This window comes from Carassius gibelio, chromosome B2 (assembly GCF_023724105.1).
Source record: "Carassius gibelio isolate Cgi1373 ecotype wild population from Czech Republic chromosome B2, carGib1.2-hapl.c, whole genome shotgun sequence".
NCBI classification, from domain to species: domain Eukaryota; kingdom Metazoa; phylum Chordata; class Actinopteri; order Cypriniformes; family Cyprinidae; genus Carassius; species Carassius gibelio.
In genome coordinates this window covers 26,748,593-27,036,950 of record NC_068397.1, presented here as the reverse complement: position 1 = coordinate 27,036,950, position 288,358 = coordinate 26,748,593, and the positions used below count along the sequence as shown (strand labels likewise).

Sequence of the window (288,358 nt, the reverse complement as noted above, 5' to 3'; positions counted from 1 at the left end):
GAGATGAAGAGCGCGCCGCTGCTCGTTCGGAGCGAGGATGGCTGTTTTCTGTGAGGCGCCAGAAAATGAATCAACGGGGTTCAGGGTTCAGAACTCGCTTTGATCTGTTCATTAGAATGTGTGTGGGTGCGCTAAACAATCACTCTGTCCAGATTGCAGGTGTGCGCACGAGTCTCAGGTGTTGTATGAAAATGAGAATCGCCTCCACAGGTGTTAAAGAGATCAGAGCTAATCTACAGCCTTCTGCATCCATCAGCCCTGCAACACACACACACACACCAAAACAACATCTACTATCCATCACTAACATAAAGAGTCCGTTATTTGCCTTTCTTTTGTACATCTACAGAAGAAACCAAGACTGAAAGAGACTGTGTTTGAATCAAGTTTAGAAGAAGCAAGAAGTCTTGCACCATCACAATTTGAATATATGTACAAATGTCTATATGTCAAATTGAAGTTAAGTGTCAAAAGTGACTGTATGTTATACTACAGAACACTGCAGTGATGACATATATTTGTAGTCCAACCCAAAACCCAATGGAATGAATCTCTTACATATATGATTCATACACATTCTGTTCATCATGATACGCATTACAGTACAATCACTGCTTCTGCCTAATTGCGATTTATTTACTTTGCCATTACATTTCGAGTAATTGTGTGGCCCTACATTGTGTGATTACTTTTAATACTCTCCTCAGGCACAAAAATAACCATGTTGACACCTTTTTAGCCCTAATTCCTCACTGCACGTCTTTAGTAAATCCTGACAGTTCTATTTTAATGCCAAAAAACAGTCCTTATTTATTTATAAATTGATTACTTTAATGCCAGAAGTAAAAAGCTAAATGTATGGCTAAATGTATAAGTACACCAAAAGTACAACACGGTTGCATGACTTCAACAGCACCATTGCAAACTTCCGACAACTCTTTCAGTCTTTTATATATAACTAAATAAATCTATTTTCTATGTCATAGAATAAACATTTCTTATTAAGATCATATTTCAGGCATTTATCAAGAATAAATAATAAATAAATAAAAATAAAAACAACTTGGGAATGATGGAACTAGAAATGATTAAATTCAGTTTGTTTTCATATTTTAGCCTACAAAAATATGTCATCCCTGCAGCACTCTACATATTGTCCCATTGTAGGTTGGATGTTTTCATTTGCCATGTTTTGGCCTACTTTTTTCAGCCATTTAACCAAAAACCCATTCATAAAACCCACACATGATGGAACCAAACCCAGAACTTTCCAGGATTTGGCCTACAAAAATATGTCATTCCTGCAGCACTTTAAATATGTTACAAATTTGAAGTAAGCATTACTGAATGCACTTTTTATTAATATTACCACCAAATTCCCTATGCTCCAGAAAATAATGGCTCACTTTCACATTTTTCAATTGTTTTTAAAAATGAAAGTATATAATTTAGCTAACATAAAGTGTAAACGGTACAATCTATCATGTCAGAATGTAATTGTATGATATGGACCACATAAAAAAAATGCTTCTAAGTTTAATTTCACTTCTCACTTCAATTTTCAATCTAAAATTTTGACAGTTTGCAATTCATAACATAATGCAATGTTGAGTTGCATTCTCAGGATTAGCACAGAGGGGTGCTACAACAGGTCTTAGTGTAAACTGTCAGCTTTTTCAGGTTATTTTTCTTTTTCAACTATTGTCATAAAAAAGCTATGGTAGAAAGAGACCCATGTAGAGGAAGATAATTAAAGTCAGTTAAACTGTCAACATGTTTACAGCTAGTGCAGAGATTTGAGAGTGGCACTATATTGCGCCCTTGAGTTCTGAGGTTTGTTATGCCACTATAAGGCAAGAACGCACATCAAGTCTGTATGCTTGTAATGTTTCTGGACCTACTGTGTCACAATGCACTTTCCCATCAACAGACGAGTACACAGTTTTAGTGTAAAGTGTAAGTATACCAAATGCGATTTCACCCGAACAATAAGAATCTGCATAAGTGGTCCGAGAGAAACCACCGACCCCAAATGCGTCCATTGTTTATGGTTATTATGGAGATGAATGTTAAAAGTATAGTGCTCAGTAGTAAACAATGAGCTGACTCTCTGGTGATATTGATCTGTGAGTGTAGGAAAGTGGAGCAGACCTGCATCCGAGCCACAGAAGACAGTGAGGGGGCTAGCAGGGGGTGGAACACTTTATTGGGTAGAGAGTAATGAACTGGCAACATATCAGTGGTTACGGTATCTCTGGAGCAAATTCTCTTACTGGAAACATTCTGGAAATTCTGACCTGTATAACGTAATGAAAACAAAGCATTTGTTTTTAATGAATAATGTCAGCATTGATAATAAATAAAGAGCAACCTGTCCATTTTGTTGATTATATACACTACTGTCCAAAAGTTTGGGGTTAGTAAAGATTTTGTTGTTGTTGTTGCTCTTTAAAAAAAAAATTATACATTTATTCTGCATTGATGCTTTAAATTGATTAAAAGTGAAACTAAGTAAGTAAATAAAAGCTGTTCTTTGAACTTTCTGTTCACTAAAAATTTCTAAACAAGGAGCATTAAAATGTATATTCAATACAAACATGTATAACAGTTTTCATCATTGATGATTTTCCCTAAGCATCATATTACAATGATTTCTGAAGTATTATGTTAAACTGAAAATGCTGCTGAAAATTGAGCTTTGCCATCACAAGAATAAATAATATTTTAAATATACTAAAATAAACATTGTAATAATATTAAACAATATCACTGTTTTTATTGTATTTTTAATCAAATAAATGCAGCCTTGTGGATCAAAAGAGACTTTACTGAAAAAACAGTGGAAAATGTTACAGACGCCAAACTTTTGAATGGCACACTGGATCAAAAATCGCTATTGAAAATATATTAACAATATATTATTTTGATATTATTTTGAAGTTTATGTGATTTCAAAAATAAATAAATAAATTATTGGCAACCCAATTTTGGGTTAAATAAACATGCCAATTAAGCACTAAGTAAAAAATAAATACATAAATAAAATAAAAAATAAAAATAAAACCAATCCAGAAGGGGAAAGAGAAAGTCTGTGGCACGTATCTTCTCTCCTGTCCTCTTCAACCCTCCTGTGTGTGTGTCTATATGTGTGTGTGGACTCGGGAGTTGTTTTGCATTTCAGAGCCTTTTACCGAATCCCTCTTTATGTCAGACCACAAGGACATGAGGTAGCGTGGGTCCTTGCAGCTAATTGGTCTGTCCTTCTCTTACAACTTTCTCTAACACTCTCAGAAAATAAATAACTAATGCGCCCCTTGGTAGTCTCATTAGCTCCCTGCAAATCTCTCTTCGTAACCCCGCTCTCTCCCTCACGCACACGCTCCATCTCTTCTCTTTTTCTTATTCTGTAAGTGCACCCATGAATAAATCTGGTGTCTCTTGAGCCGGTGGGCCACAATGGTCTCTCTTTGAAGGCGGCGTAGGACTGGCAGCGCATTGTCTTTTCCAAACAATGGCTACTTTAGCGTGTTACCTCTGAGGACTGCGTTAGCCATATGGCTGCCTCCGCTTTGCCAAGGAAAGCACATTGGTGTCAGAGAGGCTGATTTGGAGTGTGCTTTAACTGAAAACAGCCCTGTATACTTATCTCGCTCTATCCTTCTCTCTTTTGCTCGGAAAGAACAAAAACCTCCTTCCGTGCACATTAAGAGAGTTCTTGAAGTGTTTCCAAGCAGCCATTCGGATATAAATGGTCTCTTCGAAGACAATACACAATGGAAGAGCTACGGCAGAAATGGCAGGTCCGGCGCTCAGCCAGAGAATGACATTTGACCCCTGAGGATAGGATGTTTTCAGGACCAGTTTAAAATATGAATGCAACCCAAACCCAGTATAGAAAAGATGAGAACATTTTCAAATTCAGGAGGAAAACGATGCAGAAAACTAGTTATGAATAAAATGTAAGTAGGACAAAACTGATTGGTTCTGATTGGTTGTTATAGCATTGCTACTTTATGGTTTTGCTAAAACATTGCTATCAGGGAAGCAACAATAGCCCATGGCTCAATAAATACCTCAGTGTGTTTTTCACTTTGGTTCGTTGTGGTTGAAGGCTTGGCACATCAGAGCGTTTTTGTAACAAATTAGCAATAAAAAACTATTGGAAACTTCTGTATACTGGAAAAAGTGTGGATTATTATATGTCTACCTAAAATTTATATTGTGAGAGGTATTATTTTTCTGATTTTTACCCAAAATAGAATGGGTTGGCCATTATTGAGTGCTATAAACACATGTAGTGTGTCATTCATACTTGTAGCGCAGAATATCCACATGTGCATCACAGAAGTAACAGAACTTAGGACATTCTGGGAAATCCCTATGGATAAAGATATAGCTATAATGGAATAAAAAAAAAAGGAAAAAAAAAGAGATAAATGTTTTGAATGATGAATCATGAAGACAATAAACAATATTTTTAGCCATTGCTAATTGACATTTGATTGATGTTGTGGAGTAAAAATGTTATAATGTTCTTTATATATAATGAAACACTTTTCATTATAAGTCATTACAAGGGAACATGTTTGGCATGTGTTGATTTTTCAAATGCATGTTATAAGCAGAAAACATTTTCTCATCTCAGTACGTAAGTTAGATCACAGACACACACAAACAGAGCCAGTTTAGAGAGATATAAAGCACTGACATTTTTTTTAAATTCAAAACTAAAAAAACAAACAAACAAAAAACCTTCCCAAGTGCGTACTGAACCGTGGATGTCGTACAGAACGGTTCAATATTATCTTGAGAATTGTAACATCCCTAATTGCTATGCAGTTGTTAAGGTGTTTTGAGTGGTTGTTAGGGCATTGCTTTGCAATGGCTTGGGGGTTTTAGCGCATTACTAACTGTAAGTCACGCTTACATTTTTTTTTTTGGAAAGTAAAACACTGAAGGAGAGAATATGAGCCATATGTATGGGAAATAATAGAGAGACTTTAGAGCTGACTCATTTGACTTTGCCTTGAAAATTGACTTTCCTAATGGAGCCTGCTGACCACAGATTTGGATATATCACCTCCTTCTAGTCCAAATGAATCGATAGATCACACAAACCTTTTGACTTCTTGCTAGGACATTATAATGTGGTTGCTAAGGTAATCTAAATGGTTTTAAGTGTATTGCTATGTGAATTCCTAGGAGGTTGCTAGAGCACTACTGTGCAGTTTCTAAGGTGTTCTGAGTGGTTTTTACTGCATTGCTATGTGGTTGCTAAGGTGTTCTGGGTAGTTGCATTCTAGCCCTAAGATATTTTGGTACCTAGATATGACTCAGGTCCATCCTTTTACATTGTTCAAATTCTTAATGAGCAATCACCAATAAATATTACAAGTCAAAAATATAAATAAATAAATAAACTTCTTTTTAAAAAGACTTTAACACTTTCCCTGCCATTCATGGAATTTTCAGGCTTTTTCGTTTTCACAGGTATGGAGGTGGCGCTATTACACATCTTCTGAAAGAGTACTGAATGTATAGATCAAAACACAGCAAGGAAGAAGCAGATGTAAACAGATGCATTTGCATATGCAAAACAACGTAATCCTCAAACAAGAAACAACGTATATAAATAAAAAAGGTTTTGTGGTCTATCGATTAAGTTATACAAGAGAGAGGTCATAGATTCAAACCTATGGTCCACAGACTCCCTTAGTAATATAATGTTCATGGCCAAGTCAAATGCATCCACTCTTAAGACTCTATACTCTTGTCCATAGATGCGCCTTGGGTTTTCTGATTATATCTGCAATCAAGCTGCACGGTTTGTCACAAACAAGTAGTACATAAGCGATACAGCCAGGCAGAGTTTAACGCATACTTACATCTGCTGAATACCCTCTGTCTCCAGAGAATTGATTGTGTGACTGTTCGAGATTAATCACAGACGTGACATGATAAAATATCACGGTAATCATGGCATGCAGATCAGCCACTAACGTGCTAATGCGTGGAAATATGAGATGCTGAGCATTTAAGGAAGACCACATTACACACCCAAGCCCCCCCACCCCCACCACTGCCTCTCCATATACCAAAACCCGAATACCACTGAATGTATTTTTTGTTATTAATTAGTCATGATGACCTCTAAATGCAAACATATTTTGATCAGTTAATGCATATGTATGCTATAATTGCCACATAATTATTCAAACTTTGTTTTTCATAGTGTGGCCAAACTGCAAATGAAGACTGTCAAACTGCAAAAATGAAATAACAACAAAACAGAGCTTTGGTACCCACTGACTTCCATTGTATGGACGAGCAACATTCTTTTTTTGTGTTCTTTAGAAGAAAGAAAATTATACCAGTTTGGACCAACATAATACTGTGTAAATAATGAATTAATTTAAGTTTTTGGGTTGTTGACTGTTGGTTTAAATTTCAATTGCTTTTCTTCACAAATTGCTGTCGTATAGCTTCAGAAAACTTGGAATATAGTGCACAGCTTTTATTTTTATTGTTTTATTATGAGTTCAGATCTATAGAAGTACTGTGATAGATTGGCCATCTGTCCATCATCCTGAAATGTTGGGAAAAGCTCCAAAAGCAACCCAACCCTGCATAAGACCATCGGTTTGAACATGGACAGATTTCTTATATTCATTATAATAATAATACCAATAATAATAATTATAATTAATGTCATTATGCTTGCATTTTTTCCCCCCAAGCTTGACAGCCCTAGTCCTTTCCACGTTCAGGTTAAATTTGAAAGAAAATGGGCCAGTCTTTTGTGTTCCACAGAACAATAAATTATGACAGTTTTCATTTTTGCATGATCTATTATATTATTAATAGCACTATTACTAGGTTACTAGAAATGTGACTACATTTTTGCTAGAATACGGTCACTGAAATTACCAAGAAATACAATTATATAAAACTATTCTTGTGCCATGATTCATTTGAATAAAGCCTTTCTACCTCACGAAAACCAATCTGAATACATATTTTGGATTCAACAGATGAATGAGGAAAAAATACATGAATAAACAGACAGAGAGATAGACAGAAAGAGAAATAAAGAGAAAAACAGTCTATTTCTCTGGAAAGATCTCTCATTCCGCACAGCCTGTCATGCACTAAAGGTTAGTGGCTCCCCTGTTAATTTTGCCAAGTCTCCTGCACAGAGACACAAGAACTTCTGACACTGAAATAATTGGGAGTGTGGTAAATCCACTGAGAGGTTTGGCCAAGGTCTGCCGCCTTCCAGGACGCCTTTCTTATAAACAAGGTTTTTTTTTCCACAACATAGAGGCTTCGCTCGCTTCCCGTTTACTGCTGGAGAGTGAGTCAGATCAATGATGACACCAGCGACCGTCTGCCAAGCAGAACTCAACCGCATCTGTCAGCCGCAGATTTTTACCCTGCACGTATGTATATGGACCCAGAGCATCTATTTGGTACCTTAATGAGCCTGGCCTGCGGTAATGGGACGTAGAGGGGTTCAGGCTGATCTCTCAAATTAATTTAAATTTCTCTGCTAACAGAGCTCAAACTTAATCAGCTTTTCAGGAGTATATGCTTTTTATGGATTTCCAATGAGATGCACAGGGTGTTCTGGGAAAGATGAAGATGCATATCTTACTGTCCCGCTCTCATTTTCCAGGGGTCATTTAAAAGGATGGGCAAAGAGGTATTGTGTCATGTGTTTACAATGCGTTCATGCTCTTTTTAAAGAGATGAAAAATATTAAACACTGTCTGCGTTTACAAAGCTGGCTCTCAAAGCCACCTTAAAAATGTATTAAAATGAAATAAACAACCAAAAGATAAGATATACTGAATTTAAATGCATGTTTAAAAAAAATGATAAAAAAATAGAGTATTATTTTCCATAATATCTATAGTTGATGAAAGAGTGGAGTGAAATCCAAAGAAAAGATAAGATGCCATCAGTGTTTCTCTAGCCTTTGTCACTCTCTTTTACCACTGGACACACATCTCAACCTCCCATGCCGGATAAAAATGTTCCCCCTAATTTTTGTCTCATTCACTTTTGCTTGAGCCTTTAAAACATGTCCTTTCTAGCTGAACACATAATAATGATTACTTAAAAAACAATTAGTTATCTTTCATTAATGGGAACTCACACTAAGCTATGTGGGGTCAATGTTTGGACCAAGTTAATAACAATCTGCTGTTTGTGATTACCCATGAATAATAACAGCCCTCCTGCTCCTGTTTTACATTCAATAAAAGCTGACCTTTGAAAGTAAACGTTGGGTTAAGTGTATGGGAGAGTGGATTTACTGACTTTTAAAAAATATTCAATTCCCTCTGCATCACTAAATATCAAGGTATAAGATTGAAATTATGGGGTGTGTGTTCGGCTCGGCACTTATTGGAATTTGTGAACCCTTGGCCGTGACAGCAGGTAGTTCTGCCTGAGTGATCAGATGAACAGAACCCATCTGTACCTCCTCATCATACATACTGTCCTCATGGAGAACCTCCGTCCACAAGGTCAAACTCACAAACAAACAGAGTTTGTGACAAAGTTTCAAGTTCACAGTCTGTGATGTTAACTGACGAATAGAATTTTTGCTTTATGATTTTTTATTTATTTTACAGTCATCTACCTTAAATATTACGCAAAAGTATGACCAAAAATGATGCAAAGCATCAGATATCATTAGTCATATCTGATTTTTAAGGAATAGTTAACACAAAAATGATAATTTGCTGGAAACATACTCACCCTCAGGCCATTCAAAATGTAGATGAGTTTGTTACTTAAGCAGAACAGGTTTGGAGAAATTTAGCATTGCATCACTTGCTCACCAATGGATCCTATGCAGTGAATGGGTGCCATTACTATAATACTTAAGTAATTCATACCACTCCAGTCCATCAATAAATGTCTTTTGAAGTAAAAAGTTGTGTGTTTAACAGTTCTAAATGGATATGTTGGTAGATTTTGATTTTAAGACAACAGGAGATGGACTTTCATGGTTTATTTATTATGGGATTTGATCAGATGGGATGTTTTTTTTTTTAAGTTAAATCACCTTAATGATGGTTTAGTTTCCTAAAAAACATGCTCTGGAGTCATGTGGATTACTTGTGAATCATTGTGATGTTTTTTATGCTGTATTTCTCCAAATCTGTTCTTCTGAAGAAACAAACTCTCATCTAGAATGGCCTGAGGGTGAGTACATTTTCAGCATATTTTCACTTCTGGGTGAAATATTCATTTAAACATCTAAATATATTGATGTATTTAGCAATCTCTCTAGTAAACATTCCCTAAAATATACAGATATTAGTCAAGTAAAGTCTGCTTTATTGTCAGTTGTTCCACATGTACAGTACATACATACAGAGAATCGAAATTGCGTTACTCTCAAACCCCCGGTGCATACAGATAACACAGTAGAGCCTAAAAATCTAGATCAAATATAAAATATAAGAAACAACTATACAATAAGGGAATGTAAAAAAAACAAAAAAAGACACAATAAAATTAAAAAATAAAGTTAAATAAAGCAGCGCAAGGCACATGGCAGATAGAGTGCAAATCAGTGAAGTGAACAAACAGTGCAGATAAAAGATTTTTAGTGCAAAAAAGAAGCTTATTCAGTCTGAAAAATTTACAAAGGGCTCAAGAGCAGTTATTTTATTTAACTGACTGATGAGGTAGTAGAGTGACATCAGTTCCATGGTGAATGAGGTAGTGAGCAGACCAATGCTGCACAAAGTGACTGGTGCATGCGATCGTATGTTAGTGGGGGGTGTGCGGAACAGTGTTAATTTTGACACGAAATTTTAATTTAGTTTTAGTCTTAGTCTTTTGACTATAATTCTTTTTAGTTTTAGTCAAGTTTTAGTCATCTGATTTGTTTTAATTTTAGTCTTATTTTAGTCGACTAAAATTGCTTGGTATTTTAGTCGACTAAAATTGCTTGGTATTTTAGTCGACTAAAATAAGACTAAAATCAATAACAGATTTACTAGACATTTTTTTTACAGCTGGTATAGGAAACAAACTTAACCAAAATATATAAAACACAAATTCAACTTTATTTCAACACAACTGTGTCTTTATTTCGATTCAAAAGCTTTTATGCAGCAACAAACACTGTCATGATAATAACTAGCTGCCAATTGACCATCAATAAAAGAAAAATAAAGTTAGGTCCAGGACCTTAAAGCTTACAGCTGAGCTGAACAAGGAGTGCATACATTTAAAGTAAATATTTAATAAGTTGGGTGGATAAAAAAAGTAACAAGATTTTTATAAGGTATTCATTTGTCTAGCAATATTGTATGTTTTAAATACTACAATATTGCTAGATTAGTATGTATAATGATAGGATGTGAACATTCACGTTTCACATGACTAATATAGAAATATTTGTGATATTGTCAACAAGTAGAAAATTATAAAATATACTAAACATTGGTATTAATCAAATGTATGTATCATAATATTACGTATTAGTATTGTGCTCTCATCTAATTTGAAGAAGGGGCTATTTTACATTACTTTTCAGTTCGTAATATTTAATGCTACAACATCTACGCACTACAGTCTTCCAATTTTGCTTAGCTCAATAAACAAAAGAACATCGTTGTGAAATTACATTTGAGAAAATGTCCGGGTGGCTCGTCTGTAAATGTCTTTTCAAATTGGTGGTGTTCTTGCCACGAATGAGCTCTCCGCGTGCTTTACACTTTGTTTTGTTTTGTTCGTCGTCAAAGGTGAAGTGAGCTGTGGACATTTTGTCGCTCTTTTAGACATCACCTCTTCGAATGCCGTCTTCCCGGGAGCTCATTTAAAAACTGAAAACCTTCGCTTCACGTCTCAATAAGTCAGGCTCGGATTGGTTCTCTTCTCTCATGCAGTCTCGCCTTTTCCGTTTTGCCGGTTCTTTTGCTCATTCCTCGCATCTCTCCCGTCTGCTGATTTGATTTTCGTCACAGTCTATTTTCGTCTCGTCCTTTATTCGTTGACGATAATGTCAATCAATTTAGTCATAGTTTTAGTCTCCATCAGTGCCTTCTATTTTAGTTTTAGTTTCGTATCCATCCGCAAAAATATATTCGTGACGAAAATAATGACGAAAATATTTAGTCAACGAAATTAACACTGGTGCGGAAGGACCTGGGGATGTGGGATCTGGGGGGGCGGGGTTCATGGTTCAGTGGTGCCCGGGGCAGAAGAGGAAAGGGGGGTCAAGTTCAGGAGCGAGTTCAGCTTCCTGACAGCCTGGTGGATGAAGCTGTCCTTCAGTCTGCTGGTCCTGGCCTGGAGACTCCGCAGTCTCCTCCCTGATGCCAGCAGGCTGAAGAAGCTGTGTGATGGGTGTATGGGACCACCTGAGACACAGAGGGCTTTGCGAGTGAGACAGGTTGCGTATATGTGCTGGAAGGATGGGAGAGAGACACAAATGATCTTCTCAGCTGCTCTCACTATGCATTTCAGAGTCTTTCGGCAGGATGCATTGTAGGCACCATACCACACAGTGATGCAGCTCGTAAGGATGCTCTCGATGGTCATTCTGTAGAAGGTGTACATGATGGGGGGTGGGGGTCTGGCTTTCCTCAGTTTGGAGGAAGTAGAGACGCTGTTGTGATTTCTTGGCCAGTGCTGCAGTGTTGTCGGTCCAGGAGAGGTCCTCTGTGATGTGCGCACCCAGGAACTTGGTGCTGCTCACTCTCTCCACAGTCGCACCATTGATGGTCAGAGGAATGTGCTGAGTGTGTGCTCTACTGAAGTCAGCAACTATCTCCTTCGTCTTCTCCATGTTTAGCACTTAAAAATATCAAAAACTATGATCTGTTCAATGTCATAATTCAAGAAACTCTAAGGTAATACTACACTTGCATCTGCTTCTCTTTCTTACACTAAACATACTGACATATTTCATGCAACATAACACAATGCACTCAAACGCATCAGAGCCGGAGAATGAGAAAATGAGGGTGAAAGAGAGAGAATAAAAAAGAGAGAAAGAGAGATTGTTGGTTGTAGGTGGAAAGCCCTTAAAAGACAAAAAGACTCCCATCAGCAGAGAGACAGATGATTCCACATCGCTCTCTGAGGGCCGAAAGATCTTTTTTTAATGCGGAGCCCAGCTGCTCCCAGTAATGGAGTTTAATGACTCACTCCTGTCCTTTTTATTATATTTTCTTTGCTAAAGCTAAACTCCACCTGTCAGATCACATCCAAAGTTATTATTGTTAACCAAATAAAAAAATCACAAAAACTACCAGTGAAACACATTTAACTCTGATATCTCTGAACTTCTGATAAAGAAAGGCAAGTTTGCAACAGAACCAACTAAACTACCGCTATAAATAAATGTAAATTAAAGAGAAAAATACTTTAGATTTTTTATTTTATATGAATTTAATTTATGAATTATTTATAAATAAATTTTGGGACCCTGAAGACATTTTGGCATGTCCTGACATTTGTGTGTGTGTATGTGTATGTGTGTTTAAAGCTAAATTTGTGTTTAAAGTTTTAAATTAAATGTATTATATTCCTTATGATCAATATTCTCCATGTATCAATATCCTCATTCTAGTTATTGTTATCATTTTTTAAAAAAATGTAAATAATTCAGGGTCTGTGAGGAGGAACATCTGGAGCATTAGGCCAATGAACCCTAAACTCATTTCCATTCAACCAAAATCCAAACCCAGAATGCACTAAGAATATAACTGCACAAAGCCCTGAAGTCTAAAGTAAATGTAATATAAACTATTTAGTAAAATTTTGTAATAATACATCACAGTTTTAATGTCTTCACATATCCATCCTCAACCTAAGCACATTATGCACTCTTCAGCACAACAGTAACCCAGAAAACAACCACATAACAGAGACATTTTAAAATCCCAACATAACAGAACATTAATCACCCACAAGTTCCCCCTTCTTTCCATCTTGCTCAAACACATTAAATAACACTTAATTTCAATATTCACTCTCCCCATCCAGTCCCAAGCAAATCATGCTGGGAACTAGAAATCCTCTGCCCAGTTCCAGTTAATGCTAACAAAAAATGATTCATGGATTAAGTATATTTCCATTTTACAGATTTAAGTGGATTGCACACAATGACATTTGTAATAAAAAGGTTTCATCAAAGATTTGATCTGCTTTAGCTCAAATATATCACAACTAAATTTGAATTGCCCATTGCAGACTGATCCCATATAATTCCCTGTGTGAGAAAAGTCAAAATGTTGGCGTGGCCTAATTCAGTTAGACAAGATAGAAGTAGAGGCTGTGGATCCAAACCTGTGATCAACAGGCCCAATAGACAATGTTCATACTGTATACTGTGATCTCTGAATGCAATATGGCAGCATGTAGTTTCTCTGAAGGGTGTGAGAAAAAGCCAGTGTGGAATTTGTTTGCCTTTTAACCTTTTGACTGCTTCTGCTCAGGGTTTTAAAATAAATATTTGATGCTTTTATCATATTGTAACATTCCCCCAGAACTCCCATAGCGCTGAAACAGCCAATAAAACTGATGTGATAGCCAATTAGATGTCAGAAAGCAGAACCAGAAATGTTTTGATGGTTTAACTGTCATAGGGGTGTATGTGCACAGAATGACAGCCATTATATTAAACTAAATTAATACATTTAGCAGACACTTTTATCCAAAGCGACTTACAGTGCATTCAGGCTATCAATTTTTACCTATCATGTGTTCCCCGGGAATCGAACCCCCAACCTTGCGCTTGATAACGGAATGCTCTACCAATTGAGCTACAGGAACGCTAATTATATATTGCACATAGTGTATTTCTATTTCATACACACAAAGTAATATTGTGAAATTATAGTTGTAAGTACTGCGGATTGCGAATGCTAACTCCAAATCGTCAGTTTTCATTTTGCTGTATCTATCTGCCACTTTTGACAATGTGAATCATAAGATCCTCCAGTCCACCCTCTCATCACTGGGCATCACAAGGATTCCATTTTGCATTTTGCTGTCAATTGCTTCAAAAACAGACATAGTAACTTCTTTTTTTTTAATTGCAGTCGAATCTGTCTGACATCTGCATAACAGTGCTAATTGCATCTCTTAAATTATTGATCTTCAAACTCATTGCATTTGCTGTCTGAGAGCATTTCACTGGGAATCTGTCCTGGGGGGTTTCACATTTCACTTTTTTTTTTTTCACAAAAATGTGAAAGTTATAGATGAATCCAAAATACAGAAGTGATCAGATAGTGCTACATCCTTAATAACAGTGGATTAACTGTTTAGACCTCTACTGACGAGTAAATCTAATGTGTCCTCTATTGCGTGTGGGTCCATGCACATACTGTTTAAAACAGTTATAAATTATTTTGTAGTTTTGATTTCTGAATTATCTTTGATTTCTGAATTATCTATGTGAATATTAAAATCCACTGCAGTAGCAAAACAGTTAAACTCTTGAGGAAATCATTGATAACAGTTCTGTGAACTCTTCAACAAATGCTGGAGAGTATTTTGAAGGCCGGTAAATAATGATAAACAGAATGCTTGGAGCACCTTTCAGCACAATACCTAGAAATACAAAAGACAAGTACTGACCAAATAACACTTGCTTGCATTGATAAACATCTTTAAATAGAGCTGCTCCACCTCCAACCCCACTTACAGCTCTGCAGAATCTTATAAAGTTAGGAAGGGGTTGTATCATTGAGGAACGTTGCACTGCAGCTGTCTTCTAGCCATATTTAATTTAGAAACAAATCCAGGTTGTCTGTGGTTATTAGGGTTATTTTTCTACTAGAGAAAGCAACAAAACATAATGCATTCTTTCTCATACATCTGCGTTATTCTTAAAGAATTCAGAAAAACTTGGTGAATGAAATATATTTTATACCTACAATACTGGTTACCTCCTATGGGTTACAGTGAAGTATAGTAGTGTTGATGTGTCCATTGTAGTGTGTAAAGGAAATCCACTGTTTTCGTCAGTCAGAACCCATCACCGCACTGGGAGAATCTGTAGAGAGGTAATAAAGAGAGTGAATTCGAACAAGTGCCAGTGCCAGTCAGTTTTGTTTACCTGTTAGTGTTGAGCTTCAACCTGTGTAGATATCTAATGTGTTTTATTTGAAAGTATATCTGTGTGTGTTTGTGCACGTGTGTGTCAGCACCCCTTGACCTTGGCTTGCAAGCACATACTGTAAAAGTCAGACAAAAATCAATCTCAGTCATATACACACTGACAGCTAATCTCATTCCCAGCTGTCATGCTTCATAATTATACTCTCTATGAACTGATCGAGTAGCAGGCGAGGTAAAATGGGGCTCTGTGGGTGGGGAGGTGCGATCGATCGCCAGTGATCGGACTGTCGATAATGAAACTGTGCTGTGCAGGAGGCCATGTTGGATCTCTGCAGGAGTCTGAGAACTGCTGCGGAGGGCTGTGTCTGATCTTCACGGCAAAGAGAAAGAGAGAACAAACCATCTTTAATGAGGGCAGATGCATGACCTTACACATATACACACACTTTTCTGATTATACAGGAACAAATAAAAGTCTGAGGAGTGATTGAAAACTCAGTGGTGTCAGTTCCAGTTAAGAGGCAGAATATGTGCTCCCCTGGAAAGCAGAAGTAAATACGAGATAAAAGATTGTTCAGAATGGAATAATAGCATATGACAGTATACTGCACCTACTGGGTTGAGCTGTTGTCAAATAACGTCAGGTGATGCCATTTCATTATTTTATTCCAACCAAACAGGTTAGGTTCACATTTGAATAAAAAATGGGAAAGTTATAGATGAATCCAACTGTGACAAATTTGTGTTTGGGGAGGGTGGGGAAAAAAATAACATAGTGTATACTATTCTGTATACTACTTTTAATTGTGAAAAAGTATGCATTACTAAATAAATAAATAAATGTATGCAATATCCATTTTTTAAGTTACATTAATGTTACATTTAATATTAGCAAAAATTATTTAATATTAGTAAGTTCCTATTTTAAATCACCTTAAATCACATCAGAATGCTCTTTGAAGGATCATGTGACACTGAAGCCTGGAGTAATAATGCTGAAAATTCAGCTTTGCATCAAGGAATATTGAATATTCATATGTATTATATAGTTTTACATATATATATATATATATATATATATATATATATATATATATATATATATATATATATATATATATATTAACATATATATATAATCAAATAATCAGGTAAGGAGGAGATATTCAGGCAAGTCACAATATAGTCACAATTATGTCACTACAAACCTTACAGATATGGATATTTTCCATACAATGAACATGAACAGGGATGGACACAAAAATGACAATCATAAAAATACCATAACAGCAGTCTTAGTATGTAGCCATATGATAAATTTAAATTATTAAGCTAAAAGATAGAGGTCTTCTCCTACAGAAAGAAAGTCATACAGGTTTGGAATGACATGAGGTTGAGTAAACAATGACAATTTTTCATTATGAGTGAACTGTACCTTTAAAACACAACTGATATTGCTTCTAGTTCAAAATTCCTGTTCTGATTGTTGAATGCATATGTTAAATGTACATGGACATGCAGAAAATTTGCAAAAACATTGAGTAGTAGGTAGTATACGCCTCTCAACAAACCCAGAGAGGGAAAATGGCCTGTCGAGGTCACTTGAAGAGCACACTCATCTCCCCCTATCAAACATAACAGCACTTTCTATTAAATTACGCTGAGTGGATCAGAGATTTCTGCTGGGCCATTCACAGCCATAACTTTTAATTTTCCTTCGAAATTCAATCAATTAAGACATCCATGGTCCTGATGGAGAAATATCTCTTTTCCTGTCTCATTAAAGTTGTCATAAGAGGAATGAGAATGTCTTTTTTGAGCTTCTCATCTCACACACACTCATCGCTGCCTAACAAATCATGTCACGGTGACCAGCGATATTCTACCAGAGTTCACTATCCCAGAGCAACCTTTCTAGATGATTTAATTTACGAGAGAAATGAAAACAACGCCACAGGCTCCCAGGCCCTTGTTTGGTCCGGTCCTGAATGATGTCACTGCTTTCCCCCACCATCCTTTTTTTTTAGCCCTCCAGATAAGGAGGTTCAATAAAGACGGCAGAATGGATGAGGGCCCCCATGAACAGGGTGGCCCCAAGCAGTCAGGCGGAAACAAGTGATGACACTCATCTATTTGTGTGAAAAAAGAAGGGATGACACTCATCCATTTCCTAGCAGACGGAGGTGTTTGGTCCCGTAATGAAGTCATAATAGCAGATGACACAACTGTGCAATATAGACTTGCCCTCAAAAAAGCGACACCGCGCGGGGGGTTGGGGGGGGATTGGGCATTTCATCATAAACTGCCTGTTTGTGTGTACGTCTGCCTGTGGCGTTTGTGTTCATATGTTTTTATAGCATTCTGGTGCCCGTCTGAGTGGGCTCCTGAAATTTGCTTCTGAAATCACTTTGTAAAAATGACATCTATTTAAGCTGCAGATGACAACAGCAGGTTTCCACTCAAATAAGGTCTATGGAGATCAACATTACCATTACTGCACATACGCCACACATACACAAGGAAGATTCTACTCATTTCTAGGAAAACAAAGGATTTGTTTGGACTTGACTACTAGCATAATGCTTACAGCGCAGAACATACTGCATTCTATTTAATAACGCATGAAACAATATGAAGTTTGCAAGGTATGACATGGTCATAAACCAGTACTTGATTCTAAAATGCTGACACAATGCCTTAATTCAGAAGATTTTGTAGGAGACTATTATATAATTAAAAATAATAGTAATTCTAGATGGTTGATTTTACTTCCAGTTAATTTTCACTGGAAATGTAAAGTCAAGTTTAACTCTTGTGTGCATTGTGGGATATGAGAATGATTAATTACTGCACAATCAGGCAGGTGTAGGAGGTCATCTGGGTATTTTTTGCATACAGAGGATATACATACCATGCAGAGTGCACAAATCTATGCTACTATCTATTATTTTTGAAAGACAGTATGCAATTCTGACATGCCCATACACGTATTCCTAACAATTTCCAGTCCACAGAGAGGGTGAAAGAGGGAAAGAGAACATAAATAAAGTTTGACACCCCATCTCCACTGCAAACGGCAAACTAGCACGCTGCCATTACAACCTGGGAAGCTGTATGGAGAGCAAACTACAAATACATACAGTATGGAGACATATTCTGCGGTTTGGAGTACAGGCTGCCCGCTGTGATGAACATGAGAATGATATGAAGTGAAATAGCAGATTTGTTGAAGATAACTACATCCTCAGCTGTATATATTTGAGTTTAACAGCTGCTCTTAACCTTGACCTGTGTGAGTAATCACTTATATGTAAATTAGACTCCAATATTTGAAATTAAATGGCAGTTTTCCAGAAGAAATAACTAATTACCTTCCATTTCCCTGGCCAAGCGCTGCCATCAGACCGTCTGGATTCATGCCATCCTTGAGCAGACCTCGGAAGGAAGAAAAAATGTGTTTTCACATACATGAATAAAAGAAAAAAAAAAGTATTGCTGTCTGTTCCCATCTGGCTGACCGATGACTCACACAGAGATGAAGGCAAGGTTAAACCTCAGCACAAGGAATATGATCTAAAAGAACAAGTGAGCTTTTTTATTTTAAAAGCATTTAATTAAATAAAGGCAGGTACTTGTACAAATGTAATATCTGTAAGATGCTAACCCGATAAACGTCAGGCTCTTTGTGCAGGTGCATTATCATGCTGGAGCACAGCTGTTCAGAACAAATCAACTCTTACCTAAAAGCGCTCTTTCAATACAGAAGTACATTTACATATTTTCTAAACAACATTTGAGTGGTGCTGCCCATGCAAATTATGGCATTCATTTTGGAAGGCTAAGATTCACGAGTGGATTTTGGCATGTTGCTATGCAGTTGCTAGGTGGTTACTAGAATGTTTTGGATTGTTGTTTACCAGCAAGTATTTGCTTATAAAGTAAGAAAAAAAGAAAGGGTGGAAGAGTGAAGAGGCAAAAGAAAGAGCGAAAGAAAGCATGGAAGAGTGAAAGAAAGAGTAAAAGACATAACAAGAGAAAGGGTGAAAGAAAAAGAGAAAGCGAAAAGAAAAAGCGAAAGTGTAAAAGAAAAAAGAAGGTGAAATAAAGAGAGCAAAAAAGACAGCACAAAAGAAATAGAGCAAAAGAACAAAAAAGCATAAAGATAATAAAATGAACAAAACAAGAGAATAGAAAGATAGCAAAAGAAAAAGTGAAAGATAGAGTGAAAGTGAGATAAAGAGTGAAAGCATAAAGAAAAAAAGAAAGAAAGAAAGAGATGCAAACAAACAAACAAAAAAAGAGCGAGAAAATTTTAAAAAATTAAAAAAGCAAGTGTAAAAATAAAAGTGAAAAAAAGAAAGAAAGTGAAAATAAAAAAGCAATAATGTAAAAATAAATTTGAGAGAAAGAACAAAAGAAAAATGTAAAGAATGAATTAATCAACTTTGCATTGACTCAACTTAAAGGATATGACAAAAAAATATAATAATAATAATAGTAACCATTCAAAATACCATTGCAATCACAGAGCTACACCATGGCAACCACTGATTGAAAATGATTTTCTTGTGACATTTTCTTGCATTGTTCAGATGAGCGGAGGCTCATGTCAGACAATATTATTAGAGAAACAAAAAGGTTAAAACATTCCTTCCTGTTTTCTTTTGCCATCATTTTTCTTTTATTTATCCTCTCGAGGTCCATGTTAAATAACAAATATGTAAAATCATTCCTTACCCTTGGGGATGACAATTAACATTGGTTTTATTTTATTTTTGTAGTTCAAATGCTTTACTGGTCTCCTGGGGGAAAGACTATGGCAAAACTAAAGTACATAATTTTACATGAATTCATTGTAATAAATCAGTTCCTGAATTTAGAGTTAATACACCAGGGAATTTCTACATGTTTAATTGTCACTTACTGTAGGATTAAGATTTGAGAAACTCTTGGCTGATATTTTCTGGAGAGAACGGCAGTAGGCGAAGCTGGAAAAGGTAAGTGAAATATGGTCTGGTCTTCTTTGGGTCAGCTGTTTGATTGTCAGGAACGTATGATGGAAGGCCAGAAGAAGGCCGACAAGCTGTTTACCACAAAGCAGACACACAGATAGTTCATACACGTTCAAAACACACCAGGAGCAAGTTGTGGAAGAGCAAATTTGACCCGTGGTTTGATATGAAAGAAAATCTGAAAATATATCTCAGTTGTTTCTTCTAGACAGCAACAAAGATAAATGGAAAGAAAAAGGCTGTCAGAATCTAAGAAGTAGAAGAGTTTCAGAAAAATCCCTACAGTGTTTTTAAACTTATAATTGCCATGATACCAACATCTGCAGTCAAAAAATATATGAACTCAAGAATTTCTCATTAAATACTTCCAAGATCAAATTATATGATGCACCATATGGACAAAAGTATTGAGACACATCGTGTCAAATTCATGTATTTCAATCAGACCCATTGCCACATGTGTACTGTATAAAATCAAGCACAGAGCAAGCAGTCTGCATATACAAACATTAATAAAAAAAAAGAAAAAAAAAAAAAAAACGTGATGTTCTGAATAGCTTGGTCAATTCAAGCATGGTACTATGATCACTTTTGCAGTTCCTGAAATTTCATCCCTACTAGATATTCCTCCTTGGTCATCTGTAAGTGGTATTATTGAAAAGTAGAAGTGTTTAGAAACACTTAACCATAAATGAAACCAATTGCTATTTATTTGAAATAAATTGATAAATTTAAGCATTACAGCAACACTAGCTACATATAATACATAACAGGAATATTAACAGTGAAAATAAGATGTCCTTAAGAATGCATTTGAGAATTTAGCAAGAATTTTACTTAGGAACCTCTTGGAAATTATCTTAAGAAATGTATTAACTCATTTCTTAAGAAGGTTTTGGTGAATCTGTCGGCTGTTCTCCATAGTGACAAATTGTGCTTCTCTGCTTGGCAGTCTGATGGCAAAGTCTTAGTCTGGCAGATGCCAGAAGAACATCACCTGCCTAACTTGGGCTAGAGTTAAAGGGAAAGGGTGAAGGGAAATCATAATACTTCACCATACCAAGACATTTTGAACAACGCTATGCTTTTAAATTTGTGGGAACAATTTGGGGAAGACCCTTTTTTTATTTCAGTATGACTGTGCTTCAATGCACAAAGCAAGGTCCATAAAGACATGGTTGGATGAGTTCGGATTGGAAGAAGTTGACTGGCCTGCACAGAGCCCTGGCCTCATCAAACACTTTTGGGAAGATCTTGAACAGAGATTACGAGCCCAGCCTTCTTATTCAACATCAATGCCTGACCTCACAATTGCTCTATTGGATTAATGGGCAAAAATTCCCATAAAAACACTCAAAATCTTGTTGAAATCCTTCTCTGAAGACTGGAAGCTTTTAAAAGACTTCTTTGCTTCTGCTAACCATTCATAAAGAATTTTAGTAAGTTTACTTAAGTTAAAAAAGAACGACCTCTGAGCAATAAAACATTCCTCTGTGTGGGCTGTTTAACTAAGAATCAGCATCATATAATTTTTGAATCTTTAGTACTGCAGTGATTCATTCCTCTGTGGATTTGATCAGTTTGTTTCAGACAGATACCCTGGGCTATAAACTCTCAGCAGGTAACAGCAGGTAAAACTCATGCCCTCAAAATCTCTCAAAGCTGCAAACTCGCAAAACTTTGAAAAATCCGTTTCATCAGTTTCTTGCTCAAGGGAAGTTTTTTTTCCAGATGGCAAACCAACCACAACAACTTTTTGCTATTGCTGCGGCACTGTCTGCCAAAGTCTTACCTGCAGAATGTTCTGGAAGCCTTTGTCGTGAATGGGAACGGGTGTTCCCAAGACTCAAAGCTAGGGAATTATCACCAAGAAAGTCAACTAAACATAAACATCTAAAATGCACAAACAAAGCAACTACCCTAAAAGGAAGCCAAATAATTGTGTTCCCATCTGCATTAGAGTTGATCTATGATGCTAAGTTTAATACAATAAAAGTTGTGTCACTATATACCAACAAATGTAGCAGGAGATGTAGTAATCGATTAAGATTCAAATGAGTAATTTAAGCAGAAACATGTAGGACATTTATTATAGGTAAAGACTAACTTAAGTTTAAGGGCACAATGGTGATTATTCAAAGCTAACTCATTACAGAGCTCGAACCAACAAATTATGGGTCACCGGCTTTTAGGTTTACCCATTATTTGACAACTAGAATTAGTGCAGTATTAAAAAAAAAATTACAATTAAATTTATGCATTTAGCAGATGCTTTTATCCAAAGCGACTTACGGTGCATTCAGACTATCAATTTTTACCTATCATGTGTTCCCGGGGAATCAAACCCACAACCTTGCGCTAGCTTGCTTGCTAATGCAACACTCTACCAGTTGAGCTTTCTTCCTTTAATGAATTTTTTTTTTTTTATTCCCATTTAATCATAATTTACGGATTTTGAAACATTAGACATATTACATATATAACACATATAACTTCATATTCTGCACTTCTTCTTCACTATATATATATCTATATATATCTATATATATATATCTATCTATCTATCTATATATATATATATATATATATAACTATCTATCTATCTATCTATATATATATATATATATATATATATATATATATATATATATATATATATATATATATATATATATATATATATATATATTTATCTATTTTGCAACAATGCCACAAAGCACCAAATCTGCTGACAGACACATGGTGTTTTTTCACGGGAACATCCCAGCTGAAAATAAAGAGGAAATTGTGTTGCTCCATTTGCCAAGTGCGTTCCTAACGACTACATAATTGCACGCACGTGCCCTGCCCACTCCAAAGTCCCCACAGTACCGGCACACCCCTACAGTCAGTGTAAATGCTCTCTATATGAAAGGTCATAAGAGTGTGTCTATTGACTGTATGCTTGGCCATCAGTATGATAACCATCTGTATGGCTGGCCATCAGCATGTGATTATTGACTGTATGACCATCAGTCAGTGTGAATGCTGTATGTCTGGCAATCAGCGAATGTACTTGACATACAAAGCTTATTCTTTTTTGTCTCTCAAAACCCAATCTTGCATTTTAATATTTAACACATAATAACATACTTTTCATGCTTTGCATGTCTACAATCATAATAATAACAGGGAGACTAGAAATAAAAAGGAGAAACAAGAAAGAGAGACATCGCTGGACATGACAAATTATGCACTTCTTATGCATCTCCTATGCACCTCCACTTGATCGCTACGATCCCCACTACTGTTGCCACTTGTAGAAAAGCCTGACCTGATGACTGAAAGAACGAGATGATGCACATATCTGTCTACTAGGGGTGTAACGGTTCACAAAATTCACGGTTCGGTTCGATACGATACACTGATGTCACGGTTCGGTTCGGTTCGGTTCGATACGTTTTAGATACAGCAAAATGTAAAAACATCTCAACTTTTCAGAATGCCGCAAGCGCACCGCGGGTCATGTGACAAGAACTAACCAATCAGCTTCATCCTTTCCCGTAACAACGTTGAGAGCTCAGCCAAGATGAAGGATCAGCTGATCATAGTTGTATATGGATTGCAATTTTGAAATAAATTTAGTAGCAGAGCTACTGCAAGCGATTTTTAGAGCTGCAAATCCATTTATCCTTCGCTGAAATTTCCGCGTCTCATGGAGAGAGCACGTCATTGTTGCTTAGCAAAGACAGGCGCCTCATGAGCGCTTCTGCCCAAGCGCTTTGGAAAGGAGGAGAAAGACGCGCTTAGCGTTTTCCATGCGTTTTTAGGCACGATATGTGAACGGCCCCTAAGGCGCTCGCTCACTCAGCACGCGCTGAAGGCTCGTTGCAAAATGTCGAATGCCTTTAACAGACCAGAAATATAAGATCCTAAAATAACCAACAGGTCTGGTGTTTGGGTTGGATTCCCTGTAAGCTATAGTTTCTAAATGCTGCAGGGATAGTTTGCTGCGTGCATGTTTCTCCTTTTTTTCGTCTTTTCCCAGATAGTACTGACGCATATATCCCAGATATTCCCGCTGGTGTTTTTTTTTTTTTTTTTTTTTATTCCCGCTGGTGTACCCTGTCATGTTGCAGATGCGACATACCGTTGTTTTTTTATCCACCACTCTCTTGCCATCACCATTATAGCTTAAAGGGAATCCAAAGTGCACCCAAACACCAGACCTGTTGGTTATTGGAGGATCTTCTCATTTCTAGTCTGTTAAACGCATTGGCTATTTTGCAACGAGCCTTCAGCGCGTACTGAGTGAGCGAGCGCCTGCTGAGTAGCCTAACATAAACATATAAGATGGTGTTTTTTTCTTCTTCGGGAGTGTCAGGGGCGTTGCCTGTTACGTTGTTTGGGTTATTGGGCTACCTTGTTGAACGCATATCATTATATTTCTCTCTCTCTCTCTCTTTTTTTTTTTTTTTCAAATATAATTAATTACTCCAACGAACCGTTCGGTATACATAATGCGTACCGCGTACCGAACCGAAAGCGTCGTACCAAACGGTTCAATACGAATACGCGTATCGTTACACCCCTACTGTCTACACATCCACATGGTGCTCACTTTGATTCCAGCCTTACCCAGAACAGCAGATCTCCTCCGATACCCGTCTAATCACAACAGATATCCATCCAGTCATCTTTCCTCTTTCCCCTGCCACATCCTACAGTCAACAGAGCTGAGAAGAGAGAAACTGCAGAAGATGATATCAGAGCTGTTATTTGCTGTTTAACTGCTACCAACACCATGTCGATGTCTACGGAAATTAGAGCAATATACTGTATGAAAGTGTGCCAAATCACACAGTCTCCTGTTAATAGCGGCCTAATAACACCTTCTTGTGTTTTTCATTTTTAATGCATGCCTTATGAAAGCATCTCTCCAGGGGAATGCACACACTCTTACATTTGAATGAACACAGCTCAAATAAATCTTAAGTTTATGCAACAAATAAATGAATAACAGCAAAGGAAATATGAATCCATCTTAACAGCCCCTCTTCAACGTCAAAAGAAAATATTGCTCAATTTAAATTTAATGACTGGTTCCATCTTTGCTGCCGGAGAGGCTGGGTGCAGTGCTGCTGCCGTAATAACAATAATAGACTGTTTTATGGGCTGCCCTTCACACGGGAGAGTCTGGCGTAGACAACACACAACATAACCGCAGGAGCTTAACCAGCGACCGAGGCTTGGAGGCAGGAATGTGACTGAGTGGAGGCTCACACCGGAGAATTTGAAATAAAATTAAATGAAATGAACCATATTCAAAAAGAAAACCTTATGAAAATAAGCAACTTCTGCTACTTCTCTCAGTAGAGTGTTAGACAAAATGTTAGAATATGAAAGCATTATTACTCATTATTGCATGCAAAACATTAGCCATATAAAGACATAAAGTACAGTAGAGAAAACTAAGACTATGTGCAATGTAATAAGACTCCAATGACGACCCCTTTTGACTGTCTGCATTGAATATTAAAACGCAGCATGATCTGTTTGTTTCAGCTAATTAAGATATTTGAGGTTTAATGTACTGTTAATTGAGCAGGATTATAATACACAATTTCACAATGACTGTGACTGACACTGTTAACTAAATTATGATGGTTTTTGGTGCAAGAAATCTTATTAATTGCTAAAATGCTACAAAACCGGACATTTTAAATGACCTTTTCTCGAATAACATTTGCAGCTTTAAGTTCAGTGAAAGAGTTAGGGTGAAAGTGGGAAGTGATTAAAACTTTTCCTATTGTAACCTCTGTTCTATCTCTGTGCTGCCTGGTGTGAAGCTCCAGGTTTCATTCTGACAGCGTTTCATTTCCTGTCTGAGCAGTTTGAATTTGATTGACAGAAAGCTCTGGAATCTATCTGGTGCTGTTCTCAGAACTAGCCCAACAGAACAGCTAACCTTTCCATCATTCTGCTGTGTGGAGATAGAGTGAGAGAATGATTCTCACATGGAAAGATTACATACTTTTTTCTTATACATACATCCATCTATACATATAATAACAGGGTTATTATAATGAACTAAAACAAATTATTAACATATTTTTGTTAATTGAAATAAGGCTGAAATGCAATTAAAATAATGAGTACCTAAACTGTAACACTACAATATATACCACCATAGTCATATAATGAGTAAATTATAAACAGATATGCATAGCACAAGAAGAGAGAGTTAGTCCAGATACTGTAAAGAGAAATGGAGAAAAAGATGTCATATCCCCAAGCAAGATCCGCTGCACTTCTTCAATTAGGATTTATTTTCCTTTCCAGCAGTCTGGTGATTTGACTCCATCTCAGCACTTCATTTTAAAACAAAGACACAGTCAGTCACTTTTACAGCCACTTACATTTGTTATATTGGATATTTATTGCCAATTCGGGATGATATACATCACGTTTACAGCTTTTGCTAATGTTTTGACTTTTAGCTAAGCACAGTTGACCATTAGCATTGTTTTCAGATTCCACGTCAATCTGTCACAGCTGAGTGGTCAATTACCATCCGTCATATCCAGACAACTTCTATTTAAATGGAGTACACAACTGTGGCAGAGCGCAAACATTATTTAACATGAGTGACACACAAGAGGTAGAAAAGTTGTTAGTAAAACAAGAAACAGTGCACAGGCAATAGTGTTTATACGAAATCACCTGTTTTAGCATTTTAAAGGGGTAATATTAAATTAAACTTATGCATTTAGCAGACGCTCTAATCCAAAGTGATTTACAATGCATTCAGGCTAACATTTTTTACCGAACATGTGTTCCCTGGGAATTGAACCCACAACCTTGCACTGCTAACACAATGCTCTACCACTTGAGCCATATGATTCGAAGTGTTACAAGCTGTCCGAGAATGGATAAGATCCTTACAGCTGCAAGACTAAAGTCTCAAACCCAAAGATATATTCTTTATAAAAGTTAAGAGCCAACCACACCCTCCTTAAACGACTAGATTAAACACACACCCACATTTCCACATCACGATGTGGGAAGATTTGCATAACACCGGCAACCCAAATGTCACACAAAAAAAGAGGGCGTAACTTTGATTCTCGCTGTAGTATTGTTGCTGCCGCCATGTTGTGGAGACATACGCTGTGTGTTTTGTTGTGAAAGTGAAAATACTTTGTTTGGCCTGCCAAAAGAGGACACAACTAGAAATCAGTGGTTAAGTTGTATTTACAACACTGTTCCAGAACAGTTCAACCCAAGTAACCCAGGTGTGTGCAGCGCATTTTATGGCGGACTGCTTTCTGATGCTGGAAGAGAAGACTACATTGTCGGCTGTTCTGACTCACAGTCTGTAAGTATGTTTACATATCTAAAGGATTTGACACTGATGATTCAAACGCAAGTTTAGAGTAAGCTTGTTGTTTGTCATTTCTCTGATCACAAATGCAGACATTATGTTAATTATGTCCCCACTTGATGCAACAAATTCCTCTTTAGTAATGGGTTTTATTGTTATTTTCTTGTCACACCGGTGTTCTGACCAGGACACACCATCACATTATGGCAAGGGACGTAACATTTCCTTCACGAGCTTGAGACATTCGGCCAATCACCAGCCAAATTCGGCCAAATTGGCTAAATCCACAGCCGTGCTCAGAGAAGTCTGTGTTTTTCTGTGAGCTCGATCCAAAGACACCCACATTGTTGTTGTCTTTCTGTTTGGATGAGTTTGGCTGTCTCTTCTCAGCTGAATAACAACAACAGATACTAAAATTTGCACTCAGCGAATAGAAGATCAGCCCACATAGAACAGACTACAGCTCCTAGTAAGCTGGTGGTTTCAAAAAAAGAAAAAAAAAGAAAAGAAAGAAAGAAAAGTAATTTTTAACCCAAGTCCGTTCACTTGGTGGCCATCTTGGAAACGCCATTAACCAGCTAGGCCCTACGTACAGTCAGGCAAGTCTACTTCAATAAGAAAAGACCAAAATCACTTACATTTCAACTGCGACATGTCACATCGCCAATAACATCTGACAAATCTGCACCATATATTCTGTTTCTTTAGCTAACGTTCACACTTTTAATCGTAAGGCAGGATTTACTTTCCTACAGCAAGGAGGTTGTGTGATTTCGTCCATTAATTCTTCTGCCCATCTTCTCTTCGTTTTTGTTTCCCAGATAAGCTCAGAACATTTTAGATTCCTCCATCATAATAACCTATTATATTAAAACCCATGATCTTTTCAAGTCACCTTCAGTGACTAATATAATGAAAGATAGCAATGCTTTATTGATCCCAGAAGCCAACTATATAAGCTGTAATATTAAACATTAAGTGCAAAACACACACACACACACACACACTGTAATCAAGAAAGAACATTGAGTTTAACGGCATTACAGACAAAACACAAATGCATTATCTGGCAATGCTATCTGCATGTGAATGGGAGAAATGCTTGAGTGCACTTTATGAAAAAGCTCATGCAGATAATGAGCTGTTAAACAAGTAATAATAAACGTTCTGGAGGAGGATGTACATCTACTCCTGTCAATCACAGCACAAGGGAATGCAATGGCTGCTTGCCTTGCTCATGGGACATTCCTTCCAGCACTCCTCCACCAGTTCATCTATATTTTTATTGGTTTCTAAAGTGGCAAACAGCAAATGTTGGTCTCCTGCTTGCTATTCTGTGAGAAGAAACATTTTCTAACATTCACACAAACCGGCTCAAATCATCACCACGCTTTACAATTCATTTTTAATCCAAGATGCAAGTTTTCGTTTACACAATATATGTGTATACTATGGAATGATATTGCGGACATTATTCAAAAGGAATTTTATGCATCCACAAATTGAAAACGCAATTGCAAATACAATTTGCAACTCCTTTTGAATAAAGTCTGGAATATAATTCCATAGTATACTGTGCATATTTATTAAAGTATGTATATATATGAATATAAACACATCATGGTTTTGATCATTTTTTAAACCATTTTAACAAGTAAACATGATTTTAAAGATGCTAAATAGGAGGACTGATTGTATCCTGGTAAAATCAGAGAGTTTGAGTCAAGTCTTGTGCTCAAGACAACCAGTAAAGTAAAAATCTGTTTACCCTTATCTCATTCAAGAATTGAATCAAGGGAATAATTAACCCTAAAATGAAAATCCTAAATCATAATTTACTAATCTATATAATGTTCCAAGCTTTATATGTTCAGAAACATAAAAGTAGAATTTTTATCAGAAGTCAAAAGACCAAAAGGCATCATAAACATGGTCAGTAAAACTCTATTTTGATTATTCAGAAGTCATACTATAACTCTGTGTGAAAAAAAACAGTACTGAAATGTTAATAATCAATATAAAATAAAATAAAAATCTTGCTCTTCAGCCATGGTCACCATTCACTTTCATTGTACAGAAAAGGGCAATCAGGAAATTCTACTATACATTTCTGTTTTTCATTTTGGGTTTTTGTCATTTCTGATTCAATATTTAAAAGCTGGAAACACATGGAAAGTATAGGAATATTTCAAACAGAGAAATATTTTTGAGGAACTATGCATCTGAATGGCCTGTCCCAGGATCGCAGTCTCTATACGAATGAGAAAACACAAGAGACATGCATCTGTGGGCATAAAATGTGCTTGACTGAGTCAGGGATCTTCTGACACGTATGAGTCACTCACTCAAGAGAGCCAATCTCACCCAGAGGACCCTTGAGGAGGCAAACAGACCAGGATTTCCAGTGGCCTAATTTTCTCTCTCTTTGCTATGAATCCATCCATCGCTATGACACATATGAGATAACAAATGCATATAGTGTGTTCACTCACCTCAAATGTGCGTTTCTGCACAGGCAGCAGCTGAAAATGTGATATTTACAGCAGCAGCTGCCATTGAGATGAACGTGAATGTTAACGGATAGCTTTCTCCGGTTATTATAGACCTCCTTGTGAGTAATGCATTCAACTTCGCATGCCTTTAAAAAAAAAAAAAAAATACTAGGCAGTATAGTGCACATACTGTGCAATTTTCCATTTCAATCCACTTGTGAGTGAGCGTGTGTGTGTGTCTGAATGAATGTATGAGCGTGAATGATCCATGCAGCTGTAGTGGTTTTATGTGTGTCAGTCTCTCAGAAAGCAGTGAAAATGAGTTTGACCCGCACGTCTGCTCTTTGACCACTGTATGTCCAGCCTGGCTTTCTTATGTTCAATTAATGTGCACCCAGCCAGCCGCTGACTCACTCTTTCTCTCTCCTGAGAGTCTCCATATTCGTCCTCTCACCCTCTCTGCTTTGTTTTTCTTAAGAGACCGACCAAAACAGAGGCAGGCCGTCCTCCAGTCATCCGGCGGGGACTGGAGGTGGAATCAGAACATTAATCTGCATCTGTGTTGCGTGCCCACATCTCAGCCTGCCAACAAAAACATCCCTACACGTCCCACTGCCACATTCGCTAATCCAGGACCTGCCTTTAACTTCCTGTCATTGCGATAGAGGGTTAGGAAACCAGACGCTGCGGCCCAAGATGAGAGTGAAAGGTGTGTTAGAAGAGCAGCAGGGGTTCTGGTAATCCGCGCGGGGCTGTAGGGAGGTGCTGTTCTCTCTCACACATGAAAAAAAAGAAAAACGGCCAGTTAATCCAGCGTAGCAAGACTCCAGAGGAAATGGAAGCTGACGGCATTAGCGCAGCCACAAGCACCTTTGATCCTGAGTGGAGTGTTCCATGCTAAATCCATGCTTTTCTTTTTCCGAGTCATAGTTGTTCGGGCAAGAATCTTCTCCTCTGATCTGTTTCATCGCATGTTACCTTGAATAATCAGCACTAAATGGTTTCTAGTTTTGTGAACAACAAAACAAATAACAATAATAATTAAAAAAATGTTTTCATGGATTGTCTTTCAGGCCATTATGATGGCAATTGTATTAGAATTGTTTTTAAAAAGGTAAACCAAAGGTAATACAATTCTTTAAAGTATATTATGCATGTTCACAATACTATATAAATACAGTAATATAAGTACAGTAAATATCAAAGCACCATGGTCTTAGCATTTTTTAATAACATCACTGAACCATGGTACCACCAAAGTATATTTTGCAAGGAACAAAAAAAAAAAAAAAAAAAAAATGTTGCATAGTTGTGGGGGAAATGCTCTGCAAATATATATTTGCAGAGCACACATCTGTGGTTCACCCTATATATATGTATGATATAAAATATAAGTATATAAATGCATATACCTGTAAATATTTTCAAAATATATACTGTATGTGTGTCTATTTATATATACATAATAAATATGCACAGTACACACACACACACACACACACACTGATAAGACAACATTAAACAAGTTTCACAGGGGAAAATAGTTGTAAAATATAGAGAATACATTAATTTAAACTGACACAATGTTATAGTTTTGCTGTATTTTTGATTAAATAAATAAAACCTTGGTGAGCAGAAGAGACTTCTTTTAAAAAAAAAAATCTTACCAAATTACCAACATGTATGCCATTTTTTTTTTTACTTAGTTTGTGATACAAGTTTATGTAATTTCCCATTGCCAGTGAAAAACATACTTTTAGTAGAAAGCAGAAGTACTGTATGCGTATTGGGATGCTGCCTCAATCTACGAAAAGTGGCAAAATGTCCCCCCAAAAGGTTTAAACCGAATGCTGTTCAATGTTTTAATCTCACTGTAACACATTAAAGTTCTAAGAGTGTTATTCTGCATGACAGAGTAGCTTAGCTAGAGCAACTCTGCTGCTGAGTTAAAAGCTCAAACAGCTGCAGATATCTTCTGCATGGATACCTGCTATTGCCTAATGAAAACTTTGATAGTGTCTGTCTGGGTATGGTTTTGCATGGATATCACGTTACTTATGAAGACATATTACTTTCCCTATCCTTAAAGCACACAACTCTGATATTTATCTGAGCGTATGTACACACATCCCTTAACGCTCACAGTGGGAAACGTCACTCTGATCAAAGTCCCCGCCGCGGCTTGGTGTGTGTAACTTCTAAACCCTTACAAATATCAGAACTGTCAGCTAACATGTTTGCAGAAGCACACGAGAATTAGTGCGAGATGGGGCCAAGATGCATTTCTTACGGAGGCATTTAGAATTTAGGAGAACACATTTATGACTTTACCTTAAAGTGAAAAAAGAAAATTCCTTCATCTGTGGTACACCCTCACATTGTTGCACACCTATAACATAATTTTTTTTCATGCAACACAAAATCAAGTTGAAAGTTACATTTTTACAGACATACCGAATGCATTAATGAACTATTAGGTTAATTTGGATTAAAGAATAGTAAAATACATGAGAACAGATAATTAAGAATTATATAATTATAAGCACCAAAAATAATAAAAAGAAACTAAAAACCAAAGGGGGGAAAGGCAAATAAAGTCTTTTTGGAGACCCAAGATAAGTAGAAAAGTTTCAACAGTGAGGAGAGCATCAACATTTATGCTTAGTGTTCCAATCCCACATTTAGTTTAGTGTTCCAATCCTGTTAAAATGTTATTTTTTAGCAAATTTCTACATATATATACAATCCATCTCCATCTGTGTTTGAGTAGTTTGATAGTTCCATCAGTACATTTTAAAAAAGAATAAAACAGTAAACAGTCATTTTCGAGCCGTTATGGTTAGCAAAATAATACATGTGATTTATTTCGCCATGCTCGAAATCAAGGACTTTTGGCATTTATTTTTGGGTTATGGACTGCTCTAAAGCAGGAATAAACTGCCTTGGGCCTGCCATTGTCAAGAACACCCACATTTACATATAAATTGGGAAACTGAGTGAGCAAGAGTGGAGAAAATCAGAGATAGAAACAGAGAGAGGGAGAAAAAAAGAGAAAAATCGAACGATATGTTGACAGTGTGTGTTCTTAAGTGAGCGTTAGAGTGCCGCTTGTGAGTGTAAAGAACGACGCTTTAATATCTCATGATTTCTGTCTTGCAGCTAAAGGCCTCTCCTGTCATCTGCCTGTATATGTGAGCATACATTCTTTATGGTAGCGGTAACCCTGAGAAGATGTAAGTGTCCTCTCTATCCAGTGGTAAAAATATTTAAACAAGCATTATTTTAAGACTCAACTAAAAAAATCGTCGCACATGCTGAGTTTTGAATTCACATACATTTTGCATTCTTATTTATCTGGCACTGATACAACATGTATAAGTACTTTCTGCTAATTAATCAGTTTTAGTTTAATGTCAGATTTTACGAACTGATGTTAGATTATTGCTGGAAATAACAAACATGGCATCTGCTTTGCTATTTTTCATTCTCCGTTATTTTACATTTTCTCTGTGGTACTAGAGCACATACACACATGCTCACTCAACAGTAGCTTTAATTCTCTTACAGTAATAAACTATAAGATGCATCAAATTATATTAAAGTGATTTTATATAAATAAAAAGCATATTAAGTGAAATTAAAGAGTCAACTTTAATGTTTCAAATAACTTTTGAGAAAATAAAATGTCAAAATACGGGTGAAATTTAATTCAGTATAACAGATATATTTACGTAAAAATTAAACAACACACTTATTCTGACCTGTACTTAAACATTTAAACATGAACAAATCATACTAATTGTATTATATTTTAAACAGTTAATTCGTAACTGACAAAAGGGTAAGACTGGAAAACATTTAAAATGACTATGAATTAGTATTTCGGGTCTACACTGTGATTCTTAAATAGAGTATTTTAATGTCATCTAAAGATTCTGGATCTAAATTTGCCTGAAACCCCTTTTTTTCTTTGACCCATATGTGAGGAACAGAAGCTATAGAATGTTCTTCATGTTAGATTGCTTATTTGAGTTAATATGATTCAATAACACAAAACTGTGCTTCTAATTACAGTTATTCAAATTGTTATAATGTTTGTGATTCTTTGTTGAAACTATGAATGCAGAAAAGAAAAATAGCAAAGTCTAGCCAAAATTGCATTTTATTACCAGACATAATGCAAATGAGAATAAATAGCTTTCTCCATACATTATATTAGACATTACTGGTTTGCACCAAGAATGAAATAAAAGCACAACAAATTGTCAGCATTGTGCACTCGTGCATATGAAAAGAATATAAAAAGCACTCTGGTCATGCTACAAGCCCGAAATACAAATGCACTACAGCATTAAAAAAGTTCTACTTGAACTCTTCAAGTTTGTTAGGGTTGGATCTGTTTACTTTGGTGTAAAAAACTCTTTCAAAGTTCTGTGGCAGAGTTCACTGGTCCCTTTAAAGTCCTTGAAGAGCAAGGCAAAAGCGACCTTAATCAGTCATTGTTTTGAGTCCAGGTAGAGAACTACTCGGTGGCTGTGGATTGTGTCCCCTGGTGGAGAGGCTTTGATGGGCTGGAGCAGATTAAAGTCAGTGCAGTAATATGGACACATTAAGGGTAAATTGATTTTGCTTGGAATAAAAGGTCAGGATAAGTGGTTTTGTGAGAAACTGGCCTCTCTCTTCATTAGCTTTCAGTCCCTCGTCTAACAAGTTTAGTCTTCACACACTCTTTGGTTACCCAACCAACAGGAAACAGGCCTCGGGGAAGCAGCTTTTCTCAAATGTCACTCTTATAATGTCAAATCATGGATTATGTGTCAAAAGCACAAAGCCTCTTGTGTCAACTGACAAAGACAGTGAATTAGGCATTGGCAATAAACCACAAGTCTCACGGGGAAGTTTTATCATTCTAAATTAAAAATTGTCTATAAGGCTGGATATGGGCAATGTCTTCAAATATTCTGACAGCATTGCAGCTTTCATATTATGTTGGCCTGTTTGGGTATCAGAGGTAAAACAAAAATAAAAAATAAAAGAAAAGAAAAGAAAAATCACATTGTGAATCTCCCAGTTGACATGATTTTTTTTAATGAACATACGATTGTACAAAAAGTCATACTCTGTGATATAAAGTCACAACTAAGAATTTTAGGATTTGTTTTACATAAAATAAAGTCTCAGTCAGGAGAAATAAAGTCATAACTGTGTAAAATTAAAGGCATGAGATATAAAGTAGCACAGATATATTTGTAGCAATAGCCAACAACAATAAATTGCATGGGTCAAATTTGTCGATTTTTCTTTTATGCCAAAAAATCATTAGGATATTAAGTAAATCATGGATTAAGTAGATTGTGTTCCATGGAAATATTTTATAAATTTCCTACTGTAAATATATGAAAACTTATTTTTGATTAGTAATATGCATCACTAAGAACTTCATTTCCAGATTTTCAAATAGTTGTATCTCAGCCAAATTGTGTCCTATCCTAACAATCCATACACCAATGGAAAGGTTATTTATTCATCTTTCATACAATGTATATGTCTCACTTTGACTCTTATGGCTGGTTTTGTGCTCCAGAGTCGCATGTATGAAAACTTATGATAAATAGCAATTTTCTGAAGTGTAAATATCTACAGTACATGCTAATACATTCACAGTGCTGTAATCTACAGTTACTGTAAATCCAGATCACTGCCCAATTATAAGTCATGTTTTATTAATATGCTAAGTGGATAACACTAGCATTAAGACATGCAGGTTGATTGGAGGTTTTGCACTAGACTGCTATGACAGAATATGTGGCTATATTAATATTTTAATATCTCTCTCCATCTCCTTATCACATGTAACACTAAATTGTTTTGACGTGCCAAGTTCAAAGATGTATGAAAAATAGCTGAACGTCCTGTATGTGATTAGCTTACACTTACACAACATCAAGGAACACGGTGAAATATTATGGCAAAACACAAAGCAAACATTCAAAATTAAATCTGAAAACCATTAAAAAATGATACCTTATCCATGATGCAACTGACATATTAGGCTTATGCATGAAGCTTCTCAAAATTATAGACCTGTCTGCGTGTGTGAGCATCCACATATATGCATGTCTCATATTTATGTCAACCTGATTAATATTCCATCTTTAAGGGCCTTCTCTTGGAAATGAACTTTTCCGCTGTGCCTCTGAGAGGAGATTGGATGTTTAATAAACTGTCTCAACATTTCACAATCACTGAACACATCAGATCGGATGAGCACTAAAGCACTTAAAAAAAAAAAAGAAAGGAAAACCCTGAACATCAGGTCCCGCTGCATCCTGTATGTGAAGTGGATGCAGTTGCCATGACAACAGCACTATGATGATGCAGTGATATTTTGCCCAAATGACCCTGATTAGGGTCCGCTAGTCTTCTAGAGTAGTTCAGCGTCAGTCAGAGGACACACAACAGCGTAGGGGGGAAAGCAAAGCACAATTGGTTAATGACGCCCACCATGGTTCAGAGAGGTGTACGGCATATTAACCCTTAAATGTGTTTGTGTCCTGGGGAATACAGACTTTTGAGAGGCCGAAGGAAGGCATAAGGAAAGAATGGACGTCATTCTAGTATTAAATATTGACAAGCGGGGTCCCAAAATAACTTGACAGCAATGAAATGTTGACATTTTTCACACAAAATGTCTGTATCTCAGAGAAGATGATGATTTCAACAACAAAAAATAAGCATTAGAAAATCTTTCTTTAGCATCGTCATATAACAATGAATTCTTTTGGATCATGTGGCACTGAAGAATGGAGTAATGATGCTGAAAATTCAGCTTTGCATCGAAGTATTAAATTATATTTTTAATGTTACATTTTTATATTAAAACAGAAAAGAGTTATGTTAATCTGTAATAACATTTCACAGAAAATATGTAGCCAAAATAGAGGAAAAAACACCTGTTTTTAAAAAAGACCTTTAGGTTTTACGGCCCGTGTTTAATAAAACAAATGTTAAATGTAAAATGGTACATTATCAGTGTCACAGGAAAGTTTTTTATTTTTATTTATTCATTTATTTTTATTATTATAATTATTATTATAATTTTTTTTTTTTTTTTGGGGGGTGAGGTAAAACATGATATTACCATTTTACATGTCTACAAAAAAATCGAAAATGTTACTGTGGTAATTATGAAAGTTTAATAAAAACTCAACAAATTGTAATCCCAAAATGAAACTGCATTATTAAAGTCCTAATATGTTTTAAAAAAAAACAATACTGCCATATAAAGCTATTTTTCTTTAATTAAATTAATATTTCTCTGATTTGTTTATGTATTTATACACTTGGATTTCCTACAAACTAAACTAAAACTTGAATCATAATCACGGGTTCTTCATTACTGTTCCTAAACGCATACAATAAATCACTCTGACCTTTCTTGTTGTTGTTGATTAACAAGATCAAGAACTGATAAAAGATCAATCAATCAGAAAGAAAGAAAGAAAGAAAGAAAGCATCAAGCAAGCTGAGTAAGCTTTTTGTCAGCTGAAACCCTTTGGTGTACAAAATGTATAATATTGCAATAATTTAACAACGCATTTAAAATTTACATTCACACTTCTTCTGTGGCTAAAGGGTCACATGACATGCTGGAAAACCTATAAAAACATTTTGTAAGTGTTTTATGGATAATATATAAATTGGGACTTTTTTACAGAAATCAAATGCACAAACACAAAGCCTGTCTGAAGAGCAAAACCAGAGGGTGCTGTTAGTGGCTTCACGGGTGACTCATTTCCAACTGCACTTCAGCATGTTTAAGAGCACTTTTCAGCTGCTCGAGAAAGATTTGACAGATGAAATTGATTCCACCTTGGCTCAATCATCGTGAGTGGCAGAAACAGGATATTGTATCTTTAACGGATCATTAATTCCTCAAAGGCAAGCATTTGGCTCAGCGCTGTATATTTACAATGGCAATAGTCCAAAATAAAATGTCATAAATAAATTGCATCATGTCAGTCAGGGACACGCTGAATAGAAAGGTATCAATAGTGGTTTTTAGAAACATTCTCGGTGGGCCTGTGGCAGCTACAGAGTTTCAGCAGGAGAGTGACATTTTTATTAGGTTTTATTCATCATCTGACTCGAGCGCAGAATGTGAATTCATCAGCGTATTATACATACATATGGAAATTATTCCACTTGAGATGCTAAACCTCTTTTTTCCCCCTACAGTAATGTCAAATCTGTGATTGGTATGGTGAAAGAAGACTGGCACGTATAGTTATGTTATTAATTCACAACTCGCTGAATTTAAAAAAAGAAAAGAGAAGTTTCCAGAATGACAGCTCGAGGGTACAGCTTTGAGGTGGACATGAAAAGGTGCGTCTGCGGACATCTGGTGATCCGACGACTCCGGTACCAGAGGGACTCGTCTGGCAAATTCTGTTTACAACTCCATGATCTTTAAACTGCTCTAAAGAAAACTCAAGGTTCTCTAGCACACACTCAATTCCCAGTGCATTTCAAAACACAACACAAGCACCTATAACCGAATTCATGTCTTAACAACAACTCCATGTCAATCTTCAGATTTCGATCCTCTTTAGATGTCAGTAAATGACAGAAAATCTTTGCATGACAAATGGTAGAACCACATCCACTCCCTGTTCACCACAAGACCTCGTTTAGACCTGAGATTAAGATCCGTCAAGCAACTGTCAATCATCCACTACACACAAAAAATGCACTTATAGCATGTGGCTTTAAAAGAAAATAGAAGTTCAATATTAATATAAATAAATGATTCAAATATAAGAGTGTTTATATAAACATTTGGGGTCAGTAATAAAATAAAATCAAATAAAATGCTGTTAATTTTCTATTCATTAAAAAAAATACAGCTTCAGCAAAAACACAAAGCAGCATGATTGTTTCTGATGTTTCTTCAGCAGCAAATCAGAATGACTAATAAAGGATCATGTGACACTGAAGACTAGAGTAATGATGCTTAAAAATTCACCCTTGTCATCACAGGAATAAATGACATTTTAAAATACATTATTTTGTGTTATTTTAGACTGTAATATTTTACAATATTTTTATAATGTGTTTTTTTTTTTATCAAATCTTTTCAATTATTTTTTTAAGCAATCTGGTTTGCTGGAAACCAACAGCCCACTTTCACACTAAACATACAAAGCAAACTCAAAAGGATGCGTCCACATCAAAAGATCTAGTATGAAAACATTTACAGACTTACAATAAACCCTAAATAAATAAATATTACTGACCCCAAAATTTTCAACGGTAGCATGTGTAGCAACTTTCTTTAAAAAGAGAAAAACTTGCAAGGTGGAAAAACCTGTTCAAAAAGTGGACTCATAAAGGGCCCATCTGTCTCTGCTCAGCCCACTTGATGGAAGTGTCATTAACACAAGTCCAGGAACAGTAATAAATATGGGTATACACACATGTTCAATAGTTTGTGTAAGTAGTTGGGACAACCCCATCTGTGATCTCACCGTAGATTTAATTCACCACCTGTGGGGTTGGAGGCCTCCGCCACGATGATGAAGAATAGAAGGGTATGTTTAAATCTGTTCTTTCATTGTGAGGAATCCCATAATCCCACTGGCGTGATTCAGCTGCAGGAGACGTCTGGATTCAGATTGGAGACTGGAGCTCTTGCCAGACCTGCCGATAAACAGAGGACGCTTTCACTCTTCCTTCCTGCATCATCTCTGCATGTGTAATCATCCATGTATGCCTGTAGAAAGAAAATCACAAATGAGGTCACTTCAATAGCCTGGTAGTTTTTTGTATTTCAAAGCACCTCTCCCAGAGTTTTAGATGAGATAATGTCACAAATGGTGTGTTCAGATTTGGCCAAATGTCAAAAGCTGCAAGTAAAGTCTGAGATTTCAATATAAACAGAAACATTTGTCAACAAATTCTTCCAAAATCTCCTTGAGCTATGTTGTCTACTATAGTTTTATAGCTCTATACTCTAAGGCCCAGTTTACATCTGGTAATAAGATCCATCTCAGTTGTTCTGATCATTCAGCCAAAACTACTTGTTTACACCTGGCAGGAACATGCATCTCAAATGCATCTTGAGAGTGTCTCCTGTGACCACCTGTGAGTGGATTTCTAGGGGAGGCTCTTTTGATTTTGTGGCTTTACACATCACTTATAACAAATGTTTGAAAAATAAATTTAATCACCCCGTTGCTTGCAAAAATATTTACCAATTGAAATGTGAATGTGAATCTTTATAATTATTATAGTCAAGTATAATGCTGGATGAGTGTGCTTTACATAAAAAAAATCTTGCTTTATTGCACATAACTGGAAATGTTTTAGAACCGTGTTGATTGATAGGTGAGTAGGCAGTGCTTTATTGTTGTCCAGGAGTGCGTTTTCCAAAACCATAGTTGCTAACCTGTTAGCAACTTAGTTGGTTGGCAATGGGAAATTGCATTGCAACCAACAAAGTTGATAACTTAGTTAGCAACTATGGTTTTGGAAAACGCACCCCAGGATATTATGATGCATTAATGTTTACCAATTATTGTCATAATTCTTTTTTTATTTGATTGTTTTGATCAACACCTGGGTGTTAAGCCGAATTTCAAGATTTGATTAAAATAATTGGCACACCTTAGGCCCCTTAGTATCAACTGAGCATTGTTTAAACGCCACAGCCACCTGAGTACTGTTTCTGACCATGTCCATCCCTTTATGACTACAATGTACCAATCTTCTGTGTATATGTGTGTGTGTGTGTGTGTGTGTGTGTGTGTATCAGGTACAGTACATTATGTGTCAATATATTTTAATCTCTCATAATATATAAGATATACAGAAAGAAAAACCAAACTTAAACCAACATTTAACCTGCAATTAATAAGGCAGTTTTATAATAAAAACTTATTGTAATTTTTAATGACAATTATGTTTTTTTTTCTCTAGATTTATTAGATTGGAGGTGGGGTGCATTACAAATAAAGTTTCATTAAGTTTTGTTCACACATAAACTGAAAACAGCATTTTATTTTTATTTTTTTATGATAATTGATTAAAATCGAGAAATCAATGTTTTCAACCTAGCCTAACTGTTCACAAAATATTTTACACTTAAGGCTGGATGTCCCGAATGGATATTTAAACAAAATCAGGTATAAATGGGGTATTTTCTATTTGATTCTGCTTATTTCATTATACTGAAACCTATGAGACTGTGAGAAGCCATATACATGAAACACAAACAAAATAATTTTCTGTGTAAAGCATTCATAAATCATTTATTTAAAAAAGTCAGCCTTTGATTTTAATCCAATAATTTATTCAAGAATGGTTATGCAATTTACTTAAATAAAAATCAGTTTTGCTTTGGTTTGATGAATAAAATCCAATGACACTCCTATTAAATACATATAAGAACTCCATTAAGTTTCCTAAACTTTAAAAGAGCAATGTCTGAGCAACAAAACTTTCCTCAGGGTAGAGCCTCTACGATCAATCCACTCCTGTTTTTAATAGAGTGAAGCATTTTGAGATATTGCCACAGAAACGTGTGCAACTGATGAATCCAAACAGTAATCTGAAGTTAGATAAAGTTTTTAATAACTTTGTCAGCTAATATCATTTAATCGATATACTCTCTAATGAGCGTGAGCCATGATTCAGAAGCAGGAAGTGTTTTGAGTGAAAGAGTCTCTTCTCCAGCTTGAATTAAGGGCTGAGCGTTTGACAGCTTTGGGTGCAAGAGGCTCATTAGCTTCCCGTCTGACTAATAAACCCATTGCAGAACAAATGCAATATTAATACTGCCAGTCTATTCTCTCCCTATCATTTACATACACTCCTGGAAGTGTTCACCGCACCTCCGCAAATTATTAATGCACCGATTCTGCAGCTCTCTGTGGACACAGGACTTTAATGACTTGCTCTGTGCTTTGGTGGATTTGAACCAGGACAAAGTGTGTCTCAGAAGATGATCTTCATGGAACTCTCTGCGTTTAGTTGGAGGGATTATAAAGGCAAGCTGTCTGTCTCTGCTGGAGAAATAAGAGGAGTTTACGAGCAGGTACGAGTGAGAACAGGAAGATCCACATGCACAGAGAGACGTGGCAACTATACTTTTGGCTGAGCCATTATGGAATGTTCATTTTTCTACTAGTTTGTTTACTGCAGATTGATCTTGAGGCCTGAAATAAAGTACTATTACTATTATAAATTGTCTCTTCCAGTCAACTGATGAATGTGACAATTCAGTTTTTTTTTGGAAATGACCAATAGAATAAAACCGTGCCACATTACTAAAGCTGTATCACTTTCTAACACACTATTCCACTGGCATTATTACACATGTATGACTGTTTAATCATTGTTTTAAAGTGACTTACACCATGAGCATTGCATTTTTAAGCTGTTATAAACTTGACACAACTTCTGTTAGCATATCAATGTGGGTATAAGATGAAAGAAAAAACAATTATAAGAAGTGTTCACAAATGCTTTCCTCTGCTACAATATTGCAAAACCTCACCTCTGTGTTCAGTGGTCTTGTTCAACATGTGCCATTTCATGTGGCTCGTGTGATTTTGTCATAATTTTGAATCACTTTACATTTACATTTGTTCAATTAATGTGTCCTTGCTGAATAAAAGTCTTTTCAAACTTCATTTTTTTTTAAACAATAGTCTTGAACGTGGATCGTCAAAACCAATTTATCCTGTTTGTTCGTTTTTTATTGTATTTTTTTTTTAGCTTGAGTTTAATTTGTTTAATTGTTAAATAATATTTAATCCATCAAATTCCCAATAAAATGTTCATGAAATATTGGATTGTGAAAGAAAAGTAAACTACATTAGTACATTTTTGTATAGTTTTAATGTGTAAAAAATATTCTAGGTTGAATTTCCAGCCAAAACAGGTCATAATATGCACTGATACCATCAAATAAAATAATCATAATGCACCATATGTTTTTCATCACACCAAACAGAACACATAGCCTACTTGTTTCAGCAACATTATATACAGTAAGTATTAAGTATAATATATAAGTATTAAATAAAATAGGTGTTCGGCCCTTGAGGCTACGGCCGTTTTGTGGCCCCTAAGCTTTCCAAAGGAGCCCAGCTCTAGCTGTTTTTGAAAGCCTCCTAAATCATTACAGCAATACGGTGCTATCTAATCAGTCAGCCAGATCCCAGGATTCTGATATAATAATATTAATAAAAAATACAATCTTCTTCATATTCCATGAATCTTTTTTGTCTTTTGCCCAAGGACTCAAATAATTACCAAGGGGCTACAGCGGGCAGTCATCTCGCATATCAGCTCTGATTGTAAATATTTCATTACAGGAAGACGTGTAGAGTGCTTTAGGCTAACTCATGAAGTGACAGGCCCAGTGAGGCCACACCATCAATAAAAGCTGAAATTTTTATTATGAACGCACAGTGATGTGGAGCAAGGGACCGTGGGCCTGACAGACTCTGGAGGTCCAGCTAATACTGTAAAACATGATTAACGCTGTATGAATTCATGGGAAGCAAATTTATTTTCGCTGAATTACAACTGCATGTTTTTAAGTACAGCATCTATGTATTCATATTTATTTACACATTTATTTACTTATTCATTTATAAAAAACATTACACTGTCCTTTGTCAGATTGTGGTTTAACATATTTAAATATAGTTAAATCAAAATAAAACCAAACCAGCTTGTATGGTCCTTTACACTTAAAAATACCATGGTTATACTTTTCGTAAAGGCTATTATAAAAGTTACATTGTTCTTTTTAAATGCTTCCCACTTCCTGACATGTTAATCTTTTCTGAAACATCAATAACCCATTACTTGTGAGCGTTCGAATATCCTTTGAAAAGCCCAGTTAAACCAAATAAGAGGAAAATTTGTATTCTACTGCTCTCATCCAAACTGTATGTATAATTAAAAGCTCCTGCAAGCAGGTCTTGGTGTCTCTAGTTAATCAATTAAAACCAAATTAGTGTCTGTACTTAATGAATCCCTGCCACAGAAATCTGGTAGGTGTTGAAAAATATAATAAATAAGAAAGGATAAAGTAATAAAAGAAGTGAGAGGTGAGAAGAAAAGAAAGGTAACAATTAGATGCAGAGTGACTGTCTACTGATGTGTCTGAGAGAGGGAGATTCCTATTATATTCTGTTTTAGTTCCATTATTTTTTAAGTGGTGCATGCTAGGGCACAATAAATTGTCAACTTACATTAAAAAGGGATCAGAAGGATCACATATAGGGATCAGGATATCATAGAGATCGTGGAGTAGGCTCTTTCGACTCAGGCCAATAAGGCTATGTCCACATTAATATGGACACATTTGAAAATGCATATACTTTCTCAATGTTTAGGCTGTTTTTGTGCCGCGAAAATTTAGCTGTTAGGAATTGCTCTCCCAAGTAGGTAAATCTGAAACTACGTTGAGAGCTAGCTGCAAATTCTCAAAGAACTGACCGAGGTGAGGCTGCTCTCAGTAGGATTGTGAGTGCCGAACGGCCGCTGACGTCCCTGAGCTCACATCTCCAAAAACATTAAAGCTAATTTTCATATGGGCATTATCTTTACTAACTAGGGTTGGGAATCGTTCGAAATTTCCGGTTCCAGTTCCGGTTCTGCCTAAGGGTTTCAGTTCCAGTTCCATTAAAATCATTAAACTAGTAAGGAAAATGCACAGTACTCAGCTACTCAATGCTCAAAACTGTTAATTACTTACTGTCAACTTCATTTAAAGGTTGGCAATGTCAAAATTCAATATGTATTACTGTACTGTATATGGATCTGCATAAGTAGGGTTGGGTAGAAATTTGGCTCCATTAAAATGAACTATTATGTTTTATTACTATTTTACCTTCATTGAATGTAGTGTTCCTGGAAGGTAAGTACTAAGTAATGCTGAGTAATGCTAGTCCATAAACCAGCATATGCTCCAAAGTTGATGTTTTTTACATTATAAATAATTTTTTTCTTTTCAAGCAGGAATAAGCTGGTTGAGCAAATAGTCCCTAAGACACTCGTTCATTTTCCTAAATTATTCAAATAGAAACTGTTATACTTATAACCATGTACAGTATACACACACTCCATAAATCCCCTAATTTACAAATAATAATGCAGTCAGGGGATGGTGTGATGCAATGAGTGGTTTCCACATTTTCCCACCTGTACACTAAATAATCTAACCCTCATACTTACATAACAATAGCAGTCTGTTTATTTAGTGGTCCAAGTTGAAGTCAGTATGTACATTAATGACTATATTAATGTAATAATGTAATAGGGTTAGGTCCAAGGAAACGATGTGTTCGGCAGTTAAAGACACAAAGTGACACGTCTGTGGATTGCACGTCATTGGCAACAATGTGCTCAGTAATTAAAAAGGCAGGGCGGCATTTCTGTTATTTGGTTTGTGACATCCTTTATGTGAAACGCCGGCGCACGGCTGCTCACAGCGCTTGGTCACGTGACGCACCAGAACTGTTTTCGGAACCGAAATGTAGTAATTGCTGACGGTTCTGGTTCCTTAAAAAAAAAAAAAAAAAAAAAAAAACTAACCAGAATAAGAACCGGTTTTCAGTTCACCAACCCTATTACTAACACATATTTGAAGTCTAAACTATATTCTTGCCTGAAAACTCCTAAACTACATTTCGTGAAACAAAAGCAGTATTATTTATACAATTACAGTGAATTTGGGCGTTCAGCCATGATACTGTCTGTGAGAAAACTAAGTCAAGGAAACAGTGAAGCTGTTGGAGTTCTGTTATCACTAGAATATCGTACTCCTGGAAAACACCCTCAGCCAATCAGATATATATTACATACATTACATATATATTTTAATTATATCATATTTCGTAGATATTTTCCTTATTTATTTGCATATAGCTTTACTTCAAGCACTTTGCTTTCTTTGACTATTTTAATTGTCAACAATCATGCCAATAAAGCTTTGTACTCTGAGATAAAGTGACAAATAAGCAGAAAAGCAGTGTGAGATAAATGTTCTTAGACCAATACCAAATTTCCTATTTCTTTTGATTCAAAGTGAAAATCAAAATGAAAGAGTATGTTTTTATTCAGTACCATCTGTCCTGTTCCACAGATCCTTGTCTTACCCTCTCTCATCTCTCTCTCTCTCTCTGAGATATCACCGATAATGAAGGCCAGATGAGACCATGAAGTAGTCTGAGATACAGCCACTGGTGTTTGGTGTATCACAGGAAATTAGCTTGTGCAGGTGTTTTGTCCTATAGCAGATCAGAGAAAGACCAGAAATAACATGATTGACAGAAGAACAAGAATGAAAGACAGTCTGCTGTCTGTCCTATTGCTGTTTGACCACCTTACCTCCTCTTTTGCTTTCTGTAACAGATGCAATGTGCCTGCATCATCTCTCTCGCTGAATAATTTGCATTTCCATACCTCAGAAATATAACGGATGGCAATTTCAGGTAAAGGTCACAATACAATCAACCTGCTGTATCTCCACATATCAGTGTCTTCCAGAATAAATGCTCCTCGCTCTGCATTCGGGGTCCATGCTAACCAGGCAAACCTTAACCCCTTGATTGCTGCACTGTTTCACTTCAGTCCCTTCTGGTTCTGTTTAGGTTAGGATGCTGTTGGAGAAGGTAGATCTTGAACTATGAAGAAAGCAGATAAGAGGTAGCCAAACCTGATTCTGGAACAGAAACATGGTTTGAGGAGCTGGTGAGTGATTGAGATGAAGTACCAGCTCTGCATTAAACTGTGGATGTGTGTGTATGGTATTCAGTCTTCAGTCTCTGAGTGATAGCTGCTGTGCAGAAAGACAAGCCAGAGCTGATGCTGTTAGAATCATGAAACTTAGACCAGTTTTAAGTCTTAGCTTTCAAATTTTGACTTTTTTATTTATTTTATTTTTTAAATAAATTTCAAGTTTAAGTCCATCAGAGTTAATCTACTCTCCTGTCTAATTTGTTCGTCAGACAAAATGCCATATTCAGTGTTATTATTGGTCAAATCTCCTGTCATGTATGCTCCCTACGAAAGGTCAATTAACCCCTTTTCACACTGCATGTTGGTCCTAGAAAATTGCCAGGATGCCTTCTGTTTTAACGCAAACATGTCCCATGATTGATTCTGGGATCGATCCCGGGTTGGGGACCTACGTATAGTAACATTGCCGGGTTCAGTCCTGGAACAAGCTCTGTGTGAACAAAAGCCAGAACCAAATGCTAGAAAGCGTGTCGCATGTTATCGGGTGTTTTGAAGGCAGATCATTGTTCGCGATGGAAAAATATGTGCAGAGAGATCAGTTAGCTCCTCTCTATCCACACTGAAGCTGAGATCGTTCGCATCGTAATGTCACATGTCTTTATGGGACCTTTAAGGGTTTGGGTGTGAATGCACACACAGATTCCGGAAAGTTTTTTTCGAGTATGGCTCTGTGTGACGTTAGATGGAGCGGAATTTCCTTATATGGGTCCTAAGGGCGCGTCTGCCGGAAGAGCGCGCGCTCCCGTATAGCAGAGCAGAGAGAGCACAACAGACTTCACTGATCAGAGTGAGAGTGTCGCGAAATGTCACAAAAGAAGTGTTTTTTTTGGTTGCCAGGGCAAGACAACCCTGCACAGATTACCAAAAGAGAAACAGCATTAAGGGACCAGTGGATGGAGTTAATTTTTACAGAGCATCAACGGAGTTGTGCAAGTGTTTGTGTTTGTTCCCTGCATTTCGAAGATGCTTGTTTTACAAACAAGGCCCAGTTTGACGACGGATTCACGATCGTGTGTTGGAACCGCAGGCGGTGAGTAAAACTGCTTCAAATATCTCTGCCTCCTTGTTAGTGCTTCCGCCTCCCATGCCGGAGACCCGGGTTTGAGCACCGCTCGGAGCGAGTCGTTGCTGCTGCTGCTCTCGTTCAGTTTCAGCCTCGGGATCTGATTCTGGATCATAAATAAACGGCTGAATCTGACTGTTAGCCATGGTTCGTTTTGGATGATGGTTTTTCCCTCAAGGTAATGTCACATCTTCCAAACGCTCTCAACGCAAAAGCCTACTGGCGCTCGTTATTCTTTAGCTCCGCCCACACGTCACGCCTCCAGTCGGTCGTGTTTTTCCGGGAAAAATCGGTACAGACTATCTTTCTCTTATGAATATAATAAAACTAAAGACTTTTTGGAGTTATGAAGGATGCAGTACTACTCTATAGGTACTCAAGATTAACAGGATATTGAGTGAAAACGAGCATTTCACCCCCCCCCCCTTTAATACATAAACAACAATGTCCCTAGTAGCTGATTAGCTGCTGTGTTTATAAAGCAATGAAAACACTTTCGCTTTGCTAACTCTCCTTCCCCCCAGCCTAGCATTTTCGACTAGTACATTTCGCGTCACATCCTGATGTCATTTGTCATTACGGGACCTTTAAGGGTTGTGTGTGTGAACGCATGAACAGATTCCGGGAAATCACTAGCAGAGTGAATGAACCAAAAAACAATTGCCGTGACACATTACCTGTGTATTATCCAGAATCTCAGTGTGAAAGGGGCTTTAGAGAAAAAGTCAAGACTGCTTTTGCCCTCATTTCATGTTAATTGCAACTGTACCACTTATCCTATATCAGTGAGCTCTTCTTGGTGCATAGCCAGTCCCTTTGAGACTGTATGACATCTATAAGGGTTGAAGCAGATTGTTTGTAGGCTACATTAAAAATGCAGCTTAGAGTGGAAATGAAAGAATGGCTTTCATTTAAATTGTCTTTCCGCTCCTTGTCTCCCCGTCTGTTTGTCTCTCAATGTATGAAACACTCTAGCTTTTTGAAAATCAGGTCTTTGGTGCACAGTAATTGTTCGGAATGGTTAGCTTTATGAAACGAGCGATCAGTTCTCTATCTTTGATTTGGTGGCAGCCGCTGCATAACTCATTCATTTGCGCTCATCTTCGAAGAGACAAATAAGGAAATTGGTGAACAGATTGGTGTCAACAGGGGACGCATTTTTTAAGATAAAACAACAAACCACAGGAGGATGTGCCAAATGAATTTAGAAATACTGCTTCATTTCATTCTCTCGCTTGTCAGGATCTCACACCTTGTTTTTATGACTGATTTACATGAATCTTGCATCATTGATGCACGGCAGGCACACATTGAATGGGATGCCGATAATCATCGAGCCAATGGCCTGTGAATGACAATAGCAAATAGATGGAGTGTGATCAGAGAGATTTTCCCTTTTTCTTATGGATTCCGTGTGCTGTAGGCTGATTTTCAAACAGCATACTGCGAGCTTTATCTGCCAGAGAGACAAAAGGACTGGCACCATTTTCATTCTCCGGTCGGGCTTTTAACTTGTCATGGGTAAAGCTGTCTTACAGAAACAAGGAGAGAGAAAGAAGGAGAAAAAATAAGCATCCAGCAGTGTTAAATGCAATTACAGGTGGAGGAGATCTCAGAAAAGGGCGCCTGAGATGCTAACAATTCAGTTTATGCTATGTTTTACGTGTGTGTGTGGGATTGCGTGTTAATTTAAAGCTTTCTGATGGCTTATTCTTCCAGCAGGGTTCACAGTGTTTAGATGATATTCCCACGCTAAGTGCTTGTATATTAATGTCGGTTATAAAAATGCAGGAAAATTGAGGAAGATGTCAGAGCCACATTGAAGGCCTCGTGTAGAGGAAGCTATAAAAATGCTAAATCCTTCAGGTGGGTGAGAAATTAGCTGATATCTTGAATGTATTCATTACATTTTAGCTTATGGAGTGGTGTGTTTTCATTGCGGATGTGTGGGAGAATATAAATGGGTTTATGTGCATTCAAAAGAAGGCCTGAAACTACTCTGCTTGTACACATCCGGCTCCACCAGCACAATTGCAAGTGTCATTGAGTTTCAAAATGTGTTAGAACAGGTATATCATATACACATAGCCTTCTCAGCATCAGCGTTATTGAGTAAACTCAATATTGACTCTTCTTGTACAGTCAGTCCTTGCTTTCAAGTCAACTACTGTCATGACAGAACAACAGGTTTCATCTGGGTTATTGGTACAGACAGCTGAATATAACTCTATGGCCACCTTGGAGATAGTCATCAGACCATTACATTACAGTACTATTTAATAAAGTGCTACAGGGATGACATATTTTTGTAGGCCAATAAAACAAGCAAATATGTGTCTTTTTAGCACTTTAAGTCGATGAAGTAATGGGGTAATGATGCTGAAAATACAGCATTGCTATCACAGTAATAAATTAGCTTCAATTTTAATATATATTAAAAATAACCAGTTGTTTTAAATTGTAATAATATTTTAGAACATTACAGTTTTACTCAAATTTTGTTAACCTTTTGCTCAAATAAATGCAGTCTTGGTAAGCTTAAGAGATGTCTTTCAAAACCTTACTGATCTTACTAAAATCATACTGACTCTAAACTTTGTCAAAGTCAAATATTCTGCAGATGCATATTTGTGCAGACCCTGATACCTGAGGAGAGAAAGTGAAGAACAGAGAAATAAAGTCAGAAAGAGAGAGGGAGGTGTGAGAGATCTGGCTGTTGTTCAAGAAATATTACAGTTTAGGAGTGTTGACTCATTTATATCAGAACAAAACAGACAGCAGCTTGACAGCAAGAAAGGGTCATCTGCCCTCATATGTAGACTGATATTTCCCTCTGCGAGCACAGACTTCAGTCAGACCGAAATGAGGTTCTGTTTTCATGTGCCTCGGTGGGGGTGGAGGAGTTTTCATCCACCAGAAGTGTGATTATGTCACTGAAACTTCTGATATTACTTTTGCTTATCGAGTTCTGTTTCATATGAGCGCTTACATGAGCTGTTATGCCTCTTTCCTTGATCAAAGTTTGACTCACCACAAAATCACCACAAAGTTTTATCAAACCTCAGGAGTACAGAAACATATAATAACCATCTCCTCCCCCTCTTTTTAATAAGGCAAATAAACCACAGAGCACAATCAATCAATCAAACATAAAATAAAGAATAAAACATCCACTCATTGTAGCTTTTTAAAGCACTCAGGTACTATGGAACCGTGTTAGCTAAACAGATGAGTATTACCATACTGACTCCCCTCATCCATCATGGCTGTCTCATCCAATCAGAGAGCAGGTTCTCAAATTGATCTGGCCTATAAAACCTTCACTTTCTCTCTTGGTGTTTCACTTTACTCAGGGCTCTATTAGTCTGCTAAATTACGCATCAGTTTTGCATTGCCAGAGGTTACCAATACTAGTGCATAATACTGTAGGTATTCAATGGAAAAGTGAGGGGCAAATGAAGAAAGCTAAGCTTACTTTACATGGTTGATTCCAGCTCAGAAGCTGTTCCAAACTTGGATGATCAGATGGAAGGCTGGAGGATAGATAGATTTCATTTCAACCTGGAAAATATTGAAAAAGACAGTTAGAGATGGCTATTCCCTTTCAGCCCCCAGTTTGAAAACCACTGCGTTATAAAATGTTTGGCATGTATTCCCTTCAAAGGTTTGTGTGTTTCTGCATTAAAACTAGGCATGTATCTGTTTAATTCAGCTTAACTGTTTGGGTGTGCATCCACACCTTTGTGCTGCACTTTGTGATTGATAAATGTCAGTCATATTTTGATCACCAGCTCATTTGGTTCGCGTCGCCTCTGGCGACCTATGCAACAGATCGATTGTATGTATGTGACTTCAAAAGTATAAACACCCCCTCATAAAACTGACACGTTAGTTTGATGTGTGACACCTCTGTCGTCTTCACTGACTGATGTCTTTCATCACACACACCGATGCTCTGATATCCGCATCCTGTTTTCTTATTGAACCTGTCTTAACAGATTCCTTTGATGGATGACGCCAAATAAAACGGATAGAGCTCAGCACCGGATCACTTTGAGAGTTAGATTCATCCCTACTCCGTTTCCTCTAATTAAGCCGAAGGAAATATTAAACGCGCCTCTTTTGACTTGACGGAGAGTAAACAGCTTGTGTTTGTTAATAGCGGTTTGTTATAATTCTGCATTGTTGGATAACCGCAACTTCAACAAAGCGCTGTTGGACGGCAAGTTGTTACCACTCCATTCGCCACATGCAGCTTCACCGGCCCATGGTTTTTTATTTATTTTACTAATATGTCGTCAATATGCAGAGACACACAGCATTTGGGCAATCTGTAAAGCTGTAGGATAATCCCCCGAATCATCTGCACCAAATATCTTCACCTACTGCAGCTGCATGTGTTTATGGCATTGGCAACATGCTAAGGCAAGAGAGGAATGTTAATGTATGTTTTCAGCAAGAGCATGGATGGATTTGCATGAACTAATCTGGGGGTCATACACACATACATACTGAACAAGTCTGATTGTGTTCAATCCCTGATGTGACTGTTTTGGTAATTACCACTAAAGAAAGTTAAAAGTCCAAATCATTGTCCACCAGCCTTTGATTACAAGCTGCTTGTTTAGAGTATAGCTGTCCAAATCAATCATTTGTCGGCTTGACGGACAGTCATTGCACCATCCAAGAGTTCTGAAAAACACACACTCAGAGTCATCAAAAGCTCTTTAAATTTGAATGTGTATTTTTACCAAAACTACTGATTTCAGCTTGTCATTTTGTTTCCAAAAACAGAGCCAGACAGAAACGGACTCTGTGTAATGGTTTAAAAGCAGCTTTGAAAGCGGCTGTTATGTTCTATTTACATTTCAAACTGACCGTAGCTGTCTTATTACAGAGTGATCAGGCCATAGGTTTGCTTTACTTTGAACTAAGCTGACAAAAATCTAAAAACTGATCTTGACTGAGCTATTTGAGGAATGAGTTGAGAAACATGTTCAGTAAAAAAAAAAAAAAAATTACAAAATGTATTTTATTTATTTAAGTTGCAAGTAAGTTTAGAAAAAAAATACTGTATTAATAAAATCTCAAATTTATTTTATATATTTAAAAATAATAAATTTGTTCAGCAATGCTATATTACATTTGTCAGAATACTTTTTAAGCTTTCTATTAATCAAATAATCCTGAAAAAATTATAATAAATAAACGCTTTCAAGATAAGATAATATTTTTAAGATAAGATAATAAGAAATATGTTTTGAAAAGCAAATCAGAACGATTTCTATAGGACCATGCGATACTGAAGACTGGAGTGATGATGCTGGAAATTCAGCTTTGCATCACAGTATTAAATCACATTTTACAATATTCTTTGATTAAATAAACGCTGCCTTGGTGAGCACAAAAGACTTCTTTCAAACAAATCATATTTTGTGTTCGGTATATATAATATCTTATGATGGTATTACGAATCTGCACCTGTGACCACAAGACCAAAAACTGTCTATGTGGTCACCTGTCTATGACACAAGTCAAGTTCAAGTCAAGTTGAGCTTTATAGTCGTTCCGCTATAGAATATGTGTAGACATAAGGAAATGTTGTGCCTCACAGGACCACGGTGCTACATAAATACAGACATGCAACAATGAAGTAAAACAGTATAAACCTATACATAACTAACCAAATTTTGATTATAAATATACTGTATATAAATGTTTACCTATACAGAAACAAAAAATAATACTATACGAATGCTTCACATAAATACTGTACCTATACATAACTAATCTACTGATAGATTTTGACTATAAATATACTATATATATTAATGTTTACCTATACATGAACTAAAAAAAATAAAAAAATAAACTATATGAATGCTTCTCATAAATACTGTACCTATACATAACGAACCTATTGACAGATTTTGACTGTACATAAACTAAAAAAAGAAAAATTATACGAATGCTTCAATAGTACTGTACATGTGCAACGATAAACACTGTAAGTCAAGCAGCTGGTTGGGGAACAGTGCAAGATGATTTGTAGTGCATGAGCATGTAAACATACACATATTACTGAGTCTTTTGTGAAGAAAACAAGAGAGTTTCAGACAGTTTTTCTGTGATGTGATAAGGTTGTCGGCACAGGTGTCGGTTCGAGTCCTTGGGTCATGATCTGGCTGAGAAGAGGCTTCGACTGTCATCTATGTCATCTGTGTGGCGCTGGGTCAAACATGATGCTCCTGTGATGGGAGAGAGAAGGATCAGTGTAAATCTCAGAATCACATTTACCTAAAACTCAGGGCTGAAGAGACGTTCTCAAATCTGTTGACTTTGTTTCATCTGCTGTGAAAAGCTCACTGCTTGTGTCCCGTTTCTCTGTGTGTGTTGATCGACAGGTGCGTGCTCGGCAGGGTCAGGAGGTTGAGGCGGTCCAGGTGTGGGTTCAGCGATGCATGTGCTCCTGTGAGAGTTCATGCTCAGTCTTTCAGAGGCTACCAAGGCTAAAACACCACTCCAGCCTTTGCTTTGCTGTTTGTTGACTGTTTACTATATATATATATATATATATATTCCTTCAACATCAAACTCTCCACCACAATCCCATTGATGTTTTCCATTCCTCACAATCCTCTTATCTGTGAAGAAACATGAAAGACTACAAAACTACAGATGATTACAGAATCAATTAAATAAGGGGAGCATGTTTAATTAGCTGCAGGTATGTTTATGTGCACTAATTTGTCAATCAAAATGAATCCAATCTGCATATGAAACCTAAACATTGGCATTTTTTTTTTCTGAAGAGCTTTTTAAACAAATATTAAGTTAATAATCAGCACCATCCACTACTCAGTTCAAAAGACATAAGATGTAAATGAACAGACACATATTTGTATGACGTAAATGTATACAGACATATAGTATGCATCACAGCACTGCACATGTGTGCACAGCTTATTTGAGAAAATAGTCACATTCAAGGGTTTACATGCTTTTTTTCCCCCTGTTGGTCAGATTATTTCAGGTCTACACCAGCCCTTTCAATCTGGTTAAAATCAGTCAAAAATTACTATTTGAGTGCATGGAAACGTTGAAGGGATAGTTCAGAATATGGGTGACCAAACAGTTGATGGAAGCCATTGACTTTTCCATATTATCAGAGTCTATAGCTACCATTGGTTACCCACATTCATCAAAATACCTTCTTTTGTACTCCACAGAAGAAAGGAACTCATACAGTCTTGGATTGATATAAGAGTGAATCAAATATGACAGAATTTTCATTTTTGGATGAACAGTACTTTTACTAGTGTTTGGGAGAAAACATTATTTAATCAGATTTTAATTTTTCAAGTAATGCAAGTAAATTGCAAGGTATTTTTCTATTTATTTCATTTATTTAAAATAAATATGCAACTGAATACATCTACCTTGATCCTTTTAAAAAAAACTGAATTATTTTTGGAAATTTAATTTCTGAAAACATTGTAGGAGTTGTAGTATGTATTTGTTAAAAATAATTATTTTTCAACACTAATTATTTATTGGATAGTTATTGTTTTATGTATTTATTAAAAAACATTGGCATTTGACATTGGGTGATATTTCCTGTTTTTATGTTGTGAGTAAATACATTTATGCTGCATTTAAAAGCAGCGTAGTATGGCCTATAGCCTATCTATGTAGTCAATGCCTGAGGGATAAACACACACACACACACACACAAAACACTTTTCCCGTGTAAAAAATGCCTGCAAGCCAAGCAAAGGGCTTCTGCTCTAGAGGACAGAAAGTCTGAGAGAGTGAAAAGTGAAAATAAGAAAAAAGCAATGCAAACCTTAACATATTTTTTCCATAAAAAATACCATATAATGTGTTACTTTTTATAAAGAGTAACACCATATTTCACAACAAAATTAATGTTCCCCAAACTTAATTAGTGAACTTAAAACTCCCGTACCCATCAGCACCGTGACAGTCTTGCCGAGGAACCTTAAAGCGAGACCTTGCCAGAGCTGATCATATTCTTTAGTGCATTGTATGACTGACATTTTCCTCGAAGCTCCTTGTCACAGGTCTTTTTTATTTTTTATTTTTGCTTCAGGTGCCAGACTCTTTAGGTTGGATGGGTATTAAAATCCTTGACACAACCCAAAGAGGAGAGAATGGACAGAGTTGAAGGGGAAAAGAGCCCCTCATTTGTGAAACGTCACAGACCTCAGACTGAAAAAAATCAGAAAGGGCCCTATGGGCAGATTAAAAATTCATGATCTCTTCTGAAGCAGAGAAACCGAATGCGGTTGTGGAGGACGCTGACTCTTCGGCTGAAATGGAGCGTGCCTTTCATCAGTTCTAATGAAGACCCAGAGGGAGAAAGATCGAGAAAGAGAGAGACTTAAGGGTTTGGGACATTCTTCCATATCAACAGAGAGCTGTTGAGCTGAAGCAATCATCAAGTATTTGTGTCCAGTGCTGTGCCGGCTTTCCGTCTGTCTCCATCGCTTCCTGAGCTCACATTCTAACGCTCTGCTCCAAGCAGGTCTACTGTCTATATACAGTAGGCTGCTTCTTTCTTAGGCAGCATCCTGACTGAATTGAAATGGTCCTCATAGAAATAACTCACACATTTCAATCCTAATGAAAAGTGCACAAGAGCCTCACAGCTGGTATTATTGTCACATCATTAACATATTGCTAAGTCAAAGGAATAGTTCACACAAAAATTCTGACATCATACTGAATCATAAATTTTTCTGTGAAACACAAAAGATATTGGGAAGAATGTTTCAGGTGTTTTAGCCCATGCAGTGGAAGTCAGTGGGGTCCAAAATCACACTGGACCTCAGTGACTTGAATCTTATGGAAGAAAATAAAATAATAATAATAATAATAATAAATACATGCATTTTTGAAAATATTTTATTTTGTGTCCCACAGAAGTCAGGATTTTTATTTTGGGGTAAAGTGTCCCTTATGAGCTCACAGAAATGTTGTGTGAAATAGTTATTTTATTTAATTTTAGATTAAAGTTTTTTTATATTATGTAGCATAGTGAGTAAAAGTAAAAACTGAAAATGTTCTTGACTAGACAAGATTTTCACTTAACTTTATAACAGTGCATTGTGAGGATGCCTTATATACGGAATGTATACATGATGCTGTCTTACAAGATATTATATTTTACAATAAAGCATAATTTAGCTGCGTAACGCCTAAAAATGTCTTTGTGCATTAGTGTTTATACGTTTGTGCTTGGTAAGATTTTCAATGTTTTTATTAATGTTTATATAATGTTTCTATAATATATAATGTTTATATTTTCAAAGTCACATGATCCTTCATAAATCATTCTACAATTCTGATTTGGCATTCAAGAAACATTTCTTATTATTATTGTTGAAAACGGTTGTGCTGCTTAATTTTTTTTTTATAAACTCTGATACGGGATTCTTCAACAAACAGAAAGTTTTAGAAGGTATAAAAATCATTTGAAACATACATGTTTTTAATGTCTCTTTTGAACAATTTAAGTTTTTCTTGTTGAATAAAACTATTTTATTAAATAATAATAATAATAATAAATCACAGGCTGCATAAAACATTTCCATCTACTCAGGTTTTTCACAATGATGTGCGATCATAAACAGCTGCTTACCTCATCTCATCTGATGGCTTTCATTTCATTCTTCCCATCAGCGATGATGAGGACTGAGACTCATGCTTCTTTCCATTAGGAACGGAATAATAATAAAAGGGAAAGTATACAGAGAGCAAGAACAAATATGTTCTATATACTGTACATTTCAGTGGAGAAAAGTGGAGAAAAACTGTCATTACAACCACATAAATCCTAAAATACACTCAATTTGTGTGTGTGTGTGTGTGTGTGTGTGTGTGTTCCAAATTCAGGTGGAACATAAAACCCAGTCTTTTTACCAAAAAAAAAAAAAAAAAAACTACAACAACAACAATATAATATTTCAAAATGACCCAAGGGAAGGATGAAGATTAAACAGGAAGGATCAGATAGTTCAAGAGGAATAACTGAGTACAGATCTCCCGTGTCGCCTGTTTAATAGTTTGCCTTTATTACTCTGCAGCTGGTCACATTTTTCCAGCAGAAAAACAATCAGGCTGCCAAGAGCGGAGACAGCAGTCCCTTCTGTGACAACCACTGAGACACAGACGTGTGGGAGAAGAAGAAGAGCGGAATAATAAACCAGTGGACACCCGCCTGTCGAAAGCCATCACACAAACAAGAGCCGGGCGCCTCTGTTTTGGATCAGCAGGCGAGTCAAAGAGTGCGTGTCCCCTGAGAGACACTCAACCCCCCCGTCACAACACCCACACAGGCTCTTAGAGAAGAGATAGAAGCGCACCAATCATAAAATAATAACACAGTAAATGGCTTTATTACATTTTGTCAGGCGCATTTAATGGTTGACCTTTATCAGTTAGTGATGTGTTTCTTGAAGGCTTATAACAAAGGAAGGAAACGACTTTACACAACCTACACAGAGTAGATTCAGCAGCCACCACAAATACAAGCAGAGCTTGTGAATTAGTGATGATCTCTCAGTGTCCCAAACTATTATAACCGCCCCCCTATTATAGAAATAACTGCATTTCACCCACATTTTCAGAGATAATTTAGTTAGGCTTATTTTGTTTAGCTGCAAAGGAAAAACGACAACAACAAAACAGATTAGTTCACCCAAAAATGCAAATTGTCATCATTTACTTATCTCACATCATGCCAAACTTGTATGACTTTCTGTATCCTGCGGGAAAATAAAAGATACTCTGAAAAAGTTGTGGTCAAAGCCACAGTGGATCCCAATGACTTGTATAATATAGGACGAAAAAAGAAAAAAAAAACACTATTTCAATCTTTTACAACCTTATTACATATTATATTATATTATATTATATTATATTATATTATATTATATTATATTATATTATATTATATTATATTATATTATATTATATTATATTGGGCAAAAGGTTTTTAATAGTTAAGATTCTTTTAAGTTTTTCAAAGAAGTATCTACATCTAGTAGTAGAAGTAGTAGAAGACACCTAGTGTCTACATTTAATAAAATTGACTAAAACAAATTAAACATTTCTATTCTATTCTATTTTATTATATCAAAAGCTTGGAATAATTAATTTTATATATATATAAAAAAGCAAATGTTTCATTATATTAAAGGAGACTGCAAATAATAGAAATGTTAACATATTTCCCTGTATGTAAGCCTATTAGGAGAAAACTTCTGATTGACACTGGAGGGGAAAGAACGTCTTGTCATTTTATCCTGTCATACCTGGTAAGGAATGGGATGCGGTGTCAGGTTGAAGATGTTGTGGGCCATCTGCTGCACTCTCAGGCTCCAATGCGTCTAACAGCAGCTGAGCACAAAACAGGCAGAGAGTGAATCAGTGAAATGGTGAGATCTTTAGCACCTGAGTGACAGGTCTGGATTAAGTTCTCTGAGGGAATAAACCGGAGACCGCCTCACCGCCCGAGAGAAGACAAAACGGGGAGCTGTTGCTGCAGGCTGATGAATGCTGGACTTTAACCCTCTTTAGCTTACAGTGGACAGGAGGCTGACATATCCCATTACAGTTCAGACTCACTCGATCCTCTTTCTCATCGGCTCCTGACTGTAATTAACCCTTTCAATTAAAGACTCAAATTTAGCCTCTTGAAGTTTTGGAATTGTATAGACTACACAAAAGTATATATACACAATTACAAAAAGTAAAAAGAGCTGTTTATAGATATAGTTCTCCGCCAAAATATAAACCCTATGGTTTAATGCTCTAGATCTGTGGTTGACAGCAAAATAAATAAGTAAATAAATAATATATATATATGCATTTCTCCATTTCTGCCAGTTTTTAAAAGAAAAAAAATAACCATCATAAATAAATAAATAAACAAACAAACGGATAGATGATGGTATGAAAAAAATACTACAATGTAAAACAACCATTTTCTATTATACTTAAAACATTTAAATTTATTATTTTCATAGCAAATGTTAAATGTCACAGGACATTGTGGTGTGATGTTTAATATATATATATATATATATATATATATATATATATATATATATATATATATATATATATATATATATATATATATATCATACAATTACCAATTTAAATCCCTTATACTGTACACATATAACATCTCTAGATTACCAGGCGAATTGTGGGCGGAGCTGAGCTTTGATTGACATGTGCTGATTCCTATTGATTTTTAACAGATATCTATCTTTTCTTTAGCATTGTTCAGTGATGTGTTGATGACTTTGACCCTAAGCAGATCTAAAGAGAAACTCAATTCCACGGAGGATACCTGCTGACTACCAGCATGAATTTCTATGCGGTTCCAGACTGGTTTTACGTAGCTGGTGAAGCTGGTTGATTAAGCTGCTTGAGCTTGTTACGAAGCGCACAACATATGCAGGGATCTGGAAGGACAAAGTGTGATTGTTCTGAGCAGCCAAGGGTCAGGTTACATGACCGCTCTAACCTCACGGGTCCATCTTTGTGATGATGTCAGTGAGTTGAGCTGGGAGAACATCACCGCAGAGGTCTCGATGAGGGATGACAGTCGAGACGTGTACGTCTGACCTTGGCTCTTCTCTGGCTTTCCTCGTAAGGGAGGGGGGTCAAAACAAAGGAGTCTTTTGTTGAGGTCTAATTAGCTAAACTGAGGAAGGCCCTCATCTGAGCAGCTCTCGCATTTTCCACCTCATTTTCTGTGGGAAAATATTTTATTGATTTTTGGAGAAGAAACAGAAAGGAAGCCGGGATGGGAGCGCGCTCGGCGTGGGATTAGCAGCAGTCGGGGGTCTGCGTGCGAGATGCCCCCCTCCTCGCCGCCCGGGGAGATCTGCCAATTAGAGACCTTGATCCCTTGCCCGTCGACTTCTCTCCCACCCTGGTTTGGTTTGACGTTCAGCCATGCCAAATCTGTTTTTCTGCTCAGCAGAGGGTGAAGGCACAAGGCTTTCTATTAAAAAGTAATCAATACCAAAACTCCCTTATTGTTTGCGCTGGCAGACTGGCAAACAAATAAACAGATGATAATGCTTTGACAGTCGATGAAGAGCTCATTTGTTCATTATTAAAATAGCTAAAATCCATTTGCTGGGAGCCAAATATTTGGCCACTTTTCATGCAGTTTACAAACTGAGATAATCTTTCACGCTCTTGTTTACTGCTAAACGATCGCTGGGCGTACATCGCACAAAGCAGCCTTTTTTTTTTTCATCACCTGATGTAAAGCGCAGTCTGATTTTTAATCAGGACTATTTCATGTGTGTCAGTGCTGGAATCAGAAAGCTGTCGCGTTGGCTTTGTCTCTTGGTAATCACTTATTTTCTCAATGACAAACGACAGGCCACGCTGTGCCAACTGCCACCATATTCCCCAGGAGACTACAGAAAAAAATGGCCGATTGGCCTCTTGTTCTCCCTCTCTCTATCTCTCTCTCGGCAGTATTCGACAGTAAATCACATTGCCGACCTGCAAGTGCCAACTTCTCCCCTGAAATGATTATTTCTACCTCACAGAAGATTGCTTTAGTAATTATACGTATCATAATTAAATTTCATCAAATCCTGTGAGAGCTCAAATCTCATTCACCCAGGTTTAGAGTTTTAGCTCTTGCGTTTAAAGGACGGGGACTCTTCATACGCTATTGTATATGCATTTAGTTTTGTGATTCATTCATGTGACACGTGAGTAACAGAGCTTTAAGACTGATACTTGATTTAATCTTATTTAAAAAGTTAAATTGGTTTGTTTTATTTATGCGAAACTGTTCAAACTGTGACAGTGAATCGATTCAAATCTTTGATTCAATGATTCCTTTGATTCAAATAAATGTTCACTGATGTACCTGCAAAGAAATCCATATATATTAATTTTTTTATTAAAAATATATGAGTAGGTGAAAGTTTGCTATTTACTTTTTGTTTTAAATAATTAAATCATTACTCCATGTGTTTCATTTACTTAAAACCTCCCTTCTTCATTCTAATGAAGATTTTTATTATTCCGAAAACAATGTCTATCTGGCTGAAATAATAATTGCCCTGATGAAAATAGATAATGAATAACAGTCATTCATTTTAAGCTAATTCAGGGCAAATACTGTACATAAATGTAAATATGGAGTATGTAACGGATTACACATCATCACAAAATAAACCCGAGCAAGGTGCTACATGAATTCTGAATGGAATAAATAAAAAAATACACGCATACAGATTTGCCTCTATTTTATAATTCTGTTTTATAAAAGATGGATTTTAAAATATACAGTCAACGATGGAAAGGGTTTAAATATCCAGAAGATGCTGGAAAACCGAAGAATGTGCAGGAGCTGCTCAGGACAAACAAGGGACTCATGAACAACTATCACAAAATATAAAAACAGCTTTGGATCATCCAGGAAATTACACATAGTATTAAGATTTAAGGGTATATAAACATTTGAATGGGATTTTCAGTTCTTCGGGATTTGTATAAATTCTATTATGTTGTCTTGTGGAATACATGTAAACATCTGAAGAACATGTGAAATAGCTTGTTCAGGACTTTTTCTACAATTTTGATGACCCCTCTTATTTAGTTTCAAATATTAACATTTTGCCCATTCTACAAGGGGTATGTAAACTTATGAGCACAATTGTTTGTGTGTCTTTAACATAAGAAAAAAAATTAAAGGAGTGTAGGAAATCCCTTCCATTCCCAGTCAAATCATACGCTGAGTGATGCTCATAATATGTTTATATTTAAGAAATGTATACATATAGGCTTATAGGTATCACCCAGCCTTTTACTGCATATTTATAACATAATATAAATGTGACTTAAATCAGTTGTCTCAGACGTTAAAACCAGCTTTGTTGAGCGTAAATGGCACAATCATCACTGTAGACTTGGGATCTTCAGTTAAATGTGAGCAGCTACATCACATGAATCTGTGCTAATCCACCGACTAAACAAGATTAAATGGGATTTGGCTGGATAAATCTGGGCTATTCTCTTATTTCCAGAGGTGTGGTAATCACTTAAGCCACATCAAATAAACAGTGAGGAAAACAAACAAACAGGAAGTGAAGGTCAGAGTGGCTGCCCTGTTTCTGTAGCGGCCCTGGGTACCAAACCGACTACACTTGCAGCCATGTGCATGCTGGGATGGATAATTACGGAGTCGCAGTCTGATGATTAAAATCATGATGAGGTTTCAGGCAGGAGGCAACAAACTCAGGAACGAAGCGGCCTACGGTAAACACACTCACACAATTATATACTCCAATTGCATGATACTGCACAAATACAGGTGTACAATAATAGATACACTGCACACAATTAGTCAATAGCTGGAAGTACACAGACCAATGTGAACACTCAGAACAAATTCATTCAACTGAGAACATTTTCTGGACATGAAACTTTGCATACATTTTTGTTAAAAGTGCACATTTGTCTCTAAAGCTCTGTATATTTGTGTGGTTTATCTGGGTGAAACTGTCCCATTTTGAGTTTGTACCTCATTTTAGATTTCCTATATATGGAATTCCTTTTTTGCTTATCTGTAGAATTACAAAAATGTGTGCCTAATGTTTTTATTTCCTTAATTTTCTAACTGCATTCGCCCTCTTAACTCAACATTAACATCTTTACTTAAAGACATTTTATGTATATTTCATATTGTTTTTCTCAAGTTAAATGCTTTACTTTTGACTTGTTTAATTAAAGTATAGGCCTATTTTATGTTTTTGTCTCTTTAATTAACTTGAAGCAATGGTTAACCTCACTTCAAATCCCTTTTATTTTACAGAATTTGTCATCAAGAATCAAGGTCGAGCACATCATGTTAAGTATTATATTCCAATAATTTCTTCCTTTTTTAATGCTTAATATACTCAAATATCTCTTCTATTTCAGAGTTCAGACCTCAAACCCTTAAGTAAAGAAATGTATAAAAAGGCAAACATATTTTAAAAGGTTTTGTTTGTCATCAGAATACAAGCAGATTCTTCTAAACTAAGATATACTGAGTTTTATTTGGCTTAAAATCCAGACAGCACTGGCTTAATGCAAGCAATATTATACACATATGTGTCGCCACATGGAGATGGAAACACTGAGGCATTTTAGATAAAGACAGACAGACAGAGAAGGATGGATGGATGGAACAACTGATAGATAAAGGAACAGAGAGATGGATGGATGAATGGATAAAATTGTGGACGGGTGAAAGGAAAGAGAGAAAAGGATAGATAGATAGATAGATAGATAGATAGATAGACAGACAGACAGACAGATAGATAGATAGATAGATAGATAGACAGACAGAAAGATAGATAGATAGATAGATAGATAGATAGATAGATAGATAGATAGATAGATAGATAGATAGATAGATAGATAGATAGATAGATAGATAGATAGATAGATAGATAGAAAAAATGAAGGATGGATTGTTTGATGGATGGATGGATGGAAGGGTGAAACAATGGACAGACAGAATTAATGGTTGGAACAAACAACCAATGGATGAAGGAACAGAGAGATGGATGGATGGATGGATGGATGGACAAATGGATGAAGAGAGAGATGGATGGACGGATGGTTGTTTGGTTGGATGGATGGAACAACTGATAGATAAAGGAACAGAGAGATGGATGGATAGATGGATGGATGAATGGATAAAATTATGGATGGTGAAAGGAAAGAGAGAAAAGGATGGATGGATGGATAGATAAATAGATAGATAGATAGATAGATAGATAGATAGATAGATAGATAGATAGATAGATAGATAGATAGATAGATAGATAGATAGATAGATAGATAGATAGATAGATAGATAGATAGATGATGGATGGGTATGTAAAAAAAATCACAGTTTGAAGAATGAACGGACAGAGAGATGAGTGGATGAACAGACAGAGAGATGGATGGCTATATCCTCTTCCTGTCATTTCAGTTCAACTTGAAATTTAAAACATTCAAATTCGCACTCATGAACTAAAAGTAAGACCAGAAATGGCCAGTCAAGACCAGCTAACTATCAAAAGCTAGTTTTAGCTGAATTCTCCAGCAGGACCAAACAAACAAACATTACACGCTCATGTTGGGCTCTTTCCAGTAAACAGTGAAGCTCTCAAATGTCTGAAAAGACAAACACGTATCCGATACACCTACAGGCTTCCACCTACTCAAATCTGTCTCTCTCTCTCTCACACACACACACACACACTCACTCACTCGTAGAGTTCGCTCAAACGCATTAGTGCTGGAGTTGGGCCAGATCCGGCAGCTGTACGTGAGCTGCAGGGAGAAGCTCGCCGGGATAGTAGAAGCATTTTAAAACCACATTAAACCCAGCACTCCAAAACACATCCATATTCAAAGAGCCTCACTGCCAAACACTCTGCATATTGTCATTAATAATACCCTTAAAGGCTGTTAAAAACACTCTGGATATTACAGAGGCCACGGTAAACATGTCACCATGCCACCGTATCCCAGACTGCCTCTGAGCTACAGGGGCTCAAGGAGGACAAAAGAGATGCGCTGTGGATTCTGATGAGAGGCTTCTACCTGCTTATTACGCATCACCCGCTGTGGCCAATCAGAGCGTAGGAGCCGGAATACGCTGAGAGGGACAATGGGCCCCTGGACAGACAAACTGCTCCATCCATCAGAACATCTATTAGATATGGCTCTATTACGACCTTTCCTGCGTAGCATCATTTTTTTCCGTTTGTTTGGTCTTCATTTTTACCTCAATCTGTCTCGTCTGTGTCTTTCTTCTGTTTCTTTGTCTCGCTCACTCTTTCATTCCATCAATCTCTCGCTCTTTGGTGATGGCGTGCTGAGAGGCAATCCTCTTCGGCGGATGATTGCCCTGTGAATATTTATAGATGCAGACAGAGAAAAAGGGGCATCTACACTGAACAGTTGTTTGGATTTCAGTACAGATCCTCTGAAAAATACAAAGCATTTGATCAAATGCATCGCATACAATAAACATCTTAATAGGTTTTAAAGGGTTTCTGTATTTAAGCTTGTGTTCTGAGGTCAGTTGATATCCAGGAACAGCCCAGACAATGTAGGGACATAGTGTGATCAAATATTGTAATACACTTTATGATAAATGTTGAAATGGTACATCTGCAAGGTGTTATTTACATGAAATGGATAATTGTTAATCGTCCACATTTTGAAGTACATATACTGTTTTAAAACAAGCAGCTTTGTATCTGTGCATGGTTGAGGGTGAGATGTTCCAGAAAAGTAGAACCAGAACTTTCTTCAATATGGTAGTTTCATATGTTTTTGCCCCTTTTAGTTTGCTCTATTCAATCTTACTAAATTTCCTAGATACTTCTATATATTCGTTTTTGTTAATGTCTGTGAAATGTATTGGTTTCCTCTCATATATTCTTTCTGTGTCGAGCAAAATAATCAAAAACTGTGGCTTATTTACCAGTACTATGAATTGTTTTACTGGTGACAAAAATCACCAGACATTAAAAATATAGTAGTATAATAATGATGGATGGATGGATGTGGGTCAATATGGGTCAGCAAGGCTTTTTTGAAGAAATTATACACCAATGACTCATTAAATTGTTATGTGCAATCTTACTGATCCTAAACTTTTGAGTGGTTCAAGCCCAGGAACATAAAACTGGCCAGTTTTTGTCATAAGATACTCCATATGAATTACTTATTTTATTAAAATAAATAACAAAGGCCTAATCCCTATGGCCAAATCACAACATTTTTAATATTCAGTAAAACAGCACTGGTGTTCCTGTTAGGTTATACTGCTTAATTGAGCTTTTCTTTTTAAATGTAACATGCAGACTTGTTAACCGTGCCCTGTATGGTCAATTAAGTGTATGGAATGTGTTCAAGAGCTCTTTGTATATAAATTTGCATTCAAAATATCAGGAGCCATTGGTTGTTTATTTAAACAGAAAAAAAAAAACGCAAAGTGGCATACCTGTTCCGTCACATTTCATATCTGCGCATGATATGAATGCATTTAGAGGAACAGCATTCAGATGACCTTTACACCACCGTATGACTTTATGAATTCTTTACAAAATCCTGATGGAAGTTTCTCTAAACCCCTATTGGGATGCAGAGGCATGCTGTTTATTTCCACTGAAAATCTAATGCAGCACAGAACTCAGGCAGAGTTAAGCTGTCTACAGGCCCTGCACAAGATACACACAGCTTACCGGTGGATGTTTAAAATGCATCCTGAGAAATGACTTGGAAAGCCAGTGCTATGAAGCTAAAACGCTTCTTAAAGGTATTTGCATGCAATCATTTCTCTACACACATCACACTGACTTACCAATAATGCTGTTTCAAGCTTGCTTTCTAGTAAAACACACTGCACGTCTTACTTTCCTATATAATTATAATCTGTGTATTTCTTGCATTTTGTTTGTTTTTGAATCTATTCTGCATTTCCTAAAGTAATAGCTCACCCCAAAAATGAATTTGCTGAAAATATATTCCCCCTCAGACCTTCCAAAATATAGATGAGTTTATTTTAAGGAGAAATTTAGCATTACATCACTTGTATTCATATTCAAATCCATATTTGAACTAAATCAAACAAACTGAATTGCCATCCCTGAAAGCCTTATGGAAATGTTTCTTTTGTTTATTGGTTTGGACCCGTTTAAGAAAAGTTTTTTATCCACAAATACAGAGGTTTTATCTGCTCCACTGAATCAATAAAGGAGACATTACAAGTCAAGTCTCTCCAGAACACACACACACACACACACTCACAAATACTCTCCAACGCCATTAATTATCTGTCAGCGAGTATCTTACGTATTCTCTACCAGCCCTCACAAACACAATTCCCTCCACTTTAATTATATCAATAAAGATAACATATCAATTTAAACAAATGTTTGGGAGAGTGAGCCATGTGGAGAATTATCCATATAAATAGCCATTAAAAATGCATAACTGTCAATTATTGCTCTTGTAGAGTCTCAATTATGCAGTCTCGGTGACCTTGCATTGGTCTTTTCCATTAGGAAGACCTCTCTGAGAAATGAAGTGTCATGCTCCATACGGGGCTCGATCCCATCGGATAATGAAATAAAAGGAAGAGAGGAATAAACACATCTCTAATGAATGCCCTGAGAACTTTGCTGGGAGGCTGATAGAGAAGTTGTGCTTTCTGGGAAAGAGGTCAGCACACCTGGACACGAGCTCATTTGCTGTGCAATTCATGTTTGAAATGATCATTTTACAGGGCAAGACGCCGATCTTGAAATTTTATAGCCAAAATATTAAATAGATAAATTGGGGCTTTCAAATGATCTTTTTTTATTATTAATGTGGCAGATTTTACATTTACAAAAAAAAAAAAAAAAAAAAAATGCCTTTAGAAGTCAATATATTGTGTCTTATTGGCATATATATATATATATATATATATATATATATATATATATATATATATATATATATATATATATATATATATATATATAAATATATATATATTTTTTTTGATGACTTGTTTGATCTTTTTTCATTATTCTGATCTTAGGGATGTCAATTTATCTTAATGCATCATTAAATGTTATTAATTATTATTATTAATAAATTATTTTTTTTATTCTACTAATAATAGTTGATAACCAAATTAGCAAATTAATCACACTAAATGCATGCATTGAATTTACATTGTTATCATTTTATTTTATTTTTGCTGTTGCACAAATGATGCATGCATTTTTTTAAAGAGACAACTTGCAGTTAGATTTTTGTTTCTCCATGCTAAATTTATATAGATCTATTATGTCAATTTATCATTTAATGTCATTATTATTAGTAGTAATTATTTTTATTATTTATTTATTTATTTATTATTATTATTATTAGTAGTAGTAGTAGTAGTAGTAGTATAGTTATTATTATTTATTATTATTATTATTATTATTATTATTATACTTACAATTGATAACTAATCAAAAAATTTATCACACTAAATGCATGCATTAAATCGACATCCCTAAAATAAAATTAGCATAAAAAATATAAAACTACAGGTTTTTTTTATTTATTTATATCATGCATCATTTGTGCAATGGCAAAATAAATAAATCATAAATAAAATAAATATTTGGGCATAGTGAGTGAAAAGTCAAACTGCACTGAACTCCACAGAGATAAAACACAATCCTCAAATTCCATGGTTTCATCAACCTGTGAGGAACTCAAAACTCAAAGAGAATTTACATTGTTATCATTTTATTTTATTTTTGCTGTTGCACAAATGATGCATGCATTTTTTTAAAGAGACAACTTGCAGTTTGATTTTTGTTTCTCCATGCTAAATTTATATAGATCTATTATGTCAATTTATCATTTAATGTCATTATTATTAGTAGTAATTATTTTTATTATTATTTATTTATTTATTGTTATTATTATTATTATTATTATTATTAGTAGTAGTATAGTTATTATTATTATTATTATTATTATTATTATTATTATTATTATTATTATTATTATTATTATTATTTATTATTATTATTATACTTACAATTGATAACTAATCAAAAAATTTATCACACTAAATGCATGCATTAAATCGACATCCCTAAAATAAAATTAGCATAAAAAAATATAAAACTACAGGTTTTATTTATTTATTTCTATCATGCATCATTTGTGCAATGGCAAATTAAATAAATCATAAATAAAATAAATATTTGGGCATAGTGAGTGAAAAGTCAAACTGAACTGAACTGTGAGGAACTCAAAACTCAAAGAACACCCATGAAAAGTCAAAAACACGTTATATGTACACACACACACACACGCACACACACACACACACCTATACATTCAAAAATTGTTTAACAATCTTGCCCCAAACTCTTCTAGACAAAACGGTCACTTAATTATTTCATAAACTACCTTGTTTTTGCAGGAATAATTACTAAAGCAGAGCATTGCTGGACAACTACATGAATTGAATGCCTCGTTAGTCAAATTATTACTCTAAAAATGTGTTCCTCGCTATCTCTTTTAATCGCCATGGTCCTTGGTAAGCACACCACTGTTGTTTTGCAGACTCGAGCGTCTAGAGAGTGTCTGTAAACTCCTAACAGCCCTCGCAAACACACTCCCTTTACAAACAGCAGAGAAGCGGCTGCACGTTTGACCCACGGCTTGCCTCATTATCAAGAGCTCTCTCCGGATGAAGATATCACTCGCTTGACTTCAGCTTTTCCAAGGTCTTTATTGAGTGCATTTCAGTACAATAGTTCTCAGAAAGTTACAGTTTCAAACTCTGACATACTCATCACAAGAAACGAGTGTTAACTATACAGCCTCGGTGAGGTGAGGGGGGCTTTCCTTCGTTCGCTATCTACAAAACAGTGCAGGCTAGGATCCATGCCATGCTAGTAATATCAACAGTCTCTCAAACCATTTGGCTCTCTGGCTTTTAGTTTCGGTTGCTTAAAGTAATGCTCAAACACTTTAACATGAAAGTGTCGTTTGAAACGCACAAAAAACAAAGATCGATAGAAAACACGAGCACGTTCCTACCGGCGGTGTCAGACGACGCCTTTGTTTGTTCCAAACACGCTTTTTGTTTGCGCTTGAGAAGTCTGAGCCGTGCTAGTGAACACTTGCACCGCTCAGACTTCAGTTGGCACGGGAACAGCATCACCGCTGATCCACTGCCAAACGCTCACCAGACTCCACAATGTGTCGACACTCCAGGCAAAGAGTGATAAAATTAGACTCAAATCATTTCCGTTCATCCTCTCACTCCCTGCCTGTTCCCTCAACCCTCCGAGAGGAGGAGGAAGAGGAGGATACCCTTGCAAGAGATGAAGATTATCCTCGATTGAGTTGTTGGACATGTGCAAAACGAGAGGTTAAAAAAGAAAAAGAGAGACACATTCGGAATAGATCAATAGTGTTCATGTACATATTCAAATATTATTAATATAGCAACTACATCTGTATTGTTGCGCATGTGCGTTATGGCAAAGATTCAATCCGTCTGTGCAGATGGTGAAGTGCTGCCATTTGTTTTACTCTGTATAGTGGTAGATGGATTGATATATTGACCAGGATGAATATTTATCCATTTAGACTGATTAACAGAAAAAGCATTACAAAATCTAAAGCTTTTCACTGGACAAATATTTGAGGTCTGTAAGATTTTTTTTTTATAATTTTAAAATTTGTCTCACGAAGGGCCAGATTTACTAACAGCTTGCACCAGTGTAAATCTTCTTTTGGTGTTAAAATAGTACTGTCAGTATTTACTAAAGATGCGCAGAGAGAAGACCGTTATTTTTGTGCCTGAACTTATTGAATATGCATTTGTCTGAGTTTCTCTTTCAGACGCAAAATTTATGGGAGGAGAGTATTATATTGATCACACAACGCGATTTACTAATATTTGCTGGTTTTTCAACACTATTTCACGACCAATTCGTACATAATTTATGAGTGGGCTAATTCGTACGAATTCGTGTGACCTCACTTGTACAACTTTGCACGATTTGTCTAGATCCCAGTGACGGGTAAGTTTAGGGACGGGGTTAGGTGTAGGTCATTTGTACAAATTCGTACGAATTGTGCAACTCGTAAAATATGTACGAATTGCCGTGAGATCAGGCTGGGTATTTACACCATTATTTAGCGGCCCCTAAAAAGCATGATTTATAGTAGGTGGTAATTTGCGCTGCTCTTGGTAGATTTTACTGGTCATTATGGAAATGATCTGGCTGCATCTTTGTTCTTTCATGTGCACACTGTTTTTAAATCACCTGCAGAATTTTCCCATCTGCACTTTAATGGAATTGCGCTCTAACGCTAATTTGCCATTTAATAAAACTGGTCCCATGGATGCATTTAATTGATCAAAAATACAGTTAAAGAAAATTGTAAATATTGTGAATAATTATAATAATTTGAAATAGTAATATATTTTAAAATGTAATTTATTCATTTGATGGCAAAGCTGAATTTTCAGCAGTCATTTCTCAGGATCCTTCAGAGATATTTCTTATTCTTATCATTGTTGAAGATATTGCGCTACTCAATATATATATACATATATATTGTAGAACCGTAATACTTTTACTTCCAAAAGAGATAAATATATAGATTTACTGTCACTTTTGGTCATTTAAATGCATCCTTGCTGAATAACAGTATTAATTTCTTCAAAAATATACATTTATATCTAAGTGACCCCAAACTTTTGAAATGTTGTATATATGGGGAGATGCCAATATATATTTTTTCCTATGCTAAATAAGCCTTTAAGCTATGATTTATAACACATATTATCAGTAAAAAATAAAATAAAAAACATTTGGCATTTTCCATTTTCCAAACCCATATTGTTCAACCAAGGTTAAACTGTAAGCCCTCTCTCAACACACACCTGGAAGTCGACATGAAATGCCATTCACATTTGGAACCCATTGCACTTCAATATGCAGTAATTATAAGTGAAACAGAATATGATGATGCGACTTGCCACCGTGATTGGACTGTGAAAAGAATAGAGAATAATTTGTGGTTGGAGGGGAGAAGTTGAAAGAATCACGTTGTTAGAATGAAAATGGTACATTTTGTATTTCATGTTGACTTAATACTGTCTGTCTATTCCTTTTTTCTTCATTCTCCATTTCTCTTCATTTCTTTTTTCAATCCTGCACTGTCCGCCATCTCTCGCTCTTGTTTTCTCTTTTATTCTCAGACTCGCTCCAACTCATTTATCACTCTCCTCAGTCTGTAGGTATCCCAGCATGCTCCGCCCTCCCCAGCGTATCTACGGCTTTGAGCGCAAGTCAGCCATTTTTCAGCTGGGCCATACGGCAGGACGCCGGACAGCTTGGTTACGCCCCACCGTGAACGAGCTGGACGCGGGCCACAGGGGCGATACTTTGTGATCATTAATAGAGCTGCCTTTACACAGAGGCAGAGGGGAAGACGTCTTCATCTCACGCTAATGCTTTTATAGAGCCAGACATTATCTTAGAACTACCGTTGTATGGAGGAACAGATTCACTTTTTTCAGTGTAATACAGCTGAGGTGTGTGTGTGTGTGTTTGTGTGCGCACAAAATGAATATGCCTCTTGGCAGAAGCTGTAAAAGTGTTTCATCCTTACCAAAGAGCCACACTCTTTGGTTACCATGGTGAAATTCATTGTAGCCAATTAGGTGCAACACCTTGGGTATATCTGCTTGATGGATTGTGTGTATGTGTGTGTGTTGCTCCCAGAGAATAACCATAAACCATGAGTCTCATTAACTTACAGGCAATGTAGCAGCTTATTCATTACACACACATTCACATCAGGTGAATGAATGGTACAGCTGCTAACTTCTACAAACCATTATGTTTCAAATCTTACATCGGGGTCCTTTAATGTTACACCTTATGAGATCCTGTGGAGCTGCTTTTAGCCATTATGACCCCAAAAGCTGGAACATTTTACCAATTACTTTTATATTTATTCATTTACAACACTTTATTATCCAAAGCAACTTACAAAAGAGGAATGCTGTGATTTTATCATAAAAGGCCAACATTTACAGCACACAAAGATTAGGCAAGCTCCCAATCATTCATATTTGTATTATTTTAACATTAAAGTTGGCTTTGAGCATTTTATTTCTCTTTAAGTAACTACGTTGATTTTTTTGTTTGTTTGTTTTCAGATTTGAAATTCACTTTATATTTATTTTTTTCGCCCCTAAAACATTTTTTCATCTTACATTTTTTTGTTTTTAATACAATGTTATTTTCTTATTTAAAGCTACATATTAGTTATGAATGGTACTATATTAATACAATAAAATGATAATGTTATTTGTAACACTAAATAAAGTGAACTATTAACAAGTTCATGCATATGAACAATGAGCTTTTTTGTCTTTTTCTTTTTTTTTTTTTTCCCGCATCTACTAATCTAGGTTAATTTAATAAATACACTATGGTTCACTTTTAATTCATGTTTATTCAATGTTCATATTCATTCATACAACCAGAATGTTTTAGTAGGCTGAGAAATTAACATTAATCAAGATTAATAAATGTTTTTAAAAGTATGGTTAAATGATAGGTCATACATATATAACACATGAATATAATATTGATAAACTGGATCTTATTGTATAGTGTTACCTTTAATGATAATAATAATTTATTATTATTATTATTATTATTATTCAGCTAATGCTATTTCTCCATGGCAACCAAAAAGGAACAGCCCAAAGCCATCAACAGACCATGTGTGTGTGTGTGTGTGTGTGTGTGTGTTTGTGTGTTACACAGTGCTTAACTGACTGCTTAAGTAGAATGTGCTCAATGGGGTGGCGTTAGGCATCTGTTCATAAGGGGTCACACAGATGTTCAATCCAGACACACATAGAAATAAATGGAGAGCTGATGACACGAAAGAACATGTACCACATTTAGCAATGTCATCGAGAAGCATCTGGAGCCGAGAGAGTGACTCGGCCTGATAAAAGTGGTGAAGGGCAGCGGTTTCACAAAGTCTCTTCGTTTCCTACCTGCAACCTTTCAGTTGGCTTATCATGTAAACACGTGCTTGGGAACAGATTAGCGGTTTTAAAGACCCTGTAAGACCAACATTAGTACAGCTTATTAACAGTGGAACTACATTTAAGTGTATTAGCTAGTTTAGGTGGTGACGACACACCTTCCCAACGCTAGTCGACGCATTCAAACACTCTGACACGAAACTAACAAGAACGACTAGAAGAAGTAGAAGAAGAAGAGGTGGAAGAAAGAAAAGCTGTACATGTAAGTGCTCATCAGCATGGAAACACCTACAATAAACACTGTTTAGTGGCCTGAATGCGTAGCTTTTTTCACCTAAAGTATATCTTTTTAACGCTAGTTTATACACAACTAACTGATATTTACACAACAACGACTGAGTCAGAGTCCATCCCAGATTGTTCTCGTGGCGTCGCGCTGACGTAGGTGAGTTTGTGTCCTGCAGAATCGGCGGTTCTTGTCCAATGCGCAACATTGCCAAAAATGCAAGCGGAAGAAGAGGGTATTTACATACAGGTCCGTTACACTTCACCTTCAATATGAAGGTTTACTCTGAAGATAAACTCATATTTATTTAAAGATATACATAATTTACGCTCGTATGGCCTAGGGATGGGACGCAGGCATACAGGATGTCCTTTGGCAACGTCAGCCATACCGAGATCGACAGGTAGTGTAAGTGGGAAGCAGTGACGATAGAAGGTTTATACTGGGGAAAAAAAACCTGAAAAAATTAAGAACGAAAGAACCTTGTAGAAACCGATGCAAGACGTCTCAGAATCTGAGCAGTCACTGTGATTTCTGGATAAGCATTGTGAAGGTAATTAATGATGAGAAGAGGACAAAAAGAGTCCACTTCTTTGGTTTTCTTTGTAAATGTAGACTGAAGAGGCAAACGGCCGATGGGTTAACAAGTCCTGGTGGTTCTGTTTCAATCTGGTCTGTTGGATATGGGATAACGGTTTTTCTCCTGAAACACGTTCTCAGATAAGGATGATAGTCTCTATTCTGGCGCGCTCCGATGGGATTGGGCTCACCCGCTGGTAATTCTTCCGCAAGCTGCCCGGCCCGTCGTCCGGCGCCCCCTGTAGTCATGCCAGCGTTGTGCCAGTCTGGCACTGGGACATCTGCAGGTGCATGGACTGAATGCTGTTGAGGATTTTCTTCTGATGGCCGGCTAGAGTCACACCTATCCTCAACAAGTCCCTGCGAACACAAGAAAAACACATAACTACATTTAATACTGGACACACATTCAAATGTAGTGCAAAACTGTGACAAATACCTCAAAAGTAAGACTAAAAAGCTCTATAATGTTACAAACGTATGAGACGAAAGTCGTAGTTAATGTTAATAGTGAGAATTGGACGTTAAAGTCAATGTCCGTCATTATAATCCATACTGACAAACATGGTTTATTTTTTATTCTTACAGTAGTAAAAAATTTATTCCACTAAAATCATTTTGCCAACTGGTACAGGAAAACCGTTTCTCCCTGAGCAATACTCGACAAGCACTTCCTGTTAGTAGAGTTATGGTCAGCACGTCAAAAGGGCAAGCAAGATCAAGACATGTCTGCTACAGCATGTGATTTTAGGTGACTGTTTCATTGCCACCTTTAAACTACAAAGACAAAAGAGCAACTCTGAATGAACGCTCAATTTACTCTGCTATCTTCCGAGAGGAGCATTTATTCTGAATGAGAAAAACCTGTACTATCAATATACTAACCATTCAAACAACGCAGAGAGAGCGAGAGAGAGAGAGGGGGGGGGGGGGGGGGGGGGCAACTCAGAGCCCCTACAGCTTTATAGATTTGAGAGCAAACAGCATTAACACATGAAAGCTGCCTGCATTTAACTTCCTGTTTATGCGTGGGCTCATACTTATGTTGCTAATTAAGCGCAGACCCTCTGTGAACGGCGGCTGCATTAATCACAGCGTCAGAGACGCTACACCTCACAGAACGCTTCCCGCCATGAAGAAAACAACAGGAGACATGTTTTAAACATCATCAACAGCATATTCACCTGTTTGCTCGATAGCGACTCAAACTAGTCAAAACACATACATACATACCTTAGCGAATCATGCTAATCCTACTGTATGGATTAGAAATCAATATTAAACAAGTTTGCTGAGATATCTGGCCACCCGGCATTCAGTGATCAATGACTGTCTGGAAATCTGAAACCAGCTTTAATCACCCTTCACACAGACAACAAACGAACTCACCAAGCATTAGATGTCATCTGAAATGAACCAATAATATGACAAGGTGGCTGAATAAGACGCATAATTGTTGTAAACATAAAGATTTTTGAAACATATGTTGTTAAAAGTGTGATCTTTTCTAAGCCTGTTTTCAACTCAACAAAAAATACGCAGGAGACTAAGATGTAGTTTAAAATAGGATATAAAGTTGTAAATATGAGGTTAGGTGGTTGACTAGTTGGATGACCTGTTGATGGGGTGATTTTAACCAGTTTAGAGCTGGTACGCCATCTTGGCTGATTAATGATTAAAGCCTAAGAAATCTAATAAATAGAGCTTTCGTAATGGTTAGACTGGTTAAGGCTGGTTCACACGGCAGGATAATTGGGCCGATTTTAGCCCCGATTCAGCCCTTCCGACAATCTTAGGATGCTCCGATTATCGTAAAATAATCTGATCAAATATTCCTGCCGTGTGTGGTGTGTTAAGACTAATCTCCTCTGCTCGGAACAATGTCGGGACCGCTCCGATCTCAAATCGGGGATATCCAACATGTTGGATTTATTTTGCCCGATTTCTTCTCGTGTGTGGTGTCCCCCGAGGACAAACAATCACGCAGCCTGTGGACTGTGGCGTGTAGCCAATCAGAACGCGAGGTGACGAGGCAGTGATAGTACCGGGAAACAAAATCAAAACAGCCGGCGTATATAATATAACAAATACAAATAAAGTCGATGGGCATAACTACATCCACAACTGCAGTCCACCAGAGTACATGGAAACTAATATATGAACGTTTATTTCAACGGTTATTAATCTGTGTAGTACGTAACAACATTTCTATGAGATAAAACAACAACTTATCTCCATATCATGATATAGCAAGTATAGTCCATGCTCGCGTCGTCTCCACCTCTTTGACCATCGCCTTTTCTTATTTTTCTTATGTTTTTTTTCCCGTTAAAAACAAAGCACAAACTATGGCCACTGCATCCTCTTCGTCCACCATGATTGTTTACTCTAAAGTCACGTTTGATCTCGAGGGATTTTGCGAGATTTCCCGTCTGACCTGGGAATGCTCGGGAGTCAAATCGGTTCGTGTGTGATGTGTTGATATTGCCGTGTGGCTGCACACCACACACGGAGCGACCAAAACTGTTAGACCCGTGATTTTTTATCGCCGTGTGTGGGGTCTCTCAGGTTTGGAAAATCTGCCGACAATTTTAAAATCGTCCCGTGTGAACCAGGCCTTAGTTGTATTTCTACTAGTTGTCCTGGTTAGAGCTGGTGGACCAAGCTGGTGATGAGATTGCTAACCATTTTTTATAACACTTGCCCAGTTGAACTAGCTCAAGCCTGGTTCTACCAGCACCATAAAGCTTAAGTAACAATGATAAAAGCCTAACAGATAGAAGAACCTTAGAAACTGAGACTGATCATCAGCTGGTCCAAGCTGGTTAAGGTAGTTGACAAGATGATGGGGTCAAATTCACCATGTCAGTCAAATTGGATAGAGCTGGTGGACCATCTTGGCTAAAATGATGAAGAGCTGGATATCCACATTTCAGAACACTTCAGAATGTTTAACTACCTTGAACTAGCCTGTTTTTTCCAACTTAGTTAAGGCTTTAGACAGTTCCACGCTGGTTTGGGTGGTTCATGAGTTGGACGACCAACTTATTTAGAAAGTCAATGGTAATTTAGGTTGTTTATTAGTTGGTTGATCAGCTTTTGGGGCCAAGTTTGACCTGATAGATCATGTTGGGTCAGCCTGGATTGTATCACATTCCAAAATGACTTGGACTGGCTGACCAGCTTGACCATCTGATGTGAGTACGGCCTTTTTAAAGAACTTTATTGACAATAATGAAACCCCAATGTTGAGAAGTTGTAGAAACTATTTAGAAAAAACACTTAAGAGTTCACACTCACTCTGAAGTCATCTGGGTGACCAGCTGTAGGGATGTGAAGCCAGAGTTGAGGAAGTTGTCTCTGTACTGAGACATCTTGATGGCGGCCAGCCAGTCTTCTACAGAACTAAAGGTGGTGAAGTCTGGGATAGACCTGTCCAACAATGGCTGGGATGGACTGGAGGAAGAGAGGGAAACAGAGAATGAGATGCAGGGGGGAAGAGGAGTCACATGACTCAACCTTGGGCGTCAAGGTTACTATATGTGTAGGGACCACCAAACTCATTTTTCTTCATAAGTGGACTAATAAATATCTCGTTTAATATGAAAATGCGCTAAATGTCAAGGGTTTATATATATATAAAACAAGATGCATTAAGAGCTACAAATTAAGTAGAATTTACCTTGATCTTCAAATTCCAAAAGTTTTCACCCCCCAGCTCTTAATGCATCTTGTTTCCTTCTGGAGCATCAGTGAATGTTTGAATCTTTTTAAATAGTTGTGTTTGAGTCCCTCAAATGTCCTCAGTGTGATAAGGTGCATCTCAAAATCATAAAGTCACTGCTGGAAAGGGTTCAAATATGCAAAGATGCTGGAAAACTGAACAATCTGCAGGACCTTAAAGATTTTTCTGAAGAACGCTGCTCAGTTTAACTGTTCAGAACAAACAAGGGACTCATGCACAACCATCACAAAACAGAAAGACAGTCGTGGATCATCAGGTAACAGAACACAGTACTACAACTTTTGAGTGGGGTTATTTTAATAATTTCAGCATTTTTTTTGTCTTGTGGAATAAATGTTAAAATATTTGATGTACAATATCTTACTCAGGACAGTACTAAATAAAATATAACATGCATTTAGTATGATCTCTCTTATTTTTTGAAAATGACTCATATTTTCACAGATTCTGCAAGGGGTGCCCGAACTTTCGATCCCCATTGTATATATTGTAATATATCATTTATTTATGTGATGCAAAGCTGAATTTTCAGCATCACAACTCCAGTCTTCAGTGTCACACGATCCTTCAAAAATCATACTAATAAGCTGATTTTCTGCTCAAGAAACATTTCTTAATATTGTCAATGTTGAAAACAGTTATGCTGCTTAACACTGTTGTGTTAACCAACATACTTTTTTCTCATGATTCTTTGATGAACAGAAATTTGAAAAGAACAAGTAGAAATAATTATTTTGTAACAACGAAAAAGTAATTGATCTAAAAATATTAATAAAAAAAAAAAAAAAATTAATAAAGGTTTCCACTATAGTGAAAAACAAAATGTGTGTATAATGAGTTGGTTTGACTCACATAGTGGGTATACTGGCGACTGCTTTGAGGCTGGTAGGGTTGCGGATGAGTTTGTCGAGCGTATTGACGATATCCGTGAAGCGTGGCCGAGCGTTCCGATCTTTCTGCCAGCAGTCGAGCATCAGTTGGTGGAGAGCAGTGGGACAGTCCATGGGGGGCGGCAGCCTGTAATCCTGCTCTATAGCATTGATCACCTACACGCAGACAGATATTATTGTCATTAATTTGCGGGAGTTTCTGACTCTTAAACAACAAGAAGTGGAGTCTTTTAGTGGAAAAAAAGATACAAAACGGACAAAATCTATCATCATTGTACCTGATTTGCCACTAAATGGTACTTATTAGTATTTTAAAAGTACATATTATGACCTAAAGTGTACAACTCAGCACCCTATGTACCACCTTGACATGCACATGTTATAGATAAAACACTAAATAAATCAATCCTTAGTAATAAATGATTACTAACTAAAAAAGGGACACTGGACAAATTAGTGAACAGATCTTTTGCATGAACAAATCTTTTAGTGAATAAATAAGTGGTCAAATCTAAATGAATCTTTTAGAGTATTCAAAAGATTTGCATCAAAACCCCTGTCACTAGAGGAAACGCATTGTGAGAAACTGGCTTTGAGTGCTTCAGTAATAAGAAATATATATTATCATAAAACATATATCAGTTTTGTTGCATAGACATTGCAACATAAACAAACAACCCACATCATTAATCTTTAAACGTGATCTGTTGTTCTACCCTTCCTTAAACACTGGACTCTTCCCATATTCCTCTCTCTCTGATCCTCTCTGACACAAGTAAACATTAAATGAACAAACAACTACACTGTCTAGCCTCTGCATACCAATCTGCACAAACATGAATCTAAATATTTGAGGATCAATACTCTCTGTTCCCTCCATCCTAAACTGATTCCACAGGACCGCGGTGAGAGCTGGGCACTCTGTGCTGCAGATGTCCTGCTGTTTCATTATGCTGATATGATCTTTTCATGGTAATTTGGGACTGGATGATCATTAAAAACTCTAGAAGAACAGATAATGAAATGTGTGATAGGCCAAAGAAATATTATCCAACTCCTCCACTACTTTACCTTTAGCACTTCTATGTCGGAGAGTATAACATGGGAGCTCTGTTGTTTTGTTTTTGGGGCATGTCACAAGTTGTTAAACATTTTTTAAACCAGAATCAGACCGCTTTACATTCTGAGTCCTTCATAAGATGGTTTTCATGAATATTTAACCAAAGAATTTTCAAATCCAACATAAGAAATTAAGTCGGTCAAGCATGTCAAACAACCTCTTTTGAGCAATTGAGACGATCTTTGAAAAAAAAAAAAAAAAGTACACACAGAGAATGTACAGAAAGCAGAAAGTTGTGAGTTCGGCAGTCATTACACTCACAAGTTCCTCAGGGTTCGTTCTGCATCTCTGATGTGTTAACTGGATGCTAAAAGGATTGGGGAATTTATGTTTTTATTGGCAGGATTTTCCAAAAATCCCCACAGAGCCTAGAATGAGTCGGTTATATTCACAATTCGAACAGAAAAAAAAAGAAAAAACTTTTGTCAGCTCTGAAACACAGATACTGGGAGATTTGAATCCTGAAAAGACTCTGAGGCAGCTGTAGATTCAGAGAGAGAGAGAGAGATGGCAAGACTCAAAGTAGTGAGCCTTAGAGCAAAAGAGATTGACAGGAAATGAGACTCACGGCAATGAAATTCAGAGGTAGAGCCAAAGGGTGTTGGGTGCTTTACAGTTAATCATACACTTTACATTCATCATGAATGCACTGCAAAGCTTTACACTCTCAGAAAAACAAAAGCTGTCACTGGGGTGGTACCCTTTAAAAAAGAAATTACTAAAATGTACAATTTAGGTTCTAATATGTATCTTTATGGTAATAATGCACCCATTAAGGGTATACCTGTATATGGTACAAATGTGTACCTTTTGAAAAGTTACCACCTCCTGGAAAGCTCAGGTTTACTTTTCATACATTTCATACATACATAATGATTACACACAACGGCATGGGTTCATTTTAGTTGTAAGTGGGTTTTATCCACTATATTATATTATATTATATTATATTATATTATATTATATTATATTATATTATATTATATTATATTATATTATATTATATTATATTAAATTATATGTTTTAGTAGTAATAATAATACAGTATAATAACAAAATAATTGTATATTTTTATTTAATTCAGTTTACTCAGGGCTAGTGTGATTCAAAGCAAGTAGTTGAGACTCATACTCTGTTATGTATAAAAAAGGACTTACATCTTGGTTGCTCATGTCCCAGTAGGGCCTCTCGCCAAAAGACATCACCTCCCACATGACGATACCGTAACTCCAGACGTCACTAGCAGAAGTGAACTTCCTGTACGCGATGGCTTCTGGCGAGGTCCATCTCACAGGGATCTTTCCACCCTGAGGAAACGAACAAAAAAATGATAGTTTAGTCTGGTTGGTTAGAAGTGATAAGATGCTTGCATATGGATTGGTTTTGGTCATAATAATCCATGTGACTCAATTATGTTATCAGTAACGAAATATATCGCTTTCACATGGATGGCTGGGAAGTATGCTGTTTGAACAAAATAAATAAGTAATGGGAACATATTGACTCAGTGAGCTCTACATCCATCGCAGCTATAAATATTTGCAAACAATGGGTGCATTTGCATTTACTTTTAAATTCAGCACAACTGAATTTAATCATTTTTCTTTGCAAAACACAATAAAAACTTCTTTCCAATTCTTCAAACAGTGTATATGTGTGTGTGCGTGTGTGTGTGTGTGTGTGTTTGTGAGGAGGGCCTAGTCTCGTCCGTGGAGCGTGTCTGTCTGTAATTGGTCTACCTGAGGATGGACTTGTGTGTCTCACTGATTAAAATTGACAGCAGTTTGTTTCAAGATACAACTCACACACACACACACACACACACACACACACACACACACACACATACACGCACACGCACACGCACACGCACACGCACACGCACACACACACACACACACACACACACACACACACACACACACACACACACACACACACAGACACACAGACACACACACACAGACACACACACACACACACACACACACACATACACTAACAAACAATGACAAAACATACACAGAGTCTAATGATGTCAATTAGTTCAGTCCTGCCTCTGACGTCAACCAGATGAAAACTAAATGACAGGAAAAGCTGAGCAGCATATAGTCATTCTAGGAGTGCGCTTCAGAATTGGTGTGTTTAGGCTTAAAACTGACAGTAATGAAACTAAAACTTTGACATTTTCTAAAGAAGATTTACTGTAAGTGGTTACCCATGCAAAACTTCCAATGCTATGATGTTAGGGTCTGTTTCCATAGGGTCAGTTTGTCCTAAACTGTTTTTGGCAAGTTGCGATGTGGCTGCTACTTGGTTGCTTATTGTATGCATTCCGGATTTTAGAAACGACTTTGTTCCCTTCTTTAATGTACATTGAGGGAATATTCCAGTTTCCTTATAGACAGAAAATTAAAACATTTTAGTAATTGTAAGGAGAACAACCTAAAATAAGATTACATAATCTCAGACCTCTTTCTTGATCCATTTTTTATTAAGTTTGGTGAAAAAACAGTGGTCAGGAAAGGACAGATGCCTGCTGGGAGTTTGCGTCACTCAATTAATCACTCCATTCCACCTCTTTAACCCTCAGGTCTCTTTAGTCCCCTACATCCTTCCTGATTTTTTTCTTTACCTATACATCTATAACTCTATATTTCCAACCCATTGCATCTTTTGTGGGTCAATATAAAGCAGAAAAACCATGAATGAGAAGAAAGAGAGATACATTTCTTTAGTGTTTTTTATAGAGGAAAGGGCTTCATAACAAGCACAGAATCCTTCTATATGAACTAAAAATTCACTTTCAATATCCTTGTAATAATTCTGCATCACCTCAGTCTGGATTATCAGTCAAAGATTTATAAAGATTTTATAAAAATCTTAAAAGGGTCACACCCACACATCAAAATCAGGTTTTATCTGCTCTTTTGATATAAAAGAATTTGACATGGTGCAAACAATATACAGTAAATACAAAGCACACATTCCAGCCCACCCAAGACCATATACTGAAACTAAGCTGCAAAAATGGATCATTCAGAAATCATCATGCAATACACACAAGATGCCCTGCTTCACGTTTAGGACCTCAGAGATCTGTCATTTTTCAACAATGAGCGCTATGACATCCAAAAGCACAATAACAAATGACCTCACATGTTTAGACATCATAGGTGGATTCAACAGTTTGCCGGCCGTGATGAACAATACTGTGAAGAAATACAGTACAAGGCAGTTAGCCATTCACAAAAGAGATCCTTTGCAATGTCTTAGAGACACAGTGGCAAAACATACCAACTGTTGGGTTACACTTTGGTGCCTTGACTAACTTTATACAGTAAATGGACTTCATGGAAAATAAAATGCTTTTGAATATAAACAAAGATTTCTCTTTTTCTTTTCTTTTTTATCAAATGAAAAATATATAACAAATGAAGGATTTGACGACCCTTTCTGCTTGGATTTTCTCCCGACCTTTATGTTCAGTGACCTGAAAAACCCAATTTCATCTTCATCGATTCTAATATAAGATGGAATGAACCTGCATACGACAGAGACCAGTGTCACACGGGTCACCTTCACTGTCTGCTGTCTGTGACGAGAGGCCTGTCACCACAGAGACAGGGCACATAAACACTGACTTCAGGTTAATGACAGTTACTTTTACATTAAACCCATGTAGTGTGAACATAACAGAACTCAACTAGTCATGGTTAATGCTGAAGTGACAGTGTCTTACACCTATAGTAGCATGTTTGAAGTGTGGTTAAAAAATGGGTAATATAAATACATTTGAAATTAAAATAAAATAAAAACAGCTGGATCACTGAAACATGGAAAGTTTGGTCAAACACAATGTGGTTTATAATTCATGCAGCATTTATAGAAATAGACCCATATGTCTCTCTGATGCTCCACTGTCTGTCACTATTTTCGAGCTGCAGTCTGAAAGAACAATGAAGATCTGTCTCTCATAGCGGCACATGCTCACAGCAAACAACACTTGAACAACTGCAGAAGAAAGACACGCCACTAGTGTTTAATGTCCCAAACACAAACAATCTGTAACGCAAATGTGCCTACATGAGGCAGAATAACAGTGGCATATATTTAGATCTGAAAAACTGCATACTAAAAAAGACAGAAAGAGACATGAGACTCTCTGTCTGTCTGTTTGTCTGTCTTTCATTACTTCAAAGTAAAGAAACTTTCAGACTGATGAAAAAACTAACATGTAATTTAATGTAATGTGAAAATATAGACTAGTAACAAGATTTCTCATAGTTTGACACGGATGTCAACAAAGCAATAATGCTACAGAGTGAATATTAGATCACCTTGTCTAACTGCTTTTAAATTATAACCCATGGCCATTCGGTTTCCCTGCGTTCCTTACAGATCTAATTTGCTTATATCTCCTTCACTTACATTCATTTCAAATTCCAGTCCAATTTGTGCTGCATTAACATCAGCATGCAGATCAGACGTCAGGGGAGGTGGTTCAGATAGCAGCACGCGCGTCACTAACCTTTCGCCCCCTTATCCTGGTTCTGTACCGCCCAGTCACCACCCAGACGCCCAACGGGGACAGCGCAAATTAAACCATGCTCACCTAATCCTTTATCATCCTTTCCTTCCAATTTCCCATCCAGGATTTTTAATATTAGATTATGACCTTGTCTTTCATAACCAGGTTAAGTATTCTTTTTTTTCTCCCTCGACTCGAACGCTCTTCCTTTTCCTTTGAGAGTTCTTTGTGCTTAAATGAAAGCGTGCTTGTTCGCCACTGTGTGGGGTGTTCAAGTCTGTCACATGGTGCTGCAGGTCAAAGGTCAGATAGCATGTTTAAATAATGACAGCTGAGGACAGTGGTGTGGTAAAATGTTGCTCACACCGCTTCTCTGTTTGATACCCGCAGTAACTTGCTATCCAATCTGCTCACATTTTACAAGAGAGGCAAGAGTCAAGGTTGCATAAACCTGTGAAACTGAGACTGAATTGACAGTTTAAATTCACTAAAATAAACCATGATAAATGTTGCAGTCCAAATTACATACTAAAAACGGCAGACAACACTATTACTATTGCTCATACTTATTAAAAATCATGTAAAAATATTTTTAAGGTTAATATATATAACCTGACCTCACCTCTTGTACTATGGATATAACGATTACCAAAGGGGTAAAAAAGGAGGAGAGATGTGCAATTACCGTTCCACGTGATAAACTGGATAGAATAATAAAAAAGGGGGGCAAAAATTATTCATTTTCTTCAGAAAAACATACAACTTGGCAAAAACTATAAGATTTTCTTCAGAAAAATATAAGATCTAGTTTTACCCCACAATTCTAACAAAAACCTTCTTGTTTGCATAAATTAAAGCATGCACCAGCCTTTGTTCAGAATGAATCTGGCTTATACCGATACTGACCTTGAGAAATTTCAGCTAAATGCTGTTAGACTATTAGGATTGCTCAAAGCGAGCTGATCTGAGATCAGGAAAGATAAAGCGTATAAAGAGCACACATGTTCATCTCAGCTGCACTGCACAGTGGACTGCCACACACACACACACACACACACACATGGGGAATGTAATAACTGATGGGCTTATACTGGCTTAGCTACCTGTGACACTTGACATTTATCAAACTACATCAAACACACACACACACACACACACACACACACACACACCAACACACAGATGCATTTCTCCTTATTCGTCCTTCCTAAGATGTAATTTAACAGATGAACAGACTGTATCTGATAGAGGTGAGGTCATGCATTTCCCTTTCCACTGGCTTTAGCCTCATAATGTTTGCCAATGGAGGTTTGTGTCAACAAAAATATTTGAAAAGCATATTCAAAGTTTTGTTTGAGACATTTAGAGTGCGCCTGAATATTTCACATTGTGCTCAGGGTTATGTTCCGTAAACACAACAGCTTGATGCAGGGAGAAATGAGAAGCCTATTTCTTACATTTATTTTGTTAAGCACTATTTGTATGTTGATCCAATTTGACATTTTAATTTAATAACTTTAAAGGGATAGTTTACCCAAAAATGAATATTCTGTTATTAATTATTTACCCACATGTCATTCCAAGTCCTTTGTCCATCTTTGCAAAACAAGTTAACATATTTAGGATGAAATCTGAGAGCTTTCTGACCCTCCATAGACAGCAAGGGGAGTACTATAGTCAAGGCACAGAAATGTAGCAAGGACATTAAAATAATCCATGTGACATCAGTGGTTTAATCATAATATGAGGAAGCTACAATAATACTTTTTGTGTGCAAAGAAAACAAAAATAACATCAGTCAGCCACCATTTACAAGTGTTCCACGATGCATGCCTATGCATTCCCCTGCTTGTCCTTACGATGCATTACTATGTTTCTGTGCCATGTTTCTGTGTAGTTTCATTGTTGTATCTGCAGGGTCAGAAAGCTCTCAGACTTCAACAAAAATATACTAATTTGTGTTCCAAAGATGAATAAAAATCTTACAGGTTTGGAACGACATAAGGGTGAATGAGAATTCATGACAGAAAGGGTGAACTATCCCTTTAAGAATTCTTCATTTTTATCAGTCCATGCGTTCCTTTGGAATTTAACCCATGAGCTTGGCAATGCTTGACCTACATGAATGTCAGTATTTGCCAACACAGATCCAACCATTCCACACAACTGTATGATGGTCAGATGGACTCTTTATATCTCAGACTAGTTCACACTGCCATAACAAACCAAGCTGGGTAATGTGAACTATTTTAACTGAGTTCTTGGCAAGAATAAGCCATAATGTGAGCCAGTCTTGATGCCGACTGGCGAAAGTCTGGCTGAACTAGACTACACAATTGCAGAAGTTGCTACAGAACATCAGACTTCAACACCTGTAACAGAGAAGACAAGTAAATGAAAACTAAAGGAATTGAAATGGTGAGTAAACAGAGGAAAGAGAGAATGAGCATGTCACATTCCACACTCCGGCATGCCAAATCGCAGCCCTCGAATTGGAGAGGAAGAGGAAGAGAAAACAGAAAGTGACAGAAAGGAGGGTGGGCCGGGCGAGGGGGTGTCACACATTCAGATCCCGCCTCAGTGTAAATAGTTTTATTTTCCATTTGCAGCCCACAGCCACTGCACTTGTCATGCTGACAGCGAGAGGGAAATCTGTGTTCATGCTGGGAAAGTGAGGGACGTTTCTTTATTTCTTCCCTTTCAATTTCACTTCCTTCTCTGTATCATCTCCTCCAAGCCCATGGACACTCCAGTCTCTCTTGGTAGAGTTTGAGTGTGTTTTAGTACAAAATGGTTATCTTCAAGTTAGACACAGAACATAAATCAGCTGAAAACAAATTTCAAAAGGTGACAGACAGACAGACAGACGGGCAGACGTACTTACAGATGTCCCATCCTCAGATCGTAATCTGGCTGTACTGCATGTCCAGACTGAATGTGACTGAGATGTTTGTGTTTTTTTATTATTTTATCCATCGACCGACAGACAGAATACTGACAAGTGAACAAAAACGGCCAAAAACCCGGGGGGTAATTAAATCCTCTCTCTATCAGTAAGAAAGACAGCGAAGTCACATTAGTATCACGCCAACTTCACATCTTTGCCGCATATTCCTGTCAATCAACAGTCACCGCAGGACATCCTGTTTGTGAATGATGGCTTCCTTTGGGGCCTAATGAGCTTTCACACGTTTTAACAGAGACAAAACATTAGTGAAATATTCCCTGTCTGTCGTCTCATCTCTTTATCATCCGCCTCACATCTCTGCTCACCAGCGCTGAGGAACCACCAGAGTGTAAAAGATGAAATTGTTTGCTTATAATGCATGGGACATTTCTATGAGAAGTCTGAAGTGAATTTAAAACGCGTTCAATAAAGGATGTGACCCAGGGCTGTTTCTGTCCAAAGCGGGGGAAACGGTTGACCCTGCTAAAAGTGCGACTGTCAGTGCGACCAGCGCCTCGGAAACCAGCCTGAATACAGAAATCACAACAGGGTCAGAAAAGATGGAACACGACAATGAATTATCGGTAAACCCAGATAATTACGAACGTGGTGAATCCGTGGCACCAAAAATATCACAGTGCTCTAAATAGAGAGTCTTTAAGAAGGCAGGAGAAAATAGTATTTCATATTAATATTAAAGATCCGCAGCGCAGGAGGGCTAATGATGCCCCGGATGCCTATTAATGATACATAATAGAGAATTCTGGAAGTCTGAGCGCTCCATTTGGGAGGCAGGCTATTGGAAGTCCAGTCACTTGGCTGTGTTCAATCACATACAGAATTTAAATGCAGTTTCTCCAGGAAACACTCATGTCCTGTCAGAGAGACAATGCACTGTTTCTTTCCAGAGACATTTCGGGGGATAAAAGACAAAGCAGACAGGAATGAAAAAAATAAAACAACGCTTGAGGAAATGAGGAGCAATTACAAACGCTCAATACCTGTCTTTTCAATTATTTCAAGCAACGATGCAAAACATGGCACCTACTGGCTCCTGTGGGAATGAGGTGGTGTGTCTGACGTGCCTGGGCGAAGTCTTACCAGTGAGCTGGTGTAGGTGGGGTCAGAGGTGTCTTCCTGCAGATAACGGGACAGGCCGAAGTCCGACACCTTGCACACAAGGTTGCTGTTGACCAGGATGTTGCGGGCGGCCAGGTCTCGGTGGACGTAATTCATCTCGGACAGGTACTTCATGCCAGCAGCGATTCCCCTCAGCATCCCCACCAACTGGATCCCTGTGAACTGCCCATCATTTTGCTGCCAAAAAAACAAAAACACAGTATGTCAAACCTCAACTACACACTCAGCTCCTGGTGTTTAGCTGTAAACACATTTTTTTTTGTGTTATGTAGTAGCTGGTTAATTAAGAATATAATAATCTATTTCCACTTAACTCTATTTCAAAAGCATTAACGTGATTTGTCAAAGCAGGACATGCTCCAGGATTCATGGCTGACAGAAATGAATTGTGAGTGCTTGAGTTTAAAATTTTGATAGAAAAATATATAAAAATAATTACAGATATGATAAATAGATTAATAAAATGATCAACATTTAGAACAATAGATAGATAGATAGATAGATAGATAGATAGATAGATAGATAGATAGATAGATAGATAGATAGATTTGCAATTAACGTGAAATCTAACAGCTGCATGTTGCTCTGAGACATGAACGTGCTTAATCTTTTAGAAAATAATAAATTAATAAAATGATCATTTCATACAGGGGCAGACCCTTCAGTAATTTAAGCTAAACAGGAGCAAGTATTAAATATCTTGTACATGTGCACAACTATAAAAGAGACATTGATTTTCCTTTCTGTGCAGCATTTGTGTTTAATATAACTCATCAGTAACTGTCTAAAACGTGTTTACAGCACACAGTGGGAGACCTTACAGTTCCTTCGAAACTTGTGTACACAGCCGCCATGTTGCACAAGTGAAAGCTTTGAACCGAACGCACGATACAAACAGGGGTGGGAGTGTGGATCGATGGCGACGCTACTCGGATGTGGTGGATTTCTAAGCCAACTTCAAAGAGGCCCTTTATTGCGGCACCAGATCAAAGCTAGGAAGAACCAATCCATGAGATTGAAAAAAAAAAAGGGCTGAACATCGATTAAGCTGTGTATTTCTCCATACCAGATGGAAAGAATGAAACAGACAGAGAGAGAGAGACACACACAGAGGGTGATTTTTTGGAAGTTGCACTCACCCTAAGGAAGGAGTCGAGCGCCCCGTTCTCCATGAACTCTGTGACGATCATGACCGGTCGGCTCTTGGTGACCACACCCTCCAGGCGGATGATGTTGGGGTGGTCAAACTGCCCCATGATTGATGCCTCGGACAGAAAATCACGTCTCTGCTTCTCAGAATAGCCTGCTTTCAGTGTTTTGATGGCAACGTAGATCTCTCGTTTTCCAGGCAGTTTCAGTCGACCTTTATACACCTCGCCGAACTCACCTGAGGCATACAAAGAGGAGGGATGAGTGAAAGACCCTTAAAACCATCAAAAAACTATGAATCGAACTCACCTGAGGCATACAAAGAGGAAGAATGAGTGAAAGACCCTTAAAACCATCAAAAAACATTGAAACTTGTACTGCTGAACACCAGCTACAGTACAGAGGGAAGTTCTGAATCTCTCCAGTGTTATGTCTTATTAATGGCTGACACTTTTAGGATATCTGAAAAGTTTAGGCTAGATTCAAAGTAGGGATAGAATGGCAGTGGTGAAAGAACCAAGCTCAAAACCAAAGGATAGCAGATTAAGACATCACAATTTGACGGATACGAATGTCTACGACCTGTTTAGAGGTGCGAATCAAGAAATAAGAGAAGATTAGATTCCCAAGCCAGATTTTTTACAACGTAAATGTTTTGGATGAAAGTAGACTGCTAATTTGCCAAACAAAACAAAACACAAAACAACACAATTTTCCATATTTTGTTACACAAAACAATTACAATTTTCCAAGTTTATTCTGATCCTACTTAACATTTAGCAACTAAAAAAGCCCTACAAGTCCAAAAGTATGAAAGCAAGGTTTTAAGATATCAAACTGTGAGAATAAAAGATTATAAATTGCATATTAAAGGTGGTATGTGCAACTTTTCCAATGCAATTTATACCATTTGTGGTGTTCAGACAGCAAGTAATTTAATTACTTGCTGTCTGAACACTGTGAATGGTATAAATTGCATTTACACCATGAATCCAAATGGTATAAATGCAAAATTGTAAATGGTATAAATTGCATTGGAAAAGTTGCATTTTTCTTTTTTCAAAACATTGTGACAATCAAAATGCCAACTTTCTAAGCATGGTTTAATCAATTGCATTAACTTGGGGAGTACTTTATAATAATACTAATCACAAAAAAAGTTCAGATGTGGCCAAGATGTGGTAGTTTAACAGTGAAGGTTCTAGGCTATTTACACAAAATTGCAAATGAAGTAAAGTGGATACAGGAACGAGTCACTGGAGTCAGTCTGACCTTCAGTATATCACCAAACCCCGGGTTGCATATTTCTACAATAACCTCACTGGAAGCGAAACCAATCTTGATTATATTTGTGTGGCCCCAGAAGTGTTCTAAAATCAATAAAGCTCCAGATAAAATGGGCACAAATAGTAGAGGATAGAATAAAGAGAAACTTTGTCAACTTTGACTTGAGTTTTACTGATAAAAGGTTGAGAGTATTTGTTGTGATCTGTGTGAAATCCATATAAGGTGCATCAGTGGATTAACTTGAGCTGTCTGAAGCCGAGCAGACTGTGAATCATAATGCATCTCCACCGCGACTCGCCAAGAAGACGAGGAGAAGGGCACAGACCCTCAGGATGCTACATTGTGTTTGTGAGGAAATGTAGCCGTACTGAGGGCATATAAACGTTCAGAGAGGTATATGTGCTTCAAATCCATTTGAGAGAGATGTCTATGTAACAGTTGGGGTTTGAGGTCTTTTTATGCTGTTTATTTTCAAGATTTTAACCCAGTCATCCATGCATTAAAGTGCATGTAGAAAAATGAGCAAGAAACAAGCAACACACCTGCCCCGATAACTTCTTCAATCTTGACAGTGGAGACATCTATTTCCTTGGCGAATTCTCTGACAGCTTCATTAGGATCTTCATAGGTGAACGGGTCAATGTAGATCTTCATCCCCGGAGAGCCTGGCATGGTCGGGCAGCCCATGGGTGTGTGGCAGTTGGACAGATCTGGCCTCAAAGTGAGTTCTAGAACACAACCAAATTCCACAAATCACTGAAACGCTCTTTTGCATGGTGTTATTAACAGTTTTCATTTCAGTGCAGTTATAAAAACATTACGGTAAATCTATTCCACAATCTAAATGAAAGCAGGTCAAGTCTAAGGACGTTATTATAATCCGTTTTTGTTTTAATGCATTTATCAAATAAACAAATCCAATATGAGTGGTTAAACAAGAGGCAATCTAAAAGAGAGTGGATTTATCTGAAATATGACGATCATTACTGCACCCATCACCTGACGCTGATGACATCAATAGTTTCTCATGAAACACTGAAATAAATAGGGCTGTGAATTGATTTAAATAAAAATCCACAGGCCAAATGATTAATGACTTTTAGTTCTGTTAACAGTTCTGCATCTGGAATACAGTACTACCAAAACAACTAATTGTAAGCTTAAACAAAAGCATGCATAAGTGAAGCACTAAAAGTAGTCCACACAAATAATTTTGCACTATTTTATGATGCATGGATTCCACTTCGAAGCTTGCAAATTTCAGTACACTTTCATTTTAATTGTATGAGAAAACATAGTTTCCTATTGTTTTTGATGGAAAAAAGAAAGTCATAGCATTAATAAAGTCGAAATTACATTTTGATATAATGAGAGAATAATCAAGTCAGTTTCAAGCCAAGAACACGGTTTTCTATAAATGCACTCAGAAAACAAACACTTAAAAATGCATTGTATGTGTGTGTGTGTGTGTGTGTGTATTTATGAATGATCAGCGTGGTAGAACATTTTTAGATAATTAATTATACACTGTATTACTTTGTATTATATTAATGTATTATTTTGTATTATTTGTTTATTATAGTATTAAACTTATTATTTTTATTTTTGTATTTTTGTATGTTTGTATTGTTGTGCAATTGGTAAGCGGAACTGAAATCTGAAACGAAACAGAGTCTTTAATCTCCAAACCCTAGAAATAAATCTAACCTCTATTGTTAGCCATTACAGTGTTTATTCTCTATCCTTTTTCCCCATTTTGAAAACATTATGGATTCATAGCTGGTGACTATGACATCATTAAACAGCAGTGGCAACACAAGACAGTTGCAGTAAATCTCTCTCTCTCTCTCTCTCTCTCTCTCTGCTTCTCCAATAGAGCCGAATCAAATTCTCTTCTGCCTTTATCCCCCACAGGACCTCATAAACAGATAACGCAGACACGCTATCAAACCGCTCTTCATGGCAGAAGATGAAACTTCATGTGTAAACATCAGTATGTGTGTGTGTGTGTGTGTGTGTGTGTGTGAGAGAGAGAGAAAGAGAGGATGCAGAAAGTAATCTCAGAGAATCAGAGAGAACCAGCAACCCACACAAATAAACCAAACATTAAACGAGTTCTAAAAGGAGGTGTTCATATCTGCTGGCCAATAAAAAGAGACCCAAAAACAGGTGTGGAAGCTGATGCAATCACACTGAAAGACACAGGCAAGAGTCACTAAGGTCTGTTTCAGAAGAGGTGAGCGCTGGCTCGGACGCTGGAGGCTAGAGAGACCCAGTGTGACAGGAAGGCCAAGAGACATTCAAGACTTCCAGCACAATAATAACCCATCCAGCACTCACTTTACTGATGGCCCGAGACTTCAGACAACAGTGTGAAATGAACCAAAATTCACACAATTTAGTCTTAATAAATTGTATTCTACAATACATAATATAAATAATAAAAGTTGGTTTTCATGATATTTGATCAAAATATAATAACTTTTATGACTGCTGAAATAACTTTCTGTGCAGTAAAAACAATTTAATGAATGAAATAACCATCAAATCTAAGTAGACTGTAAAATCAAGCCCCATCATGGGTAAAGTAAAATTATAATTAAAATAATTTATATTTATTTAATAATTTAGAATATTTATACTATATCCATCCATCCATTTATACAACCAAATAACTTTTTTTTTTAAATAAAATCTTGGGATTTCTGACATCAGAAATGCAAAACCATTAACATATCAAATGACATTTGAATGTCAACAATGACTAAACAGTGACCAGAAACCAGTGGAAGAAGAATTACAGATGCTATTCTATGTTCCTCAGTGTGTGTAGCACCTACAGCTCTGCAGCTCCTTCAGAAGGATCATGGCATTATAAATGAAGGACTGAAGTTTATTTTTAACAAGATCCCTAGTCATCTGAAAGCTTCTAGCATTTTAAATGGACATCAGGGGGAAAATGATAAAAGGAATCTATGATATGAACCCTTTAACCTTAAAAAAGCCATGCAGGTTTGTTGAATTATTCATTTCAAATACACATGCACAAACCAACAGTGTGCTTTAATTTTAGAAACGCGGCTTTCCTCATCAATAACTCAAATGGCAAACAGTTTATCCCTCCTTGTCCTCTAGAGCAGTGGTTCTCAATCTGGGGTACATGTACCCTGGGGGTACGTGAGATGATGGTAAAACAACAACGATGAACAAAGTTCGGAGTTTTGGCATTCATTTAACTCTATCCCAACTTAAAATAACATTAAAACCCAAATATGTATTATTTCCAACAAACAAAATGGCGCTACTAATGTAAAAACATGAGAACAGAGGTGCCGTAAACAGTCAAAAACATTATATCAAATCAGCTTACCTCATCTTTTGTGGTCACAACACACTGAATCCAAACAAGCAGCGTGCATGTAGTAAGATTCCCACTGAATATGCTGCTTTAGCAAATCGCGCTGCTGTTCAATGTATTTTAAAAGTAGGTTTTCACTTAATAGCATAAGGAGCAGATACTGACATGGTTTGAGATCAAATTAAACTCGATACAAACACACTCTCTGTGTGTTATTGTTAAGATACGAGCAAGAATGTAAATTTCCCTCAATATCCAAATGATGGCAACAGTTCAGCAAAGAAAGGTAATATTAAGTGAACATTTAACATTTTAAATGTAGCCAACATTTGAAACAGAATATTGTATGTTCTATTTTGCGACAAAATAATAGACTAGTTCTAACAAAATCCATATCATCTTGTGTGCTTATTAGGTGTATATTAAGTGTATTTTGTTAAGAATATGATATAAAACATGACATACAACTAATAAGGATTATACTATATATTATATATATATATATATATATATATATAATGATAAAATAAAATATTTGCCTGTAATTTGCCTATAAAGTAAAAAAAAAGCACCTGTAAATCAATTTAAGGGGGCAGATTTTGTCCTTTAATAGAAAAGGTGTTACTGCGGTCTAAGTGGAAGAGAAGGGTATGCAGAAGAATGTTAAATGCCCCAGGGTGTACGCCGTTGTAAAAAGTTTGAGAACCACTACTCTAGAGTAATGCATCATAACAGCTCCACTCATTTCTTATGGCTGAGAAAGGGAAATAAAAATATATATGTTAATATTTCATAGCCACTTGATCCGTGCATGCCTGGAACACCAACAGCTCTAGCCCTGTCCCACAGGAGAGAGACCAGAAGACATCACTTCCACACGAGGCAGCAGGACACCGAGTGAGTCTGGGTAGGGACACAAAAACACTGCGAGACAGAACAACTTCACAAACTTCTGGCCAAGCCCCTGAGGACAGACACTTGTTCTGGTCTTGGACCCAAGTAGACCATTGATTATTTATTAACAGAAAAAGCCCAGACATTTCAAAACAAAACATTCCATCAATCTTTCTATCATTCTATTATTCTAACTAATATTCTATTTCCATCCATCCTTCCATCAAAGTAACTTATTCTTTGAATTCAATCCAATTATTAAAAATTCAATTATCATGACAATTATTTATGATTATTAAACTATTTGAAATATTTATCCTTTTTTATTGTATGTGGGGGAAGTTAATGAACAGTGCTCTCTCCCACCCTCGATACCAAATGGCTAAAGTGCCCTTGAGCAAGGCACTGAACCCCAAATTGCTCCCTGGGCGCTGGAAAAATAGCTGCCCACTGCTCCAGGTGTGTGTTCACGGTGTGTGTGTGTTCCCTACTCACTGTTGTGTTAGCACTTGGATGGGTTCAATACAGAGCACCAACTCCGAGTATGGGTTCCCATATTGGCAAATGTCATGACTTTGACTTATATTACACGCAGCAGCTATATAAATTGAAATATAAAGTTAATATAGAATCAGAACTGAATTCATGTTATATAAACTCCAGGAAGTCATTAGTTTACTGTAGTCTTTCCTATCCGCTATCTCTTCTTATTTTGAATGTTGTTAATCTTTCTTTGAGAACAGGAGCATCTTAATACACCGCTTGCGCACAGCAAACGTCCGACCCCTGGCCCGTGTAATCGCATTGTTCCTGAGCTTTGAATGAACAGCCGTCTCTGATGCGTCCTGATTCATAAAAGGATCTGTCTCAGGTTAAGAAGCTTTGAGAATATCAGCCCATTTGTGCTCTTATGCGGAGTGTCTGACACTGTGTAAGCATATTTAGATCAGATTAGTTTCATCTCAACGATCTCTCTTTTTTTCTCTCTCTCTCTCTGGTATTAAAAAGCCATGCGTTATGAAGCGTACTCCATTATGACCCTGCCACATTACGGCTGCCTCACTATTGCAAGGTTCTATTACACTTTAAATCAATATTTTACACAAAACCATATTTCCATTTTATGTCCAGCATTCATTTTTCTCCATTCGCAGCAATTTAAGTCTTTCAACTCCTTAGGGTGCTCATTATAGAGAGAAAGAGTGGTAGGCGTTTCATTTCTAACCAGGTTCCAGCTTAGTGACTAGCACAACAGCACTGGTTGTGACTCAGCAAAATAAAGCTACAGAAATAGCTGTGACACAACAGAAAAAAGGGAGATTTAAGACAACATGGAGCTTACAATTTCACACAAACTCCTATAGCTGCCTGTGCATGTACAGTCATGCTGCTATTTCATGGGAAAAAAGATTATAACATTACACTTCAAGATATAATGAAGCTATTTGCAAAATCAATTTAACACCAGATAACCAATCAAATACAATATAGTAATTAATGATACAATAAAAAGATAAATAATAAGAAACATTTGACTATCTGAAGCGTTTCCTACATAAAATATTATTTTACAATAATAACTGTATTTACTTTTTTCATACAAACTATGATTACATTTTTGTTAAAGAGTCTGTCCTTGGTGCAATTCTTTAATTTCTTGCCAGGATAAGTTTAAAAGTCCTGATGAAGTTAACTTCTGTATGCAGACCCCAACTCCACACTTCCTTAAAAAGTCTGAATAATTCTAATGTTGGGAAACCCAAGAATGGCTGTGACATTTTCGCCAATTATATTCATAGAGGAGTGTCCTTCGCTTTGTTTTAGCTCATATGCATTGACATTCAAGACTGAATAAATTCAGATACAGTAATTATCTGAATATTTCTGCTGACAACAAGATCATTTTCTCACACTCTGTGCTCTCTTTTATTCTTTCTAAATTGTCTGGTTGATGTGCGAGTCTGGCTGTCACATCATCTGTTTACTTTTTCGTCTGCACTTATGTTAATTAAATTTAGCTTCACAGATCGCCCACCGAATCCTCCGAGAGGTAGCTTACAAGGAGACAGAAAAGAGAGAGAGTTCTCACTTCCTAATGAGCCTGAAGCTTCTCGCAGGGCTATGGGATGCATACGGATAGGAAGCTTTTTAGTGTCAGCTTCTCAAAAGTGCACAGGCCTGAAGCGATCCCTCATTCCTTTCCTCCATTGCACCACATCCCGCGGCATTTCCTGTAACCTCACATCTCTCGCCTTGTTTTCCTACATGTTTGCTTTCTCTTTTATTAAAAAACCCATTTCAGGATGGGTTTGCCCCAGAGGAAGAGGCGGAGATGAGTGTAAAACAAAGATGTCCTTCAGTGTCAACGGTCTAAAAAAATTGAAGGGGTTCGCTCACCTCTTCCGGTGCTGTAGTGCTGGAGTTTGTCACTGTACACGGCCTCCTTATTGTAAGTCCGTTTCCTTTGAGAGAAAGAGGAGGAGAGAAAATAAAATGAAGAAATACAAAGTTCTGTCATGAAACTCTAGATGGCGCAGGCTGATAGGTTCTACAGGTAACTCAATCTGATATAATGACATCATTATTCACAAGGCACAGCTGATTGGTTCCTTTTCACATCAGCAGCCAATGAGATTGCCGCTATTAAAAAACATTAAAATTAAATACTGTAGTAGTTAAAGTGCGTTTCAGAAACCCTCCACCTTCCCCAGCTCCACCTGTATAGATTTTCTACAAGAGGATAATTTCATGTATGTTATATGTGGAGGTTATTTCATGTCATTTGAGCAGCATAACATAGCTCAGCTGGCTGAAATATAATGGAGCAGAGTCTGGATTACAGTGTCAAGGACGTAAAGTCTGGTTCAAATCAGTTTATTCTGGCAAAGACAGAGACTGTCTAACTGTTACCCCAAGTGACCAATCACAGTTTGTTTTGATTTTGTGTGTAATGTAGGGGTGTTCTATTCGATATATGAGACCACAGTTATAGAAAAAAGGCTTTCGAAGGCTTTGTGATCTAAATTTCTGTCTGACCAAAAGTTAAGTCTGAAGACTAAACTTTTTGTCAGGTTTGTTTGGATATAGTTGCGTCTGGTGGTTTGCAGAGGCCTATTGTGATCCAATTCCTTTTATTTTTGGATTAAAAGCTTGATTTGCTTACTGTTTACAGGAGTTGCATCACCTCACCCATCGTTAATGTAACCCTACAGCAAAGAACCGACTCAGATAAAGACCAGTTTCTCAGTTTGTGCTTTGAGGAGAGCTAGTGGCTATCTTCCAACCAATGAGATTTGAAATATGGCATGAACAACAGCAGCAAAAAAAGCTAATATGTTCTGTTGTGTTCAATATTAAATGTTTACAATGGTAATAAAATGCTAGAAAAGTAATAAACTTAGATTTAATCAATATAGAATTCAAATATGTACTATTTTATGATTAATGTGTATGAAAATGTTTAATATTAAATATTTAAAAATAGTACTGTTCAAAAAGTTCAGGGTCAATAAGTATTTGTTAGGCTTTTATTGAGCCAGGATGCATTAAATTGATCAAAATTGACAGTAAATACAATCACAATGTTACAAAAGATTTCCTTTTCAAAAAGATCAATACATATAGATGGCTCTATTGTAGATGGTATATTACTTTTCACATTCACCTTAAGTTAAAGCATGAACCAGGAGGACACATTCAGCTAGTCTGAACTAGTTCGAGGCCTTTCATCCTCTGAGCACATGCAGCAGTCATACATCCGGTTCCACAATGGCAAACTCACCTGCTACAGACTATAGATATTGCCACCAGAGACACAATGAAGACCACTCCAGCCGCGGCTGAGCCCGCAATCAGTGGCAACTGCTCCCTCAGCTCTGATTTATAGTCGTCTAGACAGAGAGAGACAGGATACATTAGGCTACAGAAAAAAAAAAAACTGAAATGGCTGCTGCCTATAGAGATGAAACAGGGGATGAAAGAACGTAAACAAAACATTTTTAAGAAAAGCCATTCAGGGAAGTGTTCCATGGACTGCATGAATAGGAGATTGAAAGGGGGGCTTGGCACACAAAGATGTATGGAAAAAAGAGAAGAATACAGATTTAAGAGCTGTGAGGATGTGTGAGCTTTGAATGAAACAGAGGAGAAAAAAAGAGAGAGGGATGATAGAGTGATACAATGATACAAAAGGAAGCGCTAAAACATGGTGGTCAGGTAGTACTAATGCCTAGCGCTGACAGATGTCAACTGAGAAAGAGCGATGGAAAAGGACAGACGGAATGAAAGGGGGAAGGAAAACACTTAAGGTACACAGACGAATGACAGCGACTGGTGAAGTGTGTGTGAGTGATGTGTGTGGCCCATCAGCACGGCTAATCCCGCCGTCACAGTCTAAAAACAACAATGACGAGGATGGAACGTCTTTTGTCGATGTTAAAATACAGACAGACCCTCGACCGGCTCATGCATATACAGAAGAACAAACATTTGTGTGGTTTGAAACAGCTATTTAAGACTGTAGCATGCTAAGCTACGATGAAGTCATAATTTTAAGAAGCTAATCTGAAATTTTCAATATTGATATTGATTGTAACACACAACTGTTAATTTAAATTGTAATAATATTATCAATAATATTTTTTCTACTGCATTTTAGTGCAAAAACCATTCTAATTTGCTACATTTCAGTAAAAAATAAAAATAAAAAACTACAGTATTGAAAAGTAGCAGTCACATTTTTATATGTGGCAGTTTTATTGGATGCATATGGATGATTTGTGTGCTTCTAAAGTGTGTATCCTAATCCAAACATGGTCAAACATGGGACAAAATGGTGTAACAGTTACATATAACCAGCACAGTGCTGGACTGCAAGAACACGTTGGTCTAGACCAGTTTAAACCAGTGGGAAGCAAGCACAACTCATTTTAACTCTATTTCCATATCGTGTGCATGTTTTTGTGAATGAAGGTGAATTAAAACGTTGTCATAGCACACTAGATTTTAAACAATCGCACTCGTGCTTGTTTTTAGCATGCTGGCTAAATCCATAAAGGCCAACAGGAAGTAGAGCAGTCTGTGTGCACTGGGCTTAAACACACCTCATTTAACAGAATCATTTCTTCGTCATTACACCTGGCTGTCAAAATGAGAGAGAGAGAGAGAGAGAGAGAGAGACTCCAGGGAGAGCATGTGTTGTGCTTCTAGAGAAGGTGTGTGTGTGTGTGTGAGATGGACTTCTTTCCCCCTGATTGGTGCTAATTGTCGTAACGAATGTTGTGCCATTGCAGAATGCCAGTGGATGTACCCGTTAGCTGGCGCTGAGCGAGCGCTTGCACTAATTACTTTAGTGAGTATGACGGCACGGATACGCCTGCACACTCGCACAGGGAGTTTTGTCTTCATCAGTGTGACATCATTGTGTTCTGTCTGTATCTTCCATTTCATTTGTGTTAGTGAATACCACATTTCAACACGGCATGCTGAAAAGTATGTTTAAGTTTGTGCGTCTGTCTGTTTGTTAGATGCATGCAAACTGACATGACTATGTAAATAAAATGTAAATTTGTTGCATGTATTGCATATTTGTGGTGTGTGTGCCATGAATATCCTGCATATTTTGTAGCTTAACAGTAAAGCATGGTGTCAGCAGTGCCAAGGTCATGGGTTTGATTCTTAGAGAATGCATGAACTGATAATATGTATACATTGAATACAGTGTAAGATGCATTAGATATGCAAAATGCAAAAATGCTGATATAAACCTCAAATGCATTAATTATAGTCAAGAAAGAATATGTATATCACCGTTTAACAACAGGGCCATGTTCACACATTAGACCTGTGTCTCTTTGTGTGTGTGTGTGTGTGTGTGTGTGTCCCAGATTGCCAGAGCAGTTCAGTTATATTTACACCAGTGTGACAGCAAAGACAAGGAGGGTTGGGTAAAAGCCTAAAAAATGAATGTGCGAGTGAGCTGGACAGGTAAAGTGTGTGTGTGTGTGTTTGTGTGTGAAGCCCCAGGAACTAGCCAGCTGCCTGGCGGATGTCTTTCTGTCCTGTAGAGTCCAGTCCCCCTGGCATCCACAGTGTGTGTGTGTGTGTGTGTGTGTGTGTGTGTTTCCCTGGCACAGCCATCAGGCAGGACATGCTAGACTACAGATACAGAGCCATTAATCAAACCCATGAGAGAGACAGAGGTTACGAGTGTGTATGTATGTGTGTGTGTGTGTGTGTGTGTGTGAGAGAGAGAGAGAGAGAGAGAGAGAGAGAGAGAGATTTATGTTTCTTGTAGTCCATTTGAAAGTTTGCAAAGGCCTACATTTCCAGAAAAATAATTGACAAAAAAGGAAAAAGAATGGACCTGGAAACAATTAAATGAACCTCAGATGAAAACCTAATTTTTCCCTTGTGTGTGTGTGTGTGTGTGTGTGTGTGTGTGTGTGTGTGGTGTGTGTGCGTGCGTGTGTGTGTGTGTGTGTGTGTGATCAACCACTAATGAATAAAATGAGCCCTAAGACACAATAAACACATCCACTCACTTCCGCTGAGAGAGAGTGAAAGAGAGAAAATAAACAGAGAGAAATAGAGTGTTAAAAGAATGAGAAAGCTAGCTGGGAGGAACAAAAAAAAAGCATGATAAAAAGAGCTATATAGACAGAATGGTAGAACAATAGAAAAAACAATAGGACAATATAATGATAGCACAAATTATGGATAGATGAATGGATGGATAGAGCACAAGAATGATAAAATAATAATAGATAGATAGATACTTGACCCCCTACACATGATGATCACATAATTATCTAATCAATTAGCTAAGCATTCTGGGAAATATAGAATGCCACATATGGTCATAATGAAAAATCATTGAGCTAAGCATTTTGCCTGGAACAGTTAAACACGCACTCACACACACACACACACACACACACACACACACACACACACACACACACACACACACACACACACACACATAACCTGTCTATGACACAGTGATGATCAGTCAAACTTGGAATCTACTCAGCATAAAAATGGAACAGTGAAGCATTTATATCGACAACTCTAAATAAATCTGCTGGAGGAACAAGATCGCCCGGATCCAAAGAGTGCCTCCACACACATACACAAACACACACAAGTGTTGGCGTGGGGGTTCGTACCATCTGTGAGGGTTTGGAAGCACATTTTGCTGCTGTATTTGCCGAAACCAGCAACCGTCCTGGCGCGAACCTGCATCACGTACATGGTGCCCGGCCGTAATCCATCCACAAGAGCCGTGTTCGTCTGACTCCTCACCTGCGTGGAGTTCACCTCAGACAGCTCCTGCCAGGCAGAGAGAGAGGGATTTGGTTCATGTTTTTATTACAGATTTCATTACAACAGATCTTAATTTTAATGTTGAAAAAGAAAAACGATTTTTTAATATTTTGTTTGTTAGACTGCAATGAGACCAAATGTCTCCATCATCGTTCATCCAGAATTCCAGAGTGAAAAGACCCTAGAAATTGCAAATTAGTTTCATTTAGAGTTTCAGAAGATATCTCAACAATGTCTCAAACTGTGCTCAGATTTACCAAGATACTAAAATGTCTTTCGAAAACTGAAGCTAATAAACTGAGCTACAGTATCTGAGAAACATCTGAGACCAAGTTGATATCCAGACTTCTGAGAAATAGAACCTCTGAGCAGAAAAAAATCTTGGTTTAGGAAACTGAGCCTCTTTGAAGAGCCGCAGATGAGCACTGATGCCATCAGAACAGACATTTAGCAGCAGACGAGATAGTAATGTGTTAGTTCTGAGATCTCTCTTTCCAAACTCTATCAACACCTCACCAACTCAGCACGAGAAACTGATTGACTTCCATGCTAAATATTTCACTGTTATCATAACCGTCTGTGATGTTAATTATTCGATTAGAGTGGGGTTTTGAAATAAATAAAAAAATAGCATACCTAGAAATAGTATTTAATCTGTCAGTTTTTTCTCCTTTAAATATTTAAAGGTTTATTTTCTGTTTGATTCTATTCTATAGCAATGCAGTGATTTAAAGAAATGGTATCTACTGTAGTTTTGTGTATTTTTGTGAATTTGGACCCTCCTACCATTCCTTTCACTACATGTGGATTTGTTGCTACCATAAAACAATCCATCAATTTAACAGAATTTCACATCCGTTCAAACTTATATACTCCCAGAACAGACATTATTGGACCATTTTGAAATTGATATAAAACAGCAACTTTCAAGTCAACATGACATTAAAATCGATTTTATTCACTGTCCTAACCCTTTTCAAGCTCCAATCAGTTTCTGATCAATTCAGATGTCAGAATCAGAACGCTTCTCATTGAATACATCGTTTCTTTTGAACATACAATCACTTTATGGAAGTTAAAATGTGTTGTAAACAGCATTTCATGTTAGCTTTCTTTCTACTTCAAACAATAAGAAAACAGAATGCTTCCTTTTAATTTAGAAGAGATAAAAGCCAAAGAGTACTTTGAGAAATACAGAAAAAAGTCCAAATTAAACCACAACAATAAACCTGACAGCACTACTTGACACACGACAGAAACGGACTGGGTTGTCAGTGAATGTCTCTGAGCAGAACTGATGAGGTTTCACTGGATTAAAGTTTGCACTCAATCAGTCGGCTTACATGAAAATCTGCCATGTTATAAAATAAAAGTATTGTGTGTGATACTGAAATTAGATTCAGGTTCATTTCAAATATAGTCTATTATAAAATGCAACAAATAAGATTGTTTTTCTTTATACTTATGTCAATGTCTGAAGAGCTAAGAGCTGAAAATACTAATTAGCATTTTACAACATACAGAAATATATTTTACATTTTTACATTCTTATTCGAGTGCAATATTCATTTTAATGCATATACACATGCACATGTGTAAGTGTAATAACTCAGATATTTCATATTTACAATTTCTTACATTACCTGCCTGATATAGTCTGTATATATGATATATGTCACTTATATTAGTTTGTGTCTCTGTTTTGCATGTGTTGAAAGCAAACGTACCAAAAAAAAAAAAAAAAAAAAAAATACAATAAAATAACCTAGGCAGAAAGGTATTTTGGGAGTGGAAAAGAGAGGCAGACATAGTAGAGTCTCAGATAGAGAAGAGAGAGACTTGCTGCAACATTCAATTTAGTTTTCAAGGTCTCATCAAAATTCACAGCAGCCGACGCTGAAAGCCCACGCTACACATGAAAATCCCCCATACTGTGATGGCCGAAGGCGAAATCTGTTTCTTAACAACTGCAACATAATCATAATAATCAGGGAAAAATAACTGTAATATTAATAATTCAGGTTCAGAATGTGCAACGTGTGGCATGTGAAGGGGCGGGAGGGTTTGGCGTGTTGTCTGTAATTTACAGAACAAGATGGTATGTCTAAATGTGTGTCATCCTCATGGTGGTGAATGAGAAGAAACCAGAAGATTCTGCACCTGACATCACCTCAGCCATAAAACAAGCACAAAGGCACTAGAGCACTGAGATATAAATAATGAAGGACTCTCACAAACACATGATCATGACCTCACCACTGGGCCAGAAATAAAGAAACACAGCCCGAGTCATTTAGGCAATCAGACAAACAATATGTGTGCTTAGAATAGAATCTGCCCTTCTAATGTTATATAAAAGGAATAGTTCACCCAAAATGAAAATTAGCTGACAGGCCATGCAATGTAGATGAGATTTTATAGAAGAGATTGAAGTGTTACATCACTCGCTCACCAATGGATCCTCTGCTGTGAATGGGTGCCATCAGAATGAGAGTCCAAACAGCTGATAAAATAATCCACAAGTAATCCACATGACTCAAGACCAGCAATGAACATCCCATGAAGCAAAAAAGCTGCATCTTTGTAAGAAACAAATTCATGATTAAGGCATTTTAACTTTAAATGATTGCCTCTGGCCAACATATGAGACCATAATCCTTAATGATGCTTCCTCCAGTGAAAAAGTCCATCACCTGTTGTCCTCTCACATCAATATCCACCAACATATATATTTTTTTAAAACTGCTTTGGGTTTTGTTTTGTTTTCAAAATCAATTATTTTACTGGAGAAAGACGTGTTATGGATAGAGCCTCATATTTTAGTCAGAAACAATTGTTTGAAGTTAAAAAACATTTATCATGGAGTTATTTCTTACAAACATACAGCTTTTCACTTCTCAACATGTTAAGTGACATACTGGACTGGAGTGATGTGTGATGTTTTTATCAGCTGTTTGGACCCTCATTCTGACGGCACCCATTCACTGCAGAGCATCCATTGGTGAGCAAATGATTGACTAAATAGATCTTTGTGGAACCAAAAGGGGTTCTTCTATGGCATCGATGTAAAGAAATATTTAAGCACCTTTATTTTTAAGTGTATTATGAGTATTTCTGAAATCATAACATACATTTGTAAGAATCATAAACCGTTACTCAAAAAAAAAAAAAAAAAAAAATGTTTTCACCTTAATTTGCATTCCTCATGGCATCTGGGGGTTATTAATCCCAGAGTAATGAAATGTTCTTGAATAATACACAGATTACAATCAGAAACACTGCTGTTATGGAGATTAAATGCAGTGCTGAGAGACACAAATGAACACGATTTAAAAATAAATAAATAAACAAACAGCAGCTCTTTATAATGAGTAGAACAAACAATCTCAGATTCTGTTTGTGATTTCCGAAAGACTCATGTCTTATTAAGGCTGTCTTTCATAGTGGCCAAACAATTACATTTGAAAGAAACTAAAAGATTTTCAATGTAAATATGTTCAGAATACTAGGATACCACATATCCCATACTGCACTTGCACTCTTTAAAATAAAGGTTCCAAAAGGGAGGTTTCGTAGCGATGTCAAAGAAGAAAAATTTTTGGTTCCCCAAACAACCTTTCAGTGAACAATTCTAAAAATAATCATTTTTTTCTTAGTAACCTTTTGTGTAATGGAATGATTCTATGGATGCAATAAATAACCTTTATATTTTAGGAGTGTAGCGTACTGTACTGTACCTATGGACACACACACACACACACACACACACACACATAATTATTTGGCTATTTTATTTTGCATCTAATTTTGTCAAGAAAATCTTAACCATTGAAAATCAGATCAAATAATGATTACAATATTTTTATATATTTATTTATTACCAATATATATTTTTATATATTTTATATATTATAATATTTTATCATTATAATATGAAGATACTTTTAATTATACATTTTATGTTATTTTAACAATTATTGTTAAAGCATTCTGATACATTATTGAGTAAAGTATTTTTATAAATAATTTTATTTTCTAAAAAAAAACAATTTGTACAAAGTTTATTACTGAATATATTTTAGATAATCTTTTGTCCTTTTATTTTGCATTTAATTTTGTGTGAAAAAATATTGCCATTGTCTGTATTCCGATCAAATAATGATCCAAGAAAGACATCACTGTTAAAAATCACATTTGCTATTAATTTAGTTCATTCGTGCCAAAAAAAAAAAAAAAAAAAAAAAAAATCTGAATATAAGCAGTGAGCCTGTGAGCCACTTTACTTTACAAGTAGATCTGGCTACTGTTCCCCCGGCAGTGAATCCTTCTCGGAGCGGCCCTCTCACGCTGTCAGTCAAATGGGGATTATTGGAAGTCCCTCCCCACCTCTACCATCTCAAGACGGTGTTAAAAGTAGGCGGAGCTTGTGGCAATAAGAGCGCTGCCAGAGCAGACAGACACGGTTCTCAGCAGGTTCTCGGTGAGCAGTGGGTCTGTTTTGGCAGGAGGCAGGTGTCACTGCCATAGACCAGCAAAGCAATCTGTCCTGCTGAAGGGAGTCGCCTGTCCTACACACACACAATCACACAAACAGGGGGAGGGGGCTGGTGTCAAATCAGTCCTTCTGTTAATGGACCGTGGACCGCATACACACACGCCATCTTAAACATCCTTCAGTGAACATGGCAAGGCTGGCTGTGGCAAAGCGCCACTTCCCCCAACTGGGTGGCACATGCCACCTCCACTGGCAGGATGGCAACACCACCTGGTAAGAGCTATAGAACACAAAGATTGTACTAGGAACGATTACGTTCAGAGAATATAACTGCATTACTGCTAGTAAATAATGTAAATACTGTACTTTTTTTTGATTCATTAAACAGAATTTGTTTGTTAATCAGATTAGACTGATTGCATATGTTTTTGATACATTAAATAGAACCAGTTCATAAGAGTCATTTGTTTGTGAATCACACTATGGTTACAGTGTATGTTTTTGTTTTATTAAATATAAACCAGTACATAAAAGCCATTTATTTGTGAATCAGACTACATAGGTTGCATTTTACATGTCTGAGTCATTAAATATAACTAGTTCATTAAAATATATATCATTTTGTAGTGATTTGGACTATAATGGTGGCATTTTATTTGGAGATTCCTTAAATAAAATTGGTTCATAAGAGTCATTTGTGAATCAGATTACACTGATTGCATTACATGTTTTTGATCCATAAATATAACTAGTTCACAAAAGTTATATGTTTGTGAGTTGGACTACACTGGTTGAAGTGTAAGGTATAGATTCAGATGAATGTGAATGTTAACATATAGGTATTCCAGACCTCAGTGGTTACCCAGAACACTGTTCTTGAGATTCTCTGAAGTCTTAGGGATGGTACTGTACGTGTTAAACTATGGGTTCAACTCTGTATTCTGTGCAGCATGGAGAGATCGCCGAGATTGAATTCATTCAGCTGAAACAAAACCTTGTATTGGCCTTGTGTATGGTTTCATATCTCTGTAATAACAGCATCGCTTTCATACTGACGGCTGGGTTTCACGTCCTGCTACGCACGGCGCATAATGCCAACAGCTTCAGAAAAATATTTAGCTACAATCACACAAAAGAAGAAGGGAATGGGGAGGAAAATTCACAAAATTTCTCAAACCTGTGCAATTGCAAGGGGACACAAATGCTCGATTTAATCGAGTAGAAAAATTCAAGAAGTGTGTTCTAATATGCTAAATTACATTATCATACGGTCTGTTATATAAACCTTCTCAGCTCATCTAAAGTGAGCTAGTGTGTGCTATTAATCTGCAGTAGTGTTGTCCTACAGCAAAGAGAGAGAGAGATTGTGGAGCCGTGAGCCAATAGTCTTTCTGCGGCTCGCACAGTGAGATACATGAGATTTCGGAGCCAACAGGGGCCGAGAGATCAACAAACCCCAAAGAGCTACAGAAAAAAAAAAGCTTCAATTACACAATTAAACAATGTTTTCCAGTATTAATATTTGCTTTTGCTTTTATTATTATTCTTATTACTTAAGCATCTGTTGTGATTATTTTCGATAAACATAAGAAAACTATATACATTATAATTATGAACCCAATAATATACATCTTTTATAGACAGTTGCAATCAAAATTATTCAACCCCAAAGAGACTGCAGTACTTTACAAGTACAAGCTTTTCTGACGATCCGGGACATTACAGAATTTGCATCTATAACACTTTACTGGCATATTAAAAGTGTTAATGTCAACATAAAATACAATATATTTGAGTTATACCATTTCTTAATAATAGATCTACATCATAATTACTCAACCCCTGAGTAATATATATATATATATATATATATATATATATATATATATATATATATATATATATATATATATATATATATATATATATATATATATATATATATAAGTTTATCAAGAAATGAATTAATTACACTAGAATTAAAATGAAAGTAATTCTGTTGAGACAAAACCAGATCACTTTAATGAATTACTTGTTGATTATAATGGAAGCTTTTTTTTTTTTTTTTTTTTTTTGTGTTAAATAATCGTTTGTAAAGTATAACGAGAGCAGTCTAATTTTGTCATGACTAGCTCACTTCCATTATAAATCAACAATTCTGTTTACAAAGTGTGTGGTAGAATTGGGAGGGATGTAGCTGTGCGTGTCACTCTCTTTCTCTCAGTGTAGACAGTGTGTGAGGGAGAGAGAGAGAGAGAGAGAGAGAGAGAGAGAGAGAGGGAAGAAGGAAATGGAAAAGCGGCAGCAAACAGAAGAAACGCAAAGCGCTGTAGGCAGAGATCAAACAGCGCATGTGGGCTTTTATGGATTATGATTTTGCCATGCGTGGGCTTGTTATTATGGAGCGTTCTATTAGAGAAATGTAATATTGTAGTATTGTTTATGAAGACTAATGTTGGCATGTTAACTGAGAGACATTCTGAATGAAGCATAATGTATTTTTAAAGATGCCAATATGAGATGACTCATAATCCTCTACCTCTGGGCTAAAACACACACACACACACACACACACGCACGCACACACACGTGCAGCTTCTTATTGCAGTTAATGGAGGCCCTGACCTTTTAAAAGCAAGTTATCTTCTGTGTCATGAAACTCTGAGAGACAGAGATCAGAGAAATGGGACAGAGAGAGTGAATGAGAAAAAGAGAGATGGAGAGGTGGGGAGTGGATTATAATTATAGACCCAAACTAAAATCTACTTGACACATCTGAGAAATGAAAACGACATCCTTCTTTCATTCTTCATTCATTTTTTTGAACACGTTTTCATCGTTAATCTCCCTGTTCTGTCTTTTTTTGGGAATCTTAAACCTTTGAATCTTAAACCTTTATGTAAATGAACTTCTCATTCATAACTTTTCTTTTAACAATTCTTATGACACTGTCAAAATGAATGTAAATTAGGGCCGTTGGTCATTTAAAATTTTTTAACAAAATACTTAAAGTTACTTTAAACATCAATATATCATATAATCATTTATGCATGTGTATGTCATGTGAGTTTAACACCTCTGCTTTAAAAGACAGATTTACACTGGGTTTGGCTCACTGTGAGAGGGCTAAAGCTCATGGTTGTGCAGGGGTTGGCTGTGACCCTCTGCTTTCAGATCACCAGCACAGATGAGCATGCAGTTTCCTGATCTCAAAGCACTCGAAGGGTTCTGGGTTAGAGAGCCCCATTGTACTACAGTAAATAAGCCACAGAATATGATGGCAATAGTGGAAACGAGTGTTTGATTTCCATAGCCTGGTCACATTCAACTAATGGCACTCTGATGCACACATCATTTTTATGAGATACTTATCATCCCATATCTGTTTGTAAATGCCGGACAGGGTCTCAGAGTTCACTGTAGTTGATTTTAGACCTCACAGACTTCATTTTCCCAGAGCACACTACAGCATGTAGGAGAGCCCAGGAAGTGTGGCAGCACGGGGCCAGAGCTTTGGCGGTTCTCCATTAGCCTTGATGATAGAGGTTAGAGACTCGTGAACCCTTGTCCCAGAAAACTAGCACTACATCTATAAGGGTTCAGGCAGTTATCTCAGCCAGTATGGGAGATGCAGCGTAGCCTTCTGCGTTACTGGAAGTGACAGCTTCTGCTGGTAATTGACAGCCGTGTTGTGGCAGCCTGCAGCTCTTTTGAAGCTCTGCAGAGTGTCTCGGCAAAGGTGAGATACAGAAGCACCTCCAGGGACTTGTGAGCAAGTACAGCCAGACACGGTTACAGTGGAGAGCTTTGTTTAAACTGGTGCTTCTCAGAAGCTTTTGCTTCGGATTTAGAATAACATTGGATTATCAAGTGGAAAGACCAAAATATATCATAATTCATTTTTTGTGTAACCTTGTTGGTACCAATCATCATTTTGTTGATGTTTTCTGTTATTATTGATGTTTTTGTTCTTTTATTGCTTTTGTTATTTTTTTTAATCATTAATAATAATAACTATTATTATTATTATTATTATTATTATTATTATTTATTTATTTATTATTTTTATTATTGCTATAATAAGAATTATTATTATAATTAACAATAACAAAGAACAACAACAAAAAAAACTATAACAACAAAAAACATTATCATTTTAATATTCAAAATAGGAAGTATTCTCATTCCTTTAAAACATCAATTTGTATCTTATAATAATTGATTATGATATAAATAATATACATTTTTAAAAATCATCATACTAGTTATTATTATTATCATCATCATCATTATTATGAAAAATGGAAAGTATTCTTTCTTTAAAATATCAACATTTATATTATTTATTTATAATATATTTATTCATCATCAGATTGCAATATAATTGATACACTTAATTTTAAATAGTAAAAATGGAAAGTATTGTATTTAAAATATAATAATAATAATAATAATAATAATAATAATAATAATAATAATAATAATAATATGAATAATAATAAACAGTAACAGAAACAAAACGTATGGGCCAAAACAATGTTAAGTGTAGTATATTGTATATGACTGATACTTCTATTTATTTTGATAAAATAAATATACCTATACATAAAGCTTATAAAATATTTATTAAATAAAATAACAACATAATAAAAAAAAAATACAGATACTTGAACATTAAATAAATATTTTATTTTTCTTGTCCATGATCCTCAGAACGGAGTCAGTTTTTGGGTTGTGATCGACTACTGGTTTAGATTACATTTCCAAAAACTAATAACCAGCCGAGTTATGAGAAGCTAATGAACAGGACTGTAGCAACCTGTGTGCTTGCTGAACATACAGACAAGAAAAGCAATCAAATGGCTGCTTTACTCGACATTTACACGTACAGAGAACATGTGTTTGCAGAATCTACATCTCTAGATAAAACTCCCCCATTTCGCTAATCCCTGTCCCTGTGCATGTATAACGTTACAAGGATCTCATTTTCCAAGTCTAAACTAAGTCACGCACATTCATATTGGCTTTGCGGCTGCTAAAACGTGAGTCAGCGTGCCTTTCTGACACGGTACAACATAATCACATACAGCTGTGGAACTCGATCGCGTGGCTGGACGGCTTCAATCAGGACTGAAACTTTAAATCTTAGCCACAGTTCTCTCCTGCAGCGCTGTATTTTTATATATATGCTGATTTAGCCACCGAATTTGATCTCATGCCTGAAAAATGGACTCAGGTAGTCACAGTGGCTTAGAGAATAAGCATCTGCCAGTCCTGCTGTCAAGCGAACCGTAAAAAGACCCTCGGGCAGAATGGCGCTGATCTCATCTTGACGGGTGCAGTGCAGGGAGACCGACTCGAGCTAGTGTAATGTATTCACACGTATGACTCCTTCACCGGGTGCTCTTTTTCATTATTTATAATCTTACAGATAAAACATACATAAAAGATACATTCCTTGTCCTTTTTCTTTTATCCTGTAACGTTATAGTTTTATAGATGAAGTGCATCATTTCTGTACCATTAGCTTCACCACACAAAATATTATTCCTTAAACTGGTATATGAGCTTGTATTGAATTACTAGATAAGAGGCCACACCCATTCTGCATCTCAGTGAACCAATCAGAGACCAGTCATACAGTTCCAACAAAAACGCATATATTTGAAATTTTGTTAAATAAAACATAAGAATAAGAATCAAATCAAATACATATTTATATTCTATTTGATGTCAAATTTTCTGCCGATGATAATGATAAATGATAACATTATCCATAAAATAAAATAGATGGGAAGCATTCTCTACTGTTGAAATATTATTATTTTAATTTTTTAGTTTATTTTTTTCCTCCCATCTGTGCCCCCATAAAAAAGATCTGTGGTCAATTTTTTGGTTGTGATAAACAAATTGAGAAACACTGATACAGTCAAGCCAAAATTTATTCAGACACCTTCAGGATTTCTCAGAAAACATGGTCAGACCAAAATCCCTGAATAATTTTTGGCCCCACATTTTTTTTAGTTTTACTGGTAGTGCACTCTAGGAAGAATTTTTGGGTACAATATGAAATATTTTATCTTATTTTGTTACCCTCAAATGAACTATAGTGTCCTGCAACCACTAGTAAAAAGATATTTTAATAAAAAATTATATATGGTGTCTGAATCTTTTTTTTTTTTTTGACTATATATCATACTTAAAAAACATACTTTTTGGAAATTGGGAAACTATAATGCAAATGTACCAAGACTTCAAATGTATTTGTTTTTTTCAAGTAAAACTGATCTCTGATTGGTTCATTGCATTGCCATTTACAGAGGGGGCGTGGCCTTTGATCAAGCAATCCAACACAAGCTCATAAACATTGCCAACTCTGTGACAGCCACTTTTCCACCATCACGCTGCTTCTTTACACCCTCTCCTAATCAAAACCATGTAAACAACCTTTTAAAAACCTGTTATAAAAGCAGTATTTCAGATATATTTATAAAACACAAACAAAATTGTAATTATAAGCTGTCAAAAAGCAGATGAGGTTGAAGCACCACAAACAAGTATTGTAGCTCGCTTTCCACATCGTTCGTGTTTTTTTGCCCAAAAGAAAGCCGCATTAATGATATTTTCTGTATGGTGTCTGATTCTGAAGTACCTTTCTCCTTCTCGCCTGTTTTATAAATCAGCATATGATTACACGACATGCATATTTATAAGGAAATAAGTGCTGCACTTGTGCTATTTGCATTTGAGTAAACTATTGTCGAGAGGAGAGAATTATCCCGGATATAGATATTATTATCCCCGAGCTTTTGATTAAACCAATTTTCATAACGCAGCTCATTTATCTCACCAAACATCATTGCAGAAAAGACAATAGTCAAAGATTTGTCCTCCAGAGAAATATGCCGTTCAGTGTTCACAGACTTCAGTCATTACACAAAACAGAAAGGCAGTGCATGTGTTCACAAATTTTGGTTTCTACTAATCAGTGCTGGTGCAATAGTATGCAATAGTGATATCAAAATTAGCGATAGGTGATATCAAATTTAGAGACACTGAATATCACAATGATTGTTATACACTTTGATTAGGACATTAGGTTCTAGAATAATCTTAATAAAAATGTATAATATATTATACACACATGCATAAAGTACTGTTCAAAGGTTTGTGGTCAGTCTGAATATTTTAAATATTTTTGTCATTTTTTTGACACATTTAACTGATCAAAACTAACAGTAAACACATTTACAATGTTACAAAAGATTTATGTTTAAAATAAAATGAATAACAAACAATAGAGCACCAACTCAGCACATTAGAATGAATTCTGAATGATCATGTGACATGGAGAACTGTCATATAAAATAAAATAAAATAAAGTATTATATGGCTGTTCAGTCTAATTAATTAGTAAAACCATCCATTACAATCTAAAAAAATCTACATATTAATAATTAGTAACAGATTACTTCACTAACCTGACTTTTTATTGACACATTTCTAGTGTACCACAGAAAAGTGTTCTTAATAAAAACATCAGAAAGGCTGTCATTTGAATGTGTTTGTATGACAGCTATGTGTAGAACATTACTAAAGCCCTTCACAATGTACAGACAGCTTTGAATACCAACGTGTGTGTGTGTGTGTGTGTGTGCGTATATATATATATGACAGCAATATTTCAAAGGCATATGGGGAATATAGGCATTACTACTGGCGAGAGTGTGTATATGTGCGTTGTTATGTGGGATGTCTCTAAAAGGGTTGACGGCTGTGGATTGTGTGTGTGTGTGTGTGTGTGTGTGGTGTTAGGGGAGGCTCTGGAATCATTAGCTGTAATTGGTGTGAGAGGGTATGTGTTCCAGCATCTCTCAGCAGGAACCGGCCAGCGAAACAACTGAAAACCCACCACCTCCCCGCCAATGCTGTCGGCTAGCAACCCACTGTACCTCACTTCCTCTTCATGACATCACAAAGAGATTTTCACGTGAGTTCACTGCACTAATAAAACGTGCACAATCAACTTTTTATGACATTTCATATATCCTTTGAATCAACTGAAACCTAGCGAATCACTCAGAATCAAACTTTTGAATTTTCTAGCTCATATTGCTTTCAAATTTCAATCTTAATTGCTTATTATTAGAAGTGGGAAAAAAGGCAATAAATACATTTTATTAAATATATAATTTTATTAATTGCCTATATATATACCGGCCATATTTGTTTCTGAAGGATCATGTGACACTGAAGACTGGACTAATGGCTGCTGAATATGCAGTCAAACTGAAAATGGTAAAGTTATTTTAAATTGTAATAATAATATTGTTGATCAAATAAATGCAGCCTTGTTACATAAAGAGACATCTTTCAAAAAATAAATACATTAATAAATTCCACCAAAAAAAACCTTCTTCCAAATTGTGTCCATCAGTGTATGTTATGGCCCTGTCCTTGTTCATTGCTGTAACCACCACCACATTGAAGAAGATACATCTCTAATACTGAATATTAAATATCTGTCGGTTATGGAACAACATACTAGCAACCAATCATATTTTAGAGTTATGAGTTTGAACTAAATTATTAACCTATCAAATCTCTCTGATTTGAGTAGTATGTTATGGTCCTTGAATAAAAGCATCAGCCAAATTCATAAATGATGGAAACAGAACATTTCCTAGTCACCAAAGTCAAAGCCGCCTTTCACTAATTCACTGAAATGAATCAATTCTACAATTCAGCGAACCTTTGAATAGCACTTTCTTCCGTTTGACCCAGTTGCATCCTGTATGAAAAGTGCTCAAATGAAACTCGACATGTGAAGAACAATCAATGAACCTTTAGGAAGAATCCAGACAAAACAGTATTTTCCTCCAATGCAGCAAACACACATCTTACCTTCTCATAGTAGCGCAGCTCATAATCAAGAATAATTCCATTGGGCTGCTCAGGCTGTGGCCATGACAACGTGATGCTTTTCAACGTCGAACTGACCTGATGCATTATGGGAACAATAGACGGAGCTGCAAAAGAGAGAGAGAAACCAAGTGAAAAAAATCATTCCAAACAGCCATCTTCCCTGCTGTGTATACTGTACTTAGCTAGTGAATTGATCTGCTACTTTCAGAAATGAAGCACATACACACAGTACTATGAAAGAGTCAGGCGAGAGGGGGATTGGAGTTTTTTAATAGCTTCGTGAGAATGTGCCCTTTGCAATGGAAGCCCATTTCTCAGTTCAAGCGCTCTGATTGGCTACAGTGTGTTTCTGGCCTCTCCGTCTTTAAGGAAGACACACCTGGGTGAACATGCACAGCCTCTGAATTAACCCACTGCCCGTTTCATTCCTCTCTCTCTCTCGCTCTCTCTCCCTCATTTCCTCCTGTTCTCCTCTACTTCGTCAAAGTGGTACGACTCTACGTTCAGCTGTTGTAACATCACACACAGCCTGCTTTCACGGGTGAAGAGACTGAGGCGAGCATACGGATGTCACACAAGCAGCTACACACACACATACACACTCGCACCTGCTAAACAACACACACATGAATGGTCACACACAGACAAACCATTTTCTATTACTTTCTCTCTCTCACACACAGACACACACACACACACACACACACACACACACACACACACACACACACACGTTCATAGTGGAAACAAGCCTTCAGATATATTGTACATTAAAGATGTAACAAACCAATTAAGATTCTTAAAAAAAGTTTCCTCACCATTATAAAGGTTATAAAATGAGCATTTTTATCAGGCTCCTATGTGTAGGTTCAGTTATTTCACTTTAATGGTAATGCATAGGTTCTTTTCATTACAATTACGGGAAAAAACGGAACCTACACATAGAAGCTTGATAAAACGACACAGATGCTTTTGCATCTGCACTCTTCATATATATATATAAAGCTTTTGTCCTAGGTGCACTCACACACACACACACACACACACACACACACACACACACACACACACACACACACACACACACACACACACACACACACACACACATATATATATATATATATATATATATATATATATATACATATATATTTAGAATACTTATAAAATGTAAAAAAATATCTATATAAAATTGTTAATAAGACACCCTTATATGCACACAGGCTATTAAAGCAATATCTTGGTCAGCATTCTCATTTTGTCTCCAGACTTCCATCTGATGCTTTTAAAATAGTGACTCAAGCAAAGTGTCACCCTGCTCTGAACCACGGCCTTTGAGTCCTTCTCTCTCGCTCTCTCGTTCATGCTCTGTTGCCCATCTTTGCTCCACATTAGCAATTACTGGCAGTGTGCACACACACTTTCTCCCTCTCTGACACACACACAGCTGCAGAGAGGCTGAGAGAGAACTGAAATTGCTTTTCTGCTGTTTTTGTATCTCAACGTTGGGAGAGGTTCCACCTTCTAACACACACACACACACACACACACACACACACACACAGTTATTTACCATCCCACACATTGTGTAGCAAAATAGAGATTACTAGCTTCACTGTGTGTGTGAGAGAGAACTTTGTGATCAATTTTTAATTTTCTTATCTAAAGAACAGCAGAAGCTCCAATCCCTTCCTTATAAACACACACACACACACACACACAGCTGCTGACTCTTTCATGCTATTTTTCTTGTACACCCACTGCCACATTTTACATATTTACAAACTACTTCTATTACTACTACTAATAATAAATAGTCATTAAAATTACAACAATCATTGATAATAATAAACACAATATATTTAACAAAACAAAGTACAAATTAAGTAAAACAATCATATTAATTAGTAAAATGATAAGGCATAAATATAATAATTCATGTTATTAATATAATCTTTATTTGATCACTAAATGGCTATATAGAATCAATCAAGCAAGCAAGCAAACAAACACATTTTATTTATTCATTCAATTGATCGATATGTGACCCTTCAGTGAAGATATATATTTCATCTGATATAAATAAGCTTTCCATTGATGTATGGTTTGTTAGGATAGGACAATATTTCAGGAATCAGGAATCTGACGGTGCAATAAATAAATAAATAAATAAATAGCCTTTAAAGTTGCACAAATTAGGTCCTTAGGAATGTTTATTACCAATCAAAAATGCTATTTTAAAAATAAAGATAAGGTAGGAAATTTACAAAAGATATACATGGAACATGATCTTCATTTAATACCCTAATGATTTTTGGCATAAAAGAAAAATCGATCATTTTGACCCATACACTGTATTTTGGCTATTGCTACAAATATACCCGTGCTAGCTAAGACTGGTTTTGTGCTCCAGGGTCACATATAACCTGATCAGGAACAATTTGACTGGATTAAAATCATTCCTTTCTGACAGCACAAGAGTCTGGTTGGCATTTATGCATTTAGCCATTTATTGGTCTGCTTCAGGGAAACTTATGAGTAAATGTCTGATCTCATACTTCTCAAAGTCTGAATATTTATTACTCGGTGCTGGTTGAATGTGTGTTTGCATTAATCGCGTGTCTGCCAAAACTCAAAGGGAGGTTTTCCAGCAGTTTCTTCTCCTCAGAGCTGGCAGGACTCCTCCATCCTGACAAAGATTTGTGACTCTTCTCCTCTCATCACCCTCTTTCCTCTTCAACTCATCTCTCAGCATCCACATGTCTTCCTCTCTTCTTCTTTTCAGCCTCTGGTCCTCAACAGGACGACTGCTTCAACATTAATCACAGTCACACTCTCTGCCAAACACATGAAAGTGAGAGACAACGCAAGAAAGACAAGAGAGCAAGATACGGCAGATGAATTCTAAACAACAGTTTCTTGAGCCAGACAACTACTGCACCGCTCTCCATGAGTCTCTACACTTTCACACCGCATTTACTAATACTGACAGAAAAATCACAATTTAATTTGATTATTTTCCTTGCAATTTGATTAGGTTCAAATCTTGAATTGGTACTGATTCATTTAGATATATTATGTACATTAAATGCATATGTTTCTCTCTCAACTAATGCTGTGAACTATACATAAAACAATGTTTATTGGTACATTATTAATATTGAATTAAAATTAAATGTATGCATTTAGCAGATGCTTTTATCCAAAGCGACTTACAATTGCTATATATATCAGAGGTTGCACGCCTCTGGAGCAACTAGGGGTTAAGTGTCTTGCTCAGGGACACATTGGTGTCTCACAGTGGATTCGATCCTGGGTCTCTCACACCAAAGGCATGTGTCTTATCCACTGCACCAACACCACCCCATACTTAACATGCGTTCCCTGGGAATCGAACCCACAACCTTATAATATATAACATTAATATAATACTTCTACGATCATACATTTAATTTTCTGAGGTAAACATAACATTACGTGACATTGTTTACAAGCTGTTTTATTGACATCTTTTCACTGCTAATTGACTGAATGAGGTATTTCAACACACTTTCCGATGTTGGTTCATGTCTATTTTGTGCAATAACTAGTAGTAAATAGTGTTGTTTTTGGCTGCCTGTTTTAATTTTAGTTTTAGTCTAGTCATTTTAGTTTTTATTTGTTTTAGTCACGTGCATACTCTTTTTAGTCTAGAACTAGTAACTAGAACTAAAAGTCTGAGCAGTTTAGTCTTATTTTAGTCAGGATTATCCATGACTATGTTCGTCTAGTTTTAGTCAACAAAAATGTATGCTAGTGAACGTTCTCAGTTTCAGCGTGGATAGTGAGTAGCTAATTGATCTCTGCTTCATTACAGTTTGCACATATTTTTCCATCGTGAATGTTGATCTGCCTTCAAAACACCCGGTAAAAGCGTTACACGATGACGTGCATCATCACAACAACACACCCTTTATGGCATTGGTTCTGGCTTATGTTCACACAGAGATCGTTCCGGGGCTGAACCCATCAATGTTACTAGGTCCCCAACCCGGGAACGATCCAGGAATCAATCCCGGGACATGTTTGCATTCACACAGAAGGCAATCCGGCAATGTTCCGACATTTTTTTGATAGGGGCTTTAGCTATATTCTTCTTCTTATAGAATTTGCTGCAGGCTAGACGGTTCACCAGCATATTACTGCCAGCTTCAGGACATCTGGACTCCACGTAACCTTCAAATCCTTGCGTAAAGTCCAGTCATGTGTAAAAAATTGATAATGACTTTCGTAGATTCATAATCCTTTGTGCTAAGGATAGATTTTACAGAAACATTTGTGACTCCATATTCAAATAACTTTAAAAACATGTGAAATTTTGCTGCATGATGAATGGAACACTCCATTATCACATGGTTCACAGTTTTTAGCAGGGCTTTAGCTTTGTTTGATGTCGTCTTCTAAATAATGCCGTGAGTGGGGCTTGAGGAAGTGACGTCACCTGCATCTGCGCAGTGCGACCTGATGCAGCCCTTCAAGTACGACACAGAAATACTGTTAAATAATAATAATAATGCAACTAAACGAGACGAAACATTTAGTTTCATCTTGTTTTGGTCAACGAAAATTAAAAGACATTTTAGCATAGTTTTTATTCTGTAAACCACATTTAGTCTCTTTTTTTATTCATCAACAATATTGCATTATACATTTAATTATAGTCATCATCACATGACCAGCATTTACATTCCGTCTCATCTACGTCACGTGATAAAGGTTCGTTAACGATGATATTTAGTCATGATTTTCATGACGAAAGCAACACTAGTAGCAAAGCGGAAGAAATCAAACGATTTACATGCCACATAAACTGAGGCGACTATAGCGATCCGTTATGCCTCATTAAAGAGGACCAAAAAAGTAATTTGATAGTTTCAGAATAAATTTGGCGTAAATTCAATGCTTTGATGCTGTTTTGTATAAAAAGTAAGCCCCAAAGCTTATTGTGATTTTTGGATGCTAGGTGCACTACAAATAACGTTTAGTGTAGTGAAGCATCAAACTGAACAGCATCGACTAAAAGATCAATAAGAATCAATATTCGTTCATCAAAATAAAACTCAGACAAATCAGTATTCTCAACTCAGCCATAGTATGTACATTGAAAATTGTATTCAATATCCATCAGGAACTCATTGGCCATAAAAAGAAGGTGTTACTTTACAAAACAGTTGCACATGCTCCATCAGTCTGAAGATGATGCTCTTTCACTTCCCCTTGACCGTAAACACACACACACACACACACAAGACTTATACAGCCAGCAAGAGAAAGAGAGAGAGTGTCTTAAAGAGATTTATAGGGTGTGACTGTCATCCAGACACTGATAGTATGTACTAGACCCATAAACCCGCCTGAGTGACAGCTGAATACAACTCAACCGCGCCTCAACCCTTGCTTTTCTGTCTCACTGTCTCCGTCTCTCTTTCTCTCCTCAAGCATACTCATTATTTTCTGTACACCAGATCCTTGCCCTCTGCCAACACAATATGAGATTCTACAAACATAAATGCAATAAAGAACCATACTAACCAAAACACATAGTGTCAGCAGTTTGTTCTGATGATGTTTACAGCATGTCTGCTGAGGTTAGTTGATGCAAATCCAATAGAGGATCTGTTTCTGTTTATGGCTATGCTGCCCTTACTATTGAATAAAGTGAGTCTTATAACAATTACAGCACAGAGTAACTTTCCAAATTCATTTATGCTGCACTTGATCGCAGATTTATTGATCTCCTGTACGATTGTCTCTGGTTTATATGGATGGATTCAAAGCTCTCTTCTTCTCCAGCTGGTTTATGTGCTGCTCTTCTCCTGAGTTTATTGTAGTGGCTCATGGGAACAGCGTTTGCTGGTAATTGGTTTTGTAACCACTGGTCTATGAGCTTGGTCTCGGTGGGGCATTTGCGGTTTGTGCTTTGAACGAGAAAGATTAAGAGAGAGTAGCCTTATAGAAAAAGTACTGTGGTGGTATACCATGGTATTAAATCAAATACCCACAATTATTCTTTAAAACCTATGAAATAGAAATCTATCAATCTATCCATCTATTCTGTGTGTGTATCTATCGATGGATAGATTGATAGATTTCTATTTCATAGGTTTTAAAGAATAATATATATATATATATATATATATATATATATATATATATATATATATGTGTGTGTGTGTGTGTGTGTAAGTTGTGGGAGTGCAATTTTTTTTTTTTTATTCAATTAATATTGAATAAAAAATAAAAAAAAGATCAAACATTGCTGATAGTCTTCGGTTTCCTGTTTGGTGCATCATGGGGATAAAGTACAGTACAGCAGTTATGAAAAAAAAAAAATGTCTGAAATGGAATTGCTTATGAAGTTAGGAGGAACAAGCCATCACACGAAATGACTGCTGACAAACCAGTTTCCCAAAGCAGAGAAAAATAAGTTTTTTTCGAAATAAACAACAATAAAACCTACAGTGCAAGAGGCTGGAAAAGCAGCTTTAAGTCTCCAAATGGCTATTGCTTGAACACAACAAACACTCCCACGCTCCTTCAGCACAAACATTATCAAATGTCCTGTTTTCACAGAGTGCCGGAGAGATTTAAAGACGTGCTTGCTTGAATCATGAATCATTATGTCTTACAGAGTTTAGGGAAACAACCAAATTAGACTCGGAAATAATCTAAAAGCATTCAAGTTTTCTCAGGTTTCTGGGAAATGAGGATTCATTGTTTACATACCGAAATCCAATACACTTTATAATTTAATAATAAGATACATTTTCAACTCATTAAGCATAAAATATAGAAAATACAAATGTTCCTTTTAGTATCACAGTGCGTCCTGTACTCAATGTTCTCTATAATCCTAAACATTTATCAGAAACTCTCAATAGTAGGAGAAAGACAAACATTTCAATGAACAATGACCTAAAATGTAGTATCAAATATTATATACCTTCAGAAGCTTTGGAACATGATGAACTCATGTTGGACTAATTTTATGGCACTTTCTCGTTCTTTTTCAAGCTTCTGATCCACTGAATTGCCATTTTTAATTCAGAGCAGAGCACTCAAGCTAAAGGAACAGTGTGTCCTTCCTCCAGTTTTGGGTCCAGTCTTTTAAACCAGTCATATCGATGAGGGAATCACCAGACACACAGTCCAGATGCCAGTCTGGGAGTTTAATAACCCTTCAGAGCCACAGGGCCAGTGGCCACGGGTTTATAACCTCTACTCTTTGCCCATGATTATTGCCTATCTCTCTCTTCCTTCCTAACAGAAGAAGTAGATATGTATTCATTTTTATTTTATTTTATTACAATTATATTTTCTATATTTTTTAATTTTATTTCATTTTATTTTAGCTTTGGACTAAAATAACAACTCACAAGTTACATACCATAAAAAAAAAAAAAAAAAAAAAAAAAGTAGGATCCAAAACTGAATATAAAGCTTTTATTTTGTAAGACTAAAAATAACTAATAATAATGTTATTTTAAAATATAATACCAAAACAATAATAATAATTTAAATATAAATTATAATATACAAAATACATAAAAATTAAGCAAATCATAATAAAGTGTGTATATATTCAAGACGTAAGCCTAATTCAGATCAGTAAAACCAGGAGAAAAAATAATAATCTTTTCAACAGCCACGATTTATAGATTTAAAAAATCTATAACTGCAGTAACAATCCCCAAGTGTACCATACATTTTTTAAAACCACTTTCACAACCCGGTTAATTCGTTAGTTTATCTCTCCTTGCAGGAAATGAGAGACTCTACATACTGTGATACACATTGATTAGTCTGTCATATGTCCTTAGCAATTATTTCTAATTGACAGTGACTCCAAATACACATGAACGGACAGACTGCAAGATAAGATGGCGCCCAGGAAGCTGGAGTCTTTACCGGTCTTCCCAGCAGCCATTTGTGAGTTTTGTGGACACCATGAGGATGTGTTTCTTCACTCTAGCAGGGGAAACAAGAACATTGTGCTTTTGCATTGCACACAAGCTTTTGAAAAGTTGACAAATAGCAACCTACAGACTATATAATGTGCAATAACTCCACCCTCCATGCATCTGAAAGGTCAGCCTCTACTCCCACCCCACCTGTCCTGCCGTATGTGCCCAGACCAATAGCAGCGAATGCAGTTTGTAAATGCCAAACACTCGCTGGGTGTTTTCTTCTCCAAACCACTGAACCCATCGAGAAACACAAGGCGCCTCCGGGTGAATAAAGAGCCCAGTTCAGCGCTTGACCTGTTACGCTGAAAATAACCACAGTCGCCGTCACAACCACGGTGACATTTTCCAGCTCAATCGCTCAGTGGGGAAATTTTGGCCTGTATTTTTTTTTCTCTTGTTGATAAAACATTAGCTAGTTATAAATTTATCAGCTATCAAATATATATATATATATATATATATATATATATATATATATATATATATATATATATATATATATATATATATAGACAAATAGATTAATGGTTTGGAGGTTTTACAAAAATTAGCTTTCAAATTCTAAGATAAATGTCAACAGGTTTTTTTTTTTTTCATAACCGCAATCTTATAACCTCTAATTTTCTCTTTTTGAATTTGTTATATGTATTATACACTGCTATTCAAAAGTTTGGGATCAGTAAGATTTTATACTTTTTTTTTTTTTTTTTTTTTTTTAGAAGTCTCTTTTGTTCACCAAGTCTACATTTATTTGATCAAAAATACAGATTAAAAAAACTGTAATATTGTGAGATGATATTACAATTAAAAATAGCTATTTTCTATTTCAATATACAAGAAGTAGAAGCAAAGCAGAATTATATATATATATATATATATATATATATAACCTGTGATATTTTTTCAGGATTATGTAATGAATATACACTTTAACAAAAAAAAAAGGAAAAAGAAAAACATTTTTACTGACCTTAAATTGTATTGTATATATTAATTGCAATACTTCATAAACATAAATGAAGATGCAAGACAAATTAGTTTACTTTTAATAAAAAAAAAATAAGTTGTCATTTTCTTTTTAAATAAGTAATTTTAAAAATGAAAGAAATCTCTTCACCTGTATTAAATCCCATTGAAAGTAAAGTATAAACACAGCAACCAATGGATGAAGTGTTCGAGTAACGGTTTGAAAACGATTCAACTAAAGGCAAAATAATAATAATAATAATAATACAAAATTCACACTCCACCTTTCAGTTTAATTCACTCTTTTTTCAAAAATTCTGAACAAACTGTCTTCATCAAAATCTCACTGTTTTCCCCAAAGAATCTCTCAAATATCCAGAGCTGTTCTACTAAACCACTGAACTGTGCTTTTTCAAACCAACTCTATTGAAACCTCCTTCACCCAGCTTTCAAGGATGAAATTAAAACCTGATTGAGCTTTAATTAATTAAGCCTATTTAAAATGTCTTTAGTCTCCTAACCTCCCCAGGACTGAGCATTTGCATTCCTTCTCCTGTTTTCCGTCTCTTTCCACCCCCAATGGGCATTTCCATCAGGTACATGCAGAACACAATTACCTCTTACCTCCGAGACCCCTCCACACAGGAAGGGCCCATTAACGGCAAAAGACTCATTACGGTCTCCAAAACGATAACAATGGAGGAACGAGTGGCTCTAAAGCATCTATCTGTCAAGAGCACCATTTAACTGTCACACATACATGCCTGGCGGTGGCCATTAGAGCTGCCTGTTAATCAGCTCTATTTACCTCACGTTCTGCTCTTGTACATTTAGGAGAAGGAGGAAAACTCGGCAGGCGTCTGATTCCGTGTTATGATCTTTTTGTTTGTTTGCTCTGACTCCCAGCGTCACGAGAGGAGCAATTACATGACACTCCGCTGCAGATAGTGTGCAGTCATGTTTGAACCGCGGCTCAACGACTCAGTTCAGCTGGAAACAAGCATCGCACAGGAGCACCAATTAACTCCAATTAAACGGGATCAAAACAAGCAAACTAACAGGTGATCCAAACAGGACTAATCACAGTTTAAGAGGAAATAGTTGCAAAACAAAGCGAAACAGAGATGCGGAATACTGAAAACTCCCTCGAAAAGGCAAACAGAAAAAAAACAAAACCAAAAAACACCATGTTCAAGAAATAGTTGCCCAAAAATGAAATGTCTTTCATCATTTACTCACTTTCATGTCGTTCCAAATCTGTATGACTTACTTTCTACTGTAGAACACAAACAACAAGTTGACCCCATGACTTATGAACCACATATCTTGAAACTATATGACAGTGATATGTGAGAAAATTGATGTTTATTTACTGATAATCGTCTCGAATCAGTCAGGCCAAAACATTCTGACCATTTTTTTGTGAATTGCTGACATGAATTGGATCAATGAATGGATTCGTTCACAAAACAAACTTTGCTACATTGGCCAATAATCTTTTTTTTTTTTTTTTCTCTGACCATTTTATTTGTAAATAATGACTGGTCTTGTGGGCTGAATTGTTAATACAATGATACCGAATGGCTACTGCCCAGCCCACTTTTATGACATATTTATGGTGTTCTAAGTAGTTTTAAATACGGAAAGCTTAAGGAAAACAGCATGAAAATAGTCCACAGAAAAAATGAAAGTTTGGAACAAAGTAAGTTAGTTAAGTATTGTTAACACCAAGGACAATAACTATAATGATAACAATATAAATAACAATAAAACACAGAGAAATTATATTGTTAGCATCACTTTCTGTATGTTTTTCCTGCTTTTAAGCATTTAAAGCAGCAGATGGCATAACTGCATGCATAATTAGATTAAACCGAAGTTATCGTTCATTGATATTGATGCTAATATAGTTATCATTCAAATTATCTTCATAGCTATTTCTCTTGGTGTGAATGGGCCTTAAGGGATGAGAGAATAATAATAATTTCCCACAATCTCCCCCACCAAACCTTTCTATATTATTACAAAACACAAAAACAAATCCCAGACATTATTTAAACGATTTGACTAATTAACAAACCAACAGCAGGTCCCTAGATGAACCCCAGCAAGCCTCTAGGCCATGAAGGATCATGGGAGGAAAACAAACATATTACAAACACCAATAATATTCCACATCCTGCTATTTTTAGGCAGCTGTATGGAGCAATGTCGCCACTTTAAAACATTTTAAGAACAAAAATAAGCCTCAAATCCAAAGTGAAGCTTCTAATCTACAGAGAGCACCAGAACAGAAGAGCAATGTTAAGACATCGCTGCTGGCAGGTTTGTACTGTATTTGGCTACTAAGACTCTACAGTCTTCACACATCCAAACAAACCCAAACACATTCGCTCTTCTACTTTTCCTCAAGAGACACCAAGAGGGAGACACTTTGTTTTTAACGCATGCCTCAACAATATCCTTCCTAAATATGTATATTTCGAAGTGCGCTACAGTTGTATCGCTATTAATTTTGCACATACTTCGTCATACAGTAGTTCACCCCAAAAGGAATCAAATATTTTGAAGAACAACACTGGACCTTTTATTGTTTGGGGGGAAACATCTTTAAATATACACGTAAAATGATGTATTTATTTATTACATGTGTATACTTATTTGGGAAGATGTTCAGCTAAATACTATAAAGTATGTATACAATGTATAAAGAGAGAGAGAGAGAGAGAGAAAAATCTATATCTTTTCTATTTCAAAGAAGAACAAAGCATTAGATTTTTGGAGCTATTTCTTGAAGAGAAAAGTTTTTTTGAGTATTACATTTCAATCAAAGATACAACAAAGTATCAAACGCAAGTTACACACATAAACCTCAAACTTTGTGATTTATTGAGTGGAGTCGTGCTTTTTTTAAGCAATAAGATAGACCTGAATAATAACTAGAGATTCTAATTTTAACCTGAATGTGTTAAAAACACTTAGAAAACTTTAGAAACCACACAGGAAGTGCTTCTGCATGAGAGAGTACCACTCTACTGAAAAGTCTAGTTACATTTTCACTTGTGCTGTGTAAAAAACAAACGAAAGAAGGAGACGAAACACTGCCATACACTGAAACTTAAATTGTTCTCATAGCTGGGACTGAACGTTTCCACAGTTTGAGGATGAAAATCTCCCTCACGTTAAATTATCCACAAGCGTTGGCTTTGATCCGGGAGGGGGCTGCGATGGAAGCCGCTAAACTCTCTGCGCTACAGTTTTGGGTGCCCTCGTTTCAGGGCTGAATGTATTAAGGAATAGTGACACGATCAAGGCTGTTTTTCATACTGGTCCCGCTGATAAAGATGAAAGCGTCGAACCAGACGAATGCATGAATGCGAGATCCGCACAAACTTTTAACATACCAACTGCTGTGATGCTTCTGCAGAGCTTCTCAGTGAAAGCAGGAAATTGAGATGACAGGGGAAGTGAAGGAGGTGGAGAAAGACGGAGAAAGATGGGCTGCCCTCAAAAACCTGAAAGAGGAGCTCTCAAGGAAATGATGAGGACGCATATCTTTTAGCGCAGGTCAAACTAGGTGATGTTTTCAATTTTGACTTCCTGCACAGTCCAGCGAGCAGCTCTAAATGTTGAAACTGAACACTTCACTCTTCTAATATCATCCCATCAGTGATATCGAGGCCAAACGACCACTTGGAGCCTTTTTAACATGAATGGAATGAGAAACTGGATTGGTGAAGGTAATGAAAATGTAATGAAAGTAGAAACATAACTGGTCAAAATGCGTAGTATGTGACAGAACATAAAAAGGGGAAAAACATTCTTCCAGTACAACGATATTGGTTAAAGAAAAAAAGAAAAAAGATTGGTAAAAAAAAAACTATAATGAAAAAATAAAAAAATAATAGTCAAAACTAACCAAAATAAACATTCTGAATGTCTTTGTATATATGATATACTATATCTAAAATAAAAAAGCATGCATATATATGCAAAAGAAATACAAGTTATTATAAAGAACTATGAATAATACAAACTGAAATACAATTATGAGACAACATAAATTCATAATTGTAGAAATTTGAAAATATTGTACTAAAGAATATTTTATAATATATATATATATATATATATATATATATATATATATATATATATATATATATATATATATATATATACACTAAAAAAACACTATATTACTATATAAAATGTATATATACTATTATTAAAGACTGCCATGTCACTAAAATATTACAAAAACACATTGAAATCACACAAGACACCTGTAACACCGGAACAAAACAAAACAAAACAAAAACAAAAAACAGTTTCTTTCTGTTGCTGTGGACTGCATTGATTGCATCCACATATCATAATCACTCACCAGCCTGGTTGGTTGTGATGTCTATGGAGACGTGCTGGGCAGGATACGGGCTCTTGTTGGTGACGCCGTTGACCGCCTGGATCTCAAAGGTGTAGAGAGTGTGTGCCAGCAGGTTACTGATGAAGACTCTGGATTCGGTCAGTCCCAGCTGCCGGGGCTGAAACTCCACATTATCATCGCAATGAGAGCAGGAACGACGGTCCGCCTGGCATTTCTTACAAATAATATTATACACGACATCATCACGGCTGCCTGTCTCACGCGGAGAGTGCCACTCTAGAGTCACAGAGGTCTCGTTCACAATGGAGATGACGTTTCTTGGTCCAGAAGGAACACCTGATGAGAAAGTATGAAGACACAGGAGATTCACTAAACAAACTATGAACATGATGCTGCTAAAGAAATGATAACAGCAAGGATATCATTTGCATTTGTCTAGGCTCTTTAAATTACATTACTGTAATTACAGTGCTGTGATTACAAGTCTTTCAATGGCTTTTTATTAAATTACACTTTTTACACTTGAATAGTAGAAAATGACTCTTTTCAGATTCATTTCGTGAGCTGAAACACTAATGCCTTTAGAAGACATGTAATTGTATGATATGCTTACCGCAGAGAAATAATTAAAGCAGGAGAAAATCTATACAAGAATGAGAGCACTTTTCTTTCATGAGTAAATGAAAATCAATTTAGCGTTTTCATTCTCCTCTTAAAGGAATATTTCACCCTGAAATTAACTTCTGCTGTAATTTAGTCAGCTTCACATCAGTGCGAACCCATGCGACTTTCTGTCCTCCACTGAACACAGAAGGTGAAATTTAAGAGAAGTGTATTGGTCAAGCTTGTTCATGCGATTACAAAGAATACTGGAGCTTTCATGATTTAAAAAAAGAAAGAAAAAAAAAAATATCCTATATTAGTTATATACACTGTAGCAACATTTTCCAAGATTTCTAAAGTCATATTATAGCTTTGTATGACAAACGGACTAAAATTTCAATCCCCATTGCTAACTGATTATCTGCTTGGTTGACTGAATCAAATAAAGTTGAGATGAAGAACAGAATCAGTTTGATTCGTGTGTGCATGAATCACTTGAACAGAATCAGCCGACTCATTGACAATATCAAACTTAAGTGATTCACAAATCATCTTTGCTTCTCCCAAACTGCCAAGATTTATGAAAAAGGGCTAAATCTGGTCTTTATGAACTACTTCTTCATGTGCTTCATGAAAGAAATGAAGTCATAAAGGTTTGGAATGACATGATGGTAAGTAAATGATGATTACTGAAGGATCATGTGAGACTGATGACTGGAGAAACGGTTGATGAAAATGAAGCTTTGCATCACAGAAATAACATATATTAAAGTATATTAAAATAATAAAACCATTATTATATATTAAAATAACATTTCACAATATTGGAATTTTTCTATATTTTTGATCTAATAAATTCAACCTTGATGAGCATAAACGTTTTCTTAAAAACATTACAAATTTTACTGATCCCAAACTTTTGAACTGCCTCTCAGCTATTAATGTTTCAATTCCCTGTGGCATTTAATTTTAAAATAAACATATTTTTCTTATTTTTTCACTTGAGCTAAAAGTCAGCTTTTGACATGTGACAGTAAATCTTTTCCATGTGGTTAAAGTTCAAATATACATTTTCTACTCGACTTCTTAGAGAATGGAGCTGTGTTGTGTGTTTCCTTTTAGCTGTGGTCCCAGAGCGATGTGTAACTGTTTATAATTACCATGCAGAGTGGCGGCCCCCGAGCAGCCATACATCAGCCCACTAACTCAACACTGAGAGTGGCTTTTCATCGCCAGTCAGAATAAGGGACAAAAACAAGGTTTTAGTAAAGACTCTTTATCCCAACCTCCTGGATTCATTCCTACACTTTCGCCTTCCCACTATAGAGCCGCAGGGAAAAACCATATTGTGTTTCTGATAAAGCAATGACTTCCCCCAGCGCGCAGAACATCCGGCCAGGAACTGAGGATTTACAGATCACGGAAAGGTTGTGTTGTTAACTATACACCGCAACAGAACCAGATGAGTGCCAGGAAAAACTCTGGAATGAATCTTAGGTTTGATTTTCATGACCAGCCACTTCCACAAGAGTGTTTGAGTTAGTTCGCCTTGAAACTTCAAACCTGGCCAGGAGACATTCCAGCTCTTGAAGCAAGAGAAGAATGATTTCAGTCAGACCGAGACACAATGAGCTATTGTGAAGGCAGGGCCATGTGGGATAGATCAGGGGCTACTGGGACCATAGACTGGGAGCGACGATGACAGAATTGACCTCGAACTCTGGCGACCCTGATGATTAGCACATCAGGAGGCTTACACTTGAACAGAAGACTTCTGCACACATACATATACACACAAATGTGTGTGTGTGTGTGTGTGTATGAATGGATGGATAGATGTGTGGATTTGACAGATAGATATAAGATAGTACGATGGACGGATGGATGGATGGATAGATGTAAAGCACCTCTATTGACTCCATTCACTTTTTACACTGTAAAAGTAGAAAAAAGTTCCTCAAAGTCGCAGGCTGTATTTTCTGCCCTATTCAGGAAACAGTGCCAGAGATATTTCAAAAGGTCCGTGAGGGTTCATAAAGCAGCGGCTCTTTCTGCTCTGTTAGCAGGCAGTGTTTCATTCAGACAGTGAGCTGGTCACTATCCAAACAGTGAGGCTTTGCTTACACCACAGTTAACACCCAAAGCACTGTTTGATTAGGTGCTACGGCAGCAAAGATGTCTTACTCACTATATCTCACAGGCAGGCTTTAGAAAGGCAGAGGGGAAAAGGCAGAGAGTGAGAGATGGGAGGAGAAAAAGAGCAAGTGAAAAAAGAGGAGGTGGGCCATATCTGGAACTAGGCCAGAAGATGTGTGTGAAGAGAATGAGGCCATGTGATACAGCCAGCTCTAACACAATTAGCCGGCTCCCAGAGGAAATCCACACACACTAAGAGCAACTTCAATAAGTACACACACGCGCAGACACCACTATAACTGACAGCATATGCATAACTGCACTCATACTGTACGTTTACCTCTTGGTATGCTATTCTGTATGTGTGTGTGTGTGTGTGTGTGTGTGTGTGCATTCTCGAAGAAAGACCACCACTGCAGGAAGACATTTTGCACATGACTATTCTGCATTACAGAATGACACTCTGTTGTTGTTATAAACTGATAGATCAGTGGGTACAGTCTTGATGAATTTCATTTTATATTGATATAAACTGGCATACTTTATAGTATATATAAACAAACAATTGCTCAATTTTGTAACCGAAACATTTATTAATACATTTTACAAATCCGATTCCAAAAAATGTTGGGACACTGTACAAAATGTGAATAAAAACGGAATGCAATGATGTGGAAGTTTCAAATTTTAATATTTTATTCAGAATACAACATAGATGACATATCAAATGTTTCAACTGATAAAATTTATAATTTTAAGGGAAAAATAAGTAGATTTAAAATTTCATGGCATCAACACATCTCAAAAAAGTTGGGACAAGGCCATGTTTACCCCTATGTGGCATCCCCTCTTCTTTTTATTATATTCTGCAAACGTCTGGGGACTGAGGAGACAAGTTACTCAAGTTTAGGAATAGGAATGTTGTCCCATTCTTGTCTAATACAGGCTTCTAGTTGCTCTTAGGTCTTCTTTGTTGAATCTTCCTCTTTATGATGCGCCAAATGTTTTCTATGGATTAAAGTTCTGGACTGCCCGATGGCCATTTCAGTACCCGGATCCTTCTGCTACGCAGCCATGATGTTGTAATTGATGCAGTATGTGGTCTGGCATTGTCATGTTTGAAGATGCAAGGTCTTCCCTGAAAGAGACGATGTCTGGATGGGAGCATATGTTGTTCTAGAACTTGGATATACCTTTCAGCATTGATGCTACATTTCCAGATGTGTAAGCTGCCCATGTAGCACGCACTCATGCAACCCCATACCATCAGAGATGCAGGCTTCTGAACTGAGCACTGATAACAACTTGGGTTTCCGTGTCCTCTTTAGTCCGGATGACATGGCATCCCAGTTTTCCAAAAAGAACTTCACATTTTGATTCGTCTGACCAAAGAACAGTTTTCCACTTTGCCACTGTCCATTTTAAATGAGCCTTGGCCCCAAAAAAAGGCTGCACTTCTGGATCATGTTTAGATATGGCGTCATTTTGACCTATAGATTTTTAGCCAGCAACAGCGAATGGCACGGTGGATTGTGTTCACCGACAATGTTTTCTGGAAGTATTCCTGACCCATGTTGTGATTTCCATTACAGAAGCATCCCTGTAGGTGATGCAGTGCCGTCTAAGGGCCCGAAGATCACGAGCATCCAGTATGGTTTTCCAGCTTTGACCCTTACGCACAGAGATTGTTCCAGATTCTCTGAATCTTTGGATGATATTATGCACTGTAGATGATGATAACTTCAAACTCTTTGCAATTTTTTTCTGAGAAACTCCTTTCTGATATTGCTCCACTATTTCTCGCCACAGCATCGGGGGAGTTGGTGATCCTCTGCCCATCTTGACTTCTGAGAGACACTGCCACTCTGAGAGGCTCTTTTTATACCCAATCATGTTGCCAATTGACCTAATAAAATGTAAATTGGTCCTCCAGCTGTTCCTTATATGTAAATTTAACTTTTCCACCCTCTTATTGCTACCTGTCCCAACGTTTTTGGGATGTGTAGCTCTCATTAAATCCGAAATGAGCCAATATGGCATGACATTTCAAAATGTCTCACTTTCAACATATCTATATTCTATTGTGAATAAAATATATGTTTATGAGATTTGGAAATTATTTCAGTTCTTTTTTACTCACAATTTGTAAAGTGGCCCAACTTTTTGGGAATTGGGTTTATATTGAATCAAATGAAATATTTATTTTAAAAGCTATGTCTACTTGACACTTTTCTTGTTTAATACAATAATGGCTTTACACACACATGGACACACACACGCACACACATGCACACAAAATTGCTGAAAATTCAATTTTGCATCACAGGAATACATTACATTTTCAAATAATTTCAAAAAGAAGATGTAGTTATTTTAAATGATTATAATGTATTACAATACTGCTGTTTTCATTGTCTTTGTTATCAAATAAATGCAGCCTTGGTTAGCATTATATACTTCCTTCATATATATATATATATATATATATATATATATATATATATCTTACTAACCCCAAACATTTAAATGTTAGTGTAGATTAGAGAATAAGTCAATCTAATTACTTTGATGGCATATTCATTTATTATATAAATGCACAACGACAATTATTATAATTTTTTTGCTGTTTAGGTGAAATTAAATAACAGTAACTTCTTATTGAAAACATGTATTTGTAATGTATTAATGTATCTTGGTTTTTCATTTTTTTTTTTTTATTTGCTTTCAACATTTTCAATCTACTGTAAGTGACAACTATGGAGGTTTGACTGAAGAGATTCCTCCAAATATCAAAAAGAGTTTCCTAACATGCCACCTTTGGTAATGAATTACAGACACCATCCACTTTTTGCAGTTTCAAGCTCACACACACACACACACACACACACACACACACAAAACACTGCGTTTGTGATGCTCTCTACAAGATTAAAACCAAATCCTGTGAGTGAGTATCAAAGCGTCAGAGATGTGAGGATGAGCGAGACAGACACACTGAGGACCAGTGACAGACATGAAGAGATTAATCTGGAAATGGACATGTGGATGATAAGGTATCGACTGGCTACTGCTGCTGGATTTATTGCACATTTAACTCTCTCTCACTCAGACACACTGGCAGGAGGTCAACCAGACGGCTGCTACCACTTTCTGTCTTGGACGATGAGGATAAATTGGTTTTGTTTTACAAAGCTTAAAACAAAAAGCTACAAATTGTTATTGAGTTTTGTTCTCAGTTTTCTCAGTGGAGTACTTCATGATACAATTCCCATCGTAAGAGATTATACACTACCAGGACAAATTAAATTGATCAAAAGTGACATTAAAAACATTTATGATGCTACAAAATATTTTGGTTTTAAATAAACGTAGCTCTGAAAAAAACAATTATCACAGAAATATTAAGTAATACTTCTATTCAGCATGGACACATTTACACAAATTTTTTTGGCAAATAAATGCTGTCCTTGTTAACTTACTATTTATTAAAAATTACAGAAAATAAAAAATAAAAAGGTATATACATTTATGTAAAAAAGACTTTTATTCAAAAAGAATGAAAAAAAAAATTAAGGATCTTTTTTATGAATATGATGTTGTAGTTAATAAATTGCTAGTTTCTCACTTTTGTACATTTACAATGTGTCCTAGCTCCCAAAACATGATTTTAAATGTATTTTAGACTGGGCTTTTCTTTGCCCCTTCTTAAACTGTGAATTCATTTATAGGATGGCACTCAACAGATATGAAATGACATTAATGAGTGAAACAGCACTAATGAGAAAGCTATCTATTGTTCAGGAACTGAATCCAGAACACTTGGAAACTAAAAACATGTACTTATAGGCAAACTTCAGCTAATTCAAAATGTGAGAAAAGTCACGTAAATACTGTCACACTGTAGGTCAACTGACTTCATGCATCCACAAAAATCATTGCAACAATTGGCTCAGAAAAGTGAAGATAGGTCTGAGGAAAGCTCTACATCATTTGTTTGCAGATGTTTGACTTTTTAGGGCCTCTCTCTCTCTCTCTCTCTCTCTCTCTCTCTCTGTTTGTGTTTGCACATCCGTTTATGTGTGCATGATGGTTTGTGGCACTGTGCAACACGCAGGCTGCAGAAGAAAGCGAGCGGGAGTGTGTGTTGTGTGTGTACACAGGCTTAAGCTCATAGCAGAATCACAGCGAGTCAGACATCGCTGGCAGAGGATTAACGGCAGCAAAGCAATTACACTGCTTTACAGTCCTGTTCACCGCACCTGTACACACAACACTGACTCCTGCAGGTCAACCGCCTCTGTGTGTGTGTGTGTGTGTGTGTCTCTACTGGTTCAGAGAAATCCACTGAGGTGTTCTCCAGGGATCTGTCTAGGAGCAATCACCTTATAGCTTTTAAATCTTCAAGTGTGTTTGTGTGTGTGTGTGTGTGTGTGTGTGTTTATAATAAATATAATATAATAGATAACCTTTATTTTCTAAGAGTGTATACCAGATTCAGTTTTCTTTTAAAAATACAATAATGCATCTAATTATAAATACTACAGACTACCTCTAACCATAAAAACCACTAAAAAGCTTTATTTACTTCATGAATTTATTTACAATTGAGTATGTCCCATGACACCCCTAAAGCCAGGATTTGATCAGATATAGCTAACTTTTGCAACAATTTTGCACCTAAGGAATAGCTAAATAATCCAACACAGTAACCAGCGTCCCATAAAAGCCGAGACATATTAGTTCCATCGAATCCAGACTGGTCTCTGTTGGCCAGCCAATCCTCAGATAACAAAATCTGCTCTTGTTTGGCCAAACGAGACTGCTAAATCCATGCACACACATATTCGTATCTTATCTGACAAGTAATAGAGTTGTATTGTTTTTATATAAAACTAATTATAATGTCAACAGACTAACCTTTACCCACATCCCTGCAGTACCCCTAAAAGAGCAGCATTCATAGAAAAAAAATAAAATAATATTAAATAAATAAACAACAAAAACAACAACAATAATATGTATAATAATAGTAATAATTATCAAAGATTGTTGGCTGTTTTTCTAATAAATATATTAAAAACAAAAAAAATATATATATATATTTTTTTTTTTCAGTTTTAAAAATTGAGGATGCTCTTGGGCAGGCCCAAATGAAGCTTTTGATAGTTTTAGTTCACTTTTGGGGACAACTTTCTTCTCAAAGTAAAGCCAAGAAAAACTTCCCCATACTTCCACGGCAGCCAGCGTTCCGTGTAAACCTAGACGCATTAACTGCATCGAACCCAGACTTGTCGCCAGCCAAGCCCCAGATAACAAGTTCTGCTCTTGTTCGGCCAGTCGAATCCGCTAAATCCAAGAGAGAATGCTCTATCTACAAATGCACACAAATCCCAGAACAGAGCTGGTCGCCACAGAGCTCCTGGAGAATTTATCTTGAGAATTGTGCTGTCCAGCTTCCTCCAATTAACCAGTGAGCTGTCAGCCATCAACACACACACTCACACACTCCCAGCAGATATTTCTGAGGAAATAATTTGAGTTCTGATGGAGGCTCGAGGCGATTCGGACTAGTCCCGCAGAGAGAACCACGAGCCCCCAGAGAGAGAGAGACAGGAGTACAGTGAGCCCGAGACTGAGACAGCCGTCCACTCAACCCCCCGAGGAGCTGAAAGAAGGGGCAAAAAGTGCTAGAAGAGATGGTGTTTTCTTCTCACTGAGGTTGAGATGATGTCATTCGGTACATGACAGATTCCTGTGAACTCTCTCTGTCTCAGCAATCAATCATCATATTAATCAGATCGCAGACTGGTTTCCCATAAATTTAAAGTCTCCCTGTAACTGCTAGACACTCCGATAGCAATTTCAAGCAGCATTGCATAGAGAAATAGTCATTTTGAATCATTTTCTCACTGTCTGAGACACTAAAATGACCAGGTGCTAGCATCGGCCTTCCGCAGGGCAGGTGTTGGGCTAAATTGCAAATTGCCATCTGTATATGTTTCACTGAATGCCATTTTAGACTCTAAATGGTGAATTAAAATGCTGAGGGGACTTTCAAATGCAGTGTGCACTCTTCTGGACCGCAAACACAAAAGGCCACTTTTATAGTGCTGTCTCATTCAGCTTTAATTCAGTAAGACGATACGAGAGATCATGTAATGCTGTGTATATACAGTCACAAATAATGCAACTGTAGAGTTTTAATACTATAAGTAATATAGACAACATTTTTAATGTTTATTGATTTATAGTGGCCACACCAAACCAATAGCATTCTTCATAAAAAAAATAAAAAATTAAAAAAAAGAAATAAAGTGAGGACTGTGACATTATTATGATCCAATAATGTGGTCTGCATACATATTTTAAAATTAATTCGGAGAGAGAAGATAGTTCAGCATGTTCAAATTTTTTGGAAACGAAAAAACCTATTAATGCAGGCGTCCAAGAATAAACTTTCTCTGCAGCGCTGAATTTCTGACTGAAGATTTGGGAAAACCATTGCTCAAATTACACATGAGAACTGTAATGTTAATTGCAGTGCTTTAGCTAAATGTGTGTGTGTAAAAAGCAGTCTTGTAAGCCTCACTACTTCTTAGTAATGGATTAAATTTGTTTCATATGAAACAAAACAAAACAAAAAACCGCTCAAAAACAGAATGGTTTACTTCTGAATGTGAATAAAGAGACACATGCTGTAAGAAAAACATATATGTAAATATACGTAATGCAACTAACTATGCAACTGATGAATGGGCATGACGTGTCTGGTCAGGTCAGCCCATAAGATCTTATTAGCAGGCTCGGTCTGGTTCACAACTTACTGCTGGTGCAGACCTGTGCTCTCAAACTGCTTCTGAATCGATGTTATGACCTGACCGCTTCGGTTTAATGCTGATGATAATGACAATAACACTAATATGAAGATGATGATTATAATGACTCACTGGTGCAGGGCATGTCTGGCTGCTCTCCGTCTGCTCTGTAGTAGCCGTTCCTGCAGACGCAGATAGTGGCCGCTTCAGATGTGGACCTGCTGTTGGGTGGACACTGAAGACACAAACCCGTCCCTTGACTGGACTTGAACGTTCCTGGAGGACAAGCTTAAAAGAGAGAGAGAAAGCATTCTGTTAACCTCTTGAATTACACCTCATGGCTTCAAACAAATATCTTCAAAATCACAATTTGGAAACCATTTTCATCTGGAATAGTTGGTAATATTACACTTTCTTGGCGAAAAAATCTCATAACACTGTGTTTAATGGATCTGGACAAGAGTGGAACATCTTTCCTTAACATGGTGACTATTGGAACAACATTATAAGCTTCAGGTGTGAGAAACCCATGATGCTCCTCTATAACCATGTGATACACGACTCTATTGTTTTGCAATGCCTTGCTAACATTGTGTCTGAAAGAGTCGGTGTCAGTTTACTTCAGAAAAAAAAAAAAAAAAAAAACTTTGTTCATGAGAGTAAAAATTGTTTTTGTTCTCGTGTTCGGCAAGGTGAGACATTTCCTGTTTTTGAGGCCTGTTTCGAGAGAAATGAAATGGAGCAAAGGTGCTCCCAAGATACGTCAATCAACTTTATGTCAGCAAACGCAAAGAAAACGGCAAAAAGTGTTTTCTGATTGGATTTGGAGACACAAGCTGTTTTTCCCCCGGTTTACAGAGTCTAGGGGGACGTGTTCATACAAAGCGCGTTTAGCATTTGTGTTTTCTATGTAGACATCTCGGACATGACACAACAACACACACAAACACACAAAAATGATAATAAGAAACTAATCTCTAGACTTCCAGTCCATTTCACTGTCCTTCATCTCCAGTTTTGTTTAAACAGGCCCACTTAGAATTTGAGCCAAATGGTTTTACATGCTAAGTTTTTAGCTAGCTATTTAAGTACGAAGAATAAGAATGAGCACATCAGCACCCAATGAGGGTGTAATATTAGGGTCACGCTGGTCTTTCCGTTCATAGATTCTGAATTACAGCAGAAGGTGGTGAATAAATTCAGCTCACTTTTCCATCCTGGGTTTATCTCTCTGAATAAATTGCTGAGGCGATTCCTGTTCTCGTTTATCATTAATTCTGCAGCTATACAAGACGGACACTTTCTGCTGGTTCAGCTGCATGACCGCAGAGATCAGGACTCTGTGTTTCTCCGATGTGATCTCATGAACTGATGAAACACAGCGTTCTGCTGCTGACACCGATGAAGAAAATAGAGGCACATTTCATACTGATCCTAAATGAGTCATATTCCACACTATTGTTTGGCTATGAAGTCAATTTTTTAAGGTTACTCAAGGTTTCTTGCACCAAACTGTTGTTTACAATTAATTAAATTGTTTTGCTGCTGTACATTTAAGAGTTTTAGAACAATCTAGAGAGCATTTCTACAAAAAATCCAAACGTGTGCATAATACATCCCCTTATAGCTAAAACTTTTCGTTTCCCTTTAGTGTAACATTGAGATCGTTGGACAACGTTTCTTGCATTCTCAACCAGGAAATATTTCTTGTCAGCACTAGATCAGTGTAATCTTAAACTGTTAATACCTTGATTAACTGCCATTATTCCGGTGACAGAAGGGATGTTTTGGGTCAAGACGGACCTGGATGGACCTTAGCTCTGATATTTGCATGCCATGCATATGCATCAAGTTCATGAATATGAATTACGGGGCAAACAAGAGCTATATGGGGAATTTAAGATGTGGGTGTGATTGCTGCACTTATCAATTTACATATAAAGATAGATGAATGAAGGTATGGCAGAGATTAATAAATGGAGGTGGGAGAGAGCGAGGGAGTGTGTCTCTCCTTTAATGAGAGAGGACAGGATAATTCATCCCCCCCACCTCCATCCATATGAAGGAGTGTGACCTGCGCCATGTGTGAAATCAAACCTCTGTTGCTGAATATCCGCAGCCTTTGAAAAAATTAATTAGATGCTATACAGCTCATTAAAAGTTTACAGGGTCGGGTCCACTTTATTACTCTGTTCTTTTATCTATCCATCTACCCACCCGCGGACTTATTCATTTAGTCATTTAATAAATAAGGGGCGGAGAGGAGATTAGACATATAGGGAGAGAAGAAGAGAATCAAAGGAACGGAAAGGCAAGGAAAGGAAGAATAGGAAGAGGAAGAGGAAAGGAAGGTAGATGAAGACGAAAAAATGAAGGAAGATGAATTGGAAACGAAAGAAGAGGAAGAGGAAGAGGAAATTGGAAGAGGAAAGGAAAGGAAAGGAAGAAGAGGAAGAGGAAGAGGAAGAGGAAAGGAAGGTAGATGAAGAAGAAAAAAATAAAGGAAGATGAATTGGAAAGGAAAGAAGAGGAAGAGGAAAATGGAAGAGGAAAGGAAAGGAAAGAAGAAGATGAAGAAGAAGAAAGAAAATGAGGGAAGAGAAAGAGGGAGAAGAAATTAAGAGGAAAGGAAAGGAAAGGAAAGGAAAGGAAAGGAAAGGAAAGGAAAGAAGAGGAAGAGGAAAGGAGGCAAAAGTAAAGAATAAGGAAAAGAAAATAAAAGAAAATAACAAAGTGATTAGAGACATCAGAGGAACATTTGGTGCAGAGCTCTGTCACACACACACACACACACACACACACACACACACAAACAGCAGAATGTGTGAAGGTGTGGGAGTTTGATGGACAGCTTCTGACCTGGCCCATATGACACACACACACACACACACAATCACACTCCACTGCCTCACTCATCCCGCACAATGCCACATTCTCACAGTTACGAAACAAGCACTGCTTGTCACCACGACAACCAGAACCGCAGCCACGACCTCTGACACCTGCGGCCCACTCACACTCGCCAAAACAACAGACGGGAAACTCCTGCACGTGGATCCTCACGCCAGAAAAACAAATATCCCAAATTAAACTGCGTCACTTAGTCTATAAAAAAAAAAAAAAAAAGCACATTTACAGTAAAACACTTACAATGGAAGTCAATGGAGCGATCATACCAAACCAAAAGAAAACACACTTTTAATTATTAACTAATGTGAACTATTATTATTTTCAAAATTAAGTATCAATACATATGATGTATCAGCAAAGATATATATTCAGCATGATTAGTCCAGTCTTTCGTGACACATGATCCTTCAGAAATCATTTTAATATGCTGATCTGATGCTCAAGAATGCTTTCTGAATACTACAGAATAGGGAAGTACATGAATGTAATTTCAACTGTAAAAGTGTGATGTGTGTTTGAAATTATTTTCTGTAGTAATATTTTACCAGAACATGAGACAGGTTTTCAATTTAGACGTAGGAGGCCTCATTTTTACAATAGCGTTCATTTTGTGCTAAGTAGTAGATTATTGTGTTTGCTGAACCGTCAAACTGGCAGACTCTGGAATGCTGAAAGTGGACCAACATCTGCTGTAAAATACCTGTAGCTGACAGACACCCCCTGAGGGCGAGTGCTCAAACACAACACACACAACAGCCCAGCGCATGGCTTCAGGCTTCTGCTGTGGTTTATCTGAGAAGACCTCCATCTCTGTAGCTGTAGGCGAAGCCTGAGGAGACAACCATGAGATTGATTCCAGAAAATCAACCACACCAATCAGGCAGTCAACACATCCAGACGCATACCAACAGCTTCACAACAACTTGAGTTATGACATCTCACATCTTTCATAGACTGTTAACAGTTTACATTGCATAGAGACCTAACTTGTTTTACCTGACATAATCACAAACATCTTCATACTGTACAAACACATCACTTTGTAATGCACAAATAAATCTCCCAAGCTCCTTTACTCTCCTCCAACAGCAACTAAGGCCAAAACACAAGCTTGTGTTGTTTACGTTTGTTTAGTTAAATTGAGTTGTTTATGTAAGCTGTTAAGGTTTAGAGTTGGTGAAGTTTTTAGGTTATGGCTAATATTACAAATCTACATTATTTTGTATAAATTAAAATTAAAACTGCAAACAAATTAGAATTAGAATTTAACATAACACAGACAGATGGAAGGTTGGTTGGTTGGTTGGATGGATGGATGGATGGATGGGTGGATGGAAGGTTGGATGGATGGATGGATGGATGGATGGACGGACGGATGGACGGACGGACGGACGGACGGACGGACAGATAGATAGATAGATAGATAGATAGATAGATAGATAGATAGATAGATAGATAGATAGATAGATAGAAAATACAGAAATTATTTTTGACTAAAACTAAAAATTAAAGTGGCAGTAAAGAGTAAATAAATAAATAACATCCACAGTAAATGTGTTGTATGAATGTAATGGTGTGAGACTGTGTATCGTCCCTCAGGCTGCTGTTTACAGTTTAAGCTACTGTTTAATATGGAGCGTCTAGAGCTGAATCAGCTACTGTGAATGGCTCACAGTCAATGTGAGAGAGTCTGCATGTGCAAATACAGTTAAAAATGCATCTTTATGCCTTTGGAGCACATTCTTAAAGCACACACACATAAATAAAACACACTCCCACACCAACCTATATGTCCACTGGCTTTCTGACACTGCAAAATGCTATTCTCGCTGCGACATTTTCCGCTAATTATCTCGCGCCTGTTCAGCATGACATAAATTAATTCAGGTCCCTTTCTTTCGGTCCCAGGCGCTACAAGGGTCAACTCGGCAAGAAACGATGACGGAAAGGAACCGAGGACAAGAAACGAGGGAACGAGACATGAAAAAAAAAAAATCAACGAACAACAAAAGATCGAAAAAAAAGCTCCCAGATTGTGCAGTGGGACTGGGTGTTAATTTGGCATTAACGCTACCAACTTTTTCTAATTGACCTTGCACATGAGGAGCACGTGGCTCTAGCGTTAAGCGCATTAATTAGCGTGGGGATGTCTCTCCGCAGCATTCTATCAAAGTAGACACAGAAAGAGAAAAATCCAGCCAGCTTTCCTGTTCAGTCTCAGCCGTGGCGAGAGAAGCCATGTTGCTGAAAGCTGAGATCAGCTGGCACAAAGCCCAGCTCGCAGGCGGACTCATTCAGGCCGGGCTGGGAGGAACGGGCGTTTATTCCTCAAAAGAGCAATAAAGCCATTACAGTGAGCAGGGAAAAGAAACATCGCTCATGCATGGCTGCTGAAACATCAGTCAATAGAGCAGGTTTTCGATTGAGCATGTTTATATGTACTCTCGTGTAGCCAGGCTTTGGACTTTAGCAGTATGGAGCTGATTTCCATAGCTGTTACGAATCACCCACTTTGACAGAAAGAACGATATGTTAAACAATCAAGCGCAATTTGATTTCTTACAAAAGCAAAGCATCTACCTAGCAAAGGATATCTTCTTGATATGAGAGTAAATGTCAATCAAAACTCTTAATGGGACAATTTGTTCCAAACCTGTATTAGTTTCTTTGTTCTGTTGAAAACAAAAGAAGTTATTTTCAAAAGCGTTGGTAACTAATCTGTTTTGGCGACCACTGACTTCCATTTAATGGACAAAAAAATTAAATGAATTGAAATTCTTATTCTGTGTTCCACACAAGAAATAAAGTCAAACAGGTTTTATGTGATGACTTAAGTGATGAGTAAATTATGACAAAATATTGATTTTTGGTTGAATTATCCCTTTAAATATGTCTTTCAATAGCCATGCATGATTTATCAGTATGTATACGTTTTTGTCTGTGTTTTTTTATGTCAGTAACTATTGGATATTATATATTTTAATCTTCTATTTTTTATATATTTAATTTTTGCTATAATAGATTTTAAAATTATTGAATATTTTAATTTAGTATTTTTAATTGATATTATTTATTATTTTGTGTGTTTGGTGTAGAGCTTTCTTACATTTATGTATAAAAAATAGTACTTGTATAAAATATTAGCCATAACCGGATGTTTTTTTTTTACCCAAAAATTAAACTTCTACCTTTATAGATAAGCAAATATATACATTGTCAGAAACTGAACAGTTTTTAAAGATGTAAGAACTTTTCAGAAATGGCAGAAATGTTCTGTATTTTAGTTTTTTGAGTGCGATAAAAAAAACACCAGCTACAACAATTAAAAGTGAAGAGTAATATTTAATTGTTCTATCTATACCTTCTACTGCATAAGATCTTTAATGTCTTTTAAACTATAATTTCATTCTGAAAACATACATCAAAAAGTGATTATGCAAGATTTCTAATCAGGCACTGAACAGATTACCTGCAACCTATTTGCCAAAATCTGCATCAAACTCGCATAACTGATCATTCCCTGATGCTTTGCGAAAGCTCTTGCCATTTTTGTGTGAAATATGCATCAGAGAACCCAAGAACGGTTCGTAGGCGAGTCGTCTGAAGCTGAGACAGCCACTTAGTCAGAGTCCATCGTGTTAGCTTCATCACCCAGCGATTCCCACACAAATTTCACTAGCCTCTCACAAACAACAAACAAACAAACCAAACCAAAACCCTCTGATCTCAGCCTCACAGAAAACAACCCTCTTTTTTTCTTTAAGTGATGTTTTAATGAGTCCAATTCAAAGTTCAACGAAAACCGTTTGAGTTTTATCTTGCCTTACAGCGTGTGTAAGTAAAAAGCAATACAACTGCTATGTCTAGATTATAGTTCAGCCATTCTGCTCTCGCGCACGTACGTTATTAAAAGCGTGAGACTGCACTTCATACACCGTAATTGAAAATGGAAATGAATTCTAAAGGAAATAAGCTACATGAGTTTGCATATTCATGTAATGGGGGGTGTGAGGTCGGAGAGGGCAAAGAACATCATGGCCTTTTCCACAACCTTTTTTGATTAACTTCGGTTGAAGGAATCTCAAATATCTCACAACAAAAGCACTTTACAAACTGAGTCACATCCACAGGCAGAACGTTTAGCCTTGCGGGAAATTCATCTTTAATGTTAATGAAAATCATGATCTGCATATATGCAGCCATAAAGAGGGAGGGAAGATAAGCTAAATTAAATCTGCAGCTATCAGATGGAGCAGATAGAGAAAGGTAGAGAAAGACCGCTGTTGAAGGCAAAAAGGCCGTTCACACCAACAGCGATTACATCGTTCGAGGTCGCTATACTATATCGCCTTGTGAACTACATTGTCTGTGCTTCCATTGATAGGCGGCACATCATGTGACTGTGTGTTTGCATAACGCTTAACACCGCTTAACAGTTTAGGTGCCATGCTTCTGCACATTCTATCTATCTATCTATCTATCTATCTATCTATCTATCTATCTATCTATCTATCTATCTATCTATCTATCTATCTGTCTGTCTGTCTATCTATCTATCTATCTATCTATCTATCTATCTATCTATCTATCTATCTATCTATCTATCTGTCTGTCTGTCTGTCTGTCTGTCTGTCTGTCTGTCTACCATGTGTGTGTGTCTGTGTGTATTCTTCTGTGTTTCTGACTTGCACTCATTACCTCAGTCTGTTGCTCATCAGAGACAGGGCCTGTCATCAGACACACTCAGGGTCAAAGGTCATAACCTCTGCTGACTCTGAGGCTTGGATGTAACAGTGCCCTTTAAGAGACACTAATCTGTGTCAGCTTTTCACACAGCAGCCTCATTGTATGTATGTCTGCGAGTGAGAGAGACAAACAGCCTTAGAGTGCATTTTTGCTCATCTTTGTGCAAAAGTGCAAGCTAGTATATTTATATATATGTGTGTGTGTGTGTGTGTGTGTGTGAGACCACTCTTGTGTATTTTCCTTCTTAGCACAGTGTGACAGTGATGAATGGAGCTGACCAGACCAAAGTGAGTTTCACCGTCACAGGCAGAGAGAATGGATTACTGCGAGTGTGCGTGATCAGATGTGAGGAGCCGTCATTACCTCTGCCTGTCTTAAAATCCCTTTTCTTGGAATCTAAGCTCTGCTCCAGAGCCGTCATCGTCACGCAGATGCATGTCATTTAATGCACTTCATTTGTTTCCTAACATGCCCTGATGAAAATACGCAAACCACAATCTCAGAGTCTAAATCATCCATTTCATCTGTCAGAAAGTAAAAGCATTAGGCTGCAGCGTGCTTTATATGAATTGACAAGAGCAAACAAGTGAACATCCATTCATTCAAAACCACACACGCACTCAAGCGAAGATCTTGTTTTGCTATAAATGACATTTGAAATTAAATATGGAAAGTCAACAGCTTTTCTCTGAATTTCCATCTGGTTTTCTGAGAAAATATCAAGATTTATGTTCTTAATTTTCTTTTTTAAGTTTAAGCATATCCAGAAAAAAATGCCAATGTATACGCCTTCTTTAGTGACAAATTTGATGTCAATTAAGTCACACTTAAAGGTGCAGTTGGTAACTTTTGACGCTCTAACGGTTAATAAACAGAACTGCTTGCGTCTTGCGGAAGAACATCGTAGCCGGAACTACTTCTCTCTGTTTATGTCTGTGAAGAATCACAAAGGTACTGGGTTACTCCGCCGCGGTACCGCCGAAGCAATCTAAAATAGTCCGAATATAAACACTTATTATAGGTGCACCCTAGTGATTCAGGACAAGCTAAAAACACGGTTTGGAAAATGGATTCATGGTGTACTCGCTTATTATATAAATTTTTCTACATTTTGAACACAAACAAAGTTAGGGACTGCAGCTCTGATTGGTTGTTTCTTACCGGGAGCGGAAGATGCATTTCTGCAAATGGCTGTAGGACCACTGGGAGGAGCCAGAGGAGCTTGATTTTTTCACAGATTATCTGTCTCATATTCTACTTTCAGGACATAATGACAGGTTTAACAAATATGTAAAAAAAATATATTTTTACAAAAGTTACCTACTGCAGCTTTAAATAAACGGCAGGATATTGACATTTGTATCTCAGAGTGTGAAGTGTGTATGTGAGTGTTTTTACCGTTCGGGTTGTGACTCACAGGACCTGATTGAAAACCTGACAGCCCTCAGCAGGCTGTTGCCACGACGACGCTACAGCTCTCAACTCAATGGCCTCTCCCAGCATCTCTTAACTAACAGTAAGCACTAACAGTTTCACACTTGAAAAAGTCTTCTTGATGACTAAATCCTCGGACACGGTCACCGAAATCTCTCTATTCTATATTTTCCACTTATTTTTGAGATTAGGATGGACAGCAAGCGAGATATTAGTATTCTGGCAGAGTTGAGAGTTGGCAGTGTGCGACACAGAGCCTCTGACATGAACTCTCTCCCTCCAAATCACTCCTCTCTCTCTGTATTTGAACCTATATATGCATGCATTTCAAAAGTATTAAACACACTCTTATGATTACACAGGTTTGTACAGAATAACGAATGTAAGTGTATAAAATAAGCTTCATATTTATTAACAAATCTTTACTTTCAAATCTTCCAAAAATCAAGCTCATTCTTTTCCATTGTAAGTACTGAATTATAGCCTTATTTATTTATTTAGCTTTGGACGAGTCCAAATTATGGTAATCAACGTTATGTACTGAACCCAGATTATTCCATTCAGCAACCAGTGTTATCTAATAACAATTCATTTCAATCGTTCGATAAAACTATTAACCTAAAACATTTACACACAGAAAGCAGCAAGACAGCTTTCATTGGTTCAAGATACAATCTGTTCTCTCAGTAAAACCTCTGCCTTTACAGTATAAAGATAACACTTTCATTTCCAGAAGAAAGAAATGTTGTCCTTATGCTTCATTTGAACCCAGAACATCCAGAAACAGTCTCTTACTCTTAGGCTCATAGGCTCATGCTGCAGCTAATAGACTGGATAGAGAATCATGTTGCTTTACAAAACAAAACTGTCTGGCTCCATTAATGTTTGTCAAATGAGGGTTAAAATACACAAAAACAAAGATATATACACAGAAATCATAGATGAAAAATGATCTGTACTTTAGTGGTTGGCGCATGTGCTACAATAGATTGAGCCATTATGCTCACCTAGGGTAACCAGATGGGACAGTGTTTATGAGCCATGACGTGCATCGCTACAGACTTAGGGCCCTAACATACACCCGGCGCAATGCGACGCAAGGTGCGGTGCAGGTGTGTTTGCTGGTTTCAGTCCGGCACTCTTCACATTTTCCCGTCCAGCGCCACGGCGTTTAATTAGCAAATGCATTTGCGCTCATTTTTGTGCCCATGGGGTTGCTGGTCAAAAAAAGCGGTGTGTTCAGGTGCATTGTTGGCGTGTTGCTATTTTGAGTAACAGAAAATAGACTGTACCATAGACCAAACTCAAACCTGGTTTAAAGTCTAAAGTCAATGGCGCAATATTATATATATATATATATATATATATATATATATATATATATATATATATATTTTTTTTTTTTTTGTTATTTAAAGAGCACGTTAGTAGAAAATGCACACAAGGTGTGGCACAAGTGTCCTTGCTAGTTTCAGCCCGACGCAGTTCTCAGCACACAAAAATGCTAAATATTACAAATTAAAGGATTACAGTGTAAAAGAATATTATTATGTAGGCTTCATAAACATAAAATGTCATAATGAATAGTCATTGCATGTATAGAAATAACCGTTTGCTCTCTGCACCATAAAATTCCACCGTGTAAATAGAGAATCCACCATAGCGCCTAATTTATTTATTGCCCCAAAACACACCCATTTCTCATTAAGAGAATAGGGACAACCCTTTTAGACCATGCGCCGGGAGCACAGACTATTTTTCCTGTCAATATACTAGAAAAAGTTAATTCAAAATGCCCGAAGTGCACTTGCGCCTTGCACTTTAGATCATGCGCTTATATCGTTAAAATAGTGCCCTATATCCGCAATTCTGTATTATATTTACATTTTGTATGTCAGGGTGTAAACAAGCCTCCTTACGTTACTAACATGTTTGACTTAGGTCTTCCACTGAACTCACAAGGAAACATTATAAACAAAGGGCCGGATCTAAATTCGGCTCACCTGTAATTAAGTATTACTGTACACATAATAAAAACGCCAACATACCAGCAGACTACAACATCTTTATCAAGGTCATCTGGTTACCCTGTTCTCACCCTGTTCTCAAAATTAATTTGACTCTGACTTGTGTAATTTCCTGATAAAATTCAATATAATGGTAAAATGGGCAAAAATAAATCTAAAAGAAATGTAGCAATTAACCGAGAATGGTTTAATAAAGAGGGCCACTCTCTTCCCAAGAATCAGCTCACCGATACAATCGATCTCTCCTATCTTTCCAGCCTACCTGACCAAAACGAGCTCCAGTGATTATAAGACACTTAGAGTGGCATTGTGAATTTTAAAAGAAGCATTCTGGCATGTGAGGTGGTAAAAACCTTGCTCCGGCTGTAATGAAACTCGCCTCAGCTATTAGCTTTGTCTTGCTAAGAGCTGGTCTCTCTTTAAGCACTGCAGCTCATTAACTGCAAGGGAGGGTCGATTAATCCATAACAGTTAACGAAAGATGCTCACGCACGGCCTTCCCTTCCATTTCTGTTAATGTCTGTGTCTCTAACAATTAAAATTCCTGTCATCTATCTCACTCCTGCACTAAAACACATATGCACTTAAAAGAACTCTACAATATTGTTTCTACACTATCGAAAGTCCTAGCGTACTTAGTGTCCATTGCTTTTTAGGTTAAAATTACTTATAGAACTTCTTCAAGAATCACCCCATTTCCCTCCCAACACAATTACTGTCAATAGATTTGGTATGAGACCAATAATAATATGGATTCATGCTAATGCTAACATGTATGTAAACATTAATGTAAATGATACAAACCCCAATGGTCTGCATGATATACAATTTTTGATTTATAAATATGTACTAATATAGATTTTATTACAGTCTTACCCATAGAGATAAACACCCTTAATACATTTAAAAAAAGATATGCTAAATATATGTAATATATGAAATGAAATGAAAATGGATAAAATAAATTTCCAATCATACAATATATATATATATATATATATATATATATATATATATATATATATATATATATATATATATATATATATATATATATATATAAATATATATATATATATATATATATATATATATATATATATATATATATATATTGTTGGGTGAATATATTTAGATTGAAAATAAAGATGTGTGTGTGTGTGTATGTGTGTGTGCGTGTAGATGACAACAACCATGCACCTTTTACCTTTTTCAGTGGCTATCATGACTGAGGGACACAATGATGGACGTACTTTGCTACAAGAATGTGTTTGCTTATATAAAAGAAAGACAAATAGCAGCTCTAATACAGCATCTTCACTGCTGAGTGATCTTTGCTGTGTGCACACTGCAAGAAACAAAGCAAGCACTGCATTTGTGTGTTTCAAAGGAAGGGTGGAAAAACCCCACACCCTCAATTACAAACTAATTCAGGAACAATGCTCCAAAAGCAGGGCTGGAGGCGGTGCAGATCCAAAAGATTTCCTATCTTTGCAAATATCAGCACTGACAGGCCTTCGCTCCGTATAGAAAGCTCTGTTTCTGTTTGTGTGTGTGTTTGAGCTGGCACAGACATTGAGGTGCGAGTCTGAATATAAGATAAAGCAAGCTCACGTCTGTCCCGGCCTAACTAAATGCACTCTCTCTCCCACCTCATTACCTGCACCGCCCGTGAGCGCTTCTATTGTGTATGAAGGGGAAGTGATGAAAGCAAGAGTCTAAGAGCGACATGCTTCACTCACACAGCTTTATTCTGTTTGTCGTTTATCCCCGAGAGAAGCGCAACTGCTAGTCTGAGCAGCACACTTTTTACAGTCGTATTTGGCGCTGGATTAGTTTATTTGTTTTGACTCTGCTGCCGCTATCTGATGCTGCTGTGCTGTCACGCATAGTTGATTCATCCGGGTGCGTGTTGTTTTTACTGAAGACTGGGGTGTGTCGAGATGTTTGTCTGAGGACGGGTGACTCGCAGATGCTAGCTAAACAAACGTCAATCTGCCGTTCTGTGGCGGTGATAAAAGAACAAGATCTTAAACGTTCCTTCAGTTTGTTTCACACAAACCTGCTGGTTATTTACCAAACATCTCTTTTTTTATGCTAAGATGTTGATGTTGAATGTTTCCCTGTATGTGTTTTGCTAAATGTTTGTTACTGGTAGTCATTATTGATGGTTATTCCTCTCTAGAATGAATAAACAAACAAATAAACAGATATGGCCTACATATATTTCCAGAAACAATGTTTTTTTTTATAAAAAATAAAATAAATAAAACCTTTATTTTCTAGTCTGTTTATTGTAAAACACTGTAAAAACAGAACAAATGTATTTATTTATTTTATTATTTTGTTTGTTTATTAACTTTAATGAATGATTTGGTTTAAGGATAAGGATAAACTTTATTTGTCCCCGAAGGGAAATTTGTCTTGGGCAATGTGCTAGTGTTGTTCTGAACATACAATAATAATAATAATAATAATAATAATAATAATAATAATAATAATAATAATAATAAAATACAACAATGTATACGTCTAATATATAAAATACATATAGTGCAAAACACAAGGTTCTAATATGTTATATGAGCATTATTTTTATTGTTACTTTTAAATGAATAAATACATATTCATGCAATTTATAGATAAACAAATGCATATGATTAAAGGAACTTAATTATTGAATAAACATACTAGAGGAACTTCTCATTTGTGCAACTTTTTGCAAACTAAACTGAACACTGATATTCTTTACGTCTTATCCATAAGTAAACAAACAAATAAATTAGAAGACGCATGGACTTGTAAATACAGCATTTGACTAGTATATTTTCTGCAGCATATCCATCATTAATATTCATGACTGTCAGTTACTTTACAAATGTCTCTAGAATAAACAAATAAAATAAACAGAGGCATACATTTACTGAATGTGTTTATTTAAATCAATATCAGGTTGGCATTCTGATGCGTCCATTAAATGTTAAAATGTTAGGCTGTACTCTAATATATTTCTTGTGATGCACTCATCAGCAATATTAATTACAGCTGCTTAATTCTAGATTAAACTAATAACTAAACAAACAAACATATACACATCATTTATATAAACAACTATGTACAAGACGTTTTTTGAGTTTTAATTTCAGGTTTGTTTAAACTCGCACTGATTAACGATGCAAAAACTGGCCAATTTAGATCTGTTTGGAAATAAATGGTAATTTCTTGCTAGCTTTAATGAAGTATCTAATTAAAAGAGCAGCTCCGTATGCAGGATTTTCTCTCTTTGATATTTGAAAGGATGTCGGAATATTTCATTGTGCCAAGCTTTGAAGGTGAGTACACACACACACACACACACACACACCTGAGTCCGTGCTGACTTTGGTGACTTTGTCAAAGACTCTCAGCCTCTGGCCAAGTGAGGAAGAGGATTAAACCATGTGCGCATCTCTCAAGCGATCCAACAAATGAACAAACTAAAAATTAAATAAGGAATAAACCTGTTAATGATAACAAACAGATGGGCAAGGTCAGATACCCGGCTTTCCCGCTTCCTCTTTGTTAGGAGTGCGTTGAGTGCGCCAGCAGCGTTCAATACGTTCCATATGTCACATGGCCTTTGATGGCACATACCACAGTCTGGAGCTGATAAGGGCCCCTTACATAGACTGGAAACATCTAAACATGCAAAAAGTCCCATCTTAAGCCAAACAACCCAACTGTTGTTACACTAGATCAGAGAGTCATGGGTAAAACAGCAGTAGGGCTAGATCACATGAGACTTGGTACCATCCATACTGAACACACACATTCACATGCACACACACACACACACACACACAAAGACCTGAAATAAGTTAGAAATGTTTTTCTAGAAATGATGATGAAATGGTAAAGCTACAAAGTTTTTGAGAGCACAAATTAATTTATTATTTAAAAATGTGTATTTATTATTATTATTATTATTATTATTATTATTATTATTAATTAAATTATTTATACATTAAATATATATTTTATATGTTAAATTAATAAGTATAATAATTTAAGATTAAGGCCTTTTGTTTTAACTTAATTTTTTGACTGTTAACATATATAAATATACATATATCACTTGTATAATTATTACAACATCAACGACAACAACAACAACAACAATAATAATAATAATAATAATAATGATAATGATAACAACAACAACAACAACAACTAGGGGTAAAGGGTCATGTGCACCTTCAGGAACATAATTATTTTCATATGTATAACCTTAGCAAAACGGTGAATTAACTTTCTAATTTAAAATGGTCATACAATTATTTTATTTTATTTTATTTTGTGATTCATCTGTGGAGTTACTTAGTGTTTATGGCTTGAAGTAATAATGAAGCTTTTTAAGACCACTTTTCCCTCTCTGACCCTTACAACTAAATGGGCTGTTTTTGGTGCTGTGTCCCCTAATAACTAAGAAATGAAAAACTGCAATTTTCTACACTTACATATCAACTGCATGTGCATATTCATGTCTAGAATCATTTGTACTGTCCAATCCTTCAAAAAACATTCAATTGTTCTTAAAAAACAACACAAACCCTGTCAGACTGATGTGATCAACGACATTTTAAACAAAAACTTTTGTTTAAAAATTAATTTCAACTTCAAACACTGAAGAACTTTACAAAATATCTCTAGTTCAACCTGGAAACCCTAATAAAATGAAAGACAAAATGACAAAAACCCTAGTGCTCTAACTTGCCGTTACAAAAAAGCTCTTTCTTAAGAGTGCCACTCACTCATACCCTCTTTAACGTCGCAGTAGATTATGCCAGTTTCCTCTCAGGAAGAAACTGCCCTTCTGTGAGGCATGTAAGACCCTCTGTCGCCTTGATCCAGTGTAGGTCGACTGGGGTCCTGTGACTCCACGGCCCTAAGATGGGTTGCTTTTGTGTAGGCTGAGATTTGCCTGTCTAAATGTGAGAGTTTAAGGAGCTTTCCGGAAGATTAAGGCAGAGGGGCGTCTGAGGGCCTGATCCCCTGAGTACGGGGGCCGGGAACAAGGTCAGCGGGGTGAAATGAGGTCTGCCCATCCAGACGAACGGGGTCTGACGGTACACAAAATGACATACCATTAGTATCGCTGCTCTACCAGAGAGCGAGCTAAGACCCCTATTGTTACTTCCCTTTAGAAAAACAGCAACCATTTGGGTGAAAGACGAGAGCTGAGAGGAGAAAGGAAGAGAAAAAGTGATTAATCCTCTCTAAATGGCTGATGAGGGAGGAGAGATTTCGGATTGTGCGTCTTTTATGGTCTTTTCAGATTTGTAAACCATCCATGGAGTAGAAAAAAAAGAGCAAATGATGAATAAATGCCTCTCCAAAAAAAAAAAAAAAAAAAAAAAAAAACATTTCCCACAATATTCCCAGTTTCCAGCCGGCTGAGGGATTATTAAATTCTATGACACTGAATAGAAACAGAAGGTGTTTTTTGAGTCGACAGCCCGGAGCAGAGGTCTGTGTGTACATAAAGCTTTGAGACGTACAAAGTTCAGCGGCACGACGCACCCAGAGGAGAGCAGTCAACTGTGAGACCTGCTGTTCACACGCTGTTCCGTATCCGTGAACCGCCTTTTCACCTTCAACAGGAACGTACAACACGCCAAGACCAAACACATATTCAATCTGCGATGACTTATCACCCCCGCAACTCGCTGCATTCATAAACTGAGATAAGCCTTCGGATAAGCGGAATTTAAGCAGGGCAATCAGAAGAAATAGAGCTCCGAAATGTCATATTGCCACAAAGGGAAAATAAAGGGTTAGATTTTTTTTATTACTTACCAACAAAGTCCATTCCATTTTGAAGCATAAAGAAACACCAACTTCAACAGCTAAAGACCATCTGAACAACATCTAGCGATCAACCACCTTTTCCTTTTTTTTTACGTTCCTAAACATAACAAAATCTTAAATAATCAAACAATAATCATAAACCATGGGGAGAAAATGCTGTGAAGAACAATTATCATAACACTGTGCAATACATCTGTTATATTCATTTTTGCTAACATTAGTCAACACTCGCGATGTGTGATTGACAACTGCGAACAATATAAAGGGAGCTTCTTTATTTGCTCTCTGTAGTTAAATCACAATTTAAATAACAGATTTGTTTCATGCTACTAAGAGAAATAATGTTAAGTTGATCATTTAATGACTGGCTTGATTCACTGATGCATAAACAGTATTAAACTATTTAGAAAAAAAAGTCTGTGTGAACTTAAATAATTAACTACACATCAGAAATCAGTGATCACAGATCAGGCATTAATGAAGACTGTTACTCACTGTTTGTGGCCGTGCTGTCGAACCATATCGTAAAAGTCGTAAAAGGGCGGGCAAAGCAGAGTAAGGGGAGGTAACCTTTCCCCTTATGACGACATAAGGGGAAGATTCCAGATGAGTCTGAGATCTTGTTTTCTCAAAGGAACACCCATCGAAATTTCTAGCCACTGGGGGACAATATACAGGCTAGGGGAACTAAAAAACCTCATAAAGTGAAATGTTAATGTCATGGGACCTTTAAATTAAATGCTTTAGAAGGTTTTTTTTTTTTTTTTTTTAATTATTAGTTCACTGTTAGTTCAATTGGGAAATTTACTGGCAGGATTTATTAGTGAAAATTGTTTCAAAGCAAATACTACACCGATTTTTGTCAGTATATATCATTTTAATCTTTTAGCTTTGAAAATTTTTCGTTTAACTTAATATCAAGTAATGCACTTTAATAAATCATGATTATCTTGTACCTATTTAGAGGTACGAGAATTTAAGAATTTACTGTTTTAAAAGATGAATTTATTCTAGAGGTACTTGGTGCTTTACTTTCAATAAACAAAAAATAAATAAATAAATAAAGATGCATTCTAGATTTACTTGGTGCTTCACCACTTCCAATAAAGTTATATTTATGCTAGTGCTGTCAAATGATTAATCACAATTAATAGCATCCAAAATGAAAGTTTTTGTTTGCATAATATATGTGTGTGTCCTCTGCAGTGTTGGGAACGTTACTTTAAAAAAAATTAATTAGTTATAGTTACTCACTACTTGTTCTAAAAAGTAACTGAGTTAATAACTGAATTACTCTATAATAAAAGTAACTCATTACCAGGGAAAGTGACTATTTGCGTTACTGTAAAAAAAAAAAAATTGCTACATGTCAGAACAAGTCAGTTGAAATGAGTAGGACAGACAGGTACATAACTTTCAATATTTATTGCACGTCAACAGACAGCAAGAGTTTTATCCTGCACTTCAAGTATCTTTGTAAGAAAAGTGTTTTTGGCCACTAGCTTTGTAGATGCGTGTCACACATTACATGTACACATTACATGCACGTTCTTGCCTTTGACCACAATGAATTTGAAGTAGTGCTTATATCTCCACCTTGAAAATGCCACCTTTTCATCGGATTGCTCCTGACTCGCCATCTCTGCTGCTTCTGCGAATCTCTATGTGGCTGTTGCGTGTGTGTGTGTGTTTTGCGCCGCTGGCGCAGCCGCGTGTGCCAGCATGTGTGTAAAAACAGTGGCTCTGATTGGCTACCATGAAACACATGACTCTGCCTTAGCCAATCACAACCGCTTATCTCGTCATTAACCCACCTGCTCGCTGCACTGTGTGAGCTAGTGGTGTGTTCGGATTGCATAGTTTATTAAATCAATGCATAGTAACGCACCGGCGTTGTAACGGCGTTGTAACGACGGGAAAAGTAATTAGTTAGATTACCGCGTTACTGAAAAAATAACGTCGTTACCTAACGCCGTTCTTTTAAACGCCGTTATTCCAAACACTGGTCCTCTGTATATTTATTATGTACACTCACATACAGTTTATATTTTGAAAGTACCGTACCTCTTACATGTATTTACATGTCTATATTTATATTCCTATAATTTATATTATATGAAAATATATTTAATATTTAAACATAACATATTTTTCTGAAATACATGCATGTGTGTGTTTTTATATATACATAAAAATATATGCAGTACACATACATAAATTATGTATAAAAAAAAAAAATAATACTTATTTTGGATGCGATTAATCGTGGTTAATCATTTGACAACACTAATTTATACTGAAAAAAATAAGCTAATTAACTTACTAACTAAATAATTTAAAACAAAGTCGTACAGAATTGTGAAAAAGAGTAAAAGGTATTCATTCATTAAAAAGTGACGAAGGGTTAATATATAATTTGTTCATGTTACTTTTCTTCTCAACTTTCGAAATGTTTCCGGGACTTGTGTCTGATGGACGTTTGGCAAATTCCCTGCCGCCTTGAGGAACCTCAGAAGAGTCAGTTTATCAGCCAGCAGACAATCATGATTCTGGAGAATCTCGGGATTCTTTCTACTGCTGCCACAGACTCATCACAGAACCCAAACCATATTGCCATCTAAAATTACATCTCCACCGCCTTTCTCTCTTCTGTCGGCCTTCGGCAAATCAAAGGATGGTAAGAAAGACAAGACGGAGAGGAGAAGAAAGAGAAATATTACGGTTATTGCCCTGCGACAGTGCACCATAAATCTCATTTGTACACCTAAGGCGATGTTGTCGGGTTTCTGCAAGTGTTCACCTTCAAGAACATCTACATTTTCAGGAACATGTTGCGCATATTTGTAACAGTTCAGAATAACTTGATACTCTTTTTCTCAAAATTAGTAAAGAACATTTTCTAGACCTGAACCAGGTCTAATGTTCTGCCTTCGGCTTCATCAGGACATTAATTTGGAAACCATTCATAGTTCTTCATTCCCATCCACAGATCTGCTTTCCCAGATCAGATAGGACACCCAGGTGTGGAATTGAATGACACGGCCATGTGTTATCGCTAACTTCACAAACATCAGATTTCTGACAGGTATATTTATACCTAAACCCATTAAAGTTAAACCCAAACCAATAATGCTGTGCCAAACCCTCGTGCTCTAACTTGCCGTTTAATATTTACATGGGTTGCTACATTCATTTAAATATTTATGGGCATCAACTTAAAGGTAAAGTGTGACATTTCAGCAAATGCCCCTTACACACAATACATCCTAATGATTATGCTTGTTCTTACAATATCTTACTATTTTATCAGGGGCTTGACAGTACAGAACTAGCATGTGTGACAAAAACTGTGCAACTTAGTCATCTCAATTGAGACTCAAACATTCCCCTATCTTGTAAAAGCATTGCCAGTGTTTACCCTTGACCTTTACACAATTGTCTATCTCTAGGTATTTTGGCCTTTATTTGAATTTTAGCTGGCACGTCTGTAACTGCAAATCACCCATGGAATGCCACTAAATCCTGTGTGCACATTTTTAAGAATGTAATCATTTTGCAGGGATACACTAAATGACTTCATATACTAGTTAACTTAAATAGTTACGATAAAACTGGCCATTATACAGTAAACAATTGAGATTCATACAAATCTTTCCAAACACACACACACACACACACAAAGAAAACTCACACAGAAACGTGAGCCTCGTTGCTAGGACAATCATAACACCTGAAAAAACTGGTGTTCTAAAATTGGCTCAAACTATCAAATATGTTTGATTTCCTCAGACCTAATGGATTGAAATCAGTCACTCTATTAGACTGTCCAAAATCTGCAGACTAGCTTTGACTTTCGACAGCTAACAGATGTGAACTTTTTCAGCAACGAAAACATATCAAAACGTCTATTTGCATTTTGAGTGAAGCCAGAAACTCAGTTAATTTATTGCCTGCAATCAGGAAAAAATATGCCAAAAAAAATAAAAAAATAAAAAACACCTTGCTGCATTCATGTCATGGTGTAGATGTGTACCTTAAAGTGTTCAGGGAAAACCCAAACACACACACACACACACACACACACACACACACTTGACTGTTTTATCTGCAAATTAATTAATTAAATTATTTGTGAATTAAAATAAATTATATGGATAAAAATAAAGAGTTTGATTATTATTTAAAATAAAAATAGAGCTTCATGACAAGTGAGGATGTAATTTAGTGTCATTTTTATTTTATTTTTTTATCTGTAGTGAATTGTCCGCTATAGATATATGCATTTAAGTTACATTTCCATAGGCATAAATGTTACTGAATTGCTTGCAACCAAAGCATCCAAGTGCAAAATACACAGCAGCATTTCAGCATGAATTCTGTCGTTAAAATAGTCAAACCTGTCAAATATTTCTCTCAGTCTTCCTTGCTGGAAAGGCAACTACCAAAATTAGTTTTCCTTTACAAGTGGCCGAAACCTTCTTAGGAACTGTATCTATAGAGGATGAGTTGTGCAAACCTGTTTGGAAAAGGCACTATTTTAGCACCCTCAGGATGTATTTTTACAGAATTGTCAGATGAATAGTTTCTAGTAGAGTAAAAATGTTCCAACACTTTGGCACAGTGTGATTATATACAGTACATGCAATTTTGCTGTCTGCTGTAGCAACACATGTATCTCCAGAACGAAAAAGATCAAGAGAGAGATACAGACAGGAATAAGGAGAAAGAAAAAGTAGAAGCCTGTGCTAATTCAGCATTCATGAATACTAACTGCCACGTAAACAAAAACACAGTTAGGGATTGCCAGTACACTACTCATTTCCCTTTCTACTGATTTTTACAGTCACGACCATCCCCTCGCCTCTTTCATTTTCCTACAGCTATTTGATATTTCGTGCAGGCATTTGAAGTAGGCAGCCGTGGCAGGGGATCCTCGCAGTCTCTCTCAATGGCGCTCTGTGATCAATAATTTGTCACTGAAATGCTGTTGGTTGTATGGACATCGCCAGACCGGGCCAAAAAGGGCCCCTGATGTGCGACTGCCGAGAGAGTCCCAGCAACCACCCAATAGCGGTTACAGATCTGAGGACCCCTGGTGCGACAATATTGAGTTATGTTCTCGCCCACCTGTTTTAGTGAATGTCACTTGATATGAGCATTTTGTTTCTTTAACTCGGCTTTGAACATAAAGTGACTGGCCAAATCTGACAAGTGATGATAAAAAAGTAAAAACCGAGAGCGTTTTTTGGATTAACTAGTCCTTTAGCATTCTTATATATTCTACACTCTTAAAAATAGTGATCCAAATGGGGGTTTTCAGAGTGATACCATAGAAGAACTATTTTGGTTTTGGTTGTTCAAAGAACTTTGTGAACAGAACCAGTAAACAGTTCTTAAACTGTGTCCTAACTACACACGATGCAATGCCGCAAAATGCAATTAAAGGTACCTTTTCCATATAAATCAGAGGTTTTGTCCTAACTAACTATTTCCATGACGTCGCAGCTGGAAAAACAACATACAAATTATGACAGTGATAATCTCAGGCACTGGTTATGTGCTTTGTTCAAAGTTGAAACGTGTCTAATGTGAGTTTGAATAACCAAGTTTCATGCAAAATAATATTCAAACTCACACTAGAAATTTTTAACTTTGAATAAAGCACATATCAGTACCTGAGATTTTCACTGTCATAGTTTAACGAAAAGATGCCATGAATGTTAAAGGTTCTTCATAAAACCTGTGGATGTCTATAAAGAACCTTTATTTTTGAGAGTGCAGGAGAGAAAGAGTGAGTCAGACTTCATGAGTTGCATCTTTGCAACTAAAATAAAATTAAAGGCATTATCATAATATTGCTGTCTTAGCCTTCTCAAATGCACAAGTTGTACAGTGTTCGGAAAACTTAATGATAAAAATCTTCACATCATTAAAGACATTGAATGTCATTACTGACAAATAAAACTGAATATATCATGAATATTTGCAGTTATTCATAAATGCCTCCGCTTTTGGGGTCCGGATCCCCAACATGGGCTTCTAGCATGCAGACTAAGCAAGACTTCCTTGGTCAACCAGCTTCAGGCCAAACATTGGGTTGTTTCTTACTGAAAATCTTCTACTGCAGCTCTATTTCTTTTCCAATTCCTTATTTTCAAATCTAGCCCACAATTATGAGAAATGTGGTATTTAACAAGTGGTAGATCCGCACTGTATTTTAACATACACAATGTAATTGAAAAGCTATGGCTAAAGAGAACAATTTCATTAAATAATGCCTTAAATTGTGGTCCTTTCATCAAAAAATAAATAAATAAATAAATAAAATAAAAATATGGCATTGGTAGACTTAAAAATATAGTGCACATGTTATATTGAGTGCTTTAAGGCTTCGTTTTAGTCTTTTTTAAAGCTTAATGAATATGATTCGATTGTATGGAAAAGAGGGCAACAGTCTATGAATCGTAGTGTAATAAAAGAAAGATACTGTTTATGCCACATATAGGCCTAAATACCTAAACATTGTGTTTACAAATGTTCTTATACCTAAGATGTATAAGAGATATATAGTGGGTAAATTCCTCCTGAAAACGATTTAAAATACATGAAGTGTCATATAATCCACTTCCCATCTTGAATAACATCAGCGATGGAGAGCAGCAGTGCTTATGACTACTAATGCGAGCCGTGGGGTGAATCCAGGGCTGAGTTCAACATGCAGATTACATGCTTCACACTCCATCATGATGACATGTTGGACGGAGTTGCTGACAGGAAGTAAGTGAACTGTGTGTGACATACTACATATACTGCTGATTTAAAGGGGTCGTATGATGCAATTTCAAGTTTTCCTTACTCTTTGGAATGTTACAAGCTGTTCATGAATAGATAAGATCCCTAAAGTTGCAAAAAGTCTCAAACACAAAGAAGTATTCTTTATAAAAGTTAAGACTTGTCCACGCCCTATTTACAACATTATTTCAGAACAGTTCAACCTAAATATTTAGATGTATTTATGGAGGATTGTTTCCTGATCCTGGTAGATTAGACTACAATGTCGGCTGTTCTGACTCACAGTCTGTAAGTACGTTTACATATGTAAAGGATTTGCCACTGATGATTCAAACGTGAGTTTTGAGCAGATCTCGTATGTTTCTCTTATGGCTTCAGACGTTTGTTCTATTAGAACGTAAGTGCCTTGTGAAGTGGACATCACAGGACATCCCGCCATGATTACAGTTCAAAGCGAATGTATATGTTCCATTCAAGGTGCACTGAAGTGTGTGAGATGCAAATTTAAATTGCATTATATTTATTTGTTGTTTGTCGTTTCGCTGATCAAAAATGCAGACATGGTTTTATGTTTATGTGGCGTGATGCAATGCAACAGTTAAAAATACAGTATAAGACATTATAATCCGTATTTTTGTCCCAATAGGATGCAACAAATTGCTAGTTTGTAATGGATTTTATTGTTTTTGTCTTGTTGCGCCAGTGTCCTGACCGGATCATACATCACAATATGGCAAGGGGCGTAACATTTCTGTCACACACTTAAGGGCATTCGGCAAATCAAAGCACTGGACAACTGGCCAGTCAGAGAACACCTCGTTTTTCAAACCAATGAGCTTTGTAAAAAACGGCACGTTTCAGAAAGGCAGGGCATAGAGCAGAAACAATAATGTATATGTGGAAAATAATGTTGTTGTTTTTTTTTTATCTTAAACCGCAAAAACACATTTCATTACACCAAATACACAAAACAATGCTCTTTTTAGTAGCATCATATAAACCCTTTAAAATAAACTGCATAAAAATAAACTTGTATAAATGTTTTATTAATAATTTATTTAAATATAAAATTTACTCACTTAAGATAGGCACTTTATATTATATAAATATCTAAATAAATTGTTATATTATGTACTGTGCCAATAAAATTGTATATACACTCAAGTCACACATATACAATGATAAATAACACTGCATTAGATTAAAACATACTTTTAACTTTAAGTCATATATTTTACAGCAAAAAAACTTCTTTTCTAAGGGGTTTGGCTTGAAAAGTCCTTCGACCATCTTCTTAACATAAATGCAATTTGTTTCATTTTGAGCTTTATAACGCAAACGCAAGCAATTTTAAATGAGGCATTATCGTCCGAATACATTTTGACATATATTTATGGCATTTTGCTCTAAGATGATACAAAATGCCATGCTGGGACTTCAAATGGACAGTTCGAAATAACTGATTCATGGAAATGAATCAAAGCCCCAACTCTATCAGCACTTTTGCAACTGAGATTAAATCAGACACGCCATTATAATATCGCTGTCTTAGCGTTCTCAAAATCACAAGTCATGACACAAAATCAGCCTACTGGCACGGGACTAAAAAATCCTAATGAACCTCATAATGTTGCTCCATTTTACATCGCCAACACAAAATAACACTGAATATATTGCAAATATTTTATATATCACCCATCTCTAGCAGCAAGTGATGGATCTGAAGCGTCAAACCAAGCAGTGCTGAGACTTTATCGACCACCAGAAAGAAAACAAAGAGTCCTACAAGCATCTGCTTAACTTTCTGCCTCTATTTGTGTGTCATCAGTTTAATTTCCTAGTGAATCAGAGCAGAAAAAAAAGGAATGCATTCAGAAAAGCAGCCCACAGTGAAGAAGGGAAGCAAGAGACGAGAGGAAGTGGATGATGAGGTGATGTGGCTCTTCATTAAGAGCGAGACACACTTTTCATCACCTATTCAGTCTATTCAGCACACTCACATGCCAGAAGTCTTTCTAACCCATCCGTCTCTCTCTCTGTGTCTCTTTTTCATTTGTCCTGTCACCATGGCCTTTTCTCAAGCCATATAATAGGCCCAGAGCTCAGAGAGGTCAGAGAGCTCTTTAATTGGGTTTCAAGGTGACTTCACACAGCGTGCGAGTGTGCGGACGGCAATCATTAGACTGTGTTTGTACACTCTAATAGCATTTTAATGTCGGCTCTAACGGCGCTTGGACGCGGGAGGAAGTGAAAGGAAGCCTCTGAATGCACCACACATGAGCAGACTTCCTGCCTTTTTCTGATTCCTTCATTCAGACGCTCACAGAATGAAGGCCACCTCTACTCTCTTTCACAATCCAAATACCTCTCTGCACTTTTCCTGCTCACACAAACCAACCGGCATGCTGTGAAAAGCCTAGGTGCATTGTGGGAATGTTTTCGAAGGCTGCAGCAGCCACAATACCCAAACGTCCTCATCACGGCAAGCGCTGCCGCCCTTAATGATGTTCTCTACAGAAAAAAAAAATGTGTTATGTTGACATGAAAATGCAACACCTAGCCACCTCTGCAAAGAGATGTTCAGATATAGCATAATAACTACATTATTAGTGGTTTATTATAGTTATAGTGTGTATATAACTAATAATTAAGATTTTATTGTTAATACTTTTATTCTGCTATTATTTATTTATTTATTTGCTTTGTTGACATTTAAATACTATCATAGGTTCTTCAAGATCTTTTTCATAAAAAACAACAGTTGCAACCAAACATCAGTATGACAGACTAAAAGGTAAAAAGAATATTTTTTTAGATAGCAAAAATTGTATAAAATAAAAAATATGTAAATATACAAAAATAGTACATTTAAATTTATATAGAATAATACAAATTAATAATATAAAATCATATTTTAAAATAGATAAAAAAAAAAATATATATATATATATATATATATATATATATATATATATAAATGTAATACACACAATTAACAATCTTATATATCATATTTCTAGCAGTAGCAATAATTATAATACTGTTGCAACAAAACTGTATTAAATAGAACAAATAAAAATAGAATTTTTTAAAATTAAAAATACAAATCTAATATCTAATACCAATTTATTATCTCGTATTTCTAATAAGAATTATTTTTTTTGTTGTGACAAAACATCGAAGGGGATATATGACATGATTTCAAGTTTTCCTTTGTAGTGTTACAAGCTGCTTGTGCATAATATCCATAAATTCACAAAGATTAAAGTCTCAATCCCAAAGAGATATTCTTTATAAAAGTTAAGACTCATCCACCCTCCTAAAATGCCTCATTTAAACACGCCCCCACACGTCTATGTCACTGTGTAGGAAGATTTGCATAACAGCGCCCAAATGTTCACGCAAAGAAAGAAGCCATAACTTTTATTCTCGCTGTTATATTGCTTACTGCAATGTTGTAGGGATGCTGTGACATTCCAAATATGTTCAAGGGTGTAACATTTCCATCACACGATTGAGGTAGTCAGCTGATCACAACGCACTGGATAGCTTTCAGAAAGGCAACAATAATGAAGAGTATGTGGAAAGCCTTAAACTGCGTGAACACATTGGCTTACCCCTAATACACAAAATAAAGTTATTCTAAGTAATGTCATATGACTCCTTTAATATTAAACAGTCCAATAATTAAAAATAAAAGATTGAGCGCCTGGGAAATTCATTTAAATAAACCAAACAAGTAAAGCTATCAACATGTTTTAAACCACTGACTTTATGTATGTGCATAATTCAGTTGCATTTATAATATAATGAGCCAAGTGATCTTTTAATCCCTGCATTAATGCTAGAAGAGGCTGACAGCAGAATAGCTAATCTCATTTGGAAACTGACCTATCAGAATGAATATTTAAATTAAGTAACATAATTTGCATCTATGAAGGGAGACTAATGATATGCATCACCTTCCAAAAATGATCAGAAGTGACTTTTAAAACTTGCTTTCAAGCATATTCCTGGCCAACAAACCAGGTGACCAAAGTCTAAAGTGAAAAAAATTGAAGGATCTCAACCCAAAAAACAAAACAAAACTGAACAATAATGTTGAACAATATATTTGACTAAATGGAGAGAGAAATGGTACTGATTTGTTCCATCCGTTTACTTTAATAAGTGTGAAAGATTATGCTGTGTTAATAATTATCTAAACTATTTTTAGATATCACGGAGAGATTATCTGTGCACAAGATCATAATTATCAGAAAAAGCAATTATGCTTGGCAGAAGCAATATTAAAGGGTTAGTTCACCCCAAAATTAAATCATCCTCATGTTGTTCCAAACTTGTAAAACTTTTTAGCTAAACCCATAGAAACAAAAAGAAAACGAATGAGGATTGCAAACATCAAGCTGCAATACATAAAAGTAGCTCATATGATACTTAGGTGTAAGAAACAAGCCATTTGTCACTGAAAATCTGTTTTTGCATTGCATCTTGCTTTAACTGATTTATTATTGTTTATAAAGGCCATCTGTATGTTAAAGTCGGTGTGTGCATGTTTGATGGATGCCAGCAAAAAGATTGACACAAACTTTCAGTTATACAACACCGCAAATGATTACTACATTAATAAAGCAGTCAATATGCATTCATCTGTCCGTTTCAACATGTTTCTCTCCAGTAACTCCAGTAGCAGTCAGCAGCTAGTGAACTTTTCCACTGTCCACCACTCCTATGAATGTTAAATAAACTTATTTGAATATTTGTAATATTAATAGCTGCATGCCATGAGCTCAGTGATGCTGAGCCAGAGACCGGTGAAAAAGACAGAATCCAGTCACTCCATGAAGACGAGAGAGAATGAGAGACTCACCCCCTCCATCCCATTCAATGTCAGAGGTGGTCAAAGGGTCAACATGGCCTTTCCGAACCATGCCGGCACACATTACACAATGAATGAGGCCATCCAGCATCATCTGTGTGTGTGTTAGTGCTGTGCAGGCATGTGGTTTGCATAGAAATGGGCCATCACACAAAGGCTTCAAGCGTGGCAAAACATTTTCAGCGCGGTTAACCAATTACTAAAGAATAAAAACGTAGTGCGACATTCAGTCCTGCGAGAGCAAAGTGAAATAAATCACACACTCTGCTTCCACATCACAGGAATGGGTTCACTGAACTACAAAAAATACAGACTAAATGACTCACTAAATGAAAATATGTGGCCTAGAATATGTTGCTCTTAGAAATATGCGGCCTAGAATATGTAGCCAGTAACGCACTTTTATAAAAATGTTTCAGTTTTTCAACCCAAATGAGCTGCAACATAACATCAATACACACACACACACACACACACACGGAAAAATTAACGAGCAATATACATACAAAGACACACACACACACTTTTACATTTTTCTCAAAAAATACTAAGCAATAATTTTTTTTAAGATTACATGACAGTTAAATATGGAGTAATGGCCACTAAAAAGTTAGCTTTGCATTAACATGAATAAGGAATACTGGAATACATTTTTTATTTTATTTTAAATTATAATGATACTTTAAATAGTGTGGAAAGAAAACAAATGTAAAATACTTAATAAAGAAATGCTTTTATAGTAAAAGAAAAAAAATACTGAGAAAATACAATTACTGAAAAACTATAAAAATATTGTAAATATTATATTCAGGGTGCGATTTGCCGGGGGGGGGATGCGTGGGATTTCCCCCTTTCTGGTCAATGTATCCCTGCCTCTACCTAATTATTTTTTCCCAGGTGGGGATAAATTTACCCCCCACCCCCCTCAAAGTGATCAGTGCTACTACACTAGTGGCGAGACGGATCACAAAAGTTATCACGGATCCGTGGTTTGATTAAATTCAATTTTATTTTAAATTGCGCTACTTTGGCTGGCTCTGATATAGCTGCTGTTCGGCCTCTCTGTATTCACTACTCTGCAGACTCGCTCAATGTCCCGCCCACGCCGCTATCTGATTAGTTACACCTCACGAGTAATAGCCTATCAACACTTGCGAGACCGTTGAAGCCGTCCGCTGGGCAGTGGGGTTGCCAACTTGGCGACTTTGTCACTAAATTTGTCGCTGACTTTATCGTATGTGTATTTAATTTCACTACAGCAGATTAAGGCTTGAGAGCTGGTTATGTAGTCTTAATGGACCGTGTTTCAGTCATTATAATATTCTTTTTGTTGTCTGACAACAGAAACATTAAAATATAGTAATAAAAACAGTTTTATTGAGAATTAAATTAAATGGCTAAATTAAATTGCAGTATGTGAGCATAGGGAGGCAATACAATAAGATGCACTTACGTCATAAATATGCCAATTAGCGCATGACGTCATTTAGTTAATGTTCTCATTATTTATTTTTATGAATTAAAATTTTTCAAAACACCCCCTCCCTCTGTTATTTTCACAAATCACACCCTGATTATATTATAATATGATCATTAGCCTTAACTGTAGTAAAATTACTAATGAACTCTCTTGTGGCCTATTGCTTTATAGTCTTTTATCTTCAGACATAAAATATTTATTTGAGCAAAACTGTTTTTGCTTTTGCTAAAGCACTAGATTTATTGTGGGTACTATGATTGCTGCACTTCTGGCTGTTTGGATTGTGTTTCCAGGCCTCTGAGGTCTCGAGTGAATCAAAAACCCAGAAGTGATTTGTGAAGATGCTTTTCTGGTCTTTTTGCTTCACGTAGTGCCAAACAAAACCCCTGCTATGGTGAAAATCACAGAAACACGCAGACTTTCATGCCTTATTTCATCGGTTCTGACCCGTTTCACATCTTTCTTAGAAAACCCCGTCTCATTTGCACTGCTGTGTACACACACAAACCTCAGGACACACCAACACACATATATCCGAGTCTAAAAGACAGAGCGCTAGGTAATATGAGCTTCTAAAGCAGAGCATTAAATATGCACTAGACAGCTCAGAGAATGGAGAGAACTACTCCTGAATAAATAACCAAACAAACAACAGACTATCAGCCAATCTACAAATCAGCGCTGTCACAGAGAGAGTGGAGATAATAATATACACGCACACACCACAGGCGTGTGTATTTATGGGTCCCAACTGTCCTCTCCTCTTTCTTTCACACACACACACACACACACACACAATGCTTTGAGAGCTCTTTTTATCACTCTTACAATCACACGGACCAGACCAGGGCTGGTTTCTGCGCTAGTTCCTCACCATAATATGACTATCTACATAGTCAGCTGCCTTCTAAAGAGGAAGAATAACAAAAACACAACCTCATTAACTCAGGAGACTGATTTGAAATCAATAGCTACTGTTTAGCGCTGAATAAATTCAATTCAACTTGTTTTGTATAGAATTTCTGCAATACGAATCATTCCAAAGCAGCTTACTACAGAATCCTGCCCAACAGGACACTTTTCACTGAATTCATTGCAATGCATTTTGGGACTGACTAAACTACTAAACATGTAGTACTCTATGCCAAAGTTTGTGGACGGTAAGATTTTTTCAATAGTTTTTAAAAAGAAGTCTCTTAAGCTCACAACGGCTGCATTAATTTAAGAAAAAATTTGTAACAACAGCATTTTTTTTTTATATATATTATTTAGACTAACTGTTGTCGATTTGAATATTTTTTTAAATGTAATTTATTCCTGTGATACAAAGCTACATTTTCAGCATCATTACTCCCATCTTCAGTGTCACATATTACTTCATATTATTTTATTATTATGTTAAACACTGTTATACAGCTCGCTATTTTTGTGGAAACAGAGATCTTTCCCAAGATTTTTGGATGAATAAATGTTACTTGTAATTTATTTGAAATAATATATATTTTTTATTTTGTTCAATAAATGTATTTTACAGTCATAACATGCCTTTGCTGAATAATAATTAAAAAATCCTTACTTCTATAAAAAAAAAAAACAATCTTTGATCTGACCTCCAACATTTGAATAGCAGTGCATGCAAAGAATATCTATAATTTGAGATGTCTATACTGTAAAAAGGATTGTAAGCAAGCCTATTTTCCCTAAAAATAGGTAGGCAACTAGTACCTATGCTTCTCCACAAAATGACATATTAAGCAGAAAGTCCAGGCTTCTCTTTTCCATGCAATGGATGTGCATAATAACGGCAGCTGCCAAAAAGGTAGCTTAAAGTCTGTTTGAACCGTAAATTGCTGCCGACTTTATTTTATTGTAGTGACATATTTCCAGCTGAAACTGAATATTGAATAGAGGGTGTGGTTTTATTTTTGCACTTCTCCTTTCTGTCGCTCACTCATAGCAACCGTTGGAGGGGCGTTTAAGGATTTTCTGCAGATTTCTGCGGATTAACTTGCACAGATTAATTGTTCACATCAAGACATGCAATGTGCGCTAATAAAGTAAATAAAGCCCATTTTGATTTCATGCAGACTTTAAGAATTGTCTATACTACTTCTGAAGCATTGTGTCATGGAATTACTAGAATCTAGGCCTAGTGAAAATCCTTCTCATTGTTGTTGATTTCAAGGGGAAAATCATATCTGAATATAATGAGATGAGGTTGAGTAAATGATAATCATTTTGGTCTGAACAACTATTTTTAATTGCATTTCGAAAAATTCCAGAGATTTTACCCCATAATCAGCACATTAAAAAAATTCAACAGTGCTGTGCAGGCTTAGTTGTTTTGTTGTAGTCATTCAACAAGTATAGTATTTCACACTTGCATTTGTTCAAAATAACAGCTACTGCAGTTCATTTATTAACAACATGAGCCATTATCTGCACAGCAACAAAGTGTCAAAATCAGGGGAAAAAAGCCTCTTATCTGGGTCAGAACCAAAGCGTGCAGCAGTGAACTAGCAGTCGATCAATCATTGGCCTGTGTGCTGAGCAGTTTGATTGATTGGGAAACAGATTTTCCCCTGCATGTTTCTGGCTCTGGGCCTCGTGCTGGGCCTCTGGTGCTGGTGTAGGCTTTCCAAACCATTACCCTGACCCGATCAATGACTGACCCACGCTTACTGCTGACCTGACGGGCCGCTGAAGCAGAAGAACCCAGAAGAACATGTGCTTTGCTCCAGATAACTGGAGTAAATATGAATACTTTAAGCAGGCCGGCTCGTTTCCATCAGAGCTACAAAGCATGCTAAACCTCCCCGGCTCAGAGACTGCTCTTCATAGCCCAGAAGAATTAAAAGAGTTAGTTTTTTTTAGTAGAATATTCAGTCTCAAGTAACAACAATATTTTAGAAATATATAGATATAGATTAAGATATATAGAGTGATCTAATGACAGAACGATAGGGCAAAACAACAATAGAACACCAGAACGATAAAACAATAGATAAACAGAATGACAGATACAGAGATGGATGGATGGATGGATGAATGGACGGATAGATCCTCTCCTCAGCAAGCTGCACATTTTGTCAACAAACCTCCAGACTCCAGGCTTCAGTAGGAGCAACAAAACGAGTGATCTTGCCTTATCAAAGACTAATAAACTGTGTGTTTGTGGAAGTGGGCGTTCAGAATCTCATGAAGTGATGATTTCACAGCATCTGAAAGCTCAAAGGTTTCACTTTAAAGTGTCTGTTAAAAGGCATTCGGTGTTCTTCCAGAAGCCACGGTCAGAGTTGATCCTCCCTCAACATGAAGCCCAAAAGCTCTCTCTCTCTAGAGCAAAGCTAGCCGAGTGCTCTTCTTCTGTTTTTAAAGCTTTGTGTACATGGTGTAAACACCAAGATCACAGAGATGGAGCCGTGACACTTCTGAGCGCCGGCGCCGAGGGGAGGGTTTGTTTGCGCTCTTCAAATGTGTAATTAAGCAGCATTAAAACACACTCACTTTTCAAACCGTGTGTCCTTGATGACTTTTGAGAGAGCAGAGGGAAAATGAGAGACAGAGACAAACAGAGGGAGCAGAGAGACAGAGAGAGAGAGAGAGAGACAGATAAACAGAGGTCACACAGCCACTGCAAACTTTTGAAAGTGACAACAGCATATATAACAGCATATATATCTAAAGGAGTTATTGTGCTGTGAACAACACAACACAACACTATATTAAAGAAATACAAATAAAAATAATAAAAGAAAAGAAAAGAAAATATTTGATAAAATATCTTATTATAAAATGTTATAGAAAATATAAAAATAAATCCACAAACATTGCATTGTGTTCTGGTTGTGTGAATACACTTCTGAAAGTGTACTGAAAGTTCTCATTTATTTTATTTGCTTGCTGTAGTTGTAGGTATTTAGGGTCATAGTTGTTGTTATTATTAAATATAGCCAAAAATATAACCATTTAAAATCATTTGTCTTCACTGAAAAAGACAAATATATATATATATATATATATATATATATATATATATATATATATATATATATATATATATATATTTGTAATTCAATTAATTAATTAATTAATTCAATTAACTTAAACTTAAATAAACTTATTTATTTTCATATTTTTATCTCACCTTTGTTGCTTGACAACTAAATATGAATTGAAATCCTCAAATGACTAAAATCAAACTCAAATAACATTAAACTAAAGTTAGATAATTTATATAAACAACTACTAAAAAGACAAACTTACATAACACAAAAATCTATTTAAAATTCTAAGATACCGGAACTGTATAATAATAATAATAACCATAACAAAAATGACGATGATGATGATAATAGTAATAATTTGCAGATGTAAAAAAATTTAATTAAATCGGTGGGTGAGTAGGTATAAGCTCTTGCAAGTGACCACCCACACTGAGAACAGAGATGGAGAAAGAAACACACAGACTGCACGTCTTTTTTGGCCTCGTTCTAGAGAGAGAGGCAGGAGTCTAAATTACTACCGTCTGTCACACAGTTCTCCTCACTCCTGTCCAGAAACTGCTTTATAAAGGCAGACGCTCTCAAACAAACACATACACACTCAAACACAGACCTCAGCACTATTCACAAGGGTCTGGTACAGCAGCTGATGCACAATTATTAACAGATGACATCTGTGATTTCATGTACTGGCTGGGAATGAAGGTGGACCAGGCAGCAAAAAACAAATCTAGCTTTAGTTACGAACTTCTGCAAAGGTCAAAATAATATTATACTGCAATTACAGACAGATTTCTCAGAGGACGCGTGAGTTATCAGAAAACAAAACAGAAGGTGATTTGTCCTGTGATAAACACACAATTAAAAATCACAAAGTACATCTGTGAAATACCAATTTTCTTCTTCAAATTCAAGAGAACCAAAAAAAAAAAAAAAATGTGCTGTCCAGATCTCCTCTGTTCTCTTCTGAAATTTGGCAGCCGGCATCAGAAAACCATCATCTACACAAATCTGCATCCTCAACACACAGCCCCCATCTGCTAGCGCTTGTTTTGGGTCATTTCGAGGGATATTTGAGAGGGGAAGAGGGTTCTTCTCTCCGGGAAAAGCACGGAGGATCATCTCAGTGGAACGGAGATTGGACCGCACCGTCTGAAAGATGTAAACAAACTTCAACTAGATGAGAGGGATCTTCCAGATGTCCAAAACCTAAGCTGTCTGCTGTACGTGATGGTATCAGTGTGTGAGTGTGTGTAGGGGTGTTTCTGTACCCGATGACTAGCATGTGTGTGCTTGTTTATGGCTGTTTTAATAGAGCTCTGCTGTGTTTGGCTATGCCTGATTGTGTGTTGTATAGAGCGGTAGGTGTGTGTTTATGTAGTGCTGAGAGTGCTTTTCAATGGCCTTTTGTCTGTGTATATATAGAGCTGCAAGTGCATGCATGCTTTGTGTGTTTATGTCTGTGTCAATCTGTTTAAAGTGTATATACAGATGTAGATTTGAGTCCGTACCTACATAGCTGTTTTAAATAAAAAATAAATGGCATCCTAAACAAATTCATATTTTTATCCATCAAGGGTGCATAAAACTGTCTATGTGTTTGTGTGTGTGTGTGTGTGTGTGTGCAAATCACAATTTCCACATTGATAAAAATAAGGAATGCTTCTTGAGCAAATCAGCATATTAGAATGATTTCTGAAGGATAATGTGGCACCAAATTGCTACGAAAATTTGCTAACAAATTGCAAACAATTGGTAGCAAACAAGCAAAATATTCACATGGCTTTTTCCAAATTTCTGAATTCAATAAACAGTAAATGTTTTTCTGTCATATGTGTGGATGGCTATATATATATATATATATATATATATATATATATATATATATATATATATATATATATATATATATATATATATATATATATATATATATATATTTTTTTTTTTTAATCCAAAAGCCTGAACACTTGCATACAGCTATATGGATAGAAAAGCAGCTCAAGTCTATTCTGTATAAGTTTTCATATTTTTCTACTCCAATTGTGCATATCTGTTTGTGTGTATACTGAGTGAGTGTTTGTATAGAGCTCTGTGAATGTCTTTGTATATAAAGTTATACGTGACTGTAAAATCTGTGTGTTTGTATAAAGCTGTCCTCTCTCTCCAGGTGTGCGTTCTGTTCAGTTCTGACAGCTCTTGTGGTGAGTGTATCTCTGTTCAATTCCACAGCCTGTGAGGGGTCATCCAGCCTCTCACCCCTCTGTCAGAGCACTCGAGACACAGACTGGCAGAATATACAGCCAAATATGCACCCCAGAACATTCACGGCTCGATCCGGCACAGCCTTTTTTTTTTTTTTTCGCAGAATCCGAGCTGAGCTGAGAGCAGTGGCTAATGGGGGGAGGTTATTTTATTAATATGCTGATTTTACTCTTGGTGACAGCCATCATCTCTCTCCCTGAGGGTGTGATCTAATCTGACTCTCACACAGATATGCGGACATACTGTATACACACAGTGATTATTCAGACTCCCTCTGAGCAGGGTCAAAATAACAAACCCAGCTGTGCGTTAGACAGACTGAACGAGGGAAAGTGGGTGACAGAGAGAAAGAGACACTGGCTGTGTTCTAAAAAGCAAAATAGCATACTAGACTATTTTTGATTAATTTATTATTTAATCAGACTGCCAAAATTAAAAAAGGAAAATATTAATAATTTACTTCTAATAATCAGCTGGACACCGCTAACTAAATTACACAAGGTCCTAATGAGGTTATTTGACAAGCATAATGAGGTCATGTCTCAACTAACATACTATTGTTTGCTTTATATCAAGAAAACAGTAGGTAGCATACAGTGTATATTGTGCAGTATGCAGTAAGTAGTATGCAACAATCCCTTCCAAGACGTAAAGCTGCTCAGACTTCCTTTGAGACACATTTATAATAGCTCAGACACCTTTATTAACCCAAAAGACCAATTACTCTAATCAACCTCTAATCACCCTCTCCAGGTCCAAATTGACCAATGAAAGCAGAGGGGGGTGTGGAGGTTTGGATCCAGACGGCCATCAACAAAAACAGACTAATGAACATTAAAGGAATACTTATTACCCCAGGTTGCCTGTGCTGGTAAAAACAAATCTAGGGAATTTATGGAAACTTTATAAGAATGCAATGTGTGTGTGTGTGTGTGTGTGTGTGTGTGTGTGCATGTTCAGACTGCATTATATTACCCCATCAAAAACCTTTATGGGAACTCGCAGATCAAAGAGTCAGTAATTAGTGGTGACTTGCTGTGTGCGAAATCGTTAATCCGCTAACACACTGGCTTTTAAAAACCGCGGCCACATCTAGCTGACAGACTTTGTACCAGATGCTAGCACCCAGCAAAACCTCAACCATCTTTAATCTTCAAAGTTTATGACAACTTCATCACCTCTTAAGGCCAGGACACACCAAGCCGACTTCAAAGAACTAGCGGCGACGAAAGCCGACGGTGTTGTCGCCTCACGTCGGCAGCATCGGACCAAGAAGCTGCGCTCGAACACACCACACAGAATACATCGAATGGCAAACTAACATGTGCATTCTGTGCATGCGTGAGAGGAATTAACTGTCTATATTAGCAGCTATCAATAGTATATATTCGTCATTCAAAAGGAGAAACCAAAACAAGATTGTGGCGAGTGAGGCGGGGCCGAGAGCCGTGGGAACGGAGCGAGGCTGGTGGAGTGATTGGAAATGAGCGACACCTGCTCGACCCACAAAGGTGGGGACGAGTGAAGGACCAGGCCTGGATTTATTTTGTGTTTTGATTTTGTTTGTGCATGGCAGTCATCTGTGAGGGGCTGCCCCGCTGTTTTGTGTTTATTTTGATTATTTAAGTAATTGTGATTGTCTGCCGGTTCTTCCCGATGATTATGAAGTTTGTACTGCGTTACAAAGATGATCGCAGATATACAAAACCTAAACAAAGTGGTGCTTGCTTACCATTAGTAACATTGACAACTTTAAGCAGCTCATGTTGTTATGAAAATATTCACATATTACAATGGTTGGGAAAGATCACATAACATTTAAACAGCCTTCTGTCTGTACCGCCTAATGTACCGGTGGCAGTTTGCCGTCAATTCGGCAAACTGCCACCGGCGCGACCATCTCTCGCCATCTCGCAAATGGACGACCGTCGGCACGGTGAGCATTCCAGAAGACATCCGACACCGTGTCCTCGTTATTTTTCTGCCATTTCAAGCAAATGTTGGCATGTTTCTGTCCATTCACATATATACTGTTGTTTGCAAATTCATTTATTAAATAAATTCAGTTAAATAGTTAATTTTAGCTGACTTGAAAGTTAAATTAAGTTAAATTATTAACTTTTTTATTATTAACTAATTTTTCCTTGCATGTGGATTTCAAGACCCAAATATACATATATATGTAATATCCAAGCATGTTTTAACCATAATTATTATACAAAATAAATAAATAAATGTTGGGGTCAAAACTGCTCACATTGCACTTGGGTTTTGGACACTGTGTAAAATTAAATTCAAGTTCGCAAAGGCCAACTTTTGAGGAATTTCTGACATTTAAAAACAGGTCTTGGACTACATGGACATTATGACCATCTCTCAGTTGATAAGAAGACCTTGCCTGAGGATGCCAATGAACTCAACAAGGCCGCCACCTGTGCATGTGTGTATTTATGTGTAGAGGCACCTGTGGTCCTCAGAGTTGGCCCACCCAGACTAAGTGCTGTATCTGTTCATTGATCGAGACAGATGGCTGTCAATCAATCTTATCATCTCTCAACACATGTGGTCCTGAGGGAGCCAATATGGCATTGGCCTTGAGCAGAGGTGTCAAGTAACGAAGTACAAATACTTCGTTACTGTACTTAAGTAGAAATTTGGGGTATCTATACTTTACTTGAGTAATTATTTTTCAGCCGACTTTTTACTTCTACTCCTTACATTTTCACGCAAGTATCTGTACTTTCTACTCCTTACATTTAAAAAAATAGCTTCGTTACTGCTATTTCATTCCGGATTGTTATCGTTCAGAGAGAGAGAAAGAAAAAAAACCTATCCAGATAAATCGCGCCATCAGGATGCAGTGAATTTGATTGTGGTTGGATGAGAAGTATACACATATACCATTCCGACACCCTATCGGTCCATACGCGATCCATCACACCTGCACATGACACAAGTCACATCACACTGCATAGACAGTTTTGGGTTCGTTTATCAAAAAATATATTTCTTAAAAGTAGGTTGGAACCAGTAGTATCCGATCGCCTCAGAGTCAGTCCGCTTAAATTTCAAATGAAACCGGCATCAGTCCGGTCTCCTCCCGTCTTTCAGCGCGCTCTTCAATCCGCCGACCACGGTGGAGCAGCGCGAGCTCAAACAGAGACAGAGGACACAAGGTGTGTGTTTACCGATAGATTGTTAGAATATCTGTATCTGTGAAGTTCTTTGTCATAAATACAGTTTACAAAAGGTCACGATCAGTCGGTTTCTCATCTAGTGTAAAGTTTTCGCTTGTCACCGCTAATCACGAAACAGCTGTTTCCTTACACTTATTTAAATATACTTCATTTAATCATACGTACATACACTGCTGTGCAAAAGTCTTAGGCAGTATTTTCACTTAAAAGAATGGTGTTCGGCCAGTTATTTATATATTTTGCTGTAGAGTGTCAGTATAAAATATCAGTTTACATTTCCAAACATTCATTTTGCCATCGTCAAACTGCTTGTGCATTCAAAATCGCACTAGATTATTATTAAAATTAATGGCAAACTACTGTCCTACTGACACATTGCAGCAAAAGATATAAATAACTGGCTTAAAACCCTTTTTTGGGGTGAAAACACTATTCTTTCTTTTCCATAAGACTTTTGCACAGTACTGTATTTTAAAAACGAGATTGTTGCTACTTTATAAAGAATGAGCATACAGTCATTCACAGAACTGATAAAAGACAGTGACAGACAGCACTCATCTTAACTAAATATCAGAGTGAGTGACAGAGATACAGTAGAAACATTATGTGTACTTTTGTTTTAAATAATGACCCAGATTGTGAAATACATTTATTAGCCTTAGATTAAGGGAAGCACAACTTGGGAAATGAGAGCATCCAAGGTGAAAGCTATGGATTTATTTTAAATATTTGTAATGTTCTTTAATGTTATCCATAGTTTTTTTTTTGTAGTTCTTTTTTTTTTTTTTAAGTATCGGTTCAGGCACGTTGAGGCGCCAGTACCATTTTAAAAGTATCGAAAAGGCACTGGACCCTACTTAAAAGTTATTATTTATTTCTCACTACTGGCTCATTTGCCAAATGGGTGCTTTCTCTTCGTCCTCCACAAATTAAGCTACTGTAGGTAGTTGGGTAGTGAGACGTTTTAATAAATTATCGTTTGCGATTGATGACACAAATGACAATGTTGTGATATCTAGGCTATAGAGCATCACAGTCCCACCCACAGCTGGTGCCGGAACTAAAAATTCAATGCAATTTCTGCATTGACATTTGGGGTATAAGCCATTAAAACGTAACCATACATGGTAGACTTAACCAGCTACGGCTGTACTAAGCGACAGTATATGCTCATATAAACGTAAAAAGATCATGGGGCACTAACCTTGTTTTGATCTAAATGCCTTTTATTCGTGATGTCTTGGCTAAGTACTTCATTACCCACAATCCTGAACAATCCCATAATCCCACAGTGATGCATCTGATTGGTGGAGCTCGTATAACCGTCTGGTTAAACCCCTCGAAGGTCCGTGAAGACTGAAGATCATTAATAAAAAAATAAAATAAAATAAAAACCTGTATTGCGTTTTTGCACGGTAGACTTATCAGTGCAATCATGATCTCCTTGGCTGCCATTGAGAGTTTTGCAGGGAGGTTGGTAACTTTAGTTAGCATTATCGTCCACTTTAGCTAGGCTACTGTAGCCTCCATATGGAATGAGTCATATCAAGCATTTTATAATGCCACTGTCAAAACAATATTTAGCCTAGACATACCTTTTTGTGCATTTACTGAACATTTGTGTAATGGCAACGACATGTGTTGACAACTGAGCAGTGATTGCAGTCAGATACAAAGCACTGCACCATTGCTGACGTTATCGTTAACCACTTTCACACACGCACACAATATAAAATACACGATGATAAAATAAAAATCAATACACAATACATATATAAAACACTATTTATTTACACGATTAATACTGAAAGAACTGCTATTACTGCACATTCACTATATAAAATAAAATTCACTGGAGGAAAAAGTTCGCGCGAGCGGCCGTCATCAGATTTGGATGTCGCTCAAAAGGCTCGTTGCCTCGTTCGCAGTTGTGGCTTCAGTCGAATTCAATGGGGCGCGGTGGTTTATGGGATGAGTAGTTCCTGCGCTCGAAATGAAAATATGTACACAGTCTTGTACCTTTGACTTTTTTTGGATTTTGTCTTAATTTTTTCACTTGAAATGATATGTTATATGCAGCCGTGGCTGGTTATCCTCACACATGCTCTAAAACTCTTCAGATACGGATTTTTCCAAAAGTGAATGGGAGAAATGAATGGGAAATTTACTTCCGGCACCAGAGCTCTCTCGGGCTGTGGGTGGGACTCTATATCAACTTTGTAACTCGTTACCCTCCCCGAACACTGGACATAGCAGACGTATGTACCGAATACAAGAAGCTATCAATCAAGAAGGTATCAGGATTATGAGTTATTTTTCATTTTTAGTTTTTGAATAATCACTTAGATTAATCATTCATTTTGACAGCACTATAATGTTTATTGTAAATAGTCAACCACACAAGAGTAATTGTTTTTAGCCTGCACCAATGTTCTTGTCCATTGCCCTCACAGAGTCCTGCATCTAAGCTTGGATGTACATTTACATTCCATTCAAGGTTATTGATGACATGCCTCTGAAGTTTGACTTTTTGCACCATAACAATACTTATTGGCAACTAGTCATCATATCTCTAGCTCTTTAATGTATTTGCATTGTACTAAAATGAGTTCATTTTCAATGGGCATATATGTGGCTGAAACAGGTAGCCTAGTGCCTCCCAAATATTTCATATTCATATTTAATATAACATTATAGTCATTATGGACTTTAGAAAAAAGTTTTTTTGAGGAGGTGGGGTAGTGCCCAATAGGCCCTTGTGGCACGGCCCAAGCTTTTGTTCTTAATGGCATTTTTTTCCTTAAATTACTTTTACTTTTATACTTTAAGTAGTTTTTAAACCAGTACTTTTACACTTTTACTTGAGTAAAAAGCTTGAGTTGATACTTCAACTTCTACAAAAGTCTTTTTAAACCCTAGTATCTATACTTCTACTTGAGTAATGAATGCCAATACTTTTGACACCACTGGCCTTGAGTGAAGGCCAAATCGACCAATCGTAGACCTTGAGAGAACAATATGACCATTTGTGTGTTGGTGTGCACATGAAAATAGACTAAAGGTTTTTTTTTTGTTGTTTAAAGGTTTGATTTGCCCACCAGAAAAGTAAAACCAATATATCAAATTAAAATATAGTATTTATAATAGTGGTTTTATTTCAAAGGACAAATTCAAAAAATTATCCCATTTGACTACATATTTGCCTCTAACACCACATTCTGCTCTCTCTCTCGATGTGTGCACATTGCTATATTAATCCAGAATAAGTAAGTCAACTCAAACTCAAAATCTGAATCTGCTGCATGGAAATCTTCTCAAATAATCACAAATCTGTGTATCTCATAACTGAATCTCCAGGAAGTTCATTTGTCAAAGCTCTTGCAGAAACTTTTTGATCTAAAGCTCAGGAATAAAGACCAGCTTAGTCACTGGGTCACCAGCTAATTTTGGGCTTTGAAAGCTGTTTCTGACACTGGTCTAATAGATTAACCAGCAAGAAGCCTTTTATCAAACTTTGATTAAAAAACATATTGCTGGCAAATATTATGGCTATGAAATACTGGTCCATGAGCTTAACCAGCTCCAAACCAGAATTAACCTCAAATAAAATGGAAATTCATAGAATTTCAGCAAAGATGAATATTGTAAAAGCTTACGAGACACCAGATACTATCCCATGTTTTCCGCCAACTTAAAAAGATCCATTTAAAACACCTAAAATATATAAATAATTATTATGTTATTAATATCAATAATTATTATGTGTTGACAAATGATTAATCGGAATTAATCGCATCTAAAATAAAAGTTTTTGTTTACATAATATGTCTGTCTACTGTGTATATTTATTATGTATAAATAAAAACACATGCATGCATGTATATTTTAATAAAAATATGTTATGATTATATATTAAATATATTGATCTAAAATATAAACTATATGAATACAATACAATGTAAATATTTTCAATATATATATATATATATATATATATATATATATATATATATATATATATATATACACTGTATGCGTGTGTGTGTGTGTGTGTGTGTGTCTATAAGTCACATTTCCCACATTGATAAAAATAAGGAATGCTTCTTGAACGAATCAGCATATTAAAATGTTTTCTGAAGGATGTTGTGTGTATTTATATATAAATAATAAATATATACAGTTCATATATATATATTATGAAAACAAAAACTTTTATTTTTGATGCAATAAATAGTTTGACAGCCCTTAAACATTAGTTAACCAAAGATCAACACTATTAAAAACCCAACGTCTTACCTCGACAGACGTTCCCGTTATCCGGCTCGAATCCTGCCTTGCAGGTACAGCTCCCAATTGGAACCATCCAGTCCCCATCGCCATTACAGTACAACTTAATTGGTACGTCCACTTCTTCAGAATTCGGGATGCACATCCCGCGAGCGATCACCAGCGAGGTGCTCTCTGCCCCAGTCATGGTCTCTGGAAAGATCGCAAAGTTCTGCACGACACTAGGGCATTTCTTATAAAACACACGGACAGACAGCAGGGACATGCACGCACCATAGTCCTGAAATGCCAGATAAAAGCCGTTTTTCGACAACGGACCGAAACTTCGCACCTCCGTATTCACTTTCATCAATCTACCACCAAAATCCACCTGCGAGAAGCTCTCATCTGCCGCAATGGTGTCCACCTTTAGATATGGAGCCTCCATCCAGAACGCCGTACCTTTGGTGGCGATGACAGAGTCTGTCTCATAGTAGTACAGGTTAAAGGTCTCCTTACAGGATCCAGGCACTCGTGGGATGCTGCTGCAGTCTCGGACAGTGAAACGCATCTCCACATAGATGCGCTGAGCACCACGTCGTGCAATGAAGGTGGTGAGCAGCCAATTGTTCTGGTTGGACTCAAAGACGTTGCACACCTGGTATGTTCGGATGGTGTTGAGGTTCTCGTCATAGCCGCTTACTTCCTCCCACTGGAAAAGAAAAACCAAAGAAGGTTTAGCAGAACAAAAAGAACAATGGCAGATGACCATACATTATTAAAATGACATAAGGACTTGGGGTGGGTTTTGATGTCAATTTCACTATTCAGTTCAATTCTGATTCACAAGCTTCAAATTAATTTGATTCAATAACGATTATTTTGGATATATATCAGGTACAATATTCTACATGCTAAATTTTCTCAAGGAAAAGATATCTCTGAACTAAAATATACATCAGTTGGTACTACATCACTAAAACAATGAAGGTTAAAATGAGCTGATTTGTGTACAAGAGCTTAAATTACACTCAATTTGTTTTTTTATAATAATAAAGTTACAATTACATAATTATATTTCTACTCCAATTCACTTTATCAAATATAAAAATGGTGGCTGTGATAAAAAAAAATGAAATAAAAATAATAATAGATTGACATATTCAAACAAATTAATCCCTGAAGAACAGAAAAATACAGTATGTATTGAAGGAGATTTCAGTTCACGCGCACTTTTCTTAAACTGAGGCGCTACAGCGATAAAAAGTTTTTTTTTTTTTACATGAAATTGCATTTTATTGGATGGGAGGTGTGCTACAATGTTACGTTTATTAACTGAAAGCAAGCGTGAGTAATTAATCAATTTTTAATCAACAAAAAAATAAAATCTGTTAAAATCGAGAAACTAAATTGGAATATAAAGAATAGTTATGTATGTCGAAATGCTACATTGTAGAACTGGATCTCTTATAATGAAAAATATTAATAATAAATGTTGTTGTTGTTGTTGTTGTAAATGAAACGTTTGAGTGAATAATTCAATTACTTATACCACACAAAAAGATACTCATCTCCACTCACTAGTGTAATGATAGATAATTATTGTCAATTGGCAAATGTGCATTTTAACACCCAGAGAACTTTTTGTTTTCAGGTTATTGGTGTGAAAAGCCAGTGTTTCAGCTTAAAATTGCAAAAGGTGCTTGCTGAATTGAAATAAATATGAGAAATATCACTGCTGGTCCATTTGATGCTATCGATGTGGAACCATGGCCTGAACTCAGACAGGTTTCTGCCTTTCATTAAATATTGATACAAATTGAGCTTCCAGAAACCTCTCCAACCCTATATTCCCCACCCAAAAAAACCCCATCTAAAAGCTTTTAAACACTACATCACTTTGAAACTTTTTTTTTTCTGTCTCTGAGATGATGAAACCTTTATGGCCTCTCTTTCCGAGTTTCAGATCACAAAATCTGTCTCCCTAATCACCTGAGGTGGACGAGGAAGCCGCTGCCATCTGCTACGGTCCAGGCCAAGTGTGGCCAGCCACTTACCATTACAATATTACCATATTATAAAATGTGATGCGGAACAAATTCGAGATTATGCGCTATCGAATTACAATTAGAAATAAGTGGAGCAGTATATGGCTGCCCTCCTGCAACCCTGGTAAAACAGCACCAGTGGCAGATTGTAAAACATGCCAATTGAGTTCAGACTGCTGCTGAAGACAGTTCTGCTGATGCTTGTGGACAGTACAGTCTAAAAAAATTAAAAGTTACAAAAAGGGCCTGACAGCTTGATGCATTAAAACAGAGACATTCTGATGCCAAGAACCCCCTAAATATGACGATGTCCTAAGAGACCGTTCCCTCCTAAAATATCAGCATATTTTCACAAATGAGAAAAAGCATGATATTATAAAATATAAAATGTTGGCAAAACTATATCTTTTTGTATGGGCTCGGTACATTATTAAAATATTGTCTGAAAATACTGACTTTGTGTGATTTACACAATAAATGCAAAGTAGTTTTACAGTTGCATTTTGTAAATAAATCAGTGCTTTCGAGCGATTAATCGCATCCAAAATAAAAGTTTTGATTTACATAATATATCTGTGTCTACTGTGTATATTTATTATGTATATGTGAATACACACACATACAGTATATATTTTGAAAATATTTGCATGTATGTATTTATATTCATATCTTTTATCTTATATATAAATATATTTAATTAATACTGAAATGTAAAATGTACATGTTTGGGTGTATGTACTATATACTACTGTATACTACTGTATGTCAGGGGTGGCGAACTCTGGTCCCGGAAAGAGTTCTAGGAATGCAACATTTAAAATCAAAAATACCAAAGATAAACATATTAAAAATATATACATTTTTTAATTATATAATTGTTGTTTACAATCTTTATATTGTAACATTTATTTACACCAGTTTGAACCCCTTGCCAAGGCAGTTCCTATCTAAAGTTAATTTACCCTACAATGAAAAATCTGTCATCATTTGCTCGCCCTCATCCCATTGGTTCATCTTCACACAGAACATCTGAATTGCAAACGTGAATGAGATTTGACAGCTGTGGCAGAGGGCAAGGCTCAATGAAAGGCAACTTTCAATCACTTTCAGTGACTTTTGCTCTTACAAAGCCAACATTTGGCTGAAGTCTTGAAACAAGTAATTCTTTTATGATATTTTGATGAGTACTTTATGATCATTTGTGGCCCTTTTTGGAGCTTATTGGCCCCAGGTCACTGTTGGTTGCTGCTGAATGGAAAAGAACAGAGTCAACATCTTCTTTTTGGTTCTACAGAAGAAAATAAAAAGTCAGACACGTCTGAAACAACACAAGGGTGAGTAAATGAGTAAGTTTAATGTTTCATTTAACCATATCTGTCCAAACACATAAAATCCATGCAGTTAAAAGCCTGATGCTTTACTACTGATCCGATCTAAGTCCTCCAGTCTCAGCAGTGGACAGCTGTGAGGTAAAAGTAAGGTCATGTTGCCTGTACGTGATCGCTTGCTGCCTAAACCGTTCAGTTCACTGTTGAAGCTGGATAACAGGCACGCCGCCGCACGGCCCTGTGGGTAATCTCTGCCTCTTAACAGAGCAGGCTGACCGAATGAACCATCCTACGATATCCCAGAATTCCCTTGAGGTGGCACAGCCGTGGGAGAGGGAAACAAATACAAGGTTTGCGAGTGGGCTCTTGAGGGCTGTAAAGTTCCAGTATCGGTACGGGAGGTGTGTGTGTGTGTGTGTGTGTGTACCTGTGTGGGCGCTGTTTGTTTTGTCTGTGTGTGTGTGGCCTCTGGAGGGTTGCTCACTCGTGGACCCTCACTGAATAACAGTCGGATCCAAGCATACCTTGAAATGGTAAGATGGGATATCAGGATGTGTGTATAACTTTGCTGTTTGGGTGCATTATGAAAGCAGAAACAGAGAAAAGGGGAATTCGAGTAAATCGAATCTGAACAGTGATGGATCAGCGTCTGTGTGGCAGCTTGAAAGCCAGGAGAAAAAAAAAAATTGATGTGTGAAGTGCTGGCAAAAACAGTAAAATCTCTACTTCCAGAAAAAAATAAATGTATGTGAGGCGAAACACAAAAACACATTTGAAATAAATCACCCAAAAATGAAAAATCTGTCGCCAGTTACTCACCCTTAAGTTATTCCAAACCTGTATGAATTTCTGTTTTTCTGTTGGACGCAAAGATATTTTGAAGAACGTTGCTAGCCAAACAGTTGCTCTTTATTAATTTTTTATTTATTTGTTTGTTTTAGGACAATCAGCCACATTCTTCAGCATATCTTCTATGTTCAGACAGAGAAAGAAATTAATTGAAACAACATAGGGGTGAGAAAATTATACTATCCTTTTAAAAGAAGAAAAAAAGAAAAACTATTTACTTGTGTTATTCCAAATCTAGCTCGCTTTCTTCCAAGAAACACAAAATATTCCTTTCCTCTCATATGTACAATATTCGTTCGTCTTCTGAAATGGCCATTTTGTGATTAAAATATAGGTCTACAAACCGTCAAAAAAGTTCACTGAAAAGATTTATTTCAAACTAATGATTCTTTCAAGAATGATATTGGACATCGCTCTCACATGAAATAGGCAAGAGAAAGAGCTAAAGAGCTTACATTTAAGTCTGTTCCTCAAAAAGATTTCACATAGCTTCAGAAGACTTGGAATATAGTCCATAAGTCATACTTTCATGATTAGTTTTATCATTTTTGAACTTTGAAAACATTTAGTTTAATTGCACAGGAAAGAGCCACCAGTTGCATTATTCAAAATGCCTTCTTTTGGAAAAAAGAAAGGAAGTCATAAGATTTTGGAACAACATGAGAGTGAGTATATGATGACAGAAATCTCATTTTTGGTGGAACTTCCTTTAATGTTACATTGAAAAGAATTCAGCAGACTTGTGTTAAATTTTATAAAACGGAACACTAAGAACAAATAATAAAAAAGCAATCATAAAAAGCCATCTGTAGCTGACTTTATCATTCAAGCAAATCCACTTCAATAGAATTAATTCCACTCTTCTAAAAGAATGCCTCTCGCTCAATTTATATTTGTTAAATGTAAGATTAATGCAAGCAGACACCCACGGGATGAATGTAACTTTCCATGCAACATCACGATTCAATAAATAATTAAGAGAAAACAAGAAACACTGTCCGTAACGGTGGTAAATCAAAATATAGCACTCCAGAAAAGTGCAATTTCCATTTCATGACACATCTGTCATGATCTTTTTTAAAAGCAATTTCATATCTCCCCGTTTAATTATACATACTGTCATTTTACCTCTTTTGGTTGCGTAAGGTTCAATTGTTCTTTCCGGTAATTTTAAGAGACGGCGACTGTCAGACACTGGGTAAAAAATTCCGCCCTCCCATTAATGCTTTTCATCTTAAAAAGACAACATGAAATAGAAATTGACCATTTCTGCTTCCTTAATAACTGTCATCAGTCTTATTGTGCACCACTTTCATTTATTTTAAGACAACGAGAGAAAAAAATTATAGTTTCATAGTATTCTATCTATCTATCTATCTATCTATCTATCTATCTATCTATCTATCTATCTATCTATCTATCTATCTATCTATCTATCTATCTATCTATCTATCTATCTATCTATCTATATGCAATATTAAAAACATTTTTCCCTGCCTTCCAGCTCTGCCCACTTCCTCTATTTTATAAAGAAACTCATTTATATTTATTTTTATAAATTTGCACCTTTTATAAATTGAAATGCCTTTACACTGGAAGGCATTGCTCTGGAGGAGGAGAAGGAGGGATGAGAGAGAGAAGTGAGAAGAGAGAGGTGGGACTGGTGTGGAGGGGTGGGAGTGTAACATAGCTGGCATGATGAATGAGTTTACAGAGATCCTGGGCACAAATGAAAGCCCCTCTTTTTTCTCCTGACTGCCAAAGCAACTCCCCCCCACCCCTCCACCCCCCACCTCTGTAATGATGATTTATCTGTATTAGATGGACCCGTCCAATCTGGCACGGCGCTGCCATTAATACAGCAGGGCGCTGGGTCCTCCCCAGCCTGGGCTAGGGACGCTTGTCTCTCTGTCTGCTGAAATGACCACAATCACTCAACCCGACTCACGCCACAGGCTACGGCAGACAGAGCCGAGTACCAGCTCATATATCACATCTCGAACTGTGTTATACCATCAGAGATTTGCACATAATATCATACACATGCCTGCACAAACACGCGCTCTCGCATCAACAGTAGCACAGTCATAATCGCTGTGGGCATTTGGCATAATGTAATGTCATCCTTTGAATCTCTATAATATAAGAGTTACTTTTTTCAATGCAAACACGCATTATTTTGTGACTATATTTACAAACCATTCAAACGTTTGAAGTTAGTAAATTGATCAAAAGTTGCAGTAACGACATGTACAGTGTTACAGATATTTCGGTTTCAAATAAATGCTGTTATTTTAAACATATTGATCAGAATGAATGATTGAATAAATAAATACATTTGCCTTTACTAAATTCTTATCATCCCAAAATTTTGACCTGTATAAAAATATAATAAAATATAAAATCTCTCTTTGTCTCTCTCTCTTAATTTAAATACATTTTTATATATTTTAATTAATATGTCCTCATTATTTGATCCCACTAAATGCTAAAACCTAAATATTTAAATGTTTTTAATCATTAAAAACAATTGGTTATATTTATTAAAATTTTCATTGACTGACTGAATGATTAATTGATTAACAATTGAATTTATTTGTTATTTTTATTGATTGACAGATTGATTAACAATTGGATTTATTATATATATATATATATATATATATATATATATATATATATATATACATATATATATATATATATATATATATATATATATATATATATATATATATATATACATATATATATATATATATATATACACTTTTTTTATATAAAATGTAGAACTAGTTCGCAATAATGGGTTATACTTTCTTCTTACAGAAGAAAGATTTTATGCTTGGACCCCTGATTATCCTGTTCCCGTAACATGGTTCCATGTTTAATCTACAGATCCATGACTTAGTGTCTACATTGCAAGCATCTGACATAGAAGAAGAGAAAGAGAACAAGAAGAGAAAGTGAGGCAATAATGCTGTATTGTCATTAATAACTTTCAACAAAATGCAACAGATTTTAAAAGTTCCCCTGAATGCACACATACACAAAACACACATAACAAGAAATTCCCTCCACAAGACTGGAGGCGCACACAAGTAAACAGCGAGAAAGAGGTAGACAGAAATGGCAATTTGAGGATTCGCAATCTCAGTCTGTCTATAAAATGGTGATGAAGCCATTAAAATTGTCCAGTGTTCAGGACAAAAGTCAAATTGTTTTGAAGCCCTCTGGCTTGCACTATAATGATCACGCTCATAAACTCTTGGACTGCATGCTTTCATCAGCACAGATCTCAACTAGAGCTGAGCACTTCTCTGGCTGGGATTTACAGTTCCGCTCAGACATGGCAATGGGTCACAAATACATCAGAGACCTTCTCTTCTTTTACAGATTTCATTTGGAGGCCTTCAATTTCCAGCGTAGTTCATACTACACCGCTGACTAAATTTCCCTTAGGGATCAATAAAGTATCTCTAACTGTTATGGGCGAGAACTGGACCTGTTGTCAACCCAACACATTAATCTCAGACACAGTCAGAGAGGACAGAACATTAAGCACATGGATTAAGTTAGCCGCACATTTCGATCAAAGTGCATAGTTAAAAACTATGAAGGATTGAAAGGCCAACAAACCAAATATGTGCACAACATGACTTATTCATAGAGCTTATAAAGCAACTAATGCTGAGCTACAAGCTACTCAGTTACAGTGAAGCTACCATTTCAAAAATTATATATATAAACTAATACAACATACTAATACAATATACTAAAATAAGATATTCCCAAGAAGCAACTAACCGTAGTTACTCTGTAATTTTTCCTGAAATTTTTCCCATTTTTTGATAGCTACTATAGGGCAATAATGAGAAAAAAGAATGGAAAACGGATGGGAAAATGGTTGCAACTGAGACTTGACCTTCCGTTTCCCATTTGATAACCATGACTCGACACGTCAAAGAACAAGCACTAACCGCTAGGCCTCCAACCTTGTCATTTTCAGAACGGCACATGAGATTTAAACCAAAAAAGGAGGAAAAGAAAAAGCAGAAGCAAAACAAAGGTATTCCATCATCCGTCACCGCAGCAATAATGGAACTCTCCAGGATCCCAACATCCATTTCCCATCTATGACAAGGCTTTAAATAGCCCTTTATGTGCAGCTGGATATATTTTGGTTCCGTGGCACATATGTGTGTGGGTTAAGAGTGTTCTTAAGCTGAATAATTCAGAAGTGAGAACAGGGTTAGCAGGGGCAGTAGAGAGACCTAACCTATATGAATGGAAGAACATAATTACCCCTCGAATCAAGTTCACCATAAACACTGATCTCTGGCTCTCAACCTCCATCTAATATAGTTGTATGGCTATTCTAACAGCTTATGGCCTGGAAATTCACCCCAAAGATGACTTTTTAGTCTAAAAGAGTAAGACATTTTAAGACACCTCTTACAAATGTATGGATCACCAAGTCGACCTCTCTACGTGAAGCAAATACCTCATGACAAACTTCTTATTCTTAAAGATTTGCTGACTGACCCCCACATGAGAACTAGATACGCTGTAAAAATGTGTCATATTTGGTTTATCATGTTACACAGCAGCATAAAAGATTGAGACAGGGGGTGGTTTAGTGCTTAATGTATTGTGTTAATGACTATGAGTTACAAAGAGAGAGAGTTTTGCCCAACAACCCAGTGCCTACTGCATGTTAGGACTCCAACATGATGGCAGTCATAAACAGCCATCCATCATATTGGTCTCCTGCTGAGAGAGAGAAAGAGACAGGACTGTCCAAATAAAAAAAGACAAAAATTATTGGAAATATTTCTCACTTGGATCCCTAACACACCTCCAAAAGTAAAATATCTTATCCAGATGGTCATCAGCCGCAACCTCTGAAGCTCAATAAAGCAGCTGTGATGGTTACAGAGACCCTGTGTGATCTTGAGCAAATCCAAGGCTGTTCAGTTTTATTAGAGCAACCAAATGTTCTGTACGACAGAAAGAGAAACTGCAAACGGCCTCGAAAGGTAAGCACTGAGCCAAGGTCCTCTGTACTATGAGATTGAACTCTCAAGGTAATAATAGCACAACTTCCTGTTCCTCAAACAGCCTTCATGAACATGTGGGCTGCAGAAAGATCTGCAAAATTTCAATGTTCATAATTCACACACATACAAAAAAAACTTCAGTGCCGTTACTTTCATTATCTTTAATACAAAAAAAAAAAAAAAAAAAAAAACGCAGGAAAGCAAACGGATTACCTGAGGTTTTTTTTTTTTGCTAAAAGAAATGCTATGGTTATTATCAAAAGCCCAAAAGCTAAAATTTACATAAAATATGTGATGCTTGTGTGATAAAGACAGCATGCAAATAGAAAGTCATTTTATGATAAATTTAATGTAGAAACCATTTTAACTCAGAAATTGCCCGTAAATTTCGGTAACACATTAGACTAAATACTTTTTCTGCTTATTATTATTGCTGCTTATTGATAGTTAGTAATGTAGTTGTGTTTAGGTTAAGGTTAAGGGATATAGAATTTAGTGATGCAGAATAAGGCATTAATGTGTGCTTATAAACAACCAAAATAAATGCATTAATATGTATTAATAAATAGCCAAAATGCTACAGTAGGCCACGCCTCTCATGTAGACCACCCCCCTCTAGGAGCATCCTGCACTTAAACCACACCCCCTTAGAGACATAAATGTTAGAGCATGCCCCTTACAAGCATCTATCCAGTAGGCCACGCCTCTTTAAAAGCCACAGACCTAGCCTAGTGCTATTTTGAATTCAGACAGACTTTGGCATTTAGCTTTATTTTCCTGCTTAAATAATGTTTTGGTGTAATTAGAGGCAACTAAACACGTTCCCTCTTCTCTAAAAGCAAAATGACCCTTGCCCACATGGAATCTGTTAGTTTTTCACATTGACTACATTGACCGTGTGGGAAACATTTGCAGAAGGGATATAAATATGGTAATTAACGTAAGAGTGCCATATTTTGGGTTGTGAATATCATCTGTTAAAAAATCTGCTGAACAGGTTTTACCACAAATTAAACCTGAGTTCATGTAATAAAGTTCAGAAGAAAAAAAATATCTGAATAAATCTGAAAACTCAACACCAACAGAATGAGACCCTCCGTTCTGTTACTGAGGCAACCAATGGTTCTTTTGGGTAGATTGTATTATCTAAAGTCATGTAAGAAGAAAAGATAACAAAATCTGGCCTCTAAAGTTTACACATATTCTATCAAAAAAAAGAAAGAAAGAAAGAAAGAATGAAAGAAAGAGAAAAGATAATCTCGACTCAATTTAAGAATCTGACTGCAAAACACAATATACAAGATTTATATCAACCACAAAAACACATTAAATTCTGGGTCCGAATTCATGAAATATTTGTAAGAATATAATGGTTCTGGCAACACTTTAGTATAGGGACCAATTCTCTCTATTAACTAGATGCTTATTAACATGCCTATTATTAACTTATATAGTATATTAGTACTTATAAAGCACATGCTGCATGACCGTATTCTACATCCCTAATCTTACCCAGTACCTAAACTTAAAGGGTTAGTTCATCCAAAAATTATGTCATTAATGACTCACCCTCATGTCATTCCAAACCTGTAAGACCTCCGTTAATCTTCAGAACATAGTTTGAGATATTTTAGATTTAGTCCGAGAGCTTTCTGTCCCTCATAAAAACATTTTCAAAGTAGTCCATGTGACATCAGAGTAGGGCTGTCAAAATTGCTCAAAAATGACATTTGAATATTCCCTCTAAAAAACACACGAATATTTGAACTATTCGAACATCTGGTTGCGCATGTTGTCAATGACGCGCATTACATCAATAACAGGACGAAATAATACAAAGAGACATAACTACTTGTATAGATAAGTCTATTTAAGTTTAAACATATATGACAACGTATTACCTACACAAAAACAAGGAAATCAACTAATGGCCAAGACTGCAGACCTTACGCTCTCTAACCCTCACGTTCTCTGCGCATAACGGTATAAATGAACAAACACATTTTTGTGCAAGCAATTTAAGGTCGCGACTGTTGTCCCAAATATAGCAGGCTTCATTCAGTGATTGAAACAAATATTAAAATAATTATAATAATTGAAATTTTACAGCATATAGAACTGACATTGAACGCTCCGAGCGAGCTGTGCTGTGCTGTGGTAAACATGGAACTTTTCCTTGACATGAAACGATAAATAATCAAACCTCGGATCCATTGCTTGACAGAACTCCCCGAAGCGTGCCCCATCCAGGACACTGATCGGTCTCATGTCCTTACAATGAACAAAATTATTTTATCCGTTATGGCCTCTTGTCGTGTTGCAGACAAAGAGCTTGCAGCAGGCGATACAAAGTAACGTTAAGTGTCAAGACGTGACTGTTTAGCTGGAGTTCCACACATTATGCCATGCTCATTCGGGTGCACATTTTTGAGATGTGACCTCATGGTGCTAGTGGTCAAATGGTATGCTAACTGTATCTTAAATAGCTTGCATACAACTTTATCTCGCGGGTCAACAATTTTATCTAATTTTCTCTGCTGCGGTCGAGTTGGCCTCTGCACTTGCTGGCATCTTCCATGAAGAGGCGTCAACTTTCAGCAGTTATGCTCTGCCAGACAGTGCGACTACTGTGAGGCTGTGACCTGTCACTGAACCCTCAGGTGCGCTTGCGCGCCCACTCGCCAAGCAAACAACCACGCCTCTACTACAGCGGGCCTTTTTTTCAAAAAAATTTTTTATTCGAATATAAATTTTCACCTTCGAAATTCTTTTTTTTTTTAACTATTCGAATTTAGAATATTCGTTGACAGCCCTACATCAGAGGGCCAGCTGAAGCATCAAAAATACAATTTGGTCCAAAAATTTACGACTTTATTCAGCATTTAGTTCATTTCAAGGTCTGTTATAAGCGCGACTGTTGATGTACAACGCTGCTGTCATTAATGACATAATCTACATTTTTGGATGAACTAACCCTTTAACAACTACCTTACTATCTATTAATAAGGAGTAAATTAGGAGTTTGAGACAAAAGTCATACAGTAGTTAATGGTTCGTTAGTCTCAGCCTCAGACGTCATGCTCACAGACTGTTGGCTAAACGTCTGATGCATATGGGACACAAAAGTGGAAACACTTCAGGAGTGTCGAAGTCGTCATTGGATTGGTTATATTCTACAGGATTTCCGCAAGACGTGTGTGTCGCATTCTTCAAAGTTCCACCTGGAAATAAAGATACCATCAGGATCAACTAAACACTGGATTTTCAAAAAGTATGTGAAATATTTAAAGTTTGCAGCATGAAATCTTTTAAATATGTCAGAGAGTTTTACACACCGGTCTGTTATTGTGGCGACATTTCCACGCCTCGAAACGTGACGATGAATGAAGCAAACTGCAATTGGCTGTTTGACATGTCGGTTAAAACAATGACGGTTAATGACCTTAAAAACAAAGTGTGAATATTGTACTTAAAGGGTTAGTTCACCCAAAAATGAAAATTAGCCTGTTATTTACTCATCCTCAAGCCATCCTAGGTGTATATGACTTTCTTCTTTCAGTTATATTAAAAATTGTCCCAAACCAAATGGCTACTATTTTCTTTGCTTGATTTTTCTGTGTTTGTTTTTTTCTTCAGAAGAATTAAATTTTTTGAAAATAATCTTCTTAAAAATTTTGGTAAGGATAACCTTCAACTTGTCTTAAATCCAAAAAGGTAAAATTTTTAATGAAATTACTGGGTTGTTGTGCTAATGATAATTATTCTGGTAATCAGCAGGCAGATTATATTTTTTATTATGTTTTTGAGTCTTCAGCCTGACCTGCCATCATGAAATTTTTTAGGAATTCCTCTAGAAATGCACTTAGGAAATCTTACTTTTTCTTAACTTTAAGATTTTCGCCATTATGGCTTCAAAAGTTGCCATAAGGTCAGTAGAAGACCTTCAAAACCCTGCAGTAACATTGCATGCAATAACCCCTTCTGAGGAACTATTCAGTAAATGCAGAGTCTTTAAGTAGCATTACAGCAAGAAACAAGTAGCTCCTGTTCACATTATATTACATCTCTTAGGATGCTTTCACACTAGCACTTTTGGAGTGCACCCGGGTTTGACTGATGTCAGTCAGAGTTCGGTTCATTTGGATGATGTGAAAGCTGTCTTCCACACTCAGGTGTGTATCCCGCGAACCATACCCGAGTCCGCTTAAAAAGGGTGGTCTGGGGTTCGGGGTACATGTGAACTCCGATATGGTTCGCTGTCGATGTGAATGCAATCGTACCAAATCACTGAAGTGAACCTCTATTTATGACGTATTATTTGATAAAAAATTTATTTTTTTTTGTTTGTTTCAATCACCTTCCTGATGAGCGTAACTGACGGACTACAAATAGAGAGCTGTATATCTCATTTATTTTCACCTTCAGCATTCGTTAGATCTTTTTCAGTACATTTGTAAGAAGCTTTATGAACAAAAAGAATGGTTCAAAAATGTAAATATATAAAAGTGCAGAAAGGAATGTTATGCATTTGCCGCCTTCTCCTGCTCCGTTACCAAGCAACTGGGTAAACAGCTGCTGGCTTGATGATGCAAACGAATCACGGTTCAGACCCAAATTAAATTATATGAACGCAGTCCAATGGGGGAAGGGAGAGTGGGGAGCAATCGAACTCAGGTTCGGAACTGGGCAAGTGAACCAAATGTGAAAGCCCCCTTACTGTTCACGTCGGTTCTTATAAACTGCAAAGTGGACCAGTGTTTATGGCAGCAGTCAAAAGTTTAGCTCTGTGAAACTAGACACAGCGCGACACTCTATGGAAAAACTTGTCTTGTTTTTTAGGACAGGACATGACACGCCTTAAATCACCTCCTCAAAGTGGGCTTGGCTGAGTAGTGTGTATACGTAGAGCTGTTACTAAGTATAAAGGAGACCAAGACATTAAATATACAAGAAAGAAGGGCAGATATTCTCGTGTTCATCCACTTAAGTGATCTGAAGGCAGAAAATGCAGTGGGAACATCTATTCTCACAGAGAAGGGGAAAGCCTGTGCGCGCTGCCACTTGTCACTAAGTGTTAACTCACAACAAGTCCATCGGCAGCAGACTTCACAAACGCACACTCTGGTCCATTTGTGTTCTTAAGTGACCCAAAGCACTTAACACTGAAAAATCACTTTAAAACACATACGCGTACTGCACCCTGAAGTGTTCGAGGGGATAGCACTTTATGTAGCAATGGTGTGGGCCATCGCTCTTTGGAGAACAGTAGAGTAAAAGTAGATACGACAGTGTACATGAGTGCCACCTACTCTCTAGCTTTTCCTCTTGATAATTTGGTGCAAAACTACACTTAACCTTGAGTTCATCCTAAAATAAACCATGAGTCCACACTGACAACATTAAAAATTCTAGATTTTTACATTTTCTGACTGGAACTTGTTGGCCATTTTGCCTTCAGTCTGCGGTCCAGCTCAACCCTAAACCATCTGGATTGGGTTCAGGTCCGGTGACTGTGGAGGCCAGGTCATCTTGCGCAGCACCCCATCACTCTCCTTCTTGGTCAAATAGCCCTTGATGCCTTCAGTGTGACTCTACAATTTTCATAGTCATGAAAATAAAGAAAACTCTTTGAATGAGAAGGTGTGTCCAAACTTTTGGTCTGTACTGTATATATATATATTAATTTAACCTAATTATTTAAATTTAAAGGTACAGTATCCATGAATAAATAAAGGAATTTCTAGTTTTTTTCGGAATATAAAAAACACTTCTCTTGAACGTGGAAAACCTTACGTGGAGATGGTGGAGAAAAAGAACACAGATGAAATATATCCAGACCATACGTGTGTCCCCCAGTTTGTTTTTTTGTGCCTTTTTCTACAGACAGAGCAGGATGTCCCTAAGGAAATATGCTGCGTCTGTACAATATCTGCTCTTAGACATCAATAAAACGTCTGGACTTCACTTCTCAAATCTGATTCTTCAACAGACAGATGGCGTCTGCAGCTACAGCGAGTTCTTCTGGCTTAACTGCTGAATGAATCTCTGGCTGCACATTCATTAATGAGGTGGAAATGTGGCACATATAGCAGGTCAGGTCATATAGAAATAACAACATTATAACATACAGCACAGTGCTACATACATCTACATATTGTACATCCAATTTACTACACTAATGTTTTAAAGTCTGTGGCCAATATGTTTCTTTATTTAATTTATCATTTGTATTATTATTATTATTATTATTATTATTTTTTTTTTTTTTTGTAAGTATGCATAAATACACTGACAATTTTACAAATTATTTCCATTTCAAATAAATGCTGTTCCTTTCTATTCATCAAAAATACTGAAATAAGAAATGTATCATGGTTTCCACAAAAATATTAAGTAGCAAAAACAGTTTTCAAAGTTTATAATAAATGTTTCTTTAACGGCAAATCATATTAGAATTATTTCTAAAGGTCATGTCACACTGGAGTAAGGATGCAAAAAATTCTGCTTTGCTTCACAGGAATAAATTACATTTTAAAATGTATTCAAATTGGAAGTTATACTGTATTTTTTGATTTGATGAATAAATGCAGACTTAGTGAGCATTTCAAATAACAATATACTGGCAAATCTTTCTAATAAGAGTGTATACAAATACAATTTAGTTTTATTCTAACTGAAAAAAAAAAAAAACACATTTAAGAAAATGTTTCTTTGCAGTGTAGGGCCAAGCAACAGACTTCCCAAAGCAAGAATGAGTGGGTGAGATGAAAAAAGAGAGGGTAAAATGAAAGATGAATAAAGAGGGAATGGAACAAAGGGCATCTGAGAAGCTGCAGGCACATAGACGGCTGTGATTGAGCTGAGACAAAACAGCACAAGATAGTGACCGTCCTTGTTTAGCTTGTCAGAGAGAAGGATGGAGGGCTAAATTGCTTTCAAAAGAACAGAAGAGCAAAAAGACCGGGTAGACTTCAATTAAGGCCTTTTTTAATCTACCTCTCTCTCACACACACATATATACACACACACACAGAAAGACTTTTTACTGCAGAGCAGGCATCTCAATTGGTGCATCCAGAGAAACCACTGAAGGGAATCATGAGTCAACTTTTTTTTTCATTCAATGAAAGCATGGAAGCTGTCAAGTTCCAAAAATGACCAAAAGTTGAGTTATAAACATTGTCTTTTGGTGTTCAATTGATGGGAAAAAAAGTAGAGCTCCAAAAACACATAAAATACATCAAAAGTGACAGCAAAACTTTTATAATAATACACATTTTACTGTGATAAATGGTCCTGGGAAAGAATGAAAAAGCAGTCTTGGTACACTGGTGCCCTCATGGTCAAAAATGTCTGCATTGGAAACAAAAGGAAAACATATTTCATCTAGTGAAGACGTTTGCAGCTGTACACAAACAAAATCTTACTGAAAGCTCATTTTTTAAATATCAACTTCAAATTTGGAACACAGCTTGTTTAGATGTATGGCTTTAATTTTCTATTTTCCTATTTTCCCCACTTCAGCAATAATTTGTTAAGTGTCTTCTTTAAAAGACACTTAACAGGTCATTTTCAGGTCTATGCTAATTAACAGGTAATAATTTGATTATAACTACTCCATAAACATAATTAAGAATGATTAAAAAAAATCCCTAAAGTTACACAATTTAAATACAACTAAAATGCAGTATATTAATTTCATTAAAATAAAAGAAAAAAAAAACTGCACCGGGGGTTGAGCTCCTTTCTGATGTTTAAGCTAAAAGTTTGTAGTTTTTTTAAGCTAATGTAATAATGATGCTCTAGTACAAGGCATCTTGGGGAGTTTTTTAGGTTTGTAGGTTAAGGATACAAACACACTCAGTTAAATATGTTTACCATGTTTACATGCAGCAGTCATAAACACCCAGTGGTACTGCTCTTGTTGCATTAGGGTGCAACAATTAAGGCCATATCAAAGTGACAATTAAGAGTCTCTCACATGACACAGCCCTTATAATTAATTCAGATTCATATGGACCAAGTGTCCGCTTTCCCTTCTAAATCACCCAGAGACCACACGATCAATACGATCACACATGCTAAAGTACGACTGCTGTGACAGCAGAAAGGGGAATCATGGTATAGCACATACTTTGTATAATCAAGAGCACATCTCTAAGTCTCCAGAGAGCATTACATGCACACATACACAGACTGGGATGATGAATTAAATATGGGCTGCTGAAGAAGCAGCCGACCTCTGACCTCTGGGTGAGGGACAGGGCAGGCAGGCGTGACAGTTAATCGCAGAGACAGAGGGGAACAATCGGCCATTCGAGCTCAAGATGCGTGCGTGAGCCTTTTTAGCAGGAGTGGCCGGATGAGGTCTGCGAGGATTTGGGGATTTTAGGGATTTCTTTAGGAGAAAAGGAGAGGGGGGCTAATGGAAAGCTAGACATATTAAAGAAAGACGGATGTGGGTGCGCTGGAGGGGCAGCTGTGAGAATTCGCCAAATGGTGTGAATGAATTGTGAATGCAATCAATAGTGCGTGTGAAGGACGAGTAGGGTTAAACCTCCACATGTGACCCAAAAGAGAGAATGAAGTGAGCAGAAAAGAGATAAGAGGAAGAAAACGCAAAAGAAGTGGAGAGAGACAAAACCACTCCATTCAGCAAAACAAAATATTTCACAGTAAATAGTGCAATAGAGAGGAAAAACTGATCCCAGAAAAGAACTATAATATCGAATGAATGAATGAATAAGCAATTAATAAATAAATAAAATTACTATAATAATATACATTATCTGAAATAAATGTAAGTGGAAACATACCACCATAAAGTGAAAAACTTACTAGAAAAAATAAACAAATACAATTACATAAAAAAATATATATAAATATATTAAATAAATAAATAAATAAATAAAATATATTTATATAATTTAAATTATTTATATAAATAAAAACAAATAATATAAACTATTTTTTAAATAAATAAATGTGAGCGGTGTTTATCCATTGAAAATATGCCACGAAGTGACAAAGTTTAAATAAATAAATAAATAAAATGAGTATAATAATATATATTATCTGTAATAAATGTAAGTGGTGTTTATCCATGGCCAAAATGTCACCACCAAGTGATAAAGTTAATGGAAAAAAATAAACAAATATAATGTAATTTATGTAAACAAATAAATAAATGTGAGTAGTCATTATCCATAAAAACATCACCATGAAGCAACAAAGGTAATAGAAAAATTTAATTAATAAAATGAAATATAAAAAATACATAAAATTAAATAAATTAAATGTATTTATTTACCATATTTTTCGGACTATAAGTTGCACCTGAGTATAAGTCGCATCAGTCCAAAAATACGTCATATATAAAAAACATATATAAGTCGCACCGGACTATAAGTCGCATTTATTTAGACCCAAGAACCAATATGAAACATTACCGTCTACAGCCGCGAGAGGGCGCTCTATGTCTTCAGTGTAGACTACAGGAGCACTGAGCACCATAGAGCGCCCTCTCGCTGCTGTAGATGGTAATGTTTTCTCTTGGTTCATGTCAAATTAATATTGATAAATAAGCCGCACCTGACTATAAGTCGCAGGACCAGCCAAACTATGAAAAAAGTGTGACTTATAGTCCGGAAAATACGGTACTTATTTTATTTATTTAAACTGTGCTTGTCCATGAAAGACACCTCAAATGGACACATATAATAAATAAAATAAAACTGTACAGTATCTAATATCTATACTACTATCTATACTTTTCCATGAAAAACATTCCACCACTAAGTGACAAAGTTTAACACTTGGTGTTTGTTGAATCCTTCAGCTTGAGCAGTAGTAATGGGAGCGCTTGCCTCAGCAAACCACACTCATTAGAGAGAGGAATATGTCTGTCTGTAGCATGATGAGCTAATAGATTTCCTCTCGCTACATTTCCTGTCCATCACTGTCAGACGTGTGTGTCATACGCCCGCGTGGGTTTCTGTTGATACTTTTATTATTAATTTTAAAGCACAGCTGGTCAAATGGACAGACAGAGAGAGACACAGAGAGAGAGGCTTCTGGGATATCATAGAAATATTTTATTCCTATAACATAGAGCACTCCAGTTATTGTTACTAGTTAGCAAAATCTAATTCAAATACATTTTTAGACCATCTTTAAGCAACGAACTTTCAGAAATCAGATTTATTCTTAATATACAATTTAATTGACTTCATTTTAATTTACAATTTAATTTACAATTGATTAAGACTAAATAAATGGCTAATTTACACTTGATTAAGAAAGTTACGAAAACAATCACAGAGCATCAGAATCTGTTTTAAAGTTGGGTAGTAACATGAACTGAATGTTTTAGTCCAACTAGACTTCAGTGTGGGAGGGGCCACACAGATTATACTGAAAAAACTTGCTCACACTGAAAAAATATCACCAAGTCGCTGTGCTCTCAGGCTAACAGACGTTTCTATTTCACAACATCAAGAGAACGAACAAGCACCCATGTATGACTTTCCACAGACGCTCAGTGAGGAATGGAAAACACTGCGACAGCACACAGTCTCTTGTGCCCTTACTGAGGGTTCAATGAGAGCTTTATATTTCTCTGCAGGTTGAGCAGTGCTGCGACTGTCATTACAGAAGCCCGCTGTCCTCCGGACCACATTTAGACCAATTCAGAGGTGTTTTTCTTTCCTTTAAGTGGACACATTATGTCATTAAGTCCTTCTAAATGTGCAGAGTGAAATGTGGATGCAGATTGCAACAAGGGTTTTGCTTTGTGCCTTTTGGTAGGGAGATAAAGAATTGTGTGCTTGTGTGCGACGTTGATCTCTTAATTTCAGCATTCAGACACAGCAGCCATAGTACAAACATATTTTACGGTGTATTTTAAAGCTAATCTGAAAGCATTCAGTCTCTTTCTCTAGTAATCTGTTGCTGAAGGGTGAAAAGAAGGAGGTTTCAGTTTAAAGTGCTTTTCTAGAAATCAAAGACACACAGTAAGTGTTTTAACACAGTTTGAGCAGTTCTGCAGGTCATGTGTTGATGCAAACACACACACACACACACACACACACTCACCCCTGATGAAGGGTATGCCGTCCACCCGAGCTCTGCTGTGGCGGTCCGGGTGTCCATTAATGTTTCTGAAAAGCACACAAAACAAAGTTTTATGAGGAATCAGGAAAATGTATGTTGCAGGTGTTCATTTCGAACTGTGATATCTTAACTGAGCTGGGTGTTTCAGATAAGGGAGGAATGCATAATAGAGGGCAGGAATGAAAAGCATTGCTCTAGAATTCAAACTCTCTGCCCAAGCCACTTTTGCCCCGCAGTGGCCCTGTGTTTCTGAAGATGGATATAGGATAAGCTGTCTGTGTCCTTAAAGTGGTCAGCTCTTGTCTGACCTTATCAATGGAGATATCTTTGACCAGGCGGGAGAATAATCCACATACACACACTCCACCAAACACTGATAAGATGGTTGAAAGCGATAGAGAACCTGGATTGATACCTGACTTTAATATCAATGACCATCAAAGATAACATCAAACCAGCAAAACACAAAATTCAACAAAACAGATGCCATTTGTGTCCCTTATACCTACAGTATGTGCAAAAAAATAATAAATGGAACAGCCGATGTCAGATTTTTTTCAAAACAAATAAAGAAATAAATATAATTTAACATCATAGAACATTCATGGGATCCACACAAAATGCATTTTTTTACAATAAAAATAAAATGTATTTATTTACTTATTCAAACTAAATAAGTAAATAAATACATTTAATTATTTTAATAGTTTCTTCATTTCATTATGATTTTCAGTCTTTATTCTCGTCTCCAATTTCTCCTTGCCATAAAAGCTAAATGCGCAACATCAACGCTTTTTTCTTCCTTTTAAATAATGAACTATTCCATAATTGTAACTTAATAAATATTCTCAAATCTGATCATTTAAGAGTAGATAGATATACTACAAATATTAGCATCAAATTCTCTTTCCAAGAGGTACACTACACAGCAGTTCATATGAAAGAAAATCTAAATTTAAAATCGTCCAAACACTTTCTTTAATCGCGTTATTCATTGAGTAACCAATTTGTATTCAGCCTGCAATATTGTTTTATGCTTCTTTTTGCAATAATGAGTAACGGCTCTGAAAAATAAACTGCATGTCAGTCCGATGACGCTAACTTCAGTTCTGCTTCCTGCACTATGACATCGTTAAAGTACCACAACAAGTTTCTGAAGTCAAACCACATCAGTATAAACAGGTCTACATCCAACTCCTAAACCAACCAACAGCAGTCTCTTCCACCCTTCCCTCTGGGTCTGTCACACACAAATGTTTCTACACACGCACCGTGACTTAATTGCATCCCCATGCATCCCGCTTTCTAAGTAACGACTGATGTCACAGGAGAGAGAAAAGATGAAGAATATCCACTCTTTCCACTAAACAATCCGACGCTACGCACAGGAAGCCAACTGTCATTTCCACTCTCCTCTCCTTCTCTCTGGAGTTAATCATACACTCTTCTCCGTTGACGTTTCTCTATATTTCAAGAGGAAGAAAGAGAGGATGAAGTAAGAAAGCTTCGCTCTCTTTGAGATAGATGAGGAGAAGCAGATGACAAGCACTCGAGCCTCCCGCTGATGGATTCATAACATGATGTATAATTCTGCCATAACGTGACACTCTCCTCCACGGCATCAATAACTCGACACCGGCTGATCTAGAAAACACAGACTCACTCGTATGAATGGTAACGCGTATCGTCAAACACTTCGGGAAAGCATCAATAAGGCTCATAAAGTTTTTATCTAAGTCACTGGCAGCTGGTAATGCCCAGTTAACTTACTCAAACACAACAAATCCAATTCAAATCAGCATTTCTCTGTCTAACCATGTTTATTCTCTGCATGCAGTCAACATTTTCAGTCCTGAGCTGCATGCTTGGGTTTTTAGAATCATATTTAATGATTCCAAGTGGCAGGCAACAAATAAATTCCATCTTTTAAGGCACAAGTTTAATGTTAAAACAGACCACACAGTGTACTCAGTGATGAGTTGAGAGTCGTGATGAATATTTTATTTAGTAGTAAAAAATCCTGCTCAAAATTTTGAGTTATTTTGAAATATTATTACAATTTTAAATCTGGTATTTAATATATTAATAGTATAATTTTTACGACAAACATTGTTCAGTCAAACAGGTAACCCTACCTATAATTAAAATTTACACAGGGAGCTCACTTTCATGAAAATTAAATTAAATTAAATTAAATTAAAATCAATTAAAAAATAAAAATAAAAATAAAAAGCTACATATATATTTCAATAATATTAAATTAATAGCATGCCAATCTACTACATACTAAAAAGGAATTAAAAATAAATAAATAATATAAATAAGACATTAAATATAAAATACTCAATCACAAGGCACAAACATCCTCAAACAAATATTTAAATTCAATTCAATTAAAATATAATGGCAAGCTCAAACTACTTGAAAAATAAAGTTAATTTAAAATAATAATAATAATAATCATGATAATAATAATGAAAGAAAAAATCATCACAAGCTACTTAAATATGTAAATGAACATAAATTAAAATAGCAAAGTCACAAGATACTTAAAAAGTTTCAAATGAAATTTGAACAGCAAAATCGAGACTTGGGAGAAAAAGGTTACATTAACAAGAGTGATTCTGTTGTTATTGATCGGTGATGATTGATGAAGCCTGTTGAAGATGTTGGAGATAATAAGCAGAAGATCAATCATTCATTGATAATGACATAACTGGGAGAGCGCAGAGCTGGTAGCCAATCAGAGACACTCTTTACAGCTGTGGGCAGGGCTTGGGGTGATTACTGGAGATATAAAATGCCTAAACTGAGAAGACACACACACAAACACAATACAGCACACACATTGTGGTTCAGCTCTGTTATTAAACACACACACACACAGCATAATTCAATTGCTCTAAATAGCACAGGCTGTGTGCTTCCTCCAGCAGCTGGTGTCTCAGAGGAGACGGACCTCTGTACATTACCTCCCTCAGGAGATACATCCTCCTCCTGAGAAATCACTCTCGTTCGGTGTGTGTGAGGGGAACGGGCCGCTGGTTCAGAGCTTAATGCTTTTTGAGGGTCATATCAGCTTCCAGCTCATTAATATGCAACATGTGGCCTATAATAAATTAGCATAATGGCACAAAGGGATCATGGAATCTTGTTAGGATGCAAAACGCTAACAAAGAGATACAAAACGGAGCCCATCAGAGAAAGCAGAGAGTGGGAAGGTGCGAGCACACTGAGTAGATCAAATATTTCATGAATAATGGTAAAGCCAATCTCATTTACACTCGGTGACCCTCTTTACCTCTGTCATTGCACACAAGGTTGCTTGCTGTTTTTTGTTCTCTTTTTCTTTAGAGCTTCACTGAACATTTTTTCTTTTCCCTTCCCCGCACCCGTCGTGTTCAGCTGAAACCTGGCATGTCGCAATCGGTTATGATGCAAAACCAACAGTGTTTTCAGTCACTGACATCAAATCAGGACATTTTAATATATAAAATGTATGTTTGTCTGGACAATAAAAAAAAAAAATATATATATATTACTTTCATCGTATAGATGAAAACTGATAAGGAAATAAAGCAAACACTAAAAGCAGAATGTATATAAATTCTATTAAGTAAATGCATACACTACGTTGTACAATTTATTTTGGTAAGAATAAGCATTTTGTGAAAATCTATTCTGAGACTCGCTAAAGATGACATTTAACAGTGCTATTAATATTTTTGAGTTTTAGATTACATAAGCAAACATACATTTTATATATTATTTTATAAAATATTATATTATTATTGTATTAAACGTGAACAGATACATATAATATGTAGTAATATAATAACAATCTTTTTAAAAATATAAAAGTACATTAAAGCATTTAAATGACAAAAATCTTTGTAAATATTTTGTTATCATACAATTGATTATGTAACTACTTAAAAATAAAATAGAAAATTTTTATTTTATTAAAAATAAAATAAAGATAAATTAAATAAACGAATAATAATAATAATAATAATAATAATAATAATAATAATAATAATAATAACATAAAGGACCAGTTTCTGGTTAAATAAGCAGTGCAAAGTATACAAACATTTACAAAATATACTTTTTGTGTTCTAAGAAAGAAAAAAAATGTCATACAGCCACAGGTTGGTAAATGATGACAGAATATTTATTTTATTTTATTTTGACTCTTTGGTGAACTATCCCTTTAAGAGCTTCATTTAGCAGTTTATCTTCATTCCATCCCTAAGACACGATTACAGTACATATATCTCTGTTATTTGTGAATGTACTGTAGAAAAAGCCACCTTTCCTAGAGCAGAAGCTCACTGGTTTCATTAAATCCGAGCAGAACTCCAGTCACAAAACCTGGCGAGCTGCAGTGCAATAAGCAGAGAGTCTGTTTTAATCAGAAGTTTGGTCCTGAGAGCCTGAGTGATGTCACGGCTCTTAAATAAAGCTGGCTAAATAAAGAGCTCCACGGCTTTAGTGACAGCAGAGCTATGACCTTCACCACGGACACAGCCTCATCATTCACCTGCTGGCAGGTGAGTTCAGTGACCCACGACCCCGGAGCGCTCCAGCCGTCTCTTTTGGCCTGTCCTATTTACACAAGGTGTTCAGGGCTAAGACTTTAATATTTAATGCAGGATAGTGCCAGTACAGAAAGAGCACATTAAACATTGAGCAGGCCTCTGCTCTCCAATCAATACTGTGGCTCTCACCATGAAATTGCTCACCTGGACGCGCACACACACACACACACACACAGGTGCAACATCCACATAAACATGTCCAGAGCAGCGTGGAATGATATTGACCAAAACCTTGCACACAGAGTTTCTGGGTTACACATAAACAAGTCTGTCCTGGGAGTTTGACAGCGCTTGTACAGCGCTAGAATCTACTTTACAACTGTAGTGAGCCATGATACAAGCTACTTAAAATTTATAGTAGTTCAACGACAGTCAAGCTCCTCTTCTGAAAAATAATACTACAAGAAATAAACAAAAACATACTGTAGGTCAACTACAAGAAAGCTTTCAAGGGGAAACGGTTATTTAAAATATATATGTGATCATACAGTTTATAAGCTAGAAAAAAAATGTGTTATACATAATTATATAATATATAATGTTATATAATTACAGTATACATATAATTTATTGAATTATCAAATATATATATAATATAAACTAAAGCTTAAGTTGGAAAAATCTTTCAAAATATATTTGTGTGATCATAAAAGCTTTAAATTGGCTTTTTTAATGTATTATTTAATAATATATATATATATATATATATATATATATATATATATATATATATATATATATATATATATATATATATATATATAGTTACATACATAATTAAATAATTAAATACAAATTGAAAAATATTTCTTTTTTCACATTTCATTTTTAGGGTTACGGTTGTCAGCATGTTAGATTGAAAATGAAATGGAAATGTGATATTTAAATATCTAAATAATTGCATACATGCATAAATGAATCAATCAATTAATCAATATTTATTAATGCATTAAGTTATGTATTTTGTTATTTAATTACATATTTAATAATTTATTTGTATATTTCGTCATTTATTTAATTATTTAATTTTAAGTAAATTTGGCCTTTTCTTGTATGTAAGATGAAGGAATTAATAAACATATTGAGAAATTGATTAATTTTCCTATATTTTTTATGGACTCAGCTGGTTGCAGTAAAAAAAGAAAAAGAAATCAAAAATAATAATAATAATATTTAAAAAAATATATTAAACTAAAGTGACTGAACAACTGATGGACTGCACCATTTATCACAGCCTAAATATTTTATTACAAAAAGACACTAAATACACACAGATACTCAAACCAGTTCATTAACATCAACCTTTTAAACAAACCAATTCCCTAATATGAATCAAACAGATCAGTCCAACACGACAATAAAGAGAGGGAAAATATTTTGACAGTTTCTGACATTTACTCGTGTTAGGAAAAAAAAAAAAAATCTGATCTACAGCTTGTTACTTTATCTCAGGCTGGTTTCATTTCTAGATATATTAAAGTGAGTGTGCTTCAGTCTCTAGTTAGGGAACAGCCAGAAGAGGTGAAACAGGTCTCACATCAGCCACGACCAAACCACACACACTTATCAGATACTTCAACACCTGTCCCTTCCTCTGATGGGGTGAAAATGAATCCTGAGTCACATCTGAGCGTCAGTGTGTGTGGGACATATGAGAGGAAACCCTTAGCGGTGGCTGTTAGAGTCACACATCCAAGAACGGGGGAAATCAGTACGTGTGAAAGAGAAGGAAAAGAGGAGTGTGAGAGAAGAGAAACGTTACAACTGATCGATGTCAATGTAAAAAACTAAAAAAATCTCAAGAACAATGAACAGTGGAGCAACGGCTTATTATCAGAATTCGTGTAAAAAAGCAGAAGGAGCGAAACAGACAAAGGTCAATAAGACTGAAAAATCTGTTCTTTGAGAGGATCACAGCCATTTTGTTTCCACTAATTACTTCTAAACGACACTTGTTCATTTCAGTTTCGTAAGAAGCCATTGTTCCAATCGTCAGGGTTTGTAACGGATAAATATGACCGTCATGGATTTTCTAATGCACATTAGACATATGAGTTGTTTTGAAACACAATTTTGTAGAGTCAGGTTCAAGCTGAACATATTCAACAAACATATTCACACATTAAAAACTCAAATGAATCCCTTTGAAAGCTACAAGTGAATTAAGCGACCACAACATTATAATGTAGTGTATAAAAAAAAAACGAATGTTCATTTTAAGACAATTGAACAGTGTTATTAAATTATTCATGTTTTTAGAGTTCAACTTCAAAAGAGCGTTAAAGGATGACAAACACAACTAAAGTAAAAACCGAGAAAATTATGCACCATAAAATAGTATAAAAATACTACAATATGCATCTTTGGTCTATAAATCCTTATTGACGCTGTTCAGTGAGTCTATGTGAACACAAATAAACCGCTCTTGACGTGACTGAATATGAGTGAGTTGTGAATTTCTATTCAAAATGTGGCATAATACGGATTTATTATTTTGCACTCCTGACATAAATCACTAAATATCTGTCACTGCAACAATGTTTTATCAAAATATTGGTCAAATATCGAAGCTTGAGTCTTTAAACTTTCCATTGATGCACAGTTTGTCCAGATGAAGTAAGACAGTGATGTTTAATGTGCTGTGAAAGTGAAACAATAATAAACTGGGGCCGTCAGCGATGTTTGCACGCAAAGGGGTTAAATGGGCTTACTTTTTTTTCAATTAAGTTTTTTCACATTTTCACAATGTTCAAGTTTTCTTTTTTATCGTTTTTTAGACAATCCTGGAAAAACTGTACCACATTCCCACAATTAACAAATAAATAAATACATTTTAAAAACAGCACAACTGTTTTCAGTATTGCTAATAAGAAATGTTTCTTGAGGTAGCAAATCAGCATATTAGAATTTAGAATGATTTCTGAAGGAACACTGAAGACTCCAGTACTGCTTTTCAAAATGTAGCATTGCATCACAGGAATGAAATCAATTTTAACATATATATTACAATAGGAAACAGCTATTTTAAATAGTAAAAATATTTTACAAATATATAGAGATTTTACTGTATTTTTTCTTCTAAAATCGACTTTGAACGTAGTATATATAGGCCTATAGGTCTATAATGATACAGTCCCAATATATTTTTTAACCCTAATAAGGTCCAGAACCAAAAAGTCCTGCTGTAAGAATAATATAAACTTGATCCACACACTGAACACTAACTCATACGTACAAGTTGTTTCTGAAGTGCTTTAAAAGAGCAAATTGAATTCCATGAAATTCTATTATGCTCCCTGAAATCTGTTCACTGAACACGCTCTCATCCGACTCTTCACATCCCTGGGCTAAAGTCTGATGAACTTGTTTCTGCGAGACAGGCTTCCAGAGCGGGACAAACTTCAACCTTGTCAAACACGGCTCCTAAACACAGGAAGCTGATCAGCTACAGGGAAACACATCCTCCTGAGGATTCCCAACGGCCAATCACAGCTCACCAAACAGGTGCAGAATGCCAAACTACCCTCTCTGCGGCCTGTCCTCCGAGACGCTTCTTTCCCCTCGCTCTGTCTCTTGTTCTTTACAGTCGAAGATCATTTGCATGCATTAACATAGCGCTGAGGAATATGGCCATCTTTAGTTCACCCATAATCCCCCTTTCATTTTCTACACCACTACTATTACTGTATGTGTCTATTCGCCCAACCTGTTCTTTCCATGCTTTTTTTTTTCCTCATCATGTCTTACAAGTGTGATTCCTTTTCTAATGAGTCCATATACAGTATAACCGCAAGGGTGACCTATTTGCCATTTCATCGTTCAAAAGGGTGCTAACAAGTGCACTCGATGTGCCCTTTTAAGGTGTAAACACACTGACATTGTTTATACCGTTAAAGGTCACCAATCCCATCCTATTTAGATATTCATAGTCAACTAGTCTCAATCTGTAAACTAACAATATCATGCATATTGCACAATTTTTTTTTTTAAACTCTTGTCGCTTTAGTATGATTTAATTTGATTTCATATAACTTTCTAAAACAAGGGATGCAAAAAAAAGATACAGTATATGACATTCTTGCAAACACAGGATACTTTCTTTTTTTCAAAAACAGTTAGACAAAGCAAAATGAAATTCTCACATGATGAAATGGCCAAAGTTCTAAAGTCAATTTAAGCTAAAAGTCACTTTACAATAATATTCAATCATCAAAAATATACTTTTGGAGCATTCAGTTATCAAGGTTAATATTAGGCCTAATTAATAAACATAATCACTTTTAATTAACCCTTAAAGACCTAGAACATTTTTGGGGTGCCTGACACACCTGCACTTTTCTTTGTTTTCAAACCTATTCTAGCAGTCAGCATCAAGTGCCATATACCATTTTAAACAGGAGCACTTACAGTTTAAGTTTAACTAATTTTAAGTCTCAATTTTACTTTTGTTTTCTCAAAGAATAAATAAAATTACAGAATTTTAAGAAAAATGCAAGCAACATTTGGGTGTTTTTTTACTGTGTACTCAAACAGAAACTCCTTAAGTTTGGATATTTTTCTTTAGAAAGTTGTGTCTGGGTGTCTTCCAGATTTTGTTTAGATATACCATTCCCCAAGAAAATTATAGCCATATATTACAATATTGTTATCTGCGCTTTTAAGTAAAAAAAAAAAACAGGCCTATTTCGAAAACTAACAATAGAGATGTGTCCAAAAAAAAATTTAATGAGTAAAGAAAATGGTAAGAGTGTTATTTGATAACAAAACCAAACAAAAAAAAGTTTTTTTCTTCTTCTGAGAAATATATTTTCAATCTGAGTATGAACAATAAACACAAACTATGCAGCATAAACAATATAGTCTTACTGCACTGCAAAAACAGATAAAATGATTCACAAACTTCACAAAACGAGTGAGAAATATTCAGAGTGCAAGGGAAAAAATACTGCAAACTACCTTATTGAACTAAATATTTATATAATTATTTAATCATTTATCATCATAGGCTATTATAATTTATTGGTCCGCTGCCTGTATTCAGCGTCAGCATCGATTTTACTATGGCATCGCCTAGTGACCCACTGTAGAAATTCCAGTGCTTTATCAGATATGTACCACTGTTTCATCCTTGGTTTTGATTTGTTTTATGTCAAATTTCTCTGTCGTGTGTTTTTTTTTTTGTGTGTGTGTGCTTTTTCAGAGAATTTTCTCATGCAAATGTGTTAATTTGTGTTTGTATCCATGCACTCACGACAGACTTCACTTTCACTTTGTGTTCGTTCATATTTTAAAAGCAATATGTTAAGTAGTAGTTCAAGTGACTACTTATTGGTTGAATATGGTACAGTTTGAACCAATCTGTCTACGCGTCAACAATCATTTCTGTTTGGCTCAGAGGAACGAAGCATTGGTTTCTTCTGACGAATCAATGTTGTCAAAATGCGATGACGTAATCACGTGCACTTCGGTGCCTCTGAATATCCAAATGAGATACATAGGATATCTCCAAAATGTGCAGAATCTCTGCTTTACATCACTTTTTAAAGCATTCAGATTGGATTAGCAGTTCAAAAGTTACTAAACATTAAAAAACAACAGTTATTTTTAGCCGCGGGCGGCTGTCTCGGTCTTTGAGGGTTAATGTTTGTTCAGTCCAATAACTATTTCTATTTACATTTGAAACTACTTAAAATTATAATTAATTATAGTTAATTTAGAATCTAAAATAGAAATACAGTATATATTTAATTGTCATGTGTCAAAGTATTTAAAGCATTACAAAGTAGTTGACTACTGAATTGTTCTCGGACAAAAGTGCTATAAACAAAATAAAATAAAATACTCACTTAATCAAAATTACCTTCATGCCTGCTTTATAATTGTATTTATTTATTTATTTATTTCTTAACCTCAGGGCCAACAAAAATTGCAACCAGGTAAAGTAAAAAGAAAAAAAAAATTTTTTTTGCTTCTTCTTTTATTCTTCTTTGGCTCATTCAGATTAGTGCGGAACACAATGGACAGTAAATGACACATTCTTGTTCATTAAACATAATGTGAGAATAGCATGTAATGGCACTGAACAGATTTCTTCATCAAATTGCTCATAATTCTTATTTAGCTGTATATTAACTGAATGCAGAGAAAGCAGTAACTTCTGGATATGAGCTTTCTCTCTGTGGATATGGCACACTGTAATGTTGATTACAGCCATTAAAATAAAGAATATTACACGCTGAACATTTACTAAAATCACATCCTCAGAAGCTGGAACGGAGCCGGCGTCTCAGAGCGCTCCCAAATCACACTCACATTTCCGAGAGCCTCCAAGCACACATGTGTGAAGTGAGTAATGTTTTCAATCTCACATTTTCCCCACATCCCAGTTTAATTACATGAAATATGTTCAATCATCATTCTCTGGAGAACCAGCGGAAGCTTGTGTTTATGACTGGATGGCGTGAACGGGTAGTTCGGTCTCCTGTATTCTTGATAGCACAAAGCAAACCTCAAAGCTAGCTTTAATGGAACATTAGACGCTCATGGAATATTCGGTGGCATTCTGGAATCCCCTCGACATGCTAATGAACGTTCAACTGCCATTAGCGCTCCGATGTGATCTGTATTCGTTCCACCTGTACAATCAAATCTGACATTATGATGCATGCATTAAAGGAGCGGACCAATATTTTTTCACCTCCCATCATGCTAATTTTTGCTCCTTTGAGATCAAAGCAACACTTCTGAAATGTTAAATAATGCATAAAACATCTAGCTGCATGAAAGTATACATTAAAACCTGCATGTCAATCAATTAAAAATGTAATTGAATTATTTACAAGATACGCTGATTGATTTAATTCAGTAATTAGTATTTGCTGAGGATATCGTTTTATTTTATATAGATAGATAGATAGATAGATAGATAGATAGATAGATAGATAGATACTCTCCCCTAAACCAAGTTAACATACATTAAATTTTGAACAGTGAGACCCAGAGAGAGAGAAACAAAAGGGAAGAATGATCAAGGGAAGTAGGAAGTGAGGGAATGTGAGATAGAGAAGCTCTAATTGGCCTCTCATTGAAGCATGTGCGTGGAGACATGAGGTCGCTGCCTGCTGTGCTCTCATTGGTTCGTGCCTCGATGGGGAAGCCGAGAGAATCCGACATTTCATTAACAGTTTATCTTTTAATGAGAGCTCTGAGGGACCAATCAACACGCAGAGTTTCAACACAGAGCGTTCCCCATGGAAACACATATGCTCCGCTCGCAGGCCTCAACAGATGTACACGTACATACAGTTACATACGCTACACAAGGCCATCCCCGAGGCGGAATTTACCCTGAAGGCAAGTAAACGAAGTAGTCCGAGTCTGAGATGCCCAAAGCCATGTCAGAACAAGAGGTATTATGTTGCACTAAACCATATAAAAATCATATGCATCTGATTCACTCACCAGTTTGTACTGCTCTCAAAAGCGGTCTACGGTAAAAGCAAATGATGCTCTTTTGAGATGTGAACACTAACTATAGAAGTTTTATATATATATATATATATATATATATATATATATATATATATATATATATATATATTAGGGTTGCAGCAACTAGATAAATTTGATTATTATCGAGAATGAAAATAATCTGACATAATCTGACGCATCAGACAGAGGCAATTAATATTCAGCGCAGAAAATTCATTGTGCTGAAATATCTGTTGCTGAACGTTAAATTTAGGATTAAAAGTCAACATGTAGTGCATGCATTTTATGAGACTAGGAACTGATAACATCCTGTAATTGTCTGAATATAAATATTAGACACTCCATAACCGTCTTGTATGGGATAAAGAAATGACAGTAAGAGGAGACTGTGATCAAAGTGAACGTGTTTCTGCAAAACATTACTCTTACCTACTGGTTAACACTAAGTTTGTGATTTTATTCATCTTTATTATCTTTATTATTTGTTTTTTTTTCAATGTATAGATGTAAACTATATTCACTATACGTACAGTGCTTAACAAATTTATTAAAACAGAATGTATATAAAGTTTTTAACAAATTATGTAAGGTTTGTGCCACTGCTGCTATAAACTAAAGCCCCTTTCACACTGCGATTCCGGCAAATACACGAGTAAAGTGTTCCGGCAATTGTTCCCGGGTCGCTAGATTTTGCACTTTCACACTGCCAGTGATTACTCTGAATATGGGCGTGCGTTCACACACAACTTGTAAAGGTCCCGTAACGACACGTGACAATGTAATGTAACGTGTAATGTATGTGTCAAAAACGTTAGGCACGTTATACTTTCATTAAATCTAGCGAACGATCTCGGCATCAACGCGGAAAGTGAGGAACTAACTGATCTCTGCTTCATTACAATTTGCACATATTTTTTTGTTGCAAACATTGATCTTTCTTCAAAACAGCCGGTAAAGATTCGCACAATAACGTGCATTATCAATACGAAATGGCATTAGATCTGGCTTTTGTTCACACAGCGCTCGTCCCAGGATTGAACCCGGCAATGTTACTAGGTCCCCGACCCGAGTTCAATGCCGGAATCAATCCCGGGATGTGTTTGCTTTCACGCAGAAGGTGACCCGGCAATGTTCCGGCAATTTGCCTGGTCCGACATGCAGTGTGAAAGGGGCTTTAGAGTATCAGTGATTACCAAAATCATTTTTTTACCTTTCCGTATACAGTAGGTTAGTCCTCCAATTTGTGTAAGCTCTTTAGTAACAGTAGTAGGATATTTCTAATGCTATAATATTATTATTGCTGTTGTCTATGAAAGCAAGGCAGAAGCAAGTCAAGCATTGTATAGGGTTTTTCCAGATGCCCAATTACAGTCAAAAAGTACCTAAACAATGCCAGCAAGAATGCAAGCTGTTATGAAAGGCATAGGAGGCCATATTTGTTGTTAAGTGAATAAATTGTATTTATTTGTTTCCCAATACATGACAATAACATTTTTAGATTTTGACAGATTCCTAAAATATTTATGTTTTCTCTTTATTATGACAGGTGGTCTAATAAATTAAGCACTGTATGTGTTCATAGCATTCAGTTGGCAAGTTTGTTTGAAAGACATTGGGCAGAATGTGGAACAGTGTGTTGTTTGTCAAAAAAAAAAAAAAAAAAAAAAAACAGCTTTTTATCCGATTAATCGAGAAAAGAATTAGCCGGTTAATCGATTATAAAAAAAAAAAAAGCCAATTAGCTATATTTTAAGTAACTTTAGTTTAATTTAGTTACCTGAATAGGTAGTTTCAGTGTAATTTAACTACTTTGTTGTTTGATACAAGCTTCTGCTAACTTCAAGTAGCTTCCCCCAACTGCTCTACAATAAAGGGAATAAAAGAAAATCTTGTGGAGTCTTGTGTTCATGTTAATGAGCACTGACTCTCAGTTTGTGTTTTTAAAGCAAGCTGATTTTCTATTCTTTCTTTTTTTTTTTTAGCAATGTCTGACACCAGGCGAGTTGATGCAGACCCAGCAGCAACCTTAAAAAAATCAATGCAGAAGAAAGAAAGAAAATACCAAGTCATTCGGAGGATAAACTGGCTGTGAACACCATCAACAAACTTGAGCTATATGGTCACCAGCCTACGGGCTATATTTAAACTCTCACTCACTCATGACGGCAGCATACGCGTGGAATACATGTAATAAATCCTGCTGCGTCACACCTGCCCGTCCACGGGGGCTATTTACTCCAGCGCAGGCAGAGAGCATAATTGGCAACTCATGCCTATATGCACAGGAGCTTGGAGAAACAGCAGTTATAGAATAATTACAGGCATGAAGGAACCCTAATGCCCATGGAGCAGTGAAATGCATGCTGGGAGCTTCTGCTCGTGGATTATGGGCAAAAGGCATATAAGAGGGGATCTTTAACATATTCAGACTCAGCTTTTCAAAAAAGTACATTAATAAACACTACAGATGTAAAAGAAACAAAATGGCTCTGGCAACACATTTAACTTCCACAGGCATTAAGCTACAAATCATACAGAATAGAATTGATTAGATCATAATATTTGGATTGGATTATAATATTCGGTAGTATTATCTCAGATCAAATTTACACAATAATGCATGTGCACAAATTACCTTTTAGAGGAAGAGAACACTTATTGTATTTTGGTGGAATAAAAAGTACCTCAGTGAGTATTACTCTATCAGTATGTTACTGTCATGGTTAGTTGCAGTGTTTGAATACCTTCACTATAATCCTCAATTTTAGCAAAATTAGATTTTCCTGTCCGGTGGTCATTTCACTGTGGCATGATGTATTTAGGAGGAAAAGAGTTGAAATCACAGAAGAAAAGCAGCAAACTTCTTATCTTCCCCTGCACATACAGCTCAACTGACAACACAAACACAGCCTCACCAACGCCATGCCATGACCTTCTGATATTATCCCAGGCAGGAAGAGAGAAAGAGATGGTTGATGTGGTTGGTAGATAGATAAAGTGAAAATCAGTCAATAGCCCTGCTCTCTCTCTCTCTCTCTCTCTCTCTCTCTCTCTCTCTCTCTCTCTCTAACCTATTCTGGCTGTTTTCCTCAAGTATAACCAGAAAGGTCTGATGACTTCTCTAGAGGTGACCAAGCATGTTCTGGAACAGACACCCACTCAGATGGCAGATAAGACTGTGAGATCGGTGCCTACCTGCACATTCTCACAAGCTGAAAAACCTACCAGCTCACAATGACAACAATTCTAATCTTGCGTGTGGGGAGAAACACACAATTCTAATGGGAACAATTATAAATCCTCTACAAATCAAATATGATCTGAAATTCAGATTTTGACTTCTGCTGTAATCTTATGAGAACATGTATTTTAGGAATTTATAGGACTGATTCCAAATTACAATAGAAATTCTTATAAGATTTTTTTTGTTCAAATAGAAATCCGAATAGAAGTTCTACTTTCTTTATCCCACAAAAAATACATTTGACTGGCACTTCTGGGATGAGAAAATACGATGGATGGATAGATGGAATGTTAGAACAATACACATAACAACAGAACTTGGATGGATGGATGTAATGTTAGAACGATACATAGCACAATAGAACTGGATGGATGGACTGTTAGATCGATACATAGATCAATAGAACTGGATGGATGGATGGATGGATGGAGGGACAGACGGATGGACGAATGGATGGATATGACAGACAGAATGTTAGAACGCTACATAGAACAATAGAACTGGATGGATGGATTGACGAATGGATGGATATGACAGACAGAATGTTAAAACGATACCCAGAACAACAGAACTGGATGGATGGATGAATGGATATGATAAATAGAATCTTAAAATGATACATAGAACAAAATAACTGGTTGGACGGATGGATATGAACAGACAGAATGTTAGAACAATACATAACAACTAGGGCTGAACGATATGAAAAAAATGTCATATCTCGATTTTCATGCCAGATATCTCGATATCGATACAATACGATATGACTATGTGTTCTTTTGCAAAGCACGACCTGCACATCACGTCACTCTGGTTTACATTGTCTTTTCTGAATCCAAAATACTTCCAAATTATGGAAGATGATTTATGTTTTGGCACCAAGTCAGATTCTGCACTGCCACCGGCCGCATTATCTACCGCGCTCATTTTCTTTCTTTCTAATTTATACGCTGTCTCTGTACAGTGTGCATAGACGTTGGAACAGGGGGGGCAGGGGGTTATTGTTTTTAAGCCTTTCGCACGTACGATCACACAGGTGTAATCAGTCTAGGCTGGTCCCTGGAGCGTACGATCAAGTGCATCACATGATCAACTGCTAAATTCAAATGTTGAATTTAGCCAGAGACAGGCACGCTCAGAGCCCTCATCTATCATAACTTTTCAGTGTTTTCAACTACATACTGTTTATTTTAGGTTTCAAACATACAAATTCACATAAATACTAAAAAAACAATACATCTAGAGTTTGTAAAATACACAATGATGTCTATGGAAGAGGTAATAATAATCCGTTCCATTCTAATTTGACACATTTTATTCATATCAGATACACATTGTGTAAGTAACTTCAATGTTTACTCTATTCTATTCCCAGTTCATCAGCCACTTACTTAAGTATTTCGGGAGGAATAGGATTTACAACATAGAGGTTGTAAATCCAACAGATCCGATTCTCTGAACTGCGTCTGCGGCAAAAACTAACATGGCGGCGCCCATCGCGCATACAGCTCAACTAACGCGATCATTATAAAGGTGTTTAAACAACAATATACTTCCACTCGCATGTATTTGACAATCGGAATATCAGATTTTTCATGCCATAGCTAACACATTTGTGAATATTCTGAATAAAAAAGGAAGAATGACATAAAAGCAGATGATCATTTATTCAGCGCTGCTGCTGCTGCTGCTGCTGCTGCGGTGTGTCACGTGACAAGCAATGACGTGTCACCCCCTTCTCACAATATAGTTCCCACTTCCCTGGTAGTGTGTGTGCGCTGGCTTTAGTGGTGCATTCAAGGGCACTCGTTTGTTGTGACTGCCAGAGTTGTATGGAGGGCGGAGAGGGGAAATCTATATCGTCTATATCGTTGCTTTTTTCGATAGTAATATCTTGAAAGTTCATCTCTAGATATAGATACGATAACGATATATCGTTCAACCCTAAAACAACCGAACTGGATGGAAGGATGGATATGATAGACAGAATGTTAAAACGATACATAGAACAATAGAACTGGATGGATGGATGGATGGATGGATGGATTGAAGGACAGATGGATGGATGAGTTTTGAAGGTTTGCAGAATTTTCCACAACACTTGTTTTTTCAGGTACAGGTGTGTGCTGCCTTCTGGTGAGTCTCCGCACAGCACCAGCTCTAATTTAATTAACCATTTTATCTGTGGATCTCAGAGATCATTTGAAAATCATCTCATCTGACGAGCTCTAGTACTGTAAGTGATGAGCAGCAAATTCGTTCATCTGAGACATAAGCCTGCTGACTGAAGAGACTTTTTTTCTTCTTTTTACTACTATTGTTGGTATGATTTCCATCACTTCATCTACTTGCACACTGCTGCTGGTTGCCTGAGACCACCTGTGCTAGGAATACTGTATGGAGATAACCAGAGCTACTACAGCATGAGGGATGTAAGGGCATTTCAACATTTACAGGTACTAATCTGACATTTCAGATCCGGGCGACAATAAAAAAAAGTTTTAACACTGTCAAATAAACTTCACCATAATCATTACTTTTCATGCCAGCCCAAATGTTTATTTGATTTGATAAACTTTGATTTGATTCTCCTGGCAGATGGTAGAGAAATAAAATATGAGATATGAGTGACATCATTAGTACTAGATTGTGTTTTTATCCCACCACATGAGAGAAAGTTCCAGTCGGAATTACATTTGTTTGACAACATTGTAGAAATCGAATTCTTTAGTTCATAGGGCGAATATTCTGGGTTGAAGAGACAGTTGACAGTTTCATTGAAATGATTTCAAACTAATGGTAAACGGCCTGTGAGGGAGTAGTGAGGGAATCCATTTAAACACACATCATCCCATAGTGGTTTCCTTTAACAACGAGCAAGAAACCAATCCAGGGAAGTGTGAACACACTCGCGTAATGGTGTTAAAAATTCACTGTTTTATAACAAGTCTATCCTCACAGCTGAGATTCACTGTTACCATACAGCACACACACTGACTTGTGGATAATACAATTCAAAATGAATTCAAAAATGCTTTTGGAACAGGACTTCCAGTTTTGCAGAACAATGGAAGAAGGATGCGAAAAGGGTGGAAGATGTGCCTGTTTGGAAACTATCATTATGTGCTGCTACTGACTCAGAAATTACATACTTCACTTTAAAAGTGGCAGTTTCACCAATCGATCCATTGAGAGTGGCAGTATTTTCAGTCTTTAAGTCCCCGCCACCTCTAACTTCACAGGTCCACCTCTCAACTGGAGTGCTTTGAGCTTCCCTGTAGCACATTTTACAACTGAATAAAACATGAACCATTATGCTTTAAAGTCTCCCATTATGATCTGAGACATTTTAATAAGGAACAAAACAGAAGTTTGAATGAACTCTGCCGGAAAGAAAGAAAACAAACCCAACTTATTGGTGCTTTAATTCTGCTAAAAGGGAGCAAAAAACATTTAGAAGATGGAAGAGATGAACAGCGATTCAGAAGACTGTGAAGGGTGTATTCAGGATGGAGTTAACAAGCCTGTTTTCCTCAGCTAATAAACATGTGGAGCTCATATGTTCTGGCCCATTACAAAGAAGCGCACGGCCCATTGGGTTCTGAGGATGGGGCCCTTCGTGCAGGAGGACCGAATGAGCCGTATGAGCCGCCTGACTCTAGAACACCGTCTGAAGCACTGTTTGCCAGACTCAAACCGTATTTTCACTTTAGTGTGAGGATAATAGATGTTTACATGCTTCTGCTATAAAAAAATAAAAAAAACATAAATAAATCAAAAAGTGTATTTTAGTCCTAGTCCTGTTCTTTCTCTACTTCCGTAATAAAAAATAAAATAAATTAAAAAAAAAAAACAGCAAAAATTATCAAACCACATTGGTTAAATACATTTATTTTAATAAACAAACAAACTAACAAATGATAAATAAATATAACCAAACTGTAAAAATAGTTTTGATCATTGATCATTTCCTGCTCTAATAATAAAAAGTGATAAAATAAAATAAAATAAAATAAACACATTAGTATACATGTGTTAAAAAAATGTAAATCAATAAAAATAAAATACATTTATAATACATAATACAAAATACATTTGTATTTTGAATTTTTTTTTGGAATGTTAACTTATGGGGACAGTCCCCTGTCAAAATTCCCTGTCCTATCTTTACTTCCCTAACAATAAAAAGTGGTAAAAATAATAATAATAAAAATAGAAATTGTTTAGTGTAAGGTAAATACATAAATACAAAAATAAAATAATTGCAGATATTTTTAGTATGAATTAGATATCGTGACATTCCTCATTTCCTGTCCTCTCTGGACAAAATAATGTGGCAAAACAAAACAAAAGAAAAGCTATTCCATGTTGACTTCCCTTTTTAAGATACTCAAACTTGTTTTTGGAAATCCCTTTTTCTTGATAAGCAGTGCAATGTTTAAGTTCACTATGAAGAGTCTTTCTTGCCAGATCTCCTGTCAATCAGGTGCTGTAAAGCATCCTCATACTATTCCCAAAACTGTGTCAGCGATTTAGCATCTAAACCTTTCATATGAGCCTCAGGCCTTAAGTAAAGTCTGTTATTCCTCAGCCATTCCATGGTACACAACCTTTATTTTAGACGGCGATTTTCTAGAAGCACCTTCGAAATGAGCCGGTCTAAATTCACCTCTCTTGTCTGCGGCTAAATAAGGCTGTTCTTCGCAGGAGTACACAGTAATTTCCCCTGAAGCTATCCAGAAGTCATCTGCCTCAGACAGGCCGGTGTTGGCAATCTCAGTGCTGAGAGCTGGCTGAATGGATCTCACATTTCCCTCGACTACACTTCTCACTTTCTCTCAACATGTAGCATCTCTTTCGGCTGTTTCTCTCTCTGTGCATCCGTGTCCAATGGCATGAAAAACTGCAGTACATTAAGAGTCGAGTGGGTGAAGGTGCCTCGGCGTAATATATCAGCCTTTCATTTCGTTCTCTTTGCCTCATTGGTCACCAAAAAGCACATACATGCACCTTTAACTCGCTCCGTCAGAGTGAGGACAGATAAACACGCCGGCGACGTTCAGGAAGCTTTCACTTTTAATCAAACCACAGCGGAAAATGTGTTCAGGGTCATCACGCGCCGACGGTACTGCGTGACAGTAGTTGTAAGGATGTGAAATAAGGTAATCGGAAAAACTAACAGCTAAGCAGTTGCTAGGAACCATTTAAAAGACATTCATATGGCCTTTAAAGACATTTGAAGATATTAACAGTATAACATATGTTGAAGCACCATGATGTAATATGGTACATGAAAATGGTAATCATTCAGCACCACAGCATTTATCAAGTTAACAACATCTCTAGGCATTAATTATCATTTTGAATAATTGTAATAATATTTACATTTGACAAATTACAAAAATATAATTGCAATAAAACTGCATAATAAATACATAATTTGATAGTATTATTTGTCAGATTTAGATAGCTTTAGATGCAATTTATTTTGTTGCTGCAAATATGTATGTTTTATTACAACCAAAATAAAGCTGTTTTATGTCATTATTATACATAAATAATTTAGAAAAAAATGATTTTAATGTTATGAATTAAATGGAAAAATATAATTGTTATAAAATGGAATAAAAAATGTATATATAACATCGATGATGATGATGATGATGTAATAATAGTACCAAGCTGTACTATTATGTTTCAGGTAGATTCTATTTTAGATACTATTTATATTTTTCTGTAAATATGTATATTTTAATAAAACCAAAATAAAGCTGTTTTATGGCATTATTTATATATAAACCATTTTAATCATTGTCTATAATTCTATATTAAATTATACAAGAAAAAAAACTATTGTAAAAAATTGCATAATAAATAAATTTTATCAAAAATAGTAATAATGATAACAATAATAACAATAACAATAATCATAATAAGATCAATACCAAGCCGCACTACACAAATACACACACTCACACACATTTTTTTTTTTTTTTGGTTGCTTTAGATATTATTTTAGTTTTATATGATTTACATTTAATTGTAAAAATGTTATTTAATACAACCATAATAAAGCTGTTTCGTTAAAATAGTCATAGTTTAAAACATTATTGCAACCTTTTTAAGATTCAAAATGTAGATTTGTGTATGATGCTATCACCACTGTACTTACTGAAGGTGAAAAACAAAACAGAGCACTTCTATTAACGCATCTGCTTCCAATGCAGTTCTTGCCGAATCAAATATTTTAGTTTGGCCCTTTTAACCCAAAAAAAAAAGTTCTGCTAGCTCTCTCCTCCCACTCAAAATGCCCTCGGCTGGCCGTTTAAGACAGGTGTGCTGTAAACATGGCCGTTTGTGGTACTGGGGGCATCGAACTGACCCACAGGGTCAGGACAACGAACACTCACCCACATAGCTAAGGCTAACATGCTAACACCAGCTCCCACGCTTCCTCCGAGGCGTCAACTCAAGCATGCTTTGCTAGAATAGCGAACCTGACTATTCAAGCCCAGAACACAAGGTTACAAAATCACAAATACGAATACTGATACCACCACGCTCTTCTCTCAGGACCAGCTGCTAATGCTAATTCATGTAAGGGTTTTGTACCATTTAAATGACAAAACAAAAGTTTGTTTCCCTTAGGTAGGCTAGCTGTTTCAGAGTGGTTCTGGGGACTTGTGAGCTGATCAGTCAAACCAGCTTAAGTTTATCTGAGCTTCAAACCGTTATATTGGAGATATTGTACTATGGTAATACCATGATATTTTTCAAGTACTTGGAGTACTTTACAAAAACGATTGATTGCCATTGTCATTGTACATATCAAACAATCTGTCCAAGCTAGATCGACAGAATGAGAAAAAGACAGACAGAATAAGAGAAGGACTGACATATAGACAGAATTATAAAAGAAAGATTGACAGATAGACAGAACGATAAAATAACAATGAAAAGAACGAAAAAGTAAATGAACAGAAGATAGCTAAAACAACAAATAGAGTCATAGAAGGATAGACAGACAGCACAACAGAGCAATACATAGAATGATGGATGGATGGATGGATGGATGGATGGATGGATGGAATGACAGAACGATAGATAGATAGAACGATAGATAAACCGATAGATGACTTTTGGAGAATGATAGATGGATAGAACGATAGATAGTACGATAGATGACGGGTGGACAAACAGAGAACAATAGATGAATAGAACGACAGATAGTACAATAGATGATGGACGAACGGATGGGCAGATAGATAGATAGATAGATAGATAGATAGATAGATAGATAGATAGATAGATAGACAGACAGACAGACAGACAGACAGACAGACAGATAGACAGATAGATAGATAGATAGACAGATAGAGGAAAGGCATGGAGTGTGTGAATATATTGGTGAAAGATGAGTTATAAATTAAGCAGATATGAAGGATAATCAATGAAAGTGAGAGAGCTTTACCCCCCGAGCGGGAGCTTTAGCGGTGTGACAGCGTGGAACTGCACGCAGGTATTTTGAAGGCTCACATTGCTGAAGCAGAGAAAGTTTATCAGGTGTGAGATCTCCCAGAGACACCTCTCCTCTTACCATAATTGACTCTGACAAGCCTGTGCCAGCTTGCGCTAAACGAGAGTAAAATCCATCATTTTTCTTCCCATTCTGTAGGTGTTAACATTTCATGCGATTGCCACCCCACTGCTGAAAATGCTACAATCATAAAGGGAAAATGGGGCCCCTGCAGGTTAATTCCTAGCAAATTCATGACTAAACTCTTGGGGCCGTAATCCCACTTCCTACAACATGGCTGAGTTAACAGCAAATATGCTAATCTTCAGACCATAATCCTCCGACTTCCACTCCGAGGAATTGTCCCCCTCGAAAGCTCCACATTTACAGGAATATTTCACCCAAAATTGTACTTCTGTCATCATTTACTCAGCTTCATTTCATTTCAGAGCTGTATGATTTTCCTTCAGTGGAGCAAATAAATTGGTCATTTTGATTGCCAAGCTCCAAGAGGAAAAAAGCACTACGTGATCACACAAAAATGTGCACGATATTCAGATTTTATGAAATTATATGATAGTTCTGTGTGTAAGAAGTTTCCAGCACTCACTTGATCTTGCAGAATGTCTAATATATATATACACAGTACAGACCAAACGTTTGGACACACCTTCTCATTCAAAGAGTTTTCTTTATTTTCATGACTATGAAAATTGTAGATTCACACTGAAGGCATCAAAACTATGAATTAACACATGTGGAATTATATATGGAATTATATACATAACAAAAAAGTGTGAAACAACTGAAAATATGTCATATTGTAGGTTCTTCAAAGTAGCCACCTTTTGCTTTGATTACTGCTTTGCACACTCTTGTCATTCTCTTGATGAGCTTCAAGAGGTAGTCACCTGAAATGGTCTTCCAACAGTCTTGAAGGAGTTCCCCGAGAGATGCTTAGCACTTGTTGACCCTTTTGCCTTCAGTCTGCGGTCCAGCTCACCCCTAAACCATCTGGATTGGGTTCAGGTCCGGTGACTGTGGAGGCCAGGTCATCTGGAGCAGCACCCCATCACTCTCCTTCTTGGTCAAATAGCCCTTGATGCCTTCAGTATGACTCTACAATTTTCATAGTCATGAAAATAAAGAAAACTCTTTGAATGAGAAGGTGTGTCCAAACTTTTGGTCTGTACTGTATATATATATATATATATATATATATATATATTAGGGATGGGCATTCGATTAAATTTTCTTAGTCGATCGTCGGGAGAATTAACGATCGACTATCGATTAATCATTAATATTTTTATAATATAATTAATTATTTATTTTTGCAGCGGAACCTGCAGCTGCTAGCAGGCGTTCTTAAACAGAGACCTCATTTGTTCCAAAATAATAATAATGATAAAAGAATCATGTTAAACAATAACATAAAAAAAACATTATAATACTTAGATCTGACAGATTTTGTCAAAATGTAACTCAAAACTATCCAAGCCAGAAGAAAAGGCCAGATATTAGCCTTCCTAACAATTACGCTAACGTAACAAATTATGCTACTTAAAGCCTCATGAAAAATAACTAACTTTAGTAACTAGCATACAACTTCTGAACGAGTCTACGGATTTTTGTTGAGAAATACCGTATAAGCATGTTGACATGATCTGGTGTCAGACGCGACCGCAACCATGGTGACCGTCAGTCCAGCCGCCGAAAACACCCACTCTAAGGGAACTGACGTTGCCGGGATGCACAGGTACATCATTTGAGTCGTGGCCGAGTTGTACTTAAACACCCCATCGCAATGTTTGCAGTTAACTAGTTCGCTTTTTAAATCAAAATGGTCCCACGCCAAACTTCGCCGTGACATCTTCATGATTATTCTTTGAAATCAAAACGGAAGATCACAGATAACCGAGTAGGGTGTCAAATATTGCACCCTGGTGGTAAAATATTTAATTGCTGCCACACAGTGAAATTCATTTAATTGCTTCAAGACTCGCACTACGCAACGCAACCTGCATTAGATAAAAAAATGCTTTAGATTAATCGATAACAAATTAACATGATCGAGGAAAATCTTAACGATCAATTATCGATCGTCGATTAATCATGCCCATCCCTAATATATATATATATATATATATATATATATATATATATATATATATATATATATATATATATATATATATATATATACTAGGGGTGTCACGATTCTCCAAATCCTCGATTCAATTGCATTTTCGATTCTAAGCTCACGGTTCGATTCGATTCTCGATTTTTACATTTATTCTTTTTAAAGCACAGATTGTCATTTTTCAAACTAGACTTTAATGCAATATAATATCTGACCTTTGTTTGCAATGTACCACACTACATTGTCAAATTTAAAACTTTTATTAACAACATAATGTAACAATAACTTATATCTTTAGTCAATTGAAAACTTAAAATAAACTGCCATCCAGTTTCTCTTTTGTAAGTGTAGTCTTCTTCACAAAAGATATTACTTTGTATCTATTTAAAAGATTAAAGATAAAACACTTGTTAAACACTTCACTGTCATTCATTTAGATTTAGATTTATATATATATATATGTATGTATGTGTGTGTGTGTGTGTGTGTGTGTGTGCATCATTACAGTCTGTAAAATATGTGTATCTCTTACTACAAGACTGCAATCGCTAGCAATCAGAAGAATTCCAGTTAATCAAGTATCTACAAAAGATCTACTCTATAAACAATGCATTAAATTACATTAAAGACTAAAATAAATTAAACAAGCAAAAGAAATGATTACTCATCTGGTCCACTGATGAAGTCATGGGTCAAGTCAAGTGAATTATTAATCATTTTCTAACAGGCGTCGAATACTGACTTTAGTAAAAGGGGAATAACCAATGACATTTGAGATAACAAAACAGCAAGCCCCGCCCCACGACTGACAAAAATAAAATTGTTCGCGCGAGCAGAGGTGAGATGATCGAGCGCGAGGATGTGGGGAATGAGCATGCGCGCGCGAGGGCTTTTATTGCGCGCAGAGTACATGTCACGCGCGAGAGTTTGAAATGAGCTCGCGGGCTCCCGTTTCTTCGCATCCGATTCAGTTTTCCTCTCGCGGAAGCATCAGTTGAATGCTCGGTTATTTTTGTCATTGATTTGCCGTCATACAACATGGGGGCGTGGCAGCATCGACGATTCCATTTTTTAATTCGAAGTTTGAGACTGTGACTTAATTTCGATCGATTTCGATTTAAAATCGAAATCGTGACACCCCTAATATATACATATATATATACACACATAAAAAAGGCAAAAAAGACAAAAGAAAGAAAGAACAGTATATCACAGTAATCTTTGCAGAGTTTCAAACTTTCTTCAAATCACACGGTTTTGAAACAGCGGAGTAAATGAAGACAATTTTGATTGTGGGGTGAGCAAGTTTTTACTGCGTCTGAGGTTGTCTGCACTATAATAAGTGCCTGAGGAGAGCTGTTAAGATGCCAGCCAGACCAATTTTCAATGGTCTACAAATGAGTCCTGTGATGGGTCACTCTGAGCTGCTGCGCCAGGGCAATGTTTAGCACATGAGCAGTGGGGGACCTGCTGTGCAGAGGCTACAATGGATTTAACCGATGCGAAAACAAGTTTTAAGTCAAAATAAATGTAACTGCTCTCCCTCTCTTTTTATCTGTCTATCTGTAGGACTCGACGTCCTGCTCTCTCTGAGGGCTGACTGAATGTCTAGGACAGATAGCGAGGCCAGAGAGGTATACGTGTAAAAGAGCAGATAAATCCCATTTTTTCCTTTTCTCTCCCCTCTGAGGAATGCCAAAATGTCTATGTGTGAGAGATACCTAGCAGTAAGGTCTCCCGTACCCTTTCCACAACACAATTAAGCCATGCACTGTTATTCCTCAGTGTGAAGTTTGTGTCACCGAGGCCCTACAGAGACGGCCATTGAATAGACTAACTGGCCGCTTAACCTTTTCCGCAGCCAGATTCTTGCCCCAGGATTGTTTCTTTTGGAGGGTTTTTTCATCCCTTTTCTTCAGTGATGGATGTTGATTCCTCATCAGACTCATTTCGGCTCACTGGCGTATATTACAGACAGAGAGGAAACATTTATTTACTCTGGCAAATAGCCTTGGCGTAGAGCAAGGGAACGGCAACATGGCCGATGTATGAGGCGTTTCCCATCAGCTGGATTCTGTGTTTATGCGCGCACAGGAATGCGAGAATAAACACTGAAAAACATGTAATTACTCCTTTCCTCTCGTCAATTCTGTCATTTAATATCCTTGTTTGTCAGGCTGAGCTGGCCTCAAGACTCCACAAGCATAAAGATCATTTACAGTCATACGGTCTTGACTGCCAAGCTATACATTACCCTGCTTGCGGTCTATATTTTGCCATATCCTTCACTTATGATTTTCATAAATACCACTTTAAACTACATTTCAACACATAATATTTCAATCAAAAATCACCAAAGCTAATCTAAAGAGCATAATTAACTAAAAATGACCTCATTCAATGCACATTGGTCCTTTCCTTTTTTCTTTTTTTTTATCCTAAGGACCCCCCCCCCCCCACCCCTTATATGATTCATGTTATATAATGGCACACAATATCAAAATCATACAATGGCAACATATCATATTATGGTGACTAATTATATATTTTCACACACACAAAAAAGACCCATTTAATTTGTAAGAAAAATATGAAGTGTGATAATGACAACATATTCTTCCCTAAATTATACAATCTGTTTTACAAATATTTACTATAATAAAGCATATTATTAAAATACTATATATTTTGCATTGTTTCAAATTTGAAAGCATTATTTTTTTTCTGACAAAATACATAGGTTTTTAATTTTGAAAATATGTAATATGTTGTCATTATATGATACAGTGTGTTGCTATGGAATGATATTGTGTGCCATTATATTATATGAATCTGAAAAAAATGTAAAAACCCAGCTGAAAGACACAATGTAAGCAAAAAAGTAAAAAAAAAAAATATTTGTAAAAAAAAAAATGCTTTGAAAGTTTTTTATCATGTTTATACATTTAATAATAATAGAATAGAATAGAACAGATTTTTAAAAAACTGCAACAAATCTTATGATTTCTGACCTTAATATTTAAAGTAACTTTAGCGTTGAATGTTATCAAATAACAAAACTTGAAAAAATTCTATTGGCCCTTCATCACCTCCCTGGGGCCCCTTGTCATCCCTGGACCCTAGGTTGAAAAGCCCCTGCCTTCATATTTTATGGCATAAGAAGAAATAGCAGCTAAAAATGAGCCAGTTAGACCACAAAGGCCCAGTAAATGCAGTGCTCAATCCTGAGGTAAAGATAACACCCCAACAGCAGGTCTTACAGGCCAATAACCAGCCACAGTTACAGCCTCTCAATGTGGCTACAGCATGATAAAGTTGCTTGACTCAGGTCAATGCCTTCGTGAATCTACCATCCCTTTAGTCTATTCGACCGACTGATCCCCCTTCTTCTTAAGGGAACACGTTCAGCGATTACCAAAACAGCGCAGGCAATTGGTCATGAAATATGTGCACAGCTTCAGAAATCAATAGGGCCTTATCAATGGCATAAAAGCCTTGCCACTCAATTAAAGCAATTATGCTTCACCCTACAATCACTCTCGCCCTCGCCCAAGAACTGACTTTAAGTTGCTTTCGCACTAATGGAAAAATAAATTGCTGTGATGTCGGTTCTCGCGCGCAAACGGGAGAGTGGCACGGTGTGAAGAGAGGCAGCCCAAGCCCATAATTTTGTTGAGAGATTGCTCTTTGCACTGGCTCAGTGTTCATTTTAACGAGCCGCTGTTTTTCCTTTGTGAAGCCGAGGCGTCATTTCCAAATCCCGGCACGACGGAGAATCTCTGAACATCCCGGTTTGCCACGTCAGCCATAATCTTGCCGAGGACGTTTAAATGACTTACAAGGTAGCAGCAGCATCTCTTTGTCTGCTACCATCACCCTGTGAATAACGCCACTACGAGATAAGAGCTGACAAAAGAGGAAGGGAAAGGGCAACAGCGGGCTCCATTCACGCCACAGCGGCACATCTTTGTTTGCGCCTTTGTTGCACTCTTCTCTCTTGCCATTAAAGCCAAATAAAAAACAACACCTTAAAAGGGGGGAAAAGAAAGCTGACGTGTTCTCTTAAAACCAAAAGGAACTAGAACAGATCAGCACTGAAGCTTCTAAACCCTCATTCTCTGTTAACATTGCTTGAACTGGCTGAGCTTTTATGACTGTAGTTGGGGGAAAACAATTCTAATTTGGAATTTTTTTGTCTTCAAAATTTGATATGGTTTTCTGACCAAAGCAAATCAATATGGGCAGATTTTACTGAAGTTTTTACCCTACATTTAACATAACTAGTGTTCGACCGATATATCGGTAAGACCGATATATGGCTTTTCTCAAATATTTGCATCGACTTTTATTTTGACGGCGCTAAAAGCGGCAGCGCCTGAGCACACAGTGCTAACATCTCCCTCTTGTTTACTGTCGTTGTTAACAGTTCTGTCTAATACTGATACAAGTCTGTTAATTTAATTTTTAATATTTTTTTGTAGATCGTTTGTATTCATCATTAATTAAATAATGATTATTTATTATCTAATGAGTCCCCATATGGCACATAAGGGTTAAAAATACTCAGGCCGTAAACGGGAGCAGTCCAGAGAAGCTTGTGTTAGGCTGAGGAAGAAACAGATCTCTGATAACGCAGGCTGATGAATGTGCGGGGATGTTTGGAGGTGATAACTCTCTGGCTTAGTGTGACGCAGTCTTGGCAGCGGCCAGCTCACCGCAGAGCAGGAAAGCTGTTCGGAGATGTCGGTGGCCTTGACGACACCGAGGGGATTTCTGGGGCAAAAACGATTGGGTCCATAACAAAAGCAACCAGCTTCGCTGTTAGATGCTCTCATTTGCTGTGGAACAGATCAGGCTAAATCTGATTAAACAGTCAAAGCGAATGGCATTTTTCAACTGGGCAGAAAACAGCGGAGGGACTGGCAAGCCAGTGTACTGTAATCCTTTAAATCAGACAGAGCATGCCAGCGCAAAAATTTCAATTACCAGCATGCTAAACTGCATGCCACAGACAGAAATTAACAATCACAACGCATGTAGTGAAATTTTCAACTGTGCAATTTAGATATGTGAGAATTTTTTCCAACAGGAAGCTCCAAATCATTAAGCGAAGTTCAGAATGGATATATAAACAGATTCCTTTTCCAAACTTGACCTTAGGAAGGATGTGGCCAAGAGCCTTCATTTTGCCAGGGAGTTTTAATGCCAACGTGACACCCTACCGGACCATCGTGTCTACTAAATACATCTACCTTCATCTCTGTGGACGTTTCCAACCAAATATGTTTCCTGCCAACCACAACAAGCATTACAATATGCATGAGCTGTTCCTTCACTGGGGTAAAACTTGATGAGACCCCAAACTTTGTAAGATCTGGCTGTAATGTTGATCGAATCTTGTCGCCCTTCCAGAACTCAACAGATGCCAACGCTGAATTTCCTGCCAATATGATTCTCTCCAGGTTCAGGAGGACCTATGTTTCTCTGATCGGACCTCTTTCTTCCGACGCTGGCACAAAATCCCACTCCCAACCAGTTGGCGGACTTCATCCAAAATGTTAACCTTCTCAAAGTGCCTAGGGAAACGAACCGATAACATGGAAGTAAAAAAAAAAAAACGGGCGATAAAAACCCCCCACAGATTCTCATGAATACTCATGCGGAGGTAATTAGCCTCAGTGGAGCCAGTCATATCCTTCTTTTTCTGTTCTGGCATTTGCAAAGGCCATCCTGACGTGTCATGGAGGACCCCTGGGGACTGGGTAAGCCAATACTTGGCCTTGCTAATCTGAAGATGAGCCGAAACCCACTGAATACAGTTAACATTCCCATCTTCCACCTCACTGGCCTCTCATTCTTACATCAGGGCCACATCTGCCAGGCCGTTAATGCTCATTAGGGATTAAAAACAAGGCCCATTTTAGTTCAAGTGCCAACTGAAACCTGCCAGCCACCCTTAATTTGCTGTCAAATTGGAACAAAATGTAAATCCAGTGCTATATTACATTCATGTTAACATTTCTAGTAGGTAATTATTACTTGTCTGTTCTTGTGACAATTATTTTATCAGCCAGATAAGGTTATAAATTGAAGTGCTAAGATGAGTTAATAATCCAGTAAGTAAGTAACTAAATAAATAAATCTGGCAATAAATAAATAAATAAATAAAACATTTAAGCTATTTTTATTTGTTAATATTAGGTGGTATTTTTATGGAATGAATGAATGAATTAATGTTTTGGATGCTATTGCCCTTTATTCAATAGCTTAACTTGAAAGTATATGAGTGTTAAAATTCTGTATGATACCCAATAAATGGCAAACAAACAAAATTATTTTATAAAATAATAATAAATAATAATAAATCTTGATCTTGATTATAAAACTAAATAATAATACTAATAAACAGCAATATTTTGCCAAAAATGAGGAGACCAACCTACTCCAAAATAAAAGAAAACAGAAACAAAAAACAACTGTACAAATAATCCTTAAATCTTTAAATAAAAATCAATAAAAGAAATTAACTTGTACAAACAAATACATGTAAATGCTACAAGCAAGTTCAAGCATCACAACATTATAATGTAACATATTTCAAATGAATATTTTGCAAACGGTTACATTGAACATGTTATTAAATTACTTCAGGTTTTAAAGATTAAATTTTAAGTGAACATTACATGTCCAAGGTATTCTAAATGTAAAAACAGAGAGACAAGCATGCATAATCAATAGACAGTACCCAATATCAGTTGAATATAAAAAAAAATCAGATATATAAAATATTGCGCATAATGAAGGCATCAAACCAGTACTTATTAGTGTAGAAATCTATGCAAGTTTTTAAACATGATGCTTCAGATCACTCAAGCACTATGATTAGATGTACAGGTAGTTATTTTTTTTTTTATTCTCTCAAGTCTTTTATTACAGACCTCGGTCTCAGTGCTGACCTGTCCAGCCCAGCGCTCTTACATTTCAGCTAGATCCAACCTCATCTGGGAATACAAACCCCACACTGCATCAGAAATGGAACAGAATGAATAAACCCACTGTCCCTTCCAGGGTGCACGTCTATCGGAACAATGACAGCCAGACCCAGAGCAGCCCGACGTGCCCGTTTACTATAAAACTCTCCTATCAGGTCCTTTCGCACTTCTGGGCCACGAGGGAGCTGTCACAGCATTCCAAAAAGGCCCGGACAGCAGTCATTCAGAATGCAACTCGAGTAACTAACAGACAAAAAGAAAAGGAAGTGATAAAGGGAAGAGAGCCGCTGGGAGAGAGGTGTGAGGGACGGGATTGGATGTTTGAGGCAGATAGACAGCTCCTGTCATGTGGTTAGAGGGTCAATCAAATGAAGTCAAATCAAGTCTGACTTGGATTTAAAGTCTCTGAGGACTGTGGTGAAGACAAGAGCCTTTATCTCATTTGATAAAAGAAGGAAAAACTAAATGTAGAGTCTAGAGGCGTTCGATACACCAGCATTTCATCACATATTTTTTTTAAGTGTTATCCAGGAGGTTAATGTTATTGCTCTTTCATAGCTTTGGAAACTTTAATGAAACAATTGCGTCATAGTCCTGTCTAATTAAAAGGGCAAAAAATAAGTCACAAAACACAAAACAAAACCATTATAGAGTTATAAAATTAATGCAAATAACTTAGACTAGGTAATCTGGGTTTGAGAAAAGTTATGAGTTTATATTAAGATTTGTGGATTGCAGACTTTCTTGGCAAATCTGAGCAAATGTGACATTGTTGAGATCTGAAACACTGAAGAAGATGTGTTATGGATCAGGTCTTGCATTTGATAAAATGATCAGGGTTATTATAGTTCACTAAAAATAAATCCATATATATATATATATATATATATATATATATATATATATATATATATATATATATATATATATATATATATATATATATATATATATATATATATATATTTATTTATTTTTAATAAATCTTTATATCAAGTAAAAATGATATATATATAGACATAAAAAAAACTACAAAAATTTACAAAAACAAAGAGTAAATTACTAAACATTTAAAGGTCCCGTTCTTCGTGATCCCATGTTTTAAACTTTAGTTAGTGTGTAATGTTGTTGTTACAGTATAAATAATATCTCTAAAATTCTAAAGCTCAAAGTTCAATGCCAAGCGAGATTTATTTTATTTAACAGAATTCGCCTACATCAAACGACCCGTTTGCACTTACCCTCTAGTTCCTGCAGTAATGACGTCACTAAAACAGTTTTTTGAACCTCCGCCCACATGAATTCACAAAAAGGGGGGCGTGGTCTTGTTGCGCTCTGACGGAGAAGAGGAAGAGCTGCGTTTGTGTTTGTCGCCATGACGTCAAAACGCTGTTATTTTCATCTCGGAGTATAATCATCTTTGTTTGGCCTTCCCAGGGATGCTGTACTTGTAGATTAATGGTTACAATTTATGTTTAACTCGGTTCCCGAAAATTATAATGCACAGGTAAAACTATGTGCAGCAAATTTTTCTGAGGACATTTTGCTGAGGACAGCTTCCTCTATCTCAATCAGTTTAATGCCAGATTTGCACAAAGATTATTCTTGAAAGATGGAGCAGTTCCCTCTTTGTCTGGAGAAAGTGTTGTTTATGGACCACAACCGGTAAGTGTATTTTATTATTTAAGTTGGTGCGTTTAACAGTTTCTGTAACTTATTACAACGGGCAACGCTGTTTAGCTTTGTTAACTAGATGTTATGGCTGTGCAAAAAAAACGAATGCTATTTTCATGCGCATCTCGTCAGTAAAAACGCTCCTGTGATTATAAGTACATCTTCAGCACATGCTCCTGCCCACTTGCTTCTCAAAACTAGCCCAATCACGTTTCCAGGAGGGCAGCCTGCGCTCAGCTGCCATCGAATCACAACACAGAAACCGCTGGCACAATAGAGATAAGTGAATTGTTTGAAAAATACTGTGTTTTTTTACACGTGAAACATGAAGACATGTTATATTGCACACTGTAAACACAATCAAAGCTTTAAAAAAACCCCGTGAAAAACGGGACCTTTAACTAAAATTTAAATGAAAACAAAATATAAAATAATAATAAAAACAGATTGCAAAGTATGCAAAGAATTTTTTTCAAAATTCTATAGAAAATCAAGAACTCTCCACCATTTTTTTTCCCAACTAAAAATCAATTTTCACTCATAAATGCATCATAAACCACTAATAATACAATCTGCGAACACAATTTCCCATTGACTTTGAGCAGAAGCCTCCATCTGATCTCTATTTATTCTCATCACCATAACATATCGGCACATTATACAGATCTATTTTGTGATTATTTTTGCATGCACTTACATTATTCACACCCAGTTTATGGGAATTTGTGTCCTGTAATGGTTCACACTCAAAGAAGGCTCTTCAAGGAAATATATGACTCATCCAGCAAATATGTGCGAATGGCTGTATAGCTCATCCCCCGCCCTCACATTGGGATTCTGACACTGGCAGCACATCGCATTCATCGATTCTCACTCTCCTTCATGCAATATCTGCAGAACATTTGCTCCACACCCTCCCTCCGCTCATCTCTGACAGACACCAGCAATCTGTCCTCGGGTTTAATGCACTCCCTAAATGCAGAGGATAGATCAATAAACAATTATTTCTCCCTTTCTCCCTCTCCGTTTCTCTCTCAGGAAATGCTAGCCCTCCCTTTATCACCATGTCAATAAATACCTGATCTGTTTGTTTTCATTAATGCAGGTGTTTAAAATCTATTGGATGTGGCAGCCAAATACAAATCCGGAATGGGCCGCGTGACGTGCCAAATGTAATTATGTGTCCAGATGTATCAGAATTCCGGAAAAGGTTAAAACAGCATGAAATAAACACCGCGTGACAGTTTATCACACCGGAATTGTTAACTGATATTGGATCATACAAGCCACGGGGTAGTTAACTTCATTCCAAATGGATCATTTGATATTGAAGACTTTAATCTCTTTCTTTTCTTTTTTTTTGTTTTTCTTTTTTTACGGAATTTCACAAGATTGTAAATGAAGAAATCAGAAATGGAAAATCACTAATTAGATCTCTGTAATATCTTCGTTTCTCTCTCATATGGAAATGAGAGCAAAAGGAGACTTGTCGGTTGTTTTGCATGCTACTCTTTAAAAAGGCACACAACTGTAACTTTTTTAAAGGGTGCATTTTAGAACCTTATAAAAAGTGACAGCTTTTGTATCTTTTTTAAGAGCAAATTTGTACACATTTTTTCTAGTGATCAAGATAAGATCTTACAATAATCATCAAGACCACAAAAATGTAAAATTAGTAAAGGTATGACAAAAAAAGAAAATACTAATTGATTTCATGTTGACAAGTTTATTTATTTTTTCTCCTGAGGAAAAGAAACCAGTAATCTGAGATGGGTTTTACAAAAGATCTTAACAGTGTCTCAAACTGTGCTCAGATTTCCCATCATCTGTGATCAAATCACTCCGAAGCTATGCTAAAGCACTATACTATAACCATATGTCACGTCTCATTGGTGTCTATTTGTCTTCCCAGCCATTTTAGGAGAAACATCTGAAATACAATTGATATTATTGAAAAAAACATAACTGGCAACTCAATAAGTCTCTTGAGTGATAAAAGAGACTCAAAGCAATCCAATGTTCCTCAAAGGTTAAACATGATGTTCTTTACTGTTGAGGATCCTCTCTGTAGAGCCACAGAAATTGTGGAGTGGAGCAGAATATGAGCATAACTGTTTTGATGGCACCACTCTCTATATTCTAAAACCCACTTCCGCCTGTCGAAAAGATGAATCACAACATGAATCACAAACATAATCATATTTGCATGTATCTCTGCTTTAAGACTGTACAACACCATTATCTTCTTAATCCTACACATTGAATATGGTTTTCGACTTTAAGCTAAAATACTGCTATGATGATTTAATTTTAAAAATAATTTATGTATGTATATATATATATATATATATATATATATATATATATATATACATATACATACATATATATATATATATATATATATATATATATATATATATATATATATATATATATATATATATATATATATATATATATATATATATATATATATATATATATTGTGTTCCTGTAGCTCAACTGATAGAGCACTGCACTAGCAAGCAAGCAAGCGCAAGGTTGGGGGTTTGATTCCCCGGGAACACATGATATGTAAAAATTGATAGTCTGAATGCACTGTAAGTCGCTTTGGATAAAAGCGTCTGCTAAATGCATATATTTAATTAAATTTTAAATTTTATATATATATATATATATATATATATATATATATATATATATATATATATATATATATATATATATATATATATATATATATATAAAATACTATTAAACTTAAATTATATTAAATAAAATAAATTATGCATAACACATTAAAATAATAACAATTATTATTATTATTTTAACCATTATTTCTTTGATAGGTTTGGTCCCTACTGGAACACACATGCTGATAAAATGCAAAGTTGGAATGCACTAAAAGTCGGTTTGAAAAACAGCATCTGCCAAATGCATAAATATATATGAAAGTTATGATGAAAGATAATAATGTTAATTAGCTACTTCTTTGAAATTCTCAATCTCATAAATCTTTTATCCATCTTTATATAAAGCTTTGGATTAGAGACAGAGCAACAGAGAAAATGACAGAAACGGAGCGAGAGTGTGACAGAAACAGAAAGAGAGACTCATCTGTATTCAGCGGTCTCTCTGTGACGGCTCTGTCGTGGGTAAAATAGGTCTGAAATTCGCTGTCTGCCTCTACATTTTACCAGAGTTCACCTTCGGCCCCAAATCTGTGCCGTCTGAATTTAGGAACATGTGAAGCAGACCTGCATGCAAGCTGACTTTAGTAAGAAAGACATGAAGACATGAAGAGGTGGGAACAAATTTAAAGTGAAAAGAGGCAGAGTGGAATGAACCAAAAGATACAGACTATTTACTGTACAGCTAATTCACACTCAAAGTGCTATTTCAACACTGGCCATTAGTACAGCGAGTAATGACCTTGTGGAAGTGATTAATCGAGCAGAGATTGTTCAGGGTCAGATCCAGCACGCGCAGGGCAAGGCTAACAAAACGATCAAATAACAGACCACATGATAGACCATAGACTGTCTGTACAGAATCCAGCAGTCTTTAACACTGCAGGGGCCATGGATTAATAAAAGTGAAATAATTACTGTAATACAAAATACATCTTATAAAAAAAAAAAACACAGTAGTAGATCACCATAAAAATTCACAAGACCTCGAATAAACAAAATAAATGAATATTAGTGATTAGTATGTAAAAATATTCAAGTTAAATGAATAAATAAATATTATCACCCTTGGTATAGTTTCAATATAAAAAAAAAAAAAAGTTGCAAGTAAGTGAATAAGCTATGACTCTTGTTATGTTGTTCAGTACTTAAAATAAAATAAATAGAAAAGTTGCAAGTAAGCAAATAAGCTATGAAACTTGGTATGTGGTATTAAAGTATTAAAATAAAATCAAATACAAAATAATTATTTTAGTGAACATTTTAGCAAAAAAAAAATCTGCTCTTGAAAATCTTCCACTATACCACGGCATTACCACAGCACAAATAACCATTGTGCTATTTTGTATAAAAGTTCTGTCTAAAACTGTCAATTTAATAGTGCGCCACCAGAAACATAACGCCGGTAATTCAAAATTAATGTCTGAAAAGTAATTCCGTTTCTTATACGGTTTGGTGATGTTTACTGCTGAGCACTGTGGAAAATGATAAGCTAATGGGAAAATGACCTATAGAGAGAGAGAGAGAGAGAGAGAGAGAACCTCTGGGTCTTTATATATGTCTGGCCCTAACTGAGCTTTTGACAGACCTGCTGTGAAATACCCAACGGCTGGGTAAGTCAACAGACTTGACTTGAGTGTATAACCGGGGTCCCTTTTTCACTTGAGGAGAACATAAACAGAAAACAGCTTTCAGCTTTTGTCAACAGCACTTTTCTAGTTGTAATCCCTTCAGCTATTGTGGCCACTAGGAGCATTGGGTGTTTAGCTGAACCAGTACTGCACGCAAGTCCACTCCATTACCCACAACTACACAGCTAAACTAAACCCCCAGAGGAGAGCGATGACAACAAGGTCCACTGAAGCTTCTCTAATAAAACACTACAACACAGAGAAGTCTGCCCAAAAACAGCCGAACAAGCTTCCCAGCAGATGAAGAAGTGTTTGTGCACTCCATCTCTATGTCTGAAAGCTCAAACCGTCTAGAGAGAATAAGTTGTGTTGCACTCAAACTGCAAACAAAGCAAGTTCTCTTCCACAGTTCCCAATAAACACCTGGTGCAATGCATCGTGAACTGGCAAGTTACCATGAACTCGAATGACATTTGGAAGCTGTGGCGGAAAGGAAGATTTTCATTGAAACAACTTCAAATTTCCACCAGAAACCAGTCGAAAAACAAGAAATATACAGGGCACGCGGTACACCTAACAAGTTAGTAGAATTAAATAGAAAACTGAGGTAATCTATAACGTAAAATTCTTTAGAAAGGTCAAGATTAAGTTGTTAGAACCTTAGATTTTGATTTTCTTCTACTGTAAATAATTGCATGTTAATTTCATTTAACTTCAAATATTGCGTAACCCGTGCAATTTTTTATTCTTTTTGAAACTTGAAATCCCAATCTTAAAATTAATTCAAGGAATAGTTCTCCCTAAAAAGTACTCACCTTCAGGCCACCTGTTTCTTCATCAGAACAGATTTAGAGGAATTTAGCATCACATCACCTGCACACCAACGGATCCTCTGCAGCGAATGGGTGCCGTCAGAATGAGAGTCCAAACAGCTGATAAAAACAGCACAATAATCCACACCAGTCCATCAGTTAGCATCTTGTAAAGCGAAAATCTGCATGTTTGTAATCCATCAATCAAGATGTTTTAACTTGAAACCACTAAAATATGAGTCCTCTGTACGTAATATTGGCTTGTCCAGTAAAACATTCGTTTTGCCTGAGAAATATGCACAGATCAAGCAGTGTTTACGAGCCAAAACAGTTCTAGACAAATATATCAGCGGATTTTGATGTGAGAGGAAACGAGAAGGAATTTTTCACTGGATTTCACAGCGTTATTATAAACGATGGACTCTTTTTTTAGCCAGAAGTGATGATTTAAAGTGAAAACTCCTAAATGATAGATTTGTTTCTTACAAACATGCAGCTTTGCACTTCACCAGATGTTAACTGATGGACTGGAGTCATGTGGATTACTTATGCATTATTATGATGCTTTTAATCAGCTGTTGGACTTTCACTCTGATGTCACCCATTCACTGCACAGGACGGATGAGTACATTTAACTATTCATTGAATTACGGAGTAACTCATACAATTTTATTACTCCAATACTAAATTTTTATGTTTTCATTTATCTTTTTGGAGCTTGAATGCCCAAACTTAAAATCCATTAAAAATTAATTTGAAGTTATGCAGAACTGAACTTTATTTAAAAACACAACAACCACATTAAGTGTGCAGACAGCGATCTGCCACCTGAATTGCCCGGCTGGACTGTCAGTGTGTTTTGCCATACTACAGAACTTCTTTGTTCTCCCAACACATCTGGTATCCCAGAGCAGTCTGGAGATTTTTGTTCATGACGGGAGATGTTATGACGGCCTAATTGTTACTGTGAGGCTCTCAGGTCCTGGTGGGATAAATCAGAATGAGAGAAGCTGTTTTTGCAGTTTTTCTCCGTGTGACAGCGGTGCAATTTGTAGCTTTGTTGTGACTAGTAACCGTTCCCCTCTACCAGGCTCTTGACCTCCGACTGATTACATTGCCCTTTTGGTTTGTTATGTTTTCCACTTATGGACTCATGCAAGACCAAACGTTTGGCTTTCCAGTCAGCCATTTGTCATCTAAACCAGGACTCTAGCCTTCGGAAAACCAATCACACAATCTAAAACACACTGCCATGTTGTTTGTCTGGGTATAATGTTCATTTCAGTAAAAACTGTTTGACATCTTCCACTTACATTATGCAGAAGATGTGGATGTCATTATGCTAGATCTGATGCCGATAACAACATTCAAATAAACAGACTGTGGGAAAAAAATTAATATAATTCCCTTTTCCTTCCCGAAAGTCATTTTTTTTTATAAACATGCATTTTCAGCTATTAAATTAATATTAAATACATTTATTTATTTATTTATTTATTTATGAAATGTTGAATACATAGGAGAAGGAATAGGACTTACCTACTTAAAAATAAATTAATTGAAGAAATTAAGAAATTAAAAAATAAAAAGAGTCTGATGCAAATAAGTAAACAAAATATCCAACCTCATGAAAATAATAAATAATTATCATATTATCATAATCATATGCACAATCCCTGAAAAAAAAGATAAATTAAAAACAAGGGTGTATACAAATTTAAAGTAAAAATAAAATAAACTGAATGAGTAAATAAACTAATGAATGAACTGATTAAGATATACTTCGTTTTTAATATATTTTAAATGTTAAAATATAAAACTAAATGTATTTTAATCTAATAATATTATGCAAAAAAATCATACTGCTCTCTTTTTGCATTTACTGTAACATGGCAATAGTTATGCATACATATATGCATTTATGCATGTATTTAACAATGTATTTATGTATATTACTTGCAAATAAGCTTGCAAAAAAGTTCTCCAGCAGGTCCCTGGGGATGTAAACCAGCTTTGTTTGCTTCTGTATAGTGTTTCCCAATGGGAAATGAGTCTCAAGGTTTTGACCTTCTGTGTACTAAAGTTAGCTGCCCTTAATGTAAAAGCCATGATGAATTAATAGGATCTGAGCCACATTAGCAGGTGTGGTCAATAAGCCTTAATGCCTGTCGCACGTTTCTTTGACAGAAATATCTTGTTCAACAGTGGCTGACATCGGCTTTCCTCTGAACATATTTCTCTTTAAGCATTTCTTGCGCTAAGGTTGTCCATCACAGCAGGAGTGAAGCATTCGCATTATCGAAGGGGAGAGACAGGGAGCTAAGAGGTGGGCGAGACGTCTGGGTCCCCCTGTGGCGCTGGGTACGAGATAGAAGAGAACACTATAGGAAAGCTTGAGTATTACATAAATGTTGTATGAGGTTACTGAGTCACTCTGAAGAAGCATGTGGGTTGACTTGGCAGCAGCAGGACGTCAGCAGGCACAATAGCCTGCCTCGAACAGGCACATTTTAGCAGGCTGCATCAGCATGCTTCAGTAAGCACACTTGACTTCCTGCTCCCGAGACACCGTACCCCTCGCTTCCCAACCCCGTCTGTCCTTCCTGTGCCACGTTGTTTCTCACGTTCTAGTGCATATTGCAAGGCTGAGGGTGTTTAGATCAGTGTTGGGGAAGCTTCTGTGAAACTGCAGCCAAGCTAATCTTGATTTGAAGCAGTCTGATACCCCTGATGAGATAAAACTGCTTTAACCAGCCTAAACTGGTTTGCTGGTCTTAACTGACTTTAGCCAGTCTAGCTGGTTCTCCCCGCCTGACAAGTGCTAAGAGACCCTCCAGGAGAGCAGCAGACAAGTTATTAGGATAGAATTAAAAAATGATTAAATATGACAGTGTTATAAATTATTTAAAAAAATGAACTAAATGAAAGAGAATGTGCAATTAAATAGAGGATGTTTATCCTATATTGCCCAATTATCATTTAAAAAACATATAGAAACATACATAATACACAATTTCTTAAAATGTATGATACATTTATAAATCTCACGTGTGTGTGTGTGTGTGTGTGTGTGTATAATACATACGTAACATGAATAAATTATGATTAAATTATAATATTATTTATTCATAATATATTATATATTGAAATGATTATTAAAAGACAAATTTTTCTTATTTCTTTATTTTAGGGCTGTCAAATCAATCAAAAGTAAAATATATGATATATGCATAATATGTGTGTACTATAAATATATGTGTGTGTGTGTGTGTGTGTAGAGTTTATTTGCAAAAACGAAAGATTTTTCAAAAATCATGTTTTCTTTTATTGTTCTGTTTGTATTGTGTTATATTGTGTTAGTTAGCAGTATTTTTATTGTTGTTATTTCTTAATCTAATCCAAATAACACAACTGCAGTTTGATTGCGATTAACTGGAATTCACAATGAAAAAACTTGATTTCTACCGTTAAAGAATTAACGTCCACAAAGCTAATTCACCACAGCCGTTGTGAGAGCCACGAGACTAAAACCGCTACAACAACATAAGCATCTGACTGGACTCATCTCAAAGCCGACTCTAAGCCCTCCGACACCCCCGCGCTTGAGCCCCGCAGCTCCGGTATCAAATTCAACTGGAGCTGCACGCATCTCGTCTCCAAAAGCTATTCAGCTAAATATGTTTGTCCAGCCGTCCAAGAAAGACAAAGCTCTCAAGCCCCCGATTCTTTGAGTGGCAGAGCCAGGGAGAAATACATCCTGACCCATTTTTTGGAGCATCTATAAATCATACCTGTCCGTCCCAGCGGTCTGAACGGAGCGTGATCTATTACGCTTCTCATTCGCCGGGTCTCGCTTTTCTTTCATTGCTTTGCAGGTGGGGTAGTGGCGGCACCTGGCCCGTTTAATGTATGTACACACACACACTATCTTCACACAAAAAGCCCCAGTTGTCACAGTGATGGGTCGCAGGTGCTATAAACGGCCCCTTTTTGGGGATGCTGGCGTCCATCATCAGCCTGCTCCAAAAAAATGTTTAAACAGACGGCAGTATGATAAATCCCTTCAACCTTCCCGCATTTTCACCGGCAACGTCAAACCACATCTAGAGGGTTTGCAATCCGCTAAGGGAAGTGGGGTCAGTTTTTTGAACAGGAAGTTGTCCCTTTTGGGTGACAAAGACACAGTTTTAGACGACGTGAAATACATGGCCAGCAAGAGAAAGAGGGTTAAAATGTGACCTTGCCTCGCACATGCAGGAAATGAGAGGCTGTTTTTACGGAGCACTGCGAGATAATGGAGTGATTTATTGGAATGGAGCATTTCGTGCCAAGCCTAATTAATTCTGCCGCTCTGTGTTATTGCTGAGAATAGAGAAAAGCCAGAGATATAATAGAGAGGGAAAGAGAATTAGAGAAACTAGTATTTGTGTTCAGCCCTTTATTAGACAAACATCTGCTCTTCATATACATGTAGCCGGCAGAGCAAGTGTAAAAGAAAATAAAGAAACTACTAAAAGGAAATTGTACCCACACACACACACACGCACACACGCTGGTGTAATTAAGATGTTTGCATTAGTGATGAAAGGTTACATAAAGCCACCCTGCCGCTGTCTTATCGAATTAATGCCACTAAAGAGAGCCTACGTATTCTAATTCTAGTGTCTAATTCAAAGAACTCCATGAAAATTACAAAAAAAAGAGAGGTTTATGCCATTGTTCTCTACATTGCTGAATCGTGGTTACACAAATGGTTCAAAAATACTCACAACTTAAGTAGTTATTGTTTTGAGTCAGCCTCATGCACTCAGTGAATCAATCAAATGAGTCATGAATCAAATGACTCACTTACTAAACTGTGAGTTCTCATTACTTTCAGTGAAGTCTGTATCGCAAAGAAACTACTTTTTTTATTGAAGGTTTATAAATAACCAAGAGGAATAAAATGCATGCCTTAAAAAATTTAATTAAATTAAATTAATTAATTTTTAACCATGTTTTCAAAATGTGTGCATCACAACATATGCCATTAACAATGAAATTTTGAAGAATATCGAGACTGCATTTCTACACTCCTAGTTTCTTCTCTTACCCCTCAGCTGCTGAAACAAGGAATATTCTTATTGCAATAGTCCTTTGGTTTGCAGTAGCACTCTTCAATCCATTCTGAATGGTTAGGCATTGCCCCCAATTTCCCAGCAGCACTTCTGTTCCCCAGCGTCTGTTTGATTGCTTTTAGGGGGAGATGGCCTGATAGAGCCCGTCATTTAATCTGTGGACCAGGTTTGGATGCTACTCTTCTATGCGAAACAAATTGCTTTCAGGTTTTCCATGGTGTAATTTCCCCACTCATGTGAAGACCCTCCTGAGATGAGCCCGAGGAAGGATACCCATCCCCTCAAACAGAAGCAAAAAATAGAAGATCAAATTGATAGAGAGGATTTCTTTCTTGTGAACTGTGCTAATTAAAGTGGGAATGGGCACATGTAACTGTGACAGTATAAAAGTGTAACATACTTTCGACTTGCTCTGGTAATCTCGGAAGAAACATCCTTTATTAGCCCAAGAAATCAAGAACAAATACACTTCCAAATTCAGGTTTTGGAGTTTATTACCAAGTTAGAAAGTTACTTGGAAGACACAAAAGTATGTAATCCCAGAGTTTCTGAAGCTCCACAACTCTGAAAAAAAAATAAAAATAAAACAACTGTTGCACTTTCTTGCTCCTTTAATCTAGATTTGTGCCTGGAAACGGTCGTGATCACCGGCCGACCGCAGGAACTATACGCTGGCGGCTCAATAAATTTCCCTCAGCAGAACGGGCACTCCGCCAACAAGCTTGTTTTATTTGCAATAATGGCTTCCTCTTGGCAAAATATGAGGTAAAGGGAAGATGAGGGAGGATGTCAGAGAGCTACTGAAGAAAAGTTACATATGTCAGTGACGAACAGCTATAACTCCTGGCGGAAGACACACGGCTCATCCTGTAGTAGATCTTCTTTTACAAGCATCCAATCGGTCAGCCACATTTGCAGTCAGTGTAAATCAACCATCGAGGGCGTTGTGCCATCAATGTGTCAAGCATTTTAGCCTTGCACTGCTCTCTTCGATCCAGAAATTGTCACATGGAGTACCTGGAGACTTTAATAGAACAAATTCACAAACCAGCCTCCTACCCTCCATCTGCCCCACTCTGACCACAAATGAGGAATAAAACCGGAGTGGTGTTCAAAATGATTGCAAATATTAGAGCAGTTAGGAACTATATATATGGCACCTTTCACCAGTTTCACATCATCTACAGCACTACGAACTGAACTGTGATATGATAAACATGTCATATCTCATATCGTCGTTGTTAGACATCTAGGAAAAAAGAACAAAGACTTTGTTTAAAAAAATAAATAAATAGAGTCACCACAGACATACCATGGACAAAAACGTATAACAGCTATAATATTCACACTTGAATATTCTTTATAACAACTGTTTTAGGAATCCAACCAACATCAATAATAATAGTAGAAATAAAATGTGTTTTTACCAAACACAATGTTTCTACAAAAAACGAATGACAATTTAAAATATATAAAATAAATAAATTATAAAAAGTTTAAATAAACAAATAATATTATTCTGTGCAAAAAAAAGTTATTATTATTAATAATAAAAGGAACAAATGACTATTTTTATATTACCACTGTACTAAAAAATACAATAAAACAATAATACTAGTTATAAAAAGAAAATATATTACTATTGTTATGAGAAATCAAAAATTATTATTATTATTATTATTATTATTAAATTAAATATTGTTATTGAAATATTGCTACTGAAAAATAAAAACTGATTCAGAAAATATAATTACTGATTATAACTAATCTAAGGAAAATATATTAATATTGTTCTGTAAAATAAATTTTATTACTATTATTATTATTATTAAAGAAGGAGAAGGAGAAAAAAATTTGTATTGGTAGTTCCCACATGACTTCTTCATGTGTGAGAAGATGCAGTAGGTCACAGGTCCAAAATCATTCTCTTTTAAGCATGACGAGTCATGACTAAGAAATGCAGATGTATAATAAAAATAGGGGCAAAAAAATCCCCCCTGCCTCCCCAAAGTGCACGAAGAGAGAAGAGGATCGATTTTCAGGTTCCATCACAAAAGCTCCCTGTGAAACTCTGTGGAAACCAGGAGCATGCAGCTGTAACCACAGCACCTTTATAATACCTTCCAGCAGACGCAAACTGCTCCTCATTCACCACCTGCCAGAGTCAAAGATAGGATGTCTGCGATGTTTGATGTTCCTCTCCATTTCACACCATGATGGCAAAGCCAGTGGAGGAAGGCTCTACATGAGACACCACAGCAAAGTTTTTAGTTTAGTTCTTATTTTGTGGCCTGATTAATATTAAATTGGATACTAGAGAAAACATAAACTAGCTAATGGGAAGAAAAAGGAGGGACAGAACTTGGTTATGACAAGTCTCAGCTCAACACAATGTACATATGCTAAAGACCAAGTATACTTTGATCTTTATGTGTGATACATCATCAGTATAGTGCACACATACTGTGCATGTGTAGACCCCACATATTCTGTATGCTAAGCTTGCCTTGAAACAGAGGACACTTTACAAACAACAAACTACTGGAAATCACAAGTCATTAAGTCTTCAAGGGTTAAGATACATCCACAACATTATTAGTCGATTATAACTTCTGGAGAGTAATAGTGCAGACGCTGGACAAGGATAAGTCTTTCTAGCGTGCATATGTTAAGCATCTGTGTTTGCTCACAGTATCAATTGTAGTATACTTTGAAAAGCTAGGCACTTTGGGTTTAACCGCTAGATCAAAACTCGAACAAAACTTATTATTCCATTCTTATTTACATGTTTTTTCATCAGTGGGCATCTGAGATGCAAAAACATGCTTGAACAGGAAATTATTTTTTTTAAAACCTGTGATTTGTTTCTAATCTTTGTAAACACTTGCAGAGTTGTAATCATCCAGAATCAAACAAACATTGCCTTCTTCATTAAAATGGCAGTTGTGAGATTTTGCTTTCAACTACAAGTTGAATCTTCATCTCCAAGGGACAAAGAGACAGTCATGCGTGTAGGAACGCCACATACGTGTTCCTTTCTTTTGTCTCACCTCACCTGACTTGGATTTCCCCACCGATGCCACGGGGGCCGCGTCGTACATTGCCGACCGCTCCCCCCGAGACACATCTGGTAGTAGCAGATGGATCTGTTCCCATTAGAATGACAACACTACACACAGGGCAGAAGCAGCGGGCAGGAGGTCTCCCGCTGCACATATGGAGAGACGCCTGTAAATTTGCTTTGTATAGGAGAGTAAAGCGACTAGGATCTTTCAGCGCTCGCTAAGGTGACAACTTCTGAGGGAAACAGAGGAGAGAAAGAACAAACAATGGGGAACAGAAAGAAAATGATGCACTGGGATGAAGGACCCCAGCAGAAGGCATTCATTAAATTTGTTTTCTGCCAATGAAGCTGCCATCTTGCGAGGATTCCTTCATCCCAGTGCAAACCAGGCTAGCAGCCAGTTCATGGCAGGTTCAGCTACAGCAGATGAGACTGGATTCAACTCTGAGCTAGTCTAAGACAAGACAACACCTGATATTTGCCAATTTTACTGTCAGGTGCCGTTGAAAACAAAGGGCAAGGACGAATGGGATTGAGAAAGAATGATAGTCAGTGGTGATGTCTTATGCCGAGACGACCATCACCTAGATGAGCATCGCAAGCCCCATATTTCAGAGGTAAGTGCAAAAAAAGCCAGGCCACGAAGCCAGCTTCAGCTGATTTTGTACTAGTTATGTGTCCTTGATTGCCGTGAAGATGGAACAAGATGTAGTTGTGATTGGCAAGGTTTGCTCTCATCAAGGACAGAGCCAAACATTTTCTTTCATTTTCTTTCGTCTTGAGGAGGGATATGAGTCTGGCACGGAGCCCGATACTAACGTTGTCCAGCATATGCGGGAAGTGTAGCGCTCTGTATCTCTGGAGGACTGAATGGGAAGATGGAAGCATGCCGTTTCAATTATCCAACTCTGAACTGTGGTCTTACCAATCAGCAGCCACGCATTGCATTACCCCTGGGGCAGGATGAGATGCTAATTCAAACCGCCTGTGCTACTGTCAGCAGGCCTCAGTGAATGCTAACCAAACAAGCCACATTTAGTGTTCAACATAAGGCACGGGACTCAATAAAAGCCACTGTCACACTCAGATCCAGGGAGTAAACTTGAAAAGACGGCAGAAAATGCTTTCTAATAGAAGCGTTACATTGTGATTAGCCGCTAATCAGCACCCATTTGCACAGTTTAGCTGGCTTCCAATTCGCAAATGTGCGGTTTGCTTTCCACTGAACTAGTGGCCGCCAAACAACTTGGTTATCCTTGCAAGGTCTCCTACGCATCTTAGAGGAAGGTAATGGAAGCCATGTGTTCAGCTGTTTTTATCTTTCTCCAACTCTCTGAAAGTCAGTGTTAGGTGACACCGTCTTCTATGGCGGTACTGCAACAGACTGTCTCCACCGTGTTCTGGTGGTATTTGTTTGAGACAGGGCTGAAAAAGTGGCGCCTGGAAAATCTAGGATAAAAGAGCTTGAATAGGATCATCATATGAACAAGAACTTGGTGTTGTTGATGGCAGTGTCGAAGCTAGTCACAGCAAACTTCTAAGCAAAATGGCTGTAGTTTCTAGGAAACAAATAGAAGACAAAACATTTAAATATGAGGTATTGCAGCAGTTTGCAGAGTTCTATTACTGTATAACTCAACAACGAAATTACAAAAATGTTGATTAACATTAAGAGTTTTTTTTTTGTTTTTTTTGTGAACAATAATGAAGACAAGTAGAAAATCCAGAGCATGACAATAATTAAACTATTTTAATTAACAAAAAAGTTTCAGGGATTGCCCTACTTCAGATACAACTGAAGAATGAATAAAAACTGCTAAACCGAGGTACTTTGTTAGCAGGTTAATTAAAGGGATAGTTCACCCCAAAACACATATTCTTTTCTTTAATTACTCACCCTAAAAATATATTCAGAACACAAATTAAGATGAAATCTGAGAGCTTTCTGACCCTGCATAGACAGCAATGCAACTGAAACATTCAAGGCCCAAAAAGGTAATAAGGACATAAAGCTACGTACGAGAATACTCTTTTTGCTCAAACAAAAATGATGACTTTATTCAACAATTCTGTGTCATACTCCGCTGCGCATTCATAAGAGTACCACAACTGCACAAAATGACAAAATTGCTATTTTCGATGACTAAATTATGAATATGACATGATAAAATTGTGTATAAACTTACAACATACTGACATAAAAACACAAAAGCTAGTGTAGAAAACAACACTGTATGTGGTATAACAAAAAAAAGTCATTGAAGTTTCCATTGTCACTAGCATATCTCACTTTATCATAGTTTCTGTGTCATAGTATACAACAAGGTTTCGTCTCCCTGGTGCTCTCATCTATGACATCTTTGGCCACATCTTCAATCACTCCTCCTAAACACACCCCTGCTGAAGCTTGGTGTCAGGCCTGCTGTGTAACCACTTTCCCGTGACGACCCCTCACTCTGCTGACTTTTCCTTCAGACGCCGAGCAGCGCGGCTGAGGTCACAGGTCTTTGGAGTGCAGCCAGTCACAGCTAGTCACCCGCTAATTGCCCACTTCTAGAGTTAGTTACGGTGACGGAAAAACCTCAGCATCCAGGGGGCACGACCGCTCATGATGGAATTATATGGATGGACAGGTGATGAGTGGAGCTAACTGCGAGTTAACTAGATGACCTTTCCACAACAGCGAGAGCTGATAATTGTGTTCAGTAGTCAAATAAACACGTGCTGCACTATTTTGTGAATATTAGTTGCCAGAAACATACTCTATGCAAGCACACAAAGGCAGATGGAATGAAAAAAATAAAAAATAAATAAACATTTCAACTGGACTGAAAAACATATGTTTCTTGCATTATCATTTGATACGTCAAAAGTTTTTATTTTAATATGCTTCTTAACAATTGGTGTTTTAGGTAAAAATGTAGGTACCCTACAGTGCCCCCTACTAAAAATGCAATGCATACTTGCATGCAGTTTTGAATTGCAAAGTTTCAATAGCAAGAAGCATTTACTTTGATGCATTTGTATAGTGTATGTTTTGGGCTTTTGATACAAGGAATGAGGAGAAATAAATAATGACATACCTTCTCTCTTTCATACGCACAGTTAAACATGACTCACGAGCTTGCCAACTGGAAACCATTATCCAATTGAGTGGAATTAGGGCATTAACATAATTAAAGCATTCACTATATTACATGCAAAAAATGCTCATTTGCTTGCCTAAATTGCAGTACAATTCCACGATTCCCTGTACATTTCTTTTGGCACTCCACTATAATTTCCACTCTGGTGTCTGTTTCATCAGTATCACCTTTGTGAGTCGGTCCTGGTATTAGGGGTCGTTGTTCTTTCTGTCTGTTTCATGATGGAAGGATGGAATGGATATTCAGATCATATTTCTGCAAGAAAATTCTGCCCTTCCTGTCTCTCTGAGAAGCCACAGATCAACCAAATTCCAGCCTGAAATGCTTTTATCCATCGTTTTTGTAATTTCTGACTGGATTCGGTTACAAAGCCTCTCTGCTTTTCATCCAAGGATCAAGGACACAAAATAGTACTTACTGTAGACATTAAAAAGATTCTTGCACTGACATATTTTAAAATTCGTAAACCTCTTCCCTCCACCAATTACAGACCATTTTACAGCTATTAAAGAACCACTGATGTCAAGACAATGGACAACAAGGCAGCTTGTAACAGTTCCAACAGTTGTAGGAAGGGGGATGATAACTGGCATCAAAGAACTGGTTTTTCTATTGAGATTGTGGGCGTCTGAGAGCCTTCCCACAGCTTCACAAGTTTACACAAGTCTTCACAGTCTGTCTGTGTGCAAATACAACAGCCGATCATGCATCATTGATCATGGTTTTGCGCCTTGCAAACATAAACATTTGTTTTTCTGTGATATACAGTACAATATTGACCTAAATTCAGCTTAAAACAGGTAATGTAGCCTACATTTACAATGCATTATTTAACAGAATGTTAGAATTACATTATTAGACAAATTAGTCAATCATAATGAATATAATGTGGCTGGAGTACATCAGTACTAGGGCTGCACGATGTGTCGTTTAAGCATCGATATCGCGATGTACGAATCCACAATAATCACATCGCAGGATGTGCGATGTAGGCTGTCGTAGTTGATCCATTATTCATTAACTGTACGGGCAGCTCCCCCCTGGCCCTTGACGAATGTGATTCGAAGATTAATTGCACAGCTTAACCATCACAGAGTGAAAGTTTATCATTTGCATGTGTTTTTAAGTCCTGTCAGTTTAACAGGGCAGAGAAAGAGAGAGAGAGAGAGAGAGACAGAGGGAGAGAGAGAGAGAGAGAAAGAGTGCGAGAGAGAGAGAGAGAGAGAGAGAGAGAGAGAGCACCCGGCCGCACGCTCACCGTCTTCAAACAACACAAGCGCTGTCTTGCTCTCTGTCCCTTGCGCATATTAATCAATTGACATGGTGTCAATGTTTAAATCATTTAAAATGAGAATGTAAGTGTGCCCACCCCATTTTTGTTTGTAAGAAAAAATATATCGCAGAAAAATAAAATATCGCAATGTTTTTTTTCCAAATATCGTGCAGCCCTAATAAGCACATCTGTTAAAATTCATTATTTTGCATGTCTTGTGGATCATCATTCTAGGTTTATCTGAAGGTTTCTACCTGAATCGATTCTAGCACATACAAATGAACAGTACAATTTATGTTGTATTTCTTACAACTTAAAAATAAGAAATGAAATATACGTTTACTTTCATATAAAATAGTTGTTTGCGTTGCCTATTTAGACATTTTTATAATAATATGTAAATGTTTTGTAATACATCATTTTTATAACATTTTATAATTATTTTGTCACTATAAAATCACAAATTGTACAAATATGTAACAATATAAATGTAATACAAATACAAAATGTCAAATTTCTAAACGTATTGAAGGGGCTAGTGAAACTGCAACTAGAACAAGAAAAAAATTTAAAAAAATCCTTGCTGGACCTGTAGAAAAAATGCTTACAGTTGAGTCCTGCTATATGTGAAACATTACTGCAATAAAACACTGCGATTTGCATCAACGCACAGCACATCAGCAACAGATTCTAAATGTCAAACTCATGAATAAAAGTGATGCAAGGTTCATATCGGTTGATTTATATCATTAGCCTATGCTGGATTACCAGAACAGACTGTGCATCCAAATGTCTTTTTTTCTCCTTATGACACCATGGCATTTACTGCCGGATCTCCATGCTGCTGAGAGTTTCACTGTGAAGCACCTGCTGAAATAAACCCATTTGTCAAACACTACTCTTTGTGCCAACAACCTCATGCAATAAATCATTATTTTGCTCATTAAATAAAACATTTTCTTTCCAAGCAGGTACTGTTCTGTTTTCCACAGGTATCGAGAGCCTTTCATCGAGCGAAACAATTTGATATGATTCATTTTTATAAGCCTACTTGACACGCTAAAACACAAGCAGGCCACCGGCGTGGCAAAATCTGCATGACAATATTTGGAAAAACCTTTCTACGCCTCTCCGAGGTGCCTGCTTGTGTTTTTGGTAAACAGAGACTTTCTGCTAATGCGACTTTCTAATGCCACGCTGACACGCAGTAAAAGCAAACTAACAGCAGGGTACCGAACTCTCTATGCGTCTCCCTTCAGTGCTCTTTGGATTGTTTTTGTCGTTTTCCCCATGCTGGCCAATCCAGGCAGCTTTTCAACAGCCGGAGAGCTCCTCTTTTACAGGGCCTTCTATCTTTAAAAGATGGCATCGAAAAAGTAATAAAGACTGCATTGAAATGTTTACAGCTGCAATCATTTGGAATAAAACCTCTCTTTGCTGCCGTTGGACTCGGTATGGAGCCACAAAAAGAGAGAGCGACTCCAAGGTCAACATACTCTTGTGTTTCAAAGGTGCTAAAACAACCAGGCTGGAACAACAATCCTACTAACGCTCGACCTCTTTCTGCCTAGCGAAAAATCACAGAGGACATGTTTACATCAATTCAAGGACTATGACTAGGTCAGGAGAAGGAAATAGCTGCTTGAAATGACCATGTTTTTGAAAAACTTTGGGTAGTTTAAAGGGATATTTCAGGTTTTCGGTCATCTCAGATCTCCGAAAGGGTTGGATCCAGACTGAAACTTGTGTAATTCCTAGTTTCCTCGAGATGAAAGTCCCATGGTAGAAACAGAGAAGCAAATAGGTTGAAATATATCTTTAAAAGGTCTGATTTATGTTTTGCAGACCAATATGAAAGAACCATACAAAAACAAGCTTTTATGGTGTTTCTCAATGTCAAGGAAGGATCCTCGGAAGCCAGTATTTCGAGGATGCCACGTCATCGACATCCGTCGAAGGACTGTTTCCAATGTCGAGGATCCTCGGAATTTCAACCAAGGACTGAGTCCTTCGTTCGAAGAATATCCCATACACAGGAAGCTTTGCTATCTAACGTTAGTTCAAAAATTCTAAAATGTCGAACGTAAACGTAGTCGGAGCGTTAACGGTTTTTATTTACGTTACCAAACATTTGTTATAACTGTAGTAAATATAAGTAAAGTTTGACGTTTAAATGCCAGTACAAATCAATTACTACCGTATTGATATTGTAAATTATACAAATACAAATGATTAACTGAACCGGACCTGTCATTTAACAATTGGTTGCGTCATCGGCATTTCTTTTATAAATAACTAGTTAAGATGTCCAAAGTAATTTAATGATACCATTCACAGCGTTATTCAAACGGACCTTTTCACTGACGTAATGACGCAATTACGTGCACTTGCTAGCCTGTTCCATTTACGTGTTCTCCGTATGCTAAAGAGGAGTCTCACCTAGCCTCTGAAGGAAGTGACTTGGAAGGATCAGTCCTACCAAGGAAGTATCCTTGACATTGAGAAACGCCTTTAGTTCCTGACACAGCTAAAAATATTTCACGAGCGAAAGGTGGCTTTAACGAATGGTCATGTGATCTCATTGTGGTCATGTGTCCAAGATGGTCATGTGATTCATGAGGCAACCAACTACAAATGTGCAACTGCAATTTTTACATAAGCACTAAATGCAATAATGTCCAAACAAATATAAATGAATACATATAATGGATACTTCGGGCTCTATAATCAGATTTTATAAGACTTGTTTGAAGCCGTTTTACATGCAAAGAGTTGCGTCGTAAGTAGCGTAAAGCTAGTTTAATGGGTTATATTACTCGTCAGAAGTCATACATTTGATTTATTTGTATTATTAATTAACAAGTGTATTTTATTCTGTCGTTTTCCAGAACCAGGTGTTTTTTGCCTATAAAAAAGCCTTTATTTCTGTCAATCTCTAACTTAATCACAGCCCTGGATGTCTTTTGGCTTTATTTCCAAGCACTAATAAATGTAAAGCTTATGTAATATTATTTAAATGAGCATGTTTTCCACTCCAGCTGTCACCGAACTGCAGATCAAACATAAGCGCAAAGCAAATTGGCCAACAAAGAGACACTAAACGAAAAGACCACACAACATGATCATCAGATGTTCACGCATCACATAACAAAATGATTGTCTCCACTTGCTTTCATATTTATGCAAGACATGCACGGATCTGAGAACAGCGTTACAGGCTGGCGTGGTCATCAAAAACACAAAGCATGGATTTTTCGAACGAGAAAATCACTGTTCGTGACAGTCATTCCAAGACGGCAAAAGAAGAAAGAACAAAGATTTATTAACTTTTAAAAATGTCAGTAATTAAAAAAGAGTATTTTTAAAACTGCAAAAGAAGAATTAAATTAAAAACAGAATAAACTAAATTATTTGGAAACATTGGCTTTTTAGCAATAATTTATGAAAAACAGGTCTGTTCATTAATTTAACTACAAAATATTTAATGTACGTTAAATGCAGGATGTGGCAAAAATAAATTGATCAAATAAATCAAAATTAAAACCATCATTCTAAAACCGCAAAAGAAGAAATTATGAAATGAGATTAAATACCAATGAAAAAAAAAAAACAAATGGCTGTCAATCTATTTAATTGCATTATATTTATATTTTATTTAAGGTTGTGCCAATTAATTACATTTTTAATTAGGATTAATACATTTTAATTATAGTTTTAATTACTTAATGTATTATTATTAATGTATTATAATTATTTAATGTACCAGTTAATTAATAAAATTAAATCAAATTAATGGTATGTATTTGCACTATTTTTTTTTATTAAGTTGCACTGAATTGATGGTTTCAATTAACAGAGCTAAAATTAACAAGTCCATCAAACATATAAGAGTATGACACTTTCACTGCCATGTGTGTCCCTTCCTGTTTATCTTCGACAGTAATCCTGAACATGAACCCTCTGAGCTCATGACATTCAGCTGAGCAACAGAAGAGCGTGCGTGACAGACAGCAGGATATTACAGATGTCACTCAGCCCAGCGAGCGTCTCTTTTGAGGCCGTCGGTTTAGTGTTTCAGAGTGAAATCGTGTTTCTGTCGCTCGACACAGATACTCCATATATTTCAGCTGTAAGCCATTTTCGGTGATTTCAAGGAGGACCACAGACAGCGAGGAACCGATCAATGGAAAAAACAAGTCCGCTTCGAAACCTGTTACCACTATTTTATCACAAAACCTTGAAAGAGTTTCAAAGATCTTTAAAAAAAAAAAAAAAAAAAAAAGCAGTCACGTGACTCCAGAATCGTCTGGTTTCTGAGACAGAGAGAAAGCCTTAAGAAAAACCCTTAAAGCCATGCTCACCTAAGAGCTTCATTTACACTTTAAAGAAGAGAAAAGTGGGCCATGCTATTTTCAGAGCTCAACCTTTCCACGACTCCAGCGAAAGCTGAGAGGTAAAACAGGTGTTGCTGTGATGCATGGGAGGGCAGGTATCTGGGTTGAAAGCCAGTGGGAGTCCCAGGGCTCAAATACAGTCACAGCTAACGAGACACTGGATGAAATGTCAAGCAGCGAGCAACACACGGTCTGAACCAATAACAGCCTACAGTCTGAAAAAGTAAAGCCTTCAATTAAAAGCAAGAAGACTGTACAACCTGATGCAATACCAAAACCCCTTTAAGAACAAAGAACTTCTACAGAATAAGTTGCACAAAAAAAAAACTGTAATAAAAAAAATTATAAAAAGGGTAGTTATCCGTCATCCATTTAGCTATTTTTATTTTATTTTATTAAAAACAGGAAAAAGAAGCAAATTACAAACACAAATAAAAACAAATAAATATGAAATAAACTTAATTTATTTAGCTATTGTAGACTAGGTTTATTTAACTAGTAAGAAATATTACAGAAATTGAATAAAGTGTATAAATAAAACACTGCATTCACTGTATCAAAGATCCAAAAGTGATTCAGTAAGGACAGTTAGTGATTATCATTAATATGGTGACCATTCAAGCACAATAAAACACGAAAGATACTGCTTTTCATGATCGCATGTTGAGAGAGGGGCTTTATATATTAATATATAAATATATAAAGATATATATATATAAATATATATATATATATATATATGTATATATATATATATATATATATATATATATATATATATATATATATATATATATATATATATATATATATCCACCGCAATAAGCAGTGAAAATAACTCAATCGTCTGCTTTTTTTAATATATGTTTTAGAATAATTTATATTTATGATCCAATAAAATTATCATAAAAATTTACTGAAATGTTAATATTGATATTATATCCATTTTGAAACCTGGTACATTAAATGATTATAAATGAAGTTATAAATATTTTATACAAATATATTAATTAAATGTATTAGTTATACAATGCTATGAAGAAAAGATAACTGGTTTATAGTGTTTTTCTTCTGGGTTTTTGTGAATTTACTGGACAATTTGGTGCTTCTTAGGAGTGAAGTAACAATTATATATATATATATATATATATATATATATATATATATATATATATATATATATATATATATATATATATATATATATATATATATATATATATATAAATTACTTAATTATCTATAATAAATAAATAAATATATTAATAAATTAATTCTTGTGTAAAAAAAATTGCAAATAAATAACATTTGAAAGAAAGAAAAAAAGAACCCCCGATAGCATTGTCTTAACAGCCACATAGCAACATGATAGAAAACATTTAGAACACTCTAGTATTGTCCTAGCAACCACATAAATCGCCCTAGCAACCACACTGTAACATCTTAATGGCTGATTTCGAATGATTTCTGATCTCATTTCGGAGGCTGCATCCTCCGGAGGTCACATTTGAAGTATGTCATTAAGAATGTCTTATTTAAGAAAACTAACCATAATAAAATTGACTGTTATACTTTGTGAAGTTTAAAGTACTATAATATTTTTTTTAACTTTGCAATTTAGCGGTTATTTTTCTTAAATTAGACTTCCCCAATGATGTATGCAGTCTTAAAATGCGACCTCCGGAAGGATGCAGCCTTCTAAATGAGGCACAGCTAATCACTCAAAAAAACTTAGCAACCATTTCCAAAACCCTAGATTCACGGTAGTGATTTTTTTCACAATCAAACACCACTTTTCCAACTTTCCACAATTGTAGAAGAACATGAACCTGGAAAGAAAAGTTTAAAGAAAGAGAAACCAAGCAGAAGAGCAGGACTCCAGAAAGTCTCCTCTGAGAGACTGCATGGGCTGGACGGGTGAATTTATGTGGAGATGCTGTGGACGTCCTGCTGATTGACCTCCAACACTCCGATACCCCATTCATTTACCTTGCCAGCGTTGCACAGCACCATGGGAACCTCATTACCACACTCCCGCACTCTCTAGTCAGCGCCTTCACAGAGTAGATTCACTAGCTTTACAGAAAACAGAGGATGAAATGGAGAAAAGAGAGAGAGAGAGAGAGCGCGTCACAAGTGAAATCAGCCTTCACCTCCAGTGTAGAGGGAGTTGGAGAATAACAACGAGTGAAGCTCAGATCAAAAGACAGCTGTTTTAATAACTTTCAGCCGAGAGGACGGACAAGGCAACAGCTTGGAAAAAAAACGGAGGAATATAAGAAGAAGCAAGATGCAGATAATGATCTGAGCGAACGCCAGCCCCATTAGACGGAGAGATGGTTTGTGTGTGTCCACCTGTCTGTGGATGTCAGCGAGCGACCGCTGTGCCGTTTGTTAGAACATGGAAGTTTGTGTCTCAGGGGAAGTACTTGAGCCGGAGGTGGAATCTCTCAGACATCTTTCGCTCTTGTTCTCCTTCCTTGGTTTCTCTCTAACTCTGTCTCCTGCAGAGACACTTTTATATTCAGTTAAGGCAGGAACAATGGCGCACATGCCTGATTGAAGCATCACGCATATACGCCTCATCACACCGCCTTGTTAGGCCGACCGGGGAGGCAGACGAGACAGAGGGACCAACGTCCCAACGTGGGAAATTATCTCAGAGTTTGAATCGGTCTGGCAGGAACGGCTGCTGGAGATTTGGGGTTCCCGTTCCAGGCCGCGGATGACTGTCGACACTGCATTATTTTGGTGATGATTAAAAAAAATCTTGATATTTACTTATTTTAGATTACTGACCTTAAACATAATTTCTATTTTCACTTCCCAACAAAGACAAAGCTTTTAAGCACTACAGCAATAAAATTAAGATGAAAATATTGGTTCCCGCCTTGGTTGTGAAAGTATTTTCCCATGGATGTAAAAAAATATGTATAGATATAGATATCTAGATTTATACATCTCAAATTTCCTAAGTCTGTTTAGCAGCGATTCCCACCAGTTAATGAACCTTTTTTACTGAGTTTGTCCAGATAATCCATGCAAACAGATTTGGTTTAATAACTGTGACCACTTTTAGATTCACACTAGCGTTTTGGCTCCTGTTTGGCAGAAACAGGACATTAACCTGACTTTACTGTCGCTCCCCAAACCGCCCGCTCGCCGCATAGAAACTACTGTTGTAAAAGTGAACAGATTTGTGTCTATAGATACGAGTGAGACTGCCAATAGGCATGAAATCCACAACCCCTAGAGATGATACAAGATCAGCGTCATAAAAGCCCAGATGGCTGATAGCCTGTGGCAGACCCGCAGGACTATAGATGGCCATTCCAGTATGGCCAATTATAGCAATCACAACGTCTCCCAGGAAAAATGAATGGCTCGGAGCGGGCAAAGCTGAAAAATAGTGTGTCCGTGTGGGGGTTTGTTTCTAAACAACTTAAACTGACTGTTTGAAAAATGGAAGGAGTAGTCCACACCAATGCATCAAAAGATGAATGTGTAGAGAACGGCCCCAAAGTGTACTGTGAAAATTAGCAGAATGATCTTGATCTGTGTGGCAGATCTACACGCTAGACTGTATAAACTGTATAAGTAATATCTAAATAATATTTATTCTCATTTTTAATGCTATTTTTTTTTTAAATATAAACAGTTTTGAGATAAAATTATTGGAAAACATAATATGATATTTACTGGTAAACAGTATTAGCTTATCTTGTTTTTTTTTCTATACAATTATCCATCCATTCCTGATTTCTACTACATGCCGTCAGTGTTATCAAAAAGGTTCATGCAGGCAATAGAATCAAGGTGTTAGATGACCACATGGGCAAAAGCCGCTAATTAATCTGCTATAATGATGAGGCAGCAGCCGCTCTGGCTGGGAGCCATGCTCAGCCCTATAGCACACCGCTGCAGTCCAGACACCCCCAATCTGGCAACCTGCTGTAATTAGGGCCAAGTCACCTATTTCCCATCACCCTGCATGCTAAGAAATCAATACTTAATTACTTCCAAACCTTCCCTTTTCAGAAACACACACACACACACCACTGGCCTGAATAGAAAACCCGACATATACAGGAAGCTCCTAACACAAAAACACTTCAAAAAAAAAAAACAAGGGAAGCCCCTCATCTAACTAACGTCTACTTGAACATTAAGGATATTTTTCACCACATTTTCCTTTTCTTCCACCTTTCATCCTTTCCTGTGCACCCATTTTTTTTCTCCCTAAACTGGAGATTACATTTATGGCAACAGCACAGTGAAATATGGGTCTGTGATGATTCTGCATAGGCAAAGAGGTCATAACTCAGTCTTAATGAGAGAGAGAGAGAGACCATGAGAGAGAGAAGGAGAGAGCAAGAGGAGGCCCAATCAACAGTACTGCACTGCCTCTTCACACATCAGAGATATTACCCTGCCTGCCACAGTAAAAATAACACCTGACAAACTGCTTTTTGATGAAATATTAATGATCTAATAGCATTAGTCAGCCCCCCTGCTGACCCAAACCTTGATTTTCTGAGGTGAGCTGATTGCGTGCGGCGAGCAGTTTAAAATCAGTCGAGTCGAGGAGGAAACGCCACGATCAGTCATCGGTGCTGCTGATACACGACACAGCTTAGAGGACGGAAGATCTGAGAGGAAACAACTGTGCCAGGTACAGGATGTTGAAATCCTCACGCTAATAATGTGAGCGTAAACTAGGTCATGTTCGGCTGCGATTGGTAAAATGTTTTTCATTATTCTCTCTCTTTAAAGTGGTCACACTAGTCCTCACACCTAGGGTTTGAATGAATCCTACGCTAATAAACAATGGGGTGCAATAAGAGCTCAAATTATGTAGCTTTTTGAGGAAACGTTTTTTCTTACGTTAAAAGCATTTCGACTTTCACACAACAAAACGGACCAGAAAAATCCTATAGACTTGAATTTAAGGAGGGAATCAGGCTACTTTGCATCTAGAAATCAGATTTGCATGCATACACATATTTTTTAATATATATATATATATATATATATATAATTTATTTATTTATTTTTTTTTATCAGGCCAAAATGACACAAAGAGAGCATTAGGGTTCAAATTCTGTCTGATACCAATAAGTCTATAAGTATTTTAATTAATCAGCAAAAATCATTGCTTAAAATTGTTTAACATTTACATTTATTAAATATTTAGAATACGATTTTATCCAAAGCAACTTATATCAGAGGAGCAAAGCAATTTGTCAAAGTACCAACATTTCCATTTTAAACACTACAAGTCAGTTTAAGCAGCACAACATTATAATGTACAGTATGAACAATTGAATGAATTAATAATTTTAAGAGTAACTAAAAATATTACATTTAACTGTCTTTTTTTATTATATTTTTGTGATGTTAAAGATGAACTTCAAGAAAGTACTGGAAGATGGTAATATAACTCTAATAATAATGAGTCTGTCCAACATTAAATATTCAATATTGACTAAGAAATTAAAAGACTAGAAATTAAAAACATCAGCTGATAATAATGACATGGTGCTGATATATTGTGATTCCCTACACTGGCAACCACGTGCCAAAGCCCTGGCAACCAACTACAACACCCTAACATCACGTCACTCACAACGTAAACACAAATGACTTTTTCACAGATTAATATTAAAACGGTCAGAAAATGAAGTTGCATGCTTCATTTAAATTTGCGCTTTCTGCATGAGCGCTTTAACTAAATACGTGTTTATAAAAATGAACTGTCCTGAGACCTTGGCAGACTGTCAACAACTCTGCTCCAAATAACTGGTAATATTCCAGCCCAAAATGTTGTTTTTGCTTCACCCTTTCAAAAACAACCCTAAAAAGGACTATATTAACAGCTGAATGGCTGAAATAGTTTCTGAGCGCGCGACTGCGTGAGAACTCCAAAATCAACCCAGAAGCCCCTTCATCTCCCTCCGCCCCAGTCTTCCTGTGCCTCCCGGACTAATCCAGGGGCTCAAGAGGTGAAATTAAACCATTATGGCAGAGTGCTGGAAGCAGCTTTCATTAAGAGAGTAATAAATGAGCTGCTTTGTTTCTCAGACTCCTAAAACTCAAACGCGTCTTTCATACGTCCAGATCTTTACAGCCCCTCCGTCTGCACCCCAAACACAGACATGGACTCGGGTTTCACCTCTGTTTGGAGAGGTGGAAAAAGAGTTGGGGGGGAGAGAAGCAAATGAAAAGACAACGTAAAAAAAGACCAACAAACTGAACAACTGCATCTATTTAACCGAGTATACAGTGAGAGAGCGAAAGGGAACAGAACCAATTATTGGCTGCTCTCTGGGCAGGAAGCAGAACTCTCTCCTGCTGCCTGTGCCACCTCAAGTTTTAATTAAAATGCCTCTTTCCTTTCAAAAAATGACAGTGCAGGGAAAGAACGAAGACAATGAGAAAAAGCAGTCCCAGTCAAAACAGACCCCACGACGACAACAGGCTTTTGTGAGCTGCTGGGGGAAGTTTGGGAGTTTAAAGTAATAGTTTACTTGAAATTTAAATTCGGTTATTATTTACTCACCCTCATGTTGTCCCAAGCCTGCATGCAGGACTCTATTAAGACATCTGAATGTCTTAATACTTTCCTTCCCACATTCCACAACCATTCTTTTTAACCCTGGTGCCATCAAGCTCTCTACAGCATTTATTCATTTGGTAGATTCTTCCATTTAAAGCAACTTACGAATGCATTGACGATTTATATGAAGGAGGCAGTGACATCCAAAGCAAACAACATCCAGCTGACTTGTGATAGTCGTGATGCATCAGTTAGAATAGGGTGAAAAATCATAAACAAATCAGTAACGTTTTGCACCATATGGCATCATCTCCTAGAAAAAGTGTTTATGAGGTTTAGAGCCGCCACTGCGGAAATTCCAGCTAGTTTATATACACTACAGCGCAACGGTTTTCAACATCGATAATATGAAGAAATGTTTCTTGAGCACCAACTCAGCATATTAGAATGATGATGGAACATGTGACACTGAAGACTGGAGCAAATACTGCTTTGCATTGCAGGAATAAATTATACTTGAAAATATATTTGAAAGAAAAAAAAGCTATTTTAAAGTGCAATAATATTTCACAATATTATTATTTATTTTTTTACTGTATTTTATTTTTTCCATGTAAATGCAGAAGTAAATGCTGCCATAATAAAAAAAATATTGCTGACATCAAATTTTGAACTGAAGAAATTGAAAATACGTTACATAAATGCATAAATAAATACTATAAATGCATAAAAATACAATAATGACTGAATATTAGAAGACTTATAAACAGTAAAGATTGATTTGTATGGCCTACTTTAACAAAACTTTTGTGATTTGTATATATATACATACATACATACATACATACATACATACATATATATATATATATATATATATATATATATATATATATATATATATATATATATATATATATATATATATATATATATATATATATATATTTGAAATATGACAGCCTCCACCCCCATTCAGTTTCATTGTACAGAAAGGAGCTGAGCATTTCTCAAAATGCATCTTTTGTTTTCTACTGACAAAAGTTTGGCACAATATGAGGGGGAGGGATTTTCATTTTGAGGGTGAACTCCTCCTTTAATTAGGCCTGAAGCTTGGCCTTAACAACCTTTGGAAACATACACAATAATCAATTTACCCTGCCACAATCTCTCCTCCGGACACACTGGGGAGGATCCCATATCTGCTGACGGGGCCACTTACCCAATGCACCATTTGACCATTCGCACATAGAGAGAAAGAGAAAGAGAAAAGAAAAAAAAATGTGTTCTAGCTTTTTCTGCTGATTGCACTTACATATATTCACTCTGTCCCCAACCAGGTGACTTTTAAATCATCTGATAAAATGGTTTTTGGAGGGTGGGGGTGGTATTGTGTGACGCAGGGCCATAAATCCAAATAGACAGCGCAGCATTTTCAGAGGAGACTGATTTTAGATTCAGGCTCTAAACTTGTGGGTCAGTGCGACAAAGAGTTGCACTGCTTTCCCAGCTGTTTATTATCACTATTTAACCCAACTTCATTATGCTTGACCTGACACAAGTCAGAATCTCCTGAGAAAAAAAAAAACAAATCTATTATTGCATTAGATCAAACGTAGACTTTTTTGCTCTTACCTTCAATTAGCTGGTCTGAATGTGATTTCTGGGGACGTTCGCCATTCATCTCTGCTCTAAATTCATAGGAACACATGCCTGTTTGGTTTAACGAGGCCATTTCAGACCTCGTTTGCCAATCTAGTGATGCTGAAAAAGCCACAGAGCGTGAAGTGAGACCGATGGCGCTCTGAGACAGGAAAAGCAGAACCCATAAAAGACAAGAAACCAACAGGGCTTTGAGGTCTGCCGGTCCCACCGTGATGCCACACACCAACACACACCCCATCGACCATCTGGCTGCCGTGCCTGGAGAGTACGGAGACCCTTGAGGATCAGAGATGGTCTCGCTGAGATGTGTCACCCAGATGCCCCAAAATAATTTATAAGGGTCCAAAAATGCAGCAGGGAGAGAGTTTGAGCATGGATACAGAGTTCCGCGATACCAAACACCTGGATACCAAACCAGATCTAACTTGCAAAAACCAACCTGAACCTACATGAATTCTCAGATAAACCAGAAGAAAACAGCATAAACCAGCTTGAACCTACATGGATTCTCAGGTAAACCAGCAGTAAACAGCATGAACTAGCCTGAGCCTCCATGAATTCTCAGCTGAAAACTTTTAGCACAAACACAGACTTAATTAACCAGCACAAAACCATCAAGTTCTGACATGTAACTACCTATATCAGCACCAAACCAGCAATAGCCCGAGTAATCCAACATGAATTGTTGAGTTAAAACTGCCTAGAACTGCAATGACCAGCATAATCCAACCTATAACAAAATGATTCCACAAGTTAAACCTGCATAAATAAGTATACACCAATACTAACCAGTATAGGCCTAATCAAATCATACATTCTCAGACAAACCAGCAACATATCAGCACTAAACCAGATTAGACCAACATAAATCTGGCTGTTTCAGCAGGAGATGCAAACTAAACAGTGTGCAGTCAAATCCAGCCAACAACTTCCAAAACCATTCCTTGGACATTCACCTATAGTGAACTCAACCGCTGGAGCTGTCAGCATTAGAAGAGCTGCTCAATTTGAAAGTCAAATGACAGTCAACACACACACACGTCATAAAAAGCAAACAGCTGTATTACATTTAAAATTCATAAGGTCAGCACATCCATAAAGCCATGACAGTCCATTGACCCTCACATTAACATTTAATAGAGATCCAACTCTGTGTCTTCTGCCTTTACCAGAAGAACTCAGACAAGAGGAAGTCTTTTTATTATTAAAAAAATATTTAAAAAATCTTATCTGTTTCCATCACCTTTCTGAGGAAGCGTTCATTTACTGAGAGATGAGAGATCTCATTTGCAGGTGCATTAGTTCTTTTTGTTCGCTGCTCTTTGAGCCTCAGACGCCGCTGACAGTGATACGGAAGATAAAGCAAACATGAAAAGTCTTTTAACCCATCATGAGCAAAGATGATTCAGTCTGTTAATGATGAAGAGGTTTAAAATCAACCGTACAAGAAGAACAACTCTCCTCCTGAGCGTCTGTGGGTGTTTGTCTGCAGTATTGATGCACAGATATCTGAAATACTTGATTCTGATTAGACAGTGGCAGCAAACTTGGGTCAAATGCAATCTTAGGTTAAATGCTAAATTAAAATGTGTCAATCTACTGTAATTATTGTGAATAAATATTTCAAACAAATTAATGTGTTACTTAAAGTAGCAGAGTAATAAGTGGGATATTATTACAATCATCTGGTCATCATTGTTAAATAAGAGATAGATACATGGAGAAAAGGAACCCAACATGGCTCAGCCGGAGAGAGATAAGATGAATTTGCATGCCATGGACAAGTAGGAAAAAAAAGAGAAAGGGAAATAGGAAAAGTGTGGTCAGCATCTGTAGCTCATTATTCACATCAGCTGCAGTAATTTCCAACACACAGTCCTGTCCACCCTTAAATAAATTATGGGCACGTTGTGTGCATTTAGTCGACTGCGTGATAGAGATTGATTGGAGAGAAAGCATGAATAAATCTTCACACAGACAAAGAAACACAGATGGATGTCTGCATGAGTTATAAATAGGGATGTCAATAGATTTAAATATTTAATTTAATTCAAGTTTATTTGTATAGTGCTTTTTACAATACATATCACTGCAAAGCAACTTTACAGGAAATTACGTTTCTACAAAATTTAGTAGTAGCTTATCAGTGGTGACAGTTTATGTGCATATGGCAGAAATGTCCGAGAAAATCAATTAATTGAATTGCATCAAGCAACTTATTTGTGATTATTATAGTAATAATTACAAATAATATTTGCAATAATATTCATTACAAAATAAATATAATGTTACAAATACTATAAATATATTTATTAAAATAATGCAAACTAGAGCTGCACAATATATCGTTTCAGTATTGATATGGCGATGTGCGTATCCATGATAGTCACATCGCAGGATGTGCAATGTTTAGTATACCGACCGTTATTCATATATTTACTGTATACTGATTATTTTCTATTCTCACACACAGAAAGCGCGTTACCAGACGCAACATCTATCGTGTCATGTTGAGCCGCTAAACTGGACATGACAAAGCGACCTTCGCAAATCATCTGAACTGTGTCAGTCTGACGTAAATAGAATGCGGCATTCATTACCTGTCTGCTATTTGTCGTGACGCGTACAGTGTAGACATCATCACTGATTATGATGGGTTCATAGTAGTTTGTTGTATTGCATTGCCACTCGCATCCAGTGTAGACACAGTGAGAGCCTCGCAGATGCACGTGAACTCACTTAAATGACATATACGCACGAAATTGTCAAAATGCATGTCTCTGCAAGAATCCTTGTAAACACAGTTGCTTATGGCTTAGGTGAAGGTAAACAACGGAGAAAGAAAATGGATGTGTGATTTTTCTTTTTTTTTTTTTTGCTTTAATACATATTTATTAGATTTAATTTGTACAGTGAAGACTTTGCAGTGTTATTTTATATTTGATTATTCAATTTCTGTACATGAATACTGTTAGACTTACCTGAAAAATGTAAAGCATTGTTCATTTCATTTGTATCTTTGTTCTAATATATTTATCTATGATATAATTTGTTTATTTTCTATGCTGATTTAATCACCTACAAAATTACCCCTATCACTGCAAAAACATTTATTTATTTTTTTTTTTTTTAAGAGCTAATTAAGTCATCTGGTGATTTTTTTACATATTTTGTTTCTTTCATATTGCCCTAATACAAACCAGTAATGGCATACATAAATATATAGCTTGATAGTTTCAACTGCATAACAATCACTTAGCAGCTTGGATGAGGCAGGTGATTTGAGGTCAGCTCAGTACACTGATGGCAGTGCCATCTCCCTGCAGCGAGTGTGGATAAACTCCACTGGGTTTCTTTGTCTCTTACAGAACAACAGTGTCAGGCGGGATGTTGGCTCGGTCTGCGGTGAAGTCATTTGATAAAAAGAACTCCGACCGCGGCATTAACAGAGGACAGAACGAGGGACTTCAGATAAGGCTTGTTTATTTGGGCCATCTATGTGGGAACAAGGATGCACTTGCGATGCACTTAGTGACATGACCACACTCTCAGACCTCTTTAAACAGCGAGTGTTTGACCGAGGGTTTGGATGGCCGAGTATGTGTGGGTTAGGAGTCTAGAGTGCTTTCTATAACCTATTTGATGTTTCCACCGAGAGAAAAATGTCAAAATGACAGGCCAATCGAACCTGCACTTAAAATCCTGACTGAGCACTTAAATCCTCCCAGACGCACACGAAAAGCAAAACAGATCTAAGACAGCTCACCTGAGTGAAGATTATCGTGACAGTCTTCATTATACAGCTTATTTTGATGACATCAGTTTCTAATCAACTCAACTGAAAATTCACACAAAGTTCACGATCTACACATTTTCTTTGTCTTTTTCATTTTGTCATTTTCTTTACTGATTCAGTCAGTATGAATCTTCATTTTCTACCTACCTACTTTTTGTAATGTGATGCTTTTCAGAGTAAAACATGATGATGTATGAAACTATTATGAACAATAAAACCTAAAAAAAAAAAAATTTGGGAAGTCAAATTCAATGTCCTATTGAATGTTAATAAAGATAAATTGCACAGGCTGTTTATGTACTTGGTTAATAACAGGAAAATAATAATAATAATAATAATAACACAAACATAAATAATGAAAAAAATCAAATATTAATAATATATAATATTAATAATAGTCTTTCTGTGCAAAAAATAAAAATAAAGATAAAAAAAAAAAAAAAAAAAAAGTTTAATAAAGGTCCAAAAACAACATACTGACAATTGTATAACTTCCTAACATCACCTCACCTAGACAGATTTACGCATTAGTGTTTCACGAGTGCAATGACATATGTGTGCATTCATAATTTTTCAGATTTATGATTATTAGGCACGGTTGATGAACCGTGCTCACTGATGCATGGAAACGCGTCAAAGCGGAGTCACTCCGCTTTCCACTCTCCACTATCCCAGATGGTCCCCCAGACCCTCATCTTCCTCACACGCACACACACACACACACACACACAGTTTTGCTTTTCGTCTCCCTCCCCCATCTCTTTCATCCGCTCTCTCTTGCCTTCTCCGAGGCTCACATGGCTTTGACACATTGTTTGTGGTCACCGGTCTGGTTTGGCAATTAGTAGCCATAATCTGATATTGCTGATATAGGCTCAATGACAGGCTAATATACACAAATCTACCACAGCAAACACACTTTAAACCACAGAGGCCAATTGCCTTTCAATTAGCCACTAAAGAAGGAATCACTAACCCTGTTCCCTCCATCTGCTGCCTTCAGACACACTTCAGCTTGAAAATTTCGACGCTTTTGTGTGTTCTGTATGGCTGGAATCTAAATCGGACACATTAGAGCTTGCGCAGACATCATTTAGCAATGACTGTCTGAGGTAAATCACGGAACGTTTTAGTTTTACGATGCAAAAAAAGCATGCACGCTTAAGCAAAGTGAGTTAGAGAGCAGCAGAGGGTTGCAAATAAAACTGTGTGAACAATACACAGACTTACGCGATACTTGTATGAGTGTTTTCAGACAGAAAGACAAGCAAACAGTTTGTGTGATGGATGGAATTGGACAGGCAGTGGAGATGGAAACAAATAGACAATCCCTTCATGTTGGCTGTGTGTTCATTACTGATCTGTAGACCAATTTCTCCACACACACACACACACACACACACACACACACACACACACAGCATGCCGAACTGAATGTCTTATTTCTGGCGCGACTGCAACAACCAGTCAACCACCATCTGTCAAATGCCAGACAAGGAGGGAAATATTTTTTTTCTCCCCCTCTCTCATTCTTGCTGTGTTTCTGCTTGATTTTTCTGTATAAATCATGCACTTACGTGACCTGAATACAACATGACATCGGTGGTCTTCATCGGTGGTTTTGTTCACACACAAATGTTCCTGAACAGGACACAGGTATTACTAGTCCAATTTGGGTTTGTCAGTTAAAGAGATAGCTCACCTAAAATGAAATTCTGTCATTATTTATTCATCCTCGTGTCATTCCAAATCCTGTCTGATGTTATTTCTTCATTGGAACACAAAAGTCTACATTAGACAGAATTACAGTCACCATTCACCTTCTATATGGAAGACAGATGCAATGAAAGTGAATGGTGACTGAGGATGCTGGTCTAAAACATTCTTCCTAACATCTCCTTTTGCGCAAGTCATACAGATTTTTGATAACGCAAATAAAAACCTCATTTTGGGATCCACCATCCTGAATATGAATAATAAATTCCTGTTTCTAGCTTTTTTAAAATATCTAAAGAGTAAACTGTATTTTAAAAATCAGTGCATAGGTAATTTTCACTGCCCAAAATCACACTAAACCAAAATATCCAAAGAGTCAGTTTCTATATTGCAAAAATTAATAAATAAATAACCCTTTTCCATAAGAAAACGCTAGAAAATTACATTTTTAAGCCTTTCAGAGAGTATCCTTAATGATGTTCCTAGTATGTAGCTGGTAGACCATTCTGAACCAGTTTAAGGTGGGCAAGCTGGTTTCTCTGGTCCTAACTGAAAATTAGCCAGTCCAAGGTGGTCAGTAGCTGTTCCAATCTAGAAAACCATCTTATAATAATGTAACATACAATAATGTTGATCATAAAATGACCCGCGACTACGCTCTTAACCACATGTTAAAATCCAGCAGTATTCCAACCATTCATTCCGTAACATTCAGCACCCCGACCATCCCGCGTCTGTCAAACCACCACAGAAACTCCTTCCCAACTCCGCTGGATACCAAAAGATCTCTTTCCATACTCGCGAATAAATCCCAGCGCGACTCTCCGCTGCGAGACATTCACCTGTCAAACCTGAAACACGGAGCGCGTCAAAGAGAGACAAACATCCATATATTTACCTTCCATCGCGAAAACGGCCGTTACAGCACACAAAACCGTTATTAATCCCACAGTCATGGTTAAAGGCATTAGCCGCGGTGTCCCCTTGAATTTGGAAAACCGGACGGCGTGGCGTGTGCTTAAAATCCGTCACTTGTCACGCAGGGTGATATTCCAGCGAGCGAGCGGCGTGGAGTCACATCGCAGGCAGTAGTAAAAGAGTGAGTGGATGCTGCCACGGACGCGGAGCGCAGAGATGAGAGCCTGGGGGAGACGGACCCCCCCGAAACCCCCTTTAAAACCCATGAACCAATCAGAGCCTGCACACCGAAAACCGCCAGCCAATAACAGACAGTCTCTCCTTACAGCATGCATTGTTATTCAAAACAAAAACTTTTCAGTGTTTCTCTATGAGGTGAAATATGCGTTCGGTTGGAAGGGAAATAGCGACCTCACATGGCCAAAACGGAACTTCACCAATGGAAATCGCTTCAGCTTTTTTTTTTTTTTTTTTTTATTAAATTTAAAATTTTAAAATGACAAGCAATATTTTGACCATTTTAAAGTTAAACTTAGACATTAAGATGAATCTTTTTAAAATGTATTTATTTATTTGACTCAAAAGTGGTATAATAAACCGTAGTTTCATATACATATTTGTTTCATAAAACATTTAAATTTATACATTTAGCGGACACTTTTATCCATAGTGACTTACTGATGAGGACAACAGAAGCAATCAAAACCAACAAATAAGGAATAGCCTATGTAAGTGCTGTGAGTGTGACAAGTCTTGGTTAGCCTAATGCAGTAACAAGGTTTTTTTTTTTTTTTCTTTTTCTTTTCTTATAATAAATACAAAAACAAATAGATAGAATAGAAAAAGAACATTGAAGGTTAGTGTTAGAGAGTCTCCTTTTTTCTTCTTTTTTTTAAAGAAAGAAAAGTCAAAAGAATTGAGAAAGTTAGTGTTAGATGCTCTTTTTAATAAAAAGAAAACAAGTACATTGTATAGAAAAAGAGGCTCTTTAAAAAAAAGTATTGTATTTAAAAAGTACAAGTGTTAAAGGATCAAGTGTGTTTTTTTATAAATAAATAAAATGGTTAAATTAGTGGAACAGAAATAGAATAGAGAGTGCTAGTATTAGAGGGTCAAGTACAGATGCAGGATATGTGTTTTTATTTAAAATGATATTAAGAAAAATATTAAAACACGTTTTAGTATGGATGACAGTGTTATAAATTAAAATAATAATTTATAACTTTTTAACTTTTTAAATGTAACAGGATGTTGCTGCTTTTGTAATGGACTTTAGAAATAACTTAATTAAAAATTTCAATATTAATGGCTTGATAAAGAGAATAAATAAAGAATGTGTCCCTGGAAAAAAATTCCGGTCTAAACAGGTGAAAAGCATTTGTCTAAAGACAGATTCGGCCCTGGTTTGTGTCTTTTCTCTGAAGATGAATGATAGTTTTAGAATAAGCGTTTGACATGAAACTTAATAAAAATGACACGGTCTGAGTCTCTCTTGCAACAGGTCTGTCAGGAGGGATACATCAAATAGTTCCTTTTCTCTCTAATCATCTGGGCACATTTTAGTATAAGTGATTTTGAAAGCAACAGGAGAAGTAGATCTGACATAAATGCAACATCTTTCATCATCCTGCAAGACTTAAGCCTAAAGGTAAGACAGCAATTACAACTAAAGCAATCTGCGAAGTGGAAGTGGTGTACATGAAGCCGAACAATTAGAAGAGAGACAGAGAGCGAGTCAGAGAGACCATACGGTTAAGCAGAGGTACTACTGTAGTGACCGTCAGTTTTGTGTTTTATTTAAGCCTAAATATGATTAAATTAAAGTTTAAAGCAAAGTTTGAACCTAAAATAAATAAATTAAGAACAATGTTGTAAAATAATATACATCATACATCATCATAATGTGGACCCTATTTGGTTTTAATGTGATGGCCACGTCTTTTTGGTCAAAAAGGTTATTTAATAAAGAATACATGAAGACTATTTTTTCATTTTTATTAAGAAAAAAAAATAGATCATGAAATGTCATGGGGGACGGGGTTCAAATATCTTTGGGATAATTTAAATAAATGCTCTCAGTCAAAATAAATAAATAAATAAATAAACAAGCAAATAAAAAGTCCTTTCCCATGCCAGATATTATTATTTTTAAAATCATACATTTATTCTTAATTTATTTTTAACTTTGGTTTGGTTTCTTCTACTCTAGATCCAGACTAAAAAGCAAAAAATCAAAGCAAAACCAAAACTTCAACCAAGCTAACTCACTCGTCTAACCAGTTCCCAACTATCCTTTTCCTGGGTTCCTTCTGAAAGCAAGTGTATGGTTTCTATATGAACCATGTCCGCTTAATTAACACTGTGAAATGTATCAGCGTTAATTGGAGCTCTCTTCATTAGCACACGGAGCTTAATAAGCAGAGGATGTAAATGAGTTTGAGCTGGCTGTGCGCAGTGGGCCACTGCTGGGGAACCGCTGTTCTCGAGCACTGACTTTACAAGACTACAGGCGAGACAAGAACAAAACCGACCTGTCAGTTGCGCACACACACGCATGCATGCACCTTGAGGTTTGTGTGATGCACGCAGCCAAACGGGTGTTCATGTGCCCTTCCCAGTGCCAGCAGAGTTGTTTTGAGAATTGCGTGTGCATGCTGAAGCCGTCATTATCTTCATAAGGGCAGGAGGAAGACATTTGCATCCAAATTGGACTCTAATTGCCCTGCAAAGTCAGGGACATTTTATAATTATATTTTTACAAACAGTGCACGTCACAGTGTCTGCTCTCCCTCACTCTGTTCCCTTGGATTTAGATATTCTTACTTATTGTGGCATACTGCTCAAACTATTTTAAAAAGGCACAGGTGTATAGTATTCAGACACTTAAACAGAATGGGATACCATGCAAACTGGCTGCATATACGGAGGTCATATAATAACAGGATACTAGTGTTTGAGACATTTATCATTACATATTGCATAAGAGGGTCATTTTCTCTAAGGTACAAAAAATTGGATGAGAAAATAATTGACAGTTCAGAAATTAGCTCACCTTAGGGCAGATATATGAGGTTGTTATTGTATAAATATTCATGAATAAATGCACATAAATTCACAAATGCAAAACTGATGCATAAATAAAATCAGATCTACAAATAAACATAATCAATCTCTGGAAAATGTTTGTTTGTCTCTTTGAGATATGATTCCATGTGAGAATCTACAGCTATTCACTTGGGCAAAACCAGTTAAAACCGTAATAAATTGTAAAGGGAAAAAAATAATAAATAAATAAAATAAAAATGTTACAGTTTTAAACAATTGCTACTTTTATTCAGCATAGACACATTCAAATTATTAAAAGTCACATTTTATATTTAAATAAACGCCACTCTTTTGAAATTGATATTAATAATAAATAAAAAAATAATAAAAAAATGTATTACAGCTTCCTCAAAAATATTAAGCAGCACAACTGTTTTCAAAATAATAAAATAATACATGTTATATGGGCAGCAAACCAGCATATTAGAAAGATTTATGATGGATCTTGTGACACTGAATATATTAGAATTGAAGAAGATTAGAATAATATTCCATAATTATTCATTCATTTTTACTGTACTCGAATTTACTCATATTTCAAATAATGACCAAGAACTTTAGAAATGTAGGTGGACTCCACCCACTGTCGACCTGAGCCAATCAGATTTTAGGACAGCATTTTGCAAATTAAATAAATAGCTAGATAATATTCTGATGATATCACCTCTCACGCGGTATGAAATTCCATTTAAACAGTATAAATAATAATATATTATTATTGTTTATATGTCTTTTAGCTGAATACTATTGGTTCTTTCTGCATATCTAATCTGCCATCTGTGTGTTTCCTCTCCTCTGTGTTCAATGTTCCTTTTCTTAAAGGTGTGCTGAAACAGACGGTACAGACAAAGAGACGTCCTTCTGGGACAGACATCAGACGGGGGCTTTCCAGACCGGTCCTACAGTTATCAATAAAGAGGCCGTCCCACCTGCCTTGCTCTTTTCCAGTTCATCTCTTCATCTGCATCCCATCAGCCTGATTTGGCATTGGCCATCCTGCACCTGACAACACTCTCTCTCTCTCTCTCTCCTCCTCCACACACTGGCTCCTATCTCTGTGGCTCTTTCTCCAATCCTGTAGAGGAAATTCAATCGTTCTTCAATAATCCCGTCGAGGCCCACGGCCAGACCAGTCTCTGCGGATATGACGGTCACCCAACAGTATTGCATTAGAAACATGGAGCATGTCGTTTCCTCCGCTACAATAAAAGCAGTACATGGCGAGAGGCCGCTGTATACTGACAGACTATTGATTACGCCTGGCAAATTACAGCTACAGCCAGGATGAAGTGAAACACCAGCACTGGCCCAGAAACACACTTCAAGGCTGAAAACACAGCTGTGTGTTTCAAATACACACAAGAGGGATCAGCACGGGATGTGCTGGGAACATACAGTCTGCTGAAAACATTTACACTAGGACTAGGATAGGATAGAAATACCTAAAATACAACTAACACATTAAGAAAAGGATCATACAAATCCACAGTGTGATATCGGAGGTTAAGACATTTCAGTAACTTAATAGATAGTCGACCCAAAAAAAGAACATTCTGACATCCTTTACTACTCACCTTGAAGTTGTTCCAAACCTCTAAGAACTTCTTTTATCGGTTAAAAGGCAGGTAAACAAATAGTTACTGATAGCCATTGACTTCCATACACTATCGTGGGAAAATACTGTGGACATCTATTGCTGCCTACATTCTTCCAAATATCTTAATTTGTATTAAAAAATAAATAAATAAGATGAATACAAGTTTCAAACATGATTTGTTTTGTTGTTGTTTTTTTTTTTTTTTTTTTTGGATGGGGGGGCTATGAAATTAATAAAAACTTTTTTATTATACATGGAGCAGGTCACTATACTAAAAGTAAAATAATATAACAATACATTAATTTAAAATGAATTAAATAATACAATTGTAACTAAATAATATTAAAATACAATACTACTGTAGCTACAGACATTATTTCACAATATGCTCAATATGCCACATTTGTTTTCATATTAGAATTAACATATTTATAATAGTTTTTGATTATTGAAATCTGAAATATAGTAGTTGAAGTAGTTAATAATAATAAATCCACTTTCAAAAAGGGAAAATTAAAGATTTTAATGTTTATTTTTTAAAGAAAATTAAAAAACAATAACACACACACACATACACACACACACACATATACTGTACCCTCACCTGCAGGATTATTAGGAACAACATACTAATGCTGTTTTTGACCCACTTTCGCCTTCAGAACTGCCTTAATTGTGACATTGATTCAACAAGGTGCTAAAAGCATTCTTTAGAAATGTTGGCCCATATTGATAGGATAACATCTTGCAGTTGATGGAGATTTGTGGGATGCGCATCCAGGGCACGAAGCTCCCGTTCCACCACATCCCAAAGATGCTCTATTGGGTTGAGATCTGGTGACTGTGGGGCTATTTTAGTACAGTGAACTCATTGTCATGTTCAAGAAACCAATTTGAAATGATTCAAGCTTTGTGACATGATGCATTATCCTGCTGGAAGTAGCCATCAGAGGATGGGTACATGGTGGTCATAAAGGGATGGACATGCTCAGAAACAATCACCTTTCTTACACATTCTGACATTCAGTTTGGAGTTCAGGAGATTATCATGTTCAGGACCACACCCCTTAATACATTGAAGCAACTGCCATGTGATTGGTTGATTGTATAATTGCATTAATGAGAAATTGAACAGGTGTTCCTAATAATCCTTTAGGTGAGTGTATGTATATATATCAAATGATTAAAAAAATAACAGCACATTTTAAAAAGATAATTACAAAATAATAAAATAAAAAACACTGATATTAATAAACATCCCCGTTTTAAACTACAGTAAGTGAAACATGCATCATTGCAAAAACATTACAAAGTACAAATGGAAATATACTACATTTTCTCATGACCTCACAAAATTGAATCCTTATTTCAGAAAATAACGACTAGCTACCATATTGGACCAAAAAATAAATAATATGTCACGGTTTTGGTAAGGGAGGAACTCAAGTGCAGACAGGGAATCACAAAACAAGGGGTTTATTCACAAAAAGGGGAAAACAAAACCCACGAGGGGGAAAACAGGACTAGGGCAGATACAACAATAACTAAACAGGACTGATTAAACGAGATAAACAAAGACTCAAAACAGGAGAACACTAACTACAAATAACACTCACGGTTATACAGGATACAATATCTCAATCACAGGTGAGGAACACACAAATCACATCAGAGGTACAATGAACCGACGAAAGACAACGCACACTAGGAGATCTAAATAGGGGAACTAATCAAGACACGACAGGTGTTACAGATAGGACAATCACGACACGACTAGGATAACAAGGGGGGCGGGGCAAGGGAACGAGACAACACAAGCACATGGCCCAAAGGCAAGGCCATGTGCTTGTACACAAAACATGGGTCTGTCATGATCCTGCCTCAAGACTAGGAAAAATCAAGGACACGAGGGCAGAATCATGACATAATAATAATAAAGAGAGAGGTTGTCAATAACATTTACTTAACGAAAAAAAAAAAATGTCTAAGCATTTGGTAGTGCAATCAAATAAAAAGATAAAGAGATGGAATGATTTTGGAACATCATGTTTGCATACTGCTATTTCTGCCATAGTAGTAAGTATAGTAAGCGAAGTGTGAAATATCATGACTAATATCACATCTGTTTCAACACATCGCAAATGGAAGGTCAACTTGAGTGCATTATATTGAGGAATAAAGTATTCCACAGAGTGCCACTGCTGTATAATGCTCATTTCTGCAAATGCCATCCAGGTATTCCACGCATACAGGAAAGTCTGTGCACAACATACTTAACTAAGAGAGGTATTCCATTCTGAACATGTTTTGTACTAAAATGGCCTACTAATGGGCTTCACCCTAAACGGAGCAATTTAATCCAGCATTTCAAGAAAACATATGAGATTTAAAGTTTTATCCAAAACCTACAGTTAACCTTGGCTATCAAAGCTGCTCCTCTAATTGAAGCTAAAAATGCAAGGTTGCAAGGGGTGGTGCCGGACAACTTGGTAATTGCGAGTATTATTCAAAGTAATGATTTTTCACAGAAAGACAGTGGTACAAACTCAAACACGGCTCTAATCACCTTGAGATTTCTCCCCCGGGGAAACTTCAAGGGCAGAAGCAGAAATTCAAACAGACGATTCTAGCTCTAATGGCACATAAACAAGAGCAGGATCCACGCGCATCGCTGATTCAAATTCAAATCGCGATTAAATGCCAAAGCATCAAACGAATCATTAACTAAAACTAACAGATACCTTAAAAAGTTAATCCACCAGCTAACAATATAGAATTACTTAGATATTTGAAACATGACAGAGCGCTTATGTTTGTTTATTTTTTGTTTAAATTTACGTGCATTGTGGTGTTTCCATCCAGCATTTTTTATGTGAGCCGATACCCAAGAATTTGCATAAACATAGCTAAATGAAAACATATCTCCTGTTTAATTTCTGAATAGGATTGGATTTCAACAAGGTCTATAAGACACTGAAACAACATCACAGCATTTAATGTTGATTCAACTTGCAAAATCTAAACAAATTTTAAACAAATATGAGCAATTCAATCTTGATCCAATCTTAATGTTCTAGCAACACTGAGATGATAGTATTATCAAAATCAGTCCAGGAGATGAGAACGAGAGCAGTGAACACTTTAGAATCACTTTAGATTGTGTGTGTGTGTGTGTGTGTGTGTGTGTCAGGTACAGAACTAGGGCAGAGTTTTACACAAAACACAGCACTTTGTGCCGCTGCTACTGTCATCTGCTTCTGCTGCTCTCTGAGCCCATTCATCATTTTTAATGGTGTCTCTCTGCCTCCTCCTTTCAGTGAGTGTGTACTCTTCTGTGGATTTACGATGGTGTGGATTTGTCATGCCTACTTCCGACACACTAAATCCAACCTCTGACCTCTGGGTCATCTCTAGAGAGGAATTGCAGCCTGGACCAATCAATCCCTGCTTGCTTGCACTCTGGAAACACACAAGGGAGCAAGACAAGGAAACACACTTGAGTTTGAACTTGTTTCTTCTGATGCACATTTGCATTCTGGTCATTTCCACACAATAAACACACACAAAAACGGCACTGCTCAGAGTAGTGGACAAAGAAGAAACAAATACTCCGAGGAGGAGGGTGAATGAATGCTGCAAAAATCAATACTGGTTTTGTGTGGGCTTTATTGATACAGGTGTTGTGTGAGAGCAAAGGAGAAGAGAGAAACACAATAATGGAGAGAAAAGAAAGTCACCTCCATGTTTTAGAATTTTGTCACGTTTCAATGAACCACATTTAGTCTGGGCTAATGATCAAATAAATAAATAAAACAATCAAACAAAAATATTTTATAATGAATAAATAATATAAATATAAACATTTTGCCAAATAAGGTAAATATAAACAAATATTATTTGAAGTATAAATAAGATAATTATACATATAATTATAAATAAAACAAATACAATAAGATTAATATTGCACATACATTACATAAATAAATTAAATGTTCACATGACAAAAAAAAATATATTATACTTATGATAAATAAAATATTTATTATACAATAACTAAACACATAAATAAGCTACTATTATTATAAACAAAAATAAATGTATTATATAAATAAGGTATACATATATAGTATAAATATAAACTAATATTATTTTATGAATAAATAAAAAATAAGATAGATATTATACATATTATAAATAAATTAATACAATAAATTAAATACACATAATAAATAAGTTATGTATTACACAATAATAATAAAAATATATCATAAAATAAAAATATTATACATATAATAAATAAGGTAAACATTATACATAAATATTATTATAAGTATAAATAATATACTTAATATATTAATAATAATATATTAATAATATATATTATATTTTTTATTTATTTAAAGATTAATATTATTAATAATTAAGATATATAAATAATATAAATAAATAGGTTAAATATTACACATACTGTACAATACACATATAATAAGATAAATACACATTACATAAATATTAAAAATATTGTACATATAATAACATAAACATTATACATAAGATAAATAAGATAGATCTATTATACAATCAATCAATACACACACGTGCATGATTACCGTTTATACAAAATCCATATCTAAAATAGGGTTTTCTATACTCTAAAACAGCATCTTAAAGGTATAGTTCACCCCAAAATATTTTAGAATATATTTTCGTATTATATGGAATAGAGTATAGCAGGAACATTCAGCAAAACCTTTTTGTGTTAACAGATGAAAGAAAACTCTACAGGTTTGTAAAGACACATGGTTGAGCAAATAATGATAGAATTTATTTTTGTGTGAACTAAGGTTGCTGAAGAAGGGTTGGCTATCGGTTATTAAAGTAGGTCAATATGAGCAGGACTGTGGTTTCTCTGGTCACTGAATTACACAAATGGCCCTTCAACCATTTTTTAACAAGCTGAGAGTCGGTCTGTATGAATTCTCAACAATTTTGTCAAGTTGCATTGTAGATGAAAGCAGTTTTGTACAACACAGGAGACTTCTAGACCCTGTCTTGGCTGATCCACCTCAAATACATGAGCTGATGCTTAATAACTGCAGTTAATAATGAAAAATGTACTCACAGAGGCAAAACAGAGAGCCTGCCGCAAGACTGTGGCTAAATGTAGAAGAGTTATTAATCCACTCAACACACAGACAGATGGGTCCTGCTGTCTCCAAATACACACACTCACAAGTCTCCAAAGATCATGAGGCTATGCTCAGATACACAGACTAATGTGCTTCTTTCATGTCTGAATGGATCACTGTCTCCTCAGGGTACAGATATCTTCATAATTGGCCCCTAAAGTTGAAAAAAAGTGGTACTTGGGACTTCATTCTACCTATAAAAAGACCAAAAATATTAATGATGTGTTTTGATCTTAAAACAAGCCTTGACAGGGATTACTATAGATAACAAATGGGGCATTTACATAACAGTGAAAAAAAATTCAAAGGATTTTTTTTTTGTTGTACTTTTAGTTTAGTTTTTAGTACAATGTGGTCATGTAAATGTACTCTAAAACAAAAATCAAAACCATAAAAAAGTTGTTACTTGAAATAAAATAATTGCTGACTGAAAAAAAAAAAAAAAGTTAAACTAGCTGCTTAGGCAACATTTATCATTTTAATGCATTTTACAGTAACTTGATAGATTAAAATAACTAAAACTAACACTGAAATACATTAGCAGCACCACAGGAGTAGCTGTGTAGTGGGTGAATATCTCACTGGTGGAAAAACCTCTCAGCCAATCAGATTCAACATTAAATAGTAATAAAAATAATATAGTTTATAAACTTAGTATATATTTTAAAAGCTTTTAAAAAGACAAAACACTACAAAATTATTACATCTAACTAAAATTAAAAATGAAAATCTACAAATAATAACAATACAAAAATTGGGATTAAAATTAAATATAATATTATTTTAAAAATCAAAATATATCACTGGCCATCAATGGTTTTCAAAATTTTGTAAGTTTCAATTAGCAAAATGTTACATATGAAAATGTTTGTTAGGTATAGAACAATATTGAGGTACAAAAAAAAAAAAAAAAATTGCCTAACTTTTCAGAAAAAGCAATACTTCTGCGAGTAAAGCAATATTGTAACATGTTACTTAAAGTGACATTCCCCAACACTGCATGTGTATTGTATGTGAGGGGAGCTAGCCTTGAAGCTTTCATAATTAAAACTCAAGCCCTGTTTGCCATCTTGGTCTCTCAGCAGCAGTCATGGTGATCTTTGGTTTATTGGATTTGGTTGGATTAATGAGCGTTAACTTCATTCTGTCATCATTTGAGACTCTGAGCTGACACTGCAGCAGAAGGTGTGCAGGTGGCAGGAGCCAGTCAACCTCTGACCTTCATTCATGAGCACAACATCATCCAGCGCCGAGAGGATGATCACTGAGATCTCTAACAGCTAATATGACAAGCTCTGGGTCCTGCTGGGAGTTTGATTTCATTATTGAAAGAGTGAACACACGCTGATGAGACTGAGAGACACACAAACAACTGTTTCCTGAATGCTAGAATTCAGATACAAACTCATACACACACTTATATACAGTATATATATATATATATATATATATATATATATATATATATATATATATACACACAGACACACACACACACACACACACACACACACACACACACACACACACACACACACACATATATATATATACATATATATATATATATATATATATATATATATATATATATATATATATATATATATATATATACATATATATATATATATATATATATATATATATATATATATATACATATATATATATATATATATGTATATATATATATATATACATATATATATATATATATATATATATATATATATATATATATATATATACATACATATATATACATATATATATATATATATATATATATATATATATATATATATATATATATACATACATATATATATATATATATATATATATATATATATATATATACATATATATATATATATATATATATATATATATATATATATATATATGTATATATATATATATATATATATATATATATATATGTATATATATATATATGTGTGTGTGTGTGTGTGTGTGTGTGTGTGTGTGTGTGTGTATATATATATATATATATATATATATATATATATATATATATATACTGTATATAAGTGTGTGTATGAGTTTGTATCTGAATTCTAGCATTCAGGAAACAGTTGTTTCTAAACAATTAGAGTTGGACTATTTGGATATAAATCTACCACAAAGCTTTAAATCATTTTATGACAATACGCTGCTAAAAGGGACCTTGCAGAAAACCATAAGCACATCTGATCACCCATGTTAACATAAATTACAAAATTATGTAGACAGCAGAACACCATATTTTTAAAGCTCTCAAAACTTCCCAAATCCATTTCTGACAACTTTCTGGTGGAGCTTTTAACAGTTTTTTTCTTTTCTTTCCCTTTAGAGAGACTGATGTCCTATAGACAACAGTAGCATCACTACAAAATTCTTTCTTCTCTTCTGACAGCTGCGGAGACGCACAAATCTCCTTAGATAAACACATCCCCCAATGAAAACGCGGAGAAAAGCTAGAATCATTTATTTTTCAGATCCCCTTAAAATCTCCAGACCGGCCCACTGCGGCATCACAGGAGTGTACCCACGGCCGCCCGAGAGCAAAGCGAGAGCTCACCCTGACAGAAGGCTTTATCACATCTTCATGACACATAAAGACGTTTCCCTAATCTCTTGCTGAAAAGCGTTTGAACTTTACCTTTCTGAGCTGGCGGTCTTGTGAGAGCAGCCGAGCTCTGACTGATAAAGATGGAGCAAGAAGATGGAGCAGCACAGCATATGTCCGAGGGTAAGGGTCAAGCCATTAAATCACGCTCTTATCTGCCGACACAATAATGAAAGTGCGCCTCCATTCCTCTTATAGCAAAGTCACAGTCCTGAAGCAGAAACCCAACAAAACACTTTCCACTGTGATATTTTTATAATGTAATATAACATGAAATGTATTTCACAAGCAATTCTAATTCTGTCATGAAACAGGATTTTCATTGAGAAAAAAGACAAAAGTAACTGCCCAATGGGAAATTATTGGATTGGGAAAAGTGGCAGAAAATAGCACAATAGTAGCACTAAAGTCATGAGTTTGATTGTCAGAGAATATGGCCAAAATTAATAGCTCAAATTTATAAATGCAGTTTTATACATAATGTAAACACAGCTAGGCTTTGGATAAAAGTTGACTGCGAAATGCATAATACATGAAGACATTGTGTATTATGACAATTAATCTTCGACTATAAGTCCAGGAAGCTGCATTTAGAACGTACATTTTAATTTAACATTGACATTATACTTAAAACGTCTCCCTCATTCTGTCTCCAGCAAGTTACGACTGGTATATGTGGCATTATCCATATCAACCACCAGGATTTATCAGTGCAAATATTACAATAGTGCCATAATACCAATCAGTGGCTTGCTGGAGGTACAAAGAACAAAAACCCTTCCTGTGACATTTCTGCAGTCTGACAGCCTAATCTCGACAAACTTAAAGTTCATGTTCAAAGAGTCACATTACCTTAAAATGGCTTCATCACAAAAGACACACACTTTCTCTTTATTTCAGAAACATTTGAGATGTTTCTATGCTATGCAATAGCTTTGAGAAAGTAGGGCTCAGATTGCATTTGGTTTCTGTGCACTTTACAACTTTCTGCATTGCATTAAGATGTCAGATTTGTTGTGCCAGTTTTTAAATCATTGAAGGTAACTACCATTGTT

The 288,358-nt window shown here is 36.4% G+C and overlaps 1 protein-coding gene across 1 annotated transcript; it reads right to left on the bottom strand.

Moving 5' to 3' along the window:
* Nucleotides 1–70,181: 70,181 nt before the first annotated feature.
* Nucleotides 70,182–275,006, bottom strand: LOC127951469 (ephrin type-B receptor 1-B). The gene is made up of 16 exons (XM_052549345.1): nucleotides 274,758–275,006; nucleotides 204,318–204,382; nucleotides 183,969–184,650; nucleotides 140,224–140,379; nucleotides 130,538–130,873; nucleotides 117,155–117,279; nucleotides 103,599–103,761; nucleotides 100,211–100,319; nucleotides 98,827–98,891; nucleotides 92,720–92,905; nucleotides 90,881–91,128; nucleotides 89,703–89,918; nucleotides 82,281–82,430; nucleotides 79,966–80,159; nucleotides 78,669–78,824; nucleotides 70,182–75,728 (listed from the first exon to the last, which is right to left on the bottom strand). Exons 1-16 carry the CDS (start codon nucleotides 274,825–274,827, stop codon nucleotides 75,614–75,616), a joined length of 3,036 nt encoding a protein of 1,011 aa, XP_052405305.1. The 5' UTR covers nucleotides 274,828–275,006; the 3' UTR covers nucleotides 70,182–75,613.
* Between the last annotated feature and the right edge of the window lie 13,352 nt (nucleotides 275,007–288,358).

Bases quoted from the DNA above. Each gene is read 5' to 3' on its own strand.
- LOC127951469 (XM_052549345.1), bottom strand. From the start codon at position 274,827: ATGCCTTTAACCATGACTGTGGGATTAATAACGGTTTTGTGTGCTGTA. The intron at 184,651-204,317 runs GTGAGTGTGTGT...TTTCTTTTCCAG, and splicing joins CGGCATACCCTTCATCAGGG to TGGGAGGAAGTAAGCGGCTA. The intron at 92,906-98,826 runs GTGAGCGAACCC...GTTGTGTTCTAG, and splicing joins GCACTACAGCACCGGAAGAG to AACTCACTTTGAGGCCAGAT.